The 288,358-nt window shown below is 32.4% G+C and overlaps 10 protein-coding genes across 11 annotated transcripts; 2 read left to right on the forward strand and 8 right to left on the reverse strand.

Moving 5' to 3' along the window:
* Positions 1-5,387: 5,387 nt before the first annotated feature.
* On the reverse strand, positions 5,388-46,324 carry LOC134708321 (nuclear pore complex protein Nup214-like). The gene is made up of 32 exons (XM_063568768.1): positions 46,255-46,324; positions 41,329-41,455; positions 39,928-40,154; positions 33,219-33,402; positions 32,761-32,889; positions 32,006-32,109; positions 30,434-30,531; positions 29,445-29,514; positions 28,814-28,940; positions 27,201-27,356; positions 26,249-26,476; positions 25,036-25,734; positions 24,370-24,477; positions 23,682-23,725; positions 23,223-23,372; positions 21,097-21,362; positions 20,686-20,847; positions 19,846-20,006; positions 19,538-19,600; positions 18,443-18,603; positions 17,293-17,428; positions 16,294-16,476; positions 13,786-14,262; positions 12,684-12,815; positions 12,044-12,121; positions 9,544-11,119; positions 8,837-8,994; positions 8,393-8,533; positions 7,572-7,785; positions 7,230-7,384; positions 6,601-6,622; positions 5,388-5,650 (listed from the first exon to the last, which is right to left on the reverse strand). The coding sequence occupies exons 1-32, from the start codon at positions 46,291-46,293 to the stop codon at positions 5,617-5,619; spliced, it is 6,609 nt and encodes a 2,202-aa protein (XP_063424838.1). The 5' UTR covers positions 46,294-46,324; the 3' UTR covers positions 5,388-5,616.
* A 141-nt stretch (positions 46,325-46,465) lies between these two features.
* LOC134708322 (serine/threonine-protein kinase Nek7-like) lies at positions 46,466-61,381 on the forward strand. Of its 2 annotated transcripts, none has more exons than XM_063568769.1 (9): positions 46,466-46,573; positions 48,187-48,391; positions 49,178-49,240; positions 51,315-51,425; positions 51,839-51,947; positions 53,258-53,365; positions 54,385-54,479; positions 55,896-56,009; positions 56,617-61,381. In XM_063568769.1, exons 2-9 carry the CDS (start codon positions 48,203-48,205, stop codon positions 56,878-56,880), a joined length of 1,053 nt encoding a protein of 350 aa, XP_063424839.1. In that variant the 5' UTR covers positions 46,466-46,573; positions 48,187-48,202; the 3' UTR covers positions 56,881-61,381. The 2 variants fall into 2 exon arrangements, with proteins under 2 accessions (XP_063424839.1, XP_063424840.1); XM_063568770.1 differs by having other exon boundaries at positions 46,471-46,564.
* Positions 61,382-63,989: 2,608 nt separating this feature from the next.
* Positions 63,990-65,237, reverse strand: LOC134706085 (E3 ubiquitin-protein ligase TRIM56-like). The gene has a single exon (XM_063564794.1). It carries the CDS (start codon positions 65,235-65,237, stop codon positions 63,990-63,992), a length of 1,248 nt encoding a protein of 415 aa, XP_063420864.1.
* A 7,650-nt stretch (positions 65,238-72,887) lies between these two features.
* On the reverse strand, positions 72,888-74,141 carry LOC134706086 (E3 ubiquitin/ISG15 ligase TRIM25-like). The gene has a single exon (XM_063564795.1). The coding sequence runs from the start codon at positions 74,139-74,141 to the stop codon at positions 72,888-72,890; it is 1,254 nt and encodes a 417-aa protein (XP_063420865.1).
* Positions 74,142-75,045: 904 nt separating this feature from the next.
* Positions 75,046-76,723, reverse strand: LOC134705521 (E3 ubiquitin-protein ligase TRIM36-like). The gene has a single exon (XM_063564239.1). The coding sequence runs from the start codon at positions 76,690-76,692 to the stop codon at positions 75,088-75,090; it is 1,605 nt and encodes a 534-aa protein (XP_063420309.1). The 5' UTR covers positions 76,693-76,723; the 3' UTR covers positions 75,046-75,087.
* Positions 76,724-79,662: 2,939 nt separating this feature from the next.
* On the reverse strand, positions 79,663-81,018 carry LOC134706087 (tripartite motif-containing protein 59-like). The gene has a single exon (XM_063564796.1). The coding sequence runs from the start codon at positions 81,016-81,018 to the stop codon at positions 79,663-79,665; it is 1,356 nt and encodes a 451-aa protein (XP_063420866.1).
* Positions 81,019-82,666: 1,648 nt separating this feature from the next.
* Positions 82,667-84,803, reverse strand: LOC134708324 (uncharacterized). Its single transcript, XM_063568771.1, has one exon. The coding sequence runs from the start codon at positions 84,730-84,732 to the stop codon at positions 82,753-82,755; it is 1,980 nt and encodes a 659-aa protein (XP_063424841.1). The 5' UTR covers positions 84,733-84,803; the 3' UTR covers positions 82,667-82,752.
* Positions 84,804-91,254: 6,451 nt separating this feature from the next.
* Positions 91,255-93,566, reverse strand: LOC134708325 (E3 ubiquitin-protein ligase TRIM71-like). The gene has a single exon (XM_063568772.1). It carries the CDS (start codon positions 93,512-93,514, stop codon positions 91,295-91,297), a length of 2,220 nt encoding a protein of 739 aa, XP_063424842.1. The 5' UTR covers positions 93,515-93,566; the 3' UTR covers positions 91,255-91,294.
* A 4,151-nt stretch (positions 93,567-97,717) lies between these two features.
* On the reverse strand, positions 97,718-124,587 carry LOC134708326 (pre-mRNA-splicing factor SYF1-like). The gene is made up of 23 exons (XM_063568773.1): positions 124,435-124,587; positions 121,068-121,216; positions 119,871-119,994; positions 117,062-117,259; positions 116,718-116,852; positions 115,558-115,722; positions 115,185-115,329; positions 114,352-114,424; positions 113,525-113,603; positions 112,998-113,117; positions 112,377-112,477; positions 111,830-111,905; positions 110,777-110,863; positions 109,697-109,897; positions 109,093-109,168; positions 104,213-104,322; positions 103,351-103,454; positions 102,137-102,236; positions 101,755-101,871; positions 100,721-100,781; positions 98,940-99,042; positions 98,463-98,569; positions 97,718-97,919 (listed from the first exon to the last, which is right to left on the reverse strand). The coding sequence occupies exons 1-23, from the start codon at positions 124,471-124,473 to the stop codon at positions 97,855-97,857; spliced, it is 2,535 nt and encodes an 844-aa protein (XP_063424843.1). The 5' UTR covers positions 124,474-124,587; the 3' UTR covers positions 97,718-97,854.
* Positions 124,588-124,781: 194 nt separating this feature from the next.
* Positions 124,782-183,500, forward strand: LOC134708327 (G-protein-signaling modulator 2-like). Its single transcript, XM_063568775.1, has 15 exons — positions 124,782-124,875; positions 130,041-130,103; positions 161,856-162,076; positions 164,585-164,720; positions 165,914-166,056; positions 166,832-166,955; positions 167,656-167,771; positions 168,380-168,644; positions 169,463-169,548; positions 171,497-171,534; positions 171,971-172,038; positions 173,013-173,138; positions 175,194-175,329; positions 179,133-179,320; positions 179,769-183,500. Exons 2-15 carry the CDS (start codon positions 130,089-130,091, stop codon positions 179,943-179,945), a joined length of 1,839 nt encoding a protein of 612 aa, XP_063424845.1. The 5' UTR covers positions 124,782-124,875; positions 130,041-130,088; the 3' UTR covers positions 179,946-183,500.
* Positions 183,501-288,358: the final 104,858 nt, after the last annotated feature.

The raw sequence follows: 288,358 nt of genomic DNA on the forward strand, positions 1-288,358 counted from the left end.
TCATATCAAAGAAGCCCAATAATTTAATTTTTGTTAAAATCAAACTTAGTTTAATTTTGGACCCTTTGGACCTAATGAAGACCAATTTGAAAATGGGACCAAAAATTAAGAATCTACTAACACAGTTAGATTTGGCATATCAAAGACCCCCATTTATTCAAATTTTGATGAAATCAAACAAAGTTTAATTTTGGACCCCGATCTGGACCAACTTGAAAACTGGGCCAATAATCAAAAATATAAGTACATTTTTAGATTCAGCATATCAAAGAACCCCAAGGATTCAATTTTTGTTAAAATCAAACTAAGTTTAATTTTAGACCCTTTGGACTTTAATGTAGACCAATTTGAAAACGGAACCAAAAATTAAGAATCTACATACACAGTTAAATTTGGCATATCAAAGAACCCCAATTATTCAATTTTTGATGAAATCAAACAAAAGTTTAATTTTGGACCCTTTGGGCCCCTTATTCCTAAACCCTAGGACCAAAACTCCCAAAAAAATACCAATCTTCCTTTTATGGTCATAAACCTTGTGTTTAAATTTCATAGATTTCTATTTACTTATACTAAAGTTATGGTGCTAAAACCCAGAAAAATTCTTATTTGGACCCCTTTTTGGCCCCTTATTCCTAAACTGTTAGGACCAAAACTCCCAAAATCAATATCAACCTTCCTTTTGTGGTCATAAACCTTGTGGTTAAATTTCATAGATTTCTATTTACTTTTACTTAAGTTATGGTGCTAAAACCAAGAAAAATGCTTATTAGGACCCCTTTTTGGCCCCTAATTCCTAGACTTTTAGAACCAAAACTCCCAAAATCAATCCCAAACTTCCTTTTGTGGTCATAAACCATGTGTCAAAATTTCATAGATTTGTATTTACTTTTACTAAAGTTACTGTGCGAAAAACAAGAAAATGCTTATTTGGGCCCTTTTTGGCCCCTAATTCCTAAAATGTTGGGATCAAGACTCCCAAAATCAATCCCAACCTTCCTTTTGTGGTCATTAACCTCGTGTTAAAATTTCATAGATTTCTATTCATTTTTACTCAAGTTAGAGTGCGAAAACTAAAAGTATTCAGACGACGACGCAGACGCCAACGTGATAGCAATATACGACGAGAATTTTTCAAATTTTGCAGTCGTATAAAAATGATTATTTGGGCACATTTTTCGCCCCTTATTCCTTAACTGTTGAGACCAAAACTCCCAAAATAAATCCCGAACTTTCTTTTGTGGTCATAAACCTTGTGTTTATATTTCATAGATTTCTATTTACCTCGAAAACCAAATGTCTTCGGATGATGACGAGACGTGATACCAATATACGATTGCAAAAAAAAATTTTTGCGGTTGTATAAAAAATTGGAATTGTTATGTTATTTCAAGATCTAATTAAACAACAATCAATGATTGTCGTCAATGCCATGATTATTTTCGACTTTGAAATGTACATTTAGTATCATTCCCCTCTTATCTAAGCTATGAAGAGGAAGGGTCAAATCATATACCATTAGAGCGAAAATACTACTGCAATCAGATACTCTTACTTAAAGAGGGACAGACATTTCTTTTTACAAAAATTGAAAAATTTAAAGACAAAACAAAAATAATTTATTTGAGTCAAGGTAACACTCTGCAATTATAGTACGGTGAACAAGTAATGAAAAGTCGCTTATTTAAGGAGTTTAATTGTCATTCGGACTATACGACTATAACTCACAATATTTGTAATTCAAAGGTTAAGCTAAACATTTTGTCTTGTCAAAAAAATCGTACGGTGCAATTTTTGTAAAATGGGCTTTGAAGTCCGTTCGTGTACTTGAACGAAAAATCGACTTTGGAAAGTTTGAGGCCTAAATTGTAAAAGAACATCCGTGATATGATTTCTGTCATCATATACATTGTTGTTACACCATATTTTAACTATTTCAAATAAAGTTAAGCAAATTTAATCCGTTATTAACGAGTTTTTGTAAATGTTTAACACTACGAATAGTTTGCCATTAATAGAGTACGTTTCATTTCAATTTTATCATTTGTTTTTACGTAAAATGTAAAATTATCAACATTTATAACATATTTCACACCTTTATTAATCAATAATATCAAATTCATTTATCTCAGAAACATAATTTCATCAATGAAGCCAGACAAAAGTCATAACGCGCATATGACGCAGCTATTCCAAGCTCATATACAGGCTCTTAAATAGATACATATAAGCAATGAGGGTGTACTGTATCACTTACATTCAAATACTGGGATATTCTACTTGAAGCCGTATACATTTTGCTGCCAAATGTAACAGCAGAACGAAATGGTAATTTGTCACTTATTTGACATCGCCTTCTCAAATATTACCTTATGTTTTGGTAACCAAACGTAACAATTACTCAAGGTTGATGTAATTAAATATTCGATATGCTACCACTTTTTGAGAATATTCGATCACCTTTTATAGATGGCAACTTTGCTATTAGATAGACTCATGGATAGTTTCAGGGTATATGACATGACAACATACAAGACCGTTATAAAAGCCTCATGCAAGGGGATCAGGTGGCAATGTAGGCATCACAAACAGAAGTCTGCGCTTATAAGATGGATCTTTACTAGACATTTCCTATAATCCCATAGTCGTGTAATGCGGGAAAGGGCTGAAATTGCTGCAAAAATGCAAATTCATACGAGGAAACAAAACCAACAAGAATAAAAGAGATGATGAACATGTTATTGTCATTGAGAACCATCTAAATGCACCATGACTGATCCCTTTCATGTGGAATCCCACCCTCCATGTCTTATCAATATCTCTTCTGGAATGCATTCTATAAGAGATATTTAAAATTCTTTGCTCACAGCTCTCGAGGAAATCTGAACATGTCTAGACATTTTATCACTAGTGCTCTTTCTTTAATAGGTCAGTCAAGGAGTTTTTATATTCAAATATCAAAGTCAAAACTAAAAATGTTTGAAAACATGACAACACAAACAAACTTAAATGTAAATCGGGGGGAAAATTTTAGGTCACATGATCCATAACTTGTATTTTGGTAATCTGCAGAAATGATGTTACAACCCGTAGGTCCCATTCCAATATGCCTTTGTCACGGTGACGGCACCTCGGGAAAATCCTGCAAGTCTGATTTGGTGAAGCAATTACAATCAGAGGCCTTTTGCACACTTTCCCTAACTTCCTTTGCACCATCACATACAACTTACATCAGAGATGGTATGGTATTGGTTCAATGTATTGATGTTAAGAAAGGTAAAACATTCGGTGACCTTGTTAACTATTAAAAAATAAGTCCCAATGCTTTTCTATATAGCGCACATATTAGTGGATGTTAAGACTGCTACGACATGAACAACTGTATAAAGTCTGCTAAAAGTGAACGCCGCACAAATACAAAAGTTTCGACCAAAGTGCATCAGATTATTGAAGGGAGAAGAATTCTGACTGGATGGAGATTGAAGGGAGGCGTATTCGTGACTGGACAAAATTTCGTTCTGTTAAAGAAAACACACAGGCTCTCCTTAATTTCTTTGTTAGTTTTATTCTTCAAAACTTTGACAAATTCCCTATTATTCCACCAGATTGTAAGCTTTACTTAGTTGGAACGTTTGTAAATCCCAAAACTGTCAAAATTACACCAACACTAATAATGACTGTCGTAACTTGTTTGGCACACAAGAGGCCAACACACGTATGATACTCAATGACTTAAGCTTTGAAACGAAGTTTAGAGGAATGGGAAAGAGCGGGAGAACAATCGTACGGACCTATAACACGAACTAATCAATGTTATTGTTCTGTGCGTTCACTTCTCCACACATATGACACATACAAGCGAGTGCAGATGGAGAACATTAGCAGAGTAAAGGATTTGCGACGATTTTTACCCATTCACCAATCATGTGCCCGCTTTCCCCAACAATTTGTAAACTATTGCCTGATGTGCATGCACTTACCGGATTCGACACAACTTCGTATCTGTTTGGAGTAGGTAAAACAAAATGTCTACAAGACTTAAAAGGAAACGCACGACTTTTTTAGTAGTTTGCAGAGCTTCGGTAATATTGACAAAAATGAAGTTCTTGTTTAGGCATGAACGTTAATTTCAAAGCTTTATGCCCCGATAAATTTCTTTAAATCATTCCATCATGATATTTATGAAATGCGCGTCAAGCTTGCCACCAGGAAATATGTAAGTTTAGTCAGGTAACCTGTCTGTGAAGCGGAATTACATGAATGAGCTTTTGCAAAATACGCCTTCATGAAAGTAGGCTTCAGGTAAAAATAATATCTATCATTTATTGCTGATCCATAAGGTTGAATGTAAGCCGGCAAGGTAACTTCTGTAATTTTAACAGAATATGAGTTGATCTTGTATAATAAAACAAGTGTTTGAAAAACGCCAATTTTCATAATAAATCAACTTTTCAATCCCTTTTTTTTTTTACAATTTCGAGATAATTCATTGCTTCTTGATTTGAAAAAATGTCTGTACCTGAAATTTAACCTAAATTGTTGCATATATCTTCAAATTTATGAAAATCTGAAAGAAAAAAAGAATTTAATCTTTGACCTTATTTCATGCAAAACTGTTACCACAATTCTTTTTGACGACATCGATATTTCAAAAGTACTCATTTTCCCGAATCCAATGATATATAATATAGCCATATAGTATGTTTGACGATTAAATCTAAAATATGTTGTGTCTGGTCACCGTACTATTAGGTTGGTAAGATGTTTTAATACCTGTTTAAATAAACAAGAACATGTGGAATAAGTGCCAATGAGACAAATCTTCATCAAAATCACAATGTATAAAAAGTAAACAATTATAGGTCAAAGTGCGACTTTCAACATGGGTCTTGGCACACACTGAAAAGAGCAAGCTATAAGGGCCCCAAATTGACAAGTGTAAAACAATTCAAACATGAAAATCAACTGTCTAATCTTCATAAAAAAAACAAAAAACAAGAAACATGTATGAACCAAATTAACAAAAACAACTACTGATCAACAGGCTCTATATTAGAGTTTATCTATGGCGAACGATATGTAACTGGGGAAGCAAGTTGGCAAAAATGATGAAAAAACTTTGTTGTGCATAAAATCTACACCTGAGATTATGCCTATACCATCAATAAACAATAATAGACATATACCAGAATAAATATATATTATGTAATTATTCTTTTCAATATTTTTGGTAATTCTTGATATCCTTTTTATGTGTTATACAAATCTACATTCTAATTGAACTGTAATTGATCTGGAGGAACAGAAAGACTTGATTCCTTAATCCATCCAAAAACCAGTTTGAGTTGCATATAATAATCATGATAATAGTAGGCTATTCATTTGCATAAATGTCTTCATAATTTATTTTCGAATTCAAATATCTAATATTGCTTGATATTTTTTAATAAACCACAAAATCAACACATTGTTTAACAACTGTCTTTATAACATTTTGTAAAGTCCTTAATGTAAATCACTGTATATATATTCTTCTCAGTAGGTGGTATAATTGTTTCTCAGTATGTGGAATAAATTGTTTCAGTTCTTATAGTTGTCAACCTGATTATCTCACAATTAAGACCTATATCCAGAGAAAGATGGATTACTTCTGAAAATGAAAAAAACTATTTGAATTAAATAAATTATAAAAACAGGGTAGCTACACATGCTTTGCAGCCAAAAACAAACAGTAATCTGATTGGCAGTCATATTACTGATGCCATACTGTAAAGTAATCTGATTGGCAGTCATATTACTGATGCCATACTGAAAAGTAACTTGATTTTTTCCCCTGATACATTTTAACCAATTAAGCAATGTCTATTAATAGTTAACTTTGCAGGTATGTATCAAAACATAATGTAAGATATATGTTGGTCCATGCATGAAAAACATACATTTTAATATACATGTATGTTAAACATCCAATAAAAAATCTGTGAAACATGTGTTAAAAACATAACAGATAAGACCTATGAATAATAACATCATGGTTCCAGAGTGAAATTTAGTTTGATGCCTATTTTACAATTTTTACATAAATTGATTAAAATGTTTTTTGTCAAAATGTCTATTAGAATTTTTCTGTCATCGCCTATGTTAGATTGTATGTTTAACACCATTATATGAAGGAAAATGTATCTTCATTTGAATGTGTTTTAAATTTGTTTGGAATGATGAACATCCTTAAATCAGGCATTGTATTGTAAAAACTTCAAAGTTGCCATAAACAAGTGTAAAACGATCATGTTTGACCTTTGGGAGTACATGAGCGCATTTACACTTTTACTATAAACATTTTTTTTGGTTTTGTTTGAAAACTATTCTCAAAGGGTTTAATTTGTCTTGAATGTGTATTGAACTTTGGAGGGCTTTTCTTGTTCTCTGACATTTTTAGTCCTTTTTCATTTCAATTTTTCTTTCATCTTTGTTGTTATTATAAAATCTGGATGTCACACATCCTAATTTCATAACTTTTTTGTCACAAGTTTTGTTCAATTCTTTTTATTTAAAAAACAATTAACATTGACTTATTATGTATATATATATTATACTTACGGTGGAGTTGTTTGGCCGAAACCTGTAATGTATAAACAGAGTAAATAATATTATGAATATACTGAACAAGAATTAATGACATTCTTAATATATCAAAATTGAGAAAGGAAATGAGGAATGTGTCAAAGCCACAACAACCTGACCATAGAGCAGAAACAGCCAAAAGGCCACCATGGGTCTTCAATGTAGTGACAACCTTGAATGTCTATACAATAAAATTGGGTTTTAAAATCTGTATTGATTAAAAGACATATTACATTACTATTATGCAGAGAAAACTATACCTTCATGACATACTTTTCAAATATTTAAGTTTTTGAGGTAAAAATAACAACTTTCTTAATACTTTTTTTCAAATTAATAAAACACCTATTGAGCAAGGTGTTCCTTATGAGAAGAAGATGTGGCATGATTGCTAATGAGACCAAAATAACATGGAAGTCACAATCTATAGGTCATCTTACAGGCTCATGACCCAAATCTTATACACCAATCAATCAATCATCCTCTGGCTTCAACAGTGAGCAAAACCCCAACCAGATAGTGAGCTATAAAAGGCAGAATTTTCTTTCAATCAACAGACTTTTTCAACTGAATTCACAATCTCATGAATATTTAGTTATAGTTACCTGGTTGTTGCTGAGTTGAACCAAACCCTCCTCCTCCTCCTTGTCCTCCAAATCCACCTCCAGGACTTTGTTGTTGTGACAAAGCACCAAATGTTGGAACATTACTACTCCCTGCTAGAGCCTCAAATGTGGGACTGCTTCCTGTACCTCCATATCTAAAATAAATATAGTATGTATAATATGGAAACAAATAACATTGGCAATAACATAAATGTTTGCAATTTACAAATGCTTACATAGAAATTTTTTACATTAAAAGAATGTTTGATTAAAATGTTTTTAATAAAATTCTGAATCATTGTGAGTTTGTTCTCATGGGAAGTAAGCAGGAAAATGCCTTACCCTGCAAATCCAGCTGCTTGTCCCTGCTGTGGAGATCCTCCAAACATAGTATTACCACCTACTGGATTACCAAAAACTGGTTGGCTGCCGAATCCTGTTCCACCACTGCCACCAAATGTTGTGGGACTACTTCCAAAAGCTTGACTGGTACCAAAAGCTGGAGCAGTTCCAAAGGAAGGACTACCCCCAAAAGCAGCAGGAGCTCCAAATCCAGCTGAAATACATACAATTTATACAAAGACATATAATTAGTCAGTAAGAAACTTTATAATAGTTATTCAAATACACAATAAATATTGATATGTATGAATATTGTGGACTGGTATTGCTGAGAGTCCCACATTGGATGAAAAATATCAGCTCCATGTTCCTTCCTAACATATTTAGAATCAGATTCAAAACAGTGTAGCTGTAGCCATTTATTGACGACCTAAATTATCCCATTGACTGGGACAGATTTTAATATATCAAAATTGAGAATGGAAATGGGGAATGTGTCAGTTTTAGTGTCTTTAACAAGTACATAGTGAGCAGTGGTCGTTACAGAAAAATGTTCACCTAATCTGTCCCAGTCAATTGGATAATTTAGGTCGTCAATCAATGGCTACAGCTACACTGTTTTGAATATGATTCCAAGTTAATATATACCCACAATGATGACCCTGGATAACCTTCTTTTAATAAAGTTCAGATGGTCTTCTACTTTATCCTTTTTCATTGATTCACATTTCTAAGGCTGGGGGCTTTTATAGCTTTTGTAATTTTTTATGGGCTGTTAGATTTGAAAGCTAATTTATATTAGGTAATGTCTAGAGACTTACATGGACTGGTCTGCTGTGCTGCAACACCAAATCCTGAGGCTGCTACACTACCTCCTCCACTGGTAAAACCTCCAACCCCTCCAAAACCACTGGTACTCTTGGCCCCAAAAGTGGAACTACCTTGGTTACCAAAGATGGAACCTGAAAAAAAATAATCAGATTTTTATTATGTCCAAGTTACAATAACAAATTTCAATGTGTTACCTTTCAATAATTGTTAACACACACAAACATATTTATCAGAAAATCAATCTAACAATATTTGGGAAAATCACTATCTGAAGCTTGAAATATTTTGTTTTCCCTCTCTACCCAGTATCAATTGCAGAAGATCATAAGTTAACTTCAAGATTTCTTTGTTGTTTTGTTTATGATTGCGTGCTGTCTCACTAATGTTTACATGTTCAAAATATTACTTTGTAATAAACAAGTCATAAATGTTACCTGCAGAACTTGTTGTAGTCGTACCAAAGGATGAAGAACCAAATACATTGGTGTTAGCTCTCTCTGCACTGGGTTGGCCACCAAGGCCACCAAAACTTGATCCACCAAATACACCACCTCCACTAGAACTGGATGTGGTCACTGTCCCGCCAAATGAGCTAAAATATACAGACACAGCTTTAAAATAAATAAATCTATAACAGCTTTTTGGTAAACCATTTTCATAAATTTGTTAAGTACAGGTGAATCTGGGGTTTTTGTGAAGCAAATATTAACTGTTTGATTGCAGACTCTAAATATTGATGAAAAAATATAAAGGATTTTATGTTTGCACATTAATGATCAAAAGTTTTTTAATACTAAAATAAAAAATAAATCCTGTTAATTCAGAAATTTTGCCATGCATTTATTATTGCGATTTATTATTGCATATATGACAAAAATGCAAAAATCAACTTTTGTGATGCAGGAAAAGCTAAATAAAGATAAACGCATCAGATATCAGAATGCCTGTTCTTATAATTGTGATACTCACCTAGTCGCATTTTTCCCATTATTAAAAACCACACAATAATTTCCTGATTAATAGGAAAAGATTTTTTTTTCAACAGTTCAGAGGATACATCTGATACAACCAGATGATAAATTTAAACCATATTACATTCATTTTAACAACTCATATAAATATACATGTAGCCTTAAATTACCTTGATGTCTGCCCAAATGCAGTCTGACCAAATGCAGTCTGTCCAAATCCTGATGTTTGCCCAAATCCACTACTCCCAGATGATACTGGTTGCCCAAATACACTGGTCCCAGCTGATGAGGCTGGCTGCCCAAATCCACTACTCCCAGAAGATACAGCTGGTTGCCCAAATACACTGGTTCCAGCAGTTGAAGCTGGTTGCCCAAATACACTGGTTCCAGCAGTTGAAGCTGGTTGCCCAAATACACTGGTTCCCGCTGATGAAGCTGGTTGACCAAATACACTACTCCCAGATGAAGCTGGTTGCCCAAATACACTGGTTCCACCTGGTGAAGCTGGTTGCCCAAATACACTGGTTCCAGCTGATGAAGCTGGTTGCCCAAATAATCCTCCAGCAGGAGAAGAGGTTGTCTGTCCAAACATGCCACCAGAGGTAGGAGTTGAAGTTGACTGACCAAAAAGTCCTCCAGAACTAGAAGTAGAGGTTGGCTTGCCAAAAAGACCACCAGAGCTTGTTGCTGATGTTGTCTGGCCAAACAATCCTCCAGAGGATGATGCTGGCTGACCAAATAAACCACTAGAGCTAGAGGGAGGTTGTCCAAACAGTCCTGCAGAACTAGTTGTAGTTTGTCCAAATAATCCTCCTGAGCTAGTGGTGGACTCGGTCTGTCCAAACAGACTAGAAGGAGGAGAAGAGGGTTTTTGCAGGAACAGATTTTCAGCTGTGGATGCAGATGTTTGTCCAAATGGGCTTGTAGTTGATGTTGTTGTTCCCTGACTAAAAGGAGCAATGGTAGAGGCTGCACTACTGGATTGTCCAAACGAGTCTCCTGTTGTAGTGGTCTGACCAAATAAACCTGTTCCTGCTGCTGAAGTTGTCTGTCCAAATATTCCAGTTGTTGCACTTGATGTTTGCCCAAATAATCCACCTCCACTGGCATTACTAGGTGGCACATTTAATCCACTGACCTCATCTGTCACACCTGATGAACTTGTTAGGGTTTCTTCACTTTTCTCTTTTTGTTGGTTTAATGTCTCACTGCTGGCAGTAGCTTCTGAACTAGTAACAGTTGGTGTCTGTCCATCTGTTGACAATTTTTTACCAAACAGACCTGTATTGTTAGACGTACTTGATTCACTTAGACTGACCGCTGGTTTCCCAAATAGACCAGTACTGTTAGAAGTACTTGATACACTTTGACTGACCTGTGGTTTCCCAAACAGACCAGTACTGTTAGAAGTACTTGATACACTTTGACTGACCGCTGGTTTCCCAAATAGACCGGTTTCACTTGAAGAACTGGTACCAAATACTCCTGTTGAAGATATTTTAGGATCATCTGAAGATGTAGCATGACTTATAACAGGTGATGGTGCTCCTGTAGTAGGAGAACCAAATAAACTTCTAGAAACTGAAGAGCTTGGCTGTTGGTTTGGTGTTGTCTCCCCATGTCTACTTCCTGTGTCTTTTGAAGTTTTTGGTGTTGTGTCTACTCCACTGCTGCCAGTTGGTGGTATAGAACCAAATGACTGGGAAAAAGAAAATCCACTGGCTGGTTTGTTTTCATTGGTGGAACCTGTAAAACAAATGTTTATGTTAAATCTTGGTTTCTGTTTCTATAATGTATAAAGCTAAAAGTTATTATAAAATCATATAATAAGGCAATAAGACAACTATCATTCATCGTTTGTTGAGGAATTGAATGCATTGTGCGTCAACAGATAAGCTAATTTTTCTACTTCAATCAAATACTTACAGAAATTTTTTTCTGTTTTATTTAACACCTTCTGATTTCAATGGAAACTGAATTTATATCATTTACTTATATTGAAAATATGACTAGATGGTTTTTTTCTCATAGAAACAGGTCTCATTTGTTTGTTGGTGTTAAATGCCACATTCAGCAACCTTAACTTTATTTTGATGGCCAATATTTATCTGTGAATAAGATGAAGAACCAAAATAGGACTACAATTTTCATATCCTTATTCATGAACATTATTATCAAAGTACATCTCGCCACAATTAGGGTTCCAATGTTATAACCTTATGTTCTTGAGTGACATTTGTAAGTACCTCTTGAGTTCTGTATCTAACACATTATTATAAAATAGCTATTGCTCATAAATTTTCTATTCCAATTTAGAAACGTTTAGTGTGTAATCACTGATTCACTAAAAGGTGCATATAATTGTCAAAAATAATAAAATAGCATAAAGCATACATGGCATAGCTAGGAGATAAAATTCACAAAAAAATCACATTTTAAATCCTTTTTTTTATAATTGTTTTATCTGTAATAGTAACAATTGATTAAAATTTGAACAAAATTCAAATGTTAGAAAATAGCTGGAAAAAGAATTTTGACTACAAAATTAAATTAATATAAATTTTGTGCTTTAGTTTATTTCAAACTCATAAAGAACATTTTATATGGTTCTTTTGTGAGTTAATTTGTCCTTGTAGTGTTTCAACTAGTTGCTATTATGGTTCTAACTACCTTCAACCGTTTCCTGTGACTTTGTGGTACTGTCACTAGATGAAGTCTTCTGAACATTGTGTTTACTACCAAATAGTCCTACAAAAAAATATAAGTTATAAGGCTATCGTGTATTATGCATGGTTTCAGATCCAGTAGGATTATGGGTAATATCCTTCTTTGTACACCACACTGAAATCAATGTGACACCATTGGTTAGGAAACCGTTGTTTCTGACCATTCAACACACTTTGGTGTAGGCTTGTGAAAATATTACCCAGACTGCATACAATACTTTAATTCATGCAAATTATAAAAGTAATTTATTGAAATATTACAAAAAAACAAAGTACTGCTTAAAAACATAAGACATTGGAATATTTGGATCTTATCTCAATTCATTTAATAAAAATAGAGGCTCTATAAGTTGGTCCCCTTGTTCTGTGAGCATCTTTAAGGGGGGAGGGGGTTGGAGGGGTCCTGATGATATAATAACAACGCAAACTAGATGTGCAAATTAGATGTGCCATTATTATTTTACTGTGAAGAAAATATTACTGGACATGAATGGTTCCCATTTAACTGACCACACAATCATAACTTTCTCAAAAAGCCTGTCTAAGTCCCTCTCCTCCTTCAATGGTGACACTAAGTGTTTTACCTGTTATATTTTGTGAACTAGATGCTCCTCCAGAGAAGGAAAAAGAACTTGTTGGCTTAGCTGTGAAAGTGGTGCCATCTAGTGACAACTTTGATGCTGACTTAGAAACATCAGCTGTTGATTCTCCACCACCTTTGAAAAGAGACAAAATATATTTCTTAACAATTCTGTGAAATTATGATGGTGAAAAAAAATTCTTTCAAATAAATCTGCTTTAAGACTTTTTACTCTTTAATGTTTGCTAAACAAACAAACGGTATGTGTAAAATTGAGAATGGAAATGAGGAATGTGTCAAAGAGACAACAACCCGAGAATAGAAAAGACAACAGCAGAAGGTCACCAACAGGTCTTCAATGTAGCGAGAAATTCCCGCAACTGGAGGCGTCCTTCAGCTGGCCCCTAAACAAATATATACTAGTTCAGTGATAATGAACGCCATACTAATTTCCAAATTGTACACAAGAAACTAAAATTAAAATAATACAAGACTTACAAAGGCTAGAGGCTCCTGACTTGGGACAGGGGCAAAAATTAGCAGGGTTAAACATGTTTATGAGATCTCAACCCTCCCCCTATACCTCTAGCCAATGTAGAAAAGTAAACGCATAACTATACGCACATTTAAAATTCAGTTCAAGAGAAGTCTGAGTCTGATGTCAGAAGGTGTAACCAAAGAAAATGAACGGTATGTGTGTATGATGTTATAAAATAAATGTATAGAAGCAATATTTAGTAATAGAAAAAGTTGCACATACAGATAAAGATAACATCCCAAAATCAAATATTTTCCCTAACTTCAGTCTATCAATAGCTGATATGACCTTGACCTTTTACTTATTGACAACAATTTTAATATAGGTCATCCTCTATCAATGGGGACTTGGCATGACAAGTTTGTTAACATTTGAACTTTGTATCTAATATATTGGCTAGTTTCCTACTGCACAATACAAAAGAGATTGGGAAATATATATTTTTGGCCCCTCCATCCAACAATTATATGGTCAGTTTGTGATTCAGTCAATAATTCATTCAGATTTGCATTATATCCCATAGCAATCTTATGTCTGGTAATTATTTTTAAGTTTAGACAGGTTATACCTAAATCTGAAGTGCTATTGCCTTTCTTTGTTTCATCTGTCTTCCTCCCAGCTGTGAAGTCAAATCCTGCAGAGGAACCTGTGGTTGTAGAAAAAGATTCAGAACCAAAGGTAGAGGTACCAGTTTGTCCAAACTTAGAGGTACCAGTCTGTCCAAACTTATAACCAGTAGAGGGGGTGTTACTAGTCTTGCTGCTGCTTGCAGACGACACTTTCTCTGATAAATTTGTTGCCGTGGCTGCATTTGATTTAAAGGCAAACCCATCTGAACTTTTGGGAATTGCTCCACCAGTTGAATCTGTGCTACCTCCAAATGAAAATCCTTTTGTTGTATCTGTGCCTCCAAATGAAAATGATTTGGCTGCTGTGCTGATGTCAGATGGTTTTGGAGACCCAAACAAATTTCTGCTTGTTACCACCGGGCTTGATTTGGGCATGTCAGGTCTTACAGAGGATAATGGAGTTGATGTAACCTTCCCTGAAATTAAAAAAGATGGATGTAAGTAAATGATTTCTTAATCCAGTTTTTCTTAGTACCTTTTCTTATTCCACTGATGAGAATCAAACAGGAAATGTTAGACTTGTCAGTTATAAAAAAACTTTTGAACTCCTACACATGTTTAACAGATAATAACATCATCGGCACAAATAATATCAACAATTCTAATACCATTAACAGGACCAATAATATCAACTGTACCAATAACATAAACGATAACAATAAAAGTAATAATTACTTCAGCATTGTAATCATAGTAATTGATTTGTTTAAGCTTTTAAAACCTACCGTTGAAATTTTTTCATCTTTAGTAAACTTAAACTAATGCTGAGTTCAAACGTAATTCGAATTCGAATAGCATTAACTACTAATTCGAATTAGTTTAAGTTTAATTCGCATTTGAAACGTTTTACGTCCTAACGTCAATTTCTAATTCCAATTGTAATGCGCGTCAAATTCCATTTACTATCCAAATTTGAATTCAATTTGAATTAAATGTCCTTGTGAATGAGGCATTATTGTTTATAAATAACTTACATTTAAAATTCATTGTATATTCACAACTCCTTATAACTACAATAATTTTTTAGAAATTCTACTTTCAGTTTTAATAATTTTATAGCATGTTTGTTGAGAGGTTCCTGGAATCTTTTTTTTAATTCAAGTAAACTACATAAAGGTAAATCTATTTTATCTACAATTTTATTTTGTTCTAACTATTTTACTTCTATATGCCATGTATATTTACCTTGCCATGTATATTTATAATAATACTTTTACTTTTGCTTTTAATACGTTTTTACTTTCATTTTTATTCTTTATATAAAGTACAACTTTCACTTTCACTTTCAGATTATTATTATTTAAAAAAAATGTAAACAACAGTTTATAAATTGCAGGCATCCAAAACACTTTTCTCTATTCTCTTACTCAGGAACACTCAAAGCCAAATATTTTAAATCCAAAGAACCGAAACTGTTAAATAGCTTTATGATCAAAAGCACATAGAGAAATAGCCAAAAATATCTAAGGTCAACTTTTGTTTCTTGATAACTTCTGAATTTACAGTACTTGTTTTTGAGAAAGATTGCATTCACTCCATACATAGGTTATGCAATTTAACGTCCAATGGCCTTTATTTCAAGGACTAGAACAAATGAATTAATCATACTACAGATTGGTAATACATGGAAAGGACTAGCATTAAAGGCATGGAAATTTAGACTGCTATTAAAAAATCATAGTTAGTTGTATAGGGACAATAAGGAGTAGGTCCAGTAAGGGATGTTTTTGGCCTAAATTTCAGGTTCATCTGACGAAAGATTTTGGACACTTTTTAAATACTTAAGTGTCTATTTCAGTTGATTCAATTAGTTAAAGTGAAGGATTTTAACGGATTCACTCATTAAAAACACTATGATTTAAGCTTAAATATAAAAAATCTATCAAATATGCAAAAATTTGTCACTTTTCAGATTGTTTTTGTCAAAAATGAAAGTGGCCACAATCGTGTTCATCCTCAACCTTTATATATGTTATGTATTATCATCAAAGACAACTTACATTTCAATATCAAGAATGAAAACAAATGGGCCACTTTCATATAAGACGGAAACCGTCTAAAATTTACATAAAATGCTAAAGTTGTGAAGATTTCAGTAATTTAGCATGACTTAATGATGTCAGTATCCGTTCTATGTGCATTGTATTGTCAAAAACAGCCAATATTTATGTAGCAGAAGCATTCTTCTTTCTAATAAATAACTAAAACTTTAAATTTTAACAATTTTGTAAAACTGCTATATTTTGGGGCCAAAAAGGGGTCTTACTGGACCTACTCCTTTAGCCACCTACAGACCCCTCATATATGTTGCAAGAGTTCTTTAGTGTGCAGAAAGAATGGCACCCATTTTACCCTTGGCATCAGATTTAATGTCTCCATTCTGACCATAAATGACTGCACAGCCATAAGGAATGATCTGTGAAATTAGTAACCTAATTTGTATTTACCAGAGCCCTGGACTTCTGTTTCACTATCACTGGAATCTTGAGAAGGAATATTGTACTGTGATCCAAATCCCTCCTCCTCATCGTTAGTTTCTGTCTCTGTTTCATCATCCTCCTCATCCTCTTCATATCCAGTAGAGGAGGGAGGTGTTATATCCTCTATACCACTCAGGGTCTGTCTCAAATCTGAAATAATTTTATTCTGGACATGAGAAGTGGACCTTTTTAGAAATAGAACTAGAATGTATACATGCATACAAATATACTTCCATCATGATATGTTACAGGGTTTTATAGCTATATCAAAACTCCTTTCTCAACTTGTGTTAGTTGTTTTAAAACAGGATGTTTAAATAAATTTCGCATTTCAGGTGATTTGAACAAGACATACTGTTTCATAAAATAAAAAAAAACACCAATCATCTGTTTATTCTTTGTATTTTTGGGAGTAAACTTGAATATCATAAAATTTATATTATTATAAAAGATCTCAAAAAATAAATATCTATACTTATGCTTACAGGTTTCCCGTTTTGTGTTTGAATTGCATTTTAAAGGGACATAACTCTAAAGCAAACTGATATTCAAATGGGTCAAATTTTAACTTGACCTAGCTTCTTTGTTTTACTTCTAATCAGATACTGAAATCTTAATTTTTGTTTACTGTTCTTCATTATAAATGGACTCTAGCACAACAGATAGTTAAATGTGTAAGATTTTTAATTTGAGCTAATTTCTAACTTGACACATGTGAAACTGTCAAATCTAATGACACATGCATATAAAGGCATTACAACAATTACAAATTTCAAATGATTTTGTAAAGGCTAAATATATTAGTTACGGAATGAACAGCAATTCCAAAACATATGAATACAAATCTACAAGAATAAAGCTTTATAAAGATGGCAACTACACCAAAATTACAAGAATGGTATCGTCAAAGGTTTTGTTCAAGTGATCTATGTGCTCCAGACATTGATTGTGCATTATCATTCTTACCATCAGGAGGTAGTACACCATAGGAACGTTTCACTGCATTAAAGCCTTCACTCATTCTTGGTTGACCTTCAAATCTTCCACCTGACTGATTTCTGTCACCTGATATAGTCATGCCTGATTGACCAACATTCATATACTGTAAAGATAAATAACAAATACATTGTGTAGACTAATATAAACATGTGAAACTGCGAGCTACTGCTCACTGATGATACCTCCGCAGCAAGTGGATAATATTAATATTGTAAAAATATGCAAGTGTTCGGTAAACAGGAAGTTGTCGAGTGATGAATCTGAAAACGCATCACACGGTTTAGCTGACTTATATAAATCCTGAAACCAAATTTCAGAAATCCTTGTATTGTAGTTCCTGAGAAAAATGTGACGAAAATTTTCAACTTGGCTATCATGTGTAAAATCATTCAAGTGTTCGGTTAACAGCAAGTTGTCAAGTGATCAATCTGAAAACACATCACAAGGTATAGCTGACTTAAATAAACCCTGAAACCAAATTTCAGAAATCCTTGTATTGTAGTTCCTGAGAAAAATGCGACGAAAAATATTCATGGGACGGACGGACTGACTGACAGACTGACGGAAGGACAGACAGAGGTAAAACAGTATACCCCCTTTTTTTAAAGCAGGAGTATAATAACACGCTTGACAAATACATAGAATTAGCAAATTATTTTATGGAAACAACATACGTTTTAAACAGTGTGAAACCAAAAGTTAGTGTGTAATAATATATCATTCTGCATTTGTGCAGATAAAGCTTTAAATCTGTGATGTCTTTCCTTGGTGATAATGCCCTACATCATAGAAAATTTTTAGTGAAAATTCAACAAGAGGATTTAGGTAAACAGTCCGTTTAAAATTTCACCAAAATTCCACATTTTTTTATTTGTTTCCAAGGATGTTCATCATTTTTTCAAATATCAACATCCTCAGACCTGGATCAGATTAATAAAAACTTTTTTTTATTTTTTCCCTTTTCTAGGAAGGGTGAGAACTCTAAATAGAAGAAACTTAAATTATATGCTTACATCTAAACTAATAAAAGGACCTCAGATTCAATCACATGAGGTTTAATCTGTCTGAATGGTCTATTTTAACTGTAAACCTAAAAATGTTGTTTATTTTCACTTACAGCAGGTTTAGTCTGTTGGAATCTAATAGATGATCCTGTAAGACTTCTAGCCTGTTGTTGTATTGATGAAGTCTGATATTGAGGTCTCACATTAGGCTGGCCAAATTGCTGTTGACCTTTGAACCCATTGGTCACTGGGGCCTCATTTTGTACTGCTGGTGCTGAAAAAAAATAAAATAAAAGTGACAAAACTGAAACTTTTAAGGAATGTTATTTGGTCCAATTTAAACAAATATGTGCTTAAAATAGGATCAATTTGAAGCAGGTTTTACAGTATTTTACTTCCTGATTCCTGATCACATGATCATAGAGCATAGCCTTTTCTAAGTCCAATCAATCTGAGTCACATCGTTCCAATAACAATGGTTGCATGATTACTTATTTTGTATAGAACAAAAGCATGATATAGATAAAATCACTGCTTCAAGTGTGATGCAAAATTTCACAATATTGAAATTACAATTTGGAAAGTTTTGTTGTGTTGATTTAACTCTCTTATACTATAGAACTAACACCAGATCACTTGGATGAGCAACACATAATCATTTAAATCTGTGGAGTGAATTCAGATGGTCTGGAAGGGTAAGCAATTTCCTGCTCTGTTAGTATACATAGTCCACAAATGACCTATCCAATTATACTTATCACTTTGTTTGTACTAACATAGGCAACACAACAGGGGCCAAATGTGCAGCAGGATTTGCTTACCCTTCCAGAGCATTTGATATCACCTATTACCATGAGGTAAATGATGCTTAGTCTTTAGTTTTCTATGTTGTATTTTGTATACTGTTGTTTGTCTGTTAGTCTTCTTTTGTCAGCCATTGCATTGTAAGTTGAAATACACCTTATTGCTATTTGTCCCTCATTACTAAAGATCATAAAGGTTCACATAAAATTTTGACGTCACAATAGAAAATATCTGACACCACAAAGGAAAAGTGATTGAAATGGGAAGTTAAAAGTGTCGCAGATTCATAAATAGTGATCAGGTCTATGTTAGTATCTTTAGTCTGTCTTTTGTAGCACCAATCTATGAATCATAACAAGCAAGCATACATTGATTGATGCAATAATTTCTAAACTTAAATATACCTCTCTGTTGTGTTCTGCTGGCAACTGGACTGGCTGTCACAATCCTTGACATTGATAAATTCTCTACAAATATTAAAACAAAAACAATGTTAGAGTTTCTGTGAGTGTTTAAAGTATAAAATGACAATCTTTTCTTTCTGAAATACTTCAACTAATATAACTGAACACATGAATGTTAAGTTATCATCAAACCAAAGGCTTTCTGACTTAATACTTTTAAAAACTTATTTTTATATTCATCTTTGAAAGTTTCAACAACAAATCTCCTTGAACAGTATATTAAAATCGTTTGATGAAATATAAATTACCTGGCCTAGTAGATTTAATCCTGGGAACAGATCTCCTGGACAAATGTTCCCTGAGTCGAGCCATCTTCTGTGGACTTGTTGTTTCTGTAACCTTACTACTAGACAGGGGAGCAGATTTTGATTCCAGTAGGGAATCTGCTAAAGAAGATAGCTCAGCACTCCTATAAATATAAGTCATAGTTAATTTTCTGTGTCGAAAATAAGATGTACTTTGACCATGCTCTATAATACCACTTGTATATCTAGAAAATATAATTTACATTTGCTTAAAAAATGTGACAAACATTTCTTTCATGTGAATGACATTTTTGATAAAAACATTTTGGAACAAGAATGCTTCCCTGTTACACTAAACATACCCCCACTTGTAATTCTCAAACTCATATCTGCCTTACTGTTGATAAAAAATGAAGATACATTCTGTATAGACATTAGAAGTGATTGAGAAATGTGCGATAAAAATTAAATCCATTGACAAGAGGTATCTGCCAGAACGTGCTCACACATATTTCTACTCATCACTGTCACTTAAAATGAGGACCAAATATAAAGACATTCTGTTAAGCAGTATTGACGAAAAGTGTGACAGAAATTTGTTGGAAAAATAGATGAACAGGCAGACAGACAAATGGACAGCTTCATGCAATATTGCATCCATTCTTAAAGTTGAGGTAGTGTTAAGCTTTGAAATATCTTATCAAGATTTAATAACCTAAAGTGTCTCTTTAATATCTGTACAGTAAAATACACAGATTAATTTTCTCTACTATCCCTAAAAATCTAGATTTACTTTCATACCTTCTGTAGAAAACAGTTTCTACCACTATATCATAGACTCACCTTGACTCATTAAAAGTATCCTGCCAAGCTGAGGTCTTGTTATAAATCTTTAGTTGTTTTAATTTACTTTCAAGGTCGCTAAGTTCTAGATTCTGATGAAGAATTACATTTCTGTTACTTTTGATACTACGGTAGATTAAATCTGTGGTTGGCGTTGATATTCTGTAATCAAACAAGCAAAATATTAAGGAATAATGCAAATTGAAGATATTTTCTCATTATGTGAAAGAAAATATAAATGACATAAGAATTTCTGAGATAATTTTAAAAATATTAAGCAATCATTGAATTCAACAAGTAATCTTTGTTATAATTTCCCACAAAAAAAAAAGAACAAAAAACATACAAGTTATTACGTTGGGTATACTCAAAACAAATATTTATACAAAAAGAACACATATATAGACAAACCTTGCATGTTTTTTATTCTTATTCTGATATTCCTGCCACTGATTATCTAGGATAGTATCACATTCCCTTAGTCCACGGTCTAATATCTGGTACTTCTGTTGTAGGGCCCGAAGCCTTTCTTGGTTAGCAGGATCCAAGGTTTTAGATTTTAACAAGTGGATATACTTTGGGTCTGTATTTCTCTGTTCCCTCATCTTACATTCTTCAATCATGCTGTAGGAATCTAACAACAAAGACTTGGTGTCCTCAATCTCCTTTGTTTGATCCTATGTAAAATAAAATAGAATGTTCAGAAAGTCATCTAAATATAAATATGTATATAAAGGGGCATAACTAAAGAACAGTAACAGTGACAGGAATCTAACAACAAAGACTTGGTGTCCTCAATCTCCTTTGTTTGATCCTATGTAAAATAAAATAGAATGGTCAGAAAGTCATCTAAATATAAATATGTATATAAAGGGGCATAACTAAAGAACAGTAAAAGTGAAGGAATCTAACAACAAAGACTTGGTGTCCTCAATCTCCTTTGTTTGATCCTATGTAAAATAAAATAGAATGGTCAGAAAGTCATCTAAATATAAATATGTATATAAAGGGGCATAACTAAAGAACAGTAAAAGTGAAGGAATCTAACAACAAAGACTTGGTGTCCTCAATCTCCTTTGTTTGATCCTATGTAAAATAAAATAGAATGGTCAGAAAGTCATCTAAATATAAATATGTATATAAAGGGGCATAACTAAAGAACAGTAAAAGTGAAGGAATCTAACAACAAAGACTTGGTGTCCTCAATCTCCTTTGTTTGATCCTATGTAAAATAAAATAGAATGGTCAGAAAGTCATCTAAATATAAATATGTTTATAAAGGGGCATAACTAAAGAACAGTAAAAGTGAAGGAATCTAACAACAAAGACTTGGTGTCCTCAATCTCCTTTGTTTGATCCTATGTAAAATAAAATAGAATGGTCAGAAAGTCATCTAAATATAAATATGTATATAAAGGGGCATAACTAAAGAACAGTAAAAGTGAAGGAATCTAACAACAAAGACTTGGTGTCCTCAATCTCCTTTGTTTGATCCTATGTAAAATAAAATAGAATGGTCAGAAAGTCATCTAAATATAAATATGTTTATAAAGGGGCATACCTAAAGAATGGTAAATGTAGGAAAATTTTGATCTTGATCTGTGTTCTGTGGTAATAAGCATTGTTTATTAGTTTCATAACATTTCATTGAGTCACACAGTTAGAGAACAGAAACCAACTTTGGGACATACAGACATACCGACGGATGTACGTACAGACGGACCAGGGTAAAACTTAATGCTTCCTCCACTACAGTAAGTGCTTAAAAATATTTTAATACATGTATTTGCAGCAAAATGTTTTGTAAACAGCATCTAATTGTCATTTTTCAATAATGTATTACATACATGAAAACATCTTAGTAGACATAATCACAACAATACATATTTTATCATTGATTTTTTACTTGCAAAAGTTGGAAAATAAATCACCAATGAAAAGTAATAGATTTACATTATGTACATAAGAGTGATTTTTTATAATCATAAACATATGCGTTAACAAGTAATACATTAACTTTTCTTGAAAAAGTTGAGCACATCTAATTAGTGTGAAGTTATGGTGATTTTATTTACCTCATATATACTATTGTTATTTTTTAAATATAAACTGTTAACACAGAGAAATGTCTGGCCTTTTTGTTATTTTGGTGGTAAAATGCAAATTAAGAATTAAAAAATGGCAAACATTTAACATGTAAATTATGCAAAATATTAAAAGACAATGAACCATGACGACTGAAGATACAGGGCCAATCAATCTCCATAGGCATTAGACTTGCTCCAGTCATGCTTCAGTGATTCCCCTTTATAATTAACCATCTTTTTCCCACAAAAGGAGGGGTCTGGGTCCCCTGCCTCCCTCTAAATCTGACTCTGTAATACATATAAAGAAGGTAAAAGTTTCAAAGTCAATAGAATTTGCGCCAAACTAAACCTGATTCAAAAAGTAATTCTTCGCTGTAAAGTAATGTTATAATTTGACTGTACATTTTTAGAAAATGGCTATATTTACAAGGGAATTTGTAGTTAATGTACCTTTGTCAATTTTTTAACTTCTTCATTAAACTTTGTCATTTCTTCTGTCTTTTTCTTTAATTTCTCCATTTCTCTTACATCACCAACGGCAACTTTGTTAGATAAAGTCTTATTTCTAAACTGTTTAAGTTCTTCTTCAAAATGTGTCATCTAAAATACAATAATCAATGCAATATATCACTGATGTATTAAGATAAATAAATAACCAAAACATCCACAATAAATGGTAAGAGGTATTTTAATAATTCAAAGTATATAAGAAATTCATTTTTGCTGAACATAATAAAAAGAGATTTGACATGTCTGACATGTATACTCAGAACATTGGTGAATTTGGTGGATAGTTGTCTCATTGACAATCATACCCCATCTCCTTATTATACATCAATACATACAAATTGCCAACTAGTTAAAATAATAAAATTGGAAAAGTATCTGACAAATCTTATTAAATCTTACCTCTTCCATAATACTTTTTGTGTAGGTGCTGTCAACTGTCTCTTCTGAAAAATTATTAAATATAGTATGGTCAGAAATGGCACATAACACTCTTCATTTTTAATGTACACTCTCCATTTTTAATCTATCTATGGCCAAATACATGAAAAGAAAAAGTTAACTAATTAAATGTATAGTTCAGACAGGCACACACGTTTCTTGTCTATCCCCCCCAAAAAAAAATAACAGCTGTGCCAGGAGCTCATGATATGGCACCTATTTTTTCAACACATAAAATTTGATGGATTGGAGGTTACCTTCAATCATCTTGTATTTGTTTTAATGGAACCGCTCTGACATTCTGGTGGAAATAATAAAAATTATTGCTATTTTGTGCATTTTACCTTTGATCTTTTTATGTGATATTTTTTCATATCATGCTACTTGCTTGAGATTAAAAATTATCGTTGGAAACTAAGGAGGCATGTGGCGTTGCTAATGAAATTGACATGAAATTATCAATGTCATCATAGGTAAAATAACGATAAACAGATTATCATTGGTCATCTCAACTAGATTGCTTTTCTTGCTTTTGCCATACGGGCTCAAGCAAGAAAATCAATCTCTTTGAGATGATCAACGATAATCTATAAATATTGGAAGAAGCCTCTACTCTAACACTATAAATATCTAATAGAACAGGCCTTACCCTCTTGTTGAGATTGTTGAGGCTGAGATGTAGCTACTCGTGGTTGCACTGTTTTGTGTTTTGATCCTTCCTGAGAATTATTTGGTTGTGGCTGACTTTGTTGAGAACCTACAAATATAAATTCATTATATATACAATAAAAATAGATTGCATGTATTGGTGAAGAAAAAAACCAATTTATTCTACTGTTTGATTCCAAAAAAGACAAATTATTGCAAACCAAATGAAAGTTTTCGACAGAGTCATCTCCTCTTGGTCAAGGTATCTAAACTTTTGTCAGTTCTATTGTCCCATTGAATAAATATACTAGCTATTGTTTTCTGTGTAGTTTATTCACTCAGACCTTTAAATTTCTTTAAGGAGAAATCTATCAATCATTGATTTATGTACCCGAGTAAAAAAATGGTCTTCTAATTTGATGAAAATTCATGTATTATTAATCCTAGTACAGTATTGATGTTTATTTATTTATTTATTATACATTTCCGACATTGTTCCTATTGAAATTTGTCTTTTTGTGTGTTTGACAAATAAAAACTGGAAATTAAAGATATTCAATTAAGGCTTTCTTAAATGTATTCTATAACTACACAAGAGAGAAAATTTTAATAGGAACAATTGCAACAAAGTGTATTATGATGATCATACTTGAATACAGATACAAACCTTGCTTTGATGCCTCAGGTCTGCCTGTGCCTCCTGTAGGTTGCCTCTGTGGGAGAGTATTACCTGGTGCTACACCACCAAGTCCAGGTCCAGATTTAAATCCTGTCTCATTAGATGATGTTGTGGTGGAAAATGATTTACTGGCCACTGGGGAACTAAACAAAGATGTTGGAACATTGCTGCTGGCAGGTGGTGCTGATGATGATACAGTTCCACCAGAGGGCTTAGCAAAGTTAAATGAGATTGGTGTAGAGGATGTAGAACTAGTAGCTGGCATTGAGGATGTAGAATTACCAGATGGAGTTGCAGAAAAACTAAATCCACTTCCTGTTCCAGTAGGGGCTGCAGAGAAAATGGATGTAGGGGCTGCAGTAGGAGTTGTTTTTGGTGTACTTCCAAAACTTGATGTTCCGCCAACGGATGTCCCAAAAAGTCCCTGTTTTGTGGATGAGGGTTCACTAGTTCCTGTACCAGAAGTTCCTAAGACAGACCCACTGCCAGCTGGCACACCAAACATACTTTGTTTAGGGGCTGATGAATCACTGGATGGTTTACTTCCAAAAAGAGATGCACCACCAGCTTGTGTACCAAATATACTTGGTTTGGTGGATGTGGCTTCACTTGAGGGTGTTCCAAACATACTTGGTTTAGTAGATTCACTAGTTGAAGTACTGGTAGGTTTAGCGCCAAAATTAAAACCTGATGAAAATATAAAAGCACAAAAATAATGAATGTGAATTGATGAATTGTGCTTAATCAATTTTTTCTTTATCAAGTCATAATATAGTTGTACTATGTTATTTACTGTTTTTCCTATGTAGAAAGAAAAACAGTTAGCATTTGTTCCAAAAAGCAAGCTTTTATCTTTTTGACAATATATAAAAGATTGCCATAAAAAAATCAAAGCAGTACATACATGTGTATAGTATCTAAATAACATCTGAAAGAAATATTAAGTTAAATTTGTGCCATATTGCTAGTTGTTGACATGTATTATACATTAAAGTGACCCCGTTGGAAATAAGCGGAAATGCATTTATCAGCTATCCTGAGAAATATATCAATTTATAAGTGTATTTTTAAGGCTTGTTCGGCTAATATTTTCATGTCTCATATTTTTAACCACACTTGTAAATATTTGATATAATTCCTAAAAGAATTTAATCTTTTTATTATATAAACATGCTTTACATTTACATATTTAAGGTCATACCAGTTGACTGCGTTGATGAAATTCCAAACCCTGTGGTAGATGTTGCTTGAGATGCAGCTGGTGTCACTGTAGGTGGCGCTGTAGTGGAAGATGTGAAACTAAACGGCGATGCTGTAGCTGTAGGTGCTGGTTTAGTTGATACAAACTGGAAACTTAGTCCGGCCGGCGCTGATGGCTGTGTAGGCTGAATACCTGCTGATGGCAGTGTTCCTGTCACTACTGGTGGTGCTAGGAGAAAAAAATATATCAGTGATTATCAATATGTTAAATATTTACTTTTTGTTCATTTTTTGTACATAATTAAGGCCGTTAGTTTTCTCGTTTGGATTGTTTTACATTGTCATTTCAGGGCCTTTTATAGCTGACTATGGGGTATGGGCTTTTCTCATTGCCATACAGTCCTATAGTTGTTAATTTCTGTGTCATTTTCGTCTCTTGTGGAGAGTTGTCTCATTGGCAATTACACCACATATTCTTTTTTTATAAGGACATTTCTATTCTTCAGAAAACATGATGGGTATAAATAAGTTCACTATATTTCGTTGCTAAAAAGCTTCAAATTTCCTATCTGCTGGTTTTCTGAATTTGTTATACCAGTGAGTCCAGTATCCCATCAAATTTCAATGTTACCTCATACCATGAATAACTCAACTCTACATTTTTAAGTTAATGTCACTTTTATGCATCAATATTTAAGATACCAATTGTTTAATTTAACAATCATAAAATCATTACAAGTTTTAGGTGTGATGTTTGCATTGATTTTATCAATATTTTATTTTAGTCTACCAAGCTTAAGGAACATTGTAAACTATTTACTTTTAAGAGTTTCAAAGTTGTCAGGTGCTGATGTCTAAATGTGTGTAGATTAATTAACATCTGTTGACCCTTAGATTTTCTAGCTTGATCAACAGACTTTATTTAGGTTTACTGACTCCATTAACAGACTCACCTTTAGATTGCCTGGCTCCATCAGCAGACAAAACAGCAGGTGCTGATGTCAATAATGGAGTTTCAGGATGTGTGTAAACCATATAGAAAGGAATTAAGATGCCTTCTGATGATAAGACCAGGAAAATTGGGCATGGTGGCAACATTGTCTCTTCAGCTGAAATAAAAATACATAATTTTAGTTCATGAGTGTGCTACACTTTATGTCCAATGGTTTCCTTTTCAGACAGTTAATTTTGACCTTGTCTTAATTTTTTATTCAGTCAATTTTGTGATCTTACAATAGTTGTGAATTTTATCATTGTTTTTTACTTAAATTTCATTATGAGGGTTTAAATTTTTCAATTTTTTTCTTCCTTTTTTAGAAATAGAATACAAAAGAATAAATTGTATGACTGATCTATAAATCCTTTCCATGTTTACATCTGAATTGACTTTTTTGTGGAGTATAAGATATCTAATAAATCAAGGGATTGTAACATGAGCTGCAAATTACTGAAAATTCAGAAGAAAAAGGTGAGTTTACAATCATTGAGAGTAATGTGACTGGGTGAGTATCACAACAACATAAAAGAACTCAACATTCTGATTTTCATAACAATCAATATAATCATGCTATTAAATGAACACAAGTGCATATCATTGTAATGTATTATAGGGTTATTGAATGAATATATATTGGGGATTATTGTCCTGAGTCGAATTTTATATTGCAAGAGCTTGCAAGTGCAATATATGGTCTACGAGGAACAATATTCCCCATTATCGGTCGTCCCACTGTCTATATCACTCTGTTCAGCTCTTAATATTATTCTGTATCATGTCTTTGTGACGTCAAATACGTTGACCCGGCTTTAATAACTTTAACCCGGACATATCAGCGACGTCATAATGTTTGAACCTACGTTAATAACTTTGACCCTAACTTATCAAGTCATCTTTTGTGTGCTGGTGAAACAAAGAAAACACTTCTGGAACACGCAAATATAGCTCGATTTTTATCGGTCGTCCCACTGTCTATATCACTCTGTTCAGCTCTTAATATTATTCCGTATCATGTCTTTGTGACGTCAAATACGTTGACCCGGCTTTAATAACTTTAACCCGGACATATCAGCGACGTCATAATGTTTGAACCGACGTTAATAACTTTGACCCGAACTTATCAAGTCATCTTTTGTGTGCTGGTGAAACAAAGAAAACACTTCTGGAACACGCAAATATAGCTCGATAAATCGATTATCAGATTATCTGCATATTGATATTGTAAAATATCAGCTGCTTGACATTATATGAAGGCTTTTTGATCTTGTTCGCTACGCTCACTCGACAAAAAGCTTCATATTATGTCTCGCAGCTGATATTTTACGATATCAACATGCAGATAACCTGATAATCGGTACATATTCATGCAATAACCCTTTTATTGTAATATTTGAAAGTAAAAATTGTTTTTTAAAAACTAAGATTGTGTCGTTGATGACGTCATGAATTTTGAGGATTTATTGCACTAGTGTGATATAAGAATTTATTGCACGCTATCTTTTGGTTACTTTCTGTGGGAAATATTATATTACTATGCAATAATATCAATTATAAAATAATTTGACTTACTAAGAGGAAGGGGCATCTGGGATGAGAAGTCAATAGCTACACCCATAGTGTAAGCTTCACAATGATCAGCTGTCATAGGAATCTCTGCCCTTGCTGAATCTTCTAAATTCCATCTCTCCATACTGGTCTAAAATGAAAAAAAAAATCCTTTAAATTATAGCGTTTATTAACATCAATGACAGAGATATCCTCAAATGACTCTAAAAGAGGTCCTAATAGGGGATCACACATTTTATTTACCATCTAGAGGCTCTTAATCGCCAAAATGACACACCAGGCAAAAATATAAGTCAGCACCATAAACACATTGGTCATGTTTTTTTAATAATAATTAAAAAACAAACACTTTTAATTGATAACCTTTAATTTGAATTTGGTCCAGCGTTTTCAGAGAAGCAATGCCTTTAAGAACATTTTTTTCAAAATGACAAACACCATGTTTGTTTTGTTTTTGGGGTTACAGATACTTCAGATAAATCATTAACAGATGAAATATAAAATTTGTCAGATGTAGGATCAAAGTTTTGTATTCCAACTTATAGACAAATGGATTAAAATTCTCTTAAAAGTAAAATTAATGCGGGAACAAAGGTCACTTGAGGATAATGGACCACATAACTTGGCAGTATACCTTGTTATCAAAGTGTTTCCCTAAAACAGCTATTTCTATTGCAGTACTTGATGTGGCAGTTATCATCTCCCTGAAAAAATTACAATACACAGCACAATAAAATAGGAACAAACCAAACAACTCATTATTAAATTTTTTTTAGACTTTGGATATTATCTCAAACCAAGCAACTAACAATCTATTTTAATGTTTTTTTAATTTAATATACATGTAGGTGCTCCATTTTACTCATTTCCATTTCCAACACATTATCAAAGTGCTTGAAAGCACTGAACAGTAAAGATTGGTTCAATTTATCAGTGGGAAGTAAAATTAAATATTGCATTGGTTGTTGTTGATTTAACAGCTATTCTAGACAAAGGAAAATAACTCCAACTTTATTAAAGTTGAGGTTAACCATGACATAATTTATATTTCTAGTACAGATATTAGATTCCTGCACCTTGTAAAAGTTATGTTATTTTCTTAACAAATGAAACATCATTTTGTGCCTTGAATATCTGAGCATATATATAACATTGATAAATTTCTGGAAATATTCATAGAAAGAATGTATAGAATGCTATGATCAATGCACTATATTTTGTGTATCAAAAAAGGTAGTGATCAACCTTGGAAGATTTAGATATCAAGCCAGTCCTATAAGATTTTGATTGCATTTCATGCAATCTTTACCTAAAAACATAGATTTTTTATTGATATTACTTCAATTCACATTTGTGTCATTATCTTCAGTTTAAAAAGAATTCATCTAGGGACCATCTTAAACTAGAATTGAGGTTAGAAATTTTGTACCATGTTGAAGGCCTCTCTGTAACTTTGAGATGAAGAACAACAAACATTTTTTTCTTGGCAAGTCCTTTATATGGTCTTGCAGGTATATTTAAATGAAATATCTAACGAGATCTAATTCTTTGAATGTCCAATAGTCCTGCAAGTTTCATGGATCGAGATTTCTAATGACAACAAAATCTTAATAAAAAACTTACCAGGCAGGAATATAATGAAAGAAAAATTTCTTCAGTCTCTCTTCGCCTCCACCATAACATGGATCTTCAAGTGAAGTGTACCTAGGTGGCGCTTCTTTCTAAAAGATACATTATAATACATCAATTAAAATTTATCTTAAATGTTCAATAAAAATTATAATAGTTTGTGGAAAGTATAAATTACAAAATGTAAATGACTATCTAAAAAAAATTAAAATTATAGTTAATGTCTCTATAATTTAATTTTGAATTTATTACGTCTACTGATTGGCTGACAGTTTTTTGTCTCTCAGGTCAAAGATATAAATTGGTCATGTGACCTTGACGCCATCAACATTTTTTCATGATTTACTCCGGGTCAAGATAGAATTTTAGAATTAAATTATAAGGAATAACTTAATAGTCTAGAAATATTTGATATGTGTTATTGGCCCGAGAACACAGTTATTTCGTAGTGCATTTCTTTTAGACAATAAATTTAAATTAAAAAAATCGCACCAGCTCTTTCTCAAAATTATTTTTACAGTGTAGTGTACTACCAGTGAGACAAATAATATCAAAATTATAGAAACTTCTCCCAGCTCTAACTCAAAATATTGACAATTCTGTGTTAAGGGGGTGTAAAATTCAGTTTGACAGCTTCAGACGTGATAAAATTTGACCTTTTAGAACTGGACCAATTCACTACTTAACATAAAGTTTCAGCACCCAATTTTTTTTGACATGTAATTACATCCCCTTACTTACTATTTCAAGCATTTAATATAAAGAAATAAATTGGGAAAGTGTATTAAATAAAACATGCAAGTTATACACTGTTTACACTAGGGACTATATTCGTAGACAACGAAAACCAAAGGACGATAACTGTGTCCTTGGACCTATTGACTTAGTTATATAATGCGCTCTATAAATATTGTATTTATTATTTTATTGACTTAGTTTTACAAACAATACATCTCAATTGTAAGAATTAGGTTACACGATCATCCTCTGCATGAACATAAACTAAATCATTCAATTTACACTTAATTTAATGAAGTGTTTTTATTTGTTCTGTATCAATTTGGTTGTAGTGTTTTCATGGTCTGAGATCAACCCCCGAAAAAAATTTCTCTTCAAATAAGCTAACTAAGATTTTAAAGGGAGATTTCTTAATTAATCGAAAAACTTAGTATTTCTTATCCCAGGCAAAAATTACCATAGCCATATTTTTTTTGGATCCTCAATACTCTTTAACTTTGTACTTGGTTGGCTTAATTAATACTTTGATATGAGCTTCACTGATGAGTCTTATGTAGACGAAAAGCACGTCTGGCGTACTAAATTATAATCCTGGTACCTTTGATAACTATAAAATATATATGGCTGGAAGGTTTAGAAAATTAAGTCCCTGTACAGAGAACTATTGACCTTCTGTGGGAAAACCAGGAATCCTAGTCAATGAGGATTTTAGTGGAAAGCACCTGCTACAAGTGTAACAGCCTAAGTATTGACATGCAATAAATATACTGTCATTCAGCACTTCAGCTTTATAAGAAAGGGAAGTAACTCATATATTGTTATACTCACACTTCCAGTAATTAGGATAACTGTGGGTTGATCACTGGCAGCAGCATTCTCAGCAATGTAGGCCACCATAAAACTAAAAGTTGACAGCCAAATTATACCAACGACTGTAAAATACAATTACATCTTCCATGTAAACAACATATCCTTATAGAAGAAAAATACAGAAAGTTTGCTTATTGCTAGGTGACATATTAAATAACTTTTACCATGTTTTTGATATACTAATTATTAATTATAGTTATTAACATAGTTTATTCTAAATATACTAAATTGTCACCTCAATATTTTGTTAAGTAAACTTGTTAATAAAGTTTAACAGCTGAATAGATCACTATATAAAAAAGAAGATGTGGTATGATTGCCAATGAGACAACTATCCACAAAAGACCAAACACAGACATTAACAACTATAGGTCACTGTACTGCCTTCAACAATGAGCAAAGCCCATACCGCATAGTCAGCTATAAAAGGTCACCTGATAAGACAATGTAAAACAATTCAAATGAGAAAAGTAACAGCCTCATTTATATGTAAAAAAAAAGGAACGAAAACCAAATATTTAACACATAAACAAACGACAACCACTGAATTTACAGGCTCCTGACTTGAAACAGACACATACATAAATAATGTGGCGGTGTTAAACATGTTAGCTGGATCCCAACCTTCCCCCTAACCTTGGACAGTGGTATAACAGTACAACATAAGAACAATAGTCAATATCTAATAGGTTACCTTCCTTACAATAGCTTACCTCTCTGTTGCCCAGATAATATGTTTGGACAGGTCCATTCCTTCTTCTTCACTAAAGCTTGATCATACTGGGCTAGAAGTCCATCATTCTGTCCTACAACTAACTGTTTTCCTTTTGGACTCCAGGATACTTTAATATGAAAAAAATAATTATATGACCTCAAATGTTAGGTACTAACATGACTAATATAAGTGCACTTTTTGATAGACAACTTTTTTAGATTTTTTTTTTTTTTATTTGTGCCACCTACAGAATGACAGAAATTGTGTGCCTCATCATAAAATTAATTAGAATTCTGTTCATAGCACAAAGATCATGTGACAGGGCTCCAAATATTTTGCAACTGTGTGCTTTGATACTGTTTGGCTTAAAAAAAAATCACTCCATTTCCAATGGAGACTATTAAACTCAAAGTTACAAAAAAAATGATATAAATAACAATACAGTGTTGTTTTTACCACATGTTGCCTTTGCCTGGGCAGGTATAGTTGCTTTAATAGACAGATTGTCACCAGCTTCAAATATAGACACACTGCCATCCTCCATTACACATACAAGCATTGAAGGGTTTTCTGGATTCCATGCTAAATCTGACAGACCACAATTCAATCTAATCCTCAAAAATGGTTGAGCCTGATTACCCTGTAACAAGATTTCAGACAAATAGTTGTTAGAGCTAAATTTAATCTGACCAAATAAAAAGAATGTTTTTCTCAGTTAGACCAGCATAAAGTATAAAAAATATTTATTTAAACAATATTTATAGGATCACAATTCTTTCTAACACTGAAAACTAGAGGCTCCAAAGAGCCTGTGTCGCTCACCTTGGTCTATGTGAATATTAAACAAAGGATACATTTGAATTCATGACAAAATTGTGTTTTGGTGATGGTGATGTGTTTGTACATCTTACTTTACTGAACATTCTTGCTGCTTACAATTATTTCTATCTATATTGAACTTGGCCTAGTCGAAAATGTTAGTTAAAATTTACAAACTTTATGAAAATTGTTAAAAATGCACTATAAAGGACAATAACTCCTTAAGGGGTCAATTGACCATTTTGGTCATGTTCACTTATTTTTGGGTCTTACTTTGCTGTACATTGTTGCTGTTTAAAGTTTATCTCTATCTATAACAATATTCAAGATAATAACAAAAAACGGCAAAATTTCCTTAAAATGACTAATTCAGGGGCAGCAACCTAACAGCAGGTTGTCCGATCCATCTGCAAATTTCATGGCAGATTGATCTTGACCTGATAAACAATTTTACTCCCTGTCAGATTTGCTCTAAATGCTTTGGTTTTTGAGTTTTAGCCAAAAACTGCATTTTACCCCTATGTTCTATTTTTAGCCATGGTGGCCATGTTGGTTGGTTGGCCAGGTCATGCCACACTAGGTACCCCAACAATGATTGCGGCCAAGTTTGTTTTAATTTATCCTGGTAGTTTTAGAGGAGAAGATTTTTGTAAAAGATTACTAAGATTTACGTAAAATGGTTAAAAATTGACTGTAAAGAGCAATAACTCATAAAGGGGTCAACTGACCATTTTGATCATGTTGACTTATTTGTAGATCTTACTTTGATGAACATTATTTCTGTTTACAGTTTATCTCTATCTATAATAATATTCAAGATAATAACGAAAAACAGCAAAATTTCCCTAAAATTACCAATTCAGGGGCAGCAACCCAACAACGGGTTGTCCGATTCATCTGAAAAATTCAGGGCAGATAGATCTTGACCTGATAAACAATTTTACCCCATGTCAGATTTGCTCTAAATGCTTTGGTTTTTGAGTTATAAGCCAAAAACTGCATTTTACCCCTATGTTCTATTTTTAGCCATGGCGGCCATCTTGGTTGGTTTGGCGGGTCACGCCACACATCTTTTAAACTAGATACCCCAATGATGATTGTGGCCAAGTTTGGTTTAATTTGGCCCAGTAGTTTCAGAGGAGAAGATTTTTGTAAAAGTTAACGACGACGGACGACGACGACGGACGCCGGATGCCAAGTGATGAGAAAAGCTCACTTGGCCCTTCGGGCCAGGTGAGCTAAAAATTAACATTCATCGATCACCCATCATGCCTATTACAAAATTTCCCTTGCCTGATGCAGTAGTGATTGTTAATTTAAAAATTCAGTGTCATTCCTGTATTTTCTTTTTTCCAGATATTCAGGAAATGGTATCTGCTTTTATACAACACCAATTTTTATTTTTATTAATTGTGAAAAAGGAAGATATTCATTAAAAATATTGCAACATAACAAATCTACAGATATCTTCAAAAAAAAAAATGTATTTATTATTCCACTAACCACCAGATTCTGAGCTAAGTAACACTCCAACTAATTACACTTATTTCTATAAATACATTGGCCAGTCCTTTTTAAAATGTTGGTGGTATCATATGCACCTTCTGATCACAACTCCACTGTGTATCATCGCCACCAGAAATTGGGTACTAACGAAGCGGAGAGAAATAGAAAAAAAAAGTAAACAAGTTAAGAATTCATTCAATTTAAAGCATTTCCAATCATTTGATGAGGGTGCCGCTTAAGAAATGATTTTCTCATATATAATCCTTTAAATTATTTGGCCGATAAGTACAAAATTAATACAAGATATTGTGTAATACTCCAAAACTTGTCACTTAGTACCGGAAAATTTCGAGGTCGATCGTCCTCTGTCGCCCCATTCTCAAGATATTGACTGTTTTTCATTATTTTTCCAGACACGTTTTTAGATTATTATAGTGTGACATCATATTAACTGAAATTTGTTGCAAAAAAGATGTTTTTTAAAGAATATGGACAAAAAAATTGTTTGTTTATTGTACGGCGAATTGCAGGACGTTGTACGGCGAATTGCAAAATAACAACTTTTGTCTGTATGGCGTCTTGCAATATATTATAATTTCAAGAGGAAATTAATCACTGTTTCGATAATATCAAGTGACGATATTTTGTTGATATCAAAGCTTTACAGGCTTACAAATATACAAAATGACTTACTTACCAAATATTATTAAATATATGTCGTTTATTCCGTTCAGAAATCGTCGTTGCGTACCGCTATTCGACCTTGTACAAAAAGGTCTTTTTCAACCATATTATCCTAAATACATTCATATATCGTTATACTACTAACGACTGCTGTCTTATTTGTTGTTCGGTGAAATTTTGTAAGTTCAATAAAATAAACCGCACATTTATATTTTGTTGGTGCTAGGTTTTGTTCAGATACAAACAGTGGAGATATGATAGCAAATACGATAACTATCCACCAGGATCAAATAAAGTGTATGTAAGCAATTATATGCTATCGTACGGCCTTCAACAACGAAAACTCTTACCTTATAGTCGGCTATAAAAAGCACCGACCGAAAAATGTGGATGGATTCAACAAGACAACTAACGGCCTAACTCATAACAAAACAATTTATAAAAAAACAACAAATATGATAGAGATGAACCAACGACAACCACCGAACCACAGGATCGAGAATTCGGACAGACACATAAAGTATGTGCTGGGTTAAATACATTGTTTAATTATTTAATTTCTAAAATGATTCATTTGAAAAAAAGAAAAGTTAAGAAACTACAGTATTAAATTTTCATCGTTTAATTAAAGCGAATGGTATTTCTATCAAATGCATAATAAGATGGGGGAAAGGGGGGGGGGGACAATAGTGTGTTCGTTAACATGTTAGATTTTGGTAAAATCAGTTAACAACAAATTTTAAATGATGATAACATTTAACAGCAACTTTAATTTACACTTTTTCCAAACGAACCCAACAGCAATGAAAAGGGGAATAGAAGTACATATCTTTAATGTATTTAAAAGTTTGAAAACCACTGTACAAAGTCGCAGAAATACAGAGCTCTATAAGCAATCTTTTATAAAGCTGACTAATTTTCAGAATACACAAAGTACCATATTTTTTATTGACACATGGACAGACAATTGAACGGATGGAAAAGCAGACGGAATGATTGACTATTATGTTATGAAATTCGAAAATGCTTCAAACTACAAAAGGAAGGCTTCTTCTGGTTATGTGTATTGTTGAGTAAATGTTTTATTTCAATCAGTCGTAGCAAACTTGAGTTATCGTCATCGTCATGACGTAGGAAAGTGTAACAAACAAAAAGAATGAGTGAATACTATATATGGCGCGAACATTATTTTTTATGGCGGGGGCTCTCATAAGTTATGGCTACATCTCAGGGTATTCATACGACTCATTGCTTACATGATTTCATTAAAAGGAATAACGAAAGTTTACTGATTTTTATTTTAAAAAATCAAAACCAGTGTCTAAATCAGAAAGTAACATGTAAGGTGTCACAAGTTGAAGCACGCATTCATCTCCAAGTCCCAATTAAGATCTCTGAGCTGATACAAAAAAAAAGCCTTGGTCCATCTTTACATTTCTGAAGTCTTAGAATAGCACATTTGGCATCAATTTGAGAACCAAGTCCTCATTTTTCGACTTCTTCTACCAGTCCACACTGTTCAGTTATTTTACGAATTGCAAATTGAAAAGGTACTTTATTTTTCACAATTCCATTCAGGTATACTCCGGGTTAATGTAACTTATCAAACATTCCATATACATCTGAATTATTTTCATCATAGGACTAACCAGGGTTTTAGCTGGGTAAGAAGTAGCCCTTCCTTTTAAAGTTTTGGATACATTACAAAGAGAGCCCAGAAATAATACATTGGTTAGACGTATAAAGGGGGGCTTGAGATATCCCTAAACATGTTTAACACTGCCGCATTTGTTGCACCTGATCCAACTTGAGTCCATAACCCGGGCTATTTAGTCTTGTATTTATTTTATTTTAATTTTGTTTCATTTATATGTTTCAGGAAACAAACATTGAACATCTACCCCCTTTTTGTAGTTAAATGATTGCTCACTTAGGAGACAGCTTCCGGTATACCAATACACAGTCACAAGTTTAGTTTCGCATTATGGCCATGGTGAATTTTCTAAAAAATAAATTTGTTTTTAGATAGTTGAAGAATGATATAGCCGTCATAATGGTTTTATTTAAACATTTAGATTGTTTTTAGCATGTTTTATAAGCCATTTTTTCAGTTTGACCGTCCATATATTTACCTATCTATATTGCAATAGATTTAGAAATTTTGTATTGTTTTTCAACAAAGATTTGACGCTCGATCTTTTCAATTCAATTTTATGGAAAAAAACAGCAGAAATGCATACGTTTTTATTACCTCTTGATAGATATATGTCTATGGTCTCAGGAAAGGTATCACTCTAATTGATTGAAATTTTCCTTTGGTCCAATTTTTTTAGACCTTGTGACATGTTCAATCCCCTATTTAGCAATATTTGATATCAAATAAATGCTGATTGCCATGGTTGCACAAACAAGAGAGATTATGTTTCACCATTACAACTATTGGAAATCAAATCTATGGACGATTCTCATTCCATAAATATTCATATGCATAACTCAAATATTAAGCCTTATTTGTTAGGAAGGAAGGAAAACAGGGTGTTTAAAAAATATGAGTGTCAATTTAAAGTTTTTTTCTATCTGTGTATTGCCACCCCCACCCTAGTGCACAATTTTCTCGCTGCGTTGGGTTGTTTTCTGCTATTTGGTCGGGATTCTGTTTCTTTGACATTTTCCTCATTTCCATTCTCCATTTTATCAAGGAGTTACTATACTCAAAGATTTTTAAAGACAGTTACATACATGTATATGCTGTTTATGTCACTCCTTTGTGGAAGCAACGTAAAGAAAGAGATAGACAGCAAATTTTAATGTTATTCTTGTAAATAACAGTGAACATCAGTTAACAGAGAAAATGATGCCAAACCAGTGTTAAAAGTAACAGATGAAATGAATCCAAATTTCAAATAAACAGTTAACAACATTGCAAATTTTAACAAAACAGAATACAGACAGTGTCTCGAAAACAGTTAACAGTTTAAATTTATCTCAAATCACAGTTTTAACAAAACCTTGAAAAGTACAAAAGCAGTGTAACATAAAAAGGCACCCCCTCCCTTAAGTTATTTAAACTTCATGCTTTATTTTCTTTGAAAGGACGGTAAATAAATATTCTAAAATTAGCAAGTTGCCATACAGTTGAAAACAAGTTGCCATACAGTAAATTTGTCAACACGAGCAAGTTGCCGTACCCTATACTTTATTTTTCATGGTCTATATTCTTTAAAATACATCTTTTTGGCAACAAATTTCAGTTAAAATGATGCCACACTATAATATTCTAAAAACCTGTCTGGAAAAATAATGAAAAACCGTTCAATATCTTGAGAATGGGACGACAGAGGACGATCGATCTCGAAATTTTCCGGTACTAAGTGGCAAGTTTTGGAGTATTACACAATATCTTGTATTGATTTTGTACTTATCGGCCAAATAATTTAAAGAATTATATATGAGAAAATCATTTATTAAGCGGCACCCTCATCAAAATAGTGGAAATGCTTTAAATTGAATGAATTCTTAACTTGTTTACTTTTTTTTCTATTTCTCTCCGCTTCGTTAGTACCCAATTTCCGGTGGCGATGATACACAGTGAACTCTTGTTATTTGAAATTATGTCTAATTGCTTGAAATACATGTACACAGAAAAAAAGGTCAATCATTTTAAAAACTAGTGCATTGTGTAGCATTTATCATGTTTATTAAACAAACAAAAAATCTATGAGTTTGTGTCTAGAAAAAAAACTTTTAAAGGATCCTAAGGGTAACAAGAATACATCAGCTCCATGGAAAACAAGAATGTGTCCAAAGTACATGGATGCCCCACTCACACTATCATTTTCCATATTCATTGAACCTTGAAATTGGGGTCAAAAGTCAAATTTGGTCTTAAAATTAGAAAGATCATATCATAAGCAACATGTGTACTAAGTTTCAAGTTGATTAGACTTCAGCTTTATCAAAAACTACCTTGACCAAAAACTTTAACCTGAAGCGGGACAGACGGAGGGACGGATGCACAGATCAGAAAACATAATGCCCCTCTACTATCGTAGGTGGGGCATAAAAAACAGATGCTGGCTCTCTCTGGAGAAATTCTTCTCTTTAATCAAACCTATTAATTTGAATAATGACTTTATGTCTATATAAAAAAATTTACCTGACTGACAAAACTTCTAGTATCATATATGTAGACTTGTGACAAATCTTCACTTTCTACAACCACAGCCAAGCTAAGACTGTCACAACTAAGTGCCAACAATGATGGAGGGGCAGATAACTCTATTGACGCCTGGCAAGGATATTCTTTCACAATTATTTTTGTTCTGTCTTTAGCATGTTCTCTATCAATTCTACTCAGTTCAGATGTCTGTATCACTTTAAATCCTATAAATAGAACATAACTGACATAGTACTCTATGTTATTTTTATTAAATCATTCTGTAACCTTATCTAATGGTCTTCATGGTCTTCATCAGTATATTTTTCACAACATTTTACTGAAAAAAAATTGTAAGGGTTCCACGAAACCCAGTGGCTTGCCTAAATTTGCTGTTAATCCCAGGCTCAACAAAAATGAGGAAAAAATTAATCAAAATATCTTTCTCGATACTATCATGACTATCTTTAGATTGTAAGAAGCATCTGTCCAAGTTTAGTTAAAATCCAGGGTAGTTTATGAATCTAATAAATATTTTAAATTTAAAAACTTTAACTGCAGACTGGATGTAATGTTAACTGGAAGAAAAATAAGTCCATTTACAGGTAAAATACTGAAACAGGAAAAAAATTTCAACAACATTTCTATCTAGATGCTAGCATTTTTTCATAAACAAGCTTCTGTCCAAATTTGGTAAAAATTCCAGATAGTTTAAGAAAGTTATTAAAATTTTAAAAACTTTAACCACAGAGTGAATGTAATGTTTCCTGGTAGAAAAACTAAGTCCATTTATTACATTTGTAGTAAAATACGGAGAAAAACATTGTTTATTACAAAATTTATTTCTGGATACTTTTTTATGATCTGACATAAACAAGTATCTGTCCAAATTTGGTACAAATTCAGGAGAGTCTAAGAAAGTTATTTAAATTTTAAAAACTTTAACCACATCTAGTGAATATTTGTGGACACCACCAACAACGACATAGATGCCATAATGCTTTTTCGACAAAAGTCTAAGGCTCAACAAAAATAAGATTAGACTGCAATGCAATAAAGATTAAAGCCTTAGCTTTCATTGGTTCAATTACTATTAAACCTTGACAATTTGTGCAGATTTCATCCTAAAATTATGCTAAAATCATGAAAATTATTTACCATATAGATCATACGTCTTTTTTGAAATATTTAATTATGTGTTATATTGTTATAAATGTCTTGTATGTTAGTTAAAAGCTCATTAGAGCTTATGTTGTCTATGTTCATGATGTTAATGATGTTTGTATACATTGCTGACTCTAAATAAAGCTTATTTATTTATTTACCTCTTCTACCAGGCAGGTCTTCTAAAAATTTGTCTGGCATTGAAGCCTGAACTGCTTTTTTCCCCAAATGACTTACCGTTACTTGTACCAACAAAGATTACTCCGTATTTTGAGGAAGCTGCAACTAACTGAGGACTCTTCCCCCCTACTGGTGAATTGCCATCATCTATCTGAAACCTGCATAGCTGCTGATATCTGAAATCCTGATTAAACAAATTAATGGACAATTAATATGTGATCTGTATTTATATATATGTATACATGATATACAACAACATATGATTCAAACTAAAATAGAAGTAAAACTGAAAATAACTTTTTTACATGGCCGAACTGGCTACTTGACCTATAAATTATAATTGGAAAAGACAATACTAAGTTGAAAAACTTGTGTCTATCCCATTTGTCATTTTGAAAAAGAAATAAAAATGAGAGAGGAAATGGTAACCGGTGAATGTGTCAAAGCGACAATCAACCGACCATAGAGCAGACAACAGCCGAAGGCAACCAATGGGTCTTCAATGTAGCGAGAATTCTGTATGTTTAAACTTAAAAACATGTAAGTCGTTTCCAAAAATCATACACTGCATACCTACCAACTGTCACTATTTGCCGGGGTTTCCCCCATAGAGGCTCCCAATTTGAAATTTTAGAAAGAGCAATTTTGACTACAATTTTAAACAAAACAAACAATTAATCATTGGTAGAGTATTGTACATGAATACAATATAAACTTGAATGAGGCAGAGATGGGTCCAATTACTTTCAATGTAATTGATTAAATCACAATTACTTTGTCATTTGTACGATTGAATTAAATTAATGATTACATCATTTCTGAAAGTGTCTGATTAAATTAATGATTACATTGGCAAAGTAATCATGATTACATCTGATTACAATGAATAAAAAAAAATGAATGATGTGAATGAATTAACGTTTAATATAACTATATAAGTAGCAGTTTATAGAAAGGATTTTTTGATATATTTTAAAATAACTTCAAAATACATCTATTTAATAATCCTTAAAAGTTCACTACATACATGTACATTGTACATGTACATGTACATACATGAACATTGTGTCACCCATTACACTTTATCATCATTGATCTCTGAATTATTTTGACTTCAATTGAATATGGCTTAATAAAGGGTTTGCTGTTTGTCTTCTAGACCTCTTTCAGACTTTAGTTTATCATGTCTTCGACATTTTATCTATTTTATCATGTTTATTAAGCTATCGTACGCAAAAAGTCATATATATGTATTTCTATGAGCAGTTTATCATGTTTATGTAATTTAGAATATGGATGAACTTAAGTTAACTGATAAAAACTATGTAAAATTTTAATAGAACTGTTTAAACAAAATACTAGTACTATAATTTAATGCATTTTACATGTCAAATCCAAGTACATACAAAAATTTGCTTTATATTTAAAACAAGATATTTTGTCCAACTTTTAATTAGATAAAAGATAAAAGAGGTGGAAATAGTATGAAAGCAGTGTTTTCCCTAGGCTATTCATGCATTGCGGTACCGCTACGCATAAAATTTCGGCCGCCATGCTTTTATCATACCCGCTATGCATCCCGCTATGTGTGAAATTTTTATTATCTTATAATATGAAGTGACAATTGGCAACTCTACAGGTGTTTCAAACTCAATGGCCTGATAATTGATCATAATTAGATGCAACGCTCTGATTTTACAACCACATTGGTTAGATAGAACAACATTCAAGACTTTGATTGCATAATAGAAATCGGTAGTTCAAATTCTTTTAATGATAAATATTATATCCTGATACAGCTTCCAAATATCCTTCCGTGAAAAATAAAAAGTAAACCTTTTGCAGTATAAATTTTACGTTTTGAAATCATATGTTTGACATCGAACTATTTATATCAAACACAGTTGATTAGTTGGAACAAAGAATACACATCATTGGGTTGAAACATGATGTAACTTTGACCTCCGTAACAGAGTTCAAAAAAATATGGGTCACTGAATAAAGATCGTTTTTGTTTTGATGTCAAAAATTATTTTATTTTTCAAACTGATCTTTCAAACTAGTTTTAAAAAAGAAGAAAGTAAAAACATTGCTTGACTGTACCTTAAGTTGAATATCTATTTCCAAATTAAATTATGGTGACTTGAAAAACACCAGTACCACTCAGATTACAATTCTACTTTGACAGGTAAGTTTGTATCTAGCCTATAAAATACTTATTTAGCCTTGAGAATTGAAAGGTCAGGTTATCCCATTCATGAAATAGAAGTTTACCTATGAGGGTCAGAATGGGGATTACAGAATAGAGAATACATGTAATAGCAACAAAAAATAGAGAATAGAGAAAATGAACAACAAAATGAAGAATAGAGAATAATTTAATGCGATGCAAAAGTATATAAAAGTATATCTGTGCAAAATAAATAAAAAGTAACTTGAATAACTGTAACGCAATACTGATAATATAATGATCAATGTACAGTATTGATAAATAATCTTGTAACAGAAGGACTATAGAGTAAAATCATTTTCATGAGAATTTTACAGAATGAGTTATTTTTAAGGCTATTAAAAGAAAAATGCACTTAAAATTTAAAGAATGCAGTTATTAAAAAAACCCATGCAGGTCCTCATGTCATTTACATTGTCAAAATATAGGACACATCTAGTCAAACTGGTTTTAAACTAGACATCTAGTTAAACTGGTTTGCCTTTGGTATAACAGACTGTTTCTTGCCCTAGATGTCTATTTCACAGTGACCTTATGTGTATGTGCTAAGAGTACATTATACTGTCATATTAATTGATTATTTGTTGGAACATGACCTACATTGTTAAAATGCAAAACTGTGGCTTAAGATTTCAACTGATATTAGTTAATAAATTAATATTTGGAATTTTATATCCTGGTTGACGACGTTTTTTTGGGAGACCAAGATGTTTTCTTCATTCTTGTTCACATTATGATTATTTTAACCTTCAATGCACATTTAAAGATAAAAAAAATTCAGATCTCATTTCAAATATTTTGCAACCAAATAATAATCTGTAAGATTTTGGTATAAACAAGACAGTGTAATAGAAAACCTGCAAGCATAGTCTATTTATATAAAGTCAAGCAGATATTTTTTTTATATCTGAAAAAAACTACCATGTAAAGATAAGTCAAGCAGATATTTTTTTTTATATCTGAAAAAAAAACTACCTTGTAAAGAGATATGCAATTAAGGCATAACCTCAAAAATTCAACATTAACAGATTTTTAACAGTTAAATCAAAATGCACAAAGTTTAAGTATTGGTCAGAATATAGGGTTCTTTTGTACTTTAACAATATCACAAAAACAATAAAGTGACCTTAATTTTGGACAAGGTAAATGGCATGAAGCCAAATTTATCAACTGCTATTGTATGAATGGGATAAACTGACCTTTCAATTCTCAAGGCTAAACTAGTATTTTATAGGCTAAATACAAACTTAACTGTCAAGGTAGAATTGTAATCGAAGTGATACCGGTGTTATTCAAGTCACCATAATTAAAGCTGTAATCCATGATCACAAATTGAATGCTTTGTTTACATTTGTTAAAAGCCATGTGCTTTTTGGCGGGAAAATTCGGGAAACCCCTTATTTACAGGCATGACAGGAAACAATAAAATTTCATTGTTATTTATAGACAGTAGGAATTTCATTTTGGAAATCATTTTGATTAACTGCTAATATTTATTCATGACAAAATAATAACTTATTGGGGTGAAACTGATAATACTTTTTTTTTTTATTAAAATACATGTAGTATGGAAAGGGGGGCTGTTTTTTTTTTTTTTTTTTTTTATTTCAATAATATTACAAATATATAAAGTTCACCAGTCTGAAAATACATGGTTAAATGGATTTTAATTCTGAAAAACTCATGTATATTTAATTACTTTATTATTTCCATCATAATCAGAAACAAGATAAATGTATAAGGTATTTTAAACATATATTTTTGGCTTTTATATAAGAACATTCCAGACTATAAATATGCATGTACCTGTAGTTAAAACAAACCTAGTGGAGCCTAAAAGATCTAAAGGGCCCTTGAAAAAACTTTTGGATCCAGACTGGCCTTGAGAGAAAATATTAAGTATTGTTCCTGACTGTATTGCAGATCTATGTGAAGTTTTAATGCACATCTCATTTCACTCTGAGACTTCTATGTGTTATAGTAGTCTCAGTTTCACTAGTGTAATAAAAATAATTCTACAAAACAACGACGCTCTCCGCGTTACAAATTCTTCTGAGACCCACCATGCATCAAGAATTTTCTAGGGAAGACACTGGAAAGTATGGGAAATCTTATCCAAGCAACTGCTCTGTTTTAAAGATGTTTTCCTGTATTTTCACACCATTTTTATCTCCATTATGAAAATCTGCCCCCTATCCAATATGGCCAAACTAACCGTGAAGAGCCCTATTACAATAGGGCTCTTCACGGTTAGTTCGGCCATTGTAATAGGGCTCTTCAAGGTTAGTTTGGCCATATTGGATAGGGGGCAGATTTTTTGGAAGGAGGTGGAAATAGTATGAAAGTGTGGGAAATCCTATGTGTGTTTCCAAGCAATAGCTCTATTTTAATGATATTTTCCCGTATTTTTCACACCATTTTTAACTCTATTATGAAAATCTGCCCCCTATCCAATATGGCCGAACTAACCGTGAAGAGCCCTATTACCCCCAAGTCTGGTATGCATGGTATGAGGAAGCAAATAAACATCATAAAAATGAATTTGAAGGCCCTTTACAAGTTTTGTAGGACTTGGAGAGCCATCTTGCACGTAAAACACCTCTGGGCATTTTGAAAAGTTGGCAGGTATGAAATAAAGTCGAATAGGCCTATACTGTTTTTTGTTGCAAAAATTTATAAAAATCAGTATCAAAATAGTCATTTATTCGACATTGTACAGCTGCCTTATATTACACATTACAGACACAACATACCTTCACGTCTCTTTCCGGAGGTTCGTCAGCTGTTGCCATAATCCAAATTCTAAACTTTCGCTTTTAAATAAAATTTATAGATATTGCAAAATTTTGTTCAATGTTAAATTTAATCTTAAATATCTCATGAATTCGTAAATTGTCTAAAACGTACAAAAGATTTTGATTTAATTTCTTCGATGTTTTCGTGTATTTTGAAATAAAATCAAGAGGATAACCGAATGACGTTGTCAGGAAAAATTAACTCATGCGCACCAAACACTTCCATTAAATTCCTATACCTTTCAGTACAAAAAAACTAGAACGGAAGGTAAACAAGGTAAACCATTCGTTTGTTATCGATAGAATGCTGCAGTTAATTGTACTTTATATATGAACACTCTGTTGAAATTTCCCCACATTTTCCTACCACTGGCAGACGGGCACTGGCACTGGTACCAGATCAAAATAACAACCACAAATCAGATCATACTGACATACAGTCACAGATAATATATAATAAAAAAAATGTTCTTTCCAGCATAAAATGCACTGGCAGTGGATGTCCTCAACCAATCTCGGGTTCAATTGAAAAAGTTATAATCAACTGCTCTATCAATACACATCGCTATATGTCCGCCGATTACTAGATATCACACAGGTTCCCGTAAAATTTTACGTCTTTAAACAAACTCTCTGAAGCCACAATGGAAAAGTGATTGTTGTATGCGTCAAATGTTCAAGCAGCCAGGTCAGCCGGGATTAGCATTAAGGGCATACAATACAGTTACAGGGAAGGTAATGATGTTGCTAACTTAATATGTTATTTTCGTGACGTCAAACTGTGACATATCAGGAAAAGATGCATTTTACGACTGATTTTTATCATTCAAACTGATTTAATTTAAAAACGAGTTCATGGTCCCCTATTTTTCAAAACTGCAATTTGTTTCATTTTGCAAGACGATTATGTGACCCAAATTTTATAAAACTGTAAATATAGGAATTTTTTTTTATTTTGATAAACATGCAGCAAAAAATGATGTTTTTTCCGCAATTCATGAACATTTGATAAATATGAGTTATTTCTTTTTTAGGATACTTATAAAATACAGAAATAACGATTATTTAACAAAAAACAATTTGTGTTTATCTTTTACAACAAAACAGTTATGTCTTTCTTTCGAAAAAGAAATTATGGCCACAAATCTGAATTTTGAGCAAATATTCAAAATTTCTACCTCATTTCTTAAAAAGAAGCACATGAAGGTATATTTTTTATTACATATTTGATTTAATCAGGTAAAAAATAGCCTATATATGCAAATATTCATGAACTTTTAAATACAGGATCAAAACTGTGTTGTATGCCCTTAAGGTGTATACACCCTATCACTGTTCCCTACTTCATCGCTTGACCAAAGAATCTGGCCCACTTGAATTTTGACGTCATACTTCAATCATTTTTTTCGCTTGTGGTGTCAAGAGATTTTCTTTAATCATGTTAATGATGCCAGAATTTTAAGGGAACTTTTGTGATACCCAGTAATGGTGGACAAATAGTGATAAGTGTATCCTCTATGGTTGTAATAGGGGATGAATTATATTTATAACTAATTTATTTTGCCAAATGACATAAATGCAATAATTTGATAATTTAATGGTAAATTTTGGTGCATAACGATAAAAAATGGACTAAATTTGATGAATGAAGTTAAATTCTTTCGGAAAATTAGCGATGACAGCAATTTGACGAAAGAAGAACTTGTAATTCGTTTGGGAAATATTGATGACGGCAATTTGATGTAAACATACATTTTTAAAAAGAAGATGTGGTATGATGCCAATGACACAACTGTCCACAAGAGACCAAAATGACACAGACAATAACACATTAACAACTATAGGTCACTGTACATTGTATGTTACAATATTTAGTTCATTTCTCATCAGGTTAAAGGCTACCAATATGGCTGCCGGGGGTATGGAGCCAATGGACTTAGAAGGAAACTCCTCCCCTACTGATGAACAGGACAGCAAATATGGCTGCCTTGCTAATTTTAAAATAGATAAAAAGATAGGAAAGGGACAGTTTTCTGAAGTATATAGAGCTATTAATAAAATAGATGGCAGTGTTGTAGCATTGAAGAAAGTTCAGGTAAATATTTATAAATTGTAGAACTGACACTCATTTCACAAAATATCTTTAAAAAAAAATACTTGTACAATTCAGTCATACAATTTTTATACGAAAAGAGCCACTGGTGATTAAACTGTTTGTAGATTAGGAAATGAATACTGGGTTTAGGCCAAAGAGACAACAACCCATCCAAAAAGCCCAAAATTGTATTGATGTGAAGAGAAAAGCATGAAAATAAGAAAATGTGGAATGATTGCCAATGAGATAGCTATCCTGTGTCCAAAAGGTGTGGATGTAATCAAATATAGGTTACTGTACAAACCTTCAATAGTGAGCAGAATTATACAGTATGGTCGCTGTTAAAATCCTCAGCATGACAAAATATGAAACCATTGGCAATATCTAAGATTTGTGACAAACAATATACATGTACATGATTTACAGGAAAACATAAATTACAGACAGTAACAAACTACAACCAGCAGGTTTCTGACATTTATCTAATCAAGACTGACAGTTTATATCCCTTTCAAATTAATTCAATAAACATAAACACTGCATTTTAAACTAATAAATGAATGATTTTAAAATAAGTTACACATAATACTTCTTTGAGCATGTTTAATTTTAGTTATACTATAGGCAGACTGCATCATCAATTAATGAACTACATATTTTAGAATCCTAAATACAATTTGTTTTCAATTTATATGATAATGTTGAAGTGTGATTGTACTGTTACAGTTTCTATGTACAATGTACATATATAAATTCAGAATTTACAGTAAAACCTTTATGTTTTAGATATTTGAAATGATGGACGCCAAAGCCAGACAGGACTGTATAAAGGAAATAGGTCTTTTAAAGGTAACATCAGTTTGATTCTGTATGTGAAATAACGGAAATGTGAGAAATATTTCATTTGGACATTAATAGTATACAAATAACCTAAAGTTTGCATTCCTGTTCTGTTATTGTTTTGACATTCAACCAGTGATTTTGCTAGCGCTTGTCTCTTTCGTATTTTACGAAAAGGTTTTCGAAATGACGAAAATATTTCATATCAATTTCGTCACTTAAATTTGGAAAGTGTAAAATTATTTACACATCAAAATACTAGAATTCTACCTGTCTTTATGTTTCTGACAAGTTTATGACCCTCAGGTAATTAACGTTTACCAAAGGTTTTAAAAGTTTCGATGACATGTAATCCGCCTATCGCCAATCAGATGGGTCACTAATCCCTTAATTATTATTATAAAACCTCATAAATGACCATCATAATAATTTATTTAAGTTAAATCAAACAGTCAGCATTTCATTTTAATCATTTCTCACAATTCTGTCGTATTTTCGTCATTTGAACAAAATTGATAATCTCCCAGGACATTTCAACTTTATTTTAATTTCAATATTTCCCTTACGATCATAATTTGCAGTTTGCTTGTCGTAGTTTCGTCATATTAACGTATTTTCGTCATACTTTCTATAAATCTTCATCAAAAACTTTCGACAACTTTCATTAAAAAGAATGAACTTTATTCAAAACGTAAATATTATCACTTGTAAACAGGTGCTTCCTGTTCTATGTATTGCGCATGCGTAAAAGTTCGTAGATGAATCCGGTTTTATTCTGAAATTATTATTCAATTGTCACTTCCCGTTTTCATTTCATTTCGTTTAAAAATCGAAAGTAAACGTGATCTACAGTCTACAATCATTAGAATCGTCACATTAAGTATAGATGCAGATCCTTCTATCCAATATTAAAGAAATTGAGACCAAATAGATATTTAAACGTATTTTCAAGGATATAAATGATTGTGAAGTGAAAAAGTCGTTACAAGTTCATTTGTGCTGTGGTTTAAAAAATAGAGGCCTGACCCAACTTTTGTTGATCAGGGGTGTGCCCTGAAAATAACTGAAGTGAAGTTGTGAACCATATTACCAGATCTCTGTTCTTATCTTCATATCTTAGCATCACATCAGTCAATTCATTCAATATTGCCAATAACTGCCTATATTAGCAATCCTAAAGTCTTCAAAGATCCTAGACTAGTCCTTTAAGGACTTGGACATATATGTATAGCTAGTTTGATAATCATCCTAGACCCCTTGCTATTATAAAAAATAAGGCTGATTTTTATCACGCGCAAAAGTGACTAAAGCCCTCAAAATCCTAGCTGAAACCCTGCATTCAACTCAACTATTTATTAAACTAGCTATGGTAAAGGTATAAACAAAAATACTGAACTTCAAGGAATATTCAAAATGGATACTACTTTATCAAATAATATCTTTATAGATTGTTCTTTAATGTCTTGGTAATGAAGTTTTACTTTATATAATGCATTGAAAATGGATTGCAATGTGATCTACATGTATGAATAATTTAATCTGTCTGTCTGTCTGACTGTCTGTCAACCATCTGTTTGTACGTCGGTTTGTCCATCAGTCTGGCAAATCAGTTTTCCACACTTCTTTTCATCGTGCTTGAAGGTATATTGATTCGAATTATGGTATATATGGTTTTATAGTGACAAGTTACAGATCAAGTTCAAATTATGTTCTGGTCTGATGATTTTGAGCAGTTATGGTCCTTGTACTTAGAAATTCCCTCAAATAATCAGTTTTCCACACTTTATTTTGTCATGCTTGAAGAAATTGATTTGATAATTGGTATATAGTTTTATCATGACAAGGTATTTTCATTATCAGACACGCATTCATTATCATTGAACTAGTATATATTTGTTTAGGGGCAGCTGAAGGTTGCCTCCAGTTGCGTGAATTTCTCGCTACATTGAAGACCTGTTGGTGACCTTCTGCTGTTTTTTTTTTTCTATGGTCGGGTTGTTGTCTCTTTGACACATTCCCCATTTCCATTCTCAATTTTACTACATGTTTATATTATTAAAATCGTCTTAACTTTTTTTTTCAGCAACTGAATCATCCAAATGTGATAAAGTACTTGTCTTCATTTATTGAAAACAATGAGTTGAATATTGTATTAGAATTGGCTGATGCTGGTGACCTGTCCAGAATGATTAAAGTAAGTTCCAGTAGAATAATGGTATTCATATTGTGTTAACATTGGCTGACATTGTTGATTTGTATAGAATAATCAAATTGAGTTCCAGTAGAATAAAGTTCTAAAGTTTTCAAAAGTATATTATTTTAGAATGTACAATGTAACAAAGGATAAGAAAAGAAATTATAACTCGCACAACTTTGAATCATTTCGTCATTGTGTAATAATTAACACAAAGTGTTTGTAATGATTGCCATAATAAATCAAATCTAAAGAAAATATACAAAATATTCTATAATTATTATATAGTTATGTATGAAAGACATTACAATTTGGCCACAATTACTTTCTTTTTATAAAATAACAACCTATTAAGTTCTTTTTGGTCACATTTATAGATTTTGAATATACTATAATGTTTTTATAATTTTCAGCATTTTAAGAAACAGAACCGATTAATTCCAGAGAAATCTATATGGAAATACTTTATACAGATCTGTAGTGCTTTAGAACATATGCATTCCAAGAGAATTATGCACAGAGGTCAGTTCATAAGGGATTCACACTGCATTTAAAAATACTATTGAAAGTATGTGCATCTGTTGTATACTGACAGATTTTTCATCAAACTAATATTTCACGGAATGCTCATCAAATTAGTTTGGTACCCCAAAAAAAATGTGAATCTTATAATTATTAGAATCAAAATTACGATCAATTGTATTGATCTTTACTATGATTATCAATTTTCAGTGATACTTTTAGGTGCAGTGTATATATAGATTCTACCACTCCCATCAATATGATACATTATAACTATTTGAGTATCTCAGGGTGCTATAAACAGTTTCGTATAAAAAAACTAGGTGTTATTCCCCAACTAAAAATAACCATGGAGGGAAACCCCTGTTTATTTACTCAATTGGTGCAAAAGTATCATGTTTTTTGTGTTTGATTGTAAAAATTAGTTAATTAGCTTTCAATTAAAACAGTTTGAATGATTGAAATAATTTTAAAAATTATATTAACTTTACATGTTTTGAGGGGAGACAACACTGTAAACATCCTTTTTTTTGTGGCAGTGAAAATTGAAAACTTATTTGCAGCCATTGTAGCTCTTTTCGGAGCAGGAAACCGTATCCTGAAACAAGAATTTTTTGAAAGGCCAGGTAAAAACCTACAAATTTCATACAGTATTGATTATGAAAAATGTGCATGGATCATGTCTTCATGGCTGTGCACATGACCTGGTTTCAAGTTTTTTCTGTTAAAATTATACCTTTTTTCCCCCGTGTTCATTGGATGGAATTTTTTTAATAAATTAAAAGTACACATTACTTTTATTTCATTATAAACTAGAGAACATTCTGACTCCAGTGATATCTAGTTTTATACAAGTATCTTTATTAATCAGTCCCCCACAAAGGGTCACTTATGCATGGTCCCTCAAAATGTGACGTCATAGAAAAATACTGTTGATTGCACCCTCAATAATAACAATTTGCATTCTGTGATTCTGATATCAAATGAATATATATTTGTGTGTAGCTTTACTCAGAATCACAATGATTCACTTCACATTATATATATAGTTGTTTTGAAAAATCGGAATAAAAAACACACACAATATTTTCTGAATTTTCAGTACTCACAGAATATATGAAAGCAAATTTTGCAAACAAATCTTGATTCAATGTGAAATATGATTTAATGGAACAACAATTTTCTAGTCATCTGTTTATGTGTGAGGATAATTGATCTCCACTGAACTTCATAAAGTAATAAAACATGTCACTAGTTTTTTTTTAAAGAAAACACTAGCATTGTACTTACCTCAAAATGATCTTTTTCAGATATAAAACCAGCTAATGTATTTATAACTGGTCAGGGTGTGGTCAAGTTGGGAGATCTTGGACTTGGAAGATTTTTTAGCTCAAAGACCACGGCAGCTCATTCCTTGGGTAAGAAAATTGTTTCAAATAATGTATATCAGTTTTATGTGATGAATTGAAAGTGTCAGTTAATGAAACTCATAGTTCATAGCACATGTCTTGTTCCTTAAGATTATAGTGCTTACATCTTTAAGCCATAGCTTTAAAAAACTTGGTTCTATATAAAAAAATAAGGTGATGCAGTATAATTGTTAGAGGGACAAATATTCACCAAAGACTAAGTGATGAAGTTTGTCATCTTCGTAAAACTTAACATCCAGTGGCAAATATTTCATGCATGTCCAGGACAAGAACAAATTAAAAAATTAATAATAAATACAATATATAGTCGTGTAATAGATGCTGTCAGGGATGGAAATATGGACTGCCAATTAAAAATTAGGGTTTATTGGATAGGCAATAAAAAATAAATTGCAACAGGCCATTATTGGACCCTCAAAGATTTTTTTGCAAGGGTTCTGAAAATGCAGTTCATAGCACTCTATCTACACAAGCCATCAGATTAAAGGTGACCAGACATGTCTGCTAACTTTAACATCTCTAACAGCCAATGGTCTCCCCACTTTAGCAAGGGTTTTACTACTGAAGAAGACAAAAGTGACCATATTTCTATTCTCCATCACCCTTGGAGAAATTAAAGTTGAAAGTTAGAAAGTGAAGTATTCATACTTTTTTTTTAATTTATGACTTTGAATATAACTATTAAGAAAATCCAGGTTCATTTGGCAGATGTTCTATAATAAAGAAAACTTACATGTACCAGCAAGAAAGTAGCTATCAAAAATACAATATAAACATTAAAAGGTGTAAAAACAATATATACTTGTAAAACATGAAAGGTAATGTATACAGATGTATACAGATGCTGTTATGTTGTACAGCTCAAAATTTTAATTTGAAAATGTGTTTGGGTTAAACCAGTTAGAGAACACAAATCTCTAGCTTTACACATTTTGATCATATGTGTTAAGTAAAACACACAGTGTACATAGACAATTGATAATGAGGTAGATTTATTTTGATTACAGTTGGTACCCCCTATTATATGTCTCCAGAGAGAATACATGAGACAGGTTATAACTTCAAGTCTGATATGTGGTCACTTGGATGTTTACTCTACGAGGTAAGATTAAACTGAAGGAATAAAAATTATCATTCACCTGAAGTGATTTTGTTACTTACGTCATTTACAATCAGATTTTCAAATTGATCAAAGTAAAAAAAATATATTTGCACATAAAAAAAATCTACATATTTAGAACAAATTTAAGACTGACTCAAAGTAAATAAACTGTCATGACAGGTGTCACAATATGTTTTAATCATATTGTTTATATTTATTTTGTATGCTTCTGAAAAGCTTGAAAAGAATGCAGTTAACCTGGTTTTGCGTGTTATTAGGTCTATATAACAACTGCCCTAGATTTATGCTGTTTACCAACTAAATAAATCGGTGACTTAAGCCATCAGAATCCTTGCTTAAATCAATTAACCTACCTGTATATAATTTATTATGAAACACTCTGAAATTTTTCTTAAAATAGTATTTTAATGCCAAGACAACTCTATTCACAAACACTTTTTTTAAAAGTTAAAAATCGTAAACTAAATAATAAAGGGGCACTAGCTGTCAAATTCATGGTCACCGATATTTGATTCATAACAATGTAAAACATTTATCCAAACTATAAAAGTCTAAAATAAATAGTTTACAGAGCATGGGGTAGATAATATATAGATTCGTTTTCGTTTGTATTTTAGTCCAGACACTATTTAATTAACTATCGATTTGACCTCATATGACCATATAAGCGATGTAAACATAAATAAAGATATGAATAGATTAAACCAACACATGCAATTAGATTTTTATAGGTCTGTTTGATTTTATATTATACGGTAGATTAAAAATAAATGGTTCTCATTGCTTTTAACCGTATAAGAATGATTTTATGTGCATCGAATTAGTATTCAAATGATTTACCGTAGTTTCACTTTCACTGTTGAAATTCTTTTTCTTTAAATATCCAGTACACGTACAACATGTACAATCTCTAGCATGGGGTTAAATTGAAGTTCACATGAATACGGATTTAAAGAGGTCGACTCATTCACTTTCAAGTGAATTACTAATTATCAATGTTTCTTAGTGTAATTTGACAAAATTTAACCTTTTTGGCTGCAAAAAGCGAATTGTTATTTCACTATTTCACTTTCATTATTGATTGAACGAAAAAAATCGAACTTTAGATTTTTTATATATCTCATAGCTAGTGCCCCTTTAAAAAGAAGATGTGATATGATGATTGCAAATGAGACAACTCTCCAAAAGAGACCAAATGACACAGAAATTAACAATTATAGGTCACTATACAATTTTCAACAGTGAGCAATGTATATAAATTATTAAATGTCAGCAAAACTAAGAACAATATCAGTTTATGTTTAACAGTTCATCTGAAGTGAGATTATGCAGAAAAACTCAGAAAGATCTTGTTTTGTTGATATCTGGAAAAAATATATATTGTTCTTTTTTAAGATGGCAGCTCTGCAGTCACCTTTCTATGGAGACAAGATGAATTTGTACTCTTTGTGCAAGAAAATAGACCAATGTGATTATCCCCCCTTGCCATCTGATGTTTATAGTGATGAGGTGAGTTATTTTCCTTTATAGTTTATCTCCCTTTGACATTTTTTGTGTTTGCTATCCTGTGTTCAAGCCAGGATTTCATAAGGACAGAGTGCCAATCCTTGAAATTATAATATGAAGTATATTGGTTAGTCATAACAAAAAAAACAAAAAATATCATCAATCTTTAGAAGTAGTGGAAACTGAAAAGAAAGGGTGCTGGCCAAGGAAAACTATATATATGTTAGATGTTTGTTTTAATTATGGAGAATTTTCACAAATTGCAAATGCATGTACCTGTCTATTGTTGTTGCGGCGAAAATACCAAATGGACATTCAAACTCATGATGAGATCATCAGTTGAAAAAAAAATGATGCCATGGCTAAAAAAAAGAAGAAAAAATCCAACAGTACACAACATTTAAAACTACAGACTGACCAAAACAAACCCAAAAAATATCTAAACTTCAGTTCTGTCTGGGGTTTTATAGTGTCATTTGATTGCTGTCTCATTGTCATTTATTTCAAATGTTTTTATTTATGAGCACAAATACAAGTCAATATTTGTATAATTACAGCTTAGAAATGCGGTAGCCTTATTTATTAACCCAATACCTCTGTATAATTACAGCTTAGAAATGTGGTAGCCTTATGCATTAACCCAATACCTGACCAGCGTCCAGACATTACATATGTATACAATGTGGCCCAGATGATGTATGACCATTACACACAGCCAGCATTGAATCCATCCCCCGTTGACCAACAACAATTACAGTTACAACTTCAACAACAACAGCAGATACAACAACAACAACAGTTTCCACAGCAACAGTTACCACAGCAACAGTTGTCACAACAACAACAAATTGAACAACAAAAACAAGTAGCTTAAGCAGATGTTTTTAACAGTCTCTGTGATATTTGGAGTGCATTATCTTTGATTGATATTGAGAACTTTGAAGGATGATTAATTACAATAAGATTAAGAACTGAATGATATTTTTGAACGACAAAATGAAAAAGCATATGAACAATATTTGTTTTACTACTGTGGATTCATTTATTTTCGTGGGTACCAATTTTTCGTGGATTAAGAAAAACTTGCATTTTGGTGGATATTTGATTTCGTGGTTTTGCTGAAGTCTGCATACAAACCTATAAAAATTTATCATTCGTTGAACATTAAATTTTGTGGTTTAACTGTGCCCACGAAATCCACGAAAATTGGTATCCAACGAATAATAATGAATCCACAGTATTTTAATAGGAGTTTAATGTGTTAGATACTTACTCTGTGTATCATTTCTGTTTTCTATTCAAATCAAAACCTGCTAAGGCTATTCAAATGTTTGTTTCTCAAATCCCCATATTTATTTTGTTGGTATTGGTTGGGAGTAGTTATTACTTAGCTATTGTATGCATGGTGTTCAAATTCACTGATGTTTGCCCCTTGGAAATCTTGTTGTTTCGCCTTGTGTTGCATTGAGATTTTTATAGTTAAGTGGGAAACTCTGTTCTAGAATACACATGAAAGCTGAAATAACTTTTCAGTCCTTTGTTAGGTTCCAGGGAAGTAACCCTATACTTACCTTTTTGGTTATACAGATTTTCAAAGTAGGTAAATTAAAAAGAAATGTTAAGAAAAATAATTATAGTAGTATTTATTCCAAAATGTTTGATCTTTGGTATTGAGAAACAAACAGTTTTAACTAGTCTTAAGTTCTTTTTTTCATAAAAACCAAACAAGGGTTCAAAATTGAACATTTCTTTAATCATAATAATTTTCTCATCAAACAAACAAAATCATGTCTCTTAAAAGTTTTGAAAAAAAGCCTTAGAACCATAGAAAGATTTATTTAGGAAGGAAGTAAGTCTTTGGAATATCAACATTTAGTAGCTTTCGTAATATTGTGATCTTAGTAAAATAGACAAAACTGTGATTTGTTGTAATTATGTTTTACGGTTGTAAAGTGTCATCTCAAAAAATCATTTGTGACCTTTGAACAATCCTAAAAATGTCCAAATGAATACACTGACAAATTCATATAAAAACATCTTGATCCATAAAACCTAGTTTGAATTCATATTCTAAAGGTTTTCTTAAATAGTAAATCTCTGGTCACACATGAGATTTTGAAATGATTTCAAATATAAATTTTAGAGGTTGTTGTTTTGCCAAAAGTTTGTGTCCTTCCCAATTATTAGAATTTTAACCCACCCCCTTGAGTGTGATTGAATCTGTATCTCATTGTGAGTAGAATTTTATCCCCACCACCTAGAGAGTGATTGAAACGGTATCTCATTGTGAGTGTGTAGTTGAAGTTCCCATTTATCACAATATTTTTGATATATTATCTTCATTTAGTGTGAAACATTTTAGTTATTACACAATGTATTGTGATTGACTTAATCATTGTTGTAAAAGTCACAGAAGTAGTATTTCATGTTAGAATTTATGCATTCTTCCAGGAATTTTTTTCAGCCAAGGAATTCCTGTGATCTATCTATTTTATCTTTATATTGATGTAGAAATAATTTTAACATTTAAGGGAGATAATTCATGAATGTATTTATCTGTTTACACTTTCTAGTACCACTTATTAAATATAGATGGAATTTTGAGATTACCACTCTGACAGCCATGGGGGCATTGTCAGTGATGATAATATTCTAGATGCATAGGGTAGCAATCCTATTGAACTGATATTCCATTTCTTTTGTTTCGTTATACAACACCTTGGAAAGAAATGGGTCCAGCTCTTGTATTCAATATTCTTATTAATCTTGTTGATAAAATTTCTGGGCTTGATCTTAAAAATATGAGATCCAATCAAGCTGTGTAAGTACGTATAATCAAGTTTATTCCGAATAAAATATCAGTACAAAAAAATTATTTAAAAGTCATTGGGTTTTAATTAATCTGGCAGGTAGAGGCTTTTTTGGACGATTAATGCATTTCCATTAAGACATTTAGTTGAAACCCCCTTTAAACCTAGGTTGAAACCTCATGTTGTTAAGTCTTAAGAAAGCATGGCTATCATGAAACTGTATTGTTGAACAAAAAATATGTACCGGTATATATGGTGACTCCAGTTAAGCTCTTGTTTGCTTGTACCACCAATATCAGGCAAATGCTTGGTTATTGCTGTCGAGTCAAAATAGTTTTTATGTTAACAAATTTGTGTTGTGGCTCATTACAGTCTCATTGTTAATTTTCACTGTTTTCTATGTTTATCAAATGTACTGGCTGTATTATACTACTGGAGGTTTACCTGTTGTGAGTCAGTGGATTGTTGAAAGAGTATGTTATATAGTTTATTATTGTTGAAATCTTTATTGAAAGACATAGTAATTTATTGTAAACATAGTCATTTATTGTAAGACATAATAATATATTAACATTAATTACAATTAAATGTTGTTATATATAAGTGTGTTATTACAAATGTATTATAATTTATTTCAAGAAAAAAAAACCAGTGTAAACAGATTTTATTGTAAAGGATATGGTTACTATTGTATTTTAAAATGTCACTTTTTAGACACACTCTTATTGAAGTGTAGATATTTAAAAAGAAATTTGTTTTTTCTCATTTAATTTCCCTGTTGATGAGAAACTGATGAATAAGTAAGGATAAACTTAGATAGCATATATTTGTACAATAATTTTATTTTCAGTGCTAATTCTTTTATCTAAAACAAACATACGTCATTGTTTAAATTAGATGCGTTGTGTTCAAAGTAAAAATCATTCTATATACCTTAATTGTTTAATGGATGTCATAAATGTACTTTTACTTACAAATTTTGGGCAATATAGAATATGTTTATATGGCATCTATATGAGAAAGGCAGTTTTTACCTTAACTCGATCAAGATAATTCATTGTCTATGCATACTATGATTGGTTTTCTTGGGTCCTGTGGGCATTAGTTTAACCAATGTACAATATTTGAAGGTGTCTGAAGAGCACCTCAACCAAGCAAAGATGCTTAACTTGTTTTTTCAACCTATTTCAGTAGGTCTACTATTTAGCTTTATGTTTATAGGCTATTTTAGATTTTGAAAATGTTTTTGATCTCATCTTGTTCATGTTATTAGATTTCAATCAGCACTTACTGTAAATTCAATAACTAGTACTTGCATTTGATTTTGTAGAATGAACTCAAATTTGAGATTATTAATTGCCATTTCTGAAAAATCTTCATTCAGTGATATAAATCAAATCAGATATAATGCAAGTTCTTATTATTGCGATACTCATCCAGTCGCATTATTGGCAGTAATAAAAACCTTGCAATAATTTAGTAATTTACATCAATATACATTTCTGAACCATGGTGTTAAAGTACAGCATATTGTCTCTCTTCTAACTCAATGTTAGAAAAAAGAAATTATATTCATGGAATCAAAGATGTGATGAAATCCGTCCAGTTTGTCTTTTGATAGCTTCTACTTTATTATTTTTGCATGAATTTTATTAGATATTTTTCAATCATGTTTATGTGATAAATATAAACCACATTAATTTCATCTTTTAAAATTATTGTGAAGATCTACAATGGAGATCTTTTTTCATAAACAAATTAAACATAATCATCACAAGACTTGTACATGTGCACAAATCAGATCCAGTCATGTTTCACATTTTATTACCCATCCCCCTTTTTCCAAGGAAAGGACTGATAGCTTCACAATGTGATTTTTGTTCTTTAGGGCTGAAGATTTTTTTTTTACACTTTATAATATACTGATCTACTTTGTAAGAACGACAACGGCTTTGTTTAGGCCTGAAATAAATAAAAATGCCAATTAAAGTTCTAAAATAAAGTCCTATTTAAAAATCTCAGCATTTTCTTCATAGCATTGTGAAATTATAATGAAAAGCTTAGTTTGAATGGTGTATCTTGCTACTCAGCCCTCAATTCTAGCATGAGAGATGATAGATGATCATAGATGAGGACTTACTTTCTTCAGGTTTTTTGGTCCCCCTTTTTCTCATTTTTCAAATTCTGTTTTGGAAAGCTACTTATCATGTTAAAATATTCCCTTAGGTTTGATGTTTGTTTGGATGACAATAAAACGCCTGTTATCATACCTTGTCCTTTGCGTTGAATAATATAAGTGAGAAAAATTGGGAAAAAATAATACCTGATATGAATTACCCGCCTGTATTGATGTAAATTTTCTCCTGTTATCAGCTTGAGCAGATTTTCTGTATATTATTTTGTTTTTGTTATGAGAGAGTGGAGAACATTCCTTTGATGATTTGTTATTTATTTTGAATTGTTATCATGTACACAGTACATAATATATTTCTGGTAAATTTGTGCAATTTTGTAAATATGACACATAACATTAGATGTGAATAAAACAGATTTAAGATTCCCTTATGCAGTTTTTTTTGTTGTTTTTTCATTTACTAGAAGCAGGATTGTTTCATTTGTTTTGTTGGTACTTAATGCTTCTTACAGTGACCATGGCCATATCAAGGTGGCTAGTTTTTGTCTCGCTTGATAGAGAAAAAAAGAGAGACATAGGTATGTGGTTTCCGGCTTCAGCGACGGTGGCTTCAACAATGTATTAGTTTGTGATAGGTCTAGTTTATGATGAACCACTAGTGGTAAGTCAAAGATCTTTGATATGTAGTTGTTTTAGTATCTCATTACCATGGAGATTATTTGGCCCCACCCCCTCAGTTCTGGTATATTGACTTTCAAAATTTGTCTAGTTTTCATGTATTAGTTTGTGATTAGGTCGGTTTATGGGGAACCACTAGTGGTAGGCCAATGATATTTTGTATGCAGTTGTATTAGCATTGACACATCTCATTTCCATGGAGATTATTTGACCCTGACCTCTCAGTTATGGTTTATTGATTTTGAAATTTTGCTTAGTTTACATTTATTACTTTGTGTTAAGGCTTGTTTAAAGGGAACAACTTATGATAAGTCAATGGTATTGGGTATGCAATTGAATTAGCATTGGCACATCTCAAATCTATGGAGATTGTTTAGCCATGTACCTTCAGTCATGATTCATTAAAGTCTTGCTATAATTTTAATTTTAACATGTGCATTATTGAAATTACAAATAGTGAAACATATCTCTGTGATACCAGTTTATTTTTCTGATTTACTTGATGAAGTTTAATAAGGAAAGAACCAAGTTGTACATATTTGCGACGATTTATATTCGCGTTATTTTTCTACTCGCGAAAGTCGCGAAAATAAGTTGGCTCACAGTATTCAAACTCATCAGTTGAAAACAAACGAAACATGCCAATTCAAAAGACGAAAAACGATAAAAAAAAAAAAGACCAACAACAGTATATAAAAGACAGCATAGAAGATTCAAGACTAAGCCTAAAACATGAGCTAATTTTTTGTGCTCCAGGCTGGGTAGGCATTTCTTGTTTCAATTATTGTACCCGTCGTGTTGCTCATGTAAGTAAAAACTTGGTGATACGTCTAATTTAGTAGGTCACACTTTTGGAAAAGAGAACAGAATGTAGTTACAACAATGGAACATGTCCTTTGTCATCTTGAAACAATTAACCAACTTATGATAGCGATCTTTAAATTTCGAAGGGATACTTTCAACTTCACCACTTGTAACTCGTAGTTTCATAGCTAAGGGTTAGGGTTAGAGGCAACCTCATTCAAGAATATCGTGCTGCAAAATGCAAGTTCTGAAATATTGTATCAAGTGGGAGATATACTAGTATATACTCTATATGAAAGTTTTACTGCAGTGATGAAATGTTGCTTCTTAGAAATGGAAAGTTGACAACTGGGAACCTGAAATTATCTCTTTCAATCGACCAAGTATGTTGCTAATGATGAATTTTTTAAATGGTAGAAATTATATCTTTTTCAAGATTACACGTGAGCTTCAGAAAGGGGTAAATCCGTCCCCTACTCAGAGGCCCTCTGTCGTAGTGCTGCAGTGACATTCAGACCCCTCGCAGAGGTCCACGCGTACAGGTATGAAAGGCCTCAGTGCTGTACTTTTTTTTACTTTCGAACTTTTATATCTGGGCGTCACTGGCCATTGTTATATTATACTTCGTTTCTGTGTGTGTTACATTTTAAGGTTGTGTTTCCGTTGTGTCGTTTATTTTCTCTTACATTTCAGTGTAAATTCACATTACTATAAGACGTGTCACGGTACTTTTCTATCCGAAATTCATGTACTAGTATTTGGTTTTGATGTTATATTTTATATTCTCATCGAATTTTGTCTAATGCTTAGTCCGTTTTTGTGTGTGTTACATTTTAATGTTGTGTCATTGTTCTCTTATATTTAATGCGTTTCCCTCAGTTTTAGTTTGTTACCCCGATTTTGTTGGGTTTTTTTTCCATAGATTTACGAGTTTTGAACAGCGGTATACTACTGTTGCCTTTATTGCTTGCTACACCACTGGTTTTTATTAGTTCTGTTTACTAATGCTTGTCTATTGGTCTTTTTCTTTTTTAGTTATGTCGTTGTCAGTTTATTTTCGCCTTATGAGTTTTAATGTCCCTTTAGTATCTTTCAACTCTCTTTTAGTGCCTCACTGGGTTTTGTGGTTGTGACCCTTCTAGATTTTCATATACTTGTATATATTATTGTTCAATGAGGAATCAGTCGTCATTGTCTAAGTAAACTTTACCTGGGGACATTTCAAACTTCTTTCTTCGTGTCAGAAAATATTTAAGTTTAAGCACTGAAAATGTGTCATATAAAGCGATGCATGCAGGTGACATTTAAAATGCAATTTCAGACTGGAAAGAAAACAGTATGCTTAGTTACAAGAATTTTGTTTAATCACTGTTGTTCAAATGCAGCAGAACATTAGTAATCTTTTATTTCAAACGTTTTTTTGTAAAAATGAGTAAATAATCGTTACAGTTGTGTGACTAATAGAGGTTAATTATTTCCAATACAGTATTTAGTTCATACAATACATTACTAATACATGTACCTTATAGAATAAAGTTCTATTAAAATAAAATCGATTTAACTTTTAAATGATCTTGGCGTGGATCTTGCAGTAGATTTTGGTGTTCCAACGCGTCCAATGTGTGCCACTTTTTGCTGAATTGATCCAAGGCGAGTTGTAGATTTGACTAAATCATACGGATATTCAACAGTTATGTCAATCGATTTTAATCTAGCCGATACCATTTTGATCTCGTCCTCCATGGCCTTTGTCTGCATGCGAATGGCTGCTAGTTCTTGCACTGCCTGAGTATTACCAGAATTTTCTTGGATGCTGTCCAAGAGCATTTTATAGAAATTCAATGTGTTATTCTTTGTTTTGAATGTCTTTGCTTCCTTTTCGAGTTCTGTTTGTTTTTGTGTGTGGAATGCATCGAGTTCTGTGGCCAAATTATCTTCCAATTCATCTAAATGGGTATTTATCTTTTCTCTAAATTCTCGAAGTCTTCCCTGCTCAAATTTCAATTGGTCATCCAGTTTCTTTTTATTTTGCATTCGACCTTGAAAAAGTTTCTCCGTTTCAGTTTCTAAAGTGTCTACGGCTTTACGCAGCCTCATAGTACTAGGGTCCATTTTTATATTGATAGCAACTTGATGTAAAAGAACTACAGTGCAACCTTTATGCATGACCTTTGCACAAATCGGACAGCATGGCGTCCATTCCTCTTTGCAGAAATGAGTCATTTCTTCATTATGATGGTATTTACATTTGCGAACGAACTCAAAATTTCCAGGAGTAAGCATCTCTTTAAGCCTAACAACCGGATGTCGGAGTTTAGTTGTTGTTAAATCTTTATGATAGTCAGCATGTTCATCACACAGAGCCTGAGCACAGTAGCCACACCATGAAGAAGCCTTGGATTCCCTTCCACGTTCCTTACAACGATTACAAGATGGCGAAGACGCACATTTTCTACTCATCAATGTAGAAATTAATGTACTAGTTGGAAGATTCTCGGCAAATTCTTTAGCAGACATATTCGAAACAGTGGCGGCAGGCATTTCGCAAACCGGACAGGAAACATGCGAAGAAGATTTTGTATCCTTAATTTGTTGAACATATAACTCTATACAAGATTCACAGAATGAATGAATGCACGGTAAATGTTTAGGACAACACATGTCCTTCTTGCACAAATGACATGTTGTAAGATTGAGAATGGACTCAAATGGCGTCTCGGACTTCCTGCTTTGGACAGAAGCAGACGAATGCTGCCTCTTCTTTAGATGTGGTCCTTTTGACGTTGTAAAGATTGCGCTCGACATCTTTTCTTGCTGTCCACCTATTTTGAAACAAATTTACTGTAATTCGGTCCTCAAAATCTTCCTTATTGATTTTAATATATGAACAATGTGTCAGCATTATATGTACGTAGACAAAACTTGTAGCCTTTCTGAAATTACTGATCCATATTAAGAGTAACAAATACAAATATTGAATTAGTTCGATGCCCATGAGTGATATGAGCAAGTGGAATTTAATATTTTGATATTGTTAACACATTGATATCTTTGCCGTTTTAAATTTTATTTTGTTTTACTTCTGTCTTTCTTTACATAAATGATTGTCCCCGTACGAAATAAGTAGTAGGATTCCACCCAGACACTAGTAGGAATGAAGTAGGAAACCACATAGATTCAAAGATTCTATATAGAAAGTAGACGGACATGGAAAATGAACAAAAGTCTGACTGGATTTTTTAATATTCCCACTTCAAAAATCCTACTACCTAGGTGGAATTGTTAAAGTCTGTATAGATTTTTTTTTGTTTTGAAAATCTGAGTTGATTATTTATTTTCCTACTACATGTTTATGATTCCTACCAGAATTTATTTATAAATTCCTACCAGAAAATATTTCTACCTGGAAAGTTATCTTGAACTGGATTCCTGTTTGCAAATGACACACATTTTGCAATGTTAAATGCAAGCAAGTTCCAGTTCACAAATTCAAAAGTTGGAGGGGAAAGATTGAAAAATTGTGTTGGAATACAATGATGCAAGCTAGGGTCACACAACGTAACAATGTAGAAATGTAAGAAAATGTGGATAATCAAGACTAAAGGTAATTCTTATACATTCAAGATGATTGTTTTGTATCTGCCTGCCAAAAGTATTTAGTAATCAATTAATAATTCATTAATAGTGCATAATCTTACTCATTATTTGTTCTTTAAACTAATTTAGATCTACATGTTCTTTATGTATAACACTTTCTATAGCTTGCATACATTACATGCAGTTTCCTTAAACATTTCAAAAGTCTATTTTTTTTAAAAAGGAATTGATTCCATGAATGTCCTTTGCTCTTTGTTGTTGAGATTCAAACTTATCATTGACCCAGTTGTGTATTTTTGAATATACACTTACATTTTGTATATTTTTAGATTCCTACTAGAAAATATTTTTTTCTGGGTGGAATTTTGAAAAATTCCTACCAGGTTTTCTAGTAGGAATTTTATTTTCCTACCAAATTATTCCTGCTAATTTGCATATTCCTGGTAGGAATATACAATATTCCTACTAAGAAATTCCTGCTAATTTAAATTTTTCGCCTATTTTCCGTGTGGATTCCTACTACTGTCTGACTGGAATATCACTTTTTTCTGGTAGGAATTCAAAGCAAACTTCCTACTATATTCTGTGTACATTCCATACAGATTGTTTCATACAGGTCATACTTTGTATTTCTTACTTTTAATGGTATGATCAAAATGATGTGAATATTAATCTTGGCCAGATATTACGGGGCGCCGAATGGGACTCTTGTGGTTTTGTACAAAATTCAATTCTGTCATAACAAAATCATTTTTGTCTTACAAAACTATGTGCTACAGATTTGTTTTGTGAGAACTTCAATTTTGTGATGACAAAATTCATTTGTGTAGACAAAATTCATTTTTGTCATGACAAAATTCATTTTTGTAGACAAAATTCATATTTGTCATGACAAAAGTCAATTTTGTCTTAAAGGTATGCAAATATAAACATATTTGCCTACAAAATTGACTTTTGTTACCTGATATGGAAATTAAATCACAAAAGTCAATTGTGTACGGTAAGATTCAATTTTGTGAGACAAAATTGACTTTTGTGAAACAAAATTAACTTTTGTGAGACAAAATTGACTTTTGTGAGACAAAATTGACTTTTGTGAGACAAAATTGACTTTTGTGAGACAAAATTCAATTTTGTCATTTTTGTTGAGACAAAATTCAATTTTGTCATTTTTGTTGAGACAAAAGTCAATTTTGTTAATTTTGATGAGACAAAAGTCAATTTTGTAAATTTTGTTGAGACAAAAGTCAATTTTGTTAATTTTGTTGAGACAAAAGTCAATTTTGTTAATTTTGTTGAGACAAAAGTCAATTTTGTCAATTTTGTTGAGACAAAGGTCAATTTTGTCAATTTTGTTGAGACAAAAGTCAATTTTGTGACGACAAAATTCATTTTTGTGATGACAAAATTCAATTTTGTAACAACAAAATTGACTTTTATGAGACAAAATTGACTTTCGTGAGACAAAATTGACTTTCGTGAGACAAAAATCAATTTTGTTGAGACAAAATTCAATTTTGTTGAGACAAAATTCAATTTTGTCATTTTTGTTGAGACAAAATTCAATTTTGTTAATTTTGTTGAGACAAAATTCAATTTATTCAATTTTGTTGAGACAAATTCAATTTTGTCAATTTTGTTGAGACAAAATTCAATTTTGTCAATTTTGTTGAGACAAAATTCAATTTTGTCAATTTTGTTGAGACAAAATTCAATTTTGTCAATTTTGTTGAGACAAAATTCAATTTTATCAATTTTGTTGAGACAAAATTCAATTTTGTCAATTTTGATGCGACAAAAGTCAATTTTGTCAATTTTGTGTAACAAAAGTCAATTTTGTGTAACAAAAGTCAATTTTGTGTAACAAAAGTCAATTTTGTGTAACAAAAGTCAATTTTGTGTAACAAAAGTCGATTTTGTATGCAAATTAGTTCACAGAAACCAAACTAAACTAATTTAAATACCAAATTGACTTTTGTCGCTCAATTTTCAATTTAGGTAACAAAAGTCAAGTCTGTGTAACAAAAATGAATTTTGTCATGACAAAAGTGACTTTTGTCCGCTGATAGATAATTTTGTATGACAAAATTTCAAATTTGTAGTATGATACAAATTTTGTTAAACTGAACTCATTTTTGTTGAACAAAAGTCACTTTTGTCCGTACAAAATTGAATTTTGAGTACAAAACCACAAGAGTCCCATTCGGCGCCCCGTAGATATAGAGTAGAAGTTAAAACTTCTAAATTGTCCAAAATTATGCTTCGTAAATTTCAAAGCACCTTATTTATTATAATTATCACATTCAATTTTGTATATAAATCTTGTGAACAATGGCGAAAATCTGCGATATTCTGTATTCACTAAAAAACTGATTGGATGAATAAAATTATACTTGAAGTCTTTGTTCATTATCACTTCAGTTAAGTTTAAAATGTCAGCCTAGTTTGTACATTTTATATTTTCAAGTTTTCGTATCTTGTCGAAGCCAAGAGAACCTAAAGTGATCGTCATAAATTATATAATGAGTGTAAGTTACGTTTGAAAATCAACCTTAACTTGGCACATTTTTCAACATCAAATGCACAAAGTTATCACTTAATCTTCAAAATAATGGTAGGAAAATTTGTCTCCTGTTTGTTCCGTTCATAATTGTCATTCTCCCAGTCGTTAGTGAATACATGGATTGTCAGTGTGTGCATGGATTGTCAGTATGTACATAGATTGTCAGTGTGTACATGTATTGTCAGTGTGTGCATGGATTGTTAGTATGTACATAGATTGTCAGTGTGTACATGTATTGTCAGTGTGTGCATTGATCGCCAGTCTGTACATGTATTGTCAGTGCAAACATGGATTGTCAGTCTGTACATGGATTGTCAGTGTGTACATGTATTGTCAGTGTGTGCATTGACTCGCCAGTCTGAACATTGATTGTCAGTGTATACATGGATTGTAAGTGTGTACATGGATTGTCAGTCTGTACATGGATTGTCAGTGTATACATAGATTGTCTGTGTGTACATGGATTGTCAGTGTATACATGGATTGTCAGTGTGTACATGGATTGTCAGTGTATACATGGATTGTCAGTGTGATCATGGACTGTCAGTGTGTACATAGATTGTCATTTAATACATGAATTGTCAGTGTGTACATGGATTGTCAGTGTGTACATGGATTGTCATTGAATACATGAATTGTCAGTGTGTACATGGATTGTCAGTGTGTACATGGATTTTCAGCGTATACATGGATTGTCAGTGTATACATGGATTGTCAGTCTGTACATGGATTGTCAGTGTGTACATGGATTGTCAGTCTATACATGAATTGTCAGTGTGTGTATGGATTGTCAGTCTGTTCATGGATTATCTGCGTATATATGGATTCTCAATGTGTACATGGTGTGTCAGTGTGTGCATGGATTTTCAGTGTATACATGGGTTGTCAGTCTGTTCTTGGATTGTCTGTGTATTAATGGATTGTCTGTGTTAACATGGATTTTCTGCGTATATATGGATTGTCAGTGTTAACATGGATTTTCTGCGTATATATGGATTGTCAGTGTTAACATGGATTTTCTGCGTATATATGGATTGTCAGTGTGTACATTGATTGTCAGTACACCTTTTTATATTTTTAGCTCACCTGGCCCAAAGGGCCAAGTGAGCTTTTCTCATCACTTGGCGTCCGGCGTCCGGCGTCCGTCGTCCGTCGTCGTCCGGCGTTAGCTTGTACAAAAATCTTCTCCTCTGAAACTACTGGGCCAAATCAAACCAAACTTGGCCACAATCATCATTGGGGTATCTAGTTTTAAAAATGTGTGGCGTGACCCGGTCATCCAACCAAGATGGCCGCCACGGCTAAAAATAGAACATAGGGGTAAAATGCAGTTTTTGGCTTATAACTCAAAAACCAAAGCATTTAGAGGAAATCTGACATGGGATAAAAATGTTCATCAGGTCAAGATCTATCTGCCCTGAAATTTTCAGATGAATCGGTTAACCTGTTGTTGGGTTGCTGCCCCTGAATTGGTAATTTTGAGGAAATTTTGCTGTTTTTGGTTATTATCTTGAATATTATTATAGATAGAGATAAACTGTAAACAGTAATAATGTTCAGCAAAGTTAGATTTACAAATAAGTCAACATGACCGAAATGGTCAGTTGACCCCTTTAGGAGTTATTGCCCTTTATAGTCAATTTTTAACCATTTTTCATAAATCTAAGTAATCTTTTACAAAAATCTTCTCCTCTGAAACTACTGAGCCAAATTAATCCAAACTTGGCCACAATCATTTTTGGGGTATCTAGTTTAAAAAATGTGTGGCGTGACCCGGTCAACCAACCAAGATGGCCGCCACGGCTAAAAATAGAACATAGGGGTAAAATGCAGTTTTTGGCTTATAACTCAAAAACCAAAGCATTTTGAGGAAATTTGACTTGGGGATAAAAATGTTTATCAGGTCAATATCTATCTGCCCTGAAATTTTCAGATGAATTGGACAATCGGTTGTTGGCTTGCTGCCCTCCAATTGGTAATTTTTAAAGAAATTTTGCCGTTTTTGGTTATTATCTTGAATACTATTATAGATAGAGATAAACTGTAAACAGCAATAATGTTCAGCAAAGTAAGATCTACAAATAAGTCAACATGACCTAAATAGTCAATTGACCCCTTAAGGAGTTATTGCCCTTTATAGTCAATTTTTAACAATTTTCATTAATTCGGTAAATTTATGTAAATTTTTAACAAATATTTTTCTCTGTTACTAATGGGCAAGGTTCATTATAGATATAATTGTAAGAAGCAAGAACGTTCAGTAAAGTAAGAACTTGAAACACATCACTATCACCAAAATACAATTTTGTCATGAATCCATTTGTGTCCTTTGTTTAATATGCACATAGACCAAGGTGAGCGACACAGGCTCTTTAGAGCCTCTAGTTATTTTCGTTATCAGGACAGCTTTGAAAAAGAACCGATATAGGAAGTAGATACAGGGAAAATACATTCCATTAGAATATTCAACATGAAAAAAAAAGAAAAATTACAAAAATACCTCTTTTCCAAGAAAATTGAAAAACGGAACGTCCCTTATCAAATGGCAAAATCAAAAGCTTAGCCGTCTTTTTTTTTTGTCTCATTATGAAAGAATGAGTATAACGATGTGTACTTCATGTGAGACACATGAACTCTATTGCTTTGTTTTATATAAAAAAAAAAAAGGTCAACGTTGATAAAAGTTCCTTGTATAAGGGAGGAATAAATCATACTTTGTTAAAACAACTCTGATTAAAAAAAACATCCCCTGAAATTGACGTCAAGATGCTTGATTTCTTTATTGTTAATAAAAAAAATTAATTTCGAGGACAACAAATCTGCGTTCCCATGGGAACCAAATGTGTTCCTCTTCTTATGCCTCTCACTAAATAATTTAAGTTTGGTTATTAAGCTGAACACATATATCCCATCTTCCTTGTAATAGAAGATACAACTGATTCAGTTAAGTTGACCCAAAATCTTGACGCATCTAGAAATTCAAAATTAGCGTCGTTTGAGAACAAAACTTTACGACAAAAGAGATGATTTTAGTTTTCCAATTGTGAACTTTATATTTTATGAGCAACATTCCAGCAGCTCCTGCATACGGAGTATATATCTCCCGTTTGAATCGATATGCCAGAGCTAGAGTTTCCTATTATATTTTGCTTGCTAGAGGGTTTCTGCTCATAAGTAAACTATTGAACCAACAATTTTAATAGGTGATGATGAAATCGTCCTTTCGAAAAGAATTATTGACGCCATCACGAGTTGGTTGACCATTATGAAATATCTGTTTCACAGATGACGACGAATATATTCAAATCGTCGTTATCACAATTCCGTCCCCCTTCTTAAATGTGACCTACCGAATAAGACTTCGACGAGTTAGTACTGATATAAGCAACATGACGAGTGCCACATTTGGATCAGGATTAGCTTACCCTTCTAGAGCACCTAAGATTACCCAAGTTTTCTGTGGGGTTTGTGTTGCTTAGTATTTTGTTTTCTTTATGTTTTGTGTATCGTTGTTGACTTTTGGTCGTTTTCTTTTCTTTCTTTTTTTTGCCATGGCGATGTCAGTTTATTTTCGACTTATGAGTTAGGATGTCCTGTGCTATCTTTTCTCGTCTACAAGTTTAGCCGTGATTTTCTCAATTTGAAAAGTTTCAAATTTTTCATGCCGGTGCCTAGTAAAGCCGTCTATACTGTGTAGTTTTCTCATTTTTAAAGGCCGTACGGTGCTGATATCCACATCTTTTGAACTCGTGTGTATAGTTGTCTCATTTGCAATCATACTCTATTTTCTTAATTTCATAATGAATACATATAATAAAGACTTTCGTGTAAGTATAAAGAAAACATTACTATTTAATCTTTTTTTTTTCTTAAAAATTAACACAACAGATAAAAACACTTCAACCAATAAAAACTTAATTTAGTCGCACAGTTTTATATTTAAAAAAACTTTTAAACTGCAACTACCATATTTTTTCATTACAAGATTTGTTTGAAATAAAGTTATAAGTACGAAATTTAAATCAATTCCAATACCAGCAACTTTCATAAAAAATAAGGCTAAAAACAAGTTGAAAAAAAGCGGTGTTCCTTTATATTGACACATTGTAACAGTATTTGGTTCTTTCAAAAGTTCCATTTGCTAAAGACATCTTTGGACTTCTTCTCACATCATTGGCTAGGTGAATCGTTTTTGTTTTTTTTAAATTCGCTTTGATTAACGTAAACAATGGCAGTTTTATAAACTTTAAATTATATGGCAGTAATCATTTAAAGCATATAGCAACAGTATATATCTAATTATAAAGAGTACTTTTCGACCTTCTGAGTGACCAGTGTCCTAGTCCTAAATTACGACCAAATTCTTTAATATGGACGGAACCCATTTTTGGCAGTGCTTTTTCCAAATCATGTACCGGTTGAACAGATAAGTTCGTACGTTTCAAGGTTCTCTTTCTCTGCTGTATATCACAGTTTATATTTTCTGTTTGTTCTCTCAGTTTAGCCAACTCTGTAACGGATTGGAGGCTGGTTGATTTTGAATGAATAGCCTCTAACATTAGTTTATAATATTTTACTGTCCGTAGTCTTGTATCAATGATCATTTTCTCATTTTCTAAATCGCTTTTAACCTTTTCATATTTTGACTCTAGTTCTCCATTTAAGTTTTGTTCTATTTCATCTAGGTATTCGTCCATAACTTTACGGAAAATTGAAATGTTATCTTTTCCCATTTGGAGTTGTTCGTCTAATCTTTGTAAATTACGTTTTCTATCATCTGAAAGCTCTTGAGATTCAGTTTCAAGAAAGTCTAGTTTCGGATCTAATTCCTTCGTAGTATGATTTCCTTTAATTTCCGGGGCAACTTCTGATATCTGTAGCACGCCTTTATTAAGGAAATAGCAGGTTCTGTGCTGTATTTTCCCACAAATGTTACACGTTGTTGTCCAGTCACGAGGACAAAAGTACGCCATGTCCTCTTTTGGATGATGAACGCACTTTTGATAAGGGAATCTCAGCTTTGTAGCATCTTGTAGATCTGTCGTAGGGTGGTAGATCTTCATTGTGGTTAGCTGCCGATGCAAATCCATGTGATCGAAACATAACGCATTTGCACAGTATCCACACCACTTCACAGCCTCCCTTGTGCAACCATCATTAAAATGACAAACCTTTTGTTCAATGGCTGGTTCACATAACAGAGTGGAACACACGGTACCAATTGGTAGGTTTTCTGCGTACGATTTAGCGTTTAGTTTGCCTAATGTTTGGAACACCATCATTTTGCATTCTGGACAATGTATTTCTATCTTTCCCGGAGAATCCTTGATAATTTTCTCCACATATTTTGTCAGACATGGTTCACAAAACGAATGCAAACAAGGAAGGCACTTAGGTACACGGATTTGTTTGTCACAAAGGATACAGAGTAGAATATCCACCACTTTCGCTTTATCGTCTGCTTCTGTATCAGTAATTTCCGGCTCCTCAGCCACAATATTTACAGGTTCTTCTTTTGGAGGTTCGTCTTTCGGCTTCTTGGACGCCATGTTGGACGTAACCAATGGATATGTTGCATACTGCCATTTAGGTTTACAGAAATATTGATGAACGATAAAGGTCTCTTCGTATGGTTATTTGACTTTATGTAGGTCTCCATTGTAACTTGACGAATTGTTTAAATCTTATCTACATAGTCCTTAGTAATTTAGTAAACGGTTGGTGTTTAAAACAGTAAACGTATTCTATAGCAGACACGAACTAAACTGACATATAATATCACTAAATGTATTTGAAATTAACTTAAGGTATTTAATGTTATTTAATATTTGAAAATTACAAAAGAATTGATTATAACTCGTATTAAATAACGATGAAATGCATTGGAAATAAATATGTATAACTAAGGTTAATACCTTTTATACCGTTACATAAGCTGTTCATCTTTTTTTTTTATAAATATATAAAATTTACTTGATATGAAATGCATGTTTAACCCCGCCACATTATTTATGTATGTGCCTGTCCCAAGTCAGGAGCCTGTAATTCAGTGGTTGTCGTTTGTTTATGTGTTACATATTTGTTTTTCGTTAAATTTTTTTATATAAATAAGGCCGTAAGTTTTCTCTTTTTTGTTTTACATTGTCACATCGTGGCTTTTTATAGCTGAGTATGCGGTATGGGCTTTGCTCATTGATGAAGGCCATACGGTGACCTATAGTTGTTAATGTCTGTGTCATTTTGGACTCTTGTGGACAGTTGACTCATTGGCAATCATACAACATCTTCTTTTTATATATATATCTGTTTGACGAATTCCTAACGTATTTTTTACCAAGACTCTGAGCTTACTGACAATAATCAATAATAAAGACAAATTAAAATAAGAAAACTAAACATTTAAGAATATTTATACATAATTTAAATAAATATCTCTTAATAAATTAAGTTTTGAGCAACTTTAATGCCAAGTGCTGCACATGCTGAACAAATGAATTACAGAGTGGATTTTGATAGTGATGTCCCCTTAAATAGGTTGGTTTTAGATCTGATTGGTGGTGGTACTGGTGCAAGTTTGTAGGCTGATATTTCCCGCCTTTGTAGAGATCCCATTTTATTGATTTGTTTGAAATATTCTGCGTAGGTTGTAATTGATACTTCAAAAGTTTTGGCTTTTCTTTTAAAGGTATGGATATCACCTTCAACGTTTTTAGTTTGGTCCCTAAGCTGCGACATTTCAGTTATTGCTTGGGTATCTGGCGAGTGTATGGTTATATTTTCCATTAGGTTTTGATAGTGAACGACAGTCCTCAGTTTAATTTCCGCTTTGTCTCTTTCTTCTTCTAGATCTATCCGTGTGCGCTCGTAAATCTCGGTAAGCTCGTCATGAAGGTCATCTTCCAGCTGGTCAAGGTGATCGTTGATGTTTTGTCGTATTGTAGAAATACTTTCACGACCTAACCTCAGCTGTAACTCAAGTTCATCAAGATTTTTTATTCGGTCATCGGAAATTTCTTCGGCTTCTTCACGTAACGTATCTAGTCGTTTCTTTAAAGTTTTAGCATGCTTACTGTCTTTTACTCTTACTGCAGCGACCGGAAGTGGTACGACACTTCCTTTCTGATTGTCGCATATCTTGTGCAACATCTTACGGCAAACATGGCAACACGGAGTCCATTCCTCTTTACAAAATAAATGCAGATCTTCTTTCTTGTGAAAATGACACTTTTGATAAGGGAACATTAAAGTGTTTGATTTTCCTCTAATGTCATCTAGGCTCACCGTTGGATGGCGCTGTTTTATTGAAGTTAATTGTTTGTGGTATTGAACATGCTCTTCACAAAATGCAAGTGCACAGTAACCACACCAAGACACTGCTTTATTTAAATCACTGTTACATACATTACAAAGTCTTGTCCTTGCTGCCTTTTTGCTAAGAACCGTCGAAATCAGCGTACTTGTAGGCAGAGATTCGATATATTCCCGAGCATTAATTCTGTTCCTTGATACAAGAACTACAGCATGGCATAATGGACACGTGATCGTTGTTGTTTTCGAACGGTCAATCAATTTTTTAACATATGTTTCTAGGCAAGATTCACAAAAAGAATGCAAACATGGCAATATCTTTGGCATTCGCATATTCTCGGAACAGAGTGGGCATTTGACTAGAAGAAACTGAGCCTCTTTTTGGTCATGAGAAGGTCCGTTGAGTTCAAGATCTAACGAAACCTCAGTCGTTGCACGTGACAATGATGTGCCACTTCTTTCTCCGTCAGTTCGAGGGGAATTCTCTTTGCTATTTATATCACCATTTAATATTGAATCTTTTAATTCTTCTACATTTTCGTTTACACTAAAATTCCTCGTTTGTTCCGTGTTACTATCATCCCTCGTTTCAATTGGTTCTTCTTTGTTTGTACCTGGTGGATCTTTTGAATTTCGGGATTCACCATTCTGACTAGATGTTTTGAACTGTTGCATATCCGCTCCATCATCTGGTTGTTTACCAGTGACTTGATCATACAGATTGTTCTCCAAGTGATCTGCTACTGTTTCTTGATGAGTAAGAACATTATATTGCTGTACTTCATCAGCCATTGTTTATAGCTTATTCCAATATTTAAAATCCGTTAAAAAAGAAAGTTGTTACCGGAGCTTAAGAGCAGATCATTGATATGAGGAACAGTTAAGGTAATTTACAGAACACTTTTATTGAGTTTGAGAAAAAAAACATACTTGATATAATTTCCCTTGAAGACAACAATAAAATTGAGAATGAAAATGCATTTATGTCAAAGGCTTTTTGTCGACAGACACGTGCTGAAATGCTTCTTAAGAAAATCAAAATAAATTTTAACTTCCTTTTACGACCCTCTTTAGTATCCATTAGTAATATGTTGTCAAAAACAAGTTACTATCAAGAACAAAAATATTTTTTAAAACTATTTTCCATTTCAGTAATTAATTGGAACAAAGGTATTTAATTGTTTTATTTCAATGTATGAATGAAAGTTTAATCAGCAAAGACAAAAAGTAAAGTTTAACGGCATTTCAGTGTTACGGACAATAAACTTCACCATTTCAAATTGAATATGAATACAAGAAACTAATACTATACATTTACTTACTTTTTTCGAGCTATTTATTGACACGACTTTCGTTAGTGGAAACATGAATATAGAGCCCCTCTCAATATACATCAGCATACATAAGTTATAACCAATATGTCAACATAATGATAAAATCACGAAGAATAAATCGAAGCTTACCTTACTAGAGCGCATGATAGTCAAACATACACAATACTGCAAGCACTGATTAAAATAGTTCATCTCATAATTTTAATCTTTCCAAGGGAATGCTAAAAGTAATTATTTCATTTTCTTTGTAGTGTTCAATTTTCTTTTCGTTTTGTCATTTGATGTTGTACATGACTTGAAACTGCACGTGTAGAATGAACATGACGAGGCAAGCTCAACGTGTTGTCTTTAACATCGCATCATTTCATTACTTATACGTTTATCAATTTATATGTCGATGCTTTATCTTGGATTCATTAGTAAAAATGACCCTGCATATACATTGTTGTGTCCATTAAGCTATTGCCGGTTTACATAAAGGATACTTTATTTAATTGACAATTCTAACTAACAGTATAATATCACCAGATCAGAGGGACCATGCATGCACAGACAAAAATAGAGTTAATTTGATAAAGAATGACACATTGCATTTCTGATATTCAATGAAGAAACTAAATAAAATGAGTTAGAACACATATTTAACGCTCGAGTTGCATTTCTGTAAATATAGACTATGCAATTTCCCGAAGAACTTCCTTTGCTGCTGAATCTGTGCCACTTTTACTTTGAAGTTTTGTAAAAAAAAATATATATAAGAGAATGGAAATTTGACATGCGCTACAATTTTATTCAAAGGTCAAAACATAGGGCTGTGCGGCATATTTTCAACATTTATATGCCCTGAACTTGTTAGAGTTTAAACTTGACTAACATTATGTACAACACTACCTTCACTTTGTGCCTACATCAGGATAATATAATGGTAATAGTCTTAAGTTATGTCTCTATGGGATGAAACATATCCGGGAATCAGTACGTGAACAAATCGAGTTATCTATGACTCCAAAAGAGGCGTGGTTTTGAGAAACAGCTGTATTTACATAGTAACTTATATATAGTTCTTGAACTATACTTAGATGTTTGACGAAAATCAAACTCATATAGAACAGATTAAGAAAATAGAAAAAAAAACAAACGAACAATATTACACAGAAACTTAAAAATTGATTAAAACTAACAAAACTATATAAATAGCAAGGTTGAAATTTTGGTGTTTCAGTACTTGCTAAATACCACCACTTCTGACAACCGTAATGATACTCATGAAGTAGACTTCGGTTGACATATAACGTATGACAATCATTTAAACATGTATGCTTGTGAACTAAACGGCTTGGATCCCAACTTAATTCTATTTGTCAATGCCACGAATGAACAAAGATGGTGGATGTTGGCCTGTAATATATCGGTTGTCATCTATGAAACATATTTTAAAATATATATCTAGTATCAGTTGGAACCCTTTTAAACATTATCATATACATGCTAACTACGCTGGGATGACCTATAGTTGTTCACAACTGTTTATTATTTAGTTGTTGTCTCTCCTTTGACTAAATTCGCAGAATTAGAGACATCTGGAATATAATTCAGCGGCGGCGGCTGTGGCGGCGTAAACTTTTTTTCATATAGCTTTACGTTTTAGAAGTTTGAAGTGGGAATGAATCGTAACTCTTGGCTAGCAAAGATGGGTTATCGCAGACTTCTTTACACTTAAGCTGTTGGACGTGTTCTCATTTTAGTTTGAGAGAACATGGCTGTGTAGTTTGAAACGCTTTGAGCTACGGTGGCATTCAGTTATTGAGACTTCTCCGAGAAAGGAACGTTTTCTTGAAATTTATTTTGTTGCTAAATACTTATTTGACAAGTCTACCCATAAATATACAGTTGATATGTTGTGTTGTCCGCCATTGTCCGAGATTCCTTTTTTTTGGGGGGGGGGGGGAGGTAGTTGGTTTGCTTTCTGTCATATTTGTTGTTTACTCATTGATGTAATTTAAATCTTGCTGGTGGTGCCCTCTGTTGAATTGATATACACTTTTCTAGATCTGGGCCTTTCATAGCTTACTATACGGTTTCAGTTTTGAAACCGTAATGTGTATGACCACTAACTTTTCAAATCTTTTTTGTTCGGTATTATTGGGGTTTTGTCTCATTGGAAATCATATCACATCTCTTAAGCTATTTTATTCGGTCTTATGTGGTTGCATTTTCACTTTTTTTATTTTAACACTGATTATAAATTTTCTCTTTCTGCAAGAAAATATGATTAGAAGAAAAAACGTAAAATAGTAAAATAACTGTTTTATAGCAAATACATATTTAGCCTAACAAATATAAACATATTGAAAAAAGAATTGTAAAGAGAAGACAAATTGTTAATCTCAAAATATATGTAACTCCGCAATGTGAACGTCCAAATATCCTATTGCTGTGATATTCGTGGAGATATGTTGAACTTTACACCCGCACGAGGCGAAGACATTTTTGACAAAACGCTCATTTGACGTGATGGCGACTGGGAATTACGTAATCTAGAATATTTAGGCGCTACAACTCCTATCTTGAAAATGTTCTTAAAAGTCTCGTGACTTAGACTAACTTGAATCGCAATCTTTTGAAGTTTATATTTATCTAGTCTTAGCTCATCTTCCAATCTGTGCGCATTGTGTCGGATATCAGCCAGATTAGAAAGCGATTGTATGTTGGAAGCATCTTTTAGAACAACTGAAAGCATGGTTTTATACATCAAAGACGTTTGATGTTTCATGTCAACTATATGGGCTTCGCGCTCCAGTTCCTTTAATTTTTCACTGTGCACTTGGTCTAACTCGTGACACAGTTGTTGTTCAAGATCATCTAATTGTTTGTTGATCTGAAGACGGAACTCTTTGATGTTTTCTTTCTCCAAACTCACTTGTTTGTTCATAGATTCGATATTGCTAAGGATGTCCTGCCTCATCTTCTCTGTGTGTGTCGATATGGATTCTAGTTTTCTTTTCAAGTTAGTAATCTCGCTGTGAGTTTTGATGGTTGATGTGTCGTGTTCGATCAGACAAGTGTTACACATTCCATGGAGTCGTTTGGAGCAAATATTACAACAAATGTTCCAATGGTCATTACAAAATAACTTCATGTCCTCTTTTTCATGATATTTACACTTCTTAGATGCAAATCCAATATCCGGGTTCTTAATGACCTCATCAACATCAAAGACGGGATGTCGGTTGCTAGTCAACGAAAGGTGGTATTCTAAATGTTCATCGCAGAGAGTCTGTGCACAATACGCACACCAGTTATCGGCCGTAGTGTCACGCCCGTGTTGTTTGCAGCGTTTACACTTTTTCTGGTGTAAATCTTTCTTACTTAGAAGTGACGAAACCAACGTACTGACAGGTAAACTTTCCGCAAATGTTTTTGTTTCGTCTGAAGCCCTTGGTACGGATATATGGTACTCACATGTTGGACAAACCACGTGCATGTTGGTCGATTGCGCCTTTTCTTGTTTTATGTGCTTTGTAATACATGTTTCACAAAACGTATGAAGACAGGGCAAATGCTTCGGTGAGCACATGTCTTGTTTGCAAAGGTTACATACCACAAGGTCATTCACCTCTGCAGGATCCATGTTGTCACCCTCAGATGCAGTCGATTTCTTTCTCGAATCCCTTTTCTTGCCTTTCCCCAGATCTTGTGCTTTAGCTGATCCTTTTTCCAATTTAGTAGTCTTTGGCAACTTTTCACTCTGTTTGATAACGTCATTTTTCTTAACAGAAGACATCTTTCTGATGGCTTAAATCTAAACAGTCAGATAATGCGTACTATTGAATACCAGTACTGTTATCAAATCACTTCACTGCTTTGAAGTGAAAGTGATACATTACTTTGTCGCCAATGATTTACAAAGTGTCTTTATATATTAATTTCTTTAGTTTATAATTATGTATTGTTCTAAGCCAGATACACCGGATGCCTCATTTCATTTCAATACACAAGTATTCTAAATCAATGGAAAACGTTTACTTTCAGTTTATTTATTGACTATAATAGTAATGTATAGAAAGGTTAAGATGTCCTATATAAAAATCTTTGACCGTGTCGTTAAACATGATGTATTCAATTGTTCAGAACAAGCCTCCTCGCGTCACTCATTTTAAAAGAAAGAAATATTTGTTGAAATATGAGATGCGTGAATAAAATTGATAAAGGATTGATATTAAAGTTCCTTTATTTGGTAATTTTGTTTAAGAAACATAATGTGTTTCAGTATAAGAAAATTCTTTTACAACTGCTCTTTCTTTTTATGTTTCTCGCCAGCCTCCTTCAGACAGAAAGATAATTGATTTCCGCAAAACTGGAAAAGATTTTTTGTGTCTTGAATGGATGATGGATTTGACAAGGACAGTAGAAGCACCTGAAATCTCTTTCGTTTTTTGTTGGATTCATGTTGCTCAATCTTTAGTTTTCAATTTTTTGTTGTATTTTCGTCGTTTTTTTATTATATTTTTGCCATGGCGTTGTAAGCTTGTCTTTTGGACATTCCTTTGATGTTTTCCGCCTATCTATATGTTTCATATTACTGTGAATATACGGTGTTGTGTAGTGGTTTTTTATTTCTTGTCCAGTGTTTTTTTTATACAAAGTTGTCTTGTTATCATTCATACCCTATCTCTTTGTTTATCAACTCATTTGCTGTAGCTACCTTACATGTATGCTTCTTTTCATTACTGTCCGTAACTTGTATGTACATACAACAATTGAGAAATTCAAAATAAAATGTCTAAAACAAAATCGTTTTGAGTGTAATACGTCTTGTTGAAAGTTTCTTTTCTTTCAGCTCATAGACATAATTTTGCCTTGTGACCGTGTGATGTTGTCAACGTTTTTTCATGCTTCATTCCTTAAAAATAAAATTTTAAATTAAATTATAAGGACTGACTGCAATATGTTTAATGTCATTTCGAAATAACCCCAAAAATGTGTTTGTACACTTTTAAGTAAGTTTATCATTGTGCACTACATTTTTGATATTAATTGAAATAGGCAGAAAACTATTACCCAGTCATTCATTTAATAGAATAAAACACTCATGACTATATGTGCTTCTGCGCTTCATTTAACATGTGAATTTGTTATAAATAAAGACAAAAGTGGTATACCGCTGTTCGAAATTCATTTATCGATTGAGAAAAAACGCATTAAATATAAGAGGAGAACAACGACACAACAGAAACACAACATTAAAATGTTACACACACGGAAACGAGCTATACTATAACATTATGACAATTTTTTTGACTTGGTATATGACATTTTAAGAAAGAAAAACACTTTTACACCCATAAAATTACAAAAAGAAGCAAATCCTAAACAAAACCAATGTACATAGTTTTATTTTGATCTTTTCTAACAAGAAAACATGTCCTACAGTTAAAAACAACGATAAAAACTAAAGTATTAAAATTTTCAAACAAAATGAATTGTCTTTAACAAGAGATTACACATCTTCGCAATGTTATAGCAATGTGATGGCATTATTTTCATACGACACGAACATCTTTCCAGCATTTGGAATTAATGCAATTGGCTTCCGGAAATGTGGATCCTCGGGCGTCATTATTTCTAACAGGTTTGCCTCGGGGGATACTTGGTGAACATTGTTTGAATGAAATCCACAGACATACACGTGACCTTTTGAATCGATAGCAACACCCATTGGAAGTTTGAGATGTTTATGTGAGTATTGGAAAATATTGACTCCGTCCATATTGACGCAATTGAGAGTTCCGCGTTCGGATGAGTCGGTGTAGTAGATACGACTATCGTCTGCCACGGCAACATACTTTACTTTATCTCCCTTAGTAGATATTGACTTCTCATGCATAAGTTTATGCTCTTCGGTGATATCCCATATGTCTAGCTTTGACTTACAAGCCACGATTAACTTTGTTCCTGTACTTGCCAGACCATATCCTTTATCCGTTGTTTTATAGAAATGTTTTAACTGCTTTTCCAATGAAATGTTTCCTATTTCAATCAGTTGAATTTGATTGTCCTTCGGAAAAGTAATAGCTACGACATCGCGGTTTTTCTTTTGAGGAAGTAGTGCTACGTCAAAAGGATTACCCGGAAGTGAAAATGTCAAAGTGGTGTCTCTCTTTCCGTATTCTGTATAGGAACGAAGTTCTTTTCCTCTGTTGTCAACCAAGAACAAGTTGGAATTTAAACTTATTCCTCCAGAAATGAAACTGCATTGGAATTTCAAGGCTAAAAACTTATTTCTTCTTTCTCTCTCAATTACTGTGCTATGAGCAGTATGGACACTAACCTTTCTTTCTTCTTTGCCTTCGATTTTAGGTTTTGTTTGCCTCACTTTCACCTCGGCAAGCTGGGTGATATTACCTGTCACGTCGAGTGGAATTATATCCACTTCACTTTTGGAAAGCATTGATTTTTTATGGTAAACATGTTCATCTAGTATTTTGACCTGTTCAATAAGTTTTTCTACTTGATGATAAGCTTGTGCATCGGTGGTAGATCTGCCAACAGCTTCGGCAAGTATTTTATAATGATCGAGTGTGGCGTCTTTGTCTTTGAAACTTTTGATATCGTTATTCATATCTTCTATCTCTGCAGCATGTGCTTTACTAAGTTCGTCTTTCAGTGTTACCTCTAAGCTGTCAAGATGCTGATTAATTACGTCTCGCAGTGTCTTGATCGCGGCCTCTTTTTGGGTCTTTTGATTGTTTAGATCTGTTATATTTTGCTCTCTATTCTTGATAATATTGGCTACTTCCGTTTTCATCTTGTCAACTGCCGTGACACCGAATGTATTCTTCATTGCATCTACAGCATGTTTAATGTCTGCTATCCGACACTCACTATGGTGTAAAGAACGACAGTCACTACAGCAAAGTTTTTTGTGATCCATACAATATTTCTCCAATTTTTTACGTCCATGTTTTTGCTTGGTGCAAAAAGTTGGTGGATATACTAATGATGGATCTTTCTCAATTTCCGAAATCGCGTTCACTTTGTGTGTATCACGTGGTGTCATTGCATTATGGCGGACAGCATGCTCCTCGCACATGGCCTCTGCACAATAAGCACACCATGATGCAGCGTCTGTCTTTTTATTGTTTATCTGGCATGTTTTACAAACCTTTGTTTTCAGTGCATCCTGTACCATTAATGCCGATATAAAGTGATCTGTTGGAAGTTTGTTGACCAGGCTGTTGACATCCTTTGTGCGAGCGTCAGGAAGTGGAGCTATGCAGATAGGGCATTTCAGCTGTGCCGTAGAATCTGTATCTAAAGCTGATTTAAGATTCTTAATAATACAGTCCTCACAGTAGGAATGTAGGCATGGCAGCTGCTTCGGAGCTGTGTACGTGTTTTTGCAAAGATGACATTTTGTCAAGTCTACTCCATGGCCTGCTTTTGACTTCGAACCATTCACAGAAACAGTAGTTGGTCTCGACACATCAGCTGCCATTTTGAAAATACCAGGTTCAAAATACAAATTGGTATTTTACCTAAGTCATTATATAAAGTTAAATTCTTCGTTGTAATTTAGTATATATACAATAACAATAGTTTAAACAATCAGCTCCCGTTTTATCTACGTCATCTTATACATTTTGAATACGTTTTGATTCAATATCATCTCCTTTATTGAGGGTCTTTATGAAACGATTCAATATATCAATGCAGAGCAGTACATAGTCTTCTAACTGTGTAAATTAACTCATCATAGATACAAGGGTTAAATTTTGTATCCTCACCAGACGCACGTTCCGTCAAATTTGTTTTAATCATAGTTGATAGAAATAAAGACAACAGTAGTATACCACTGTTCAAAAGTCATAAATCGATTGAAAGAAAAAAAAATCCGGATTACAATCTAAAACCATGAGAAACACTATAAGAGGAAAACAACGAAATAAAAGAACACAAAAGTGCAACAAAAACAAATAACAATGCAACAAACATTTACTTATTTGAAGGATTCATACAAATATTTGAAACGATTTTCAAAGTTAAATTTGCTTAATCGATAAATCCTTATCGACATACAGACCCCCTCTAATGCAGCCAAGCCTGGAAGATATATAACAAACCTTTGCCATGCAACAATTATAAATGAAACCTTAACAGAGTATGGCACTGCTGATCTGTCATTCGGATCTTTAAATTTAAAGTACAGTTAATGGTGTGATGAGAAGATTGTATGTATTATTTTTCAATGACTTGGTAATATAATACATATTGTGCATGCCATTAAAATTATTAAAATGTAGTTTGACAGATGAGTAATCTTGTAAAAGGTCTATCGTGACTACAAGTCCCTCTAACCTTCAATACTTTAATCATTTAATTTATATACAATGTATATGTTGGTCTTAAACATACATGTATTGTATTGTTTCGTGAAAGAAAGATAAAGATACGTCTTGTTAAGTATTTCATAGTTTCTCACAGTAAAATATCGTCTTAACCATACAGCATACTTTCATGTGAAAATGTCCCAAACAACGAATGCATCAATAATAACTCGGTATTATTTTTAATTTGCTTATTTAGAATACTAGGATCTTAAATAAAGATTCATCATAAGGAAAACCCCACAAAAATAAACTGAGGTGCTTCGAAATTGGACGTGATCCTAAGCCACTTTTAGCACACACCTTGCAAGCTTAGGAACCGTAACTCTAATTGTCCTTGGGGTATTTTTAGGGAATATATCTCTTATAAAATTAATAGTATATTGTGAAGTATGCTTTATTTCGTTTGATGTGCTTGAGCATTTGTTTTGGTAATTTGCTAAAGGTTTTCCGTTTAGAAATTTCCTCGGTGTTCGGTATTTTTGGGATTAACTTTTTCAGATGTTTTTAAAAATCTTTTTATATAAATATCATGGTTTGAAAGTCCCTAAGCAAATGACAAAATCAAAAGTTCAAACACATCAAACGAATAGATATCTGACTTTTTTCATATGCAGAAAATGGTGGATTAAACCTGGTTTTGAAGCAAGACAAACAGACACAATAGGTAAAAATGTCAAAACTAGGCACAACATTCAAACATTGTGTCACAATTTCAATCACTACAAAAACAAACAACTATCCAATCAAAGAAAATCAAGAAATGTCTATTGAAAATATATTTACTGAAGACATAACTCCAGAAGGTTACGAGGACTTTCTAAATTGGTGTCAGTACGGTGGATTCTATTGGAAAGTTGTCTAATTGGCAATACAATATACATGTTCCAAGACGAGGCTATGTAGGATATTTGATGTGATATGATATAGACTATATACGTATATGTTGTTAAACATTTGGTTAATAAAGAATTGACTAATGTTTAGTTTTAGCTTGTTGTTTTGTTATAAACGAAGCCGTTGGTTTTTATTTCACTAAATGTTTCACATTTTGTCATGTCGAGTATTTTATAGCTCACTTTACGTATGTTTATTTTCTTTCTTCTACGTTGAGATCATTGCGGTGGCCTATGTATACTTCATTTGTTGAATAGTTGTGTAATTGGCATAACATGTAACACCATATTACCTTTTCCTTGTATATTTTATATTGTCATTGAACCATTGTAAAAAGTGAAATCACAAAAATACTGAACTCAGAGGAAAATTAAATCGGAAAGTCCCTAATCACATGGCAAAATCAAATGACAACAAACATCAAAAACGAATGAACAACAACCGTCATATTCCTGACTTGGTACAGGCATTTTCAAATGTAGAAAATGGTGGATTAAACCTGGTCTTATAGCGCTTAACCTATAACTTTGTACGACAGTTTCATCCAATTCCGTCTGCGTGAACTAAACAGACATAATAAATAAAATAGTTAAAATATGGGTACATCAGTCATCATCGTGTTACAATTTTAAAAGAAATACTTTTGCTTTTTTGACGTCAGAAAATTTATACGTCACATATTTTTGTCATTCAGTGTTTATACAAACAATTTTTAAAAATTTACATGGGCAATGTTAGTATGCAGGGTTAAGAAATCAAAAGTATGTTTAGTACGCCATCACGAGTTGGTTGACCGTTATGGAATAACCGTTTCACAAATGATATCGGATATGTTCCTTACGTCGTAACTACAATCCCCTTCCCTTTCATGAATTTGACCTACCGAATAAGACTATTTACCGGATTTGTAATCACATAAGCAACACGACGGGTGCCGCATGTGGAGCAGGATCTGCTTACCCTTCCGGAGCACCTGAGATCACCCCTAGTTTTTGGTGGGGTTCGTGTTGTTTATTCTTTAGTTTTCTATGTTGTGTCATGTGTACTATTGTTTTTCTGTTTGTCTTTTTCATTTTTAGCCATGGCGTTGTCAGTTTGTTTTAGATTTACGAGTTTGACTGTCCCTTTGGTATCTTATGTCCCTCTTTTAAGGAATTAAAAGTATGTTTAGTATACAGGGTTAAGAAATAAAAAGTATGTAATAATTTTATTTCAGAAACAGACCAAGATTTTAAATAGTCCAAAAGTTCTATAGAATTAATTAGAATCCATTTCACTACTCGAAAAAATAATGTTGACGTGTGTGGTTCCACGTATTTTCTAATTTATAATAGAAATATAACATAGTGACATACCATAGAACAATAACATATTGATAGACTCTTTTAAAGTACAAAGTAACGTTATAAGAACCAACGAAACACAAAATGTCGCACATACAAAACACACCAGGAAAAATGAAAGAAAACACAACCACATTGACGGGAGCTATAAGTACTGAGCCACGTTAAATGAATATCACAGAAAACAATCCAACAGTAAAAGATATTTTATTCATAGAACAAAGACTAATGAAAAAACAATATAAAACGTTGTTAAAATGATAAACAACGTCAGTACGAAGAATCTGTACATCAATACAATCATGTACTATTTGTGAAGTTGATACGGAATATTTATCAACAATGTTTTGTACCTTCCGGTGAACTATTTTTTAGAGAAAGGACGAGACGTTCTTCGACATATCCCTGGTTCATCAACTTTCTGCTCAGACACGTTTAACAAAGTCTGAGTAGGAGCTGCAAGCTCTTGAATATCTCATTAATTTGGAAATGTATATCCCATATGCAGGTGAGGTTGGTATATTGCTGTTAAGGATTTATAATTACAAAATTGTCATAGATTCGTGTACTGAGATGACTGTGTATATTAAATTCGAGATATAAGTCTAAAAATGGGAAGGAGGAAGCCGTGTCTGTTGTTTCTTTAATTTCTAGTTCTGGGGGATATATTAATGGAACCCAATCAGAAAAATTCGGATTGTTTATGGAAAGAACATCATCAATATATCTGAAAGTGAAATTAAATAATCTGACTTCTTTGTTCCTCTTGCTTTTGACAAGTGTCTGAAGGAACTCCGATTCATATTAAAAAAAGAAAAGGTCGGCAAGGAGAAGCGCACATTTTGTTCCCATAGGGATGCCGACAATTTGTTGAAAAAGTCTACCTCCAAACTTAACAAATAAGTTGTAGGTAAGAAACTACAGCATACTGATCACTTGTTCTTATGTGTAGCATGTAACTTTCTTATACACGAATACTACATTCATGTTCTGACATTCACACAATATTTAGGATGGAGATGGGAATAGTAAATGTTATAAGATGTATGCGTTTGCCATTTGATTAGTGACTTTCCGCTTTGAATTTTCTTCGGAATTCATTATGTTTGTGATATAACTTTTTTAGGGTATTTTATAATGGGTAATATGATTTCAAGTCAAAACAGAATTAAAAAGTTACATGTTATATTGTTCTGTATATTTTTCTTTGTACATTTGACATCCTTTCTGCTTAGTTCAAGTTTGGTAATATATGATTATGTCGTAGTTTGGTATGTGTACATCCCAGCATAGTGTCACTGTGCAATTGTATTGTTTTGTATTGTATTGTATTTTATTTTTGTTCATGTACTTTGGCTTTAGAATGTCAATATGCCATTCTGTTTTTCTTTGTTGAAATAGTTATTTGGTATATGTTATATAGTGATTAAGATTATAACCTAATGTTGACTGCTGTATACTACCCCAATAATACCTATTTTGTCTGGGTTTTTTTTCTGTTTTTGGAAATATGTGTACCAATTCTTTTTTCAATTTGTTTGATATGTTTTAGCTTTTGATTTTGCCATTTGATAAAGGACTTTCCGTTTTGAATTTTCGTTGAAGCTCGGTATTTCTGTTATTTTACTTTTTACCAATGAGGCAAATGAAACTCATGAATTAAAAAAGGACCGAACAAATTATTGATAAAAAATAAAAAATAAAAGTAGATAATATCAACATTATAATACATATATGTGTTATGATTGCAATTGAGTCAACTATCCACAAGAGACCAAATGACACGCATACGTTTTAACTGATTTGAAAAATAAACAGCAGTCAGTGTTGAAGTTTAATATTTTAACTAGTGTTGTCAAATCGTACACTTTTGCCTAACCGGTTACTCGGATAATCGTTCGACCGATTAACCGGTTAATCGGTAGTTTTAAGTTGTCGTTTGAAAGCCTTTTCAATAGTACCATACATGTACACATAGTTATAAGATGTGGTATAAGTGTCAATTTGACAACCTTTCATCCAAGTCATAATACTACGATTAAAGAATTGAAGTTTGTCCTTTGGCATTATAAGGCTTGTCTGTGAGGATTCCAGGAGAAGTTTGGTTTTTGATAAACAAATACACCGTATCAACTATAGCATTTGTACCAACAACAAAAAAAAAGATATGGTATGATTCCCAATGAAACAATTGTCCACAAGAGACTAAAATGACACAGAAATTAATAACTATAGCTCAACATACGACCTGTTTCTTTACTGTGTTTGCTTGTTTCGTTAAGCATGTTACTCGTACTATCACGTATACCTTGAGTACATTAATATTAGTTTGCATTTCACACTTTTTAAGGCAGCATTTCGTTTAAAGAAAGACTAAACCTTGCACTACTGAGTTTACACATTTAGATGTTTACACAATATTAGATCAAAAACGAAATAATGAACTAATTAGTAAAATTTAATCGCATCTCTGATTTAAAGTTATTGTTAAAAAAACATGTTTACCGATCATGTTTCTTTAAGGTCCTGCCCCGAGCTCTAATTAATTTTATGTATTTAGGATCAACAATAGCAATCAATATACTGGACAATTGATCTGTCAAATAAATAACTACGACGACATTTTTAAAATAAAACCTAACTATTTAATGATTTCCATGCAAATTTATATCAAAACTATTAAAATTGAAAAAAAGTCCGGTTAACCGGTTAGCGTTTTTGGTATTCGGTATTCGGTCGTTCGACCGGTTAACCGGTTAACCGGTTAACCGTTGACAACACTAATTTTAACCACTTATATACGTGAAGAATTCATTGTTGTACAAGTATATGAAGAAGACAATTGCCGAATTTTAACCTTCGTCGTTACATGTTATGGATTGAGGTAACATATGAACTGAAGCATAAACTATAACTGATGTACTAAACACAATTTCCTTTCTTTGAGACCAAGCTGTGAAACAAGCCTACACGCTACTACTTAACATAATAAAGCTTCAGACCAAACAAACAATTATTCACTTTCATTGAAAAGTTGGACGCATTTTTTTTAAGTGCAATCAAGGATTTGTAAACTTAACTTACAATACAAATCCTTTGTGCAATACCTATTGTAAATTTTCTAACTATTGGCAAACTGAAAGACGCTTCACGACAGATCTACAAATTGATAACATGCATAACATTATCGAGCTGCAGACCAAATAAAATAATCCTCGCTTTCATAGAAGGAAAGAAAACTTTGACGACAATTTTTTCTACGAAAGGTCCGGAAAGACGGAATGACAGATTTTACAACTTATTTGTGTACATCAATGAGGGAGCAATATCGCGACATAAATCATCGATTTACATCTAAACTTAGGTCTACAGTGGATTTTGTAATCTTTTTATTTGAACAAATACACAGCACACCAATCGAGAGAGTACAGTGTTAATACAACGACGTAATTTTGTGTTTGTCATATGTCACAAAGATTTTACCATCCATTTCAATGAGAAATAACGGTTTGTTGAAGTGTGAATCTTTAGGCGTTGTCACTTTCATAAGAACACCCTCGGGACTTATCAAATGTATATTATTCGAGTAGTATGCAGCGACATACACATTCCCGCTTTGATCTAAGACTAGCCCCATTGGCATCCGCAGATTATGATGACTATAAGAAAATATATTGGTGCCATCTAAAGTTGTGCAAACCACTGAACCTTTGTCTGCTGAATCAGAATAATAAATCCTGTTGTCGGCTGCACAGACGTAGTTAACGTGATCCCCTTTGGTCAATATGCTTCTCTCGAACATCAAATTATAGTCCTCGTCCATTCGCCATATTTCAAGCTTTGTATGACATGCAACTATGATATATCCATCCATATAAGATATTCCGTAACATTTTCCATTGGTCTTATAATAAGCTCCTTTTGTATTGTGGTCATCTCCGAATTCCAGAACTTGCAATCGATTTTTTAGGGGAATTGTGGCGATCACCATTAGAGTCGAGCGTCGAGGTGGCAGAACTGTGACGTCAAACGGATTTGCTTCCTGTTCCGATTTGAACGAGAAAACCTGTTTTTCTTCTCTGTGACCTTCTATTGAATAACCGCGTATTTCTTTCCCACGATTGTCAACCAGAAGAAGTGACGACTTCAATGAACACCCTCCTGTTATTTTACTGCTGGAATATCTTAGAACAAGAAAGGTACTGCCCTTTTCCCGCCGCGGATGGAGAAGTTTAGATCTTGGTGTTAGGATTCCGCTGTGTTTTGGTCGTGCTTCAAATGCTGGAGGAGGAGTAATCGGCCTTTGATTGATTTCTACTTCTGCCAGCTTTCCCATGTTTCCAGCTAAGTTATTGGAAACAACAACAAAATCTGTGCGTTTGAGTTTCGATATTCTATGGTGCAAATTTTCGTCCAGGATTTTACACTGGTGTCTAATTTTAGCAAGCTCTGTCAACGCTAAGACATCTGATGAGTTCTTCAAGACACTATCTAATAATAGCTTATAAAAGGAAACACTTTGTTGTTTATGTTCAAAAAGTTGGACTTCCTTTTCAATCTCTTTTGTCTTTTGACGATGAATTTTATCAAGATCATCCATCATACTACTCTCTAGTTTGTCCAAATGTTCATTTATTTGTTCGCGCATTTTTTTAACAGCTTTTTTCTCTTCTGATTTTTGGTGCTCAAGGTCATCAATATTTCTCCTCCTGTCTTGGAGAATATGTTCTGAATGTGATCCCATAATTTCTAAATCCCCAATCAGCCTGGTTGTTTCTGGTTTATTCTTTACGCTAGATGCGGCCAATTCCAAAGATTCGACATCGCATAACTCGTGACTTGATTTCCAGCAGATCTCACAACAAGGAAATTTATGATCTTGACAAAAATATTTAATTCTTTCGTATTCATGAACATTACATTTTCCGGAAGTTTCCGCTATCTGAGGATTTTTCTCGATTTGTGACATCTTAAATACATGATGTATTGATGGTGACGTCAGAGCGTTGTGGTAAGACAAATGTTCAGGGCACAACGTTTCTGCGCAGTAAGAGCACCATGAGTCGGCTGATGTTCTCTTTCCAGTATTGTTGCAAGGTTTACATTGCTTTTGTTTGATCTGTTTCTGTACCAACAAAGACGAAATGAAAAGACTCGGTGGTAAACTTTCAGCAAAAACTTTGGCGTCAACGTTATTGCGCGAATTTGAAACCGGAATTTCGCACACTGGACATCGAATTTGACAATGCGGATCCTCATCTTTTAAGTTTGCCACATTGGAGGAAATACAACCCTCGCAAAACGCATGGAGGCATGGAAATTGCTTCGGCGCCGTCATCTCCTTGTCACATATTGGACAAACCATTAAATCTGATTTTAAAACGTCGGCCATTGATTTAGCAGAAATTGGTCTCACTGGTCTGTTTGTCCCATTGTCATGTTGTGGACTGATACCTCCAATTGGATATGAAACTGATTTAGATCCATTTGGTGTCATCTTGTCGGGAGTGTGTCCTGGTTTCTCTTCAAATGATGGTTTTAAATCCATACTTCCGGTGGTTTCACCAGCATTTGTTGGCATGTTCGTTGCCGATCCTGTCTCATTCTGTTTTGTCCCATTAACAGGCATAGTGCCATTTTTTTGGTTACTCATACTGTTAATGCTATTGTCTGATGTCTTTAACACGTTCCCATGATTCACTGGGAAAGGCACAGGACCACCAATTCCTATCTTATCTGAAGAACGAATGCTGGCAGACATATTGGAACATGGAAACAGTAACTAATTGGCGATCAAATATGTTTATACCTTAGATTGATTTAAAAGGCGACATTTGACAAATATGTTGTCATACATGAGGCAAATTAGATTACTATCTCGATTTATTGTTCTATACTTTAATCGTGATCAATCAAACCTGATCGTTTCCGTTTGTACCAACGTTGATCCAATAAAAAATAACAACTTAAAAGGAGAAGAACAAAACACAAACACACAAGCATATCAAAGCCATTTTATAGTATAAAAATACTGTGAAATGAGAAAAATTATAAAAATCGTAGATATTTGATTTTGTAGTTTTTCAAAAGTTTGCATATAAGAATTATTTTAATTCGTGGTTCATCTAGACATGAAATACATTGAATTAAATTAATTAATCTATCAGTATGATCTGTCAGTTCCCACTGTATTTAGTAAACTAGGAATTGATAGTAATTAGTAAAAACGTGTTATTTTATGTATATTTATGTTGATATAACACATAAAAACGCAAAAATGTGGTAAACAAAAATAAAAATATATAATGGATTTTGGAAGAAAAAAATGAGGTATAGAAAAGTGTCAGGTCCCCCAAGCACACATGTTTACCCCAGTGAGCTGGCAGTAATCATATGGATTGAAATAAATAGATCATATCTAGATATTTCCAAGACAAAAAGGAAAGGCTAATTTGATTTGACTTCAGTTAACTTTCTTCATATGCTAGATAATGTCATTATGTCCGTTCCAAATAACTAACTCTATTTAGAATATTTACGGCTTATTTATCGTGCACATTTTTATCACCATAGTCGATCCAATTTTTGTTTAATTTAAAACGTGAGACCATCGTTAAGTTTGTCATTGTATACAAAATACAGATTGGACCTCTTTAAACCAGATTGTGTGCAAATTAATCTAGATCATCATGTGTCTATTGTTTCAATATAACTCCATGTTACTGCGTATTAATTACTAGTCAAGATTTAAAATTTATAATTAAAGAAGTAATATATTTAACACTTGAAAAAAAATATATACTATAACTACCCTCTTTTGAACAAAACCATTCTCATAAAACAATTTTAAATATAAAAAAGAGAAAATTTTGTTATTTCCTGTTTTTAAATGAAACTCGCTGTTGTAAGACTTCACAAATATATTTTTGTTAATTGTATATCAATTCTTTAATTTAATTTTTTTTTTTTATTCTTGCTCATGAACATGAGGATGAATTTATCACTGTTATCGGAGTTTTATCAGAAAGATAATGGAACAAGACAATTAAAATCATCTTCCGTCTTGTCTTTGAAACATCGGACAAAACACTATGCATCGAAAAGTTCTCGCAAATCGTCCCGAATTTGTTTTAACTATTTTTCACTGGACATTGAGCAAACAATAAACAACCCAACCCACTGTTCAGATAAATTCAAACAGACATGGAATTAAGGCAAAAAACAACACCAAACAGAGTATTACCATATCTTCTAACAAAATGTAAATGAAAACGTTGTATACCCATATCTTTTGACAAATTGATATGCATTCACCAACTTTCATCGGAGTATACAAAATAATAAATTGCTGTGCTGAGGGCAGCTGGAAACGACCCCAGAGCTCAAACCCTAAACAGTTGTGGCAAAAATGGACACAATAATAGCACTTGAGACAGGTCTTAATTTGTATTGTAATTAAATATTTGACACATAATAGGTTTCTGACACAGAATAACTGTAGTCAAAGAACTTAGAATTGATTATATGATTTGAATTTATATTCAACGAATTGCTTTTGTTCACTTCACTATGACATTTCAAATTGTTTCCCTCAAGATATGGTCATATTACATAATCTCAAATTTCTAATGAAGTTTGCAACCATAATTACCTTTATTTTACTTTAAATGAGATTGAATGCCTTCCTTATACTGCTTTAACATTGTTGTGATTGTCCCTTTACCAGGAAACCCTTGTTTCCCCCTTTTTTGCCTCCAATTCCTAAATGGTTTGAGCCATATTCCCCCAAGGTCAATCCTAACCATCCCTTTGTGGTATGGAATCTTGTGGTATAATTTCAGAGAGATTCATACACTTAAGCACAAGTTATTGTCTGGAAACTACTATAATGTTTATTTGGGCCCCTTTTTTGGTCCCCCATTCCTAAACTGTTGGGACAATAACCACAAATCAATCCCAACATTCCTTTTGAGGTTATGAACCTTGTGTTTAACAAATTAAATAAAGAAAATAAGGAAAAACAGTAAAAAATAATAAAGAATCCAGACCCTCATAAATATTGTGTTTCTGTATAACCAGTGCTATATTATTTGATAATATTCAGAATAAAGAATCATTAAAGGTCATATCCAACCATTTCAGATGTGAAAATAACTGGAACCCTGCTTTTAAGTGGTAATTCTATTTATAGCAGTTTTGACATGTGACACATGGGTGAAAAAAGGGGAGGGGGGGGGGGGCTTGTGTGCCTTTTGAGCTGTTTAGATTCAACATATTTCTTGCCTATATAAAGTCACACATACAGGAGCCCATTTTGTTTTTTAATATTTGCCTTTCTTAATACATCCATTTCTGTGAGGAGCTGGTTATTATTTGGGGATGACACCTGTTGTACAACCTTTTACTCGAACCTGCAACGTTTTCTTGTCATTGATGCCGGCAGCATCCACAAATATTCACTCTGTGGTTAAAGTTTTTAAAAATTTAATAACTTTCTTAAACTGTTCTTTTGGACAAACTTGGACAGAAGCTTGTTTATGAACATAAGATAGAATCCTGAAATAAATTTTGTGAAACAAAAATTCCTGTTTTTCTGAATTTAATTTATAAATGGACTTAGATTTTAGGCCAGTTAACATTACATTCACTCTGTGGTTAAAGTTTTTAAATTTTGATGATTCTTTTAAAATTTACCTGGATTTCTGCCAGTTCACATATCATTTACTCTGTTTAATTTTTGAAATTTTAATAACTTTTTAAACTATCCTGAGATTTCTACCATACTCTGACAGAAGCTTATTTATGATCATAAGATAGTATACAGAAGTAATTTTTTTAAAACAAAAAAACATGTTTACATGAATTTATAAATGGGCTTAGGTTGTCTGCCAGTTAACATTATATTACATAGTCTGCACTCTGCAGTTAATTTTTTTAAATAATTTATAAGATTCATAATCCATCCTGCATTTGTACCAAACTTTGACAGAATCTTCTCTTACAATTGAAAGATAATATCTAGAGGAAAGTTTTTTATAATTTTACCTCCATTTTTGTTAACTGTAAATCTATTATGGGCATTTCCCTATCATACTAAAAACATAGACAACAGCAAAAGAAAGCTTACGGGAGCTGGCTTCTCGGTTTCAAAGTAATTAACTTTTCAAAACACTAGTATATACTGATAGGGGACTAATAAAGAAATCCAAAAAGCAAAAAAAACTATATAGGTCACCGTGCTTGTTTTTGAGATATTAGCCATTGAAAATTTGGCGGGACAATATTCTCTCTTGACTTTTCATAGCTTTATCATTGACAAGTTTAAGTTCTCAAAAACTATTTAAAAATAATTAAAATTTTATAAGACTTTAACAGATGACTTATCATTATGCATGTAAAAGATTTTCTCAAAGAAAAATGGGGGTCACCGGGCAAATTTTTTGAAGGCATTCAAATGGATAAAACCAAAGGATTCCGAAAATCTGACAAAAAAATCAAAAACATGACAAGCCAGCTTCCTTAATATGAAGAAAAGAAAAGAAGGTACAAAAAAAGAGAAAAAAAATACATTAAATAAATTTCATGTGGCTTATGGAACTGGTAGTAATCCTTTCCTCCACACTGAATGTCTGAATAATACTCATAGATGAAAAACAGCAATAAAAAACTTTTATGTTGCTTTTTGATACTGTCAAGTGCAGTAGAAATTTTGTGTCAAGACTAAATACACTTTATTCTTTTCTTTTCCATTAAACCGGGAATAGTATTGATAAAAAGACATGAACTGTGTTTACATAATGTTTAATCATACTTTAGGCAATTTATGACTGTATCTCATCAGTAATTAAAGATTTAAGTCTAACAATCTTGAAATAATGGCAACTCAGTTACCAAAATTTGACAAAATTTTCATGTATAAATGAGATGAAATAACTTCCACTGATGCAATGTCTACATAGTTATCTCCCTTTGTTGAATTATAAACAAGTTCTTTCAGTCCTCCTCTTCTGGTGCTAATCCACCAAAAACTTCTGTCGGTACATGTTGCACTTGTACTTCTGTAATTAAAAAAAATAGTAGAAGCCTTTATTTTACATGTATTTTATAAATAAGACTTTGTCAAATTCATGTTCTTAGATTAAAAATGAATTTTCTAATGTCTCTTATCTAAACCTATATGGTAAAATGTATGCGTGTTTTCAAACTATGATTATAGCAATCACTCAAAAATTCATAATTTATATTAAAAAATATGTACAGAAAGTTGTAATTCTGCTTCAAAAGTAAAGACAAAAAAAAGCTCATAGGGGTACCCAACACTTAGACTAAAATAGATTTTTTAGTTAAATTTTCAAACAAAATTGAACAAAATAAAAACTTTGACCTGTTTTAACTACACATTACACAGAAATCTTTTCAGTTTTTAACCAAAACAAAATTTCAATCATTGAGGAGTTTGATTTCTCTTTTATGAATAATATGTGATTAAATGTTCAGCTTATTTTTACTTTTAGCACCCTTATGTTTTCTAAAGAACCTTAAATCTCTTCAGGTGTTTTTAGAAGATAATTGGTATGAAGTTGTGTACAATAATAGTCTACCTTCAACGTTCTCATCCTCATCACTTGAGAAATCAGAATCAATGTTGATTTCATCAGGATTTGTTGTTTTAGTCATCTCTCCTAACTCTTCATCTGTAGTATTACTCCTATAAATAATACACAAAAATGTTTTCGATTAATTGTGTTAATATCTATTCAAAAATTAACAAACAGGATTTCTCTTGTTATATTTTAGTTGTTATTGGTTTAAACTAACTTTAATTTAACATTGTACTAGTACATGTATAACATCAGAACAGGAATTTACATTCATTAATATGAAGTGCATAATGTCTCTATCAGAGTTCTAAATAGGGGAAAAAACTGAAAATCACCAAAAAATTCAATAGGAAAGTCCATAATCACATGTCAAATCAAATGACAAAAACACATCAAACAAATGGACGACAACTGTCATACAGAAAAAACATACTAATCTGGTTTTCATATACAAATCCCTAAGTACAATATTTATACCTGACAAATAGAATATTTTTATCTGGTTTGGGTTGATCACGTAAGGATTCCTCTGCCAATTGTTTAGCTTTCTCTTCTAATCTCTTCATGTCATCTGTTGATTCTATAAATAGAAAAACACATGTCAATATCTGAATACCCATTGTATCGTCTGTCTATCATGGTTAAGTACTAAGGATGAAGCATCCTCTATGAGATACAAATTTTCCTTGATTTTGTGGGCAAATTTAGTTTTCTATGTTGTGTTTAGTGTACTGTTGGTTTCTTTACTTTTAGCCATGCCATTGTCAGTCTATAATTCAGACGTGGGGTCAATTACATTGGAATGTAATTAATTAAATTACACATTACATTGCAAAAATGATCAATTACATCAATTACACATTACACTGTTTTTGAAATGTAATTAATTAAATTACAATTACTTTACTAAAGTAATTAATTAAATTACACATTACATTTTGTTATGGTATTTTTTAACAATATTATACATGTATAAAATATTCATGTAAGCATAGTTTAAGCATTGCATTTGATAATCATTAGTTATTTTAATGTTTTGTCATTTAGTCTGAATCTCTCTGGTCTGAACACTTTGACATCAATTCTAAATAGCTTTTTTTAATGCGGCAGATATTACTTGATCAGAACATGGAAGCTCTATGATCAGAAGATCATCATATTGAAAGGAGGGGGAATTCGTTCCTATTAACTTGACAATACATCAAGGGGTATTTTGACATCTCAGAAATGAGGTCATTTAAATCAAACATAATATAAATAAAGATATTATACATAAATCATAAATATTTTTTTTTTACATTAAAAATATCAAAAAGTGTGCTTGTCACAATATTGAAAATAAATTTTAGTACAAATAATGTATGTATAATGTCTAAATATTAGCAATATTTAAATTTGCTAATTAGATAAAAATACATGAAACAGTGGCATTGCCCCTTGACATTTTAATCTGATTAATTGCTGTTTGTTAATTTTGTTTTTACAGCTGTTAATTTTTATTTCTACAATCCTTTTTGTGTATACTAATTTGACAAAATGATTGTGTGCAGTGATTTTAAGTTTTAAATGAACTGTCTAAGAAAGATTTTTCACAGTGACACTTTTTATTTGGTTTTTGTTTAACAGGATGATTAATTACTTATCAATCTTTTTAGTTAAAAAGATCTTTCTTAAGAAATGGACACTCGTATATGATTCTCACATTTTTTTAAAATTTATAATAATTATTAAAACAAAACATCTGTAGGTCAAATAAATATTATTATATACATTGTAACTTCAGTATAAATTACAGACTTCATATATATATATATATGTATTAAAAAAGTATGTGATATCAATATTTGAAAAACAAGTATTATTTCACAATTTCTTTTATTAAACACAAATTCTTATCTTTAACACCATAAAAGTATATGTAATTCAAATGTAATTCAAAAGTAATTGAGCATTACATGCTTTTTTCAATGTAATTAATTAAATTACCATTATATGTAATTGAAAAAATGCTCAATTACACATTACATTCAATTACATTGAAAATTGTAATGCATTACACTTAATTACCATTACATTTTCAATTACCCCAATATAGACTCTATATTATAAGTTTGAATATCCCTTTGATATCTTTAAACTCTCTTATAAATGTTCAATTAAATACAAAATTTATATAATCTTGTATGCCGACTTTGGCAAAGCCATGAAATCACATATCCTTGAAAGTGCATGTTTTGATTTTAATTAAAAAAGTTAACCTGGATTATCTCCCTTGGCCCCTGCTGCAGCAGCTAACATCTGTGACGACATGAAGTTCACCTAAAAAAATCATAGAATTGTTATACAGATCATCTTTTAAACAATAAGTTAACAAGAACATGCAACACAAGAAAATCATATTTAATTACACTGTAATTAAGTTAACACAACAAATTGTATTCAATTACACTGTAATAAAGTTAACACAAAAAAATCATATTTAATTACACTGTAATAAAGTTAACACAACAAATTATATTCAATTACACTGTAATAAAGTTATCACAAAAAATCATATTTGATTACACTGTATTAAATAAAGTTAAAACAACAACAAAGAACCTTATTAACCACTGCATCTTGGGTAGTTTATGACAATGTCTCTTCCACAAAGTCTGCATGTTCAACTTTGTGAAAAAGACTAACCATGATCGATTTTGTATGCTGATAATCCTTTAGATTAAGTTTTAATACAAGGATGAAAATGTGGTCAAGGACAACAGACATATGACAGACACAAGTTTTGTATTATAACACATTTTTACACTAGATTTGAAGCATCAAGGTCTTCTACCTCCAAAAAGCCTAATACATATAGTTGTAATTTGTCTTGCATTCTGCGACTTTTATTGCAGACAAGACAAAAAGATTTGTTGGCCTTTCAAGAAATGGATATTGTGACACTAACATGTGTATTATACCTAGCTTGTACACTTCTCTTTACACTTAATATTTCCCTGACTTTATCTAACCTGTCTATTACACATATACCTGTCTATTACACAAATCACTCATCTGTCTATTACACACATCACTCACCTGTGTATTATACATAGCTTGTACACTTCTCTTTATACGCAACATTTCCCTGACTGTATCTAACCTGTCTATTACACATATACCTGTCTATTACACACATCACTCACCTGTGTATTATACATAGCTTGTACACTTCTCTTTATATGTAATATTTCCCTGACCGTATCTAACCTGTCTATATCACATACACCTGTCTATTACACACATCACTCACCTGTGTATTATACATAGCTTGTATACTTCTCTTTATACGCAACATTTCCCTGACCGTATCTTCATTACCATGTTTAATCTCAAACTCTTTCCACACTTGCCAGAAGTTAGGAGCTACCTACGAAATACATAATTATGAATTAACAATATGAAATATCACATATAAGAATAAATTGAAATAGCAAAATAAGTGATAGAACTACTATTTTTTTTTGGTCTTTTTGTTAGTAAATTTTTGTACTTTAGGTGTACAGCAGAAAAATATCATGTCTCATTTAAAACCAACATTGAAAATTAAAAGTTATAAACATATTCATTTTTGGTTGTTGTAAAAAGCTTCATTTACTTAGAATAAAAAGTTCTAGCGCTATTATAGTACTTACTCTAGGATCACAGATTTGTGATGCATGAGAATAGATAGCTCTAGCTCTGTCAATCTCCCCTAACTTCCTCTCCAAATCAGCAAATCTTATACACATCTCTCTGTAAACAGTAAATATAAAGTATATACATGTGTAATACCATATTGCACTTCATACTGTCTATGAGAACAATATTTAATTTAAAGGTGTACAAATTTACTATGCTTTAACAATCAAAGTTACCACTCTTGAATAATTTAAATAGATAGGCTTTACTAATATTAAGTACATGATGTACAAGTAAATATATATTTTACGCTTTACTAATGTTAAGTTCATGATGTACAAGTAATTATATATTTTACGCTTTACTAATGTTAAGAACATGATGTACAAGTAAATATATATTTTACGCTTTACTAATGTTAAGTTCATGATGTACAAGTAATTATATATTTTACGCTTTACTAATGTTAAGAACATGATGTACAAGTAAATATATATTTTACGCTTTACTAATGTTAAGAACATGATGTACAAGTAAATATATATTTTACGCTTTACTAATGTTAAGTACATGATGTACAAGTAAATATATATTTTACGCTTTACTAATGTTAAGAACATGATGTACAAGTAAATATATATTTTACGCTTTACTAATGTTAAGAACATGATGTACAAGTAAATATATATTTTACGCTTTACTAATGTTAAGTACATGATGTACAAGTAAATATATATTTTACGCTTTACTAATGTTAAGTTCATGATGTACAAGTAATTATATATTTTACGCTTTACTAATGTTAAGTTCATGATGTACAAGTAAATATATATTTTACGCTTTACTAATGTTAAGTTCATGATGTACAAGTAAATATATATTTTACGCTTTACTAATGTTAAGAACATGATGTACAAGTAAATATATATTTTACGCTTTACTAATGTTAAGTTCATGATGTACAAGTAAATATATATTTTACGCTTTACTAATGTTAAGTACATGATGTACAAGTAAATATATATTTTACACTTTACTAATGTTAAGTACATGATGTACAAGTAAATATATATTTTACGCTTTACTAATGTTAAGTACATGATGTACAAGTAAATATATATTTTACACTTTACTAATGTTTTAAAGTACATGATGTACAAGTAAATATATAAATATATAAGTCATATTCTTCCTGTTGAAGAGTTTGTAATATAGACATGTTACTCACCGGGCTTGTTCATCAGGTAAAACTTCCAAAGCTTTTTCATAAATAGGTCGTGTATATGTCACACCATAAATCTCAGCTGCTCTTTTTATATACACATTAAACATCTATAAATAGAAATGTTATCATGTTTTTAAGGTAATGGTATATATTCTGCATAGTAAAAGTTTTAAATCATTAAATCATTAAAATGTCAAGTTATCTTGCTATTTAAGACTTTCTCATTCAAACAGCCATGGATGTAAAAAATTTAAATCAAAACATAGCGATTATACAAGGATAAGGCTATGGTATAACAAAATTTATTGCAAATGCAAATTCTAAGAACAAATTTTAATCCTTATCATGCTTGGGAGGAAAAACATGGCTTTCGGTCTTAGAACTTTACACAGTACTGTGGATCCATTATTATTCGTTGGACACCAATTTTCATGGATTTCGTGACAACAGGTGAACCACGAAATTAAATGTTCAACAAACACCAAATTTTCCATAGGCTTGTATGCAGATTTTGGCAAAACCACGAAATTAAATATCCACGAACATGTAAATTTTTCTCAATGCACGAAAATTGGTACCAACGAAAATAAATGAATTCACAGTAATAAAGTACAAAACTTGTGCTTCAAATACCAAATCCAGTATTTTGATTGGTTGATTTCGGAGTATGTAAGATAATCATGTGTACAAGGTTGAGAGGGGATGAAGAAAAGGTTAAGGACTTCTCATATGCTTTCATTGTTCTTACATTGTAGTTTGAAGTCTATACATGTACCCTAGATCAACCATGGTTAAACAAAGTATGACATTTTATCATCTCTTGCAAAAACTAAATTGATGAGTAAAAATCTTTTTATTGTGTTACCTCATATCTTTCTTCTGGGAGTACAGCTTTTGTAGCTCTGTCATACACAGCCATGGCATGTCTGGCTAATCCATGCTCCTCTTCTAGCTTGGCATATAATAAAAAGATAGCTACAACAGGAAAGAAAAAGAAATAATCAATTGTGAAGACAGCATAACATAAATAATGAGAATTTTTAAGGCTGTGTCTTAAATTTTTGCATAAATGCCATGCACATTTAAATGCAAAAAATGCACTTACGACAAATTCACCATCACTATACATGGGATTATTAATCTTGTGTAATTGGGAATTATAAATTCAGCTTCAATATGGCCTAAATGTTTAATGTCAATATATGTCAATAAAAGTCTATACAAAAACAATCCAATATATGGTGTGATATTTTTATACACATCTGTATACTACTATATGTTCATATTTCTGTACAACATAAACTATTCTTCCTTTAACAAATTTTCTTGCATAAAGTCAATTCTAATGCAACATAGTTTGTAATATTCACTTTGATTGGTTAATGTCACTAGTTTTCATGGCATCAATTCAGAATTGATGTTATGAAAATGTACATGCAAGCGCACATGACTAATGACATATTTTAAATATATGATTTGACGTTGTATTCTGTCAGTTTCATTAGAATGGTGATAACAATATTGTATTCAAAGTACAGAGGGCACCAATTGGTGATTTGATGGTCGCAAATACCTGTATACTGGCTCCCCTAATAATTCGCTAGTATTACTTTAATTTACAACGATCAAATCACCAATTAATGTTGTCAGGGCTTAAAATATAATACAGTTATCTCCTAATTCTATTTATAAATAAAAAAGATAAAACAAAAATCTAAGGACAAAAAAACAGAAAGTAATCAAGAGGTCGACATTTGCCTTTATTCTGAGACAAGTGTCAACACAAAATTCAACGCTTTAAATCAAGTCTCCAAAAGGTTTTTTTTAATGATTCTTTTTAGAACAGGTGAGAGTAATTATACATACATAGTGAGTATGGTCTTGAGGAAAAGATGAAACATCGTCGGAAGGGGACGATAAATGGCTGAACCGTGTTAAGAGAGAGCCATATCATTTGCACGTTAAAGACACCCTTGTAGATTTCAAAAGCAGACTAATGCACTCACACCCTCAAAGTGATAGGGATTAATATAAGTTGCAAAACTTGTTTCCCAATCCACTATAAATAAATATGTTTAAGGTGGCTCCTGGGTACAAAAATTTCAGCAAAAAAGTAAACCTTTATTTTTTCATTACAAGTTATATTTATTACACTATTAGTTATTACTTTATGATATAGTACAACTAGAGGCTCTAAAGAGCCTGTGTCGCTCACCTTGGTCTATGTGCAATATAAGTTGCAAAACTTGTTTCTATGTAGGACTCAAATCTATGGCGGGTTCCAAATCTATGGCAGATTCCTAATCTATGGCAGATTCCTAATCTATGGCAAATGTGACGTTACAAACGCCAAACAACTCAAATCTATGGCAGATTTTTGTTTTTCTCCAAATCTATGGCAGATCTAATATATAACGTCACAGTTCAATAACGCCATATTACATTGTCGCCGCCGCAAACGATGGAGGAACCCATAGATTTGAACACTATTCTAAATGACAACAATTTGACGATGGTTTACATAAAGATGTGACCCATTATCCAGAAAAGGGACACAATGTGATGAACGAGGACACCGCTTTTTTCAGTAACGGATATTTCAGAAAAGGAGTTATTATAGTAAACATTTTATTGTCTACGGTTGGCAAAGCTTATAAAGTGAAACATGAAATTAACGGATACCAATTTTATTTAGATCGTCATAAAATAAAAAAGATGCCATAACGATGAATAACATATTATTTGAACATTCAAACAGTTCATTTTTATTAATCCTCCTTTTTTTATTTATTAAAAATCCTTCTTCTTGTTTGTTAAGGGACTTACCGTTCATTACTAGTTGGTTAAATGAAAACACAGATTTGAAAATTTTTATTTTTACAAGGCACATCATTTCAATCTTAAAGTTTGTATTTATGTTATGAATTCATTATTTACGTTTTTTTTTTTGCCGTTATGATTTTGTTGACCAGTATATACTGTTTATTTCACAAATGTTTGTAGACATGATTCCGTTGTCGCGCATGTTCACTTGTTTAAATAATGCAAGTTAATGGTCGTATGTGTACTGCATTATTTTCCATTTGCAATTCATTTTCCATAGACTTGGACACAATAAAAATCCGCAAAAGATTAGGAAATTACAAAACTTGCCATAGATTAGGATGGTAAATAATCTGCCATAGATTTGGGATTGCATGACGTCACATTTGCCATAGATTAGGAATCTCCCATAGATTTGGAACCACCCATAGATTTGAGTCCTACATATTAAACAAAGGACACAAATGGATTCATGACAAAATTGTATTTTGGTGATGGTGATGTGTTTGAAGTTCTTACTTTACTGAACGATTTTGCTTCTTACAATTATATCTATCATGAACTTTGCCCATTAGTAACAGAGAACTATATTTGGTAAAAATTTACATAAATTTACCAAATTAATGAAAATTGTTAAAAATTTACTATAAAGGGCAATAACTCCTTAAGGGGTCAATTGACCATTTAGGTCATGTTGACTTATTTGTAGATCTTACTTTGCTGAACATTATTGCTGTTTACAGTTTATCGCTATCTATAATAGTATTCAAGATAACCAAAAACGGCAAAATTTCTTTAAAAATTACCAATTGGAGGGCAGCAACCCAACAACCAGTTGTCCAATTCATCTGAAAAATTCAGGGCAGATAGATATTGACTTGATTAACAATTTAACTTCTTGTCAGATTTGCTCTAGATGCTTTGGTTTCATAGTTATAAGCAAAAAACTGCATTTTACCCCTATGTTCTATTTTTAGCCGTGGCGGCCATCTTGGTTGAATGGCCAGGTCATCGGACACATTTTTCAAACTAGATACCCCAAAGATGATTGTGGCCTAGTAGTTTCAGTGGAGATTTTGTAAAAGATTACTTAGATTTATGAAAAATGGTTAAAAATTGACTATAAAGGGCAATAACTCCTAAAGGGGTCAACTGACCATTTTGGTCATGTTGACTTATTTGTAGATCTTACTTTGCTGAACATTATTGCTGTTTACAATTTATCTCTATCTATAATAATATTCAAGATAATAACCAAAAACAGCAAAATTTCCTCAAAATTACCAATTCAGGGGCAGCAACCCAACAACCGATTGACCGATTCATCTGAAAATTTCAGGGCAGATAGTTCTTGACCTGATAAACATTTTTATCCCATGTCAGATTTCCTCAAAATGCTTTGGTTTTTGAGTTATAAGCAAAAAACTGCATTTTACCCCTATGTTCTATTTTTAGCGGTGGCGGCCATCTTGGTTGGTTGACCAGGTCACGCCACACATTTTTTAAACTAGATACCCCAAAGATGATTGTGGCCAAGTTTGGATTAATTTGGCCAAGTAGTTTCAGAGGAGAAGATTTTTGTAAAAGATTACTTTAATTTACGAAAAATGGTTAAAAATTGACTATAAAGGGCAATAACTCCTAAACGGGTCAACTGACCATTTTGGTCATGTTGACTTATTTGTAGATCTTACTTTGCTGAACATTATTGCTGTTTACAGTTTATCTCTATCTATAATAATATTCAAGATAATAACCAAAAACAGCAAAATTTCCTCAAAATTACCAATTCAGGGGCAGCAACCCAACAACCGATTGACCGATTCATCTCAGAGCAGATAGATCTTGACCTGATAAACATTCTTATCCCATGTCAGATTTCCTCAAAATGCTTTGGTTTTTGAGTTATAAGCCAAAAACTGCATTTTACCCCTTTGTTCTATTTTTAGCCGTGGTGGCCATCTTGGTTGGTTGACCAGGTCACGCCACACATTTTTTAAACTAGATACCCCAAAGATGATTGTGGCCAAGTTTGGATTAATTTGGCCAAGTAGTTTCAGAGGAGAAGATTTTTGTAAAAGATTACTTTAATTTACGAAAAATGGTTAAAAATTGACTATAGAGGGCAATAACTCCTAAACGGGTCAACTGACCATTTTGGTCATGTTGACTTATTTGTAGATCTTACTTTGCTGAACATTATTGCTGTTTACAGTTTATCTCTAACTATAATTATATTCAAGATAATAACCAAAAACAGCAAAATTTCTTCAAAATTACCAATTCAGGGGCAGCAACCCAACAACCGATTGACCGATTCATCTGAAAATTTCAGGGCAGATAGATCTTGACCTGATAAACATTTTTACCCCATGTCAGATTTGCTCTAAATGCTTTGGTTTTTGAGTTATAAGCCAAAAACTGCATTTTACCCCTATGTTCTATTTTTAGCCGTGGCGGCCATCTTGGTTGGTTGACCGGGTCACGCCACACATTTTTTTAAACTAGATACCCCAATGATGATTGTGGCCAAGTTTGGTTTGATTTGGCCCAGTAGTTTCAGAGGAGAAGATTTTTGTAAAAGTTAACGACGACGGACGACGGACGCCAAGTGATGAGAAAAGCTCACTTGGCCCTTCGGACCAGGTGAGCTAAAAATCAACCCAAAAAACTGATTCGGTTTGGCCCCAGATGACTTTTATAATGTTTAACTCATTGAAAAGCTCCAAATTATCTCCCTTTGGCGCAAAAATATTATAATTTGATTGGTGGTGGTTGGTTAATAAAGATTGCTTGAACATTTAAATGAAATATCCAATTTAAAATGTATGCAAGGTGTGGTCATATAAAAAGTGCCTCCCCCTCCTATTTTTACTTTGGGAACAGCCCTGAGGAGAATAACATCAGAGTAGTGTATCATACCTTTAGCAAACTTCTGAGGACAGTTTTCCAAGCATTGTTCAAACAAATCTCTAGCTCTTTCTAATTTAGTACCTTCCTAGAAAAACAAAATGTAAGAAATTCCTTTGATTCAATTATACTCTAGCTTCTAGTAGAATAAATTTCCATCAATAATTCAACACAGTTATTCCTAAACTAATGCCAAAAACAACCATTATTATTTCAGTATAAAATATGATTAAACAAAAATTCCATGGAATTGTTTTATTGTCATTGATGACTAAGCCCAGTTTTTATTGATTCAACATTAAATATGTAGAAAAAAATATGAAAAATCCTACAAACTAACCACATACTGTAAACCAACTTATTTTCGCGAGTAGAAAAATAATGCGAATATAAATCGTTGTGAATATGTCAATCTCTGATCTTTACTTAATAAACTTCATCAAGTAAGTCAGATAATTGCGAAATTAAAAAGCCACAAAGTGGTCAAAAAAGGGTTAAACGCAAAATAAAGTATCCGCGAAAATAAGTTGGTTTACAGTAATTGAAAATTTTTAACATGATTTTCAAAAAAACAACCTAAATACCTGCAACAAACTAACATTTAATATTGACTTACATATCGTTCTATAAACTTAACCAAGTAAGTGTTCCATATGTCGTACACATTTGGCCATTTAAACAGAGCAATTCCTTTCTCATAGCCTTTGAAAGCCTCTTCAAAATAATTATTTTCTTCTAAAAACAATCCATAGTTAATAATGATTTGTGGTGTGGCTATCCGTAGTTCTATAATTCTGTCATAAACAGCTTTACACGTCTGAAAAAATACAAATATTTATAGCGTCAAGAAGAAAAATATAATTATATTTATAGCGTCAAGAAGAAAAATATAATTATATACAGTCAACTCTCGTTAACTTAAATCTGACAAGATAGTGACAAAAAATTTGAATGAACTGAAGTTTGACTCATGGGTTGCTGGTTGGATATCAAGGGGAGACAATTTAAATTGGCACATAATAAAACCTGTTGAGTATCCTGTTGACATGTACTTTGTTATAGTGGACATAGATTCAAAGAATGTTTTTTTTTATTTCAGGGGAAGTTTATGTTTTCTGTATATCTCAAAACTCTTTATTTTTTTAACATTTGGTAACTTTTTATCTTTTTTAACAGACTATAACAATGGACTAGTAAAACATTGAATACATCAAAAACATCTAAAACATATCAGCACAGTAACAGGAAATGTAATTTGATATAAAGAAACATCTGTATGCCTTTGAGAGTCACTTATTCTATTGTCACATATGGCTAATCATTAGTTCTTTTCAATTCAATAGTTAATAAAAGTTTTCTCAGACATTAACAGCTTTTATTGGGTATGATGACCTCAACATAAGAGTATTACTTTTCCCAAAAATTTTATTATACTTTTTTTATGAACCCATGTTGTTCCATTTCAGAACATTAAAAGGGTTTGGCAATCAAAGGAATATTAAGTGTAACAATGTTCATGTGTGACTGAATTTGAAGTCTCATTGGTGTCTGTGTTCAAGGTTATATCTCATAGTGTTTGTCCTTCATGTAATTTCATATTTGTTGTAGATCTTTCATTGTCTCTTTATTTTCAATCACAACTTTTTCTGAATAGTGTCATGTTTACCATCACCTTATTTTTCCATTATATACCAACCTTAAATGTACCAAAACTTTCTTCTAAATCAGCATACAATGACCAGACTTTCAAAGATTTATGTACTCTGTCTTGCACTGTTTCTGACTGAAAAATTAAATACTTGTAAAACTTATGATGATGTTGTTTCAAAATATAATAATGTTATGTAAATAATGTAAATTAGAAGTTGACGATGGACAACCAAAGTTACATATATTTGAAATGTTTTGGAATCTCTCGAGAATTTACTTTTACTTTTTAAAATGAAAAATTTCTGAAAAACATGCATTTTCCGATCATTACAGTATAAAAATATGTTTTTCCAGCAAATGTTCATTACAAAATGCAATTTTATTAACCATTTCAGTATAAGAAACACAACCTATATCATACATCATTCTATATGTATATATTTTTTTTAAATAGTTTTTGTTGTGTTTTATTTCGATCTTTACAATGCATTCTGAGTCATGTATTGAACAATTGAAACATACTTAAAGGAAATAGAGCATAGCCACCACGGTACAAATGATATTGAAATAAGAAGGTGTCCCAATTACACGGATGCCCCATCCCCACTATCATTTTCTATGTTCAATTGACCATGAAAATGGGATAAAATCTATAACTTGGCATTAAAATTAGAAAGATTATATCAAAGGGGACATATAAAATAGAAGATGTGGTATGATTGCCAATGAGACAACTATCCACAAAAGACCAAAATGACACAGACATTTACAACTATAGGTCACCCTATGGCCTTCAACAAAGAGCAAAGACAATACAGCATAGTCAGCTATAACAGGCCCCGATAAGACAATGTAAAACAATTCAAACAAGAAAACTAACGGCCTTATTTATGTAAAAAAAATGAACGAAAAACAAATATGTAACACATAAACAAACGACAACCACTGAATTTACAGGCTCTATTTCATGTTGATTGGACTTCAACTTCATCAAAAACTACCTCGACCAAAAACTTAAACCTGAAGCAGAACCAACGGACAGACGAACAGACATTCAGACCAGAAAACATAATGCTAATAAATGGTGCATAAAAATTACCTCATCATGGTAAGAAACTTTACGTGTCGGAGGTGCTGTTACTTTCTGCATCAACTTCAGTGCTTCATCAAAATGGCTGTAAATAAAAAATAACCAAAGGGAGATAACTATTAATAATTCTTTATGGATATTGAAAAATTGTCACACAAAATTTTTTGTTCATTATATCTGTACTTAAAGTAACTTCATTGCATAAGTTAACAATTTTAGATTGAAAATCACTATAAATATGCATTATTAAACAAAGTCTCTATAGTTAAAAAAAAAACTCTATTTCTGACCCATTAAATTACATTATATCCAAATTAATGATATGGACTGACATACAGAAGATAACGTTACCATTACCACCTATGGAGAAACAATTGTGCATATTGCCCCAGTTGTTAAACCAATTATAAATCCAGTTCTCAATCAAGGCTGTTAAAAATAGTTTCAATGTGCCTTTACAGCTGTTTAACTCTCAATCTTATTAATAGCCGAAATTATTTATATGTTTGAATCAATGCAAGAATAAACAGGTTATACAAACATTTTATTGACTTACTCATGTCTGATTTCCATTTCAGCCCATTCACACCATACAGATGCTAAATCTTCGACATGTTTATATGGCACCTTTACTGCTTTATCAAATATTACTCTTGCCTAAAATGAGTCATCAAAAGTTAAATTATTATATATCTATATACACAATTACAGAATACAGAAATCCTTTTCAAAAGTTTCATATCATTCTATAGATCTGTTAAATGTTTACCAAAAATAACCTGTTACATGTTTTATTGTGGCAGGCATCACAAACACCAGATTGTCAACAAACCATAAGTTTTGTACATCACATTACAGAGGACATTCATCCCTCGTATCAAGTCAATAAGCATAGTGATTTTCAATGAAGAAGTTTGTATTTACATTTCTCTTACCGATCTATGTTAAAATATGTGCAGTGGTGGTAGCCTTCTTTGATTTAAAATCAGCATCAAAATAAACTCTTAAAAGAGATCGTAAGTAAAGTCACCAAAACATGATCATGACTAGCAAACTTATTATTATTTGGCTGTTTGTCTGTTCTTTGGTCGGGTTGTTGTCTCTTTGACATATTCCCCATTTCAATTCTCAATTTCAATAATGTTAAGACTGTTTTACATAACTTAATAACACCTACATCTTCAATCTGTCCAGCTTTTTCATAAAATTTAGCAAAATCCACCCACAATGTATGTGGCTTCCCTGTGGCTAACTTTGGATCCACAGTCTGCACTGCCTCGGTGTAGGTGTTTATAATCTATAAAAGACAAATAATAAATATACTGAACTACAAAGAAAATTCAAAATGGAAAATCCTTAATCAAATGACAATATCAAAAGCTGAAACACATCAAACGAATTGAAAATAATTGTCATATTCCTGACTTGGTACAGGCGTTTAATCAAACAGAAAGATAACTCAACCTGTTGTACTTTTAAAAAATCATAAAAGCTATTCATCATTATGATTAAGAGTAATATTATTATGATAAAGAGGTTTTAATATGATATATATATAATAAAAACGATAAAGAGGTTTTAATATGATATAGATAATAAAAACGATAAAGAGGTTTTATTATGAGATAGATAATAAAAACGATAAAGAGGTTTTATTATGAGATAGATAATAAAAATAATAAACGTATTTATTGAATTGCTTACCTCTCTTGGTTTGTCTTTAAATAATGTTACTCTTTTGTGCCATTCATGTACATTGTGTGGATTTTGTCTCAATAACACACTGTCAATAAAAAAACAGAATACTGTGGATTCATTATTATTCGTTGGATACCAATTTAAGTGGATTTCGTGGGAACAGTTGAACCACAAAATTAAATGTTCAACGAATGAAAAATTTTCTCATGGCTCGTATGCAGACGTCGCCAAAACCACAAAATCAAATATCTACGAACATGTAAGTTTTCCTCAATCCACGTAGATATGAATAATATGACTAGATAGTGCCATTCATGTACATTTTGTGGATTTTTTTTTTATATAAACACTGTCATAATAAACATATTTAAGATCAATAATGTGACTCCATTGTAAAATTTATGTACATTGTGTCGATTATGTCTTAATAGCACCCTGCTATCCATAAACAGATTTAGTTGTAAATGAAATGTGTTGGTTCTGTCTTCGAAAGAGCTATACCAGATTTCCTGATTTTACGATTAGGCATACAATGTTGGGTAAATGTTTTTTTAAGCAATTTCTAGCCATTAGGGTAACACACAACAATATTTTTAACTCACATGACTGTTTAATGCTTCTTTTTATTCATAAACATATAAACTTTGGATTTTTTTGTTGCTATTAATAGCTATGAGAAATACACACTACAAAATTACTAGACTCACAGACACAATGAGACTTATAATTTTCATTCTTTCAACAGCATGTTTTTCATTCAATATTTCTTTGGTAAAAACCATCAAATAGGTGAAAATAATAAACAAGGAGTAGATGACCAAAAGACAACATACCTGTTTAATAGAAGTAATCGTCTATCCATAAGATTTTCTAATCTCGCTAATCTAAGTTCAAGGTCAAGATCATCTGAAAATAAAAAACATCATTTGGTCAGAAGTATGTCACCCAGTTGCCAATTTAGATTTATTCTAGATTTGATTTAGAGCATTACATACATTGATAAGACTTTGTTTAGTACTGAAGACTGTAAGTTGACCTCAGATGTGTTTTGGTTAATTGTGTTGTTTGGTTGCCTCTTAATGTGTACCTAACATCTTCTCTTATTGATTTAAATTACTAGAAAATGTATGGCAAATATAACCAAGGACCTATATTTATTATCTTCTATTTGATTCAGTCTCTGGTGGAGAGTTGCCTCACTGGTTAATTTACCACATATTCTTATCTTTATAAAGCTGTAACATCATTCTCTTGTGGAGAGTTGTCTCATGGTAATCATACCACATCTTCTTATTTTTTTAAAGCAATAACATCAGTCTCCGGTGGGGAGTTGTCTCGTTGGTAATCATACCACATCTTCTTATTTTTATAAAGCAATAACATCATTCTCTGGTGGAGAGTTGTCTCATTGGTAATCATACCACATCTTCTTATTTTTATAAAGCAATAACATCATTATCATGTGGAGAGTTGTCTCATTGGTAATCATACCACATATTCTTATCTTTATAAAGCTGTAACATCAGTCTCTGGTAGAGAGTTGTCTCATTGATAATCATACCACATCTTCTTATTTTTGTAAAGCTATAACATCAGTCTCTGGTGGGGAGTTGTCTCATTGATAATCATACCACATCTTCTTATTTTTATAAAGCTATACTAATACCTTCCTCAGAAGCTCCAGTTTCTTCCATGGTCTGAATTTTAGCACCAATTACATTTTTCTCAAACTCAGCATATGCATCAAAAACTTGTGTGAAATCTCTGACTGTTAATACTGTCTCTATAGCTTCTTCATATATATCTCTAGCCTGTTATATCATAATTAATAGATTAATTGATGCTTGCTTCATGTCCAATGGCATATATTCTAAATGTATTGTCATATTTACTGTGGACTCTTTTATTTTCGTGGGTACCAATTTTCGAGGATTGAGGAAAACTTCCATATTGAAGATAGTATGATATGAAAAATTATCATAAAGAAAGATCAAAGGATATATACTTAAAATATCCATGAGAATAACTATAATAGTTACCCTTTCAAAATGTCCTCCTCTAATGTAATAATCTGCCATAGAATTCCACAATACACCAATCTGATCAGTGTAGCGTTTCAATCCCTGTCTTATGATTGGTTCAATTTTCAATGATGTCACTTTGTCTGGATTCTTAGCAACCAGTTCACAGAGTTCATTCCAAAGCTGGAATCAAAAATAAAAAAACAAAATGCAACTCAAGTAACTGTACAAAGTGAGTTTTAAGACAAAAACTCTAACGGTGATTTCTTTAAATTTTTATACTATTGCAATCATTGGAACAAGGTTAGTTATTGAAAGGATGAGCTATAATTAGTTTAGTAACCGTTCAAAAAACATGTTGAGTTTTGTGTACTACTGCTTGTCTGTTTGTCTATTTCTATTTTGGTCATGTCGTTGTTAGTGTATTTTGAGTTTAGATGTCCCTTTGGTACCTTCACCCCTCATTTACTATGATTCTACAATCTCATTAAGGTCGAGTTATAAATTAAAACTATAAAAACTTAGATAAATATTGTATCTCACTCACAAGAGAAGGAAAAGGAGAATATGTATTTCCAAGGCCTCATATATCAGTACCTACTGTAGCTTAGGTTATCTCCCCTAGCCAAAGTAAAGATTATCTCCCTTAGCCAAAGTAAAAATTGTCTTCCTTAGCCAAAGTTAAATGATCTCCCCTAGCAAAAGTACAGATTTTTTCCAGGTTCAATCCACCATTTTCTACCTGAGAAAATGCCTATACCAAGTCAGGAGTATGACGATTGTTATCCTTTTGTTTGATGTTTTAGAGCATTTGATTTTGCCATTTGACTAGGGACTTTCTGTTTTGAATTTTCCTCAAAGTTCAGTATTTTTGTGATTTCATCTCCCTTATTTGATTCTTTGATTTTCATTCATAGCTGCTATACATATCATCTAGGTGCCACATGTCCTGATGTGAAGTTTTTCCACTGCAATGTGCTGATAATCCCCCTACCTGATGCTTTGATTTCCCCCTCCCTAATGTAGATTGCTTGTTGTACCTGATGCTTTGATTTCCCCCTCCCTAATGTAGATTGTTTGTAGTACCTGATGCTTTGATTTCCCCCTCCCTAATGTAGATTGTTTGTCGTACCTGATGCTTTGATTTCCCCCTCCCTAACGTAAATTGTTTGTCGTACCTGATGTTTTGATTTTCCTTCTTTAGAGATGTAACTATCATCGTCAATAATATTAACCAATCGTTTAGCAGCCTCATCTAACCAGTCAATGGACTTTAAGTATTCTATATAATCTTCTGTATTCTCCTTTTGTAACTACAAAAAAAGAAATATATGAACAACTTTAATGCATAGCGTTGACAAAGTACTTGTAGGACCATACAAATGATGTCAGACCATATGAGTATATACCCATATGATCATACGCGTATGGTCCAAATATTCATATGGTCTGGAACATAACCAAATAATGACCTTTATAATTGTTTATACTCTAGTAAATTTCTAAAAAAACTGATATATACCTTTAAATTTCTCCTGTATATTCTAACTGCACTCTCTGGGAGATCATACATTTTTGCAAACTTCAGATATAAAGGCCAGATCCTGTAGTGTTGCGTTATGGGTAAAGCTCTGAGGGCTTTGTCACAAGTACGTCTTGTCTTAGTTATTCTACACTGGTCCATTAGAAACTGACAATAGTCCAACCATATTCTGGGCATCTGTAATGTAAAGTATGAATTTGTAAATATGAAAAAGATTTGAGGTCTGTCTCAAAGGTTAAACTACAGCTGACCAATCAAATACTGACAATAGTCCAACCATAACTGACATCAGTAATGTAAAGTATGAATTTGTAAACATTGAAAGACTGGAGGGCTGTCTCAAAGGTTAAACTACACTGACCAATCAAATACTGACAATAGTCCAACCATATTCTGGACATCAGTATGAATTTGTAAACATGGGAAAGATTGAAGGTCTGTCTCAAAGGTTAAACTACAGCTGGCAAATCAAAAACTGATGAAAACTCTTAACCTTATGCTATTCATGGCAACTATTACACATATGTAGTTATGATAAGACTCAAAGACATAATTCAATGGGATGTGGTTAACAAGATCTATTGAAGTGGAAGGATTAAAAAATACTTAAGAAAGGAATAGTTAAATGTCAAACCTTCCTTCTATGCACAATCAGTAATCAGTAAATTTTTAAAGTCTCAAATGAAAAATGATTTAATATATGTTTAATGGTAGGAAAGACCAGATTAAACAACAAATGATGTACTGTATTTGCAAAAAAAAAATCACAACAAAGAGATCAGATAACTGTATTGTATTTGAAGCTTTAAGGACATCATTGGTAGTTTTACTGTCGCAAATTTAGTTTACCTGGTGATACGTAGCGGAGACAGGTAAACAGGTATTTATGACAGTAAAACTACCAATGGACATCTGCAAAGCTTCAAATACAAAATGGTTATGTCTATTCTAATGCAAAACAAGTTCATAATTAAATTTCAATCATTATTTCAGTGTAAAATCTTCATTAAAGAAAATTTTGCGAAAAGATGTTATCTTCTTTGGTCCGTACACTAGGCAAAGTCATACGTACATGAGGTATGCTTCCGGCGACAAAGCCACTTCAAAATGTAATAAAATTTGATAAAAAGAAGATTTTAAGGTGCAACATTTGAGTTTTTTGGCTTATTATTGTAAAAATTACATGTCAATACATTCAGCAATTCAAAATGTCAGCTTCCTTAGTTACAGACTAGGAGATAGAGAATTTTACCCTAACTGCATGTCATCCAATCAGAATAATTGAATTAGAATATTTCATTTTATGTAGCAATTTTAGGCATTTTGTAAAATGTCTATGAACTTTTCAATGCATTTAAAACTAGAGGCTCTAAAGAGCCTGTGTCGCTCACCTTGGTCTATGTTAATATTAAACATTGTACACAGATGGATTCATGACAAAATTGTGTTTTGGTGATGGTGATGTGTTTGTAGATCTTACTTTACTAAACATTTTTGCTGCTTACAATTATCTCTATCTATGACAGTAGTTTCTGTGGAAAATGTTAGTGAAAATCTACAAATTTTGTGAAAATTATTAAAAATTTACTATGAAGGGCAATAACTCCTTACGGGGTCAATTGACTATTTTGGTCATGTTGACTTATTTTTAGTTCTTCCTTTGCTGTATATTATTGCTGTTTACAGTTTATCACTATCTATAATAATATTCAAGATAATAACAAAAAAAACAGCAAAATTTCCTCAAAATTACCAATTCATGGGCAGCAACCTAACAACCGATAAACCAATTCATCTGAAAATTCCAGGGCAGATAGATCTTGACCAGATCAACAATTTTACTTCATGCCAGATTTACTCTTAATGCTTTGGTTTTTGAGTTATAAGCCAAAAACTGCATTTTACCCCTATGTTCTTTTTTTAGACGTGGTGGCCATCTTGGTTGGTTGGCCGGGTCATCGGACACAATTTTCAAACTAGATACCCCAATGATGATTGTGGCCAAGTTTCAATTAATTTTGCCCAGTAGTTTCAAAGGAGAAGATTTTTCTAAAAGATTACTAAGATTTACGAAAAATGGTTAAAAATTGGCTATAAAGGGCAATAACTCCTAAAGTGGTCAACTGACCATTTTGGTCATGTTGACTTATTTGTAGATCTTACTTTGCTGAACATTATTGCTGTTTACAGTTTATCTCTATCTAAAATAATATTCAAGATAATAACCAAAAACAAGAAAATTTCCTTAAAATTACCAATTCAGGGGCAGCAACCTAACAATGGAATGTCAGATTCATCTTAAAATTTCAGGGCAGATAGATATTAACCTGATAAACAATTTTATCCCCATGTCAGATTGCTCTAAATGCTTTGGTTTTTGAGTTATAAGCCAAAAACTGCATTTTACCCCTATGTTCTATTTTTAGCCATGGCGGCCATCTTGGTTGGTTGGCCGGGTCACCGGACACAATTTTTGAACTAGATACCCCAATGATGATTGTGGCCAAGTTTGGTTTAATTTGGCCCAGTAGTTTCAGAGGAGAAGATTTTTGTAAAAGTTAACGCCGGACGCAGGACGACGACGGACGACGACGACGGACGCAGGACGCCAAGTGATGAGAAAAGCTCACTTGGCCCTTCGGGCCAGGTGAGCTAAAAATAGTTGGAGAAATGTCAAAACATAAACATGATGAATGGCATTTAAAAAATGCCTAAATTTATAAAATATTAGGTGAGACCACTGTTACACTCAAACAACATGCATGACATGATGTTTATTTCTAGGTACCTTATGCATAAACACTAGCGCCCTCTCATGGGCATTACATACATCCTCTACAGCCGGGTCATTAATACACTTCCCTTTTACTTGTCGTCTCCGTAGTTTTAAATAATTGTACCATAATTTGTAGCTGCAATGTAAATAAACAATGACAAAGGTAGTCGTAAAAAGTCACACAAATATCTGGAAAGCTAAACAAATTACATGAAGGGTATACAGTACATGTCAAATGTCAATTTACAGTTATTTATCAGTAAAAAACTATCATCAGAGACTGTTACAACTGAAGTTTTAGTAGGAGGTTTAATTTGTTGAAGTCGTGCGTAGAGATTATGTACTTTTTTAAAATAACTTTTTAGGTAGATGAACAACATAATTTATAAACCCAATATTTTTTTACACCCTTTTTGCCAAGGAAAATATAACAAACTTCTTATTGAGAAATCAACCATCAAATGAGGGCCCTCATGGGGTTTTTGATTATGTGATTACTTGGCCGTTTTTTTAATGATTATTTGATTATTAAGCCAAATATTTCATGATTATTTGATTACCTAGGACTGTATTTTTAGTTTATGATTATTTGATTACTAAAGATAAGCAAATATTTAATGATTATGTGATTATATTGGCAAAAAAATGGTGATTATGTGATTACTAGGACCCCCCCATGAGGGGCCTCTCAAATTAGGTCATAAAAAAGAATAGGTTTGTTTGCCCTAACCCTACCTACCCAGACAAAAGCTGCCTACTAAAAAATCTATAATTGTCCTGATTTGAAGAAGTTTCTTTCAGATAGGCAGGAACACAAATAAACATATGATACTTCAATTTCTTTTCCCTAAGCTAGGTCATGTAGGTTTGAAAATCCTAGATTGTTTAAAATAGAATAAAGTTTCTTTGTCCAGGGGTTCTTTTTTTTCAGTTGCCAGAAAAACTTTAGAAACAAGTGTGTTTTCAGACCTTAAAATATGATAAAAAAAAACCTTCTGTGAAAAAAAAGAAAATGCCTACCTACCTACCCACTGTCTCAACCTTTAGGTAGGGTTTGGGCAAACCAAAATATTTTTAACTTTGGCCTTAGCTAAAAAAAAATAATGACAAAAAAAAAATTGCCTGTTATCCAAAACAATTAGGATACAAAGTAAGATGTATTGGTTATGTAGTAATTAATGATATTATTACTAATTGTTAATCATTTACCTTCCTGGCAATTCTTTCAAAGCTCTTTCATAAATCATATTAACAACATTTCTTGAAGCTAGCTTCTTAAACTCTAAGTAACGAAGCCAACATTTAACCGAATATGGATTTCGTAAAATATCTTCTTCATATGGTAGATCATCTTCTTCCTAGAAAAAAAAAACAAATAAAAAAATTATAAAATTTTTGATGTTTTATCATGTGTTTATTGTTTTATTTTCTTGAATTCAATTCAAGTTACTATACAATTTACAAATCCTTGGTTTATTGTATAAATGTATATCATGTATATATGTGTCCAATATAAAAGCTCTAAGAGAGTGACATGCTGACTTTTGATAGAGCTTTTGATTCGATTTATCCCATGTACATCTGTTTTATTTACACAACTGCAGAATATAACAATACTTCAAAAAGAGAAAAATATATCTCAAAAGGTTCTGAGGTTGTACATTAAGAAATTCATTGACAACAATCGCTTATATGGGGACGTAGTCCCCAATAACAGTAGAAAATTCAATAGAAAAAAAAATTGGGAAAATTTCCTGAATTTTTCATTGTACTACATGTACTTATGAACTCAAAATCGTTCAATTTTTTTTATGTCATGTTTTGAAATCCCGGACCTGCGCAAAAAATCTACAATGTACTTCCTTTTTCCGGTCTCGTTTGTATGAATCTTTGAGTAAAATATATATATTTATCAGTCTAGTATAAATATCCAGGTGTAATGATAAGTCGTTATACTAAGGCTATTTTTTTCTTATTTTTTCTGTAGACTTAGCTTTAATTTTTTATAACCATGCATTGGCAAGCTTGATATAACTCGTAATTGTTTGTCAGTAACTTAATGTACGATGATGTCCCATATGGAACCTTCTGACCTTGTTTGTTTACATTAAAATTTCAATGGCGTCAAAATCATGTGATGTCAATTCGTTATATCCAATCAAATTGCTTTACTGTCAATTAAGGGATTTTTCAGTCTACGGCAATTACGTTATTTCCTTCTGGGATATTGCTTCGAAATAGTTTGCAATAGTTCTGGGTTTTATTCAACAGGAAAACTCTTTTTTTGCCATCCCTTTTGACATCAAGGGAATTTTGTATGAATATTTACCTACAGTCATGATGGTCAGAATATCGATCTTTTTATAATGAATAAAAAGAAAATTCTATGAAAAATAAATGTAAATTGTTTTTTATTAAGCAAATCTATATGCCTGTTCAAAATTATGGCATGGACATCGTTTTTTCATATAGTTTTCCTTTCATTTTGGTTGGGCTTTTTTCGCGGGAAAATCCCGAAAGAGGTAAGGAGCATGTCATTTTTAAATTGCTAAAAATACGATTTGCTTGACCTGTATTGCCTGCCACAAGATTGATCACGCTGAATGGAATGTACACAAAGCAATGGAGGCCAGAAATGGGATTTTGTGAAGTTCTAGAATGTTTTTAAATATTCGGAAGTTTGGATTGAAACGTGCATTAGAAAATTGGCATTTTTTGGCAATAATTGAGAACAACAATGTAAACTTACCATTAAAAATGTTTTTTTATTCAAAAGTGCAGAAAAAACGTATTATCAGAGACACATAAATACAGAGATTGGCAACTTATCATTACGGCTATTAACCAGCGGTAAACTTCACGCGTGTGCACGAGATTTCTCGAGAGTAGAAAATTCAGCAAACAATCCGCCATATTGATTATTTACAAACTGCTTAAACGTACAGAAAACAACCAAATTATAATCAAATACAATCTATATCAACACAATTCAGTTAAGAATAACTTAAATTTATGTAGAGGCATAGTTTATTTGTAATTTTAAGCTTTCTTTAGTAATAGTTAATAAAATTATAGGCGAATTTATATCCCAATTCAAGAAGCCCAAATTTTAGATTCTGTACTCGATAAGGCACCCGACTTTTGAAACAAAAATAAATAAAACTAAGCAATATTTCGAGGTTATGCTTGTTTAAACAATGACATATAAGGTTTATAAAACGGTTTCTGCTATTATAGTTGGACTAGGATAATCCTGAATAAAATGATCGTTGGGTAACAAAACTACTTGAATGGTCTCAAAATGGCTTCAGAGTCATAATGTTCTTTTACTTGAAAATTAAAGCAATGATAATTAAATTACTAAACACATGCTAATGTTCGTGTTGTTAAGCTCCATTGATTCAGGTTTTAATGTTGGTAATTAAAAATCTTGATCAGGGTAATAAAACTGTTTATAATTTGACACCTATTAATAAGTAAACATCCCGTAAGGTACATGCAGTAAAGATCAAACATGTTAGGTTATCAGTAGCTGTATGATTCTTCCTCTTAATAAGTTAGTAACTCATGTAATTAAACCACTTGGACATGCAGAAATGTCACCTGTTGTTAACAAATTGATGAAGTCTTTCTAGATTAATTATTAACATCATAAACAAGGTAGTGTGAACCCCTGGTGTTAAAACTTGAAACTTTTTATCACAGTGTAAAGTAGCCCAACATATCTTGTCAAGTTGTTATGCACATATATGCACCACAAAGCCATTTAAATTAAGTACCAAGCCACTTTGACATTTTGTTTTCATATCAATTATTCAATCTTGGCGGAATTGATGATTCTTAGTTAAAGTTTTTCTTAGGGAAGTATTACAAAATTAACATAGCATGCATGGACAGGACCTTAAATACTTTTGAAGGACATGTACTTTTGAATAATTCTTTTTTTTTTAACAAATGCGTCCTTGTTAAAAGATCTTCACCTGCAAATTTGTTTACAATACAAGATTTTAATTCTGAAAGTCTTTGTCCTGGTCCTTAATACAAAGAAAAACAACAGGGTGTTCCGAGTGATTATTATCGATTGTCTAGACTACCGCTAATCTCGTTATCATATGATTAGAGGATGCTGGGTACGAGTTTACACGAGTGAAGTCAGCGAGATTTACAAGTCGCTAATCTCTTTAGTATACATGTCTCTGGTATTATGCACTGTTTTTCTACGCAGGAAGTACCGTAGTGACATCAATGGGGAGTTTCTCCATGTGTTAAGTTCAAACACAAATACCTCACGAACTGACAAGATGAACGATTTTAGACTACGGTAGGATAGGAAGGAACGCAATACCAATTTCATTTTAAATAATTCCTTGAAATAAAAAAAACGTTACCTGATGATAGCGTTTCTTTGTTTACATTGCATATGACGTCATAACTTAAATAACGTCACAACTAAAATCCCTAACAAAAGAACCAAAATCGGAAACGTTACGTTTCTTTTCTTTTTTTAAACAAATATTTAAATTCATACATTTACAGGTAATGCCTGGCTCATATTAAATTGAAAAGGGTTATTTACAAAGAAAATATCTTTTTGTTTTTCCATCAGTACTGGCATCCTTTCGTGTAATGTCTTGAGTTGAGTTATATTGTCTCAGTATTTCTTTTCTCTTAGGTTTTCATGGGCGCTGACATATTGGATCGTATGAAATGCGTTGTGTGAAATTTCAAAGGGGTGTGCCAATTTGTGAGGCAAAATATTTAAAAAAAATTATTGAGACCAAATTCATATACAAACAAACATTTATTTAATAGTGAACAATAAAATGTATCATAAAATTACATTTTCCTAATTGTAAAGATAAGCATCGAAATTAAGAATTTAAGATAAGAACCTGGCTTCCCTTAGTATCATATGGAATATTCCATCTACATTAATCTCGTTTGTTACGAGAAATGATTAAACTTCCCTCCATCTAAACAATTTGGAAAAAAAGACTAAGAGGATTAAATATAAATGGTAGGTATTTAGGTGTTGTCATTCCCGAATTGCAGATGTCTTTGTTTTTTTGTGTGTGGCTCAATTTGACAGTAAAGCTACATTACAGTATATTTAATTTATAGATCAATATTTGCAATTGATATTTTTGTCTGTTTTTTTTTGTCACTTGTGTTGTAAAATTGAAATATGAAATCAAATTTGCATACAGCTGCATTTTGATTTATCTGTAGATTACACTGATGACAGGACAATGAGAGGACCCAAAAGAAAATTGGTAATAACAAATTTGAAAGATATATTTATAAGATTCTATCATTTTATCAATGAGGGGGGATAGGACCTTTATTTGGACTCCGGGATTGGGTATTTTTAAGCCCAGGATTTCGGGATTTCATGTTTTTTAGCCCAGGATTTCGCGATCAGGACCCCTCCTATCCCCATCATCATTGTTTATAAATTAACACATATTTTTTAATTAAGAAAAAATATAGAAAAAAATCATTATTTAATTAAAAAGCTTCTGAAAACATGACCTGAACAAGGATGACAAAAGACGTATTACTTGAATGCAAATTTGCAAACTTTGACATCACATGTACAATATTTACTTATTCCACATGCTTATATATATATACTATTTATTTTGAAAAGGAGGTGTGTAACCATTTTGTCTGCTCATTTTTAAAAGATGATCTTTTTTGTGGACGTTGCATGCAATGCTTCTGTACATTTTACCTTTTACCAGTTATACTTCATCTGTATACATGGTATACTGGGATGGTTTTGTGCATAATAAAATATATTTACTTATGTTGAAAGACGGGCATAATGTCTAATGATAAAAATGCAAATTGTTTCGTCTCTCAGAAAACATTTAAGATTTCTGCTGCTTCTTTTACTAAGGCCAAAAGAAATTATATATGTCTGTTTCCTGCTACCAAGGCAAATAAATCAGGGTCGGTAGGTCAGGATTTAAAAAAAAAAATTTTAAATTTATTTTTGCACTCCCTGTCAGATTTGCAGTCGGGTAAATGTCATGTTTGGTTAGGGTCTTGTACCCCAAAATGATTTAATCCCTTTAAAGAAGCTTTAATTGAATAATCCTCCCAGTGCCGACATTTTTAAACTGTAATTGTAGCACATTTGTGCTGGGAACAGCCATTTCAATTGTTTGGGCATATATGTAGTAAGATAGGGATATGGATCGGACCGGAAACGATTTTTCCCGAACCGGAAACAATTTTTTTCCAGATTTGAATAAAAAGATCTAGGGTCAGGGGGTTTGAGTCCGGGTCGGTTGGGAAACAGGAAACAGACATATTTTTTTTGTTGCCTAAATAGGTGCAATTTGGGTACAGTGGCATGACTTTAAGCATAAGACTTATATGCAGCTGCTTATATGAATAAATAAGTTGTTGTAAATACTTTACTTTCTTTTATTATAGACATTTTCGTATAATTGGTAAACATCTTAACGTCATTTACCGCGGTTATTATGTAACTGTATATTCGACGTCGCTACTTAGTGACGATATTGTATTCCTACATGTAGCTCAGATAAAGACTTCGTTCTATGAAGACGTTCTTCATAATTTCTTTAGAATATATATGTCAAAAAGTCATGTACAATGTACAATGTAAGTTATGAGTTATTTGGTTCATGGAATTATTTTAAGGTGTAAATGTCTGTCTGGCAGTGTTCATTTGACCATGACCACATTTTAAAGGTTCATTGGTAAGATTTAGTTTTCTTGGTAAAGTATGGTTCTTAGATATACATTAAATCAATATATAGGTCAACTATACTTGGAACATGGAATAAACTTAAGCCTTATAATGTACATTTAAAATAAGAAGATGTGGTATGATTGCTGATGAGACAAATCTCAATCAGAGACTCATGGACAAAAGATTTCAAGTTGGCAACTAAATAGGTCATTATACAGCCTTCAACAATGATCAAAACCCATTACACAATCAGCATATGTCATTTATGTTGTACATTGTTCATGTACATTTCTGTCTGGCATGTTCTTTTTGAACTTGACCTCATTTTCATGGTTCTTTGATCAAGATTAAGTTTTCCTGTTTGAGTCTGTTTCTTAATCTTAACCCTATTTGGTGCCAGGAATGATTGGATTGTGCACATCAGTTTTCACGCTGAGTGGCAGCCCAGGCTTGTAAAATTGCATTCAGGCCTGTAAAAATCATATCTACAGGCCATCAGAATCTAACTTTTCTCTGTTACATGTACAAAAAAAATGTACTATAGAATTTCAAAAATTGAGCTCTGGGCCTGTAGATATGGCAGTTCATCGTAAAGAGTGGCACATGTCTGTCTGTCATACATCACCTGATCTTGACCTCATTTTAAATGGTTTATTAACAAATTCATTGGTCAATGTTAAGTTTTGTTGGTTTGGTTTGTACATGTACATCATGTACATATTTTGTATATTTGATACAAACACAAAAGGCCAAGTTACTATATTAAGTGTATGTATTCATTGTAATATGTACCTGTCTGTCTTTCTTGGTTTATTTGACCTTGACCTTATTGTCATTGATCATTGATTATGTTAAGGTTATGTGATACATGTAGTAAAAGCCTTTATCATTTCTATTTTCAACATTAAAATAGATTAATCTTGGTCAGTAAAGCTGGCTAGACATTTCCACTGGTAGATTAATCTTGGTCAGTAAAGCTGGCTAGACATTTCCACTGGTAGATTAATCTTGGTCAGTAAAGCTGGCTAGACATTTCCACTGGTAGATTAATCTTGGTCAGTAAAGCTGGCTAGACATTTCCACTGGTAGATTAATCTTGGTCAGTAAAGCTGGCTAGACATTTCCACTGGTACACTCTTGTTTGATCTATCTGCACTAAAACCCTCAGTTTGTTTTGTTGAAGTTTTAAATCATTGACTATTCCTAACTTCTCTTACTAATATTCCAGTTTTAAAAGATATTGACTATAAAGGAAGGGTATTTTTATGCCCCTGCCTTAGATAAAGCCTTTAAAGGTGACATTAAGTGTTATCATTTACAGACTTAAGTCTTTCTGTCTATCTGTCTGCCTGCCTGTCCCATTATTGTTTCAACACTCATAACTTAAGTTTGCCTCGTACAAACTGTATAGTCATACACAATGCTAAGAACAAAAAACTAGTAGACAGAGTTGAAATTTAGGCAGTGAGACTATATCATTTTACAGTTACCATGGTTACGCCTCTTAAACTTTTTTCAAAAAAGTGCAAACCTTGAGCAGGGGAATTCATGTACAGTACTTATTATTTTATTTTATATTCATCATGTTCATAACTTCTGAAACATGTATGATGATTTTAAATTGGTATACATCAGTCAGGGGTACTACTTGTACAAGTGTTTTATTTACTTGAAGAAGTAAAAATAAATATACACATATAAGTAAATTTGTACGATACTTATACAAGTGAATTTTATTTACTTGTATAGGTAAAAAAAAATATGGCTGAGTTATGTCCCTTAGACATTCAGATTTTTTTACTTGTAGAAGTAAAAAAGTCATCCTATCTTCTTTTATTGAAATCTTTGGATTTCTTTGCTCTAACAGAATTTTAAATTATCTGCTCTTTGCAGATGTCTTTACTAATCATTTCAGTGCAATTTCATGGACAATGAAAATCCCATTTGTCTGTTATCTTCAGAACACTGCTCATTTACAAGCCCCCAAGGAGCAATTTTTGAAGGCCTTGCGCAAATACTTAAGATCTTTGCGCAATTAGTTTCTTTGTTGAACTAATGAGATGAAACATTGAACTTTAATTAAAAAATTTGAGCAAACCTGGGAAAAATCATTCAAGGCATGATTTTACATCTCAAAACTTAAGGATTTTTGTTGGATTGTAAGAAAAATTTACTTATACAAGTAAATTTTTTAGAAGATGAAGGGGAGATTATTTAAACATTATTTATTTACTTATATATGTATATATTTTTTTACTTCTTCAAGTAAATAAAATACACTTGTACAAGTAGTACCCCTGACTGTACATGGTATACTTTTGGAAACTATGTCATAAATGTTATACATACAATGTAGATAACATGGTTAAAGTAATAAAATAAACTAAGTATACTGTAAATTCAGAAATAAACTCACATTTTGAAACATTTTATATGAATTAAACAGGATTTTCTCAAAATCGTAAAAATTTAAATAAAATTGAGATAGGAAATGGGGAATGTGTCAAAGTGACAACAACCCGACCATAGAGCAGACAACAGCCGAAGGCCACCAATGGGTTTTCAATGTAGCTAGAAACTCACGCACCTGGAGGCGTCCTTCAGCTTGCCCATTAATAAATATGTATACTAGTACAGTGAAAATGGATGTCATACTCAACTCCGAATTATACACAAAAAACTAAAATTAAAAATCATACAAGACTAACAAAGACAAGAGGCTTCTGACTTTGGGCAGGCGCAAAATTGCCCCCATTCAAGTATAAAATGACAAAATTGCAATAAATGCACACAATAATTTATGAATTTACAGTATCACCAAAGTGCAATAAATTATAGCACTATCTTTGATAGTTGGCTTGAATAACTTAGTTACTTGTAGCTGGATGAGAGGCAAAACATTGGCTAGGGTAGTTGGTTTGAATTACTGAGCTTCTTGTAGGCTAGCTACATGTTTATGAGACATAAAACACCAACTACATAGCAAAATTTTCCTGAATGATAGAAACATTCCAGTTTGGTGTATATTGATTGAGTTTTGTGGTTTTGTCTGAATCTGTAGCAAATTTGAATTTAGTTGAACATTATATTTTGTGGTACACCTATAACTATGAAATCCTTGAAAAACTGTAAACTTAGTAGACCAAAAACAAATATAACTTTTGTAAACTTTGACATTATCCCCTGATTTTTTTTAGCCAGAACCCAAAGATAATATCTCGTATACCATGTATACATGTACATACTGTTTATTTGTCTTTATAAAATACAAACAAAAATACTGTATTTAACATGGATATAAATAGAGGGAAGAACAAAACATTTGCAAAAAGCAAATTTACAGATCTAACATTGTTGGGTTGATGTTTAGACCAGTTGCATATGTATATATATATTTGTAAGTAAGTACTAAGACCATAGCAGTCTATACTATAGTGTTGATTGGTTCTTTGTAGGATCTCTAAAATGACTGGAGATGAACTAAACAAACAGGGATAGAGTCCATGGAATCTAAAATGGTAAGTGCTTTCTTTTATAAATAGATTGTAAAGGTTTCTTATTTTATTCAATCAGATTCATGCATTATTTATTGTTATTCAGAGATACATTGTAATTTGGAATCAAGATTGTGAAAAGTATCATTACAAAAAACAAGCAGAAACTTATTTATACAGTATATAAGTAATAGTGTTATCTGTAAACATGTTAGGGACGACATCAAAAGTTCAATGAAGGATAAAAAACTTAATTCACATAGTTTTTTCGCTGACCCCCCTACCCCCCCTCTTAACTTAATTTGGAAAAAAATGATTGACCAATAAAGGGCATATATGCTTTCAGAGTATACCTTTTGTATCGGATGTTGTTTTCTCCTCAACAATGTATTTTTGTTTTGTATATTGACTTCAACATCTCTTTTATTAAAAATGTTTGAAGAAAGTGTGGGTGTAAATTTATGCATTGGGAAAGATACGGCTTAATCATAATTTTATTAACAATACAATCAGCATGGATTCTGCATTTTTCATCTGTCCATTGTGGTTATGTTTTTTCTCTTTAAACAGCTCAATATTTCATATAAAATATATAGCTTTGAAGTAAATATTGTGCCAACAGCGGAGAGAGGAAAATGCACAATTCAAAATGAATAGGATTTGTGTTATTTTTATTTAATGTCTGTAGAACACTGTCACTCTAAATTGGGCAACACTTGAGAAAAGGCGAATTAGAACCCGCATCATTTTCCTCTACAAAATTATACATCATCTTGTTGCCGACAGACCTACTTACACAATCTGATACAAGAACAAGACAACATTCACATATTTACTCTTTCAGACCCATACAAACCACTAAAGACTCATACAAGCACTCATTCTACCCTAGAACAATCTTGCAATGGAACCTTCTCCCAGTAGCTGCAGTTCAATGTACTACTCTTGAAAGCTTCCGAGAACAGATTCCAATATCTGTTCTCAATAAACATCTAAACATTTAAATAAATTCCACAATGAATATAGTTTTAACCAAAATGTATAGTACAAAAACAGAAGAAAAAGAAGGTATGTTGAAATTTTTATTTTTATTTTTGTATTATTCACTGTAAATAAAATTTATATCCCACGCACGCGCAGCATAGATTGGTTAAATCAGTGCCCCGCACGTTATCATCAGTATGTTGATGGAGTGCTGAATTAAAAGAAGAACCCAAACAATCTGTGTTGATCTGTATACGATTTCATATCATTCAAAATTCACGATCGATTAAGCGTTTGAGCGACATAGATAATGGAATCAATTTCGTCCCTATACTTTCGGCCATAAAATTGTTTTCCGGTACAATTTGACGTTTGACGACTTTCATTTAGTTTGAAAGCCAATGTAAATGTTAGGGGCGAATTTGAACTTGTATTTTTCATTCCGAAAATCGATGTCGGATAAATAAAACTTGCAGCGATTTTTACCCCCAACCCCCCCCCCCCCAAACTATTTGAATAAAGTTTTTTATCCGACATCGATCTTTTGATGTCGTCTCTTATAATGTATTGTATGAAAAAATTGATTCTGAACGGATATCAAACGTTTTTTTGCTAACCCCAAAATATTGATTCACCAATTGTTTCATCTTGGCAAAGGGCAGACAAGAATGATCTGCTGATTGGTGTACAGTACAGGTATACAAGTATACTTGCTACATGTACATACATGACATATTGAAAAGTGATGTATGAGCTGAGTCAGCATGGTCAGATAGAAGTCATCCTTATACATAATTGTTCATGTATAAGACTTGATTTTGGAACATTCAAATACGATATAAAAGATGAATATTGGTCTGTTTTGTAGCTGTATAGGATTCTTGAAGTTTAATTATATCAAATCAATTTTCAAACCGTCACATACATGTACTTTGTATGGAGATTTTTCAACCTGAAATAAATCAACTGATGTATTGATATTGATTTGCTCATTAGGTCAGTTTTCATCTGACACCGCTCATATATGTCTTAGTTGTTTGCCTTGAAAGAAACTCACTAAGTACACAATTAAAATAAGTATGTCATTGTATGTTACATATATATATACTTGAAAGTAGACATGAAAATAGTATTTTAAAAGTTTTGTTAAATTCAAAAGTATAAATCAGATTTTTCCTGATATGAAATGGTACTATGTATACAACAATTTTTACATCAATATTCTCTTGGACTTCATGTCAGACAAAAATACATTCCAAAATCTGAAACAATGTAATCAATATTGGCTGTATCTTCTGTTGTCTGTGACAACCAACTTTATCTACATTGCTGTAAGTACATATCATTATTATAAACACCATGAACACTAGTATGTTCTTCTTCTTTGATGTCTTTAGAACATCTATGCATCTATATTACATCTGGTGAAATATAAACATGCATATATTATGGATACTTATATGTAAACTTTAAAGCCTCAATATTTATAAATTTGAAAGTAAAGCTATTTCAATTTAAAGCTTATGATACTGACTGTTTATAACATGGGACAATTTAAAAGCTTATAATACTGACTGTTTATAACAAGGGACAATTTAAAGCTTATGATCTGATCAATGAATGATACTGACTGTTAATAACATGGGACAATTTGAAGCTTATGATACTGACTGTTTATAACATGGGACAATTTAAAGCTTATGATCTGATCAATGAATGATACTGACTTAATAACATGGGACAATTTAAAGCTTATGATACTGACTGTTTATAACATGAGACAATTAAAAACTTATGATACTGACTGTTTATTACAAGGGACAATCTAAAACTTATGATAGTGACTGTTTATAACATGGGACAATTTAAAGCTTATGATACTGACTGTTTATAACATGGGACAATGTTAAGCTTATGATCTGATCAATGAATGATACTGACTGTTAATAACATGGGACTATTTAAAGCTTATGATACTGACTGTTTATAACATGAGACAATTAAAAACTTATGATACTGACTGTTTATAACATGGGACAATTTAAAGCTTATGATCTGATCAATGAATGATACTGACTGTTAGTATTAAACATGGGACAATTTAAAGCTTATGATACTGACTGTTTATAACATGGGACAATTTGAAGCTTATGATACTGACTGTTTATAACAAGGGACAATTTAAAGCTTATGATACTGACTGTTTATAACAAGGGACAATTTAAAGCTTATGATCTGATCAATGAATGATACTGACTGTTAATAACATGGGACAATTTAAAGCTTATGATACTGGCTGTTTATAACATGGGACAATTTGAAGCTTATGATACTGACTGTTTATAACAAGGGACAATTTAAAGCTTATGATCTGATCAATGAATGATACTGACTGTTAATAACATGGGACAATTTAAAGCTTATGATACTGACTGTTTATAACAAGGGACAATTTAAAGCTTATGATACTGACTGATTATAACATGAGACAATTTAAAGCTTATGATCTGATCAATGAATGATACTGACTGTTAATAACATCAGACAATTTAAAGCTTATGATACTGACTGTTTATAACATGGGACAATTTGAAGCTTATGATACTGACTGTTTATAACAAGGGACAATTTAAAGCTTATGGTACTGACTGTTTATAACATGAGACAATTAAAAACTTATGATACTGACTGTTTATAACATGGGAAAATTTAAAGCTTATGATTCTGTCTGTTTATAACATGAGACAATTTAAAGCTTATGATACTGTCTGTTTATAACATGGGACGATTTAAAACTTATGGAAAAAAAACTACCTACCCACTGTCTCAACCTTGTGGCCTGATACTGACTGTTAATTACATGGGATAATTTATAACTTATGATACTGACTGTTTTAAAATAACATGGGACAATTTAGAGCTTGACATATTGTTCAGTCAGCTGTTGATTATTTAAGAATAACTGTTGATCTTGTTATTTGTTTGTGTCATCAGGTTGCTGTCATTGATAATTAATACCAGACATCTTTTATTCATATATAAAATACTAAAGAAAACATGGTTGACAACACAAAGAAAGCATGATTCTCCCTGGAATGATTAGGATTTAAATTTGATGTATGTGAACATGGTGAAGGGCCTGTTATTGATTTTTCTGTCGCCAATTGATTAAAACAAACTCTACTAATGGAATCTTCATCTGTTTCTGCAGTGTGTTCTTAAAGGATTTTTGTTTGTTTGCCCATTTTGGAGATCTATTTACATTTTTGATATTAACATTTTGTGACGAGCAGCAGATTGTTGTAATAAAGCATACAGTCTAATTAAACAGTGGTATTGATTGGTTGACTGAGATTTTTTGGGGGGAACGAACAGCTACTGAATAAATCCTGTACCAGATATGATTGCCTTATAAATCAATATCATCATCATCTACTACGATGCAGGATTTTGGTTACTTATATGTCAGTCATGTAAGTTATTTTCTATACAATATATCTGCTTACTCAGCATGTCAATTTAAGGAATTTGTCATCTTTGTATCTTTGTCTACTTTGAAAACTGTCTAGAAAAACTGAGCAAGTTGATGTTCAAAATGAAGAAAAAAATATTTCTAAAGCTAGACTTAAAAAAAAAAGATATATTTATAAATGTCACAACAAGCTTGTCCAGCACACAGCAAATTGAATCATTTTGGTTGAGACCTAACAGAAACAATCCCATGCTATAATATAATGCTATTTTTAAAAACTGTCTGACAAATTAATGAAATCTTTGATCTCCTTTAGTTCAGGGTTGGCAAAAACCCGGGTTTTATGAGTATTGCCCAGCCCAGTGGGAAATCTGGGAAAACCCGGGTTTTACTGGGTTTTACTGGGCAATACTGGGTAATATAAGATACTGGCCTGAATTTTAAAGACCCTGCTTTAGTTGGTATTGTACTGTTAGATTGCTGTCATATAAACTTTAACCTGATATTTCCTTTTATAATACACTCTTCTGAAGAAGTTGGGTTACTGGTTTACATTTTTGTCAAGCATTATTACGACCTTCCTGATATTTGGTAAGAAATATAGAACATGTATATAATTTATAGTTCTCATGGAACTGCAGTGGTTATAATAACTTTAATAACAGATGACATTAATTTTCTACTGCAGACCTTTGAATACAGTATCATAGATGGAAGAGATAAAAGTGGTCAATGGTTAATTGATTTTAACACAAAATTAGGATTAGTTTCATGTCATCTGTCTAATAAGAAAGTCAGATCAATACTCCGTCATTACACAGGAAATGGACATTTATTCTATAACTACTTTATAAAGATTGTTATACAATCTGTCCTCACTTTAAGTATGACACTATGACATAAGTTTCTAGATGAGAAAGTATCCAAGAAATTGACATTTATGATGATTGAACCTAAAGGAGTTCTTGTCCTTAAAAATGATAATTGATCCTGTAGGAGTTATTGACCGTCAATGATGAGTGATACATATTGGAATTATTGCCCTTAAGGTGGTACTTAACACTACAGGGAGATAACTCTGTAAAGTCAGCTAAACGTTTTAATTACATTGTGTTGTAAAAGGGATATAAAGCTTCTCAATGATCAAAATTGGTGTTTGTCAAATTGCTATATAACCAGTGTAATTTTTCTGACAAAACGGTTGGTTCAAAAAATTTTATATTTTAATATTTTTGTTAAAGGGTCAAAGTAAATACTGTGACAAAATTTTTTGAAAATTAAACGAGCCAAATTAATTTTAGTGAAAGTGTTGGGTACCACCTTAAATGATGATTGCTCTTTATAGGAGTTATTGCCCTTAAATAATGATTGATCTGTCATGGTGTGTAATTTGGCTTAAATTTGTGTTAGTGTTATTTTGGATAAAAATATGTTTTATTTTATGAAAGAAAATTTAATGTTTGTATTTTGTAAAAGTTTTAATTAATCTGTTTAATTAATTTTACCTATGCTGTGGCATTAGTACTCGGAATGTCACAGTTTGGTCAAAGCACTTTATTTTGAAATATTAATTGTAATTAACACATGTCACTTTGAAAATTAAGAATTTTATCAAAACAGTACAGGATTAGGCTTTGGTAGCACTCCACAGTTAGAAAAGAAAATTAAAAATGAGCAACAAAATGTTTTATCATCTCCTATTTCTGGATTTCTAATACAGTAACCTTACTGTTTGTGTTGTACATGTGCATATGTATGTAATCAGTATCTTCCATAGATTTGATTTTTCAAAGTTAAAAGGGTGAAAAATAATTCCTTTTATGTGTATCCATGGCAACATTCTGCATTTATTTACAATAAAATATTGCAAAAAGGGGGGTAAACATGTCACATATCCCCCCAAAATTTGGATCAAACTAGAATTTCAATGCCTTTAAGTGATACCTTTTTAGAAACTGTTTGCATAGATCTTCCTAATGATCAAATAAAAAATGGGTGTCTTTCGCCTCATTTTTTCGTAAAATCCAATCACAAAGTTCGTGCCATAAAAAGTTGGAAAAAAACATTACAATACAATGTATGGTATGGGCATGCAAATACGGACTGTCATACAGAAAACAGCCTATATTACATGCATTACATAATCTTGATGTTCATATAAACCCAATACGAAGGCTATTTTAGTACTCAGCTATCCAAAAATGAATTTTATTTCACACTAGCTCTCATATTTTAAAAATCCACAGGGGCCAAAATGCGAAACTACACACCTAACTGTGGAGTGCTACCTTTGTCAATTAAAGTATAATTTTGCTAATGAGAGTATTATTAACATGTCGAGACATATTTATTTATTTTGGATTTTAGTATAAATATCGTCTGTAAATTTGGAAAAGCAGTCAGTGTTTCGGAAGCGTAACCTCACACTACTCACGTCATTATACTGGCCCTATAAGACTGTCTACCAGTCTACCAGTTGACTGTGTAGTGTGAGACAAAATTTATCTCTTGACTCATTATTTAACTTTGGAAGACTTTTGAGAATCCTTTTATTTTGAGACTTTGCATTTTTGAATTTGAGATTAAGTATATTTTATGATTTAGTCATTTTGGCATTTATTTTATATTTTACATTTTAAAGAGAAATAGTTTTACTTTGGATTTGATATTTAGATTTGATACTTTGTACTTTAATTAGATTATTATTATTATTTGGAATTGTTTACTAATTGATTTGTTATCATCATTCGTTTAAATTGTTACATTAATTAAATTATGAAAACCTTCCTTGCGTTTTAGCTATGCCTATCAGAACATTAAGTCTAGCGATAGACTGACCCCCTGTCCCTTGGTTCCAGCACAAACGAGTTAGCACCCCCTTATCTAACAGTGCTCTGGAGGAACCTTGGTGACAGATATGGCGGAGTTGACCCGAGGCATGATTCAAATTAGATTCTGAAACTGCATAGCTAGAATGTAGGTTGGCAAAATTCATTCAAAATTATTTAAAACTTAAAATTTCAAAAATTGAGACAACAGTAGGAGAGACAATGAGAAGAAGAGAGAACCAGTAGCAGGAGAGACAAGTTGCAGATTAATACAACACACAACTAAAAGATAAGTACATCTTGCCTATTATAATACACTTTAATAACTTTTAAGTGAAAAGTATAGATGTATGTTGATTCTTGGTGTGAATCTGTTAACTTTAGATAAATATTTATTTGTGCAAAAACTTTACAGGAGATAAAATTCAGTTCAGGAGAAACTGTACTTGTGCAAATAATTTTATACGATCTGGAAATTTGACTCATAGTAGAGAGAATTTAACATTTAGTCCAGGAAAGATTTTATTTGCATAATTAATAAAGTTATAACTTAAGGTAGAGAAAATTGAACATAAACAGTATACTGACAAAAATACTTTAAGTTTCAGTTTGGTAATTGGAATAGAAATTTCATCATGGGTAGAAAAAGGATTTCAAAAGGATGGTGCTGCCAAAAAGACAGATGTGCCAGGCTATCCAGTGTAATACCAGGAACAGCAAGTTTCCAGTTTACTACAACCATGGAGAGGAACTTTGTCGAAATTGGACTAGAAGACCACCAAGTGAGATGTTTAGTTGACAGTGGAGCATCTTTTAGCTGTATCAGTCAACATCAGCTGTACCGTCTAAACACTACTACAGCGATACAGAAATCAACGTTAAATAGTGCAATAGGTGTCTGTGGAGAAGTGCATGCGATAATTGGTGAAATAGTACTACAGCTATTTTTTGGACAATACAAAATTTACCAGAAATTCCGTATATTTGAAACACTACATGCAAAAGCTATATTAGGATTAGATTTTTTGAGAGACAATAAAGTGAAAACCGACTTTGAAAATATGACTTTAACAATACCAACTCAGAAGAATTCAGCAATGAACATGGAACATCAAGATAGTGTTGCTCATGTTACCATAGCAACCTTTCAAGACAATAGTGCAGTTACAGCTTTGGCAGAAACCGTGAATTCAGTGATTTTAGAACCTCAGTCAGAAACAATTATACCGGTTAAAATTCCAAAATTTCATATAGGAAGTACTGTAATTTTAGAACCGTGCCATAAACTTCAGTCACGCTTTTCTATAGCTGGTGGAAAAACAGTTTCAAATATTGATAATAACAACATGGGAATTTACAGACTTTTAAATCCAACAAATCAAACTATTTATTTGGACTGGAAATTACAAATTGCTGTTGCGCAGCTACTTAACTTTAGAAATATTCATGCTTTCAAAGAACAAGATGACGGATTTTTATGCAGTGTTTTGGAAAGTGAAAAATATTCAAATAATAACTGTAAAAATGTATTAGCAGACTTAGGGATTAATTTAAAGAATACAGATTTGAATTTGGAACAACAACAAAAACTTTATAAATTTTTAAGCAAAAACAGAGACATATTTGCCAAGGATTTATCGGAACTTGGTAAAACTGAAATGCACTATCATACCATTCATACAAAGGGCGATAAGGTGGTTAGTTTAGCACCTTATCGTCAATCACCACAGATGCGTGCAGAAATCGAGCGACAACTTGATGAGATGGAAAGACATGGTATCATCGAAGAATCTACATCACCATTCCACAGCCCTGTAGTGTTAGTGAAGAAGCAAAATGGCGAATTTCGTTTTTGTGTGGACTTCCGTGTGCTCAACAAGATAACAGAGCCACTTTCATTTGGAATTCCACACATGTCTGACATTTTGGATACTTTAGCTGATGCCAAGCCTGAGCTATATTCAACTATCGACCTTCGTTCAGGATTCTGGCAGGTACCGTTAGACCCTGCCACAAAATACAAGAGTGCATTCATCACACACAAGGGAGTTTATGAATTCAACAGACTAGCATTCGGTATGATGAATTCACCAATGACATTCCAGTGTTTAATGACCAAAGTGCTGAAAAATCTAAATTTCAAGATTGCCTTAGTATACATAGATGATGTTTTAATTTTTTCCAAGAACTTTGAGGAACATCTACAACATTTAAATTTAGTGTTTACCAATTTAAGAAGTGCTAATCTAAAATTACATCCGTCGAAATGTAAATTTGCAAAGAAGGAAGTTAAGTATTTAGGACATGTTATTTCTAAAAATGGAATTAAAGTGAACCCAGAAAACACAGAAAAAGTGAACAATTTTCAAACTCCTAAGAATGCCAAACAAGTGAAAAGTTTTTTAGGAATGGCGAACTATTACAGAAAATTTGTGAAGGACTATGCGTGTATTGCCACACCGTTAACATCACTATTGAAGAAAAATATGAAATTTAACTGGACATTGAAATGTCAGAGGGCATTTGATACTCTGAAAAATGCACTTATTTCCGCACCTATTCTAGTGTTTCCAGAATTTGATAAACCATTCATATTATCCACAGATGCATCTGAATATTCAATGGGATATGTGTTAAGTCAGATTCAGAATGGAGTGGAGCATTCCATTGCTTATGGTGGAAGATCTCTTCGTGGTTCTGAACTTAGATGGCATATTACAGAAAAGGAAGCACTAGCTCTAGTGGATGGAATACAGCACTTCAAACATTATTTGGCAAATCAAGAATTCACTGTGTATACCGACAATGTATCTGTTAAGTATCTGCAGAAAATCAAAGACTGTCAAGGTCGTCTAGGAAGATGGAGTTTGCTACTTCAGGGATACAACTTCAAGATTATACACCGTGAAGGCTCTAAGAATACTGCTGATTGTCTATCCAGGCAACAGTACACAAATTCAACAGCACAAGATTCAAACGATTTGGGAGAACATTTGTACAATATCAATGAAAAAGAGTATACTGAAACTGTGTTTTTTTTATAAAGGAGAGAGTGAAGAAAATGTAATCGCAAACATACAAGGAACTGAAATTCAAGAACCAGAACTTATGAATTTATCCAAACATCAAAAACAGTGTCGTGACTTTGAAGAAATTTACAAATATAAGTTCAATAGAGAATTGCCAGATGATGCAATTTTAGCGAGAACAATAGTGGCCGAAGCATACAATTTTGAACTAGAGGACGGAATTTTAAAACATTTTTATTCAAAGAGGTGTAAACAAGTACCGAGACATGAGCGTTTAGTGAAACAGATAGCTGTTCCTAGAATTTTACGTGACGACGTTTTAAGGTCTTACCATGACTGTATTCTAGGCGGTGGTCATCAAGGTTTTGACAGAACATACTCATCTCTTCGCAATAAGTACTTTTGGCCTTCAATGTATGAGGATATTAAACAATACGTTAAGACATGTGAAGTGTGTCAACAATCGAAAAGGAATTATGGTGCTAAACGACCACCTCTTAAACCACAAATAAGTGATGACATATTTAGTAGATGGCATATGGACATACTTAGTGGTCTACCTACAACTCCAGACAAATACAAGCATGTACTTTTAGTGGTGGACAGCTATTCTAAGTGGAGTGAAATATTCCCCTTAAAAACACAAGAAGCTGGTGAGGTAGCAGGAATACTGTACAGGGAGATTATCTCACGATACGGAGCACCTAGAGTTCTCATATCAGATCGCGGCAGGAATTTCACCTCAAACCTTGTTAAAGCATTATCTGAAATGTTTCAGATTACAAGGCACTTGACGAGCTCCTATCATCCGCAAACCAATGGATCTGTTGAAAGAATGAACTCCGTTATTCTCCAATCTATACGCAGTTATGCTAAGGATCAGCAAGATGACTGGGTTCATCTATTACCAGGAATCATGATGGCATACCGAGCCACTCCTGCAACGCAGTCAACTGATTTCTCACCGTTCTTCTTGTTGTTTGGACGAGAGATGTGTCTACCAATAGACACTTCTTTAATACCTAAGGAACATTTGGCCCAAGATCACAGGATATTCTTAGGAAGAATTCTACAAAATTTAGAGAGAACTAGAAAAATTGCGTCAGAAAACATAGAGATAGCCCAAGAGAGAAATAAACGCCAATATGACAAGACAGCACAAGAACCTGAATTTAGACCTACCCAAAGAGTTTGGCTTTATTGTACAAAAGTTCCCGTAGGAAAGGCTCCAAAATTGCATCGTAAATGGGTAGGTCCATATTATATAACTCTTGTGAACAGATCAAACCACACATATAGAATCAGGAATTGTGCGAACAACAAAGAAGTGAAGTCACTAGTAACTGCTCACAGGTTGAAACCATACTATGACCCTAACACTAGACCAACTAATCCGCCTCCAGAACATGAAAATAATGACGATGAGTTAGATCCAGACGAAATAGGTCGACAAGATAACAATGACGGACAACAACAGAACAGAGAACAGCGAAATGGTCACAACAATGATAGACAACAAAATCAAGATCAGCAAAATGGCGACAAAAGTAACAGACAACAACCGAACAGAAGACAGAGAAATGATGACAACATCATTAGACGACAGCGTAATAATGACAACAACAGACTACAAACAAACAGAGACCAGACAATTGGAGACAACAGCAATCAGAACAAACCACAAAATCCACCTGTTGGCAACACCAAACCATCATGTCAGGATTGTAAACATGGAAATTGTACTCCATTTAAGGAAGAAAATATTGACCGTCTGATGGCTTCTAATCGAGGTAATGGTACACTATATTACAAAATAAGATTCAAAACAGGACAAACCGAGTGGCATTTTCCATGCAAAATTCCGACAAATATTGTGCGCCAATTTCATGCAGACAGAACTATGAGCGGGAAAAGGAGAAAAAGACCTCTCAATCAAAGTAATCACAAATTCTTTAATAAATCCAACAGACAAGGAAATGATGAAAACAACAAAACTAGTGACAATTCTCAAAAGGAATCTGTAAATGTGATATCAACCAACAACAACCCTTCTTTGGAATATTTACAACCTGAAAAATTACTGGCAGTGCGTTTTATAAATCAAAGGGCTTATTTTCTTATTCAAACTGGATTCATTCAGAGGTGGCATTCAATTACATCTGTTCGAAACCATGCTCATAATTTTATCAAATACTTTACAACAATATTTGAGGAGAGATTGCTGAAAGAGAAATTGAACTATCTTCAGGAAAAACACCAAGGAACACTGAAACAGGAATTTAGTAGCTGTGGTCAAGGATTTAAAGTACATGAAGCAAGAGTTGACAATAGTGGAAAAATGGAGTTTTTGTTAAGTTGGATGAACCCAAATATGCCTCCAGAATGGCAGACGTTTGATGAAGTGCCGAATGGGTGCATTGACACTTTCTTAAAAGAGTTAACGAGAGAGTTCCAAAATGAGATAAATCCATGGTGATTTGTTTTAAACAATTCGTGATTCGTTAGGACAATGTTTGAGACTTGAAAATAGTATTTTAGTAGCATGTAAATCTATTTAGTTTTTCTAAAACATTTTTTTTTCTCGGGGTAGGTAGTTTTAGGACTTAGTGTGAGTGCACGCATACTATTTCTTATTACTACTTCTTTTGATTTTGGTCTCAAGTGAGTGTCTTGGTTTTTTTGGAGATTTACACAAAAATATAAAGGTTGAGAGAAGCTAGCTAGCTGACAATTATTGTATATATTTTTTTTCTGGCGCCAGGTTAAATATAATTTGTATAGAGTGTATTGATATATTTTTAAGATGTTAAGATGTGAATGTATATATCATGTTTGGGGACAAACATATTGGAGTAGGGGGGAATATGTCATGGTGTGTAATTTGGCTTAAATTTGTGTTAGTGTTATTTTGGATAAAAATATGTTTTATTTTATGAAAGAAAATTTAATGTTTGTATTTTGTAAAAGTTTTAATTAATCTGTTTAATTAATTTTACCTATGCTGTGGCATTAGTACTCGGAATGTCACAGTTTGGTCAAAGCACTTTATTTTGAAATATTAATTGTAATTAACACATGTTACTTTGAAAATTAAGAATTTTATCAAAACAGTACAGGATTAGGCTTTGTCAATTAAAGTATAATTTTGCTAATGAGAGTATTATTAACATGTCGAGACATATTTATTTATTTTGGATTTTAGTATAAATATCGTCGGTAAATTTGGAAAAGCAGTCAGTGTTTCGGAAGCGTAACCTCACACTACTCACGTCATTATACTGGCCCTATAAGACTGTCTACCAGTCTACCAGTTGACTGTGTAGTGTGAGACAAAATTTATCTCTTGACTCATTATTTAACTTTGGAAGACTTTTGAGAATCCTTTTATTTTGAGACTTTGCATTTTTGAATTTGAGATTAAGTATATTTTATGATTTAGTCATTTTGGCATTTATTTTATATTTTACATTTTAAAGAGAAATAGTTTTACTTTGGATTTGATATTTAGATTTGATACTTTGTACTTTAATTAGATTATTATTATTATTTGGAATTGTTTACTAATTGATTTGTTATCATCATTCGTTTAAATTGTTACATTAATTAAATTATGAAAACCTTCCTTGCGTTTTAGCTATGCCTATCAGAACATTAAGTCTAGCGATAGACTGACCCCCTGTCCCTTGGTTCCAGCACAAACGAGTTAGCTCCCCCTTATCTAACAGTGCTCTGGAGGAACCTTGGTGACAGATCCTTTAAGAGTTGATTGAATCCTATAACAGTTATTGCCCTTAAATGATGAGTGAACCTATGGGAGTTATTGCCCTTAAATATTAATTAATCCTACAGGTGTTATTGTCCTTAAATGAATATGATGATTGATACTATGGAAGTTATTGCACTGAAATGATGATCAATCCTATAGGAGTTATTGACATTTAATGATGATTGATACTATAGGAGTTACTGCCCTTAAATGATGATTGATCCTATGGAAGTTACTGCCCTTAAATGATGATCGATCCTATAGGAGTTATTGCCCTAAAATGATGATTGATCCTATAAAAGTTATTGCCCTTAAATGATGATCGATCCTATATGGGAGTTATTGCCCTTAAATGATGATTGTTCCTATAGGAGTTATTGCCCTTAAATGATAATCGATCCTACAGGAATTATTAGGGCCCTATAGTGATCAGTCTGTCCGTCCGTCCGTAACACTTTAACTTTGTCCGCTCCATATCTAGAGTACCATTATGATTTCATACTTTATACTTGAAATGATGATTGAATTCCTATAGGAGTTATTGCCCTTAAACAATGATCTATCCTAGAGGAGTTATTGCCCTTAGATGATGATCAATCCTATAGGCGTTATTGCCCTTAAATGATGATTGATTCTATAGGAGTTATTGGCCTTAAATGATGATAGAACCTATCGGAGTTATTGCTCTTAAATGATGATCGATCCTATAGGAGTTATTGCCCTTAAATGATGATTGATGATTGATCCTATAGGAGTTATTGGCCTTAAACGATGATCTATCCTATAGGAGTTATTGCCCTTAAATGATGATTGATTCTATAGGAGTTATTGGCCTTAAATGATGATAGAACCTATCGGAGTTATTGCTCTAAAATGATGATCAATCCTATAGGCGTTATTGCCCTTAAATGATGATTGATCCTATAAGAGTTATTGCCCTTAAATGATGATTGATCCTATATGGGAGTTATTGCCCCTAATTGATGATTGATCCTATTGGAGTTATTGGCCTTAAATTATGATAGATCCTATGGAGTTATTGCCTTAAATGATGATCGATCCTATTGGAGTAATTGTCCTTAAATGAATATGATGATTGATCCTATAGGAGTTATTGCCCCTAATTGATGATTGATCCTATAGGAGTTATTGGCCTTAAATAATGATCCATCCAATATGAAAGTTATTGCCCTTAAATGATGATAGATCCTATAGGAGTTATTGCTCTTAAATGTTGATTTATCCTATAGGAGTTATAGCCCCTAAATGATAATTGACCCTATAGGAGTTATTGTCCTTAAATGTTGATTGATCCTATAGGAGTTATTGCCCTCAAATGTTGATCCTTATAGGAGTAATTGTCCTTAAATGAAGATTGATACAATAATACACATATAAAGCAATAAATATGGTGTATGTATAGAGGGTATACTTACTGCCAAATTGATCAGCTGATTCACCAAGATAAAATCAACTGTTTCACTTTTAACAAAGACAGAGTTCATCTGAGTAGGTAATTAATATTTGTTTATTTAGAAGCAAACCGTTATTAGAATTGCAGTCTGAAATATTCCTCTGTGTATTTATTCTAAAAAGTAATCTCACTATCAAATATGTCTTTTTGTTAAATGGAACAGAACAGAGCTAAGTAGTAAAATAGTCTAGATTCTGAAAAAAAAACAATAAATGAACAAAAATGTCCCAATGGACAAGCAGGAATTGTCATTGTCTGGGAAACTTTAATGGAATTTAGCAGTCATTTTATTGATGCAGTCTTTTCAAATTCAGTTAGAACAGATTGCTCTACATCATAAAATAATAGCTTATTTACATATCTGTAGTTATTGATTTTTGAAGGCCGAAGCAACTTAGATCTCTGTTTCTATTAAAGTTTATATTGAGAGAAACTAAGGCCAAGAAAACCTTGACCCTTGGTTCTGAATGATTAATTTTAGAAAAATAGAGGCCATTAGATTCCTTACAAATATGATAAAGATCACCAATGTCCACTTTTATCGTAGGAATCTTACAAAATAGTCTGAAGTTACTAGTTAAATTCTGATGGTTTAGACATCAATGTGTACCCCCATGTATTAGAACTCCCTTCTGATGGATCTTTCCTCCTTTTTATTTCCTCATTCCTGAGGTCCTTTTTAATGTGGAACCACTTGAGGGTATTCACTGGTAATTGACATGAAAATGTTTTTTAGTAATTTCACTGAAGATTTTTTTTTTTTCATGAGACTTGAAATTCATTAACAATAAACAATTTAGTCATCCTAGAATGTTCGATATGATCTAAACTGTTGTATATAAACGTGATATGCAAACAGATTTATAATTTTGTTGGGTTGGGTTGCTGTCCTTATGATGCATATTTTCCTATATTCATATATATATATAACGATATTTATTTAACATGTTTTTAGTCTTTGATAATGTTTTCAAAAATTTTAATGTTTTTCTGTATCAAATTACTGGGTCATTCAAAAAATCAATATTGTAAATGGTATAATTCAAAAATTTTAAGAGTTTACAAAAAAAGGATTTTAGTTATAAAATGTCAGGAAATTCCAATAAATTATAAACAATTACATGAACTTTGTAATTCATGTTAACAAAAAGTCAAAGGTTAAAAATATTAGGATTAAAATTTATACATAGGAAATAACAAACTGGATGCATAAGTATGTTAGAAGTTGATTCCGACTCTAATGAAGAGGTATTTATTTGTTCTATTAATTTGTTGTGCCACATTAAATTTTAATATTTATAATTGCAAGATTAATATGGGGATTTCAGGTAAATCTAATCATAAAGATACATGTTTTCCCTTTTGAATGGTTTTACACTAGTAATTTTGGGGCCCTTTATAGCTTGTTGTTCGGTGTGAGTCAAGGCTCCCTTAATCGAAGACCATACTATGACTTATAATTGTTTTTCTTTTACAAATTGTGACTCGGATCGGGAGTTGTCTCATTGGCACTCATACCACATCTTATATCTATGTATCTGTTATCAGCATTTATAATTAAAAAAAACTGCAAAAGACACGATAATTGCTGTATTTCTCTTCTCTTAAAAAATGATTTTTGATGAAAAGTACACATGCATTAGCATGATTAGCTAGGTAGCTACACATTTTTAGTTTAAGAAAATTTATGTAGAATGGTGTAGAGTTTCAAAAATGTAAAAAATTCTATAACAAAAGAGGGACAAAAGATACCAGAGGGACAGTCAATCTCATAAATTCTATATTAAAGTTGGTTGATATTACATGCACTAGGGCTTGAATTATTTGTTGAAATCTCATATATATATGTTAATTGAAATAAGGAAATCCCTGGCAGATCAAGAACTTTTCCTAAGGGGGGTCCGCTGACTGACCTAAGGGGGGACCCGCTCCAGTCATGCTTCAATGATTCCCTATATAATCAACCAAATGTTTTCCACAAAAGGGCCCCCCCCTAGATCCGCCTATGGAAATAAATAAAACGATTTTAGAGAGTAAAATAAAAATTATAATGGTCTATGTTATTTTAGGATAAATCAGGCCTCTCTTTTCAATTGTTCCCTTGAAGGCCATTGCAGTCTCCTATGGTTGGTTACATGTTTGTCCTATATAGTTTCTGTTGGATAATTGTCTAATTATACCCCACGCAAAGGGTTGGGGAGGGTATAATGTTTTTGACCTGTCAGTCTGTCCGTCAGTCCTGTTTCTTGTCATCGCAACTCCTCTTAAACCACATAACACAATTTCACGAAAACTTTTTAGATCATAAGGACATACTGTGTAGTTGTGCATATCAACAGAAAATTGTGATTCAATTTTTTTTCTAGGAGTGACGCCCCTTTGAACTTTTTTACTTTAATGTACTACTGCAACAGTTTTTCATCGCAACTCCTCTCAAACCACACAACAGAATTTCATAAAACCTTTTCAGATAATAATTAAGGACATTCTACGTAGATGTGTTTATCGACAGGAAATTATGATTTAATTTTTCTTATAACACATATTTTACTTCTCCAATGACAATGTGGGTACGTGGGGTATGTGAGCGCGCTCACTGAGGTTCTTTTATTGACAATCAAACAACATCTCCATTTATGAAATGCAAGACAATATGATACATTTATAAATTCTACCCACACTACTTATACATTGTCATCAGCAGATTTGTGGCAGAGTATATGAAACAGCCACCCAACAACTCAACCAAAATTCTTAGGGAGGACTGGCTAGCATAATCTTTGATAGTCAATGATATTGATTTTTTATAACAAAAATAAATAAAATTTATTTAATGAATAATATGATAAAAACTTTTATTGGAGTTTTGAAGTTCAATACTTAATAACATATCTAATATAAATAAATAGATAATTAGATTTTCCTAAAGGTAAGTATTGATAGAAGTACTTAATTAAATGTATTTTATCAGGTGCACACTTTGGTATTGATTTAGTTACAGTTTTAATTATCATCTTTAAAAGGTTTTGAAGTTTGCTGAGGAGAATATATGTTTCCAGATTATAAAGGTACGATGATCAAATTTATTTAAAAAATTCTTCAAAATTGTAATTAAACTGAAATTGGTGTACCAATCGATGTGGTCAACTGATTAATTGATTGGCTGCATTTTAAAACGACATCAGAAGACCCATAGACTGACTATATATGATGGGGTTGTCAAACAAAATTTAAAGTTTAATTAAAATATTGAATAGAATTCCCATGATGTTGATTAAAGTTGCTACTCGAAACAATGTGAAAAAGAAGAGAAGATAAAATTATTGTCTATTTTCATCTATTTTTTTATGAGATTGTGATTGTTAGTATGAGAAATCTATTGAGGACACATGTCTATTGTTGATGATTGTGAACATTGGATGTCTTTTGGTTATTTGTGTTGTTTGATTGCTGTTTCAATGACGTGTTCCCAATTGGTTTCATGAGGTTAACTTTAAACATATTTATTTATAGTGGATTGGGAAACATGTTTTGCAACTTATATTTATCCCTTTCCAGGTGCGAGTTCTGCCTTGTAGCCTCATTAGCCTGCTCTTTTTTTCGATATCTACAAGGGTGTCTTTAACGTGCAAGAGATATATGGCTCTCTCTTAACACAGGTCAGCCATTTATCCTCCCTTTCCGACAGACTATCATCATTTGCTCAAGACTATACTCCCAATTGGTGTCAAGAGAGAGCCGAAAATTCAGTTGTGTTATTTGTGTTGTTTGGTTGCTGTTGCTATGATAATTGTTCCCCATTATATTGTTTCATGTTTATGGTCACACATAGTTATCTGTCACCAAGGTCCACTCTGGAGCACTGTTAGATAAGGGGGAGCTAAACATTCAGTTTTGTTATTTGTGTTGTTTGATTGCTGTCGCTATGATATAAATTGTTCCCCATTATATTGTTTCATGTTTATGGCCACAAGTAGTTATCTGTCACCAAGGTCCACTCTGGAGCATTGTTAGATAAGGGGGAGCTAAACATTCAGTTTTGTTATTTGTGTTGTTTGATTGCTGTCGCTATGATAATTGTTCTCCATTATATTGTTTCATGTTTATGGTCACAAGTAGTTATTTGTCACCAAAGTCCACTCTAGAGCACTGTTAGATAAGGGGGAGCTAACTCGTATGTGCTGAAGCCATTTAGGGACTGCTAGATTAATGTTCTGATAGGCATAGCTAAAACGCAAAGAAGGGTTTTATAATTTAATTGCTATAACAATTTAGACAAATGATGATAACAAATCAATTAGTAAACAATTCCAAATAATAATAATAATCTTATCAAAGTACAATTTACAAAGTATGAAATCAAAATATCAAATCCAGAGTAAAACTATTTCTCCTTAAAATATAAAATTTAAAAAAAATGCCAAAATTACTAAATCATAAAATGTACTTAATCTAAAATTCAAAATGTAAAGTCTCAAAATAAAAAGATTCTTAAAGTGTTTTTGAAGGTTTATTTATGAGTCAGAGATAAATTGTCTCAACACTACACAGTCAACTGGTAGACTGGTAGACAGTCTAATAGGTCCAGTATAATGACATGAGTAGTGTGAGGTTATGCTTCCGAAACACTGACTGCTATCTTAAAAATTCTCAAAAATAAAAGGTGAGTCAAAAATACATTTTTGTATAAACACTGCAAAGTCAACTGGTAGACTGATCCACAGTCTTACAGATCCAGTAGAATAGACAGGAATCTGATGTACAGTAGTTGTCGTTTGTTTATGTAATATATACATGTTTCTCGTTTCTCGTTTTGTTTATATAGATTAGACTGTTGGTTTTCCCGTTTGAATGGTTTTACACTAGTAATTTTGGGGCCCTTTATAGCTTGTTGTTCGGTGTGAGCCAAGGCTCCGTGTTGACGGCCGTACTTTAACCTATAATGGTTTAATTTTTAAATTGTTATTTGGATGGAGAGTTGTCTCATTGGCACTCACACCACATCTTCCTATATCTATTGAGCAGTGCAAGTTTAGGTTTCCAAAAGGTGACTGCTTTTTCAAAATTTCATGTTATTAATACTCAAACACAAAATTACTCAATATGGCTCGCATGTTAATAGTATTCTCATTAGCTAAAAAAAGACGTTAATTAACAAAGCCTAATCCTATAATGTTTTGATAAAATCTTAAACTTTCAAAGTGACATATATATATATGCTTATTACAATGAATATTTCAAAATAAAGTGCTTTGAGCAAACTGTGACATTTCGAGTACTAATGCCACAGCATAGGTAAAATTAAATAAACAAATTAATTGAAATTTTACTAAATACAAACACCATGACAAATACCACCAACGTGTTTTGGTTATCTGTGTTGTTTGGTTGCTGTCTCAATGATTTGTTCCCCATTATATTGTTTCATGTTTATGGTTGCAAGGTGTAATCCCTACAATGTGTTTTGGTTATCTGTGTTGTTTGGTTGCTGTATCTATGATATGTTATACCCTTGTGTCTGACCAACTCAGCATTTCATTGCTAAATTTTTTTCTGAATCATTATAACATATACCTTGGGCAGTCTGCACCAAAATCCTTTCCAATTATTAATCCATAGACAAATATTTCCATATTTTTCTTCAAACATAATTTTTCAAATATTAATTAGTCCTTATAAATGTTTCACTAGTCTGGTGCATATAAGAGATTGTCGCTATAAAAACAGCAGGGCGCCCAAGAATAAGCTAAAAAAAAAAGGCACGGGCGTCAATTAAAAAGGCCATTGATTGTATTACCGTAAAATCCATTGATTGTATTACAGTTAAACCCATTAATTGTATTACAGTAAAACCCATTGATTATATTACAGTAACCCATTGAATATATTACAGTAAAACCTATTGATTGTTTTACAGTAAAACCTATTGATTGTATTACAGTAAAACCTATTGATTGTATAACAGAAAAAAACATTGATTATATTACAGTAAAACCCATTGATTATATTACAGTTAAACCCATTGATTATATTACAGTAAAACCCATTGATTGTATTACAGTAAAAGCCATTGATTACAGTAAAACCTATTGATTGTATTACAGTAAAACCCATTGATTATATTTCAGTAAAAACCATTGATTTATATTTCAGTAAAACCCATTGATTATATTACAGTAAAACCCATTGATTGTATTACAGTAAAACCTATTGATTATATTGCAGTAAAACCTATTGATTATATTACAGTAAAACCCATTGATTGTATTACAGTAAAACCTATTGATTATATTACAGTAAAACCTATTGATTGTATTACAGTAAAATCAATTAATTATATTATTTTGCAATTTACACCCATTTAACGTAATTATTTTGAGTGTTAATGCCTGCTAATATTATTGAGAATTATTGGGGATCAATTTGTATAAACTTGCGAATGGATCCATAACATCATCTCCTAGTACATGTGTTCTTTGGTTACTGTTGTGGACATATATTCACTGTTTATTGCCTCTAAATGTGAGTTGAATGTACTAATATCAATTTTTGGTTTTGGTATTTTACATTTTCATTTTCACTTGACTTTCCAAGCTGTAGAAACATTCATGGTTAACATTTCCAAGTTTTGACTGAAATTGATTTCGAAGGGATTACATTTTGTGGATGTTATTTTAAGGGGGGGGGGGGGGTATTTAAATGTGTTATTTTGTGCATAATATATATAAAAATGAATAACAATGGGGAGTATCTGAAGGGTATATGTATTCAGATGGCTCATGTTTAGAACTTATGTCATCCTTCATTATCAGAATGGTTTGAGCAAATTATTTTCTGAAAGTATACTGAAAGCTAAAACAACAACATTTTGTGAAAGAATGTGAATATATTGGTATTCACTAAAACTTGTAATGAAATCTTATCTAAATGTTAACATTACAATGCAAGGTCCATTACATAATAGATATGTTTTGATTTTTAAGGGTGAACTTCCGATGAAATCTAAAAATCAAGAATTTAAAATTGTTACTAGGAAATGGTAGAGCATATGTTAAAGTGGCACTAGCTGTCAAAATCATGTTCACCAATTTGACTCAAATTTTCATATAACAATAAGTCTGAAATAAACAGTTAACAATGCATATACTAGATAATATATCAGAATTTCGTGTATATTTCATTCTAGACACCATCTAATTAACTATCAAGGTGACCTACCAAAACTACCAACAGTCTCATAGTGTGATGTAAACATACACATGAATATAAATAAATATCTTGTGCATTTGATTTTTCTATGTCTGTTTAATTTCACGTTATAATAGGATAAAAAATAAGTTAACAGCAGTTTTTTATAGAATGAGTTAAGCTAAGAGGTTAAATTGAAGGTCACAGGAATACGGATTAAATGAGGTAGCTTTATAGGATGATTAACTTGCTTATTTTGACAAAATCAAACCATACTGGCTGCTTAAAGCAAATTTATATTATTTCAATACTTCACTTTCATTCATGATTGCACAACAAAAAACATGAAAAAAGACAACAACAAAAAAATCACATTTTAAATAAAAAACCAATTGTTCAGAGAACAATTGAAGGTCTTTCCACTAGTAAAGATCTATTTTGATATTGAAATATGAAAAATCAGTTTAAAATGTTAGTTCCTATGGCTTTATGATGTATTTATATGAATTTAAAGCAAAGGTCAAAATCTAGAACGACCTATTAACCTATGACCTTGGCCTCTATTTCAAGGTCACAAACCAAGGACCTTATATCAAAGGATCCTATGTCTTTAATAAGTTTGGTTAATGAGTTATATAACTTTAGGCGTAATTCTAAATGTAAGATGGGGAAAATCTCCCATTTATTGTCTGCGCACCCTTTCAACCAAAATACACAAGTAAGGTCATGTCGCAACTAACAATTTGTGAAAAATTATTTGTTGATATGTCATACGGTATTTGAAAATAAGTAAAAATAAGCCAAAATCAAAATTTAGAATATGACCTTGACCTTTGACCTTGACCTCATTTTCATTTTTTTGGACCAAGGACCTCAAATCTAAAGACCCTAGGTCTCTATCACTTATGGTTTACTAGTTAGAAATGCATGTTACTTGAATCAATTGAAAAAGGGGAAATAACTCTCATATGGAGTCTTCATAAAGCTTCGGTCCAAATGAATATCCTTATCTTTAAGATGTAAAGAGCAATTTGGTAAAATAAATTTGTCGTAATCTTTTACGGTTGCGAAGGAGTAGTGGCCACAAGAAAAACAGTGTTTGGGGAGATAACTCTTACAACGTTAAGTATTTTGTTACGTCGTTGTAAATTTTTAAAGCGTATAAACTATACGATATCATATTTCAAATATCTAAGCAACATCTTTTGAAACAGCAATACTATGCAAGAAAAAAATTAGGCGCAAGAAAAAAAAAATAAATAATAATAATAATTAAAAACCAATTGTTCAAAGAACAATTGAAGATCTTTCCACAAGTAAAGAACTATTTTATTATCAGAATATTAAAAATCAATCTAAAATGTCAGTTCCTATGACTTTATAATGTATAAATATGAATTTAAAGCAAAGGTCAAAATCTAGAACGTCCTATAAACCTTTGACCTTCACCTCAATTTCAAGGTCACCAACTAAGGACCTCAAATAAAAAGACCCTATGTCTGTAATATGTATGGTTAATGAGTTATATCACTTTAGGCATGATTTTAAATATAAGATGGGCGAAAACTCTCATTTATTGTTTACGCACCCTTCCAACCAAGTTACAACATGTCGCAACTCACAATTTAGTAAAAATAATTTGTCAATATCTTTCACGGTTGTTGAAAATAAGAGAAAATAAGCCAAAATCAAAATTTAGAATATGACCTTGACCTTTGACCTTGACCTTATTTTCATTTTTTTGGACCAAGGAACTTAAATCCAAAGACACTAGGCCTATTTCACTGATGGTTTACAGTTAGAAACGCATATCTCTTATATCAAATGCATAAGGGGAAATAACTTTCATATGGAGTCTCCGGATACCTTCGGTCCAAATGAAATCCTTATCCTGAAGAAGTAATGAGCAATTTGGTAAAATAAATTTGTCGTAATCTTTTACGGTTGCGAAGGAGTAGTGGCCTCAAGAAAAACAGTGTTTGGGGAGATAACTCTTACAACGTAAAGTATTTTGTTACGCAGTTGTAAATTTTTAAGGCGTATAAACTATACAACATCATATTCAAAATATCTAAGGCCACACCAATTTGATTCCTTGTTCGACGGACCCGCCCGCACCTATTTTTTTCAAAACAGATTTTTTTAATTTTTATTATATTCCCGCTTCCCACATCCGGAAATCAAATCATGTCCATTTCCCGCACCGTTTTTTTGTAAATATTATATAAAGATCTCAACATTTTTTTTTTTAAATCACAGTCTACCCTTTATATAACGATTTTAAACCTATCAGCACCCCCACAACACTGTAAATATCTACGAGAATATTTGTTTCAGCATGAAACCAATTTTTTCCAAGCGGGAGTGCTCCGATATAAATAGAAATACCAGTACAGAACAAAACGTTGGTTTCTTTCCCCCTAACTTATATTCCCTATAAAAGAAATGTTCGTTGTTAAAATAAAGTACAAAGAACTTCTGAAGGATTTGCCTTCAAATGCAATTATGATGCATGGTGACGGTCATACCCGCTGCAGGTTTGTGCACCTGTCCTGGTCGATTCAGGGACCTGTCGTTCAGCAGTTATCGTTTGTTGATGTGGTTCATTGGTATTTTCACGTTTCGAAATATAATTTAGATCGTTGGTTTTCCTGTTCGAATTGTGTACAATACTAAGTTGTGGTCCCTTATAGCTTGCTGGTTGGTCTTGGTCAAAGCTCTGTGTAAAAGGTCGTACTTTGACCTATGTTTGTTATTATCAGGTCTGGACCAACCCTCCCTCAGACAAGGGCCTTGAAGTGGTCATTTTACCATGTTTACTGTTGTAGAAAAGAAAATAGAAATACTAAGGATTTGTACAGTGCTATTATACAAAACCTTTGACAACTTAGAATTTTTTCTAGAGGAGAAATACATTATTTTTCAAAAAGAGGAGAAAGACATTATATTTTAAACAACTTTTCTAAAAGAGGGATGGGTCCATTTATTTTGAATAATATTAAACTGTTAAAGTAAATGTGTTAACATGGTTAAAGTCCAGGAATATTACAAAGTTCTTGGACATGTTTTGACCATCTAATACCAAATATTATAGTTCTTTGGGAAAATATAAGCCCTTTTGTACTTAAAGTGTTTTATAAAAAAATTATTATAACTTATTTTGACCCCTCATAAAAGGGATATTCATCACATTAAGGGGCTGTTCTGAACCTGATTATGACTTGGATGGAGAATTGTCTCATTGTCAGTCACACCATAGAAGTAATATTTAAAAGGACACATACATAGACCAGATTTAATTATTCAATTATTTCTTGTTGAACAGGGAAAAAATACTTCATAAATTAAAGAAATGTCAAGGTACAAGTGATAAATCAAGTTTTAATATAGTCAAAACCTAATATTTTATGTTTACAAAAAAAAATTATAATCGCTCGCCTTTACTTTTTAAGCTTCGCCTCTAAAATTTGCAAATTAAATATTTTTTTATTAAAATTTTCAAATCGCTCGCTCGCCCCAATTTTTGGAGTCCAAAAATCCGTAGAACAAGAAATTAAATTGGTGTGGCCTAAGCGACATCTTTTGAAACATCAATACTATGCAAGAAAAAAATTTAGGCGGAAGAAAAAAAAAAAATAATAATCAGAACAAATTCAATAGGTCTTTCCACGGAACGGTGGAAAGACCTAATAATCAGAACAAATTCAATAGGTCTTTCCACGGAAAGGTGGAAAGACCTAATTATTTATACATCTCGTAGCTAGTGCCCCTTTTAAGGAAATAAATAAGCTAATAATAAAATATTATTGTTTGATTTATAATAGGAAATGTTTGTAGTTCTGTTGCCAAAACCTGCCATCATGTTTTATTGCAACAAAATAGTATCTTCTATTATTAAAATTTGAAGATGATATCTTTAAGTAGATGTATGATTTTTATCCTTGAACATTGTTAAACGACCATTTTGTGATATTGCACTTTTGTGTTTTGTGTAAATATCAAAACATAAAAGTCTCTTATAGTTGTTTAAGCATCCAAATGCATTCGAAATTTAATATTGTGTATTATTTGCATTATTTTTGTATGTTACTTATAGTGGTAGATAAGACTAGAATAAACTTGAACTTGGTTATGGAGCTATTTGATTTTTATATAATGACTGAATAAGGCTAATTCAGACTATTTCTGATTGGATTCTCCTCTGAGTTCAGTATTTTTGTGATTTTACTTTTTACCTACACTACAGTGTTCTCCCCTGAAATTTCCAATAGTAACCTGGATATTAACATAGCACTGTTTTTTCAAAAAATAATGCACTGTGGCCCTTTACATTCTATTATACTATCTTCCAATATAGAACCATTTTAGAGAATATAGCACCAGGGTACTACTGTGTACAGTAGGAGGTGCTTTCCCAAGCTACACATCAAGTTTTTAGCTCAACGGGGCTCTTTGCACCGGGGTTTGGGGCCCCATGTGTGCTTATGCCATCACTTGGCGTCTGTCTTCTGTCGTCGTTGTAAACTATTTAAAAAATCTTCTCCTTTGAATCTACTGGGCCAAATACCTTCAAACTTTAACTGAATTTTCCTTATGGTATCTTGTTTATAAATTGTATCGGAAGTTTTGATCTGTGTACAAACATGGCCGCCATGGCTAACGCTTATTAAAGGTCGAACAAGGAACATGACAAAAACATGCATAACCAACCCCTAGCTAATGGGTTAAATTGAAGGTCATTTTGTGGTAGGTGTGTTTGTTATTCTATATAAACTAATTTTCTGAATGCTATATTTGTTGTGTAGTAACTTGAATTTTTACCTGCTTCTGTTTGAGGTTCAAATTTGCAAATTGATAAGATATATAATAATCCATTTTTATTAAAGGATATATTTCATTACATTTCAGTTCTTTGACCATTTTATTTTGTGTCATGAACCTATGCTTATCAAATTTTCAATCACAATCCAGAGCTGTTTTAAGCTTAGATGCTGTGTCCATACTTGCTCAACTGTTCAGTGTTCGACCTCTGCAGGAAATTCTGGTTTTCTGTCTCTGACAGCCTCTTGTTATCATTCATACGCAACTAGACACTGGCACAGTCTTGTTGCTTTACTTGTATAATCAATCATCTGAAAAGCTATATCAGTTGTCTGGGAAAAAATAGAGAGTTACTACATACTGGTTCATGGGAGGAGGTGACAGATGAGACTTTCCTATTTAAATAATTTTGTAAAAGCCTTGATAACTGCTGGAAAGTTTGTTCATATGATGTAAAGTCATGTAGATGGAAATAACAAAGTCCTTTTAGGAGATGTGCAAAAAATACAGGAGGAGAAACAGGAGGTATATTTAAGTTCTTCTTAAACAATATATATAGTTGTTGTTTTAAATTTAGTTCTTGTGGAAAAAATGATGAATTTGAAATAAATATAACCGATCTGACTGTAATTATTTTCATTGCTGTGAAACAGTTGCCTTGATTCATGAAATTTAACACTGATTTCTGGTTTTGATTTAACTGGATGTCTTTGACAGGAAAAAGTTCTTTATCATCAATGCATTTGCTTAAAGCATAATGTATAATATCTAATGATATCAAGTAATGTTTATGAACATAGAAGAAGGAAGCTAGCATCAGCCATCCTGATAATGCATCCGATTGTGTTCCTATCACCAGATGACTCAGGTCACGTCTGTACTTGTAGTACTTCTCTTTGTTGTTTGATACACGTTGGTTTAGTGACTTTTGTGCAACAATGTGCTGTGTCCTAGCCAGTTTTATTGTAAATATATCTCGGGAAAGAACAGTTTTAGAATGATGTAGCAAGTTATATAGTAGGCTATGATACTTAAGGTCAGGATAACGAAATGTATGTAATTTTGTTCTAAAAATTCCGTTTACTGAATCGACTTCACAAGTTAGTCCTTTGAAATCGTTCAGAGTCTGTGAATATTTAAAACACTGAATTCCTTGTTTATATAGATTTCTCAGGATTCCAATTAATTTGTCTTTGTTTGTAGTATGGAATCTTAAATAAAATAAATTATTTTCAGAAATGAAATAATGTAACAGTGTCTCATATTCTATACAGTATAATAGTCTCTTAAAACAAGCCATGAAGCATGGGATGATATTATCTGGTCTCCATATTGATGGGTCTGATTCTTCAGAGATCCAAAACATTAAAGTCTTTAGAAAGTAGGAACACAGTAAACCTTTCAAATCCTCACATATATCCACAATTTCTTTTAGCAAGATTTTCAATAAAGCATAGCATAAAAACTGTGTATGTCTGAATGAAAATATGAGAAATTTTTCAGCTACAGAAAACGAAATTCTCCACTGGAGATTTTCATTGCAGGATCCTTTCAAGCCAATTGGAACAAATAATACACCACATGAGGTTATTTTTGAAATGATGTCTGCTGGTGGCCATGTTGTACGTGGTCTGTATATCCATGGTTTGGCTTGGGATATCCATTGGTCACATTTTAAGCAGTGTGCAAAATCATACACACCCATTTTGTCTGATAAACAAGGCCCATGAGTTTTTTGAAGGAGTCCAAATGAGTTATGAGTTAAATGTATATTCAGAAGGGACATTTTGTAAAGTTCATTTGAAAGTAGACATTCCTGAGAGTTATCTTCTACGATTTGTTTGAGTTCAGTATCCTGCATATAAATGTTGCTGAAAAGACGTAGTAATGTGAAACAGGGTGTAGTGTCATCTGTATCCATAATCAGAGGAATGTTATCATGATTGGAACTAACCTCTCTATAATGTCTATCAGACTCATAAACATTATATTTGGAATCTACAAACATTAAATCTAAATCACTGCCATTAAGATTAAGACCTTCACCTTTACTACCACTAGTAATACCGTTCTCTGTTCCAATGTCTTGTATTATGTAAACCAATCTCCTGACTTTTACTTCCTCCTCAGATCCAATCTTTTTACAAAGGTACTTGTAGTAATCAATTGATTGCTTTTTATCTGTGGACATTTTTATTCTGAAATGGAAAAGTTTACTGACATTTGATTTTTAACCGGATTTTTGTGACAAAAATGTCAGTTATTGATTGGGGATGGGGGTTGGGGGGGGGGGGGGGGGGGGGGCAGGCAGCAACCAAATGTTGTCTGTGCATTAACTCATGAACCATTCAACCAAAGCTTTTAAAATTTTAATATGTTGTTACTGACAACGAAATGGAGGTCAAGTTCAATAATGACCATTTTGACTTTTACGGTTCTGGAGTTATGGTTCTTGAATGATTGAAAAATTGTGTTTCCAGTCCTGTCCATGCATTAACTCATGAACCGTTCAACCAAAGCTTTTCAAATTTTAATATGTTGTTACTGATGACAAAATGGAGGTCAAGTTTGATATTGATGATTTTCACTTTAACCGTGCATCATTTATGGTTCTTGTTATATTGAAAAATGCCAGGACACGGATAAATATTAATAAATCCGGTTTGCTGTCGCTCTGACAGCCTCTTGTTTAAAAACAAAATGAGATGAAGAGCATTCTTCCATAATAGACACCAACCTAACAATACACCAAAAACCAAGACATACAAGAGGTCTTTTATTGTTAGTTCTCTGAGTTGGTTCCTTAAATACAACGTCCAGTTAAAGATAAGATGAACTTTCAAATGTAATCTTTTCAATCTACAAAAATGCCAATATATATGAAACCAAATATTTACCCCTTACTAGGGCAAAAATGTCAGGCATGTTCACATGTGTGGCATTTTGCCAGTGTGTAGCTTAAGTCCCTTATGTGATGAAAAATAAAATAACAAAAATACGGAACTACTGTGGATTCATTTATTTTCGTGGGTACCAACTTTCATGGATTGCGAAAAACTCACATATTCAGGGATATTTAAATTTGTTGTTTTAGAAAAGTTTGCATGTATTCCTTTGGAAAATTTGTATTTGGTTAAACATCCCACTAAATCTACAAAAATTGGTATCCAAAGAATATTAATGAATCCACAGTATTAGAAAATTTTAAACTGAAAGTTCCCAAGCAAATGGCATAATCAAAAGTTCAAACACATCAAAAGAATAGAATCAACAACTGTCATATTCCAGACTTTGTACAGACATTTTCTTATATATATTACCAAACCAAAACAAGCTTAATTAATACCTCTCTTGATGTTGGATAACATAAACCGACAATATCTGTGATCCAAAGGGATGGGGTGGAGGCTTTGAAGATTTTGTTTATCATTTACCCCTTGAATTACCGGTAAACATGATTATCAATACGGGTACTTATGTTTACCAGATTATCAATTCAGGCTTCATGTGGCCTTTATCAGTTTATACACACAAAATTTAATGAAGGACAAAAAAATTGGAGAAACACAAGTCTCCTTTTGTTCCCATACAAATTTTTCTCAACTTTTCTGTACTGAGTGTTGAAATATTTTTTCCCCATTTTCCCATTTTATATTTCCATATACAGATATCATTGTGTGCACTAACTATTGCGATATTTTAAGAATGGTCACATACAATGCAAGATTAATTTTTGCGACTTCAGAAAAAGTGTCGGACAGATATATGCAACAAATGTGAGAATGTGAGTTCTCGCCTAGTTGCATTATTCGCATTATAAAAAACCTCGCAATAATTTCAGAACTTACAGTATTTATTTTTTTAATTTTCATTAATATGTACAATTCACTATTTATATAGAAATATTTTTTGCAACCCTTTCATTTGTTCATTGTTCCAAGTTCTGTATAGCTGAGAAATTAGCCCTGAAAAAATCATCCTTTTCATTTAGACAACAAAGTTATACATATTTCTCTAAAGTTTGTTATATATACATGATATAGAAATAAGGAGATGTGGTATGGTTGCCAATGAGACAACTATCCACCAGACACCACATGAAGTGAATGTAAGTAATTATACATGATCATTGTGTTGTCAAGAAGTGCAAGAATGTGAATAATGTAAAAGGATTCAGTTATAAATGTTTATCTTCACAAATTCCTCTTTTATAGATGGACTGTTCCTGTATGGAACTAGCCCTGGAGGGAGAGCGGCTATGTAAGGCTGGAGACTGTCAAACAGGTGTCCAGTTTTTCGAAGCAGCCGTCCAGGCAGGAACAGATGATCTGAAAACTCTCAGTGCCATATACAGTCAGCTTGGCAATGCTTATTTCTACCTCCAGGAGTATGGCAAGGCACTGGATTACCACAAATTAGATCTCACTTTGGCCAGGTAAGTCAGAAGTATGGAAAGACACTGGATTACCACAAATTAGATCTCACTTTGGCCAGGTAAGTCAGGAGTATGGCAAGGCACTGGATTACTACAAATTAGATCTCACTTTGGCCAGGTAAGTCAGAAGTATGGAAAGACACTGGATTACCACAAATTAGATCTCACTTTGGCCAGGTAACTCAGGAGTATGGCAAGGCACTACATTACCACAAATTAGATCTCACTTTGGCCAGGTAAGTCAGGAGTATGGCAAGGCACTACATTACCACAAATTATATCTCACTTTGGCCAGGTAAGTCAGGAGTATGGAAAGACACTTGATTACCACAAATTATATCTCACTTTGGCCAGGTAAGTCAGGAGTATGGCAAGGCACTACATTACCACAAATTAGATCTCACTTTGGCCAGGTAAGTCAGAAGTATGGCAAGGCACTGCATTACCACAAATTAGATCTCACTTTGGCCTGGTAAGTCAGAAGTATGGCAAGGCACTGCATTACCACAAATTAGATCTCACTTTGGCCAGGTAAGTCAGGAGTATGGAAAGACACTGGATTACCACAAATTATATCTCACTTTGGCCAGGTAAGTCAGGAGTATGACAAGGCACTGCATTACCACAAATTAGATCTCACTTTGGCCAGGTAAGTCAGGAGTATGGAAAGACACTGCATTACCACAAATTAGATCTCACTTTGGCCAGGTAAGTCAGGAGTATGGAAAGACACTGCATTGCCACAAATTAGATCTCACTTTGGCCAGGTAAGTCAGGAGTATGGCAAGGCACTGCATTACCACTAATAAGATCTCACTTTGGCCAGGTAAGTCAGGAGTATGGAAAGACACTGGATTACCACAAATTAGATCTCACTTTGGCCAGGTAAGTCAGAAGTATGGAAAGACACTTGATTACCACAAATAAGATCTCACTTTGGCCAGGTAACTCAGGAGTATGGAAAGGAATTGGATTTCCACAAATTAGATCTCACTTTGGCCAGGTAAGTCAGGAGTATGGCAAGGCACTGGATTACCACAAATTAGATCTCACTTTGGCCAGGTAAGTCAGGAGTATGGAAAGACACTGGATTACCACAAATTAGATCTCACTTTGGCCAGGTAAGTCAGGAGTATGGCAAGGCACTGGATTACCACAAATTAGATCTCACTTTGGCCAGGTAAGTCAGAAGTATGGCAAGGCACTGCATTACCACAAATTAGATCTCACTTTGGCCAGGTAACTCAGGAGTATGGCAAGGCACTACATTACCACAAATTAGATCTCACTTTGGCCAGGTAAGCCAAGAGTATGCCATCATGCCGCAAGGCACTGGATTATCACAAATGAGATCTCTTTTGGCCAGATAAGGGAAGGTGTCAAGTTGTATTTTATGGAGAGGATGAATTTGAGAAGAGTTTCAGACAAATGAGCAACCGTTGTTAATAGCTCACACTAACCCTGTAGAAAATGCAGGTACCTATAGCTAAAAATAGTAATATTGCACATACTAATTTTAGGGAACGCAGGGAAACTTAAAGTCATGCCAAAATGTCATTTATTTACCAAAGCATAATTCAAAACTTGGCATTAAACATGCAACAATCAATCAATCAATAAATGAAAACATGTCAAGAAATGTGCATACAAAAGCAATGATAAGTGTATAATTTGGTAGATACATGTTACAATGAAGGCATATTTATATGATTGAACGACACATATCCTTGTCCAATTTCTGTGATCATATTTGTTTTAATTGAAAAGGTTAATCACATTGAATCTGTCAAGTAAGCAGATTTAACTCTTTTTAGTAATCTGTGATGTGTAAAAAGAGTTTTCTGAGAATAAGCCCTTGAAAGTGTACATATTGTTAAAAATGGATGGCCTATACACAAACATTATTAAGAAAATCACCAACAGAATTAATTAGCAAAAATATACTCAGTTTTCCATGAAAAGTATGTCATTTTAAATATCCATTCTGAAGTGATGCATGTTAGAAGTATGTAACAAACAATAAAAAGAGTAAAGCAAGCAGAATGAAAAGAAGGTAGCTATAAAAAAAGAGATTAATTTTTCATCTTTAGGTTTAATTCTGTCGTGATTACTGATGTTCTGCATATTATATCAGATACTTGTACGTAGTTGACTAATGGAAAAAAATAAATAACTATATGAAATTATATGCAAAAAAAAGACCCATTTTTTTTTACCCCTGACGTGACCCACGCAGGTCATTAAGGTTAACTATTGTCTGTCTATAAGGACATCTCAAAATTCATTTCAATTCTTTTAACTTTAATAAATGATTTGCCTCATCCATATGTTATGAAACTTATAAGCTTATCACCACAAATCACACAGATCAAGTTCGATTTTAGGTGGTGTCACTTAAACATTCTAAAGTGATGCCCCTTTATAATGTTTTATGCAAGCTAGGTATCATAAATGAACACATTTGTGTATTTTGAATCAACTGACAGAAAGGCTATTTGTTATTTTTAGAACCTTAGGAGATATGATTGGTGAAGCCAAAGCCAGTGGCAATTTAGGCAACACGCTCAAAGTTCTACAAAAGTTTGATGAAGCTATTGCCTGCTGCAACAGGCACTTAGAAATATCCAGACAGCTTTCAGATAAGGTAAGTCTTAGGATGACATCACTTGCTTTAACAGACATGAAATAACTTAACAATGATAATTATATTGCAATGTTTATGTATCAATAGATCTGATTGGATGACAATCATTGATCAATTTTCGTTTAGATTTAAGGAGGCAAAATTTCTTGATATGCAATTTTTGTCAGGCTGCGACATTTATGTTGGGAAAGCAAGACATAGCCTAGATTCTGTGACGGTGAGTCACTCATCGGCTTCACATTAAAGTTTAATTACACATCAATAACTTTGTCTAACCTTCATGGAATTTCATAAGATTTGGAAGAAAGCTTGTTTATAACCAAAATACTGAACTGTAAAAAAATCAGTTTTTTTTTTGTAATTTACTGATAAATGGACTTTTCATGCCCCACCTACGATAGTAGAGGGGCATTATCTTTTCTGGTCTGTTCGTCCCACTTCAGGTTAAAGTTTTTGGTCAAGGTAGTTTTTGATGAAGCTGAAGTCCAATCAACTTGAAACTTAGTACACATGTTCCTTATGATATGATCTCTCTTATTTTAAAACAAAATTAGAACATAGAAATTAAAAGTGTGAGTTTCAGGTTAAAGTTTTTGGTCAAGGTAGTTATTGATGAAGTTAAAGTCCAATCAACTTGAAACCCAATTTCATGGTCCATTGAACATGGAAAATTATAGTGCGAGTGGGGCATCCATGTACTTTGAACATTCTCTTGGTTTTTTTATTAAATTTAAAGTTTTTAACATTCAGATTCAGTTTGTGGTTTAAGTTTTTTCGTCATCAATAACTTTGTCCAACATTAGGGGATTTTATGAAATTTGGACAGAAGCTTTTATATGACCAAAAGACAGGAAGCAACTGGGCTGGTCAAACAGTCATGGAATAACAGTAAACTAGCAGCAGGAATGGTAGAAATCTTTATTTTATCTATAATAAGGAGAAATAATGGATTTGTATAATCAAGGGAATGTTAATTTCTTTACAGGTAGGAGAAGCAAGGGCTTTGCACAACCTTGGTAATGTTTATCTAATTACAGGAAGGAAAAGCAAGGGATTTGTATAACCTTGGTAATGTTTATCTAATTACAGGTAGGAGAAGCAAGGGCTTTGTATAACCTTTGTAATGTTTATCTAATTACAGGTAGAAGAAGTAAGGGCTTGGTATAACCTTGGTAATGTTTATCTTATTACAGGTAGGAGAAGCAAGGGCTTTGTACAACCTTGGTAATGTTTATCATGCAAAAGGCAAACATATGGGGAAGTGTGGAGACCAGGATCCAGGGGAATTTCCTCTAGAGGTCAAGGAAGCCTTACAAAAAGCTGCTGAATACTATGAGTATGTTAATTTTTACCAATTTTATCCTCCTTTGTGAGTATAGACATGTGTAGGATTCTAACCTATAATGTGACCCAGTAAACAAATTCTATTATACATATCAATTTGTCATTTACTGTGCTTATACAAAAAGCTTTGACCCTTCAGAATACAAATATAGTACATTATCGGACCACAGATGAATTATCACATTGTGATTGGTTAAACGACGTCTCGTGGTGACCCCCTATGAGACCATATAGGGTTAGTAAGTTTCATATGGGGTTCATGAAGCGTTAATGGCGAGGTTATCTATTAATGTTGTTGTGTTTCATTATTTATTTTTCAACAAAACGCCGCAGAAAAAGTCTAGCGTCCGATAAATTAGTTGTACGGTTAACTACTGACCCCCTACGGATCCATAGAGGGTGAATAAAATTCATAGGGGACTTGGCCTTCTGCCTCACCCCCTATGGATTTTAATAACCCTCTATGGATCCGTATGGGGTAAGTAGCAAACCATATAACTTATATTAAGTCTACAGTAGTTAACACATGTTCAAATCTCATAAATCAATAAATGGGAAGAATTGCTGAATTTTTCGTTTCCATTCTCTAACTTATATTTCATGCATCAACCAAATTTTATGCATGATGCTTATAAAAACAAAACAGAGATCAATTTTGTGGTGTCAATTAAACTGTTCTGCAGTAATGCCTCTTTCTATGCATGAAAAGTTGTGTGTAAAATGGTGTTTTCAAGGTAAACATTTCAGTTTATGTTTATCTATTTCAGAGAAAACCTGCGATTAGTTAAAGAACTTAGTGATAAAGCTGCTCAAGGTCGAGCGTGTGGTAACCTTGGTAACACACATTACCTGCTGGGAAACTTTAAATTAGCAATCCGTTACCATGAAGAAGTAAGTATGTTTTGATTTATATTTTTTTTCATTCTGGGTGTCTCTTTGTTCATTTGTCCGTCTGCCTGTCATGCTTCAGGTTTAAGTTTTTGGTCAAGGTAGTTTTTGATGAAGTTCAAGTCCAATCAACTTTAAACTTAGTACACATGTTTCCTAGTATGATATGAACTTTCTAATTTTAATGCCAAATAAGAGTTATGACTTCAATTCAACTGTCCAATGAACATAAAAATAATAGTAAGAGTGGGGCATCCATGTGCTATGGACACATAATAATGGCTTTGTGTGCAAGTTTGAATATAAGGTTCTAAACACTAATTAAACATCAATTACTGTATCATTTCTAAATCGATTTAGAAAATAAGAAATGATTGAACAGATTTTAAATTCCTTATATTAATTGTTACTTCAGCAATGATATGTTTCACTATTTTCTTCCTTTCAATTTTTCAACTTTTAAAAAGCAACCAATTGAACAAGTTCAGCTATTTAATTTTGAATGAAGAATTTCGCCAAAATAAAATTATGTAACTCCCTCCCCAAAAATACTTCTATACAACGTATTGATAAATTGGGAATATAAAAAGTGACGTGGTGTTTACATCAATGAAACTGAAACCCAACAACAAATAAACAAAAATGTAAGAAATTGAGTCAGTTACCTAGTTATATTCATTATTTAACAAACTTAATATTTTAGAGATTGTCCATTGCTAAAGAGTTTGGAGACAAGTCTGCAGAGAGAAGGGCTTACAGTAATTTAGGAAATGCTCACATATTTCTCAATGAATTTGAGACTGCCTGCGATGATTATAGGTATAAGTCATTTATTTTCATGGGTACTCATTTTCTTGGATAGAATAGCATCTGTATCAAGGTATCGGGCAAATAATTTGATACCCCAGACAATAGACTCATCAGTGCCTCTCAGATAAAAAAAAATTAGAAATACAAAGTTGAAGAGGATTGAGGACCCAAAATTGCAAAAAGTTGTGCCCAATCATCACTATATTCAGGAATTTTTCCAATAAATACAGCCATTAGAGTGAAAATTCTCTAGCATTTAGACTACAGGAGGAATTATGTAGAATAATTATGAATCCATAATTGGATGGACAGGGGTAAAACAATATGCCACCTAACTTTTAGTTTGGGGAGCTTAAAAATGGTAGCAGTTGTCAGAGTTAGTTAAAAGAGATCCCTTTAAACAACTTTTCATAAGTAAAAAAAATGGATAAAGATGTGTTAACTAGTGCAACGCTTTCTAAATATTTTGACTGATCTGTTGGACAATTTTGCAACTTTTAAGGCTAACATCTATCCTAAATTTGTTTCTACAACAAGAAGCACAAATCATTAGTTTTGAACCTTTACCTCAAAGAAACTTTTGGACTTTTAAACTAATATATTTGAATATGTTTCAGGAAATCCTTACAGATAGCCAAACAATTAGGAGACAAAGCTTTAGAAGCCCAAGCTTGTTACAGTTTAGGCAATACTTATACATTACTAAGAGACTATGAAAAAGCTATTGAATATCATTTAAGACATTTAGAAATAGCACGCGAGTTAGAGGATAGAGTAGGAGAAGGTCGTGCATGCTGGAGTCTAGGAAATGCACACAAGGCATTGGGGCACCATGAAGAGGCATTACCATATGCAAATAAACACTTACAGATATCAAGAGAGGTAATTCTTTTAAAAGTTTAAACCAGCTGCAGTTTTATGCACCTGTTGTAAGTCAGGAGTCTGATGTTCAGTGGTTGTTGTTTGTTGATGTGGTTCATAAGTGTTTCTCATGCTCATTATTTATATTGATTAGACTGTTGGTTTTCCTGTTTGAATGGTTCTACATTAGTAATGTTGGGGGCCTTAATAGTTTGTTGTTCTGTATGAGCCAAGGCTTTGTGTTGAAGAACGTACTTAGACCTTTAATCGATAGGCATTTCCATATATTGAAATAAACACTAACAAATATCAAGAGAGTTACACTGAAGTAGAAATTTATTTAATTGTCTATTAAGGTGAGAAAAAACCTGTCAGAAATAGACTCATAGATAAATAGGAGGTATGATTCTTGTCATAACTTACAGATAAATATAAAGCTACAAAAAACATTTAAATTTAAACTGGGATCATAAACAGTTAACATATAATCATAGACCAGGAAAAACAGTTTCGTTTCAATTCAAATATAAACCTCAAAATCAAATGTACAAAATATAATTGAATTGTTTCAATCCATAAAATATGCAAATGAATGATTTTGGTTTTATTCATTTTTAAACACTACATATACACATATTATTTTTATCATTTGTTAGATTATTGATGAATGGTAATAAGATACAAAATTAATATTTTTTCTGGTTATGTTCATATTAATTTTGATGTTTAATTGAAAGTAAGAGTTTTTATACAATTAATGTCATTTTGAATAGTGCAACAAAAAGATAATGACAACACATTTGTTAATTAAAAGGTAATGTACAATGTTATGATTGTAGATAGGAGATGAAACTGGACAGTTAACAGCAGAGATGAATTTAGTTGATTTACAAACAGCTTTAGGTATCACAGATTTACATGATATGTGAGTGTTTACTTAATGGAACAAAATACCAAAATAAACAAATCAAAATCTACATGTGAGTGTTTACTTTACCTGAACAAAATATAAATAAACAAAACAAAATCTACATGTGAGTGTTTACTTTACCAGTCTTCACGACGAACTGTTAAATCTACAGGCCCGGAGCTCAATTTTAATTTTATTTTAGTTAGATTCTGTTGGCCTGAAGATAGGATTTTTACAGGTCCGAGAGCAATTTTACAAGCCTGGGGCTGCTGGGATGCCACTCAGCACGAAAACTGCTTTACTGAACAAAAAACAAAAATAAACAAATCAAAATCGACGTGTGAGTGTTTACTTTACTGAACAAAATACAAATAGACACACCAAAATCTACATGTGAGTGTTTACTTTACTGAACAAAAAACAAAAATAAACAAATCAAAATTGACGTGTGAGTGTTTACTTTACTGAACAAAATACAAATAGACACACCAAAATCTACATGTGAGTGTTTACTTAACTGAAAAAATACCAAAATAAACAAATCAAAATCTACATGTGAGTGTTTACTTTACTGAACGAAATACGAATAAACAAATCAAAATCTACATGTGAGTGTTTACTTTACTGAACGAAATACGAATAAACAAATCAAAATCTACATGTGAGTGTTTACTTTACTGAACGAAATACGAATAAACAAATCAAAATCTACATGTGAGTGTTTACTTTACTGAAAAAATACCAAAATAAACAAATCAAAATCTACATGTGAGTGTTTACTTTACTGAACGAAATACCAATAAACAAATCAAAATCTACATGTGAGTGTTTACTTTACTGAACGAAATACGAATAAACAAATCAAAATCTACATGTGAGTGTTTACTTTACTGAAAAAATACCAAAATAAACAAATCAAAATCTACATGTGAGTGTTTACTTTACTGAACGAAATACGAATAAACAAATCAAAATCTACATGTGAGTGTTTACTTTAATGAACAAAATACAAATAAACAAATCAAAATCTACATGTGAGTGTTTACTTTACTGAACGAAATACGAATAAACAAATCAAAATCTACATGGGAGTGTTTACTTTACTGAACAAAATACAAATAAACAAATCAAAATCTACATGTGAGTGTTTACTTTACTGAACAAAATACAAATAAACAAATCAAAATCTACATGTGAGTGTTGACTTTACTGAACAAAAAAACAAAAATAAACAAATCAAAATCTACATGTGAGTGTTTACTTTACTGAACAAAATATAAATAAACAAATCAAAATCTACATGTTAGTAAATAAAATTGAGAATGGAAATGGGGAACGTGTCAAAGAGACAACAACCCGACCATAGAACCAAAATCTACATGTGAGTGATGACTTTACTTAAAAAATACAAAAAAATATTCAAAATCTACATGTGAGTGTTTACTATACTGAAAAAATACCAGAATAAACAAATCAAAATCTACATGTGAGTGTTTACTTTACTGAACAAATACAAAACCAAAATACACACACCAAAATCTACATGCCAGTTTTAACTTTACTGGGAAGATTCAGTTTTAATCTATTTTTCTTACAACCCTATGAAATTACTTAAAGAAGCATTCAAGACTTTTAATTGTTTTTTCAATTTGATCTTGAAAACAAGATTTCTATCAAGTTTTACTTTTATTGACCTTTGCACTTTATTGTAAAAGCTTGTGTCATCATGATTGAATGTAACAGTTCATTTAAAAATGAAGATTGATTTAAGCATGACATAAGATTGCTCTTAGCCAATCAGAATAAAGTATTATAATGAAATATGCATCTAATGTAATTATGAATAAATGAATTAACGTAAACTAGTAATAACTTGCCTGTCAAGAAGCTGCTTGATATATTTGCCATGACTTATATTGGAGATTGAGGAAGAGAGAAATTAACCTAATGATTTTTTTTCCAGCAAACTACAAACCAAAGACGAAACAGATTTACCCCTGTGTGAGTATCTATTGATCACCATTATTTAGGATTTTGGGATAGATATACAGATTATACAAAAACTTCTAGGAAGTTGGTCTGTTTCTGGCAAGAACAAATTTATTTTATTTCATTCTATTAAAGTTAAAATGCTTATTTGCTATGTAGAAACCACTTTTGTGAACTCAAAAAGTCAAAATATGTATTTTTGTGCTAAACTTTTTGACCCAAATTTGACAAACTTGGTAGAATTATTTGATTATTATCACCATTTCTTGACCATACTATAGGGTTAACTTTATTTGACAATTTTTACGGAATTATGGACCATTTTAGCCCTTTTTAAAGCAGAAAAATATTGACGAAGAAAAGTTATACCATAAGACATAAAGCTGAATACTTACTATGACATGACATTAAATTGTGATAAACTTCAATATTATACGATTATTTCCAGCAAGAAGGCCATTTAGACGACACAGTATGGAAAATATGGAATTGATGAAATTGACTCCAGACAAGAAGGTGGGATTTAGATATGTTTCCTTTATTTTACATATTTCTAGACGTACAGTTCTTCAGAACTCTTCTATGAATGATTCCATAACTAATGATATATGGAACTATGTTTAACAAAATTTTTGCTGAACCTAGAATGCTGTTACTGAAGCGAAATTAAACAGGCTTTTTGTTATTTCAAAAATAACTGTAACTAATCTAACTGTCCATGATGAAATCATTGACCTATTAAAACTTCCAAGCATATGAAATCTGCAAGATCTGTGATCTTTTGAAATATTTGTCTTATATGAGACAAAAGGGGGTGAACTGGTTTGTTAATGTTTGTTGACGATTCCTCAGGTAAATTGAGAATTAAGAATATATTGAATTTATCAAAAAAATATCTTGGTCCAGATTTTCAACTAGGCCAACATTAATTGGAATATTCTTAGGTTTATTTTTTTTTTTGACATTTTGTATCAGAGCAAAAAAGTAAGTATTTTGCCATTATACTTTTGTAAATGTCAAGTATAATAGCTTTATGCAGATTTACATATGGCTTAGATATATTCTGGTCTTCGATTCTGATTATTATTACCTTCTCATAAGTAACAATATCGTTTGAAGCTATTCTTTTGATAGATATTTATGTTCAACACAAATGTTTTACTGTCATTATTAGCATTGAAAGACATTGCATTGTCAAGTATAATATTAAACAGGATTAGATTTTGACCTGAAAACATTGATGGCCAAAACAAAAATTGCTTTTGCAGTTTTGCAGGACACTAACAGTACAAAACATATTGAACTTCCATATCAGAATCAAAAATATTTCAGACTTGTCTCCCTTGATGACAGTTTTGATTTATGAAATCCTGAAAAACTTAACTTCTTTTTATGCTAAAATAACCAACTCCTTATCACCAGTTTCATCCTACTTAATTTAATGGACCACATGTACCGACTTGTTTTCACGGTATGATTTTTTATTTTAGGCAGAGTTAATGAATGGTGGAGCAAGACCAAAAGTCCCTAAATTTCAGAAGGCTGCAAGTGTAGCCACTGAGTCAGATTTGTCACTTAACAACAGAAATAAAGAGAAACTACAGTCAATACAACAAGTGAGGCTTCACAGTTATCTGACAAAAACAGCCCATGTTTCAGTTTGATATTTACTGTCAAAAATAGACCATGTCTTATATTTACTGACAAAAATAGACCATGTCTTATATTTACTATTTGACAAAAATAGTCCATGTTTTATATTTACTGTCTGACAAAAATAGTCCATGTTTTATATTTACTATCTGACAAAAATAGTCCATGTCTGATATTTACTGACCAAAATAACCCATGTCTTATATTTACTATCTGACCAAAATAGTCCATGTCTTATATTTACTATCTGACAAAAATAGCCCATGTCTGATATTTAACTGACAAAAATAGACCATGTCTTATATTTACTATCTGACAAAAATAGCCCATGTCTTATATTTACTGACAAAAATAGTCCATGTCTTATATTTACTGACAAAATAGTCCATGTCTTATGTTTACTGACAAAAATAGTCCATGTCTTATATTTACTATCTGACAAAAATAGTCCATGTCTTATGTTTACTGACAAAAATAGTCCATGTCTTATATTTACTATCTGACAAAAATAGCCCATGTCTAATATTTACTGACAAAAATAGTCCATGTCTTATATTTACTATCTGACAAAAAAAGTCTTATGTCTTATATTTACTATCTGACCAAAAATAGTCCATATCTTATATTTACTATCTGACCAAAAATAGTCCATGTCTTATATTTACTATATGACAAAAATAGACCATGTTTGATATTTACTGACAAAAATAGACCATGTTTGATATTTACTATCTGACCAAAAATAGTCCATGTCTTATATTTACTGACAAAAATAGTCCATGTCTTACATTTACTATCTGACAAAAATAGTCCATGTCTTATATTTACTATCTGACCAAAAAAGCCCATGTTTGATATTTACTGACAAAAATAGACCATGTCATATTTACTATCTGACAAAAATAGTCCATGTCTTATATTTCCTGACAAAAATAGACCATGTATTATACATACTGACAAAAATAGACCATGTCTTATATTTACTATCTGACAAAAATAGTCCATGTCTTATATTTACTGACAAAAATAGACCATGTCTTATATTTACTGACAAAAATAGACCATGTCTTATATTTACTGACAAAAATAGACCATGTCTTATATTTACTGACAAAAATAGACCATGTCTTATATTTATTGTCAAAAATAGTCCATGTTTGATATTTACTGGCTACTCTTTCTCAGCGAACAAACAATTATCACCTAGATATAGCTTCATGCACTGAAAGTAGCAATAAACATTAACAACAACAAAAAAATTGTTATCCACCATTAAGGAAATCTTAAGTGGATATGGGACTTTAGTAAATCTGAATGTAATCATGTTCCTTTTATACTCTGAAATAATGTAAAGCATCACTCATTAGAAATCAAGTTATAAAATAGGCTTTCTGTAGAAAACTTTGATACACATTACTTGCCAGAGGAAATAATGATGATGAATCTGATGTCTAGTTACTTTGACTTTCTCTACATGTTTCCCTCTTTTTATTACAATTAGAGGGATCTTTAGGAGGCCTGCCAGTGTACGGCAAAATTTAGGCTCTAACTAAAAGTACCCTCTTTTTCAAGTATAAACTGAATTTCTAAATTACAACCCTTGCAGAACTTAACTATTGACTTTATTATAAATATGTTCTAGATTTGAGGATGAATGAAATATTTGTCTCTTAACAGTTAGCATGCAAATTCAAATAATCAATCTACAACATAAAATGGATATGATTACAAGGGCTGAGTATGCATGAAATATTTGCCGCGAGGCAGTTAGCAAACATGCATAATTCAAATAATCGATCTATAAAAAAATGGATATGATTACAAGGTTTGAGTATGCATGAAATATTTGCCACTGGACAGTTAGCAAGCAAAATTCATATCATTAATCTTTAAAAAAAATGGATATGAGATCATTGTTTAGATAAAGTTTCATTTTCTTTTTATCCCTTACTACCACAGCCAATGAAAAGGACAATCAGAGGTGGTCAATTATTTTTATAAGTTTTCATTTTCTTCAGGTATCTTTTGATGATGAAAGTTTCTTTGATTTGTTGTCAAAATTCCAAAGCAGACGACTCGATGACCAACGATGTTCAATCCAAGTAGAACCTGTTACGCCGAGAACCGGAACAGATAACAGTAAACGTGTAACAGGTATGGTCTAAATAATTCGTACTAATATAAATATTATAAATAAATAGTATGATATAAAATGTCAGGACTTCTCTGTTCAATTGTCATAATTTGATTATGCATAAACAAATTTGGGTGAATAAAGACTGTCTACAATGTTTTTATATGCCCGTTGTCTTTTAGACGGGACATATTATGGTATACCGTTGTCCGTCAGTCTGTTCCTCCGTCGTCCACACTTCGGACAATAACTCAAAAACACTTTCACCAATTTCCATGAAACTTAAGTGAATTGTTTATATCTATTGACGTAAGCTCCCTTTTGTTTTTATACAACCGCAAATTTTGAAAAATTTTTCGTCGTATATTGCTATCACGTTGGCTGCGTCGACATCGTCGTCGTCGTCGTCGTCCGAATACTTTTAGTTTTCGCACTCTAACTTTAGTAAAAGTGAATAGAAATCTATGAAATTTTAGCACAAGGTTTATGACCACAAAAGGAAGGTTGGTATTGATTTTGGGAGTTTTGGTCCCAACATTTTAGGAAGTAGGGGCCAAAAAGGGCCCAAATAAGCATTTTCTTGGTATTCACACTATAACTTTAGTTTAAGTTAATAGAAATCTATGAAATTTTGACACAAGGTTTATGACCACAAAAGAAAGGTTGGGATTGATTTTGGGAGTTTTGGTTTCAACAGTTTAGGAATTAGGGGCCAAAAAAGGGCCCAAATAAGCATTATTCTTGGTTTTCGCACAATAACTTTAGTTTAAGTTAATAGAAATCAATGAAATTTAAACACAATGTTTATGACCACAAAAGGAAGGTTGGTATTGATTTTGGGAGTTTAGGTACCAACAGTTTAGGAATTAGGGGCCAAAAACGGACCCAAATAAGCATTTTTCTTGGTTTTCGCACAATAACTTTAGTATAAGTAAATAGAAATCTATGAAATTTAAACACAAGTTTTATGACCATAAAAGGAAGGTTGGTATTGATTTTGGGAGTTTTGGTCCTAACAGTTTAGGAAAAAGGGGCCCAAAGGGTCCAAAATTAAACTTTGTTTGATTTCATCAAGAATTGAATAATTGGGGTTCTTTGATATGCGGAATATAACTGTGTATGTAGATTCTTAATTTTTGGTCCCATTTTCAAATTGGTCTACATTAAGGTCCAAAGGGTCCAAAATTAAACTTAGTTTGATTTTGACAAAAAATTAATCAGTTGGGTTCTTTGATATGCTGAATCTAAAAATGTGTTTAGATTCTTGATTATTGGCCCAGTTTTCAAGTTGGTCCAAATCGGGGTCCAAAATTAAACTTTGTTTGATTTCATTAAAAATTGAATAAATGGGGTTCTTTGATATGCCAAATCTAATTGTGTATGTAGATTCTTCATTTTTGGTCCTGTTTTCAAATTGGTCTACATTGAGGTCCAAAGGGTCCAAAATTAAACTTAGTTTGATTTTAACAAAAATTGAAATCTTGGGGTTCTTTGATATGCTGAATCCAAACATGTACTTAGATTTTTGATTATGGGCCCAGTTTTCAAGTTGGTCCAAATCAGGATCTAATGTATTATATTAAGTATTGTGCAATAGCAAGTCTTTTCAATTGCACAGTATTGCACAATGGCAAGAAATATCTAATTGCACAGTATTGTGAAATAGCAATATTTTTTTTAATTAGAGTTATCTTTCTTTGTCCAGAATAGTAAGCAAGACATATCTAATTGCACAATATTGTGAAATAGCAATATTTGTTTTTAATTGGAGTTATCTTTCTTTGTCCAGAATCAAATCAAATCTTTGTTATATACAATGTATATTCACTTTTTACTACCAACTGATAAATTAAAATAATCTTTAACATTCAGTGATAACAAGCAGTTTTTTTTACATCTTAATATTTTATGATGTATTTAAATGAGTAGTTATTGTTGCAAACTCCATTAGAAATTTAATTGAGATTAATTTGGAATAAGGGAAAGGGGGATGTGATTAAAAAAATTGGGTTCAATTTTCTCATTTGAAATGAAATTTCATAAATAAAATGAAAATTTCTTCAAACATTTTTTTTAGAGGATTAATATTCAACAGCATAGTGAATTGCTCTAAGAGAAAATACAAATTTTAAGTTCATTAGAACACATTCATTCTGTGTCAGAAACCTATGCTGTGTCAACTATTTAATCACAATCCAAATTTAGAGCTGAATCCAGCTTGAATATTGTGTCCATACTTGCCCCAACTGTTCAGGGTTCAACCTCTGCGGTCGTATAAAGCTACGCCCTGCGGAGCATCTGGTTGTTTTTATTTCAGATTTTAAGTTTTGGATTTATGGGGCTTTATTCATAAAAAAGGGGGGATTTTCAACACTTCAGACAATAACTCCAAAAGGCTTTCACCAATGTCCATGAAACTAAGGTGAATTGTTTATATCTATTGATGTAAGCTCCCTTTCAATTTTTATAAATTTCAGATTTAAAGTTTTGGATTTATGGGGCTTTATTCATTTTTTTGTGCATTTTTATTTATTATTTGGGGGAGGGGGTATTTGACAGGGCTCACACTATATCTAGTTGATCATATAAATTCATTAAAGCATAAAAGACAAGTTAAAAGAGCAACAGGTGTATCATGCGCTAAAGCGCAGCCCTTTATTATTAATGCGAACAATGTCACAATAATAAATGCATATAGTTGTAAATACAAAATGATGTAAAACTGAATTAGAATACAATTTTATTACTGCGTCTAGATAATTTATGACTATTGTAATAATTAAATGATATTCTTTTTTAATATTTCTCGTCTAGAAATGTTAAAACTAATACAACAACTAAAAGGTAAAAATAAATGTTACATTTAGATGTCACTCAGATTATTAACTAGTAATTGATGTAAACCAAGCTTCCTTGACACTTGAACTTGTGTTCACAATAAATGTAGAATATTTTCCTGCAATCAACTTCACAGTAGTTTCCTATTGATAACTACAGCACTTATTTAAATATTTGGACTTTAATTTTAACTAAGTACTGTTTTATAACCAGATAGTGTGCCCCAGGGGTCAAGGGATAAAGGCAGCTAGTCACATATACACAATTTAAACAGCAGCCTATCAGCTGTGGTCAGTTTGACCCTCGGTTTGGTCATATTCGCAGGTGTCACACCACCAATTCAAATCCTTATATATTCAATCAAATTTTGGAATTTTCACAGCTCTCTAAATCTTTCTTAATAAGTTTAACTTTATAAGAACTATGTTTATAACTTGAATTGAACAATTTAAACCTCTGGGCAAATTTCAAACCAATGTTAAAAGTCTTTTAGCAAGACATGACTTTATGGAAGTAACTTATGTCTAAAGATAGCACTCTAGTCTTGATAAGCATACTATGTACCACATCTACACTAAAACTGTAATGCTGATTCAGGCACAGGTAAATTTTGGGTCTCATACACAATGCTGAGAACCACATCAGGGTATAAATTTAGCAGTAGGTCATTCATTGTTCTAGAGTTTAAATTTGAAATAAAACTGCTGATTTTTCCGTTTCTTAACTCTAACTTATTTGTCTTCACCAAAATAATATCTAAAATCTAGTGATAAAATAACTATTTCATAAAAATGTGAATTACAGGATAGCAACTTTTCCAAATATAAAAATGAATTACTTTTAAAATTTTATTCTTAAATTGATATTTGATAAGAAATAACAATACAAGATAATTACTTTCCATATTAATATATAAAATTACTTCTTAGAAAATGGTAAATAGATGGATTTTTGTAGATCATTTTGTATTGACTTATATTTATAGTGTCCTCACCTGGTGCTCAAGAGTTTTTAGATATGGTAGCTGGGATCCAGAGTTCTCGAATGGACGATCAGCGAGCAGATTTACGATTCCCAGGATTAAATTCTCAGGATGTGATTGATCAAATTCTACAACAGAAAGAAGAAAATGTCCCTGATGATAACTTCTTTGAAATGTTAATGCGATGTCAGGTAAATTTAAATCATTAATTAAGATTTCAAAATAAAACAACACCTTTTGGAAGGAATTGTAGGTGCAATTGCTGAAATTTTTTTCATAATTGTGAAGAATTCAAAATTATATTAAAGCCTTTCAGAAATATTAATGTGATATAAGGTAAATTTGAGTTATTAATTAAGATTTCAAAATAAAATAACACCTTTTGGAATTGTTTATGCAATATCAGGTATATTTTAGTCATGAATAAAGAGTTCAAAATTAAAAGACACTTTTGGAAATGTAGATGCAATGTCTGATGAATTTTAGCCATAAATGAAGAATTCAAAATCAACTTGAAATTACAATCATCCTTACCCTAAACATTTTAGATCATTTTAATAAATAAAAAAATACTGAATACAGTAACACACTTGTTTCTAGCTGGTTATGATTTATTGTGCATTACATTGTTCTCAACAGGGAACCAGAATGGAGGATCAAAGAAGCTCAATCCCTGTTTCAAGGCCAGCTCCTACAGTACCAGATGAAGACTTTTTCAGTTTAATACAGAAAGTACAATCCAGCAGATTAGACGAACAAAGGACTCAAGCACCAAAACAACCTCCTGATCCAGGGAAGAAAAATCGAAAGAAATAATTTATTTTTATATAATTTGTTATCATCTTTTCATTTGTTTTTGTTGATTTCATCTTTGAAAATGTATCATTGTAACTTTGATATACTTCAAGGTTCCTTTAACGAAGGTGGTATTCAGTGCTAGAAATAATCATGTTTCATTGTTATAATGTTGTTTCAAATATCTTTAAAAGTAAACAAAGGCCTTATCAAGTGCTAGGAATATGTAACATTATATCAAGGACCTTTATAAATTTCTTGGTCCTCTTAAAATAAACAATGGCCGTATCAAGGGCTAGCATTTAATAAGACCAACATGACACATAGACACACCTACACACGTGCAGTGTTGTAGCTAATTCCTGGTCACAAAAAGTTATTTTACATTAAAATATGCTGTTCACCAATTACCAAAAAATGAAAAATAAAAATAGGACCCTAGGAATGATTCCTTAGTTTTACATGGTTACATTTTTAAACTGAGATGACTTTACATAGTCTGAGTAATTAAGTTCAATTGTAAACCTGACATTACTTTCCTAATTAAATGCTAGCAGTAAGGTTATAATACTACAACAACCGGAAGAAACCTATCAATTCTGTTTTCTGTGTTTTAGATTGTTAGTGCTATCTGCTTCAGGGTATATTAAAGTTCTGTCTCATTAAGTAATATGTAAAACTTACATTTTTTGTGTTTCAAGAAAAATAACAAAGAACATTTACAAACTCATGAAGAGTAAAGTATCTTTTGAAGATAATTTTTAACTTTGACATTTTATTCTGAATTGTATAAGAAGTGGACATTTTGTTTGTAAAATAAGTTGTAACGTTGAGTAACTTGACATCTTGTGATTGGGTAAAAAAAAAACAGTTTCCTGCTTTGATATCTAATCTAGAAAGTTATTTGCTGCTTTTGCTTTTAAAAGTTAGATGTGTTTGTTAGGAGATATACTGAATGTTTTGGGTTATCAGATGAGGGGTTTAAAACACAAGAGGTCCTAACACATACTTACCCCTGTCATCTGTGTACCTAATCAGAACATCAATTGTTTTGAATCAGTATGCATGTGTCTGAATTATCTTTACTTTTCTGAATTCCTTTTTAAAAATATTTCGTCTAATGTTTGAGACTAATAAGGGTCAGGTCAACCCCTCTCATTGGGGATATCCCCCATAAAGGGGGAAATGTGCCAGATCTGACAATATATTTCTACACAAATAAAAGTTCTACAAATAAGGATTGAATCTCACAAATATATATTTTCTTTATATACATTTCCTTTCTCAATTTTATGTATGTAACAGGATTTTTGTTCAATAAATGTCTTTCTTTTTCTTATGTTTTAATAAGAAAGTGATTGATAAGTTATTATATAAATCTCTGCAACTCTCTACAAGGTAATTTATAGTTGTTTTGCTAAATCACAAGATACAGAAATGAAAAACATTTGTTTAAATTAGCACTAAAACTGCATGGTAAATTATGTTTGGATGTTTTATGTTGACTTGTTTATTTTATAACATTCATTTTCACAGTTTGTATATTTTCACATGTATTAAATGTTAAATCAGTCACAAAATATTTTATTTAGTCTTCATGGAAACACATATGAAACTAGTAAAAATGGGTTTTAGTTCATACTGATCAGGATGTTGACAATCATTGTACATTAAGCAATAATAAAAAGTTAATTGTTTGTTAAAACAGAGCTGAACTTGGCATTAGATAATAAATGGTGGAATAAAATCACACACTAATGACAATACGTCAGTTATGACAGGCACAAAAATAAAATATCTGCTGCATGGTTTTTTTTCCTGTATATATAAATACAGATAATGATTTAAAATAATTGAGGAAGATGTTAAAACAAAATAGATGTCTCTTCACTCCATTGATAAAAAAAAAGAGGGATCAAATCAAATAAGATAATAAAAATACATTCTCAAAAAGTGATTAATCTGAACTTTTATATAAGGATGAACAATATATTTTTTACACTTAAAATAAATTACATTGTTGTCTTTTGATTACCTTAAGAACATTGTCATAATTGGCCGTTCAGAATCTAAAGAATCATGGGTAATTTCATTGTTCATACCCCAAAATGAAAACAACGTTCTGTCATTGGTTGAATTTTCATTGTTTAGAACGTTTTAATCCAATCACAACGCTTTGGTGTACGCTTAATACACATAAAAAAATATTACCTAGAATGTATTAGATTCTGAAACGGCGAATTGAATACTTATATTGACCATCTCTTACATGGTAATTTTTAAACCTCAGAAATTATAATGTAAGGGCTGTTTCATTAAAATACATGATACCCAGGGAAGACACTATGAAAATGGGGTCGAAAATAAAAGAGGCAATTTTATATTTCACCTATATTTTTAATACCTGGTATACAGAAAGTATTTGACATCTACCTATAAATGAAAACTCTAAGGACTTTTCTGGATTGCATGCATGATTTTATGGAACAGCCTTGGGCCTCTTCTTTTTTTAATAGTATACGCTCATCTTTGAATTTTTAAATGTCATATGTAAACATGTAATGATTGAAGATTAGAAAATAATAATTTATTGTTATCAACATTCCAGGAAAGGAGTAATACTTAATAAAACTTTGTGTTCAGTACTTAACGTGTATTAATCATGTAAAACAATCTATCAGTCAAAAGTTCATCATGTTATGTGCAATATTCAGTAGAAATTTTTATGAATTGTAAATATGTTTTTCCTGCTTTTTGTGCTAAGTAAGTAAAACAAAATAGAAATTTTAGTGTTTTATTGAATGATGACTTCCAAGTTAATTTATTAGAGATCTGTTTGCATACTCCCTTTTCTCTTTATATCTAGATTGATTGATTATTCTTTGAATTCTGGCCAGAAAGAGAATTAAAAAATATACTATTTTGTGTCTAAGCAATAAAATTCATGTACCCTGCAAATAGTGTAAACAATAAAATGAACCATATCTCCTTTCTAATTTTGGTTATCATTGATGGTTTTGTTGTACTGTTTACCATGTTTGTTTGATAACAAACCAGTCATTTGGTCTGACGAATTGTCATCTCATTGCCCATTATAACAGGTTTTATTGTTTAATTTTGAGACTACACTTGTGCTCAGTTCTGTGCATGGATCCCTTCATCAAATTAAGTTTGTAACTAGGCTTGGGACACCATGCACTAGGACTTTTTTTTTATCAGAATATTTGGCATGATTAGTAATATTTGCCATGATCATAAAAGGCAGTATTGAAAAGGATGACTGGTTCTTAATCTATCCTAGCAAATACAATTTAAAACAAGGGACCAGTTTATTAACAGCAGGACCTCAGTTAACTTGGAACTATTAGATTTTTGTAGCATGTTGAGCAGAGAGAATTAAAAAGAATTAAATTTTTATGTCTGTGCACTCAAAGGAATAAAGAAATGATATAAGATGTAGTTATATTTGTTTATTTATCCTTCTGATTGGAAGGATATTGTAAAACTAAGAATTGTTTCATTGTTATAGTAGAAGAACATGATGTAAACAAACTACATAAAAATGTAAAACATTAATATCTTGTTATCTGTTCAAATAAGCCTTGTACTGTTTATAATCTGTGTAATCCTAACACATAGAGGATGTGTTCGAAGGGCCCCTTTTTTATCTAAAAATATGTTTCCATAATTTATTTATAGAAAGATAACGCATTATGTTATTGAGGAATGACACAAAAATGATAAAAGGGCTTATTGAGATCATGAAATTAACCAACATATTAAAGGAATGGTTCATCTAGACATATCTGAAATAATATTTAAAAGAAGGTAATAAAAATGATTGATATTTTCAAACCAACTGTATGGTCTTGTGCTTTGATATTCTGTTCAAAAGTTGGGGTCTAGGCCTTAGTCCTGGAGCTGTCAACCAAAAACTTGAGTAGTTGTTTGGGTTGCTACCTAATGAGAAGTTAAGCATGAGATTAAAGACGATTCAGCTACATTGATTTTTTGATGTCAACCCTTTAAATGTAAATCTTCCACACACTTAAAAGATACTATGGGAAAATTCAAAACTCCATGACGTAGAACAAAAAGTAAAATAATAAAAATACTGAATTCCAAGGAAAATTAAAAACGGTAAGTTCCTTTAAAAATGGCAAAATCAAAAGCTCAAAGTTATCACAGGAAGGAAAAACAACTGTCATATTCCTGAATTGCAAGGATTACAAAAAAGAAAATCAGTACACAGAAAACTAAAACCGCACTAGATGAATCCAACAAATGTGCTGGATTGATCTCGGGTGCTCCAGAAGGGTAAGCAGATCCTGCTCCACTACAGATTTTTGTAAAGTGCTTATTTGACTCAAAAAATTATTTCTACAATCTTCCAAGAATGTTATTGTCTGTAAATATCTTCTGCAATGTCAAAATGGTATATAAAAAAAACAATTGACATCACATGAAAAATTCTACATCTAATGTGTGGTAAAATAAGTTCTTTACCAAGGCCTTTGATAAATAAATAAAGTCCCATTCAAATCTATACCTGTTGCAATATCATTTTTAATGACGGTTTTTTTCTCATATTTGAAATTTATTAGAAAGATCTCAATATCAAGTCATGTTTTCATAAAATTCAAAAATTAATTTTAAAGCAGCACTTACCCAAAATTTCATACAAAAATCTCATAATACAAGTACTGTACTTTATACTCAAAGACTCATAATATTTGGAGAATAAATGTCTGAATTAAGTGTATAGCAATGTTCCAATTTATGAATAAATAAAGACAACAATCAAACTGAGGAAATAACATGAATCAAAAAAGAATTGAGACCATTTTGGATATAGTAAAGGATTACATTTTCAAAGATTTTAAAGGAACATGTTGATGTTACTTTCCACCTCATTTTACTTGGAGGAAAACTGGAGATTTTCATCAATACAGGTACCTCAATCCTTTCAGGGAATCAACAATGATAATAAAATGTACACAAACAAATGAAAAACTAAAGACTGAGTAGATCCTGCTCCTGTTAAAATGACAACATTACATAACGGGAATAAAGTACAAGTTTGACAGTTTAAAACAAGCATGTTATTGTTCAGTGTGATACATCAAATCTAAAAAGAGAGAAACAGTGGGAGTATCAACACTCAAAGTTAATGGAGAAATATTAGACAACAGCAAAGGAAAAGCAGAAGCACTTAATGCACAATTTCAATCAGTATTCACGATTGAAGACTTTCAAAGCTTCCCTAAGATAACTGAAAATGAAACATCAAAAATACCAAGCCTACACATTAGTACAGAAGGGTTAATCAAACTACTAAAGGGAGTGAACCCAAGCAAGGCAAATGGTCCAGACAATATATCGTGTAGAATATTGAAAGAGTGTGCAGAGTCAATATCACCATATTTACAGTTAATCTTCACTAAAAGATCAAAGTGTACCACAAGACTGGCTTATTGCAAATGTCATCGCACTATTCAAGAAAGGGGATAAGAGTCAACCGGTCAACTATCGACCAGTATCCTTGACATCAGTTCCATGTAAAATAATGGAACATATTATATTTAAACACATAATGAACCATCTTGAGAAGTATAATATACTTGTGGACTTCCAGCATGGCTTCAGAAGCAAAAGATCGTGTGAGTCACAACTAGTCATAACAGCAGAGGATATAACTAGAAATCTGGACAATAACCAACAGGTAGATATGCTCATATTAGACTTTAGTAAAGCATTCGACACAGTACCACACCAGCGATTGTTGAAGAAACTAGCATCATATGGTATCGATGGAAACATACTTGCATGGTTAGAAGCTTGGCTGACAAAAAGAGAACAACAAGTCACACTGGAAGGAGAAAGATCAAGTACTGCTAAAGTAACATCTGGCGTACCACAGGGAACAGTTTTAGGACCATTGCTGTTTCTCCTATACATAAACGACATCGGGAATGACATAACATCAAAAATTCGCCTGTTTGCAGATGATAGCCTACTCTACCTAGCAATCTCGTCAAAGGATGACTGCAAACATCTACAAGAAGATCTCGACAAAATGGTAAAATGGACAAAAATTTGGCAAATGATATTCAATCCTTCAAAATGCTATGTCCTTACAATAACCAAAAAAAGGAAAACCATCAACTTCAACTACAACATCAATGGTCATACCCTGGAATCAGTTGCATCAAACCCATACCTAGGAGCTGAACTCACCAACACCATGTCATGGGACAAACAAGTTAACAAAGTTGTCACCAAAGGAAATAAAGCACTAGGCTTCATACGAAGAAATGTTGGATCATGTCCAGAGGAAGTTAAAAAACAAGCCTATCTTGCCCTTGTCCGACCGCACCTTGAATACGCTTGCAGCGCATGGGACCCTCACCTACAAAAACATATTTATCAGATTGAGATGGTCCAACGCCGTGCAGCACGCTTTATCAAAAGCAATTACTCAAGAGAGCCTGGAACAGTAACGACTCTTCTAGAAGAATTAAATTTAACACCACTAGAAATAAGACGAAAAGTAGCACGTATAACACTCTTTCATAAAGCCATCCATGAAAGAGTTGCTATACCTATTCCAACGCACATTATAAAACCAAGAAGAACGTCGAGACTCCATCAACCGAACACTAAAAGATATGTACAAATAAGGCCAAATAAAGATATCTACAAATACAGCTTTTTCCCTAGGACCATCAGAGACTGGAATAAACTACCAGATGAACTATTAGAGATCGAGAGCAGTGAGGAATTCAAGACCAAACTCACCAAGCTCCTCTGTAGTGGCTAGCAACACAGACAGTCGATACTGGTAGAAAATGTTTTTAACCTGCACCTGTATATAAATTTCTAGCACAATTTTGGAACCATTTGTAAATATAGAAAGTTTATTGTCATGTTGGAGGACGTCAAAAGTTAAACCATACTTGAGTGATGGGTCGAAGTACCCTTTTCAAGTGACGACATAGCTCCGCTATGTCGTAGATGTAGATGTAGATGTAGATGTAGCCAAGGCTCCGTGTTGAAGGCCGTACTTTAACCTATAATGGTTTAATTTTTAAATTGTTATTTGGATGGAGAGTTGTCTCATTGGCACTCACACCACATCTTCCTATATCTATGTTATTTATAACTTACATTCTGAATCGAAATTATCTAGCACCACAGGCAAAACAACAAAAACAAAGCTATTTAAAGTTTGTGTACATTTTGTTTTGATTTTAACAATTCGTAAAACACGACCACATATGAAACTAATACAATTTAAAAATATAAGGAAGATTTTTCTTACTTAAAAGTATTTAGTAACTTTCCTCTTTATAAGCACGTTATTATTTATTTAAAGATATCTATTTATCTTTATTTTTATTGATTGTTTCATAAACGGGGAATACTTGTGTAAAGTGTAGAAAAGTTGTTTGTTGAATTTTTTGTCCTCAATTGTCTATCTTTATACTTGTTATGGTTTTTCAACTATTTTAATCTGAGCGTCATTGGTGAGTCTTGTATAGACGAAACGCGCGTCTGGCTAATCAAATAAGCCTAATAACTGTGATAACTATATACGTATTTAATATGATAAATATATCCTAACAATAGCACGTCAAACATTTCAATATTCCACCAAAAATGTATTAAAAAATTTTATGCTTATTTGATGAAATAAAATTAATATCAACAAAATAATGAACTCGGAGGTAAATTCAAAAGCTCAAACAAATGAATAACAACTATCATATTCCTGACTAAGTACAGACATTTTTTAATGTAGGAAATAGTAGATTGAACCTATTTTTATAGCTAGCTAAATCTTCTACTTGTACACAAATTTTCACAAATAGGGGTCTAGCAGTCACCATTGTGTTATTATCTAAATCACTATAAAAACAAATCAGTAACAAAGAGACCGTTGGTTTTCCCGTTTGGATGGTTTTACGCTTGAAATTTTGGGCCCTTTATAGCTTTTGTTCGGTGTGAACCAAGGCTCCCTGTTGAAGGCCGTACATTGAACTATAATGGTTTACTTTTATAAATTGTTATTTGGATGGAGAGTTGTCTCATTAGCACTCACACCACATCTCCCTATATCTATATAGACAAAGCACATTAGCAAAAATGAAAGACAAGAATACAAAAATTATTTAAGCAATCAATAAAAAAAAGTTAATAAATAAGGGAAACAGTAGTATACCGCTGTTCGAAATTCATAAATCGATTGAGAAAAAAAACAAATCCGGGTTACAAACTAAAACTGGGCGAAACACATCAAATATAAAGAGGGAACTACGATACAACAGAAACACAACATTAAAATGTAACACACAGAAACGGACTTTAATATAACAATGGACATTTTCCTGACTTGGAACACACATTTTGATAAAAAAAAATAATATGGGTGGTTGAACCTGGTTTTGTGGCATGCCAAACCTCCCGATTTTATTGAAATGTTAAATATAACATTTAAATGACAACATTACAATTACAAATAAATGGGAGAACATATAGGACAGAGAAACACACGAATAATAGCTAACAAAAGGTGCTAGGTTTAAAATTACTAAACCACCTGATTGTGCCTGTTTACATTCACATTTCGTGTATAACCCTGCTGACCATGTTATTTCTTGAGACCTAAACATAGCCAATAACTACAAGTTTAAACAACTATTGTCCCAGGGTCCGAAATACAGAGAGCCACAGCCAATCAATTGGAAGCAGAACTTCAAACTACTAATGGATTCTGTTGAGGATTATGCAAAAGACTGGGCGAAAAGAGAAGAGGTTGAGGTTGACACTCTTTCGGAGTGGGTAAAATCAGTGAGGTCATTGATTCAGATTAGAGTAAGGAAGCTTAAAGGGTCAATGAGTACCGAAGCTCCTTCCATCTTTAAAGACCCTCAGGTCATAGAGGAGTTGTCTTGCCTCCATGACAAATATGTTGTCGTTCCAGCTGACAAAGCCTCAAACAATATTGTTTTTGTTTTCAAGAAACACTACATTAACTGCCTGATTAAGGAACTGGGGATAAATAACACACTAGGAAATCCTACATATACACTAAGTACGCTAACGAAGCAGGAGATCCTGGAAAACCACAAATCGGTTATAATCTCCTTTGGTGTTAATCCAAAGGATGAAAACCAGGATCTTCCATCCTTATACTGGATTCCTTAGCTTCACAAGAATCCATATAAGGAAAGATTTATTGCAGGTTCTTCCAAGTGTCCCACTAAACTCCTTTCTAAAGTTCTTACTGCTATACTCACTGCAGTCAAAAAAGGACTTCGGAAATATTCTGAAACGGCATATTCAAGAAGTGGTGTTTAATCATACTTTTTTTGATTGAGTTAAGTCTGCCAATTGATATTTTATGGTATGTTTTTCTATGTTGTGATGTTATGCTATTGTTTCAGAAAAAGGGAGAAGGTTTGGATCCATTAAAACGTTTAATCCCGCTGCAAATGTTTGCACCTGTCCTAAGTCAGGAATCTGATGTACAGTAGTTGTCGTTTGTTTATGTAATACTAGTATATACGTGTTTCTCGTTTTGTTTATATAGATTAGACCGTTGGTTTTCCCGTTTGAATGGTTTTACACTAGTAATGTTGGGGCCCTTCATAGCTTGTTGTTCGGTGTGAGCCAAGGCTCCGTGTTGAAGGCCGTACTTTAACCTATAATGGTTTACTTTTTAAATTGTTATTTGGATGGAGAGTTGTCTGATTGCCACTCACACGACATCTTCTTATATCTATTAATCAGATGTGGATACGGAAAAATTCAAAAGAGTTATTGGCGAATTTACAATCTCAATTATTAAAACATTGTACCAACTATGAAACCTTTGATTTTTCAACTCTTTATACCACTATTTCACATACTTAACTTAAAACTCGACTGAAAGAACTCGTCAGCTTATGTTTCTTTAACAAAAAGGGCATAAGACGTTTTAAATGTCTAGTTTTGGGCTGGAATTCAGCTTACTTTGTGAAAAATCATACAGAGTCAAGGAACAAATATACCGACGAAGATATCACTGCCATGCTGGACTTTTTAATTGACAACATATTTGTTGAATTTGGAGGTTTGGTCTTCCAACAGACTATTGGAATCCCAATGGGTACCAATTGCGCTCCTCTACTTGCAGATTTGTTTTTATATTCCTATGAAGCAGAATTTAACCATGGGCTTGTACAAAAAGGAGAAAAGAAATTAACCCAGTCTTTTAATTTCACCTTTCGGTATATTGATGATGTACTGTCACTTAAAAATAATAGATTCAGTGATCACTTACATTAAATATATCCAAGTGAACTTGAAATTAAAGATACTACCGACACAGATAAATCTGTTTTAAATTTAGACCTTTTTCTCGAAATGACTACTGATGGTAGGTTGAATACCAAAATTTATGACAAACGCGATGATTTTAATTTTCCTATAGTCAACTTACCATTTCTGTGTAGCAACATCCCAGCGGCACCAGCATATGGAGTATAAGTGGCTCAATTGATACGTTACTCTAAAGCTAGCTCAAAATACGCTGATTTTGTTAAACGAGGAATACTGCTTTCTCAAAAGTTGCTAAGACAGGGCTATGAATCATCAAATTAAGGTCATCACTCAAGAAATTTTACGGTCGCCATCTTGAGCTGATTGGCCATTATGACAAAAGTGTGTCAGAAATCATATCTGATATTCTTCCTCAGTCCTAATAACCTTCCATCAATACAAGACGGAACAAAGAAATAACATGACGGGTGCCGTATTCCTTGCAGGAAATACTTACCCTTCCGGAGCACCTGATTTCACTCCGGTTTTTAGTGGAGTTCGTGTTGTTTCTTAATTATTATTTATAACTGTTGATGTAAATGTCCTTTGGTTTTTGTGAGTCTTTGTTTGTTCCTTGGTTTTGATTGTTATTGTCTTAATACGCCAGACCCACGTTTCGTCCACACAAGATTAACCATTGACGCTCTGATGAAAAAAAGTTCGAAAGCCAAAAAAAGTAAGAAGTTGACGAGCATTGAGGACTAAAAGTTCAAAAAAGTTGTGCCAAATACGGTTAGGGTTTTCTGCCTGGGATAAGAACATCCTTATCATTTAGAATAATTCATACTTTTGCAAACTGTAAATTTTTATAAAATGACTATATGATATATATAAATGATAAAACCGGTGACTAACTACAAAATAAAAACGGATAGATAAATAACCTAACCCAGCATATAAAAGTTCACAGCCACGTTAGCCAAATCGATAAACGCAGAAAATTAAAGTGACGTCTCATTTGAATTTCTAAAAATTTCCCCTAAAAAAGGGATAGCACTAGGATATAATTCAAGATTAGGTTTGTAATGTTGTTTTAACATTTATTAATAACAATGAAAATTACAATACTAACTAATATCAAATTGTGGTAGTAATTAAATAATTAATTTATTATCTAGCTATGTCGGTTTTTCTTCTAAATCAAACTGTAAACCAAATATATCGTATAAATTTAGTTGAACCAAATTAAAATCTAATAATTGAACTGGATGATTTTTTTTCCCTACCATAACACACGAATACAACAGAAACAAAATAAGATTTACAACTACAAACGATAAGACATTTGACAAAATCCGATGAGAATAACAAATATTATTTCAAAACTAAATACATGAATTTCGGATAGAAAAGTACCGTGACACGTCTTATAGCAATGCGAATTCACACTCAGCAAAACAGTCACAATCGGGAATAAGTAATTAAAAGATCAGACGATGTAATGACAAACCTGAAATCTAACATATTTGTAAAAATGTCTTTAGTTAGTTTGGACAAAGGCACATCGTATGGATCGTGACGGTGTCCGTATTTATGAGTGTCATTTTTAGTCTGTCCTCCTCATTACTTCGTTGAAGCAGTTTCTGCGTTAGGAGCACACTCCTGTATATGAAGTCCGTATAGTGTGAACATGCACGACCATAACGTATCAATTGAGATATGTAGACACCATACGAAGGGGGCAGAGGTTATGTTACTGCTGAGAAATGGGATACCGTTTACTTGTCTGATTTCAGGTCAGAAAATACAGATTCATAAAAGTTTTTGCTAAATATATATAACTTACATTCTGAATTCATAAGCACCACAAGCAAAAACAAATCTAACACTAGTGGCTACATCAGGTTTATATAAAGTTGATGTAACTGGGATTTCTATAAAATTACTTGAATTCATACAATTCCGAGAATACTCCCACATATGAAACTCATACAATTTAAGCTGGAAAATTTTCTCTTACTTGTTAGTCAATCACAACAATAAAAGATTTTATCTAGTAACTTTCCTCTTAATGAAACATTGATTTATATGTATAGATATACATATTTATATGTTAGTTATTGTTTCATATCAAATATAAAAAATATGTTTTACATACATAAATTTCCTTCTGCCATCACATTTAATAGTCGTTCGTTTGATGTCCTTATCAGTATATTTTTCAGATATTTGGTTCTTTTCCACTTCCTTTTTGTTTTAGATGAGTTAAATGTAGACGAATCGCGTATCTGATGCACTTTATAAGCCTGGTATTGTTGGTGAATGTGTACCTGACAATCGCGAGATTACCATTTATATGTCATTGTATAACCTTGTAGGTGTCTAGCGAAGCACGAAATTTGCCAAAAGAAATCATGAATTAATTCTTATATATCTGATATGCAAAAAAAGTTTCCACATATAAACAAGAGAATTAAGAAAATAAAAAAAATAAAAAATAGTAGAAAAACACTATATTTCATATTTGATACAACTCAACATTATACTAGTTAAAAAATAAAATATCAAAAATATCGTTTTCATTGTAGTCTAAAATTTCTGAGCCATTAACATGTATCTTAAAAATTAAAATCACAAATATACTGAACTCCGAGGAAAATAAAAAACGGAAAGTCCATAATCAAATGGCAAAATCAAAAGCACGAACACATCAAAGGAATGGAAAACAACTGTCCTTTTCTGACTTGCACAGACATTTTCTTATGTAGAAAATGGTGGATTGAAACTGCTTTTAAAGAGCTAAACGTTCACTTGTATGGCAGTCCCATCAAATTCCACTATATTGACAACAATGTGAGAACAAAACAAACAGACATAATAGGTAAAAATAGGGGTACAGCAATCAACATTGTGTTATAATCTTAATCAATTTAAAAACAAACAAATATGTAACAAAGAAGCACAAAATGGCATATATAACCCTCTAAAAAAGCACATTTCAGGTCGGAAAATACAGATTTATGCAAGCTTTGCTAACTATACATAACTTACATTCTATTCAAAAGTTTCACAAGCAAAACAACATTGAAGACTACGTCAGGATTATATTGAGTTGATGTAACTGGGGTTTTCTTCAAAATGAATTGAATTCATACAATTCCAAGAATACTCTCACATATGAAACTCATAACATTTAAACTGGAAGTTTTTCTCTTACTTGTTAGTCAATCACAACAATGAAAAAAAATTATCTAGTAACTTTTCTCTTATGACACATTGATTTTTATATATAGAGATATACATATTTATATGTTTAGATAATTGTTTCATATCTAATACTTAGTATAAAAAAGTGTTATACGCACAGAAATTTTTGTCATCACATTTAAAAGTCTGGAGTCCGAATCAGATTATTTTTTGAGATATTTGGTTGTTAAAGCTTATAAACATCATATTTGTTTTGACCTTCAAATGTTTAATATGAGTGCCACTGATATGTTTAATGTAGACGAATCGCATGTCTGAAGCACTTTATAAGCCTGGCATCGTTGATGAGTGCTTTACATGACATTCGAAAAATTATCATTAGGTCCTTTTATGACTTTGTAGGTGCTCAGCGAAATACTAAATTTGCCAATAGAAGAAACTAACTCATTTTTTGGCTAATCTTTATGGAATTTTGGTCCTCAATGCTCTTCAACTTCGTACTTTATTTGGCCTTTTCGACTTTTTTGGATTCGAGCGTCACTGATGAGTCTTTTGTAAACGAAACGCGCGTCTGGCGTAAATTCAAAATTTAATCCTGGTATCTATGATCAGTTTATTTTTATATATGTGATCTGCAAAATTTTTACCACATATACAAAAGAGAAATGGGGAAACGAATACCAATTCAATCTCCCCCGAAGAAAACCCCCCCCCAAAAAATGCAGATTTGATACAACTCAAAATAAAAAAACCAAATTACAACATACAAAAATAACGATACAAATACAAGAATATAGAACGCAAGGTAAATTTCAATACGGAAAGTCAATCATCAAAGGCAAACTCAAAATCAAAACTCATAAAACGAATGAATATAATATGTCAATTCTAACATGAAGTTCGTTCATGAACTCAACATGGACTACCGACATATCGAAACAGAAGGGAAAAAGGATTTATAACATGAATAACAACAATGATGAAAATTGTGAACCTCTTTCGGGTAAAAACTATCTAATTTAAAAATTCCAACAGAAAAACTCGAAGCTTCAAGGAGCCTGTGTCGGTCACATGATATTTTTATTCACAATTGATGCATGAAATAATGCAACTGTTAATTTTTTGCTTTAGTTTCAGAGAGTCGAGTGAAACACTGCATTTTTCACAAGGCGCTTTTTTTAGCCAAGTCTACCATGTTATTTGGCAGGTAGTGTCATATGACACATTTTTAAAAACTAAATACTCGAATGCTTATTTGTGGTCAGGTTTGGTTAATTTTGTCTCAGCTGATTGAGAAAAACAATAACTCCTTATGGGGTCAATTGGTCATTTTGGTTTTGTGACTTATTTGTAAATTTTTATTTGCTGAACACTATTGCTGTTTACTAATTATCTATTATAATATTCAACATAATAACCAAAAGCAACAAAATTTCCTTAAAATTACTAATTCAGGGGAAGAAGCCTATCAGCAGTTTGTCTGATTCGTCTGAAAGCATAAACATTTTTATTCACGTCAAATTTGCTCTAAACGCATTATTTCAGAGATATAAGTAAAAAACTGTAATTTACCCCTATGTTTTATTTTTGACTATGTCGGTCATGTTGGTTGGCAGTTGAGTTCATCGGACAGATTTTTAAAACTACATACCCTAATAATGACTGTGACCAAGTTTGGTTAAATTGGTCTCAGTAGTTTCAGAGGAAAAGATTTTGTAAGATTACAAAAATTTACAAAAAATTGTTAAAAATTTACTACTTAGGTCGATTGACCATTGTGGTCAAGTTGACTAATTTTCAGATCTTACTTTAATGAGCATTGTTGCTGTAACAGTTGATATCTATCTATAATAATATTCAAGATAAGAACCAAAAATTGCAAAATTTCCTTAAAATTAATAATAAAGGGGCAGCAAGCCAATAACAGATTGTCCGATTCGTCTGAAATTTGTGGACAAATAGATCTTGACCTTATAAACAAATTATCTTCGACAGATTTGCGATAAATGCTTTGATTTTAGAGATATAAGCCAAAATTATTCCATTTTTAGCAATGGTGTCCATCTTGGTTGATTGGCCGGATCATCGGACACCTTTTTTTTTAAACGAGATACCCCAATGATGATTGTGGCCGAGTTTGGTTAAAATTGGGCCAATAGTTTTAGAGGAGAACTTTTTTGTAAAAGTTTACGATGATGGACGACGACGACGGACGCCAAGTGATTAGAAAAGCTGACTTACCCGGCCACGTCCACTTGTAATTTTGTCCATCTGATGAGTTAAGCCTTTTTCAACTGATTTTTATAGTTCGTTCTAATTTGTTGTACTGTATAACCACTGTTCCAGATAAGGGAGAGGTTGGGATCCCGCTAACATGTTGAACCCCGCCACATTATTTAAGTATGTGCCTGTCCCAAGTCAGGAGCCTGTAATTCAGTGGTTGTCGTTTGTTTATGTGTAACATTTTTGTTTTTAATTCATTTTTTTTATATATAAATAAGGCCGTTAGTTTTCTCGTTTGAATTGTTTTACATTGTCTTATCGGGGCCTTTTATTGCTGACAATATGGTATGAGCTTTGCTCATTGTTGAAGGTCATACAGTGACCTATAGTTGTTAATGTCTGTGTCATTTTGGTCTCTTGTGGACTGTTGTCTAATTGGCAATCATACCACATCTTCTTTTTTTATATTAGCCCTTTGGTACAAGTGAGCTAAAAACTCAGGAAAACTCTATAAAGAATATTGATATGTACATAATACAGATCTAATAAATAATGTCTTATTCATGCTAGAATCAACGATTTTCATTTTAAGAAGGGTATGTATAGTAATAAGAAGGATTTGTATAGTAAGATTTTTTGCACTTTACAAATCTTTTAAGAATTGAATTGACCAGTAAGTGATGACACTCACGTCTTTGTAAAAAAGTACACAGTCACGAACATTTAAGTCGAAGAACAAGGAAAATTTGATCTATACCTTTTTGCTCTTCCTTGTTACATATTCGTGTGTTTTTATAGTGATTAAGATTATAACTAAATGTTACCCTATTATTGACATTTGTACCTATTATGTCTGTTTGTTTTGTTCACGCATTGTTGTCATTTTAATAGTTTGATTCTACTGTCATACAAGTCAGAGGTTTAGCTAGCTATAAAAAGCAGGATCAATACACTTTTTTTTTCTACATAAGAAATTAATTTCATTTTTCGTGAAATATTGTACAACTTACCTTTCAATTTTTGTTGGATTTGGAAATAATATATTATGTTATATCAGGGTCATATAATCTTCTGGAAAATTTTACGGAACAAGAACTAAAAATAGCTTTATGATTAAAAATCGCCAAAAATGGAATGTTCATTCATAAACTTTGACCTAGATTTAAAAGAAAATGCATCGCACGATTCTTTTACAACCGGGAAAAACAGAAAGTAGCGATAATAAGCTTTCAAATGATATATAATACAGCCGTATGTTAGTTGGGTGCATTTAAGTCGTTAACTAAGCGTCTTTTTGTAAAATGTCACTCGCCTTTTAGTTTATATCACGGGAATATTGTGTTTGAAGTGTTTTAAAAATTGCTGCAATTCTTAGAAAGACTTCTAACTGCTAATTACTTTCTACAAATGAAATGATCGATTAATTTCATCCTGTTATTATCGGTAAGGATGGTTATCTTTCGATTTTGTCACAATATGATGTAACTAGCCTGAATGTTTAACACTTTATTCATTAGAACGATTAGAGATTATACCAATGATTGTTTTACTAAGGTTTTAAGTCCCTCAGGCAAAGTTGCCTTTAGATGAATTTGGCTATTTTTTTTTATTTTTTTTTACATATAGCTCTTCAACTGTTTCGGTACTTATACATCTTCGGATTTCAAATGTTTGGCTTTGAGCGTTCCTGATGAAGGTAAATCCAGAAAAGCGCTTCGGACGCACAAAATTATTAAACGTGTTGTTTTCAATTTTATGTATCCGGAACTGCTCCTGAACCGCTTGACAGTATGAAACTTATTCATCTAATGCTCATAACATATTTGAAGCTTGCATCTATTGAATTTCTTCATTGTAATTTTATTTGGGTTTACTTTTGAATAAAATGGAATATTTGAATAGACCAATTTGAAATTTTGCCTTCCTATGTTTTTTTTCTCTAAATCAAAACCATTTTTGATTTTTTTTTACCAAAACAAAACACCACGGAGGTTTCCATTGATTTGTATCCGTAACTACGACTTACCCGTTTTTACAATTAATTGCAATTTTCTTGCAATCATAAGCATAGTGTGTTATTTACCGGATTTGTTACAACATGAGCAACACGACGGGTGCCATATGTGGAACAGGATCTGCTTACCCTTCCGGAGCACCTGAGATCATCCCTAGTTTTTAGTTGAGTTCTTGTTGCTTATTCTTTAGTTTTCTATGTGGTGTCATGTGTACTATTGTTTGTCTGTTTGTCTTTTTCAGTTTTAGCCATGGCGTTGTCAGTTTATTTTCGATTTATGAGTTTGACTGTCGCTCTGGTATCGTTCGTCCCTCCTTTATTGTGAACCTTCTTTTTTATTTTTAATCAGAGATATATTTGCGGTCATTTTGAGGATATCATCTGAAAACTACACAAGTCTTTTAGGACGTCTATAAATTGAGCAACTATCCACCAAAGACCATAGAAAGAAAACTATTAGAAAGCAAACATCTCCATATTACAGTAATAATGAGACAAAGCTATTATCCGCGTTTTTTCTACAAAAACGTATGAGTGACGCACGACAAATAACCAACCCGAACTGTCCAAATCAAATAGAAGTTAACGAGCAATGAGAACAAAAATCCCTTCAAAATCAGATACTGACTCATATTTAATATTTGTTTTGAAATTCTATATACATAAAATATTTTACAATATCGTTGCTTTTGCAGAACATTTTATACATTCCTTTACTTGAAATACAATGTATTGGTAACTATTAAAAGCAGGTGTGGTAACCGTAAAATTGACAATGAGCAAAGCCCATACCGCATAGTCAACAGAATTGAATAATGTTGTTACAATCTAAAATGTTATCTTGCGTAACTGTCATTTCACGTAGAGGTTGAAATATAGGCATAATTTCGATATTATTTGTAAGCTTAGAATCGCTTATTAAAATGTCTATGACGATGGTGCAAAAGCAGAAAAGCCTTTTTTACTACATTGTAATTCGTTTACTTGTTGATGTTATATCAAGTCGAACGACGAACGCAATTGTGTATGTGTTGGAACATCAAAAGCAGTTACACCAATTTCAGTATCTCCAAATACATATTCTAGCATAATTTCTCTTTCTCCGCCATTTGGTGAAGGTAAGTGTATTGTTACTGTTCCAAGAAAAGAACAATTCTCTTCATCGGTGTATGTTGGAGATTTTTTGGTTGATGTGTATAACTTTAATTTCAACTCTTTTTGTTCAGCATCGACTATCGAATGCCGAGTAGGAAACTTCTGACCCGTTTCTACCACTTGGTCTCTTTCAATAATCTTTGAAAATATGTTTTGACATTTGTTTGGTTTTGGGCTTTCAAGGGGTTGTTTTTTGTCGAGATTTTCCGGGTCCAAAATTTCACCAACTCCATAGGAAAATTGCATTACACGTGAACAGATATAGTCTTGTTTATGTCCAAATAAAACAGATCCTTTCAAAATAGAAAGATCCGCTTCTTCTGGAACAATGATACATGGCTTGGTAATGTCTTGACAAATAGCATCTCGAATAAAATGGTAAGTAGAAGATCCACCAACAAGAAGTACTGTCGAAACTCTGGACACTTCTTTTCTGCTTAAAACATCTTTAATCAGTGAAATTATCTTTTCTGTTATCGGTTTAAATAGGGACCAAAAGAAGGAGGAATCAATCCGCATCCTGTTTCCCCGTAGGACTATATATTCTGCATATGGTGATGAAAGGACAAGAGAATTAAGGTCTCCTGAATTTGCCGCAGCACAAAGTTCAGATAGACATATATACGGTATAGTGATTGTTATTTTTCTTGTGTTTTTGACGGTTCCCTTGGTGGATTCAAATTGACGTACCAATTCAAAGTATTCATTTAGATGGTTTTCTTTTAATAATTGCATAATTGTATCCCCAAATATATTCTTAAACATCTGAAGGCAACTTTCATTCATAGCATTGCCTCCGCAGTCATTCCCTGAAGCTCTACATAATTCTTTAAGTTGTCCTTGTTTTGTTCTTTCATGGACCGTTATATCAACAATACCACCTACAATTTCAGTGATAAGGAATAGTCAATGAGCATGTCTAATTTATATCCTACCTTCTAACTTACGTATAATGTAACTATAAAAACATAAATAGTTGTATGTGACTATTTAAATCAGATCTAAAAACAATTACAAGAGTTATTGTTCTAAATATTCGGATATTACAATTTGTACTTTGAAGATTGGCAATAAAACATATAACTTTAATAGTTACACATTTGAACTCGAGCCAAACATAAATCTTAAAGATCAATGAACAATAATAAAAAAAAATACATTCGTTAAATCTACCTTGAAATATTTAAAAAGAAGCTTCTTGAATTAAATAAGCAGAGTTTAAGAGGGCCTTGGATTGTCATAGAACACACACTGAACATTTAACACACACAAAAAATACCAGGTGCATAGTATGATTTTCATTAGAAAATATGATATTAAGCAAAATTTGGTTGAATTAAATTTTGACCATTTTGAAAGACTTCACAGAGATCTGTATCTTTGTATTTCTTGTTTCCCAAAGTAAATGTTGATTTTGATGTAATACAAAATATGGTGCCTGGCGTGGACAGTAAAGTACTTCCTTGTTTTTTCATTAATCTTCCCAACCAGTACTTCAATATCTTAAATCCACAGATGATAGTTTTTGACATTAGTGAAAAATATTCAATTATAAGAATAAGAAAAACTATTGATTTTTCATAATGTATGATGATGTTTTTATATATTTTCTGACATCCATAATAAAATATAGCGCAAAGGGTTACCCAAATGAACCTCTTTAATTTTTTTTAATATAAACGGTAATAACTGCCCTTTCCTAGATTTGGATGTTTCAATTTTACACGGGTAAATCTACACTAAAATATTCGAAAAAAAAAAAAAAAATCTTTCCCTATTGTTAATTTTAATTTTTGGACGATGATGTGCCTATTGGATCTATACTTCCCGTTATTTGTATCGGCGTTTTACGTTTCCGCAAATATTCCGAGAAACAACTATTCCGCCAAAAATAAATATTACTTTTCCGCAAATAATTAAGGAATACCTGTTGATCGAAAGCACAATATAATTAAAATATTAATCAGAGATCAATATTTTAATAAGATTGTCGAAAGCAAAGCCATAATAAAAAAATAAATATTAAGTAAGTCAAAGGTCATCAAAACATGCAAGTAAAATTCATCATTAAAACGGATGAAAACGTTTTACAAAGTCCACAGCAGTACATTCACTGTTTACAAGTTTTGTATTTTGTTCAAGAAAGAAGTCCATCTTTTCCTTTTCATATTTCCGAACGGGTGCTTTTACAGTTGGAATTATCATCCTTATGTAAGATTTTGTTTGCAGTTTCAATAATACATCGACAAAGACAAAAATGTTAGGATGGCTAGTGTAACTCTGCTCGTTCAGGTAGGCACGAAAAAACTAGGCACCATTCGTTGTTCTCTTTAGGTCGGGGTCAGGAGGTGATGCCCAAATGGTTAGTGGAAATCTCGAATTACTATCTATATAAAATTCCAACATATAATCGGCAAACTCCATGCATTTCTCGTCAGATGAAGAATCGGCTATCAATTTAACCAAGCATGCTTTAATCATGTAAGTTGGCAAATAAGCCAAACCATAGAAATGTGTTAGCCATTTACCAAAATCCTTACCAGAGTCAACTAGTTATGTCTAATATATTGAAGATATAAGATCAGAACCTTTTCTTCATTAAAAAAAGAAATATTTATCTAATATTACAGCTAATACATTAATGCTAGCAAGACAAATCTTTGTTTGACTTGCTTGCTTTACTTGTATCAATGTTTGCTCAAGCATGGCAATTAAGATAGGCGGGGCTTCAGCTTGTATACATCATACTTAAATTTTATTGGACGGTTATGTTTGAAGTTAAGGACACTAAATTTTAAAACGTCACAGGATGACAAATATCAAGCGCAATCGTAGAAATGGAAGCCAAAAAATGTATTTGTTTTTTCTCGAAGATATGCATTTTCATCATCCAACTGAAAAGACTATCGTCAAGTACTTTTAGAAAAGCAAAATAGCTATTCGAACACACCAACTCTGATTAAGTGATTTATTACATAGGTATTTCATTTGACCCATATATTTCATCTTTTAGTAATGCGGTTTTGTTATGTTATAAAGTCAACCTGTAGCTTTGCTATATAAAAATGATAGAATCTGAATCTAGATGATGCATCAAATGTTCTTCCTTTGTACGTATTTTAGACAAATTATTCATCTCAAACACACCCTAACATTAGACGGTTCGCTCGATTTTCTCTTTTTGATACAATTGTTACCAATTTTTTTATTTGTTTTTTCGAGTCCCGTAATGGAAGGACAGACACGGAAATAAGTAAACTTATAGATTGATATGTTCTCCGTCCGTATTAATTAAAAAAAAAAAAGGGAAGTATTTTCCTCATCCAACTTGATAGATAACCATGTCGTCGACTTGATATCTAACTGTTCTGCTTAACTATACAATAGATAAACTAAAAACTTATGCAAATGGTTGTTTTTTTACAATAAAAGAAGAAACGTATTTGAGAAGAAAATTGTTATTTATTTGTTTCTATTCACTTTAAAAAAAATTCTTACTAAAGTAAACATAACAGAAAGCACTTATCGCCTTCTCTATAAACAAAGAATAATCAGTTTGAAGGTTTACAAGCAAAAATTAATACAAAGTGCGCAATATTCAATAACAATAGACATAAAAAATAAAATAATTAAGTCAACCTCCCCTAATTAATTTATCCCTTTTATTAAAAAATCAAGTGCACCTTATTTATTAGGGTGTGTTTGAGATGAATATTTTGTGTTGAAAACGTACAAAGAATGAACATTTGATACATCATCTCGCTTCAGATTCTATCATTTTTATATAGCAAAGCTACATGCTGACGTTATAACATAAAAAATCACAGTACTAAAAGATGAAATATATGGGTCAAATGAAATACCTATGTAATGAATCACTCGAATCACTTAATCAGCGTAGGTGTGTTCGTATAGCTTTTTTGTTTTACTAAAAGTACTTGACGACAGTCTTTTCAGTTGGATAATAAAAAAATGCATATCTTCGAGAAAAAAACAAATACAATTTTTTGGCTTCCATTTCTACGATTGCGCTTTATCTTTGTCATCTTGTGATGTTTTAAAATTTAGTGTGACTGTCCTTAACTTCAAACATAACGTCCAATAAAATTTAAGTATGATGTATACAAGCTGAAGCCCCGCCTATCTTAATTGCCATGCTTTAGCAAACATTGATACAAGCAAAGCAAGCAAGTCAAACAAAGATTTGTCTTGCTAGCATTAATGTAAAAGCTGTAATTATATTCAAATATTTATAATTTACTAGGTAAATTTCCGGAAAAGTAATAAATACAAATTGCGGAAACGTATAAAATTCTTTCAATTTGCGGAAACGTTGTATTGGGACTTTGAAAAATTAGCGGGAATGCAAAACGCCCATTTGTATTCTTGTCTTTAATTTTTGCTAATATGCTTGGTCTTTATGGCTTTTTAAGCTTCTTTGTGACATATTTCTTTGTTTTTATAGTGAGTAAGATTATAACACAATGTTGAATGCTGTACCCTTATTGTTGACGTTTTACGTATACCTCCTATATCGACCACCATGTATCTGGCTCCACTTTTTACAATTTTATATTTCCATTCGTCACTGTCTTGTTCTCCAGTAGCAGCAAGGTATTGGTAAAATATAGCAGCTGCCTCTGGTTCTAGTGCAAGTTTGAGACAATCACCTGGGATTCCAGCCTACAATTCAAATACGTTTTGCAGGTTTTTTTTATCGCAGTTCTTTACTTATTTTAGTAATTATATAAGAATGTAAACATCTACAATAACATATTTTCTTGGCATCACCAACTTCTTGTGTTTGAATAAAATAACTTAGCAATCTATTTCTTAACTTTAATTTCCGAATCCTTAAAATTATGAAAAATAGAGGGGGTGATACCAAGAGGACATTATAATTCAATCTGAATTATTTAAGACAGCCAGTAAATCCAAATGTCTGTGGTATTCTCCAAGCATTGTGACCAATTCCACCAATTAAAACTGGACGCTACGATATTACCATCATTGCAGAAGATGGCATCATTGAGATTAACCTAGTAATGAATTATTCAAAGTTTGGTTTAATTTGGCACAGTAAACAAATTAAAAGCAGGTCCCCATTGTTGTATTACAATCGTTACTGAAGAACCATTGTCATTATTTAAGTTTTCAAGTTTCAAGTTTCTCACTTCATTGAAGACCTATTTGTGACCTTCTGCTGTTGTCTGATCTATGGCCGGGTTGTTGTCTCTTTGACACATTCCCCATTTCCATTCTCCATCATATGACCATTTGAAATCGTTAATCTTTTGTCTGATGCTTGGTCCGTTTCTGTGTGTGTTGCGTTTGGGTGTTGTGTCGTTGTTCTCCTCTTATATTTAATGCGTTTCCCTCGGTTTTAGTTTGTTACCCGATTTTGTTTTTTGTCTATGGATTTTGGAGTTTTGAACAGCGGTATACTACTGCTGCCTTTATCTCCTGTACAATTTTGACTTATATAGTACACCCAAGTGTTCTATCTATATAGCAATGGCAGCTAAGTTGATTAGATGTCAAGGTAATCAAATACATTTTTCAATCAAGATAACCTATTGAAAATGGTGGCTACGTTTAATACTATTTGACCAGGAGTTAAAGTACAATATATTTTGGTAAAATATATGTTGTGGCTTCGTCATTTGGTATTTGTGCTGTAATCAATTTTTGTATTCTGTTCTTTTGGTTCTGTGCTTTTGTGGTTCTTTGTTACATATTTGTTTGTTTTCATAGTGATTACACTAGCAACACGATTTCAGACAAAAGGGTCATTTTGGTCTGATCATATTTTAATTGACTGTATTTACCGCTAGAGAAAACGTTAAGAATTTTAAGACCGTTAAGACGCCGTTCCGATCGATAGTCTCATCAGGTAAATCAGTCCTGACGTTATAACATAAAAAATCACAGTACTAAAAGATGAAATATATGGGTCAAATGAAATACCTATGTAATGAATCACTCGAATCACTTAATCAGCGTAGGTGTGTTCGTATAGCTTTTTTGTTTTACTAAAAGTACTTGACGACAGTCTTTTCAGTTGGATAATAAAAAAATGCATATCTTCGAGAAAAAAACAAATACAATTTTTTGGCTTCCATTTCTACGATTGCGATTTATCTTTGTCATCTTGTGATGTTTTAAAATTTAGTGTGACTGTCCTTAACTTCAAACATAACGTCCAATAAAATTTAAGTATGATGTATACAAGCTGAAGCCCCGCCTATCTTAATTGCCATGCTTGAGCAAACATTGATACAAGCAAAGCAAGCAAGTCAAACAAAGATTTGTCTTGCTAGCATTAATGTAAAAGCTGTAATTATATTCAAATATTTATAATTTACTAGGTAAATTTCCGGAAAAGTAATAAATACAAATTGCGGAAACGTAAAAAATTCTTTCAATTTGCGAAAACGTAGTATCGGGACTTTGAAAAATTAGCGGGAATGCAAAACGCCCATTTGTATTCTTGTCTTTAATTTTTGCTAATATGCTTGGTCTTTATGGCTTTTTAAGCTTCTTTGTGACATATTTCTTTGTTTTTATAGTGAGTAAGATTGTAACACAATGTTGAATGATGTACCCTTATTGTTGACGTTGTACGTATACCTCCTATATGGACCACCATGTATCTGGCTCCACTTTTTACAATTCTTTATTTCCATTCGTCACTGTCACTGTTTGTTACCCGATTTTGTTTTTTGTCTATGGATTTTGGAGTTTTGAACAGCGGTATACTACTGTTGCCTTTATCTCCTGTACAATTTTGACTTATATAGTACACCAAGTGTTCTATCTATATAGCAATGGCAGCTAAGTTGATTAGATGTCAAGGTAATCAAATACATTTTTTAATCAAGATAACCTATTGAAAATTGTGGCTACGTTTAATACTATTTGACCAGGAGTTAAAGTACAATATATTTTGGTAAAATATATGTTGTGGCTTCGTCATTTGGTTTTTGTGCTGTAATTAATTTTTGTATTCTGTTCTTTTAGTTCTGTGCTTTTGTGGTTCTTTGTTACATATTTGTTTGTTTTCATAGTGATTACACTAGCAACACGATTTCAGTCTAAAAAGGTCATTTTGGTCTGATCATATTTTAATTGACTGTATTTACCGCTAGAGAAAAACGTTAAGAATTTTAAGACCGTTAAGACGCCGTTCCGATCGATAGTCTCATCAGGTAAATCAGTTCGTTGAGATATGTCAAGTTAAACAAGACTGAATCATCTAGCGAGCTGTTTAGATCCGAAACAACGGTGTCAGACCAAGAGAGACCATGGGTACAAACTTACGTTAAGATGTTGTCAGGCCGTGTCCAGTCATGTTTTTGTTAATTTGGACACAAAACGGTTGAAACTCTCCCAGTGTAAACTTATCAGGGGTTGCTCCCCTTTTAAAAAAAGAATAAAATTAGAAAGAAGACGGTTTATGGCAACTGAAAGTCAACTATGTCTACTAAATCATTTTAGTTGAATAAAAAAAAATTCAATTCTTTCTTCTTCCTATTTAATTATTTAACAATTTTTTGTTATTATAAAAAAAAAGTAGCTCAAAGTCATACTGATGCACAATCCGCTGCGAATTAAGTTAAAAAAAATAACAGATTAATTGTCGAAATAATGTTTATGTATTGAATATAAGCATCTGAAACTTTATATTTAATGGCTTACAAGTGATTGCAAATTAATTGTTATGCAATTACAGACTGGTGCCGTGGTGAATTATAAAAAAATTGTCATCAAAACGTAACAGATCATCTTGAAAAATTACGGATGTCGGGAGGGGATGAGGACTTGAAAACATGATCTAAAATATGTTAAATTACATTTTTTTATGTAACTTCTTTTTAAATATTGTAAATACATTTTTTATGTAACTTCTCTTTAAATATTGTAAATACATTTTTTATGTAACTTCTTTTTAAATATTGTAAATGAATATGCATTATCATTTAACTTTTGATGTTACCTATATAAACTGCCTAGTTTGAGTTATTGTAAGTTTGAGGCAGGGAAAAACTATAACTATGTATAACATGTGCACTTGACTTTCCATCTTTATTTTTTATTGTGTTTATAATTCAAGAGCCTTTTAAAACTTTGTTTACAGACCAGAAACCTTCGTTAAAAAAAATTTGTGTATTATCGCAGGAAAAGGCTTATGAATTCATTTAAATTTATATTTGAAATAGGTTTGATAAATTAGCATAAAAATGTTACATCGGTGTACCTGAAGTAAATTTAAAGACTAAGTTACATATATTGCATTATACAGCATAATAAAGCTGGTTTAATTTGAATTACTATCCATTAGAGACATTTTCTGATAATAATTAATCAAATGTGTCAATTTTTTTTTTAAAACGGAAAACTATTCTTCAATCGTTAACGATTTAACGTTACCGTACCCTCTTTATTGTTGTTGCATTCGTCATGTCGGAAACGCTTTGGCAAACTTATTTTACACAAAATCGTAGAAGTGGGAGAAGTGAAACTACAGTACAATATTAGCTGAGCTGAAAATTGCAATTGGTGAGTAGAAATGAATAATAATTTAAAACATGTCTATCAGAATAAACATGGATCCAAGATTTTATAGGGAAAATGTGCACATTTGTTACATTTGTGCATACAGGTATGAATCGACGTTCCATATCACCGTACTCGTTCATAGTAGCCTGTTCATAGGCAAAGTTAGAATTTGGGCTTGTTAAAAAAATGTTCCTGTGATCACTGGTGATTGGAACCCCCATTTTTTGGAAGATAAATGCATTTGAAAGGGTACATATATCTAAGGGTACTTAGATAGACTAAGTTTGGATCGGTAAACGGGAGAATTTTATACACATAAGTAGTATACCTACAACAACAAAGCTATTTTCCATTTAACTGTAGATATTATTAAAGTCATAAGAAACTTGAAATTAAAAAAAAATGATGCGTATGGTTTTTTATAACTCAATGGATAGTCTTCATTTTAAAACTTATATACTGTTTTCTGAAGAAAATTCTTTAATTTATTCACATTTGAAAGAAGTTTACTTTATCCTGATTGCTTCCTTCCACGAAGCAATTCCCCCGACATATTATCCGTATGCAAAGTGACCTCAGTGTGACCCATCTCGTAAAAATCCGGTGATCGCAATACGCATGGACGTCATTAAAATAAACTATTATCTGAATTTACATGTTAAACAAGTGCTCAATTGCCATGCTTTTTTGTTGCTTTTGTGTTGATTGTTTTTGAAAAACAGGTGACAATCGTTAAACTTCGGCTTCAAAACACGTACTTTAATTACATGCCATATTTTCACAAATTGTCAAAACACGTACTTTAATTACCTGTCATATTTTCACAAGCCAACAACACTGACCGATTGAAAAAAAATTGACCAATATACGCAATTTATTCGACGAAAATGAAAAATTCTTGAACAGAATACTACGTTTATGATGTTTGTATGCATTGGTTCAAGAATTGGAAGAACATTATTTTTCACTGGTCACGCGTTTCCTATGACTTTAAAACCGTTTCTTTTTATAAAGTGATTATTTTCGAAGGGTTAAAAATTTCGCGGTGGTGTCTTGTCATGGCTTTGTTTGGACTGGTTTGTTTGCTTTTTGGCCTTTACCGTTTGTCCCTAATATATTATCAACTGTGCCGTTGCATTCAGGTATCGCAGATCAAATTTATTCGTTCATGGTGTGTTAATTTACGTTTTTTTTGATTAAGTTAAGCCTTCCAATTGATATTTTTTCATGTGGTTTTCTATGTTGTGATGTTATGCTATTGTTTCAGAAAAAGGGAGAAAGTTTTGTACAATTAAAAAGTTTAATCCCGCTGCAAATGTTTGCACCTGTCCTAAGTCAATGGTTTGATGTACAGTGATTGTCGTTTGTTTATGTAATGTATACCTGTTTCTCGTTTCTCGTTTTTTATATAGATAAGACCGTTGGTTTTCCTGTTTGAATGGTTTTACGCTAGTCATTTTGGAACCTTTATAGCCTTTTGTTCGGTGTGAACCAAGGCTCCATATTGAAGGCCGTAAATTTACATATAATGGTTTACTTTTATAAATTGTTTTTTGGATGGACAGTTGTCTCATTGGCACTCACACCACATCTTCTTATATCTAGAAAGTCACAGGATAAAAAAAGTCACAGGACATAAAGTCACAAATGTGTTAGAACAAAACGTCACAGGACAAAAGTCACAAAAAATTTGTTGAATACTATTTGAATATATGCGAAAAAGATCTTGAAAGATTTTCTTTTTATAAAATACATACTTACCTTTAAGCTTATACTATTGTTCATAAGTCTTGATAAATGAAAATTTATTAAAATTTAATCATGTAAATGATATATTTCTTGGCAGAATGAAGCCATTTTAGTATCAAGTCACTTTGACATATTCATAATGATTATTTGATTATTGATTTTTTTAAATAAATTTTTAATAACAAAGTGGCTTCGTATATTACAAGTAAAAACAAAAAAACTTTGTTTTAAAATTAGTGCTAGCTTATTCAAGGAAAAATAATCTCAAAACTGAATTGTAACTTTTTGTCCTGTGACTTTTTCCCGTGACTTTTTGTCTGTAACTTTTTGAACTGTGACTTTCTGTCCTACATTCTTTGAATCCCCCTTTTTGAAAATATGGCTGATACAGAAATTTTCATTAGTGTGGCCCACTGACTGTCTAGGAGGGGGACCGTTTTAGTCATGGTTCTCTAATAATTAACCAAAATATTCAAAGGGGGCCCTTTGCCCCTCTAAATCCACCCCTGTTCATTGTCTTACTGTTAAACCCTAATATGTGGGGAATTTACAAGAGTTTGGTTGTGAGGGATGGCCTATGACAAGACCTAACCCTACATATATATAGTATGATAATGTATTGATAACTGTCACGTCCTTTAATAAGTTGCATGAAATATTTGTCACCAACCAATCTTCAAATGTACATATTTGTATTCGTATGAAATTAATTCATTCCTTTTTACTTATTTTTGGTCTTGTGCTGCTGTCTCTCTATGTTATTTATATTTATTTTTATATATATAGATATAATAAGATATAATAAGATGTGGTGATACACCTGTTTAGCATTCAGTATGTGGGGAAAACAAATACCAAAAATCATTTTATGAGTCAAGCATATGGTTTTTAAGTAAATCTGGTATAAATTTTAAAGATAGAACAGAATACAGGTAAGTTGTCACAAAACCTCCTTGACTTTCCATTAGGGTCTGTCATGGTCCGGCACTATTGGTTAATGTCATATAAATGATTTGGATTTTGATGATGTTTTTGTTGTTGTCATCGGATTTTGTCAAATGTGTTAACGTTTGTAGTCGTAAATCGTATTTTTTTCTGTTGTATTCGTGTGTTGGGGGTTACTACTCATCCAGTTCATTTGGTAAATTTAATTTTGGATTAACGAAATTTACACGATATATTTTGTTTGCAGATTGATCAGAAGAGACACTCTCAAAGCTAGATAATATAATTAATTATCGTATTACTACTACAATTATATATTAATAAGTATTATAATTTTGACTGTTATTAATACAACGTTGCTGGGCTTCTAAAATGTCGTACATGACTTTTTTGGCTAAAAATACTTTTTGACACCAATTACAAAATTACAAAATTACAAAATAGCATACAGTTAGACCAATCAAAATGTGTGAAATAAGACATATAAGAAAATTGCCAATGTCAGTTGTTTGTAAAGTTTGCTTCCAACATGTTGTATGAAAACTTGAAAATCGTGGTAGAATGGCTTTGAGAAAAAAATATTCTTTATTTCTGTGAAAATAATTTAAGTTCTTGGATAATCCTGAAATGTCAAAGTTTTTATTTCACTGCTATTTACAAAAATGTTCATGTTCACATACTAAATTTTGGAAGTATGCATTTTGCCAAAATTTTCAAACCTGTTTGTGAGATAAATGTTTTTCTTTAAAAATATGTAATTTACAACATTTTAGAAGCCCAGCGACGATAAGTTAGATAAGTCATACAAATCTAATCTTGAATTTCATCCAAATTCTTTCATAATTTTCGGAACACGTTTTAGAAATTAAAATGTGACGTTACTTTGGGCGTTGCATTGATATTGCTCACAGGGTTATGATTTTTTATTCGTTTTTATTCTATAGCTAGTCACGACTCCAGTTTAATCATCTATAATATATATTATATAGTCGTTTTATAAAATTTACTGTTTGTAAAACTATGTATTATTCTTGGCCTCACAACTTTTTGAAACTTTGCTTCTCGGCGACCTTTAACATTGCAGTTGTTCATCTGAACATATTTTTGTGTGGACGTAGCGCGCGTCTGTTTTTCTTCTTCAACCGTTACCTTCTAATGGCTGATATTCGTTTGTTTCTCTGTCCTATTTTCTCCCATTTATCTGTTTATTTATTGTAACCCTGTCGTGTATTGTTGTCATTTTGATATAATAGTTAACACTGCCATTAAAGCGGGAGGTTTGACATGCCTTAAAACCAGGTTCAACCCACAATTTTTTCATAAAATGCCCTGTACCAAGTCAGGAAAATGGCTATAGTTAAATGATTGTTCGTTCTGTGTGTGTTACATTTCGATGTTGTGTCTCTGTTGTATCGTAGTTCTCTTATTTTTGATACGTTTCCATCAGTTTTAGTTTGTAACCGGATTTGTTTTTTTCTCTATCGATTTATGAATTTTGATCAGCGATATAATACTGTTGTCTTTATTTTACAGGCCTGGCTCGGTTGTTGGTTAGTGTCAAATGACTGCTTGCAATGCTGTACTCTGAGTCTTAAAGTATATACATGTATTTCTATAATCTTCTAATTTACTTTTCATTCGGAAACTGGCATTTATACTAGTCAAAGATATTAAAAAATACATGTACAAGTACTTCGAAGTATCATTTTATTGTCTCGCCTGACACAAAAGTCATGAAATTCGGTTGTTTGCAAGAAATAGGTATTACAATCCAGGGGTGATGATGTAAACTATTTTTATAAAGCTTTACATTTTAAAAGCTAACATAGTTGGATGCTTCTTATCTTGTATTCAGATACTAATAGCTATTATGTTATGAAGTTTCAGTCTGTCATAATACATTTTTATATGTCTATTGCACCTGACCTCATTTTCATGGTGAGCGTAGTGAGTCAAAAATTTGTGTAAGATTTAAAAAAAAAAGTTCTAAGGTGCACTCAATTCAGTTCTGCTGGTATTACTGTTTTCATCACTGATTGAAATGAATGTAATCGGAATTGAAGGATTTGTGTGACCTTTTTGAGGTAAAAATTGTTGGTTCTCTATGTACTTGTTACGTAATATCTCAAAATCAGGCAAACATTTATATGACAAAAGAAGAAAATATTGGTGCGCCTCTCTTTTTGTTCAATCATCAAAGTTCGTAAAATCTAAATTATATTTTGTGACAATACACATATATAGTGTACATGTTGTATATGTTATTTCAACACTTACATTTTTCTTTTGTATTTAATTGTGTGGCTTCTTAATGACCATTTTTATTTAAAGCCTTCATTTTTAAGTACGTTTGCATTTTTTCATAGATCACATGAAATTTGAAAGTTGTGTGTTTTAAAACGTCAAACAATCACACAATCGCACAAAATGACATCTAGAGGACACATATAGATATTTCGTCTGGCATCACATACAAACCACAGTCATCGTAAATTATATATAAGTACAAAATAATTTTTTGAAAAATACACTTTTTTTTAATTTTTTAAGACAAAACAGAGGAAAGAAAAAAGTCCAGCTCCCGGTATGTTTCGATTTATTTATAATTAACGGAAAAGTCTGCGATTTTTTACTTGACTGAAATATATGTTACTTTTAAATTTATTTTATTAAATAAAAGTCCGCAATTTTTTACTTGACTGAAAATTAAGTTACATTTGAATATAAACATGAAATCTACACTGGTGGGTTCCATGTCATAAAACCACAGTTCGTCCTGAACATGCATGGAATATTTTCCTCTGCCATGGACTTTAGGCAACCAACATTTAATCACAAGTCTTAACTAATTGTATAAAATTGAGAATGGACATGGGGAATGAGACAAAGAGACAACAACCCGACCATAGAAAAAACAACAGCAGAATGTCACCAACAGGTCTTCAATGTAGCGAGAAATTCACGACCCGGAGGCGTCCTTCAGCTGGCCCTTTAACAAATATATACTAGTTCAGTGATAATGAACGCCGTACTATGTATAGCTGTGAAATACAAAATGTATTTATAGTGATACGATTTTCCAAATAAATAGAATACAAATATACATATAGATTCCACCACTGCATCGAGTGTAATACGATACTTATCAACTCGTGGCTTGCCGAACGTTTTAAATATTTAAAATTTAACTGTCGAGAGTGGATAAATATTGTATTACACGAGATTTGGTGGTAGAATCTGTTTCTCTGATGATTTTCAAACAATATGCTGGCAAACATATTCCTTCTTTTCGAATGATCTTCAAAAGACGTGTTCTATCTGTATGACGTCATCAGACATGGTCGCCTTTTTTAATGCCGTCACAATAGGAAATTCAGAAAAACCAAGAAAATTCGACGTCAAGCTCGGTTAAACCAATGAAGAACTGAGACCAAATAAACAACACGTTGATTAAATTTTGGTGCAGAAAGGGATGAAGCTAAAAGTTTCTTTTGGACACAAACTTCCGAACAGTACTTGCTTTTTTTATGGTTTGTCATGCAGCGCTCAAATATTTTACATTATCTTTTGGTATAGTGTTCAGAAATATATAATATTGTAAGAACCTTAAACTACACATACTAAGCTATAATAGATTCAGATTCATAATTTTATTGAATGTAAATCTTATGCATAATATAGCATATATTTAAACTGACGGTCCAACATCAACAGCTTAAAATTTAATACGTATATATTAAGGACCATATGAATATTTAGACCATACGCGTATGGTCATGACCATATGCGTATACTCATATGGTCCGACCATACACGTATTGTCCGACCGTACGCGTATGGTCGGAACATATGAGTATAATACTCGTTTGGTTATTAACGGGCCGGACCATATGAGTATTTGGACCATATAGGTATATATATATATATATATATATATATATACGTATAAAAATTGCGGTTTTTATCCAACGCAATCATAGGTTTGAACGTAGTTTTCAATTTAGACTCGTTTGTTTATATATATATATATTTCAAATTACATTATAAACGTTTCAATAATACACAAACTTTATTTAAAAAAACAGTGATGGTTTAAAACATGACATTTTTTTAATTTTAAAATTAAAAAAACTGCGTAAAAATTAAATATTGATGACATAGCTTATCTTTTTATTATAATATTGTCTGTCTATAATAATAAACTTACATATATGATAGCGTCTTTTTAATGAACGGTCATACCACATATGAAGAGATTAGACGTATTAAAAGTAAACTTTAACATAGATTTAACTACTCCGACCATATGAGTATATACCCATATGGTAATGACCATACGCGTATTGCCCAAATACCATGCAATGCCAAAACATTTCTTTTAATTAACGCCGTATGCTAATTGCTATAAATGTTCCGGACTATATGAGTACTTGGACCATACGCGTATGGTCGAAATATTGACATTCACTCGTAATAACAAATCGGTATTGACCATCGGTAATGACCATCGGTAACGACCATAAGTATAAAATGTGTTTATTATAGTAAAGTAAGTAAAATTACTTAAGTGAAACTTCTAATTTTTATTTAGCTTATCTTTTTATAATAATATAATAATAAAATTACCTATATGCTAGCGTCTTTTTTATGAACGGTCCTACCATATGAAGAGTTTAGAAGTATTAAAATTAAACTGTAACAGAGTGTTAATTAACCCGACCATACGCGTATGGTCGGACCATATGAGTATATACCCATATGGTCATGACCATACGCGTATGGTCAAAGTACTCATATGGTCCGGAACATATATATCTTTATGCGGTGGTTATTTATTTATAGTTTAAACACTATCTCGGCACAGACTGAATGCAGTATCATGATCAGCTTCGTGTACTATCGCGATCATGATGGTGTTTAGACGCACCACTGTGTAAAATCAATATTTGTTGAATAATATATTCACTTTGTTTAGGACAAAGTTATGGTAATAGAAGCTTTTCCGAGTAATAGAGTAATTTGCACGAACTGAAAAAAAAACCAGCACCAACGGTAATAGTAAAGTAGGACATATCCATAGAAAACGTATTAAAGCAAATAACATAAAACAAAAATACGCATGTGTTAATTTTCCTCCGCTCCATTTCCATGAATTGTCTCCTATCATTTCATACAAACAATGCTGTACAATTTTGTATTTTTTTCGTCACTGGTGAGTCTCGTGTGGACTAGACGCGTTTTTGGCGTATTGAATTTTAAACCTGATGCTTTTTGTTATCTATTAATCATGCTTTTCTTTGTCTAATATGTTCTGCTTTTTATTTGTATTGTAGTCCTGTAATATTTTGTTTTCATTTCAATGTTATATTTAACTGTGCCATTAAAGTGCGAGGTTTGGCATGCCTTAAAACCAGGTTCAACCCACCACTTTTATTCCCCTTTAAAAGTGTCCTGTACCAAGTCAGGAAGATGGTCATTGTTATAATATTGTTCGTTTCTGTGTATGTGTTGCATTTTAACGTTGAGTCGTTTCTGTTTTCTCTTATTTTTGAGATAAGACGTGGCACGGTACTTGTCTATCCCATATTTATGTATTTGGTTTTGATGTTATATTTGTTATTCTCGTGGTGTATTGTCTGTTGCTTGGTCCGTTTCTGTGTGCTGTTGCGTTTCGGTGTTGTGTCGTTGTTCTCCTCTTATATTTAATGCGTTTCCCTTGGTTTTGGTTTGTTGCCCCGATTTTGTTTTTTGTCCATGGATTTATGAGTTTTGAACAGCGGTATACTACTGTTGCCTTTATATACCACATCTCCTTATTTTTTAAGGTTACTTCTGATATTTTTCTGTTTCTAATTTTCAAATACGGAACACATTTTCACAAAGGGTTCACAACACTTTAAGGGTTAATGGCAAACATTATTGTGTGCATACAATTAACATACGCCCTTGCATCTAATAAGTAGTACAAATGAATAAACTAACGTTTATTGAAAAAATAAACAACAAATATAGACTAATAATTTATTAGTTCCTCAACAAAACAACAACAGAAATAAAGATGGATTTAATCTTTATTTTACTTATTTCATTATCATTTATTCGAGAGATATCCTACTTTTAATTCTAATAAATATATATGTTGCGGACCATATGAGTATCTGGACCATACGCGTATGGTCATGACCATATGCGTATACTCATATGGTCCGACCATACGCGTATGGTCCGACCGTACGCGTATGGTCGGACCATATGAGTATATACTTGTTTGGTTATAAACGGGTCGGACCATATGAGTATTTGGACCATACAGGTATTTTTTTCAATAATATGCATTAGAAAACTTTATAAAAAACATTGATTACTACATGCAATTGTATTATTTACAATTCAGATAACATTAATTATCAATGCTAAAGTTAGTTTCCATGGCTAAGTTGTATTCTTGCATGTATGCGTAGGGTGACATTAACTTCCACACGGTATATGTACCATAGCTTTTCTTTGGGCCTGGGTCATTCCGATGTGTCTACGGTGATTTTAAAAACCTCTAGATTTACAATATCGTAACATGACGGAAGTACATCATATCACCAGACAACTTAAAAAAAAACTAGTGTCCTTGCCGTTGACGTCATTCATTTTATTTTAATCAAAACACGTATAAGTATTAAAATTCTGAATATTGCACTTCTAATGCTTATTATATTAAGTTTCAAAAGTGAGCAAATCATTAGACTCTTTATCCTGTCGACTTTTACGTCAGGTTATAGTAAACAGTTGACTTCTTGTGTAACAGTTCATTAAAATATTTTGGAAGTTATCTTCCCAGGTCGACATTTTGCCATTCACTCGATCGTAATATTGAACATAATTTATTATCGGTAATGACAAAACATGTGTTTACTATAGTTTTGACTAGTGATGAAATTTACTGTGTGAAACTGCTTATTTTATTTTGTTAATCTTGTTATTATTAATTTTTAATAGATCTATGATAAAATGACTTTTGGTAGTGTCTTTTTAATGACGTGACATCTAGAAGGGTCATATGAAGAGTTAAGCATATACATGTATCTGTTAATTACCCCGACCATACGCGTACGGTCCGACCATACGCGTATGGTCGGACCATATGAGTATATACCCATATGGTCATGACCATACGCGTATGGTCCAAATACTCATATGGTCCGGAACATATATATTAATCTAAAATGCATTATCCAGCAGAAGAGGTGTAACTCGTAGTATCATACCGACATAATGAACGGATCTAAACATGAACGTTTATTTTGAGATTTGGTCTGTTTTGGTCTGACACGTTGTAACAGATCTAAACAGCTCGCTAGAGGATTCAGTCCTCTTTATCTTGATAGCCTTAACGGACTGATTTACCTGATGATACTATCGATCGGAACGGCGTCTTACCGGTCTTAAAAGTCTTGACGTTTTTTCTCTAGCGGTAAATCCAGTTAATTAAGTTATGATCAAACCAAAATGATCTTTTAAAACTGAATTTGTGCTACTAGTCTTAAGATAACACGATGTTGACTGTTATACCCCTATTTCGACATATTTACCTATTATATAAAATTGAGAATGAAAATGGGAAATGTGTCAACCCGACCATTGAAAAAACCAACAGCAGAAGGTCACCAACAGGTCTTCAATGTAGCGAGAAATTCCTGCACCCGGAGGCGTGCTTCAGCTGTCTGTTTTCGTTGTTAATATAATGGAATTTCATGCGACTCTCATACAAGTGAAATGTTTGGCTAGTTATAAAAACTGATTTTAACCACCGTTTTTTATACAGACATGCCCATACCAAGTTAGCAAGTTGACAGTTTCTGTCCATTCGTTCGGTGTGTATGAGGTTTTGATTTTGTTAGTGATTACGGACCTCTCATTCTGAATTTTACTTGGATTTTTTTTTTACTTCTTTGTTAAAAACATGATTGTAAAGGACAATGACTCCTTAAGGCTTCAATTGACACGTTTGGTAAATTGACCTTGTCGTAGATCTTACTTTGTTGATTATTATTGCTGTTATAGTTTATCTTCGTATCATGATTATTAGACGTCGAAGGTTCATATCATCTCATTCAACGGATAATTTTATAAATATCAATGTGAAACTCAAATTTGAGGTTCAACGAAGATATGATTGAAAAAAATGAATTCATGCAAATAATCTAGAAAACTGAGAGTTCCGATTGTTTTTTGCAATTTGCATTAGACATCCGATGTTTAGAGACTAGGATTTTCAAAAAGGTTATGAAAAAATATTGTACTTCCCAATGGATTTCGGATAATTTCGTTTAACAACATTTTCATTTGAATCACCTTTTCTAAAATTTTATGAACATTCAATTACAAAGGTGGTCCAAAACAAAGTATTTTCTTTAGATTATCACTAATAAAATGAGGTAAGTTGCTTAGGGGTTTGATATCCTATTCTTGTAACTAGATATTTGCGCGTCTATGATAAAAACAAAAATAGATGTGCAAAGATAATTTAATATATAAAGACCGTATCATTTTCTCTTAAAAAAAACATCGGATGTAATGCCACTCACAACGACCAGAAATAGCTGCGTACTTCAAACTATTTATACACAATACATACTAATTACAGGAATGAGTGTCTCACTTTTGTGTTTTTCAGTCGGACAGGAGAATTTAAAGGGATTACTAGGTATAGGATGACTATATTTATATACCCATTAGATCATTAAGGACCGATACTTATTTGTTATCAGAACCTATCTTACCCATATTGCACTTTCCCTCATAAGCTGTTTAGCAGCATCACTCCAGATCGCAGGAACAGTCAATACCCACTGTATTTCTTTTATTGAATATCCTTGCAAATTCAAACGATTTATCATTTGTGTTTTTAGTGCTTTTATAAAAGATCCAAAGACCTCTTTTGCCAATACACTCTTCCCATTTACATCTTTAACCTCCATCTGAGCATCTATATTCTTTAAAATATTATTAGTAACGAAAATTATTATTATATTTTTTACTTTATTTGTTTTTTTGACAACTTTGTGTTGTATATTCTGATGTTGCGTATATGTATATTCTGGTGTAGCATATTATCATGTTTACCTGAGAACTCTATATACTTAAGTCAAAACTACACAAAATACCTCAATGATAAAATAAGTGCAAACTTTGCTTGAGATAAAAACATCAAGAAAATTATGGTCAACTTACCTTTTAAATGGACAACTTATTTTAATATATATTCCGTAGCTATTCAAATTCTCAATATAATTTATCAAAAACAAAGATGATGATGGCAAACACGATGGGCATTTAACTAATTAAAGAAATCCATTATCGGATGGAAGTGAATTTCTCTGGTAAAAATGAAATCATTTAAAATATTGTAATACTGAAATGTAATATCAATTTACTTTTATTAGATATTCTCACTTGATACTAATAACTAATATATCAGGGATACTTAGTGCAATGCTGTACTCTTAGTTAATTATTAACAGCAAGAGTGTGCAATATAATATATTTGTCATGTTAAAAAAAGTAACCAAAATAAGACGGTTCATTCTGAGGTAGATGTGGTGATGGAGTGAAAAAGAAAAATAACTACAATCGTTCTATATCAACGGAGAATAAGAAAAAAATGCACGGCCAAATAATGTATTGAGTGAGCTTTGCCTCGAAATTATTAAATTATCTGTATTTTTCTTGAAATTTCTTTCTGTTCCATTGTTATCACACATTATATATTTTTAGCAGAGTTGTGCTAACGCTTCCAGTTCTCCCCAGTTTAAGTTTGTTGAAACATTTGAGACTGCATATGCATGTTTCAGATTGTGTCGAGGTGTAGTGTAAAGATTTCAAAGGTAAAAACTGTCAACGGAATCAAACGGACTATCAGAAGCAAACATTTTTTATAAGAAATAAAAATGATAAATATTTACATTCCAAAAATTGAGGATTCGATTATTTATTTAAATCATTGAAAAACACAGCAAATCTACCCTTACCCTAACTAGATTGTTTCCGAAATAACATGTTATTTCACTCTGTAGTATAACTGCATAAAATATTTTCTAGATCTACTTTGTGATAATTCATTATAGATACCGAGGTGGAAATTTTATATTGTTGCCAGACGCGCGTATCGTCTACAGATTAATGCATCAGTAGTATAGCAATGTTTAAAACTCAGAAATCGATAGATAAAAGACAAACCTAGGTCACACACCAAAACCGAGGGAAATGCATTAAATATAAGAGAAAGACGTTAAAATGTAACACACACAGAAACGAACTATAATATAACAATGACCATACAGTATTCCTGACTTGGTACAGGACATTTTTCAAAGAAAGAAAACCTCATCAATGACGATCAAATGAAACAAAAGGTAAAGATGCCTTATAGATCACAAGTTGAAGAGTATTGTTCACCAAAAATTCCCAAAAGTTTTTCCAAATACAGCTTAGAAAATCTATTCATGATGAATCGACACAGTAAGTGTATATACATTTATCATAAATACCAGTATGGAAATTTGCTACTTGCGTTTTGTCTACAAAAGATATCCATTAAAAATGTGAAATTTCGCTTATTATAAAAGAAAAAAAAATCAACAAACCTTGTTGTTATGCAAAACTGTTTTGAAGCCATGAAAATAGAAGTAGTCACTTGGATTTTCATCCAGCAGAATATCAATATATCTGTCGTCAGCTTCATATCCAACGGACAATAATTTCCTATTGGAGTCCAGAAGTAGGCTTGTTGACATCTTCGATATCGAACGTTTGAATAGTTCTGAAAACGGGTTTATTTTTGATATTTTCAGTGGATCTCTGTCGAATTCATGATTAAATGAAAATGCACATCCCGAATAAGATGTTCCTACATCTATTGCTGCTACAATAAGTTTCTGTTCTGATACCGCTGTAAAAAAAATGGTTTTAGATAATGATTTGAAATCTTATTTGTCAATACCTATATTTTTGCATTGTACAGGACCATTGGTTTTAGGTGATATTGATATTTTAGTATTAGAAACACCATTTATTCATATTGTTATTGTCTTTTAAATAGCTTCCGGTAGCTCGAAATACTATCAGATCTATAGTTTTGGGGTTTTTTTGTCATCTCATTCCTTGCTCAGTTATAATAACATTCCATCATTACCGAACTGAACAAAGAAATAAGACGACGGGTGCCGTATACGGTGCAGGAAATGCTTACCCTTACGGAGCATCTGATTTCCCTCCCGGTTTTTAGTAGAGTTCGTGTTGTTTCTTAATTATTATTTATAACTGTTGATGTAAATCTCCTTTGGTTTTCTGAGTCTTTGTTTACTCCTTGGTTTTGATGGTTATTGTCTAAATCTGGAGAGTGAAGCCCTTTTAAACAGATTTTCATAGTTTGTACTTTAACCCACTGCCAAAGGTTCGGTGGAGGGTTATGTGCCCTTTAAGACATTTTACCACGCCACATTCAGCAAGTGTTTGTCGCAAGTTAATTTAAAGTAATACAATATGAAGTACTACCTTGTTGAAAACAAAATACAGATTAATCTCTTTGATCCAGTTCGCTGAATTATTTTATCGTACCTCGGTACTGACATTATCAACTAGAAACATGAGCTGTGGCGGACGGACAATTCAAAGAGTATTTTATAGCGACATTTTGTGTTTTACTTTCTAGTTACGATAAAAAATCTATACAAAAATTGTCTTTTTCGTAGCGATTTTAACGTTTTCTATATGACATCGTGTCAAAATATACATATTATATCCTTAATTGAAATATGAGATCTACGATTATTCTTAAAAAGTCATTCATTGTCACGATAAAATATTTAATTATCTTTTATTGCGGTAAATAGAACATGATTGTTTTAAGAAAGCTTACCACTGTGTTGTTGATGCTCTCGTGCGTATTTAGATTGGCCTTTAAAATGTCGATCGGAAGAATTCAATTTCTTCTCAAGCTTTGTATTATTCTGTTGTTCCACTAAGATTCTCTTTTCTATTTTCATTTTTTCTTCATTTCTCAGTTGTGCTTTAGTTTCTTCGTCTAATTCACAAACTTCTTCTTTATCCGCAAGTTTGCTGTTCATCTTCTTTTGTGCTTCTTTAAAATCCTTGGAGGTGTACTCTTTATATTCTTTCAATAACATCATTTTATCAACGACAGATAACAATCGCTCCACCTGGATAGGATCTTTAAAAAACAATTATGTATAAAAAAGAAGATGTGGTATGATTGCCAATGAGATAACTATCCACAATCGACCAAAATGACACAAATATTAACAATTATAGGTCACCGTACGGCCTTCAACAATGAACAAAGCCCATACCGCATATACTCAGCTATAAAAGGCCCCGATAAGACAATGTAAAACAATTCAAACGAGAAAACTAACGGCCTTATTTATGTAAAAAAATGAACGATGTGTTTTTTTCATTTCCAGACCTCAAACTTACAAAAACAAATCTTTCATTGAATCCTTGAAAGTTATGTAATCCTGTTAGTTCAAACATATAGGAGTCAAATGGCGATGTCAAAAAAATTTAAACAGTTTTACAAATTTGAAATAATGAATCACCATATTTTTTCTTTAAAATGTATAACGGATATCTTTCATTCATATAAAAGGAATCAAACATGTGGTATTATTGGCAATGAGACCCAATTAAGTGTTTTCAAACATCACCGTACGACCCTTTTAGCAAAAAATGGCGGCTAAAACAGTTACAACAGGTCTTACTTTAAAACAATTTACATGACAGTTTCAACGGCTTAGTTCATGTAGAAACCAGTTAACAGAGACAAAGTCAGACAAACAGCAAACTATAAAAAAAAACCCACTTTACTACTGGATCTCGACAAACACATTCCGAACGTGTCGTGGTTAAAAGTTTGTTTCATCGATCAATCAATATAGCATTTTATAACTTTGTTTTGTCCGAAGTCCCTTTTTTTATACAATCACAAGGAAAGCTCAAACATAAACATTTGAAAGCCATGTTTTTTTTTTAAATACGTAGAAATCTCTGGAGATAAATGACCCTCACATCTGTTTAAATTAATTGCGTACTATTCAACGTAGACTATCTTTTGTTATCTTCTGTGTGTATGTTTTGCGTTAAAAAGAAATCGAAAAGACGAATTCTTTATACAATCGATTGGATAAAACTACTAAACTCCTCCTCTTCTTATACATACCTTTTGACTTGTTGTCAAATCCAATATACCTCCGACCAAATCTTTTGAAATAGGAATCAAGAATTGCTGGAACTGGTCGTAAAAACTCCTCAATACTTGTTCCTATTCCTATTTGATCTTGATGAGAAAACACAATGATTGTACACATTTCTGCAACTTCACCAAAATTTTCCATAAAGCGACTTACTGTTTTATTGTCCTCGTTTGTAAACCTGCCCGCAGAAATTACCAAAATAATGACATGGAATGATTTGTCAGGGGCCTGATGAAATAGTTCTGTTATTTTATGATGTAAGTTAACTTCCTTATTTTGTATTTCGAATAGTGTTGGTGTATCCACAACAGAAATATATCTTTTGACTGATGCCTGCAAACATGGCACATATTGACAATCAGTGGTCGTAGAAACGCATGAAAACTGTGACTTAAATTCTTGTTTTCCACATATAGTATTTCCAGTCGCACTTTTTCCACATCCCAACTTGCCTACTATTAGAATGTTAAGCTCTAAAGGGATAAAAAATATATTTATTATGGATCACAGTAAACAGTTTTGCAATACTGATTTTAAAATCCTGATTCGGTCTTGGAAAGGTTCAAAACATCGCTGTTTGCATCGGTATTTATTTCTTTGGCAAATCACGATAACTTGCGATGTGTTTGAGTTTTTAGTTTTGCCATTTGTTTATACTCTTTTCATTTTGAATTTTCCTCTGAGTTAGGAATGTTAGTTATTTTATTTTTTGCAACCAATGTAATAAAGCAGCTTAAAGCAGGATCTGTTTACCCTTCTGGAGCACCTGAGATCACCCCTTCTTTTGGTGTGTTTTGTGTTGTTTTTTTTTAGTTTTCCATGTTGTGTCATGTGTACTATTGTTTTTCTATTTGTCTTTTTCATTTTTAGTCATGGCGTTGTCAGTTTGTTTTAAAATTATGAGTTTGACTGTCCCTTTGGTATCTTTCGTCTCTTTTTTAAAGCAGTTTAATAAATAAACTATATAGAATTAGTTGCTGAGCCGAGTCGGAGCTGACCGTATTTATGATAGCAAAGATTTAGATGCATGCAAACAGCTTGTTTTGAACCTTTCCAAGACCGAATCAGGATTTTAAAATGAGTATTTGAAAAAGTGATAGAAGGAAAAACAAAAATTATAAACGTTTCATGGGCAATAACTTGCTAATGTCTCAACTAAATGTTCTTTAGGGAAAGGCTACTCCTTCTGTGATAATTTAACAGGTTTTTTTTATTAATTATATGTTATGATCAATTGGATTTCAAACGTGTGTATCGTTTCTTCTGTTGATGAGTATGTACTGTCCATATATCGCTCAGCTTCTGTAACTTTCTAAAATTTGCACTGAAAGACCAAGTGTACGCTTTCAAGGAAATGTTCTTTGGTTTCTTTTTTCTATTTAAGTCTAACAAATGGGAATATTGTCCATTGGTCACAAATGAGGCCCCTGCTTGTGTATAACGTTATGCAGGGACAAAACCAGTACAAATGACACTGTCATCTGTATTTGTGGTATTAAGCATTGTGTATAAGTTTCCTAACATTTGGTTGAGGAAAACTTAAGCAGAAAAAAACGAAGAATCCAGCATTTTGTCCATTTGTAAAGGACTATACCGCTAGGAAAGTGGGGCCACCAAATTTGTAATTTAATATGTGATTTGTGGTTATAAGTTTTGTGTATAGGTGTCGTATCATTTGGGTGAGGAAAACTAAAGTTAGAGAAAAGAAAAAAAAAAAATCAACAATTTTCCATTTGAAAAGGGGCATAATTCTAGAAAATTTAAATTGAGGTCACCAAAATATAAACTCGATCTGTGATTTGTGGTAATAAGCATTTTACATAAGTTTCATAACTTTTGTTTAAGGTAATCCAAAGTAAATGAAACCAAGTATTTACACCACTGGGCCGATGCTACTGCTATTGGAAGTTTCGTTACCGAGTGTATCACCAGCCCAGTAGTCAGCACTTCGATTAACATGAATAATAATTATATGTTTTCTTTTAAAATTTACTGTTAGCAAAAGTATGAATTATTCGAAATACTAATGATTTTCGTATTCCAGGTATAAAATACATTAGCCGTATTTGACACAACGTTCTGGAAGTTTTAGTCACTAATGCACTTCAACTTTGTACTTGTTTGGCTTTATAAATATTTTGATCTGAGCGTCACTGGTGATTTTTTTTATCTCTACGAAAGGCGCGTCTGACGTATTAGATCGTAAGCCTAGTACCTTTTGATAACTATTTCCATTTGTAAAGGGGCATACATTTAGAAAAATTAGAGCGGGACCAATACAATTTATACTTGATCTTTGACTTGTGGTAATCAGCATTGTACATAAGTTGTATCACTTTCGTTTGAGGCAAACCAAAAACGAAACATTCAGCACGGCGGTGGCGTAAATAATTTTGAAAGTTCATGTGCTGTGAGTTTTTTTTAACCTCGACTGGGACTTAATCTGTAAGATCATACCTGTCGCACGATTTTAGTAAATTCAAGTTGTCTGAAAAATTATAGTGAAATGATTTCTAATTAATTAGACTGACGGAAATAAGCATAACAACAATAAATATTCATGTTTAAAAAAACACACTGAATATTGACGAATGATCAATGGACAAAACGTCTCCATCTTTAAAAACCAAAAGTATTCAAGAATGTTTTTATGCCAGAATAGATATAAAAATATGATGATATGCAAATGAAACTTCATTATTTACCTGGCAACGTTTGTAAAGAAGCAGGACAATCCAACTTAGAAGCTCCTCCTGCTGCAATTTTGTTTTCAACACTAACATCCCTATTCTTGATCGCTGTGAGAAAAAAATCATGTTTCTTGAGAAAAAATTGTTCTAGTTCAATTATTGGTGAACATTTAATGATGACTTACTGCTCATATTTGTGATTAAAATTGTATATTTACATATCTTAATGTTTTCATATAAGGTTAAAGAAAACAATAATGGCGAAAATCGTCATTAATGGGCAATAATTCCAATAAGGAGTCGTAGGACAATTTCCTCTATATACTCTTTATTGTACTCAATGATTCGTTGATTCTTCTTGTTTATTCAAGTTTAATTCTATCTATTATAATAGTCAAGGTCAAAGGCAAAACCATAAAAACATTGGTAACAATCAATGATGAAAAACTCTAGTGAGACGTCGACCGACGATTTCGACAATTGTTGAAATTGTCTTGCTGATAAATTTTTGTATTAAAAGGTTCTAACTATCATAATTTTCAAATTATTAGGTAAAACGCTTTTAAAAAAAATGTAACAATTACTCATTTTTAAAAGGACAATAAATCGTATAAGAAATGTTTCAAAGTTTATAGACAGTTGGCTGAGATCTTCAAATAAACGTTACTGCCCTTGTCAGATTTTTTTCTATTCAAGACGGCTTGCATTTTAACCCTATGTTCTAATTTAGCCATGACAGCCATGTTGGTGTGTAAGTGTTGTTATCAATCACTAGATACTCTTGAAATGATTGTGGCTAAGTTTGGTTAAATTTTGCATAATGGTTTCAAAGAAGAAGAGTTTAAAAAAAAAAAAACCAACAACAAAGGGTGACGACGGATTACGGTTAACGATGACGACGGATGACGACGACGGCAGTCAAGTAATGAGCTCTCAAGAACCTGTGTCGATCACCTTGGTCTATATGCATAATCCGCCAAAAATACCTTCCAAGACCGAAAACTAAAATAGAATAAATAACAAAAAAATCTTTGTTTTTTGTTTGATATTGCGGATCAATGAAGTCTGTTTAGTTTCCATCTATCTTATTTAGCTTTGCTCCAAACACAAACTAGACTGCAAAAAACACCTCACAAATATATATATTAATCTCGTCTTCAGGCCATTGTTCTACTACTAAACTTTTATTTTTTACTAGATAGTACACTTGGTACAATAAAAAAAACTAGTATTAATTTGTTCAAATAAGACATTTTAAAATGGTGAAGTTATTTACTTTTGGAGTGTCAATAATTCATTGGAAGTACTTGATAAATTGAATGCTTATATTGTTGATTTCGAATCTGTTAACAGTTGTGTTTTTTTTTCTATCCGATTGATCACTTTGCCTCATGATTTTATTAAGAAGCAAATCTTCTAATTGAATGGGCATTTAAAAAGTCAGAATGCGAATATATATGTTCACAATTCATGCCATTTTTTAGTAACAACGCACGTAAGAACAACATCAATAGGACCTGATTTGATGCTATAAATGTCTTGGATTTTTACTAAATATTGTAAATTAATAGGAATTTCAATGTTGACCAACTATGCACCACTTATTTCGGAACGGTTAAATATTGTTATAAGTTACAGTTTATGACTATCATAAAGATCTGTATAAATAACATCTGCTTCAAAAATTGAATAACACTATAAGGAACATTTAAATGATATATTGGCTCTAAATGATGGCGACTTCAGTATGTACACTAAAGAGGTTTATCCGACTGTACTGCTGAACTGACTTTAAATAAAGCTTATACTTACAATAAACACTGCCCTTTCCTGGATCTTGAAATTATTTTCTAAAGAGAGGCTGAATACCAACATGTATGATAAAGGAGATGATTTTTTATTTCCCATTGTAACTTATCCATTTTTAGATTTTGACGTCCCCTTGTCACCATATCATGATGTTTATATAACTCAACATGATTGGCTCATTTAAAAAAGAGAATTAATATATTTATTTCATAAAGGTTAAACATTGACTTCCCCTTTTGGATATCAAGAGGCCAAATCACATTCTTCAGTAAATAAATCCATCGATCGTTAACAGAAATAAATGGACCAGAAACCCGATTGTTAACGAACTTTAACATGTTTATGACAGGTGGGTCGTGGTTTATCGTTTTGGATTGATGTCAATTTATATTGAAGTTGTTGAATTGTAAACCTTTTGTTTTCGTTAATCCTAAAATTATAGAACACTTAATTTTGTATTCAAATACTAAAAATTGCACTTATAAGAATGGCAGTGCCTTGGACTGATCTTCACTCTCTTCTAATGAAACCGTTCTGTAAGTTTGATTTGAACAATTTGAATGTATGAGATTTAAAAAAAGAGATTCTTCCTCAGTAAAATAATCGGCTAAATCATTAGCGTTATCTTAATCAACACCACTGTCCTGTGGGTAGTCCATAGATCACGATAAAGACCAGTTTTACAATCATTTCTATAAAAATAATATGAATTATACAGTAATTTAAAAGGTATGTTACATTAAAAACAAATGATTAATTAACTATGCTCTTTACAGGATTATGTTGAAAAATAAATAAAATAGAATAACGAAACATTCAGTATTTTCCCGTTTGCAAGAGGTCTTAGTCTAGAATGATTTAAGTGACGATACACAAAGAAACAAGAAATAATAAATATTGTGTACAAGTTTCACAAAATTTGGTTGAGGTTCACAAAGATAGACAAAAGTAATGAAAAAAACAAACCAATACACGAATCTTGTAAACGAAACAGTCGTCTGGCGTATTAAATTATAAGCCTGGTACCTTTGATAACTATTTACACCTCTGTCCCGATGCTACTGTTATTATACATTTTGTCCTCGAGGGTATCACCATTCCAGTAGTCAGCACTTCGGTTGACATGAATATCAATTAGATTTATTTTTAATTGACTGTTTGCAAAAGTATACTAGTCAACAAAAGAAACGATACAAGACTTTATTTCAAATTAAAGATAAAGTTTAAGTTAAACTAATGAGGCCAACCTCTCATTTAAAGGTAAATACAGTGTTTACCATAAAAAAAAAAAGTAATCAAAAAGTTTCTTCGTTTATTTGTTAAGAAAAGTTCGGCCCCACGAGAAATCGTTTTAACTTATACATTATCAACTGATTTACCATAGACAGTATGTGTAGAGCGATATTCAAAAAAGCGGTAACAACCTTAAAACTAATTCGAAAGGTTCCAAATTTACTGTGTGTTGTTTTCATATCTAAAGTATTGATTTGAGACGAAAATAAAAAAAAAAAATGCATTTTTTGAGATTTCTTAAAAAATCACTTTTTTCCCCAAAAAATTGAAAAAACAATATTTCAACCCATTAGTTACAACATGAATCTAACTTGATTAGCATATTGAATATTTTTAAACCAATTTGAAATTTTATTCAGTACTTAGAAAATTATGTGTCGATTTTTTATTCAAATTTTCTTAAAACTAATTTGCACCCTATGATCGTTTACACGAAATTTATATACTTTCCGACAAGTTTTGATTTTCATTATCACATGTGCATACATTGCAAATGAACGCTTTTCAAAATAGTGTATCTCATTATAAATTATATTTAACACTTTTTGATCAATTTTATCGTTTCTTTTGTTGACTAGTATATGAATTATATGAAATACTAATGATTTTCATATCCCAGGTGTAGATTACTTTATCCGTAATCGTACAACGTTTAGGAATTTTGAGTCATCGATGTTCTTCAACTTTGGACTTGTTTGGATTTTTAACGTGTTTGATCTGAGCGTCACTGATGATTTTTTTTTATCTCGACGAATGGCGCGTCTGACGTATTAAATTTACAATTTATATTTTATCTCTAAGTTGTGGTAATAAGCATTGTACATGAGTTGTATTACTTTCGTTTGAGGCAAAGTTACAGGAAAAACATTCAGCATTTTCAATTTTTTAAAGGGGCATAGAATGTTAAAAGTGACGATTCCCAAATTCAAACTTGATCTGTATTTTGTGGTAATAAGCATTGTGTATAAGTTTTCTAAATATAAGTTAAAGTTTGAGGAAAGAAACAAAAAAATCTACATTTTTTTTCTATTTTCAAAGAGAAATTACTCTAGAAAAGGACAAATTGAGACCACCAAAATGCATACCTACTTAAGTAAGAGAAAAGAAACAAAAACAAAAAAAATCATATTTTAATTTGTTATCGGGCATTACTGTTAATTGGTGTAAGTGACGATATCCATTTTCAAATTTAATCTTTGTTTTGTGGTAATAAGGATTGTGTATACGGTTCATTACATTTGGTTGAGGCAAACTAAGAGAAAAATAAAAATAAATCAACTATTTTTCCGTTTGTAAACAGGTATATCTCCAAAATAGTAACACTGAAGCCACCAATAATCAAACTTGAACTTTGGACCCTGTTTGAATGGTTTAACGCTAGTAATTGAATGGCCCTTTATAGATTGCTGTTCCATGTGAAACAAGTCTCCGTAGTGAAGACAGTACTTTGGATTACTTTTACAAATTGTGATTTTGATTACGAGTTGTCATATTGGCACTCATACCACATCTTCTCATTTCTACTGATTTTTTTGTGTCGGACAAAACACATTGTCTTTAAGTTACATAACATTTGTTCAGGCAAACTCAAACGAATGGAAACAAAAACGTCAGCATTTATTCATTTGTAAAGTGCATAACTCTAGAACGGATCAAGTGACGCCACCAAACTTGGTCTGTAATTTGTGCAAATGAAGAGGGGAACTAAAGAAAGAAAACGGAAACCAACTTTAGGACGTAAGGACAGAAAGACGTACAGACGACAAGGGTAAACACTAATAACCCTTTCGCTCTGGCGGTGGCAATTTTGTTTTTCAAAGTTCATATGTTGTGAGTTATTTTTAACCTGCAAAAATCGATCAGGAACATAATCTGTAAAAACAACTGTCACACGATTTTAATAAATTCAAGTTGCCTGTTAAAAATAATAGTGAATGATTTCTGATAAACTGCACAGACGGAAATAAGATTTACAACAACAAATATGCATGTTTATAAAAGAAATTCAACTGAATGATATAAAAAGACAACTGGACAAGGTGTCTCCCTCTTAAAAATAACCTTTTAAAAAATGAAAAAAATCGCCCAGAATTGATAGATAAGAAGATATAAAAATATGATGATATGCAAATGAAACTTTATTATTTACCTGGCAACGTTTGTAAAGAAGCAGGACAATCCAACTTAGAAGCTCCTCCTGCTGCAATTTTGTTTTCAACACTAACATCCCTATTCTTGATCGCTGTGAGAAAATAAGCATGTCTCTTGAGAAAAAATTATTCTAGTCAAATTATTATTGGTAAAATTTTAATGATGACATGCTGCTCATATTTGGAATTAAAATTGTATATTTACATATCTTAAAGTCATAAGAAACGAGTGACGGGTGAAAAATAATGTTCTTCCAATTCTAGAACCAATGCATAAAAACATCATAAACTTAGTCTTCTGTGCACGAATTTATCATTTTTTTTGTGTAAATTTCGTATAATCGTCAAATTTTTTTTCAATCGGTCAGTGTTGTTGTGAAAATATGGCAGGTAATTAAAGTTCGTGTTTTGAAACCGAAGTTTAACGATGGTCACCTGTTTGTCAACAATCGACAAAAAATAAACAAAAAAGCATGGAAAGAGAGCACGTCGTGTTTAACATGTAAACTCAGATAATAGTTTATTTTAAGGACATTCATGCGTATTGAGATCACCGAATGTTTACAAACTGGGTCACACTGAGGTCACTTTGCATACGGAAAATATGTCGGGGGAATTGCTTGCTGGAAAGAAGCAATTAAAATAAAGTAAACTTCTTCTAAATATAAATAAATTAAAGAATTTTAAGTTATAAAAAACATATGCATTATTTTTTTTTATTTGAGGTTTCTTATGACTTTAATGTTTTTCTTATAAGGTTAAAGAAAAAAAATTAGCGAAAATCGTCATTAATTAAGAAATAATTCATGGGGGCTTGAACATATCGTGATTTTACCACGGGTTGGCCCTTTATGATAAATATTTTACCTTGAGCGATATCGAGGGATAAAATATCGACATTAAGGGACAACCCGTGGTAAAATCTAGATATATTCAAGCCCCCATGAATAATTTCGATTCTAATAGGACAAATACGGCAAATCTTTAAGATAAAAGCGCTCTAGGTGGAGACAAATATTTGCCGTTCCATATATTAACGCACTTTTAGATTGGCGTAAAAGAACGGAGCAAACAGAATAAGTGATATGCTCAAACTATTTACAATAACGTATATAGATAGATTTGGATGAGTTTTAATGATAATTTATTTATATGTCTTCTATGTATACCACATTTTAGCATCGTTATTTTACGTGTCCTTGCTATGATGATTTTCGGTATCAGCAGCGTGTATTTTCCCGTAAAATGCTTAAATTATTACGTCATCATTCTATGACGTCGGGTACTACATTCATAAAAAAACATTTAACGTGGGAGTACAATCGGAACAGCCAATGCAATATATTCATATTTTACCACGGGTATATACTCAAAGCGTTTGAAGGACGTCATGTTAGAATGGGCTATAATTCCAATAAGGATTCGTAGGACGATTTACTCTATATGTTCTTAATTGTATTCAATGATTCGTTGATTCTTCTTACTAATTCAATTTAATTATATATATTCTAAAGGTCAAGGTCAAAGGCAAAACCATCAACAAATTGGTAACAATCAATGAAGAAAAATTCTAGTGAGACGTCGACCGACGATTTCGACAATTGTTGACATTGTCTTGATGATCAATTTTTGTATTTAAGGTTTTCTCTAACTATCATAATTTTCAAAATATTAGGTAAAACGCTTTTAAAAAAATGTAACAGTTACTCATTTTTAAAAGGACAATAAATCGTATAAAAAGTCTTTTTAATTTTTTAAAGTTTATGGGCAATCGGTAGAGGTCTACACCTAAACATTACTGCCGTAGTGATATTTTTTTCTATTCATGACGGCTTGCATTTTACTCCTATGATCTAATTTAGCCATGACAGCCATGTTGGTTCGCAGGTGGTGGTATCGGCAACTAGATACCCTTGAAATGATTGTGGTTAAGTATGGTTCGATTTTGCATAGTTGTTTCATAGGAGAAGAGTTTTTTTTTAAGACGACGGATTACGGACGACGGAAGCAAAGTAATGACCCCTAAAGAGCCTGTGTTGGTTACCTTGGTCTATATGCAAAAAGTACCCCACCCCCACCCCCCCGACTGAAAACTTAAATAGAATTAATGACAAACATCTTTGTTTTATATTGCGGATCAATGTAGTCTGTTAAGTTTCCATCTATCTTATTTAGTCTTTTGCTTTAAACATAAACGAGGCTGCACAAAAAACCTTACAAATATATATTAATTTAAATGGCCATTGTTCTACAACTAAACTGTCTATTCTAGTCGATAGTAACTTGCTGATTTCGAATCTGTTCAAAGTTGTGGTTTTCTACCCGATATATCACTTTGCCAAATAATTTTATTAAGAAGCAATTCATTCATCGAATTGAATGGGCATTTAAAAAGTCTGAATACGAATATATATGTTCACAATTCAGGTCCTTTTTTAGTACCAACACACAAAAGAACAACATCAATAGAACCTGCTTTGATGCTATAAATATCTTGAATTTTTACTAAATATTGTCAATTAATAGGAATTTCAATGGGGACAATCTGCTGTGCACCACTTATGTCGGACCGGTTGAATATTGTTATGAGTTTTAATTTATGGCTACTATAAAGACCTATGTAAACATTATATCAAAAATTGAATAACACTTTTAGGTACATTTAAATGATATAATGGCTCTAAATGATGACGACCTAAGTATGAACACTAAAGAGTTGTTATCAAAGGTACCAGGATTATAATTAAATACGCCAGACGCGCGTTTCGTCTACATAAGACACATCAGTGACGCTCAAATCAAAATATTTATAATCCAATCAAGTACAATGTTGAAAAGCATTGAGGATCCAAAATTCAAAAAAGTTGTGCCAAATACGGCTAAGGTGAACATAAGTTGTATTATTTTCGCTTGAGGCAAAGTTAGAGGCAAATTTAGAGAAACAAAACGAAACATTCAGCATTTTCAATCCATTTTTAAAGGGACATAAGTCTAGAATGGTAAAAGTGACGAAAGAAACAATAAGGTCAACATTTTTTTCTATTTTTAAAGAGAAATAACTCCAGAAAAGGAAAAATTGAGACCACCAAAATGCATATCTGATCTGGAATTTAAGTAAGAGAAAAGAAACAAAAAAATCAACATATTTTAATTTGTTATCAGCAATTACTCTTAATTGGCATAAGTGACGATACCCATATTCAAACTAAGTCATTGTTTTGTGGTGATAAGCATTGTGTTCACGGTTCATTACATTTGATTGAGGGAAACTAAGAGAAAAATTATAAGAAATCAACTATTTTTCCATATGTAAACAGGTATATCTCCAAAATAGTAACACTGAAGCCACCAATTATCAAACTTGAACGTTAACCACTGTTTGAATGTTTTAACGCTAGTAATTGAATGGCCCTTTTTAGCTTGCTGTTCCATGTGAAACAATGCTCCGTGTTGAAGACCGTAATTTGACCTTTAATGCATTACCTTTACAAATTGTGAATTTGATTTCGAGTTATCATATTGGCCCTCATACCACATCTTCTTATATCTACTGTTCTGTATTTTGTGGTAATACACATTGTCTTTAAGATACATAACATTTGTTTATGGATACTTAAGAACATGGAAATAAAAAAACAACATTTTTTTCATTTGTAAAGTGCATAACTCTGGAACGGATAAAGTGACGCCACCAACATTGATATGTATTTTGTGATAATGCATCATGTGTATACATTTCTTAACATTAAGAACGGAAACGGAAACCAACTTTGGGATGTAAGGACAGAAGGACGTACAGACGAGAAGGGTAAACATTAATTAACCTTTCGCTATGATGGTGGCAGGAAAACAACTTGAAATTTGATGTGCCGTGAGATATTTTAACCTGCAAAAAATCGACCAGCAACTTATCTGTAAAAACATAACTGTCACACGATTTTAATAAATTCAAGTTGCATGTTAAAAATAATATTAAAATGATTTCTGATAAACTGGACAGACGGAAATAAGAATTACAACAACATATATGCATGTTAATAAAAACAAATTTCAACTGAATATTAAAAAAAGGTAACGGGACAGGGTGTTTACCTCTTTAAAAAAAAACTTTTACAAAAATGAAAAAAATCTCCCAGAATTGATAGATAAGAAGATATAAAAATATGATGATATGCAAATGAAACTTCATTATTTACCTGGCAACGTTTGTAAAGAAGCAGGACAATCCAACTTAGAAGCTCCTCCTGCTGCAATTTTGTTTTCAACACTAACATCACTTTTCTTGATCGCTGTGAGAAAAAAATCTTGTTTCTTCAGAAAAAAATTGTTCTAGTTCAATTATTGGTGAACATTTTATGATGACTTACTGCTCATATTTGTGATTACAATTGTATATTTACATATCTTAATGTTTTTCATATAAGGTTAAAGAAAACAATAATGGCGAAAATCGTCATTAATGGACAATAATTCCAATAAGGATTCGTAGGACGATTTCCTCTATATGATCTTAATTATATTCAATGACTCGCTGATCCTTCAAGTTAAGTTCTAGCTTTTATAATATTCAAGGTATTAGGCAAAACCATTATCAAATTGGCAAAAGTTGTCATCAATGGGTAAAACTGTAATGAGAAGTCGACCGACTATTTCGACAATTGTTGAAATTATCTTGCTGATCAATTTTTTATATTAAATGATTCTCTCTAACTATCATAATTTTCAAAATAGTAGGTAAAAAGATAAAAATGTAACAATTACTCATTGAAAGACAATTAATCGTATAAAAACATCTCCTTAATGTTTTTAAAGTTTATCGAAGAGGTCTACATCTAAACATTACTGCCCTTTTCAGATTTTTGTTCTATTCATGACGGCTTGCATTTTACCCCTATGTTTTAATTCTAGCCATGACGGCCATGCTGGTTCGCAGGTGGTGTTATCGGATACTAAATACCCTAGAAATGATAGTGACTAAGTTTAGTTGAATTTTGAAAAATGGTTTTAGATGAGAAAAGTTCTTTTAAAAAAAAAACCAAAGGGCGACGACGGATTACGGACGACGATGTCGACAGATGACGACGACGAAAGTCAAGTGATGAACTCTATATGCATACTCCGCAAACAAATACCCTCCAAGGTTGAAAAAAAAAAAATTAAATGACAAAAATCTTTGTTTTTGTTTGATATTGCTGATCAATGAAGTCTGTTTAGTTTCTATCCACTGTAAAAGTACTTTTATTCGTGGGGTACCAATTTTCGTGGTTTTCGTGAATGACTTAATCCACGAAATAAAGTGTCCAACGAAATAAACCAACATTGTCTAAATCAAGACATGGAAAGATCCCAATAAAAGTTTGACTACTGGTATGATCTAAAGAATATATTGAATAACCTCGAATCTGAGAATACTTAAATAGCAGTCACATAACTACAACTGCATTCAGGACTATACCCATTTGATCTTTAATAACCTAAACTGTTCAACTTTTGATCTTTTAATTCTCATAAAAAAAGTTTTTTTCGATGAAGGCAGATTTCCGGTATTGACATGCAAGTATGATAAAATGTTCATTTTATATCCTCAAAGTTCTCGTACATATGGGAAATAATAATTTCATGCTGGTTCTGATTTTGATAAGAATTATTTGACAATTATAAGATACGTTTAAAGCATTTGTTTATGATACTGATTTCTTTAGGTGACATGTCAATGGCCTAATAAACACCTTTGATGGTACTTAATATGTTGATCACTTTATTTTGGGTTAATAAGTGTTATCACTACAATTTACACAGGTCAAGGTTTACTTTGCAATTTCCTTCTATCCAGACTTTTTGCTACCTTCGTTTCTACAGGCTTTAATTTTTCTTTTTCTTTTTAAAAACTAAAATCCACGAATTAAAAAACCCACGAACATGTAAATATTTTTCAAACCACGAAAATTGATAATAACGAATTAAAATACTTTCACAGTATCTTATTTAGCCTTTGCTTCCAACAAAAACGAGGCTACACAAAACACCTAACCTATAAATATATCGTATACATGCCATTGTTCCATAACTAAACTGTCTTTTCTACTTGATAGTTCACTTGATACAATCAAAAAGCTAGTAATATTTTGTTAAAATAAGGCATTTTTTAAATAGTGAAGTTAATTACTTTTGAAGTGTCAAAAAACAAAATATGGCTTTCTTACAAAAGATTGAGTAATTCAGAAGTCCAAAAATAGACAACGATTTTATCAACGATTATGTTTTTGAGGAAAGAGGAAAGGACCAGAGCCTGGAAACCCTGAAATGGAAGTAACTCAAAATCTGAATAATGTATAAAATCCTGGAAGTGGTAGAAGTAGATGAGAAGTTTGGGAGAAGTGCGATCCTCACCTTGAAAAACAGAGAAGGAGGAACGACTAGGGTATGGGCCTACAGTAATCTGAACAAAAAAGAGGAGCCTTCGTGAAAAGTACAGGCTTTAAAGTCAGCAAAAAAAGACCAAGATTGAGAAAATAAAAAAAAACCATATAAAAACGGGTGGGTTTGATGAATTTCCCGATCCGGCAAAAATGTCGGACTGTGATTTTTTTTGTTATGCATGAAACGGGGCACATAATGAAGTGAAGAGAGTAAATACGATGTGTGCAGTGAAGCGAACGGAATGATGTATGACGTTTTTAACGGCGCATGCGCAATAAGGTCCTCACTAGAAGTGATGGAAGGTTGTCCGAGCTGATCTTTCTCGTCGTAGTAGTTTTTGAGGCAGGTAACGAATTTCAAAATCTCAGCATCATTGATCTGTTCATCATCAGCCAAAGCAGTACTGATACATTGTTCGACAAAGGATTTTGGGGACTGTGTCAATCGCAAGGTGTAGCGGTGGTTTCCTTTCCCTTTTGGTTACACGCCTTGAGATCTGCATAAGTACCATCACGGCAGTTGCACTCAAGCAAGCTTGGGATCCAAGGGGAAGGGAGACTATAATACCTGTACCGGTCAAAGCTGAACCCATGGTGAAGCTCATCAACATCAAACTTGCTACGGAACACACACCTATACTTTTTCGAGTCGTTTGTAGATTTTCAAGGTACGTTGATACTTATTAATATCCGCATTGAGGTGGTCTTTTATATATTCAACTGTGGTCCATTTATTTATAGGAGCATACCGAGAAGGGGAATGTTTATAAAGGGGTTTTTAGCACCTTGGATCAGACCGGCTCCCTCATTGAATTGCTGACCACGCTTCAACTAAAGTTCAACATCATAGGTGATCCGGACGTTTGAAGGTTTGAGGTAGAGACCGTTGTCACTAGCTTTCACGATACAAACTAACCACTATTCAGGTACAATCCAGACCCTAAGGCCTTGTTGACGGCTTCTCCAACCAGACCCCTCAAGGCTCAAACACCCAAGTCAGGTAGAATGGTAGAGTGCCCTCATTGCAAATCCTGCCAACATGGGTAGGAATCCACCTACTTTTGGCATGTTTTCCTTTATTTCGGCAGAACTTAGCTCCAGTTTCATACCACCAGTACCTTACTGGAGAAGCTTGGTAATCTTCTGAACCTACTGCGAGGTGAGTCACATCTTGGGTTCCCATTGCTTGTTTGCATGGGACAAACGAATGGAGACTGGACACCATTCCTGGAAGCTTGTTGTTGTTTATCAGCTTAACCTTTTGACAAATTCAAACCATGTTCGTCATAAGTCATTTATTCATACCTCACGAAGATGAAAGCGAATGGTGAGATTTTCACCCCTGATATCGATGGGTCTACCATTTTGATCGGTGAGATACGTTTGCATGCGATTGATGGTTCGCTCGGTCACCGGCAAGTTTATAAGATTCTTGGGGGTTTGAATGATCTTCATACCAGGACAGTCTGCGGGAAAGGAGCTGTAGATGGAAGATTGATGTGTACCCTTTACATAACTTCCATGGATGATATCACTATTCACCAGAATGTTTTTGATGCTGATAATTTTTACCATGTGTCCCCCTTCTGTATAGCCGTCTACGACCCTATCGAAGGTGTAAATGTGCCGCTCGAATCCCAAGACGGTGTTGATGCTATTTGCAACGTTGAAATCTACTTGGTAGTGCCTGGCGAGAGTTAGTTCTGCTCTTAGTGTTGCTGGATTGGCACCGATAATGCTCTTGGTTTTGTGTTTGTTGAGCCGTAGCTGCCGCTGGATTTCATTGTTGATGTCTTCGATGTCATAGGAACCTGTGCTTAGTGCGATTGAATCGGTTGGCACCATTTTTGGGGGGAGTAGCGGAAGGAATCGTACCTGTATGAATGTTGGACATGAAGTTATAGGTTTCCAGAATTACAAATGCCATATCGTAGGTTTTGTATTCCTTAAGTTGCAGTTAAGGGGTTGAACCGAGTAAGGATTCGGCTATCGCTTCCAGAGACGATGAAGGAAAACCCGTGCTTGGGGTCGATGTTATTACCAATTTGCTGCAACAATGTGTTATTCATTTATTTATGGTAGACCATGGTCACATATTTTTGGTTCTAATCTTCGATACCGCCATAGTACTCCTTGAGCTGTTTTCCGTCCTTCACAACGACTGCATAGACTTCGGCGGGTGACTGGCAAAGAGGAGATTTTTACTTTTAATACACGACGTTCATCATCTGACCATCGAATTCAAACTGAAGAATTCTGTCGCAAATGACAAGTGCAAACGCTTCGGTTTTGGCTGGAACATTGCGGGCGAATTCTGCTCGGATCTGAATACCCATCGTGGATTCTTTTAGACGCCTACATCAATCACAATCAAGGGGCACAAGTCGTTAAAATCGGTGGAATTTATACCATCATAATTGAGGAAAATTTCGGAGGCCTCCTTAAATACTCTAGCGATCATATTTTCGTTGAAAGCTGCATTATAGTTGACTACTGGATAATGTTCATCGTTTTTTAGGGTGACATAGATATTTCGCAATCGATAGTGATCGGACACAGAAGCATTATGGGTTTGGTCGCCACTTTTGTCGGTTTGGAAGGCAACGATGATATATCTAGGCTTTTCGCAACCACTCTTGCGACCAAATCTCTGTAAGACTTAGGGAACGGCTATGGAATCGCACTGTATCATCCGAAATCCACAGTGGATATTTGATTTACTCTGGATGGCTTTGTACAGTCGCATCTTATTTTCGTCTGAAGGGGTGGATGTGAGTGACAAACCAAGATAGTTTACTCCGGATGATCTTCGCCACATCGTCAACGGCAGCTGCTTTCAGAATGGCATTGACATCTGAATCGCGAACGAGTTAGAGTTCGTGCATGAACCCGTACACTGTTTTGTTGTAATCATCTGCGAATCCAAAAATGTGTTTCAAGGGAATGGCAAACGAAAACGATCTTTTTTGTTGTATGTATCCATGGCGGGCTGCAAATCCAGTGTTATCAGCTTTTGCATCGGTGGAAAAATCCTTATACCACAGTTGGTTGATACCTTGCAATTACGAAAAGTCGTCAGGGTAGGTTAACATTCCCAGGATAGTGGTGGCGATGCCGGGGTAGTTAATATGTTCAATCTGCTAGCCGGAGATTCGAAGGCTGATAGTTTTGAAGAGATACATGATTCCATTGTGAATGAGCGACACGAGATCGCCGTCGGCATATGCAGTGCCGTCATTCTTTTGAAGTCGTCCTTCTACCAAGAGATAACTTTCGGCGGAATTAAGGACAAGGTCATATGTTTCGATGTTGATTCGGATCTCCGCTCCAGAGTTGTTATGATGGGCGCCAGCTTGAGGATCTTATTAGTGAACCTGGTATTCCTGGAGACTTTCGTCGAAGGTCAACCCTTCGGTGATTGTAAGGATGTCAGACATAATGTATTTATATATATAGTTTGACAAAGTTGTGGATTGTTATGATACCAAAGCCAGAGAATAGATTGTTCAACAGAAATTGATCTGGCTTCTTGCGTTGAACAATGGAATGTTTATTAGGTATTTACTGCGTTTCCTGGGGCGGGTCACTTTATCAGCCACATGGTCTACGACTTTGGAGGCCCCTTTTTCAACACCTTTCAAGGCTGTATTGGTGGCAGCACTCACGGCCTTACTTCCCAGGGTTTTGGTGACAGAAAGTCAACATGCATCCAGCAAAACTTGCGGTTGTGTCAAACAGTCTTATACCACCTTAGGCGTACTATCGAGCGTAAGCTTTGTTGATTTACAACATTTATTTATAGGATTCTACGATGAAGCTCCTTATATTACTCGGTGCTGATATGTATACCCTTATTCATAGCATCGGAAATCGACACAATTTCGACGTACACTGTAGTATTTCCAGATAGGTATGCTGCGGTACACAGTTCCAAGCAATCGAGAAGCTACTTGAGGTTGAAAGGAAGAAACACGGTTTGCAGGCCACTGCCAAACTTATCTTTCTTGTAGATGTGCGACACGACCTTCTACTTGTAACTCTTATTTGCCTTCGGGGTTCTCGAGAGGGTAGAATTGTCTTGTTACTTGTTACTTGTTACGTACTTTTTCAAGATCTCTGCGTAATCGTCAAGGTCTTCGGGCTTGAACGATTCTAATTTCTTCTTCACCTCGAGTTCCAAGAGGACAAGGGTTCCTTAGTACCTCACACCATCCACAAAAATACCATCGCCGTCAAAAGTACCTAGCGAGCTTCCGATACCATCGTTTTCAGATCGCAATCCAAAGCTGTGTTCGTCGGAAGGAGTCATACTGAGCTGCAAATACTACTGTGCTCGAAGTCTGAGGACGGTGTCTGCAGGTGGCGCGATGGATAGTGGGTCGGCAAACTCGAGCGGTGGAGGAGAAAGGTCTGGCACTGCCAGGGGAAGGTTTGCGGTCGTTTTGGTGATATGTGAAGATGCCTCTTGATGAGCCTCAATCACAGACTTGAACAGCTTGGAATGGTCTCGGCTAAGTCCAATCTTGTCGAGGCGATGCTGCATATTACTTGCTTGAATCTTCTGTTTGGTGTTCCTCAACTCCCTAGCCAGCGCCTTACACTGCTTAGGGTCGGTAATCTTGATAAACGTCATTTATTTATCAGATCGAACGCTGTTGAACGCCCCTTAGTGTTGGTTCGACCGCCCTCAAGCGTGTGTGTGAACACCCCTAACCCTTAGTTCGAACGCCCCTACGCGATGAATTGCACATGAAGGTATAACACAGCTGATACGGATCCATTTCCTTCCAAAGATTCAAGTGTCTAAGGCAGAGGTCTCTACGCGGTTGGCATGGGTATGTGCACTGATGGCATCAAATCGTCTTGGCGGGTCTTTGGAGTTGAGGAAGGCGGTTCATGAAAAATGGTGTGAGGCAGGAATGTTTTTTGTCACTTATTTACTGAATGATAACAATGAATTTCTCTATTTTAATCAATTTATGATATAGATACAAATTTCCGTCGATTCTATGGTATATATCATATGATCCCAAGTAGTTGGAAAGACATTATCAAAAACTTGCGATAATTTAGAATTTTTGAAAACAAATCAGAAATCATGCCCATATTTTTATAAAAAAAAATTGTCTTCTTATGAGAACCCAAAAATCACAAAATTAATGAAAAGAAATTTTGTATATGGAAATAGCTCACTGGGATCTTTTCTATATGCATCCTTTCAAATGTTCTTAATAATAAAATGAACATTTTTCAGTACAAAATTCTGCAAAGAATTTTAAGCACAAGTAATCTGCTATATAAGTGTAAACCTAAAGAAACACACCTATGCAGTTTTTGCAATGAAACAAAAGAAAAAATAGAACAATATTTTTTGAGAAAGTAGCAATGTCAAAAAATTTTGGCTTCAACTTGTTGGTACACTACATTCAGATTGCAATTATGAGCTTCTGATATATAAAAAAAATAACATCCTCTTGGGATCAGATATTTTTTCACTATTTTCATGAAGTACTATATTCATTCTTGTAGATTGAAATCTCTGTTACATTGTTTTAAGGTTGCACTAAAGAAATTGAAAAATTATTATATTATTAAAAAACTATTTTCCACTTTTCACAGTAATAGGTGAAAAAAATAGAAAAAAACGGGTACCCATTTCAACAATTAATTTTATGATACAAGAAGGATATCTGGTGCAACAAAATTGGTACCGTTGATTTTATTAATAAGGTTGCATTATAGTCGTTTAATATCAAATAAATTAAGAAATAATTGATGCCAGCTATACTTTATTGTAGTTTAAACATGGGTAAGCATTATGTTCTTGATTATTTTTGCCAGAGCGATAGCGAGACTAAAATAATACGAATATAATGCCTACCCATGTTAAAACTAAAATAAAGTATAGCTGACATCAATTATTTCTATTCTGATTAGGATAATTACGGTAATTTCTATGTTCGCTGTGTATAAGTGTACAATATTAATGTAGGCTCTTTAATCAACATCCCTGTCGATTTTTATCCAACTAGTTCAAACCAGTTTAGTTTCGCAAAGTTGTATTTCTTAATTCCAAAATTGAAACAGAAATTTAAAAAAAATTTGACTTAAACAATATTTGTGTCATAATATAACAGAAAAATTAATTCAACGTCTTTTTTTCTTTGAGGTCAATTTCTGAAACGCACATTTTCAAGTCAGTTGTCAATGGCGGTGGACGCACAAAGAGAATCTGATAGGTCGATCTTTATTCACTAAATTAATTGTAAATGTTTTGCCGGTTATTCTAGCATTGGTAAATATGTTCATATCTGATAGAGAATTCCTTGATAAAGTTGTGCTGACATTCGAGACTTGGCAGGAGGGGCCCTTTGACAGAGATTCATTTATACTTGCGATAGTCTAAGTAATTACGACGTCTGGCAAGGCTATTTTATTTCTTTTTTCTGGGACGCCTTCCTACAACGGCGTCCCAAAAAAAAAATAGCCTTGCCAGACGTCATAATTATTTGGAAAATACTTGCGGTAGTTGATGAAAGGGCACGCCTTTGTGCATCTGACAAATGCTGTATTTCATGATGATTCAAACTAATACTGACTGACAAACTTGTTGCATTTGTAGAATGGATTGGAAAACTTGGTGGTATATTGGTAATTACGCCTATTTATTTTTTTCATAGGGGAATGGGGTTCGATTCCCTGCTAGGGTCAATCCATTTTATCATAAATATGAAACAATTTTGTCATTTCAGTACAAAAGATATAATTAACCTATATTATGTTTTGTGTTTTTTTTTTGTATGTGGAGGGGGAGGGGATATTTATATAAACTATATGATTTTTTTTTTATCCTACATTGAACTGTTGCTGTCGTCCCTAAAAAGGGACGAAATATAACAGAGTGTTAGTCAAACTCATTAATCGAAAATCATCTGACAACGCCATGGTTAAAAATGAAAATAACAAACAGACACAACATAGAAAACAAAAAAATAAACAACACGCATGCCACCAAAAAATAGGGGTGATTTCAGATGCTTCTGAAGGGTAAGCATCCGTCGTGTTGCTTATGAGATAACAAATCCAGTATATAGTCTCATTCGGTAGGTCACATTTATGAAATGTAGTCGGTTGGGGTTGTAGTTACGACGTAAGGAACATATCCGATATCATTTGTTAAACGGTTATTCCAAGACGGTCAGCAAACTCGTGATGGCGTCCGTAAAATGTTTGTAATGGTTTGGCTTTATAAGGTTTTGATATGAGCGTCACTGATGAATCTTATGTAGACAAAAAGCGCGTCTTATTATAATTCTGGTACTATTGATAACTTTTCACGAAGAGGTTATTTAAACTTCACCATTCTGTGATTTAAAAGCTTCCTTATGAGCAACAACCCTCTACACTTTAAGGGAATGATTTATTGTGAATATTGTATGCTGAAAATCTAGTTCATATATTGAAACACAGATTGAAACCAGAAAACATGATTGTGTCCGGTCATATTGTTAAGGCGATCATCAAGTAGGGTGACTTGCCCTGTGACTGTAGAAGGTCTCTGATATTTTCCTTAGGGAAGCCTTTTCCCAGCGCATGCTGTAACATCTGGTAGATGAGTAATTGAAGCGATGTTCCGAAGACGTACAATCGACCGTAGTCGAGCCATCCAATGCGCAGGAGTAGGTTATTCAACAGCGTTGTCTTGCCATAGTCCGACTTCCCAATGATTAACCCTCTGATCGACCGCTGCGGTAAGAGGTAGTGATTGCTCCTCTTGGGGCGTTGGCATTGTAGGACATGTCTTAGACGTTCATGTTTTAAAATAAAATAGCGATGATCTTCTGCGTGAAATTTTGTAAGAAGACGCACACTTGACCCATCGAGGTAATGACCAGCAACGGGCGACGGATAAAGGTTGGCATCTGTAAGGTGTGCGTTGTATCAGTTGGTTGCTATGACCGGTTGGAAATGCATCTGCCCGGACACAACTTCTTCGGGCCAGAAACTAAACTTAGCAAGCGACTATTCCGCGATGGCTACCAGAAGGCTTTGTCAAAACCCATTATTCAAGTTAACCAGGCTGCATATCACCTCGATCTCTGTAATGCCCAGCACAAGAATATATCCATACGCACTCCATCTGTGACAAAGCTATGCTATCCTCGTTTAAAACCATTCCCAACCTACCAAACACGAACGCATGGACCGCAGCATTGTCAAACCCATCATCGATACCAAAGCTCGATTTGGTCTGGGTATTAAAAAAGCAAAGTTCGCTGGACCGATGACTTAGCTGAGAAGTTGAACAAACCTGTTCGACGCAAGTTTCAGAAACGCCGTGCGGTAGTGGATGGTGTGGATAAGACCTGGGCGGCCGACCTTGTCGATAAGAGTTTCTTTTCCATGGAAAACAAGCGAAATATAAGTTCTTCATAAGCATCATCGATGTCTTCTCCAAATTAAATATGACTGGTTCATACCACAAAAAACAAGAAGGGGGTGACGATGCGGGATGCCTTTCAAGTGGTGTTCAAGAAGCGTGTGACCAAGAAGCTTTGGACACAAAAAAGCACTGAGTTTAACTACAAGAATGTTAAACAGTTGCCTCAAAAACATGACATTGCGCTGTAGTCTACCGTGAAAAAAGAGAAGTCGAGTGTTGTCGAACGTTGGAACCGCCCCTGAAGGAGAAAATGTTTAAATTCTTTTAAACCAAATCAACGCGCAACTATATAAATGCCTAAGATGATCTTGTTTGCCAGTATAATACCACCAAACACCGCTCCATCAAGATGACCCCCGTCGCCGCAAGTCACAAGGAGCATGAAAACAAGGTGTATTGGAACCTTAACGGCAGCATATCTCCTATGAAACCATCGCTATTTTGTACTGGCGACAAAGTCTGAATTACCAAAACGAAAGGTACATTCGAGAAGGGATATACTCCCCGCTGGACCGCAGAAGTATTCACAATTTCTATAGTGTTGAAAACTCAGCCGACCAACTATCGCCTCAATGATTTATTTAAGCGGCAAAGAAAATTCAGGGATTCTTTTGTGACCCAAACTTTAAAAGACTGATCAGGACGTCTACCACATAGTAATTATTTCCCGTAGGCGAACCAAGAACGGGATTAATGAGGTGTTTGTGAAGTGAAAGGGTTATCCTGAGAATTTTTATCTCGTGGGACCCACAATTAGATCTACAATGATCCTCAACGACCTTTCCAGTCTCATCCTTGAGACTGGAAAGATTGGGAAAATAAGTATGCTTTAATTCGATAAAAACTTGCAATGCATTAAAACCCGACTGTAGCCGATCGTATTGGTAATGGGTTTATTGTCAGTATGTGGGAGAGGGAGATTCAACACGTGAAACTTTTGCATGTCCAGGTCCGCGTTTATCTTACCACCGTTGGTTGAGAGGCATTCTGACTTATCGACCTTGCTATCTTTTACAGTCATCACTTTTTTGTGATTTTCTTTGATTGATGACTCATACTTCCTTTGCATTCGCTTGATGGTCATCAGCATCTGTTTACACTCAATATCTAATTCATCAATATCTGTCATACCATCTTTCAACATTTGGGTCGCCCAACGTTTTGTCAAGGCATCTGAGCTGTCCTTGGGTTTTCCTAAGCTAGTAATCCGATTGTCGTTTATTTCCAAATCCTGCAGCATTCGCCAAATTTCTTACAAGAGATCAATACGTATCCATTTATTTATAGAGATAGAAGATTGTGTCTTGCATCGATTTTCCAGTCGCCAACACTTTTATTGATATTTAAGTCTGAATTTTGACGCTCAAATTCATCAATGGCATTAAGTGATACTGGGAACTCAATCCAATTAAAATTAAGCTCATTTTTCGATTCTTATATTGGTTCAGCCGGTAGGCGTGATTTTTATCAAACTCATTTTCATGTAGGGCTGACAGCAACGCCCACTGAAAGCAACGATTATCTTCATTCCTAACATTTACGATTGCCTTCTTTTTGGTCAGTTCTGATAAGGTTGGTATGAATGAGCTGCCGGGAAGAGGTCTAAACCGGTTGCAGGGTTTGATTTAACTAACTCTACTGTTAAAACTATACTATAGGAAGGGATACCCCCAGGTGTTTATATATCTCAACTGGATTGGCTCTTGTGAAAATGAGAATAAATATATTTATTTCATATCGGTTAAGAATTAGCTTTCCTTATTGGATATCAATAGGCTAAATGATATTCTTTATTCTTAATAAATAAATCCATCTCTTCAACTTTGTACTTGTTCGGCTTTATAACTATTTTGATTTGAGCGTCACTGATGAGTATTATGTAGACCAAAGGCACGTCTGCGTACTAAATTAAAGTCCTGGTACCTTTGATAATTGATACATAACAAACAAGGTTTACATCACAACTACATGTATATTTAGTTTTAAGACTGCAATTTTTCTATTATTTTTAAACAAGTACTTATAAATTTTACACTAGCATATTAACATTTTCACATGAAATCAATCAAATAAATTGTTAACATTGAACGCTTGCTTCATTATGAATAAAATTCCGTCCGTTCTTTTACATATGCCAAACTTTCTAAATCAACATCAATACATCTTAAAGTACAAACAATATTAGAATACCAAGATGATGAGATACATTTGAGAGTGTTAAAACTTGTGAGAAGGGCTTGTTTCAACAAATGATACCAGATATATAAAAAATCTAAAATTTGATTGTTTCTTGTTCATAAATACAAGTGAATAGTGAAATAACAGTCTATAACAATTCGCTTTTAGCAGCAAGCATTGGTCAATTTTGTTAAAATATCAGGATGAATTATTCACTTGCAAGAGAATAATTCAACCTGATTGATTCCGTATTCATGTGAATTCAATTTAGCCTCTTAGCTAGAGATGGATAACGCATGCATTGTGCGTGTCAAGTTATTAAAGTGAAACAAATCAAATATAAGAATTTTAGCCAAATCGGTGAACATGAATTTGATAGCTAGTGCTCCTTTAAGAATAGAACAAGAAATGTAAATATGCAATGGAGTACGACATAACTCTCTCATAACAGCTAAATTACATGACTTTTTATTTACCCCGAGAATGTATTTGTAGAACTTCAAACTTACTTAGTTTTTTTTACCTCAATATCAATAGGGCTGTTTGATTTACATTTTGAAAAAAATAAAAGTATCACAAATTGCACAAATTGCTGAGCCATATGTTAATATTTACCTTCTTGTGTGGTCAAAGATATGTAAACAACTTTCAATTTTGTGGATGTTTTCATTATGCAAGTATTTTTTTGAGGAGAAGATTACAAAAATTTACAAAAAATTGTAAAATATTTACCATAAAGGCAATAACTGCTTGAATGGTAAATTGAAAATTTTGGTCATATAACTTATTTAGACTACTAACACAAGAGTTCCTGGTTCGATTCCCGTTTCTGGAGGAAATTTCAGGGACTGAATTTTTGGCGCTCCTTTGGCACCATTTGCGAGTATGGTCTTACGGTAACGATGATAGCCTGAGTCTGTTGGAAGGGGACAATAAATGTTCAGAGAAATTCATATCCCTTTTTCGAAAAAGAGCAAGCTACTGCTGCCGAAAGGCAGCACTCGCACTCGCAAAGTGGAGAGGTATCAATATAAGTTTAAATAACTTGTTTCCAAGTCTATTATAAATAGATATGTTTAAACTAACTAAGCTTACTTATTTGTAAGTCTTACTATGCTGAACAACATTGCTGTTTACAGTTTATCTCTATATATAAGTTTATATATGCAAGGTTACTTCCAAAATCTGCAAAATTGCTTAAAATTACCATTTCAGGGGGAAGAAAAAAAAAATTCCCACATTTTCTGGTAATAAACTTGGGTATGAGTTTCATTACATTTGGTTAATGCAAAATAAAGTAAGGAAACAGAAACCAACTTTGGGACGTAACTTGACTTTTTACCTTGCTCCATTTGTAAAACAGCCAAAATCTCCACCTCAGCAGCTTCTCCTTCCCCAAATGTATAATGTTTTTTCCATATTCATTCACATGCATTTACTGAACAGCTTTTGCTTGTTTTGTATCAACTTCTTATGCAACTTTTTGTGATGCGTTTTAGAGTTTTTGCTTGTATTGTATGCTTTTAGCGTATATTGTTAATTTTCAATTCTTTGTTTTAACATGTATTTTCGTATTGATCTTTTATTTTATGATTGGCATGTTTTTAAGTATTTGAATCTGACACGATGTATGTTTTATGTTCAATCCATCGGTTTCTACATATGAATATATCTGTATCAGGTCAGGAATTTGACAGTTGTTATTCATTTGTTTGACGTGTTTGAAATTTTGATTTTGCAATTTGTTTAGGGACTTTTCTTTTTTAATTTTCGTCGGAGTTCTTTACTTTAATGCGTTTACTTTCAAATAAGGAAACTCTGGACAATGTCCGTCAGTTTTTAATTGTAGACCTTGACCTTGTCTAACTGATCAATTTTGTCTATTTAAAACAAATACCCAAATGATGATGTTGATCAAGTTTGAATCTATTCGATCCCGAAGTTCCAAAGGAGAATATTTTTGTAAACTTTTGGTCCTCAGCGATCTTCAACTTTGTAGTTGTTATGGCTTTCAAACTTTTTACATCTGAACACAGTTTTGTGTGGACGTAGCGCGCATCTGGCGTATAAAAACATTTGTTACCTGTTACCTTTTGATGGCTATGATTCGTTTGTTTCTCATTTCTATATTTTCTCCCATTTATCAGTTTATTTGTTGTAACCCTGTCGTGTCATGTTGTCATTTTAATGTTATAATCAACACTGCCATTAGAGTGGGCATGCTACAAAACCAGGTTCAACCCACCATTTTTTTTCATAAAATGCCCTGTACCAAGTCAGGAAAATGACCATTTTGACATTATAGTTCGTTTCTGTGTGTGTTACATTTCGGTGTTGTGTCTCTGTTGTGTCGTAGTTCACTTATATTTGATATTTTCCCCTCATTTTTAGTTTGTAACCTCGATTTGTTTTTTCTCTATCGATTTATGAATTTGAACCGTGGTTTAATACTGTTGACTTTATTCGAAAAAGTTTAGGAAAAATTGTACAAAATCGATTGACTAAAAAGAATAATAACTACTAAAGGGTTTTGGTCATGTACCTTATTTAAAGAACTATCCGAACAATATTGCTGTTTACATTTAATCTCTATCTTTAATGATATTCACCAAAGACAATTACCAAAATAAAACCTGCAATTTTTTTTAAATATCACCAATCCAATGGCAGCAACACAACAACGGTTTATGATCTATGAGTTCAAATGTCCCTCTGGTATCTTTTGACACTCTCTAGTGGCCAGGTTTGGTTAAGTTTAAAACTATATAATATTTTTTTTAAATTCAAATAGTATGTAATGTCTATAATTTAAGTGGTATCAAACTATTTTGATGATGATATGAAAGATACTGCAGCTACCAATATATGTAATTATTCATTTTGAGATATAAAAAAATTTAAATGCTGATCAGGTAGAGATAACTTTATATCTTGCATTGTATAGAGTGGGTGTGGTTGAGCGTTCAAACTTTCTTCAAAAGGGTTAAGGAACAAGACAAGGTGCAGACTGACCTAACAATTGACGCAAAGACTCCCAGAAACTGGAACATTCATTTATGTACATCATAAAAGGATAATAAGATAATTTCAAATAATCATTAAAATTGAGAATATAAAATGGGGAATGTATCAAAGAGACAACAACCCAACCAAAGAGCAGAAAACAGCCGTAGGCCACCAATTGAGCTTCAATACAACGACAAAGTCCCGCACCCGGAGTAGTATCTCAACTTGCCCCTAAACAACATTGTGTACTAGTTCAGTGAAAATGGATGTCATACTAAATTATGACCTGAAAATAGCATCGTAACTATATCCCTCCTGAATAAGTCTGTTTGAAGATTTTGAGTTGAATTCCGACATTCTTGTGCTTCCTTTGAAAGAAGTTCATTTATATTTACGAATGATGTCCTTGTAATGATGATATGCTTGAATAGGTTTATATGATTTTACTAGTTTGTGATATCGAAAACCCTGGCGTAATAAATTGTTCAGTAATAAAATTCTTTCGCTAAAATCTAAGACGGTGTTACATACACGAACAAATTGTACAATATTGTTGAGACATATAAACACATAAAGGTGGTGACAAGGGAACGTCACCATCTAAAATTGGATAAATAACAATAGGAAATAGAAAATCAATTCTTTTATCAAACACTTTAGTATTAAGCTTCCCGTTTAAGGTTAGTTCAATCGGATAAATATATCAAGTGTACATATTGATGCCGGCATTATTGAGAGCCAATATATCATCCAAATATCTTAAAGTGTTATTTTTTTTGTATCAGATATTGTTTTGGTGGATCTTTGATGATTTATAAAATGTAACTCATAATAAAACGGAAACACGTCCATAAATAGGTTCGCAATAAGTGGTGCACAGTTAGTCCCCATTAAAATTCCAATAATTTGACGATATACGGAATCTCCAAATCGAACAAAAATGATATCTAGTAGAAAATTAATGGCAGTAAAAAAAAGTATCTTAAATAGACATAGTTCTTTTGTTTGTTGTTCTCGAAAATGACATAAGACAGTTTGCTATAGATTATATCGATGGTTTTCCCGTTGGAATGGTTTCACTCTATCAATTTTTGGGCCCTTTATAGCTTGCTGCTCGGTGTGAGAATAGGCTCCGTGTTGAAGGCCGTACCATTACCTATAATGGTTTACTCTTATAAATTGTTTTTCTGATTGAGAGTTGTCACATTGGCACTCATGCCACATCTTCCAATATCTATTTATATATTTATATATATATATATTTGCATTTCGACTTTTTTAATGTCAATTGGTTATGTGTGTAATGTTTTTCTAAACACGAATACGAAGCAACGTGGTATATAGGGTAGAAAAATCAAAAGTTTGAACAGATTCAAAATCACCGATATAAGCATGCAATTAATCAAGTACTTCTATCAAATTTTCGCAGCTTTATCAGCCGGGACAAAAACAATTCCTTGTCAATTTTTTGTTTTGTTTATTGTTTATACGATGAATAGGGTTATCATGGTTGTTGTTAGAATGAAAATGGGTTTTTTTAAATGTCGTAAACGTATATCAACTATGTTCATTACTGAATTAGTTTTTTCTCATCTTTAACACGTTTTAGCGATTTCAGGCAGTGAGTTCGGAGTGAATTGTCTATAGTTTAACTGGTGTCAGGCTTACTTGTCGTTTTGGGACAAGGCCCCGTGTTTAAGGCCGCATTTTGACCAATAATTGTTTACTATTTAAACAATATGACTTGGATGGAGATTTTTCTCATTGGCACTCACACCCCATCTTCATATTTCTAATTACTCCAAAGCGCCTATAAATAATCTCAAACGTAAAAAATAATATTAACTAGTATCTCACCTGGATTTTCATTACACAATCTTTGTGTCTTATCTTTTATTTTATTTTTTATAAGAGATAAATATTCCTTCCTTGGTTCCTCCGTTTGTGATTCCTTTAATAATGTAAAATCAAAGAAATCTGATTTCATCTGATATAGCATTAAGGAGCTTCGTCTTTAATTACAAAAAAAAGCTTGTCATATGCATTCCTATCGAAAGTTTTATAAAAGAGAGGCGGAATATACCGATGTGATTTTCTTAAGATGAAAACAAACTGACAAAGCCAGGTTTCGAAGTGTTGAAGTTTAAATCATTCCTTCAAACTTTACGGATCATATTGCAAGTTGGTTTCACAGATGTTGGCGGATGTGTTCCAAATGTCTCAACTACAATACTACCCACTTTTTTGCGAATGTTACCTGCCAAACGTGAATTATTACCGAGTTTGTAATCATATGAGTAACACCACGAGTGGCAAATGTGGAGCAAAATCTGTTTCTCTGTGTGAGTACCTGAGATAACCACAAGGGTTCTTGTTACTCAGTTATCAGTTTTTTCTATGTTGTGTTTGTGTACTTTTGTTCGTCTATTGGGTTACGTTAGCCATGGCGTTGCCAGTGTATGTGCAACTTTGAATGCCCCTTTGGTTATTGTTCGCTTCTTTTTTAAGTGTAGTTGTTTACACATGTTGCTAGTCTGTATGCATATTTTATATGTACTCTTCTCTATACTTTTGCATCCAGTTAATGAAAATTAATGTTACAATATGTGTTGCTAAGTAGAAGTTAAATCTTGTAATACAATCGTTTTCGTAGACTGTATTAATGAAGATAAAATCCTGTCTACATTCAACATTCACTCAAATTCAGTGGAATCTAAATTTCCCACACATTTTCTCAGTAGACCCTTTGTGTAAAACCTCTTACTATGTAACTGTTTCTGAAATGGTGCAATGCTTTACTCTATACAGATAACATTTATTTTCTTGCTGTATTGAAGAACCATTGTTTTCCTTCTGCTGTGTTCTCCCATTAGGGTCTGTTTGTTGTCTCTTTAACACATTCCCCAATTTCATTCTCAAGTTTATCTTATTCACCGACTTTTGTGGAATTATGAATCAACTCCTTTTATTCATATACATACATGCATGAAGATTTATCATTAATACTAGTATCTTACCTCGTTTGATTCATCTGTTGCTTTAACTGCAAAATACAATAAATTTTGATATAATCTATATTTGAAGAAATCCTGTCCTACAATAGAAATAAATTCCTATTATGGATTAATATGCTGTCGATCATTTTAAAATATTTTAGTATAAAGGGCAATCCATGGTAAAATCAATACAAATTCAAGCCAATATGGATTATTTCTTAATTTGCGTGTCGGAAGAGATACATTCGACAGTGAAGTAACCAGTAAGGAGTCAGTTGAATCGGACAAAAATCCGACGAAGACTTAACTATTTTTTTTTCCTTGTTCAAAACGTACATGAACGGCAAGTTGGCTGGTATCGAGAGAAACCTTGACTACAAAACGAACAGTCTTGCTAAGAAGGTAAAAAAAAGTTGAGACCACATTCCGTTTCGAAGGTAACCAGATACAATATAAATTGAAATCTGACATATTAGACAAAAATGAAAGAGCCGTTGAGTTCATTAATAGTGAAAGTCCCTCTAGACGTATGAGGCTTCTTATTGAAGAGGCAATTTAAATAACAGTTGGAGGGTGACTAGAACAAGGTTCGAGAGTGTCTTTCAGATGATGTCGTTAGTAATTCAGAGGACGAAAAGTATTAGAGCGGCAGATTGTGAAGCAGTCATGATGGTCAAGTCTTCAAAGACGGAGAAAAAAGAAAAAAAAGCACTTAGAAATAGTACGGTTACAATACACACAGACATGTAAAGAAAGGCAGCAAGTCCGAGGAAAATTCAAAATGGAAAATACCTAATCAAATGGTAAAATCAAAGGATAACACATATCAAACACTGTCATATTCCTAACTTGGTGCGGGCATTATGTAGAAAAATCAATTCGCAAGTGAACTGTTAGAACGTTAGCCTATATTTTCAACAGCTCATGCAGACATTCAAGCATTTTAGTTCAGTTGAAACACCTTTCTACTGTAAAAAGTGGTCATACAAGATGATATATTTTGTTGATCCTTGTGATTCTGATTTAGTACATGTCGAAATATACTATTATATTATTTATTTATGTATTTCTCTGTCTTTGGTGATATTGCATTTTTTGGACTCTGTTTCCATCATGTTATGTTTTCACTGATAGCCAAGCAACCAGGTCAAGTCCACCACTTTTTCTTAAAATGTTCTGTACTTGGGCAGGAATATGGCAGTTGTTAGCTAATATTTCGTTTCTATGTATGTTGCATTGTTGTTTGTTTTTGTATAATTTAGTGCTCAATTGATTTTTTGTTTTCCTCTTGTAGATAATATGTTTCTCTCGATTATAATTTGTAACCATGATTTGATTTCTCTCTATCGATTGATGACTTCTGAACAGCGGTATATTACTGCCTTTATTTAGCTTGAGTAAAGTCGAGTCTTCAGAAAGGATTGTGAATAGGCCTGTACAGAAGAAAGAACCAATAGATGCAACTATTATAAAAACTTTTTATTAACAGACTTTGTTATCACAGGACATTTTAGATGTTTGCAATTGTGTGTAGTTCGCAGGATTCTTAAAATATAGTAAACTGTTTTCCTATTAAGACCAATATCCTATCTTTCGACCCAGATTATTTCGAAATTTTCATTTCTTGCAGCAAAACAGACTGCTACAGGAAAGAAAAATGCGTTTTTTAGAACTATAAGAAATTATATACCATTTGATCCCGTAGCAATTTTGTTAGTTTACATAAAAGCAGGTGACATTGATTAAAATTTTTTTATATGTATATTTTCAGATCTATTGAATATGTTAAGAATTTTAAGTAATTTGTTTCAGGAAAAAGGAATGCAAAGTTGTCATATACAAGTACAAGTGAAAGAGAAATTGTTAGAACTGCACTTTCTTTCAATGATCTAAATGCCAAATTATTTGGCCTCCATAGTTTTAGATTAGGCAGTGCTTCTGCAGCCGCAAATAATGGAATATCATACAGACTTTGTTTCGCCCACGGTCGTTTGAAACCAGAAAATGCTGTCGATGGACACGTTGCTGATAATCTTGATAAACATTTTCCTGTTTCTAGAAATCTCGGTATCTGACATGTTTTTTTCTTTGTATACTCGAAGATGATCACCGCGCTCTAAATGCTATTTGTCTGTATTAATACAGAAATTATTGCATTGCAAATATTTGAGACATACGGGGTTTTTTTTCGTGGTCAGTATTATGGTATTGTCAGAAATTATGACACAAGAGAGCACAAATGATTTATTTTCGGTTGAAAAGAGTGAATTCAGAAAATAACTTTATTCATCATGTGGATTTCAAAGGTTTTGTTTTGCCTATAAAAATTCATTGGAAGGTACCAATACCTTGTTGATAAATATTCCGAATCAACTAATACATGATGGTCTTGATATATTCTGCGTACTGACGTTAATTATCATCTTAACAACGTGTTATACTGTTCTTACATTTGTCTTTGTTCTATAATTAATATTACTTTTAATGTTTGGATTGTTTTCTGTAATAGCCATTTGACGTTGCTCGGTACTTATACATCCCGTGTTTGTATTATCTTTCATATTTGCTGGTGTGTTTTTTATATGCGACTATTTGTGTTTTCTTGGTTCTTATAACGTAACTCTGTACTTTATAATATCCCGTCATTATATTATTCTTCTATTTAATGTCATGATTTATAGTTCTATTATAAATTAGAAAATACGACAAAATTATTCTAATCGAGTAGTGGTATTAACTATTTTTGGATTCTTACAATTATATAGAACTTCTGGACAACTTGAAATTTCTGTCTATTTCTGAAATTAATTCTAACACACTTTTAGTGTTTTAACCCTGTATGCCAACATTTCCCATGTGAAATTATAAAATTGTTTTGAGTAAATATTGAACAACAAAATTTCTTCCTATATGACGTATAAATTTTCTGACATCGGACACTCAAAGCAATGATTTTTTTTATTTTAAATTTTATAGATGCTTGTGTGCTTTTTTGTAAAATTGTTTGTTTTAAGATTGAAACAAAGTTATGACTGATGTACCCATATTTTGACTATTTTTTTTATAATGCTTGTTTTGTTCACACATCGTGGTAAATATAACAAAATTTGATGACACTTTTGTAAAAGTGAGAGGTTAACCGCTATAAAACCATTCAATCTACCATTTTCTAAATTCGAAAATATCTGTACCAAGTCAGGAATATGACAGGTGTTGGTGAGGTGTTGTCCATACGTTTGACGTGATTTGTCATTTGATGTTGCCATATGATAAGGAACTTTCCGATTGAATTTTCCTCGCAATTCAGTATTTCTGTGATTTTACTTTTTGTCTTAAATCCTGTTTAATCTGTACACATTTTGGAAGGTACATACCTTTATGGTCTGTTTGTCCTACTTCCCAGTTTCTAGGTTTTCGACTTACAGGAATTTTTTCTATTCTTTTTCTAATATGATTTGACGTAGTCTGGTGCTGATCTTTACCTAAAGTCTTCGATTTTTTGCAATGACCAGTAGAGTATTGTCCTTTGTCGTTATAGTACATCATTTCTTCTGTGGGGAAAAGAAGTAAAATCAATAAGTTATTTAAACGACTGCTTACATTGTGTATGTGTGGTTATGAAGATGTAATACCTGCCTTGCCTTGCAGTGAAGAAAGCGAGTTTGAATTTAGTTAGATAATTGGCTTCTGACTAGATTGATTGATAAATACTCTGGAATAAGAGTATTCAGACAATTTCTTAAACTTATCAGTAAATGATATATACTATCATGTAACGGATGTGATGTCGACCAAAGTGATTTATTACTGTGCTATGTATTACATGTTCTTATAGTTTACATCATATAATGTAAATATAAGGAGATGTGGTTTGATTACCAAATGAGACAGCTATCAACCTAAGCTCAAATGCAGTTGATGTTAAAAACTATTAAAGATATTTAAAAATTGTCAATTTACAGATAGTGCATCTGTCGCACGAGTACATGTATATAGTACTTTCATTTTCTACCTTTGAATCCATTTTGTGACTTTGAATTGGCTAGTCCCCGATGTAATTATCAGCTCATTAGTTTGTTTGTTTGTTTTTGTTTTGTTTATTTATTTTTTTTGGACGGGAAAGGGGGGGGGGTGTATTGAAATGATTTATCCCAAAGCTATCTCAAAATGTTTGTAAATAAATTTTGAAAAAAACATCAAGAATGTAAGTATACAACTCTCTCGGGCAAAGTTGACCTAATGTTTATTTGATTATTATATTTGTGTCCTTTTTGTTCATTTTGCTTCTCAAATGTGCAAGTATTTATTCATCCTTCGGATAAAACACTTTGGTTGGAAGGGTTTCCGGTAAAGCTGAAATCCTTAAAGTGCATAAAGACAAAAATCTTACTTTTAAATTTAATTTCTTTCTTTAGTTGTATACCACGTCTCCCTTTTTATATATAGTAAATATCTTTAACGACCATCACTACAATTTACCTTCTTTAGTGTGACAACAACAAACGTTGACTTGTGCTGTAAGAATAAAACATTTAAATTAGAGTAGACTGTAAAGTAAAAAGATGATGCTAGCAGATGCCTGTCCCAAGTCAGGAGCTGCAGTTCAATGCTGCAATTTGTTGCTGTATAATAAACTTTTTGGTGTGTGTTCATTGTTTTGTACATACATCAATCCTTTAGGTGTTTTTATAATTGTTTATTTTATTCATTTTGTTTTGTTCACTGTTGAAGGTCATACGAATACAATACTTTAAGCGCTTGTGTCGCTCACATAGGTATAGGTGTACAGTTTCTAACATTATAGATTTCAGAATTCATCACAAACATCTTGTTTTGGGTTGATCTTTTATTGTTGATGATTCTAATTGGTTACAGTTCTTCTCTATCTTCTGTAGTTTTGTCCAAAACACACAACAAGATAAATATTAATTGTCATTCAAGAGCAATTGAGTTTTCGTATGTAATTTTTGTTTAGACCTTTTCTTGGTGATCATCTAAACTGTACCAGGAGGGGGTCGGTGACGGGTAGTGGCCAGTACCTCGTCCTTGGTCGACCATCTGGATATCTTATATCAGATTATGGCTGAACAATAGATGAATAAAAACTTTAGTTTACATACAAATGTAAAATGTTTGTATATATTAAACAAAGTCAGGTGGAACAAGAGTGTAAATGTTCTAAACATGTTGGCAAAGGTTTAAAAAATTCGAAGATACATAGAATGTATTAATGATTTATATCCTTTGAGATTCAACAATATTTATATAGGTTGTTAAACACAATAAAAATGGTGATTATATTAAAAGATAAGTTGAGTCGATATTTAGTGCATTGCATGCAGATTTCACGACGTTTATATAATCAACTTATATTTAAGTGCTCAGGTCATTTAAAAGAAATACTAATTTTTGAAAATGATTGAAAAAAGAAATATAATATCGAGGGGTCAGCTAAAACCCTATGTCGAAGAAACAGGAAATGTATGTAAGCTGTCTAAATAAAACGATCCGATATCATCTGTGAAACGGTCAACCAACTCTTGAATGCGTCCGTAAAATTTACGAATGGGATGATTTCAACTTCAACATTTAGAACTGTAGGTTCAATAGCTTCCTTGGGAGCAGCGATCCACTATCGAGGTAATCATGATAGGAAATACAGGCCCGGGAATATCGTATCAATTGGGACATATATACTCCATATGCAGGCGCTGCTGGGATGTTGCTACATAGAAATAGAAACGGTACAATTGGGAGGCTGAAATCATCTCTTTTGTGCTGTGTACTTTCCTTCTGCTAAATCATCGTATTGTATAAGGGACCACCATAACGAAATAGATAATAGAGTTTTTGAACTCCTGTTCACATTATTATTACACTGGTTTCATGGCAGATTTCAATTCTACAACTATCATAAATTATATTTTTATTGATCTTGAAAACTTAGAATTCTCGGGGATATTAGACATTAAGAATACCTGTATTAGGTTACAATGAAGTAGTTATTTACATAAGTGACAGTGATAGCCTTTTTGGTCTTGCGTTTTCATTATCAACGATTCATTTAAAAAAGGCAAAATTCTGAATTATCAACACCTTTGGGTGAAATTGAAACTGCAAACACATGTGGTGCCGCGGCGTTATTGACAGAAATGACAACGGTTCCGGAATTTTCAAAATAGTATAAATAAAAAACACCCCTTGCTACATGTACTTAGAGTCAAGATATATTATGAAATAGACTATAAAAATGCTAAAACTAAAAACAGACATTTGTCAACAACAAGCAAATCAAAGATGCCAGGTAATTTAATTTCATACAGATATATTGATGATGTTCTTTCCATTAACAATTGAAACTTTAAAAATAATTTTTCATTTTAAATCCAAACTTTTCTCATTGAATTCCATTAATATATGCCCCAGAACCAGAAATTCAAGAAACAACATGCACGTCTTTCTCTGTATCATTTTAAGACGTTTTTGACATACGAGTCATCTCAGTAAACTAATAACTTAGTGGATTTCAATTCATATATTCTATTACTACTTTTTTCTCATGCTTTCCAAAACTTTTATCCATGGTCCTCTGATAATTTTCTTTATTATTTCAGTTTTGATTTCATGAAATTGAGATCGTTTTTTATTAAAACTTTCTCCTTTACAATTATCGTTAAACCACGGTTTGGATGCCTTCATATGTTTTTGTATATTTGGATTAGTTTTTGTTGGTCATTTGTGCCAAAAGTACTTTAAGCTGCATCGGTTAGTAAATAACTTTTACTCTCAACTGCGGTATGTATGGTCGTTTTACATATTGTTGCTTTGTCATCGTCCAGTCGATTTGTGAAACAATTGTTCAATTTGTAGTAAAAGCATCAAACTTTGCAGAGTGTTATTTGAGGTCATAGCGAACATTTAAAGCTATGAACTTAATTCAGAAAATCAAAATGGCGGCTCTGGGCGGCCATTTTAAAATCATCTGCCAAAAATTTATAAAATAATTAAAAAAAATATGAAAAATATATAACTTTACAAAATTTGATATCCTTTCGTATATTCTGGTGACAAAGAGTACCAACTGAGGACAATTGAAGTATAAGAGGCCATCTTGAATTGTGGCCATTTTGAAAATGTTTATTTTTAATATGTCATTATATCCTATCCAAAATTGTTATTGGAATTTATATTGAGTTTTAGCGCTTCAAAACCAGGTTTAATCCACCATTTTCTACATTTTAAAATGCCTGCACCAAGTCAGGAATATCACAGTTCTTGTCCATTCGTTTTTTATGTGTTTTTTCATTTGATTTGCCATGTGATTATGGTCTTTCCGATTGGATTTTCCTCTGAGTTCAGTATTTTTGTGATTTTACTATTTTTTATTTAATTTTTTTTATCCATTTACAACTAGATTTGCTAATCATTTATTTTAGGCTGTACCTATTCATATTCCATATATTCACCAAGTGCTCAAATAAGGCATGCTGATTTTTATAGTTTGTTCTGATGTTGTACTGTTATACCACTGTCCCAGGTTAGGGAGTGTTGGAATCCCGCTAACATGTTTAACCCCGCCACATTATTTATATATGTGCCTGTCCTAAGTCAGGAGCCTGTAATTCAGTGGTTGTCGTTTGTTTATGTGTTACATATTTGTTTTTCGTTCATTTTTTTTTTACATAAATAAGGCCTTTAGTTATCTCGTTTGAATTGGTTTACATTGTCTTATCGGGGTCTTTGAAAGCTGGCTATGCGGTATGGGCTTGCTTATTGTTGAAGGCCGTACGGTGACCTATAGTTGTTAATGCCGTTTTGGTCTTTTGTGGATAGTTGTCTCATTCGAAATCATACCACATCTCCTTTTTATATATTTATATGCATATGTTGACAAAATAAATATATCTAAAGAATACATAAGTTCTTTTACTTGCAGTTTAACATGAAAGGCTTAGTTACTTTTTACCACAAAAAAATGCGTGTATATAATATGAGTTATGGCCACTCTTTGTCGAAAAGAAAAATAGTTGGGTATTGAAATCAATGGAGCTGATAAACCTAACAAAGATTAGACTGGAAAGAATTCCGAAACGCTAAGAGAAGACACTTGATGATTTATAATGCCAAGCAAATACAAGAAGAGGAGACGTAGACATTTGAACTGGTTATCAGTATTTTTTGTCAGAATAATAGCATTCATAGTTGATGAAGGTCATGTAATGGGAAAACCACTCCAGAATCACAAGGCCAAAGGTACTAATCCTGTTAAAGCAAATCTTCAGAAATATATCTTGTCAGGAAAAACTTAAAAAGTCTTAGATGAGTCACTGATTGAAAATACCAGTAAAATAACCTGACACATTTGTGATGAATCAACAAGAACAATGATTGCAGGGAGTTTTTTTCTTTTTTTTGTGATGAAGTATCTGAATATTATTAAGAAGCATCGACACTCATGATCGACAATAGAGTATGTGACTATCACTTGAACTAGTAGCCATTGTTCTTTTAGCAAGACTCAGTGCTGGAGATTATTAATTCAGGAGTAGGTATCATGCTAAATGTTTGTTAAAACTGCACGTCAAGGCAATCAGATAAAATTCAAAGACACAAGTCGGATCTGTTGTCCATGAAATGCGACTTGCCAAAATGATAAAAAATAGTGACGGCTCACAGTCTGGAACAGATATTGTTGTAATATTTGAAATGGCTGATATCGGTAAATTTTACAGTAAACGTTCTTAGTAAATATGGGTTGTCATGAAAGGAATGATTTATAGAACACTTCTGAAAAATTGAATACTAGCTGCCATAGATGATATGCAAGCACACATGAAAGGTTACGTCTTTCTCCTGATTTTCACCAAAAATGTTGGGGAAAGTTCTGAAACAGGCCATGTCTTATAGTCTTGATGGTGAAGGTATAATCATAGTTAGCGTAACTAAAATGGTTTGACGAGTGAGGATTGCTACTATAAAACTGTTTACAGGAACATTCAATGAAGGCTTTCAAAATGAATCCGTTCAACAAACATTGAGACATCTTACTCTCTCTCTCTCTCTCTCTGAATATTGATAAGTTACAGTTGTATCCTTTCGACGACGAATTGCACAATTGGAATTATTGTAGCTGAGAAATGATAAGTGTTATCTGCCATTCAACGATAATACTGGACTGTCTCGATGTTTGACCATCCTGTATCATTCCTACTAATGAAACTTATGTCTATTGAAATGATTCATGTTAACAGGTGTTATTAAGCGTCCCTGTAAAGCTATATATTCTTAGGATCAAGCATATATATGTTGCCTATATTGTCTATATTTTGTTAGACGTGTTGTATCAGTTCTTTCTTCCATGATAGCTCCAGGTTGTCCAAGGCGTTCACTGTACAATTTTGCGTGACTTGCAAGGTTGGAGATTGGTACAATATCTCTTCCAGACCATGTGCCGTCAATGTATTTTGTTATTTTGTGAATATTCAATATAAATTAGCAAAAAAAAGCATATATGCAAACAGTGAATTAAAACAAATAGCGAATGAAAATGTATTGGAAATTCATATTTTCAAAATAGTCATTATTCAAGGTGACTACCAAAAAAATCTATATCTGAAGTTCTCAGATAACAGTTCTTGTCATCTGTCATGAATTTACAATATAACTCTATAGGAACATTCCTGCAGGAAGCGCTTAGCTATTGTGTGGTGTGACAAAGCATGAACATTTCATTCATTGTGAAATATGTTTAACGTCAAGTGAGATCATTCAGTAGATGATTTGTTATAACATTACTTGTATGATATGAAACTCATTAGGTCTGCATCAAGGTTTTTATAAGTTGTTTCAAATTAACAATATCAACAAAACCAATTATCATGTAATCAGCAAAATATTATAAATGACGGACATACAAATATGTTTTTGCTTTATTTGTACTTTTAAAATAAATGTCTCCTGTTATTCTATGTTAAACAAGTAGTAGTATGAATATTGCTTTTAGCGTAATATATCTTTCTATGGTCCTCTTCGTGGTCCGCGTTTTAACAAGAGACAATGATTCAGATTTTAACATCAAGTGTTGGTTGTGAACTTCTAAATTAAAACAAAAATGTACAAAAAATAGAAAGTTATTTGCACCCGCAACGAAACAGGAGAGAAAAAAACTCGGGGAAGGGGTGGGGATCTCACTTTTTGTCCTGTGTTTATAGCTCATACACATACATTTGTATATTTTCACCAGTGTACATTAAAGGCATGTTTATTTTTATCGAATTATGACTTTAGAGCCGTCTATCTATTTTGCTTTAAAATATCAAGATTTTTTAAGATGGCCACCATTCAATAGGGGTAACATTTTCAAACATTTTGTTTAACTAGGCAATTGGAATCAGCATTGTTATTCCACCAGGTTTCATGTTGATATCTTCTCTAATAAAACGTTCATGATTTTTTCTATTAATTTATAGAGATCAAACGTCGGACACTTTATAAATGGCCGCCTCTTCCGCCAATTTCGACTTTCTGAGTGCGTCCATACCTTAAAATGTTGTCCATGGTATATACTACTACTATCACAATCTGAGCACTTTTGTCAAAAATCTGCACAAATCGACTGGACTATCAACCATAGTTACTAGTTCAGTCAGTATTTCGTGTACTCTTTCTCCGCCTATATTATGAATAATGTCTGCAGTTTTAGTACAATCCCAGCTTTTAATTTTTTCATACGATGGTTTATCTACAACCTCTTTATTTTCAATGATTTCGGCTCTAAGAAATATTGATAACGGATTATGAATAACAGAAAATAAAGTATTTGTTTTTAATATAGAGAAATTTTCAAGTTTGAGAAAATATCGGGAAAATATATTGTAATCAACAACACTAGTATTTTTATAAGTAAAGTGTCCACTACTGTCAATAAATCTACCCTAAACAATAGGCATATTATATATTTACAAAAATCTTATGAATAATAACCCAAATTATTCTTTAAAAACATCCATACTTTGTCTCTTGATGGGTAAACATAAATTATGTAGTGTGTTATTACAGGAATTCTAAATGTCTAACAACCCCGGGAATTTATCGTATTCAAGATCAATAAAATCTGGATCTCTGCTATTTGTAAAATAGAAATCTTCCATACGACAAATAAAATAATAATGTTCAGAAGCTCATTTTCTATTTCGTTATAGGGGTTTCCAATACAGTACCATGAATTCTCAGGAGGAAGGTACACAATTGCGAACAATTCATTTTGTTTTAGAACAAATATGTTTTTGTCAACTGTGAACCACATGATATATTTGTTTTTAGTTTGTTACCCCGATTTTGTTTTTTTTCCAGGGATTTATGAGTTTTGAAAAGCGGTATACTACTGTTGCCTTTAGTATCAGTTTCAATCATATGTATATTATCTGCTAAATATTCTTAAAACGTAATTCTAATCCCCCATATTTAACCCTTCAAAATTTGGTACATCGATCTCGCCTAAATCATCTATATTTGACTGACTAAACAAAGAATATCATATTTATTAATAAGATCTTAAAAAGGCAAAATATTTCTGAGAAGGTTAATATTGAAATGTTAACTATAAATTGGTGTTAGTTTTAGAGAACAACATAATTTTGTTTAATTTAAGTTGCAATTAATGTTGAAAATTTAATTTCTTTCCATATTAGACTGAAGATAGTTTGGCCATTACGCTTTTTTAATTCATAAATCCGTGTGTGTTGTTATCTTACTTCGTTTTATTAAGACAGCTTAAATACATTACCTGTTTCTTCGACAAAGGGTTTAAGGTGGCCCCTTTATATCGTTCTTCTTTTGTCAGTCATTTTCAAAAATCAGTAATTTTATGAAATGAGATGAGCACTTAAATAAATTCATTAACTAAACATGTATCAAAGGTGTTTTCGTCTATTCAAATCAAATATCTACCAGTTTTAATCTCATGAATAAAATACAACAATGTTCAATATATTTAATGATAATTTAAACATCGACTCTATTTATCTTTTGAAAAAAGTAAAATCACAAAAATACTGAACTCAGAGGAAAATCAATTTGGAAAGTCCATAATCACATGGAAATGATCACCATTTTTATTGTGTTTAGCAACCTGTGTTAATATTGTTCAATCTCGAAGGATATAAATCATTAAAACATTCCAAGCATCTTCGGTTTTTTAAACCTTTGCCAACATTTTGAGATTTTGCTATAAACACGGTAGGTATAGTGTCCGGTTTTTTCGAGTCATTTGATCATTTGATAAGACTTCATATCAAATAAGACGTGATATAGATGCTTGAGGTAGTATTTGAAATAGAAAGATATTAAAACAAAATGAAAATAAGACTTAAAATGCTTTAATTCCAAAATACAGAATAAAGTCATTTTTATACACATAACACTGATAATGTTGAAGGAAATGCATACATGGAATCTATATATCCTTAGAAATACAGATACTTTAAAAACAAATCCTGTTTTTGCATTTGAAATGTAATTTTGAGTCTAAATTCATTTATTTATGTTTCGAGTGTCCATTTTTTCCAGTGATAATACAAATTGCCTATAATTTTAAATATTATTTGTCAGTTTTTTTTAACGATTAAAAATACTTTTACAGGCATGAACCAATGTATTCGTCAGTTTGATAATGGTGTTCTAAAGCCTACATGTTATATTCATTTGTTCATTTGTATATATTTTGCTGTTTGTCATACTTTATAACTTTCATGTACAATACATATTCGTAATATCAACAATATAGTGTAACCTTACACAATTTGGATTGAGACGTACAAACAGATATTTTTATTCCTGATAAGCTATTCATTTCATTGGTTTTTGTGTATGATAAATAAAGACAACAGTAGTATACCGCTGTTCAAAACTCGTAAATCTATGTATAAAAAACAAAATTGGGCTAACAAACTAAAACTGAGGGAAACGCATTAAATATAAGAGGAGAATAACGACACAATATTACATTGTTACACACACAGAAACGAACTAATCATTAGACAAAATCCGATGAGAATAACAAATATAACATCAAAACTAAATACATGAATTTAGGATAAAAAAGTACCGTGACACGTCATATAGTAATGTGAATTAACACTCAAATATGAGAGAAAAAAATCAACAAAACGAAAACACAACGTTAAAATGTTACACACACAGGAACGAACTATGATATAACAATGGCCATTTTCCTGACTTGGTACAGGACATTTTTAAAGATAAAAATAGTGAATAAACCTGGTTGAAATCTAATTCAAATGTTTTTGTCAATTGGAATAAAACATCGAGCTGATTAATTGTGTCTGTTGTTTTTTTTCATTTTTCATTCATGTTTTATGGAGTTGGGGTGAGGCTTCCATTAGTAGACTGTGTTTTATTACATAGAATTTTTCTGATTCTTCTTTGCTGTCCAGTACTGAGGTTTCTCACTCCGTTTTAAAAAAAAAACAGCTGCGCCATGGTCGCATGATACACCTGTAACGTTTTCAAAGTTCATTTTTCTTATGCATGGTTTTGTCTTATTATCCACTTCTTGGATGAAAAGAAATTTCTCGTATTATCACTACACAGAGTTTGTTATGAAAATTCGAAAATCTGTGTTAATTTGATCTGCTTGTGTCACACTACCAATTACTCCTTCCAATATAGAACTAAAATTAGCCCTACTCTGACACAAAATAGTGCTTTCGACGTTTTTGTTTAATAAAACTAACCAACAAATGTGCAAAAATCTAACTTTTGGTGAACGAGAAATATATTTAGACCATTTCAAGTCAAATTTCACTTCTCTTAGAATTAAAATTTGATGATTATTGCGCTCCTCGGTACACTAATTCGAGATTTCGAGAAAACCATTGATGATCTTCAAAGGTTACGACGATGTACATTTCGTAAGCAAAATTCTAGAACAACGATTCTCGGAATTTTTAGTTTACCGCAATAAATATTATCCGTATTAAGACAACTAGGTTTAATAATATGTAAGAATGGGATATAGCTTGATATTAACTCGAAATACTCGTTTATTATTATTATATTGAAATTAAATAACTCGAGTTGAAAAGCGATATTCATTCTTACTCGTTATGACACGTATAAATAATTTCTCAATGTCAAAAACTTAACTGTTACAAAAACCTTCTCGTCTGAAACTACTTGACCAAGTTCATAATAGATAGAGATAACTGTTAACAGCAAGAATGTTCAGTAAAATAAGATCTACAAACCAGTCACTATCACCAATACAGTTAATTTTGCCATAAATTCTATTCCTGACTTTAATGTTGAGGAGTGCCCTTGGCTTGACATGCACCGCAGCAAATAGGATAAGGGGAGTGGTGGCACAGGCTCTTAATAAACTCTATAATGTTTGATGAAATCACATAACTCGGAAACGTGAATTATTTCTAAAAATTGGAAAGGGTTGATACCTTGAGGTAGACAATTCACCGAAATTTCATGTAAATTGGTCACAGCGTTTATGGGTTTTTGACCAACATGCTGACGATGGGCAAATGGACAACGGGGTACCATTACCATAATACGTCCCGTATAAAAACTCAATGGTTCACAACGAAATTTTTATTTACTTTGCCAACAAAAGTACTCAGGTGGAAAGGGATTTATACAAGTTGCAATAACTTGTTTCCCAATCAACTATTAATGATAAAATTGAGAAAGCAAATGGGTAATGTGTCAAACAGTCCGATCATAGAGCAGACATCAGCCGTAAATGAGTCTTCAATGAAGCGAGAAACTCCCGCACCCGGAGGCGTCCTTCTCCTGGCCCCTTACAAAAATGTATACTAGTACAGTGATAATGGAGGTCATACTTAACTCCATATTATACACAAGAAACTAGAATTAAAAATCATACAAGACTAACAAAGGCCAGAGGCTCCTGATTTGGGACAAGCGCAAAATTGCAGCGGGGTTAAACATGTTTATGAGATCTCAACCATCCCTCTTTACCTCTAGCCAATGTAGAAAAGTAAACGCATAACTATACGCACATTAAAATTCAGTTCAAGAGAAGTCCGAGTCCGATGTCAGAAGATGTAACAACAGAAATAAACAAAATGACAATAAAACATAAATAACAACAGACTACTAGCAGTTATTGACATGCCAGCTTCAGACCTCAATTTTAACTGATTGAAAGATTATTGCTTTCATCATATGAATATCAGGCATAATCCCGCCCGTTAGGAGTTTAGTATCATACTATCATAAAATATATGAGAAGAACATAACCCGTGTCATGCCAACACATTTTAAACAAATGTGTTTAGTTCCGATGCAAAGGCCCTATAAGTAATCAATATTAAAGCCAAAATATGCAATCTTAAATGACCTGACAACTGTATCGTAACTATTTCCCTTCTAAATAAGTCTGTTTCAAGGTTTGGTAAGCTTTTGAGATGAATACTGATTTTTTTGTGTTTGTAAAAAATATTACTATAACAGATTGCATGTGAAATGCCTGAACTTATAAGATGTCTGGATATTGATTTATATTCATGAATTATTTTCTTATGCCGATGATAAAATTTAGTAATTTTTTATGTCGTTTGTGATATCGAAAACCCTGGTGTAATAATCCTTCAGTTATACATATTTCTCTCTCTAAAATCTAATACGTTTTTACATCCACGAGCGAATCGTACAAGTTGATATATATAAACATCATATGACGATGACAAGGGAACGTCACCATCTAAAAATGGATAATTAACGATAAAATGTTGTCTTAATCTTCCCGTTAATGATAAAGATATCAAAATAGAGGAAAAGGCAGTGGTCCTTGTTAATATTACCTTTATTTAAGTAAGTTCAACATGATCAATTTCTTAAGTATACATACTGAAGTCGTCATTATTGAAAGCCAATATATCACCCAATATCTAAAAGTATTGGTAAATTTTTGTATCGAATGTTGTTTCTCTGGGTCTTTGCTAATTTGAGACATAAATTGTAACAATACAAACACAGGTCTACAATAAGTGGTGCAGAGTTAGTCCCCGTTGGAATTCCATTTACTTGACGATATACGGAATCTCCAAAGCGATCAAAAATGTAATCAAGTAGAAAATTCAAGCGCAGACATAGTATCAAAGCATATCCAATAACTTAACTCATCATAGATACCAGGACTAAATTTAGTATACGCCAGACGCGCGTTTCGTCTACAAAAGACTCATCAGTGACGCTCGAATCCAAAAAAGTTTAAAAGGCCAAATAAAGTACAAAGTTAAAGAGCATTGAGGACCAAAATAACTAAAAGTTTTGCCAAATACAGCTAAGGTAATCTATGCCTGAGGTAGAAAAGCCTTAGTTTTAAAAAAAAAATCAAAAATTTGTAAACAGTCAATTTATAAATATACCCATATCAATGAAAATTCGTGTGAGCACAAAAACTGCTGACTACTGGGCTTGTGATACCATTGCCCCAGCTCTTTTGTTTATTCCTTCTAAAATTCTAAAAAATGACCTATAAGAGTTTAAACATATATTCTCGCATTCTGACTTTTTTATATGCCCAGGTAATTAGGAATGTAAATTTTTCTTAATAAGAATATGAGGCAAAGTGGTATATAGGGTAGAAAAATCAAAACGTTGAACAGATTCAAAATCATCAATATATATGCATGCAAATTTTCAAGTACTTCCAACGAGTTTTTTGGCACTCCAAAAGCAATTATTTCCACCATTTTCAAATGCCTTATTTGAACAATTAATTATCAGGTGTTGTATTGTACCAAGTGTACAAGTAAGCAGAATAGACAATTTAGTAGTGGAACACTGGATTGAAGATGTAATAAATCTATATGTGTAAGGTTTTGTTGTGTAGCTTTGGAAGTCTATAAAATGTATGATCATTTCAAAGAACATTATCAATGCTAATGAGCATATATATATATATGGAAAGCAAAACAAATACTTTTATAATATAAATATAGAAGATAAATCAATACCTTCTGCTTGGGTGGATTTGGATGACTTCTAGACAAGTCAAATAAAATGTAACACCTACAGAAACAAAATTTAATATAACAATGGCCTTATTCCTGACTTGGTATAGGACATTTTAAAAGAACAAAATGGTGGGTTGAACCTGGTTTTGTGGCATGTCAAACCTCATGCTTTAATGGAAATGTTAACTATTACATTAAAATGACAACACAACATTGCAGGACTCCAATACAAAAAATTGGAGAATATATTGGACAAAGAAACACACAAATAAAAGCTAACAAAAGGCACCAGGTCTAAAAATTTTGAATACGTAAGAAGTGCGTTTCGTCTACACAAGACTCACTAGTGACGCGCAGATACAAAAGTTCGAACGCCAAAAACAAGTACAAAGTTGAACAGCACTGAGGAAAAGTTCAAAAAGTTGTGCCAACTACGGCTAGAGCTTTCTGCTTCGGATAAAAACATCCTTACTATTTAGAATAATTCATACTTTTGCAAACAGTAAATTTTATAAAATGACTATATAAAAGATATATATATGATGAAACTGAAGTATTAACCAATTACAGAAAAAAAACAAGATACATTACATAAACCCACATAATCCAACACAAAAAACCGAAACCCCCGACTAAGTCAAGGCCTCAACGCAAGAAGTGACGTCACATTTGAAATTGCAAAAATAAGGTTGACAAAAAATGACGTTACATTTGAATTTCTAAAACAGCACACGAAAAATGACGTCGTTTTTAAATGACTAAAATTATTTATCAAAAATAAGATAGAATTAGGCTTGATTAAATCATATTTGTACTAAATACTGATATTACATTAAGACTGTATTCCTGACTAGGTACAGGACATTTTTAAAGAAAACAATAGTTTGGTGATTCTGGTTTTGTGGCATGTCAAACCTGCTACTTTAATGGTTATGTTAAATATAATATCAAAATGAATACACAACATTACAGGACAACAATACAAAAAAACGCAGAACACATAGGACAAAGAAACACACGAATAATAGCTAACAAAAGGCACCAGGTTTAAAATTTCATAGGCCAGAAGGCCATTTCCTCCACACAAGACTTACTAGTGACGCCCAGATATAAAAGTTTGAATGCCAAAACAAGTACAAAGTTGAACAGCACTGAGGAAAAGTTCAAAAAGTTGTGCCAACTAAGGCTAGGGCTTTCTGCTTCGGATAAAAACGTCCTTATTATTTAGAATAATTTATTGAGAAAACAGTAAATTTTATAAAATGACTATATAAAAGATATACATGATGAAACTGAAGTATTAATCAATTACAGAAAAAAACCGGACACATTACATAAACCAACATAATGCAACACAAAAAGCCGAGTTAGGTAGCAATACACAGAAAGAAGTTTAGTTTCGCATTATGTCCCCTGTGATTTTTTTAAATATGAAAGTTGTTGTTCAATAAAATTGATTTTTAGATAATTGAAGAATAATATAGCCTTCTTGGTGGGTTAATATGAATATTTAGATTGGTTTTAACATGTTTTATAGGCCATTTCTATGATTGACAGTCCGTATTTTCCTATCCGTACCGTTCATAGGTCCATAAATTATTGTAGTGTTTATCAACAAAGATTTTGCACTCGATCTTTTCAATTCAATTTTATGGAAGAACGAGCAGGAAAGCATATGATTTTTTTGGACCACTTGATAGATATAAACCTATGGATTCAGGAAAGGTATCACTGTAATTCATTGAAATTTTTCTTTAGACCAAATTTTGGAGACTTTTGTGACATGTTCAACCCCCCCCCTTTTTTGCTATATTTTGTCTCTAAGAAATGCAGATTGTTGCCATGGTTACACCCAAAAGGGATTGTATTTCACCCTTATGACCATTAGAAATCAAATCTATGGAAGATTTTCTTTCTACAAGTATATACATGCATAACACACATTTAAAGCCGTCTTTGTTAGACAGAAGGGGAAAGAGGGTGTTCAAAAATTATGAGTGTCAATTTTAAGTTTTTTTCCTAACTGTGTATTGCTACCTTAGTCAAAACCTCAACGGAAGAAGTGACGTCACTTTTGAAATTGTAAAAAAGGTGGACAAAAAAAGACGTCACATTTGAATTTCTAAAACAGCACACGAAAAATTACGTCGTATTTGAATGACTACAACTATTTATCAAAAATTAGATAAAATTAGGATTGATTCAAGGTTATTTTTGTACTAAATACTGATATTACATTGAATAACAATGAAAATTGCAATACTCATTAATATCAAACTGAGGTAGCAATACAAATAAAATATATTCTATGTTCAGTTTATTTTGAATCAAACTGCAAAAGTAATACATCGTTACTAATAACGTTGAACCAAATCAATCTAATAAATGAAGGCGGTGGTTAATTTTCTTTACCATAACACATGAATATATCCGAAAAAAATGTCAAGACATTTGACAAAATCCGATGAGAATGACAAATACAACATCAAAACTCAGTACATGAATTTGGGATAGAAAAATACCGTAACACGTCGTATAGCAATGCTAATTCACGTTCAAAACAGTCACAATCAGGAATAAGTCATGTTCGGTAACTTAAGGATTAGACGAAATAATGATAAGCCACAATCCATCATGTTGTCAAAATGTCCTTAGCTAGTTTGGACAAAGACACATCGTATGAAACAACCAATTCGTGATGGTGTCCGTAAAATTTACGGTGTGTCAATTCTAATCTCTCCTCCTCATAGCTTTGTGAGAGTAGTTTCTGCGTAAGGAGTACACTCCTGTATATGAAGTCCGTATAGTGTGAACAAGCACGATAATAACGTATCAATTGAGATGAATAATCCCCATACGAAGGGGTAGAGGGTATGTTATTGCTGAGAAATGGAGTTGATATCTTCCTGTTTATTACCAGTTTTCATGCTATAAGGCTACCGAACTGGCAGAATTCTCGGGGACAGATTGTTCACTAGTAGAGATTCCGGTCCGGTAGTGGTAAATAAAAGCAAAAGTAGCATACCGCTGTTCAAAACTCAATAATCGATAGAAAAAAACACATCCGGGATACAATCTAAAACTGATGGAAACGCATTAAATATAAGAGAATAACGACACAACATTGAAATGTAACACACACAGAAAAGAACTAAGCCTTAGACAAAATCCGATAGGAATAACAAATCTAACATAAAAACTAAATACATGATTTCGGGATAGAAAAGTACCGCGACATGTCTTAGAATAATGTGAAATCACACTGAAATATAAGAGGAAATAAACGACACAAAAGAAACAAAACGTTAAAATGTAACACATAAAATTTACGGAGTGTCATTTTTTATTTTTCCTCCTAATAACATTGTTGGAGCAGTTTCTGTGTAAGGACCACATTCCTGTATATGAAATCCGTGTAGTTACTATGTCAATATAAAGGAAGACATCAAGGTATGAAACATTCCTTTTAGTACCAATAGTATCCTGAATTTCAAGTTCACTTAAGAGTCATTCTCTGTAAGCATCAAAATCATGTGGAAATGACATGTCACAGAATTAGTTCAAAATTTGTAAAAATGATCTAACAGTTGAGATATACTGAAAAATACAATCAGTTTGGTGTAAAATTTTGTGGTTGCTATGGTAACGGCTTGAACACTTTTTGGTCAATTTTGGCAAGGAAAAAAGGCTAAAAATGTGCAATTTTAGTTAGATAAATACGGCCTTCAAGAGAATAAAAAAAGAAAATTTTGTTTGCTATTATGAATAAGTATGGTAACGACATATTTAAAAATTGCATTTAAAAAAATATATTTAAAAGCATGTATGACAAGAACCTAGCTCCAAAAAGGGTCAAATTCCACGTGTATTGAAAATCCAATTTTACCCTGTTTTGAAAGCTTCGAAAATTTTCAACCCAGATTTTCCCAATATGGTTAAAATAATTTTTGAATAGTTTAACCATTGCTTAATCAAAATACAAAAAATTGGAAGGGGTATATTTGAAAATTTTGCTAAATTCAATTTTTTGAAAACATGGTTTTTCGAAATTGCTGTTTTTCATATTGTTACAAAAAAAATATTGAAATTGACAAAAATGCTTTAAATGTCTGCAAATACTTAATCTTGATCTCAGAAAAAATACAAGTTATCAAAATTAAATATAACAACTGCTGAACCCTAAACGCTCAATTTAAAGCCCCTTTAAGTTATTCCTGTGTATCAGGAGTAGCTTCCCCTGAATTACTCTTCAAACAAGAAGACACTTTAATTGTTTGTCTATCTGATGAGTTAAGCCCTTTTCTACTGATTTGTATAGTTCGTTCTTATGTTGTACTGTTATACCACTGTCCCAGCTCTCGGGTTAATCACAAATAAGACTGTTGAAAACATTCCTGATGCTTTACTGAACTTGTGAAAATGAAATCATTCCATCAATTGGTTATTGTGCTAAATTATTTTAGTTGAAATTTTACAAATGATTTTTTTGTAATGTTTAACACATTCCCAACAATTGCTCATGCAAAATGCCATTTAATGGAGAAAGGAAAAGGAAAACTCTGTGCCTGGTGTTGAGTGAAATTGGAACAAACCAAACATGTAGACAATTAAAAGAAGAGATTGGGTCGAGCAGTACTTGCTGTGAACCTGATGACAAGAGGAAATATTATGCCAGAAAGTGACATACTTGTGAAACTAAAACAATATCAAATCTTTAACTGTATGAAATTATTGATGTTGGGGTTGGGACTTCAAGCCAAGATCACCATTTATAGCAGTATCTACCTGTCTATCAAACAGCTGCGCCATAAGTGCATGATACGTCCGTCATATTTTCAAAGAATAAAGTTCAATTACTTCTCAATGCCTTATTAGCTAATGTATGAAAATCAAAAGTTAACTTGCATCAATAGATATAACCAATTCACCAAAGTTTGATGATATTGCCGAAAGCATTTTTGAGTTATTATTAAAAAAAAAACCTTATAAATCCCCCTTTCTTATGAATAAAACCTTATAACTTGGAATGTAAATTGTAAAATTTGTAAAATTATAAAGGAAGCTTACATCAATAGATATAAACAATTCATCAAAGTTTCATAAGAATTACTGAAAGCATTTTTGAGATATTGTCTGAAAGTGTAAAATCCCCCTTTTTGACTCACCTGACCCGAAGGGCCAAGTGAGCATTTCTCATCACTTTGCGTCTGGCGTCCGTCGCTTGCCGTCGTTAACCTTTAAAAAAATCTTCTCCTCTGAACTAATGGGCCAAATTTTACCAAACTTGTCCACAATCATCATTGGGGTATCTAGTTTTAAAAATGTGTCTGGTGACCCGACCCGCCAACCATGATGGCGGCCATGACTAAAAATACAACATAGGGGTAAACTGTAGATTTTTGTTTATTTCTCTGAAACCAAAGCATTTAAGACAAATTGACCTGGGGGAAAATTTATAATCAGGTCTAGTTCTATCTACACTGAAATTTTCAGATGAATTGGACAACCCGTTGTTGGGTTGCAGCCCCTTAATTGGTAATTTTAAGAAAATTTTACAGCTTTTTGTTATTATAGAAAGAGATAAAATGTTATCAGCAATAATGAACAGCAAAGTAAGACCACATACCCAAGATGGTCAATTGACCCCTTAAGGATTTATTGCCCTTAATATTCACTTTTAAACAACTTTCATGAATTGTATACATTTTTAAAAATATTTCCATAATATTTCCCACTGTAACTCCTGGGCCAAGTTCATTATAGATAGACATAATTGTAAGCAACAATAATGTTCATTAACGTAAGATCTACAAACACGTTACCATCACCAAAACACTAATTTGTCATGAATACAAAGGTGAGCGACACATACTCTTTAGAGCCTCTAGTTTTATGAATAAAATCCAGTATACTGCATACCTGCCAACTGTCACTATAAGCGGGGGATTTCCCCCATGAAGGCTCCTAAATGGAAATTTTGAAAGAGCAATTTTGTTCACAATTTTAAACAAAACATCTGATTTTACAAGGGCTATAGGATTGTAACACAATGAAGAAGCCTAAAAACAACATTAATATATATATTAAGCCCCCCTTGAAGTTTTTTTAAGACTGTAAAAGCCATATTGCACGCTAAACTGCCATGGGCATTTTGAAAAGTTAACAGGTATGATACTGGAAATGTAAAATCTAGAATTAAAAAACAAAAAGGAGTCCATGTCAAAAGATATAAACAATTCACTAAAAAAATTATTTGCAAGTTGGTAAAAGCATTTTTGATTTTTGTCGAAAACTGGAAAATTCTCCTTTTTTAATGAATAAAACCCTATAAACTTAGAAAGGTAAAATCTAAAAAATTTAAAAACGAAAGGGAGCTCAGGTCAATAAATATAAACAATTCACCAAAGCGGTTTATTGATAAAGCAAATTGATAAAAGCGTTTTTGAGTTATATGTCCCAAATGTTGATGACAGACGGACATTGAAATTGAGACTGAAAATGTGTCAAAGAGACAACAATCCAACCATAGAGTAGACAAAAGCTGATGGCCAGCAATGGGTCGTCAATATAATCTTTATTCTCATAAACCAAAGTACAATGCAGTATACCAAAATACATCCTGTAAACAGGCGTATAAAAAGTAGCACAATTCTGTTGTTGACTAAACAGCTGTTATTGATCTTTATGCTTTGAAAACGTGACGAACGTACTATCATGTGGTCAGGACATGTATTTCCATTCTCTAAAGTTAGCCTCAACCAAATGTGATAAAACTTATACACAATGATAATTACTATAAAATACAGATCAAGTTTGAATTTTTGTGATGTCACTTCAACTATTCAAGAGTTTGCCTGTATGCTAAACTTTTGAGACTACAAGCCGGAAGATTAATTATTTAAAAAGTTAAGTTGGAATAGAGGAATTTTACTTTTAGTTTAGTGCAGAGACTGCGAGTTATATGTCCTTTTACATAAAGAAGAATTTCTAAATTTTTCAATTCAGTTCTCCAACTTATATGTAAGTTTACCTAAACAAAATGTTATGAATTGTATACTCAATACTTATTGCCACAAAATCGGACCAAGTACACATTGCATCACTTTCAACATCCCTCAATTATGTCTTATTATTACTTTATGCAAGCGAGGTCATTTTATGTGTCCAATGGTATTTATTTAAATAACGGGAAAAAAAAACATTGCTTTCATGTTACACTTTGCGGTAAAAATTTCCTAAAAATCGCCATATTTGTACGGAGATCGGTGATGAATTTGTATTCTATATTCATATTTGTAGATTTAATTTATAATTTTACTGAAGATTAAATGTATAATTTGCCCACTGTTAATTTTTGAAAAGGTTGAAAGATCAATTTATCATTTAAAGTATTATAAGATTAACTAGGTTAACAATGATTGATGGTTTGTATGCCGCTTTCAGCAATATTGTGATATTTCGAGACGTTTTGGATGCAATTAGATGTCCTGAATATCAGTTCTCAACCAACCAGAATCAACATTGAATATTATACAAATTACAATTGGTTCCCTGGCCCAAGGGAGATATGTTAATTTGTTCACCATGTTTCCCCCAAAGTCAGTGTCCGAGGGAAAATGTGTCTGTTTTAGGGTAAACAAATCTCGGGAAGCCGGTTAGTGTCAGGGTAGAGTTTTATTTTTATGTCGTTATAACGACTAAGCTAACTTGTTTAAACGACTTAGCTAAGTTGTTATAACGACTTAGCATATTTATCTTGTTATAACAACTTAGCTTACTTGTATAAACGACTTAGCTAAGTTGTTATAACAAGATAAATATGGTCAGTCGTTATAACAACTAAGCTAAGCCGTTTAAACAAGTAAGCTAAGTCATTATAATGACTTAGCATACTTTTCTTGTTATAACAACTTAGCTAAGTTGTTTAAACGACTTAGCGTACTTTTTTAAACGACTTAGCTAAGTTGTTATAATGAGTTAACATATTTATCTTGTTATAACAACTTAGCTAACTTGTTTAAACGACTCAGCTAAGTTGTTATAACAAGATACATATGGTCAGTCGTTATAAAAACTTAGCTAACTTGTTTTAACGACTAGCTTACTTGTTTAAACACAACAAATTAGCATATTTATCTTGTTTTAACAACTTAGCTAACTTGTTTCAACGACTTAGCTTACTTGTTTTAACAACTTAGCTAAGTTGTTACAACGACTCATCATATTTATCTGGTTATAACAACTTAGCTAACTTGTTTTAACGACTTAGCTTACTTGTTTAAACAACTTAGCTAACTTGTTATAACGACCTAGCTAATTTCACTCTTTATAACAACTTAGCTTACTCCTATTCATTCTTTGCTTCATTTACTTTTTATCTTACTATAATCATTGCTGTACCAACTTTGTAGAAATTAAAAATATTTCTCTGAATAAAAACTACAATATCTTAATCTTACTATGTTGGATTTAAACCTATTATAGTTTTTGGATCAAATAATGTATGCATTATTTGACAGAGATCAGTTGTCATGATCAATAGCACAATAAATAATGCAAGTTAATTCCATCACGTCAAGTTATCGAAACACAAGTTTTGATAGCAATAGTTTAGTATGGTAAAGAAAACAATTGCGACACATACTTTGTAAAAAGAAAAGGCAGATAATTGAAAGCTTGCAATTCAGTCGTTCATTATAAAGTTACCAGTTTCCAACAACTGGCATGCAAAATGTAGATTTCAGTTGTCTAATCAGGGAATGTATGAAAAAAGTTAGGACAATATCTTTCGAAGGAATTTTTTTGGTCATTTTTCGTATAAAAAACATGGTATTTATATCTCATTTTAATTTTTTTCATTGACTACATGTATGTAAGGTATCATAATGTGTGTAGTTTATTTTCATGTTATTATTTGATCATAACTTATCATCTGATATGATAAGGATTGCAATAATAACAGTTATGCCTGGATTTTTTTCCCTAAAATTAAAAAAAAAATCAAAAAATTCAAAAGTGACCTTTTTTCAAACAAAATTTAAAAAAAAATAAAAAATATACCCTCTGAGATATTTTTGTCACGAATGCATCATATGCAATATTTTATGATCATCTTCGTTTATGCCAAAAAATCTGGAAAAAAAAATTTTGAAGCCAGAAAATTGGGTTATTTTGTGATTTTTTGCAAATCTTGATTTTTTGAAAAACATCAAATTTTAAATTTCAAATTTTTTACTTTTGATGAAAAAACTTTCGAAACTTTCAAATGTATTTTGAAACACTTATATATAATAGTTGTAGGGCAAAAGAAAATTTGGGATAGATGTGTCCAGTGTATTGGAAAAAAAGCGGTAAAAAAGGGTAAAAATGGAGTTTTCATCGAGCATTTTTGGCGTTTTTCAACCAAAATCAGAGCAATTTGTTTCCATGGCAACCAACACTTCAAATTTTTAAATGATTATTATTTTTGTTGTCAGTGCACCATTACTAACCCATGATCTGAAAATAAAGGATATCCATGAGTATGCATTTCTCATTTTCTTTGAAATCCTTTGATGCTTACAGAGAATGACTCTTAAATACATTAGATGGAAGAACTGACTGAAATATGGGTTATATTTAATAATAGGACATATATATCTGAAAGTAAAATTAGATAATTTCACAGCGTGCTTTTTCCTTTTGTCTTTTAGAAGGTTCTGAATGAATCATGCTTCATATGTTCACAGTTATTACCAATTGGAATGCCGACTGGTTGTTGAAATATCAATTCTTTAAACTCAACAAATATATCAACTTCAGGATACTTTCTGGTAGATTCAATGTGGTTCGTCACTAGAATTATTATAACCCAAAACATTTTTTTTTATCTATGATTCCAATTTTTATTAGAAAAGCATCTGTTCAATATGATGGAGGAGTTTATCTTTCAATTTAGCATGGAGAATAGACGTCGTCTTAAGCGTAGACAAATGCAAAGTCTTATTGTTGTAACTATGGGAGTATTTGCATTCCATAATTTAGGTTGCTTTTTAGCTCACCTGGCCAAAAGGCCAAGTGAGCTTTTCCCATCACTTTGCGTCCGGCGTCCTTCGTCGTCCTGCGTCCTTCGTCGTCCTGCGTCGTTAACTTTTACAAAAATTTTCTCCTCTGATACTACTGAGCCAAATTAAATCAAACTTAGCCATAATCATCATTATGATATCTAGTTTTATAAATCTGTCCGATGACCCGGCATATCTGCCCTGAAATTTTCAGATGAATTGGTCAACCCGTTGTTTGGTTGCTGCCCCTGAACTGGTAATTTTGAGGAAACTTTGCTGTTTTTTTGGTTATTATCTTGCATATAATAATAGATAAAGATAAAGTGTAAACAGCAATAATGTTCAGCAAAGTTAGATTTACAAATAAGTCAGCATGACCGAAATGGTCAGTTGACCCCTTTAGGTGTTATTGCCCTTTATAGACAATTTTTAACCATTTGTGTAAATCTAAGTAATCTTTTACAATAATCTTCTCCTCTAAAACTACTGGACCAAATTTAACAAAATTTGGCCACAATCATCATTAGGGTATCTAGTTTTAAAAATGTGTCCGGTGACCTGGCCAACCAACCAAGATGGCCGCCACGGCTAAAAATAAAACATAGGGGTAAAATGCAGTTTTCGGCTTATAACTCAAAAACCAAAGCATTTAGAGGCAATCTGACATGAGGTAAAACTGTTTATCAGGTCAAGATCTATCTTCCCTGAAATGTTCAGATGAATCCGACAACCCGTTGTTGGGTTGTTGCCCCTGAGTTGGTAATTTTGAGGAAATTTTGCTGTTTTTTGGTTATTATCTTGAATATTATTATTGATAGAGATAAACTGTAAACAGCAATAATGTTCAGAAGAGTTTGATTTACAAATAAGTCAACATGACGAAAATAGTCAGTTGACCCCTTTATGAGTTATTGCCCTTTGTAGTAAATTTTTAACCATTTTTCGTAAATCTTAGTTATCTTTTACAAAAATCTTCTCCTCTGAAACAATTGAACCAAATCAAACCAAACTTGGCCACAATCATATTTGGGGTATGTAGTTTAAAAAATGTGTCCGGTGACCCGGCCATCCAACCAACATGGCCGCCATGGCTTAAAATAGAACATAGGGGTAAAATGCAAAAATCAAAGCATTTAGAGCAAATTTGACATTGGGGTAAAATTGTTTATCAGGTCAAGATCTACCTGCCCTTAAATTTTCAGATGAATCGGACAACTCATTGTTCGGTTGCTGCCCATGAGTTAATATGTTTAAGGAAATTTTGCTGTTTTTGGTTATTTTCTTGAATATTATTATAGATAGAGATAAACTGTAAACAGCAATAATGTTCAGCAAAGTAAGATTTACAAATAAGTCAACTGAACATGACTGAATTAGTCAAATGACCCCCTAAGGAGTTATTGTCCTTTAAAGTCAACTTTTAACAATTTTCATAAAATTTGTAAATTTTTACTAACATTTTTCACTGAAACTGCTGGGCCAAGTTCATTATAGATAGAGATAATTTTAAGCAGCAAGAATTTCAGTAAAGTAATATGTACAAACACATCACCTTCACCAAAACACAATTTTGTCACGAATCCATCCTCTTCCTTGTTTAATATTCACAAAGACTAAGGTGAGCGACACAGGCTCTTTAGAGCCTGTAGTTTGTGTACCCTACTTAAGTCAATGTATCTTAACATTGTATTTGACAAAAATACAGTATAAACTGAAAATAGGTTACCAAACTGAGGGACGAATCAGGTGTAGAAAGTATGAAAGAAGTTTAAATACAGATTAAAGGGAATTTTTTAGAATTGTTACAAATTTTGTATTCATTGCACAATAAAAGCACTAGTGGAATTCAGTTTTTAAAGATAGCAAAAAAGGTAAACGGTCATGATACATATTCAAATTAATTTCTGAACAGTGAAATGAAAGGACTTCAGTTAACTGTTAAAGTAAAAATTTTGGCAGTGTTAGAAAATGATGAAAATTCCTAAAAGGCTATCATTATCCCTATTGGACCTGAAAATACTACCGTGCCACCAATATGTATATTCTGGTCAGCTTTAAGGTGGTTGTTCGATGTGAAAAGTTGGTTACATGTTTTGCAATATATAAATATTGTATCTGAACTCGATTTTGTGTTTTTAATTAATATTGAGGTGTAACATAAATAGTGGCAGCGGAAAAGGATTAATAAATTTTAGATATTTATTATTCTGCATTGGATTATAAGCGTAATTTTCCTAAGTGATATAAGTGCTATCGTAGGATTATTGTAGCTGGTGTGATTTATCAGTTATTTTTTGCGATTGGATTGTTGTGCCGTAAATCCTGGCGTATATCTAGATGTGAAATTCAGCGATTAATTGGCTATAGTCATTTTATTTAATAACGTAACTAGTTTCGTGTGATTCCGCATTTTGTTATATCCGGATGTTGATTCAGCGTTGACTGTGAAATATCGAGCGTATATTTTCAAGCCTTAAACTTACTTTCTTCATACTTTCGATAATCAAAGGAGTTATTGGTATCATCCGTAATTGCAGAAAGAAAGAATTGGAAATTGGCAACATAGCGACAAATCGTCCAAGGAAAATATAAATGTAATGTAATTTACAAATGTCGAATATGCAGATTAAAGCGACGTGCTAGTTGAGGAAGAAGTTTTTTTCAGAGACAATAAATTCCGCCTCAACAAGCAGCAAGAAAGACAAATTAACTTGAGTTAGACATCGAAAGGGAACAGTTATCCATCGAACGTGAAAAAACTCGAAATTGAAAAATAGTGATTATAAGTAAAAAAAGAAAGAGAAAGAACTCGTTAACAGAGAGAAACCCGTCCTAATACTAATACAAGTATCTGTCACTACCATTTAAATTATTATTGCCACCGTTTAATCCAAAACTCGACGACATCTTGCTCAAATTGGCCTCGTTCCGGAATTGGCCGCCGAATGACTTTTGGAAATGGATATTCTAGAGCGAGCTAGTAAGGAATTTGTTGTGACCAGAGCTCAAGTTATGGGAGTCGAAGATTAGATCGAATCCGACGATGATACAAATATGATGAGATTGTTAATGGTAACATTTCATCTTTAAATATTCAATGTGCAACGTGTCATTAGACAACAGTCTAATAGGAAATGCGAGTGTTTAAATGGTACTGTGGTACAGTAAATGTGCACAGAAGCTGCTGAGGAATGGAAACCAAAAGAGAGAAAAAATGCATCTATTATATAAGTAAAGTTTTGTCTGAAAAAAAATATATACATAGTGTGCTCACAGTTAACTAGTAAATGCCAAACAAAGCAATGCAAGTCTAGTTGCTAATATAAACACAGGATCAAGCACCTCAACAATACCACATACCGGACCAAAGCATGCCCAAGAGGCAACATGACACCACTAAACGTGTTTTACAACTTCTTTTTTTCTGATTCTTTTTTTAAGATTTCTCGTTTTTATAATATTCAACATGTATCTGAACACCTGTTTATTGTTCCATGTACTTTATTAGATACTTTTATTATACATGTGTGTATTGTATACACTAAGGTACATATATTCAAATTACTTTTATCTAACTCACTACTTACTTACAAATTTAAATTTGTTTACACAAATGAGATTGCAAAAATTATTTTATCACCTTTTTATTTAACAACCAAATGACTATGTTCAAAGCCATGTATTATGTGTAATAAAAGATCACGTGTTTTCCATTTTATGAGCAACTACTTTGAAGATGTTTACAGTTTACAATAGTGTGAATTATTCGAAATACTAAGGGTTTTCGTATCCAAGGTATACACTACCTTAATCGCTCTCATATTTGGCACAACTTATTGGAATTTGGATTCTAAATGTTTTGATACTTTGTATTCGTTTGGCTTGATAACTATTTTGATCTAAACGTCACTCACAAACAACATTTTCCAAAAGACCAAAAAAGTAAAATAGTATAGTTTAACAAAAACATTTGACTAACAGGTCGAACGACTGATGTTTTTAAACCCTGCTGGCCGCACTGCATTGACGATTGCCAAATGAATTAATCACAAAATTTAACAAATGGATTTTTATGTTAAATTAACTACAAAACAGAAAATAATAAACTTGCGGCAAAGGTGGTAAACCACAAACACGAGGTCCTATTTTTTTTACACCATATCCGGATTTCGACAATTTATGTATCTTAAGTAATGTGAGGGATCGAAACAGTATTTAGAAAGCCATAACATTTACCTCAATTTATGATAAACTAGAATTTTAAAGAGTCGAAATAGGATGAACGGATTCAATAAACCGGAGGGAAAAAATAATACAAGTCCAAACAAAATAAATAAAAAAAAGTCTAAATTGAAAACAACTTCCAAACCTAGGATTGCTATACATATATAAAGGTATAAAGACAAAAATTATGTAAGGTTAAAATTATCAAAATGTATATAAAGTACAATTCAAAACATACCTGGCTAAAGTCGGTGTGTATTATCTTTGAGCACGTTTTATGCGCATGGCAATTGCTATAAAACATTGTTTGACGGTTACCCCAGGAAGTTTATATATGAAACAAAAGTATATTTAGTTAGCAAGTGTAAAACTCATTACACTCTGAATAACCAATAGAACTAATTCAGGGCTTAAAGTACTGATATAATTTAGAACGACGTTATTTTTTTAATTGATAGATCTGATTCATAGAAGGTAAGTCAATTATCTAAATCTTATATTTGCAAAGACCGAGCTTTAAAATGATACCAGCTTTGGCAGGAAGGGGCATATACATTCGAAGGCTCTGTTTTAATGAAGTTCACACCATTCAAGAAAAAGAGATTTAACTTAGATTTACGATCTATGTTTTGACTTGATCTTTTAATGTAATTTCATTTAAAATTTTTAAAACTGGTCAAAATAGTCTAACATAATTAAAAATACTTCAATTCAGTCACCCTCAACAAACAATTAAGACACAGTTCAGTTCAAAGTAAATTTGTGTGTATTTTTGCTGAAATCATATTTTAGGTTTCATTTGTTTTTAGGTTGAGGCTATGTACGAGTAAGAACATCAATACGGCACTATGGTAAAATCACTAGTGGTAAGCGGATGGCCGAAACGTAGAGTTACGACCATCCGGAAATGGGAGACAACCCTAGGGATAAGTTGTTCTTTTTCGATTTTCGTGCAGTAAAAGGTTTATTTGAGCCAGACCTCTTGTCTCATACATACTCATCGTCAATGTGTTGATATTGAAAACAAAATTTGATGCATTTTAACATTCCAATTTTTGTAGGTAGTCATTAAAAAATTCGAGCATGATGGTTGTTACTAAAAATCAAAAATGTTGAGGATGGTCGTAATGAAAATTTGTGATGGTCGAAACTCTTTATTAGATAAGATCGAATAAGGACAAGTCAAGGGTTTAAGAGTGTCTTTTAGAATATGAATATATTATACAATATATTTTTATTTTTTTTTATTTTTTACATACAACTTGTAATAAAGCAATTTCAATCCGCGTAATACTTGTAATTCAAAATTTTGAAAAGTTTTCAAATATTAGATTTGGGGGAATTTTGATTACAATTTGATTTAAAATGCTTTTTTTATGTTTTGGGCCGAATAAGGCAAGCCAAGAGTTTTAAACGAGTCTTTTAGTAGATGAATATATTATACTATATATTTGCGAAGTTGATTTCACAAAATAAAAACACCTAATTGGGGTGAAGAGAGTAGTACCTGTAAAGTGCGAACAATCATTGTTACTTAAATATAATGTTTAAAATTAACCAAGAGTCAAATAGTTGTAAGTGGTTGATTTCATTAGCAATGTAAAATTCCCAAAAGTAGAGAATTCATTTTAAAACAAGAAACACAGCTCTGGTTATGATCTTTCTAAGTTAGGAAAAAAAACCAGAAAAATGTAACAAATCATTTTTAATTACAACATAAATGATTTTGAGAACAGGCTTTTTTAACCAATTGGACATCACATGAAATAATAGTATCCTGTTTCTTTCTTCTTAAGATTTTGCATCTATTGAAAAGATTTTTTTTTTAACTATTTAAGGATGTACCTACTAGCTGGATTTTTTTTTTTAAATTCACAATTTAAAATTGATACATTTAAAGTCGAAAGAGCATTAATAAGGAATTAAAATAAGCTCAAAATATCAATAGGTTATAGAGGTCGTTATCGAGACTAGACCATAGCCGCTAACACGTAGGTCTGTACCTGAACTAAAGAACTAACGCTTTATGTTTAGCCTGGATTTTTAGAAGTCGTATTGTCTTTAAGTAAAATCAAGCTGATTATAATAGAGGGACGAAAGATACCAAAGGAACAGTCAAACTCATAAATCTAAAATAAACTGAGGTGCACAGTTATGTCCAATGACAAAGTTCGTGTATGATTATTACCCGTAGTTATAGAAAATACTGAATACGTCTATTGATACCATGCAAAATTGCTTTCATAGAAATTATGCAAACATCCCATAGAGCAAATACGGATGATTAATATCATAGCCGTGTTTTTAGCGACACGTTAATGCAGGTCACAAATTAATTTGTTGAATGAAATCAAATCGATCACTACTGATTGATGTCATAGGAAGTCCACAGGAGTTTCGAGCGAGGATTTCTTGGCATGGATTGTTATACGCAATCCATTGGGTTGCAATGAACATTGTGCTGGATTCGAACGTAGGAGGTTGTTGAATTATCACACACTGCAATCCGCTATACACACAGAACTTAAGGATGGAATCAAACACATGTATGAATAGCTTGTAGCCAGGATAATACTAAAAGATAGAACGTTATGCTTCAACTCAGTGTGATGGTCTTTTAAGGCTGAATCCATTAAAACAATATAACAATATAACCTGCAAATGTTTGTGATAGTTGAAGCAGTACATTTATGTCTTCCTTGTAATATAATCCTGGTTACAATCCTACTTTTAAATTTAGCGCGTATAT

This window comes from Mytilus trossulus, chromosome 2 (genome assembly GCF_036588685.1).
Source record: "Mytilus trossulus isolate FHL-02 chromosome 2, PNRI_Mtr1.1.1.hap1, whole genome shotgun sequence".
NCBI lineage: Eukaryota > Metazoa > Mollusca > Bivalvia > Mytilida > Mytilidae > Mytilus > Mytilus trossulus.

What these genes read in the sequence shown, in the direction of transcription:
- LOC134708321 (XM_063568768.1), bottom strand. Translation starts at nt 46,293, where the DNA reads ATGGCAACAGCTGACGAACCTCCGGAAAGAGACGTGAAG. An exon ending in CTTTGTTGGTACAAGTAACG is followed by an intron (nt 40,155 to 41,328) that starts GTAAGTCATTTG and finishes TTCTATTTATAG; the next exon opens with GATTTAAAGTGATACAGACA. An exon ending in CTAGAAGTTTTGTCAGTCAG is followed by an intron (nt 33,403 to 39,927) that starts GTAAATTTTTTT and finishes ATCTTGTTACAG; the next exon opens with GGTAATCAGGCTCAACCATT.
- LOC134708322 (XM_063568769.1), top strand. Translation starts at nt 48,203, where the DNA reads ATGGCTGCCGGGGGTATGGAGCCAATGGACTTAGAAGGAAACTCCTCC. An exon ending in ACCTGTCCAGAATGATTAAA is followed by an intron (nt 51,426 to 51,838) that starts GTAAGTTCCAGT and finishes TATAATTTTCAG; the next exon opens with CATTTTAAGAAACAGAACCG. An exon ending in TTGGATGTTTACTCTACGAG is followed by an intron (nt 54,480 to 55,895) that starts GTAAGATTAAAC and finishes TTCTTTTTTAAG; the next exon opens with ATGGCAGCTCTGCAGTCACC.
- LOC134706085 (XM_063564794.1), bottom strand. Translation starts at nt 65,237, where the DNA reads ATGTCGAGCGCAATCTTTACAACGTCAAAAGGACCACATCTAAAGAAG.
- LOC134706086 (XM_063564795.1), bottom strand. Translation starts at nt 74,141, where the DNA reads ATGGCGTCCAAGAAGCCGAAAGACGAACCTCCAAAAGAAGAACCTGTA.
- LOC134705521 (XM_063564239.1), bottom strand. Translation starts at nt 76,692, where the DNA reads ATGGCTGATGAAGTACAGCAATATAATGTTCTTACTCATCAAGAAACA.
- LOC134706087 (XM_063564796.1), bottom strand. Translation starts at nt 81,018, where the DNA reads ATGTCTTCTGTTAAGAAAAATGACGTTATCAAACAGAGTGAAAAGTTG.
- LOC134708324 (XM_063568771.1), bottom strand. Translation starts at nt 84,732, where the DNA reads ATGGCAGCTGATGTGTCGAGACCAACTACTGTTTCTGTGAATGGTTCG.
- LOC134708325 (XM_063568772.1), bottom strand. Translation starts at nt 93,514, where the DNA reads ATGAGTAACCAAAAAAATGGCACTATGCCTGTTAATGGGACAAAACAG.
- LOC134708326 (XM_063568773.1), bottom strand. Translation starts at nt 124,473, where the DNA reads ATGCCAGTACTGATGGAAAAACAAAAAGATATTTTCTTT. An exon ending in TATACAGGAGAAATTTAAAG is followed by an intron (nt 116,853 to 117,061) that starts GTATATATCAGT and finishes CTTTTTTTGTAG; the next exon opens with TTACAAAAGGAGAATACAGA. An exon ending in TTAAGTTTATAGAACGATAT is followed by an intron (nt 109,169 to 109,696) that starts GTAAGTCAATAT and finishes TTGTTTTTCTAG; the next exon opens with GAAGGTACTAAATTAGAAAG.
- LOC134708327 (XM_063568775.1), top strand. An exon ending in AAAGCTGCTGAATACTATGA is followed by an intron (nt 166,057 to 166,831) that starts GTATGTTAATTT and finishes TATCTATTTCAG; the next exon opens with AGAAAACCTGCGATTAGTTA. An exon ending in AATTGACTCCAGACAAGAAG is followed by an intron (nt 172,039 to 173,012) that starts GTGGGATTTAGA and finishes TTTTTATTTTAG; the next exon opens with GCAGAGTTAATGAATGGTGG.